Source organism: Schistocerca cancellata, chromosome 7, assembly GCF_023864275.1.
Source record: "Schistocerca cancellata isolate TAMUIC-IGC-003103 chromosome 7, iqSchCanc2.1, whole genome shotgun sequence".
Lineage (NCBI taxonomy): Eukaryota > Metazoa > Arthropoda > Insecta > Orthoptera > Acrididae > Schistocerca > Schistocerca cancellata.
Window position 1 is genome coordinate 500,458,798 of NC_064632.1, and position 288,358 is coordinate 500,747,155.

At 42.3% G+C, this 288,358-nt stretch overlaps 1 protein-coding gene and 1 non-coding gene across 2 annotated transcripts; one reads left to right on the forward strand and one right to left on the reverse strand.

Annotated features, from left to right (window-relative positions):
* Positions 1 to 26,924: 26,924 nt before the first annotated feature.
* Positions 26,925 to 226,716, forward strand: LOC126092854 (uncharacterized). Its single transcript, XM_049908583.1, has 5 exons — positions 26,925 to 27,019; positions 201,441 to 201,732; positions 207,717 to 207,860; positions 225,727 to 226,026; positions 226,711 to 226,716. The coding sequence occupies exons 1-5, from the start codon at positions 26,925 to 26,927 to the stop codon at positions 226,714 to 226,716; spliced, it is 837 nt and encodes a 278-aa protein (XP_049764540.1).
* Trnas-gga (transfer RNA serine (anticodon GGA)) lies at positions 117,205 to 117,288 on the reverse strand. Its single transcript is given in 2 exon segments — positions 117,205 to 117,239; positions 117,249 to 117,288. It is a non-coding gene; the product is annotated as a tRNA-Ser (tRNA).
* Positions 226,717 to 288,358: the final 61,642 nt, after the last annotated feature.

Sequence of the window (288,358 nt, forward strand, 5' to 3'; positions counted from 1 at the left end):
TGTGTAGGAGCAAAAGAGCACATTAATGTGGTATCACCGCCAGACACCACACTTGCTAGGTGGTAGCCTTTAAATCGGCCGCGGTTCATTAGTATACTACGGACCCGCGTGTCGCCACTGTCAGTGATTGCAGACCGAGCGCCGCCACACGGCAGGTCTAGAGAGACTTCCTAGCACTCGCCCCAGTTGTACAGCCGACTTTGCTAGCGAAGCTACACTGACAAATACGCTCTCATTTGCCGAGACGATAGTTAGCATAGCCTTCAGCTACGTCATTTGCTACGACCTAGCAGGGCGCCATATTCAGTTTATAATGAGATTGTAAAACATGTACCGTCAAGAGCGATGTACACCAATTATGGATTAAAGTTAAGTATTACATCAACTTCTTACTTTATTTATTAGACTCCACTCCTTTAATTGTTCCAGACCTCACGCCAGTCTGCGTGAGCTTAAACGCGTGCATTTCGGCCTCCTCTAGCAACACGGTGTTGGCTCTTCTGCCAACACATCAATGAATATCCTAACTTTGGACACTTCGTGGATTTATTGGTTATTTTTCGTTGAATTCTGTTAAAAATAATGCTGATGCGGTAGTCTGAAGTACACGGCATTCAATCTACTGCGCTGTGCTACATTCCTACTCCTCTAGACTCCGTGAAACTTGGCATCAGAGGTCGCGAGCCCACCTTCAGTTGTGTACGTTCCAAGGAGGTTTGGCGGACGCGCAACTGGCGACACGTAATACAGGTCAAATACATACATATTTGATAAACAACGTGCACGGTTCACGGCATGCAGAGATTGCACTTACAATCAACAGTAGGTTTGCAACAATGCCACCAGATGGTAGCACACTGCAGTAGACTGTTATCCCTGTTCGCTTGGGTCGATAGACGGTAGTACGCTCCTCAGTTATGCCAAGTCAGTGTCTATATAGTTAAATTATACAGATCATCAATATATGTTAAGTTATATCTATTTTGTCGGATTCTGAATAAGATGTAGTGTATTAAGTTTTGTATTTAATTTTCATGGTGACAATTAAAACTTTATGATTACTCCTTGTAATTGGGACGCTTTGTGGCAGTGTATTTTGTCCCCTACGATGTCAACGGGACGCATGAATTTTTAGGCGCCACATGTTTCCGCTGGTGGAGAGGGACCTGGCGATTGGAGTCGTTGGAGTGTGCTTGCAGGTGCAATACGTTTTCATGTGGACACTATGTTTCCTTCGCATGGTAAGCAATGCTGCAATGCGTGTCTTGGCTACGGCTAAATATAAACAGTGCCTTCGATCTGAATCGAATGAATCCTGCCGATATGCTGTTCGCCTCCATCCGGGAGATGTACTTGATAAACTGCGCGCAACGGAATATGATTGAAGGATATTGACCCTAACAAGTCAGTTGGGGATGTGGTCCTTCTTGAAATTAATAATACAAAGGGAATGTAGTGGTTCGTGTCTATATAATGAATAGAAATACAGATTACTCAGACCATCGCTTATTATAAAATATCCCACAGGGGAAATAGCACATGACTAACAAATGTAATGTTCAAAATGTGTGTGAAATCTTATGGGCCTTAACTGCTAAGGTCATCAGTCCCTAAGCTTACACACTACTTAACCTAAAGTATCCTAAGGACAAACACACACACCCATGCCCGAGGGAGGACTCGAACCTCCGCCGGGACCAGCCGCACAGTCCATGACTGCAGCTCCTGAGACCGCTCGGCAAATGTAATGGTTAAGTCTCTGTTACACTGGGTATAAGTAGAAGTCAGAACATAAAATCAATATAATTAATGCAACTGACAAAACTGAGCGGCAAAGTCCGCGGCGCAGGGAAGAAAATGACCTAGTCACTAACTAACACTAAACTAAACACCTTCAGAACAGGCATTGAAGGCCCACTGACGGATCACCGTACCATTCTCGGTCCACAGGCGTCACTGGACTCGGATATCGAGGGGAATGTGGTCAGCACACAGCTCCCCCGCAAGTTCTTACTTCTCTGACCGGAGCCGCTACTTCCAATTCAAGGAGGTCGTGAATTGGTTTCACAAGGGCTAAGTGCACCCCGCTTGGCAATAGCGCTCGGCAGACAGGACGGTCACCCAAAATCGCTCAAAAGAGGAAAAGCCGCTGGACCTGATGGGATACCAGTTCAATTTTACACAGAGTACGCGAAGGAACTTGCTCCCCTTCTTGCAGCGGTGTACCGTAGGTCTCTAGAAGAGCGTAGCGTTCCAAAGGATTGGAAAAGGGCACAGGTCATCCCCGTTTTCAAGAAGGGACGTCGAACAGATGTGCAGAACTATAGACCTATATCTCTAACGTCGATCAGTTGTAGAATTTTGGAACACGTATTGTGTTCGAGTATAATGACTTTTCTGGAGACTAGAAATCTACTCTGTAGGAATCAGCATGGGTTTCGAAAAAGACGGTCATGTGAAACCCAGCTCGCGCTATTCGTCCACGAGACTCAGAGGGCCATAGACACGGGTTCACAGGTAGATGCCGTGTTTCTTGACTTCTGCAAGGCGTTCGATACAGTTCCCCACAGTCGTTTAATGAACAAAGTAAGAGCATATGGACTATCAGACCAATTGTGTGATTGGATTGAGGAGTTCCTAGATAACAGGACGCAGCATGTCATTCTCAATGGAGAGAAGTCTTCCGAAGTAAGAGTGATTTCAGGTGTGCCGCAGGGGAGTGTCATAGGACCGTTGCTATTCACAATATACATAAATGACCTGGTGGATGACATCGGAAGTTCACTGAGGCTTTTTGCAGATGATGCTGTGCTGTATCGAGAGGTTGTAACAATGGAAAATTGTACAGAAATGCAGGAGGATCTGCAGCGAATTGACGCATGGTGCAGGGAATGGCAATTGAATCTCAATGTAGACAACTGTAATGTGCTGCGAATACACAGAAAGATAGATCCTTTATCATTTAGCTACAAAATAGCAGGTCAGCAACTGGAAGCAGTTAATACCATAAATTATCTGAGAGTACGCATTAGGAGTGATTTAAAATGGAATGATCATATAATGTTGATCGTCGGTAAAGCAGATGCCAGACTGAGATTCATTGGAAGAATCCTAAGGAAATGCAATCCGAAAACAAAGGAAGTAGGTTACAGTACGCTTGTTCGCCCACTGCTTGAATACTGCTCAGCAGTGTGGGATCCGTACCAGATAGGTTTGATAGAAGATATAGAGACGATCCAACGGAGAACAGCGCGCTTCGTTACAGGATCATTTAGTAATCGCGAAAGCGTTACGGAGATGATAGATAAACTCCAGTGGAAGACTCTGCAGGAGAGGCGCTCAGTAGCTCGGTACGGGCTTTTGTCAAAGTTTGGAGAACATACCTTCACCGAAGAGTCAAGCAGTATATTGCTCCCTCCTACGCATATATCGCGAAGAGACCATGAGGATAAAATCAGAGAGATTAGAGCCCACACAGAGGCATACCGACAACCTTCTTTCCACGAACAATACGAGACTGGAATAGAAGGGAGAACCGATAGAGGTAGTCAAGGTACCCTCCGCCACACACCGTCAGGTGGCTTGCGGAGTATGGATGTAGATGTAGATGTAGATCCAAGTGCTAACCAAGCCCAAGAGTGCTTAACTTCGGTAGTCTGACAAGAAGCGGTGTTGCTACTACGGCAAGGACGTTGACAGTCGCTACTCACGGTGCAATTTAAATAAGTGAAGTACACCGTTTCTCATTGGTAATCGTCATCACATCGATCAGATGGGGTGTGGGAAGATACATGCAGGAAACCAAATCCATGGATAAGCCCTCAGCTGCCGAAGTATAAGTGAACACAAGAACCCTCTTTTACTTTAAAACGAAAAACCACCATCTCCTGCTTCATTATTAACATCTCACCTTCTAGTGGTGTCTGAATTCACCAACATTGACGTTCGAGAAAATGGGCTGCTACCTCAGTCACTGCAAAAGAGGTCTGCACTGGAAGTGCTACCTAAGGACCCACGCAGAAGTCAAATGCCTAGTCGACTGGATCTTGGCGAGTAGAAAACTCAATTCCCCACCGATCCCTAGTCAGAAGAAAACTATTCCTTGTTACGATCTGGTCTCCATCCACATGCAGAGTATTCTTAAAAACGACGCTCCTCCTAGTCCTCTACGGAGAAACCGCCAAAATTTGCCCGTTGTCCAGTCACAACCCTTGACACAATTACTGTCAATCAGAGACCTCATTGCAAACATTACCTCCTTTCTACCGAAATGTCCAGACAAGTTTGCAACAATTTTATAGGAAGGGAGGAATATTGGGTAAAACTTCACGTTGACATCGAGGTCATTACAGACGGAGCACAAGCTCGGATAGTGTCAAGAATGGGGAAATATGCCTGGAGCGATTTAGTCTAAACGTGGATAGCCGGATGGAGTCCGAGCCGTCGTCTTCCCGTACGCGAGACCTGCGTGCCCACTACTACGCCACCTCGCTCGGTAATTTTGTAGCGGAATCCCACACCGGAAAATAGGGGGTCGCTCGGACAGGTGTGAGAGAATTCACGGTTCTTCCCCTTCGAAAATCAACGCACATTCTCCCGCTCTGACTAACTTTTTTAGACACCGTTCACTCAAACGAGTGCCCTATCCCGTGTCAAAGCTTCGGTCATCGCAACAGTGTGACGCGTTGGCGGAATTCCGAAGTCGGCCTATTTCTTGCGTGATTGCATCCCCATATCCCTGGCAAGGCCCTCTTTGCAGTCCAAATGACCACCCAGATTCTCCGGAAACGTCCACGTCGCTCACCAAGGCAGTGCCACGGGCGATACCAAGGGAGCGGTCAGCAACTGTAGGGGGTGCTCTGTTCTCTACAGTGGGTGGGGGCTGAAAAGAGGGGGAGGGTAGCCTGGAGACTACCCCTGAGCTGGGGGTGAGCCTACCAGAAGATCCCACGTAAGTGATCCACATTGGCTCTCCACGTAACAGGAAAGGCTGGGTGCTGATGGCAACGCCACGACTCAACAAATACCAGCCGAATACTACGTGCAAACCTAAACACCAACTAACTGAAAATATCTAAATAAAAGGAAGCTGTAACTTCTGCACTTATTATGTACGTTTCATGTGAATATAAAAATCTGCGTTATCTGAATACAAAAAAGGAAACAAGTTTGTCTGTTAGTTGCCTGAGTAACTAGTACATGTAATTAAAATGAAACTGACGGGCTGACTCCAGCCTGATGCATTTCAATACAAATTTTTCAATTGTAAATGTAATGCAATGCTTTTATGATGACTGTTACAATTCGTTTTAATGTAGACATCGATGCATCTAGGTTGTAGGTCCACTAATATGACTCAGTCACATTATAATTTCACCTGATTAACGACTGCCGGCTGGAGTGGCCGAGCGGTTCTAGGCGCTTCATTCTGGAACCGCGCGACCGCTACGGTCGGAGGTTCGAATCCTGCCTCCGGCATGGGTTTGTGTGATGTCCTTATGATAGTTAGCTTTAAGTAGTTCTAAATCTAGGGGACTGGTGACCTCAGGTGTTAAGTCTCATAGTGCTCAGAAACATTTGAAACATTTTTTGATTCACGACTACCCATATACTTTCTCTGGGACGCCCCACGCTCTCAGAGAATTCCACAGCGTAAATTGTAGCTCCCTCATGGACATTAGCTACGTTTGGAAGATACACTTCGATGTCTGGCGGACCTCACTTTCTGAATCTTTTTTTATTATCGATGAAAATGGTACGCTTTGTTTACTGCAATGGATAGAGACCGAAGGTGCAGACAAAGAGTGACGAAGGGGCAGAGTGGCTGTTATAAACTGTGTGTTCTAGTAAAAATTTTTGCAGCGAACATTTTGATTGTATTAGCCACAGTACGCTTACCGAATATTTTGCACGTGAAGAGTGTACAGTTACAAAATGAATAGCATATTTTTTAGTGATTTATCAAATTTTATTCATGTCTTCAGAAAATTTAAAATGTAGCACAGGGTGGAAAATTTTTTCGATATGACTGTAGAAGGTGCGGATCTTGTCATAGAGATTATACCACTGTTTATCTCACGCACCATTCGCATTCAACGTTCTCGACAGAAGGAGAAGCAAAGATAACGCCTTTTCACAAGAGATTACGACTCTGTACTGTACCTTTATCTAGCAGATCGCTATCCGAGCTTATAACGGGAAATATCTAAGTAAGAGCAGAAAAATTCAGATAAAAACGATGTTTTCATCATATAGCGATGCACAAGATGAAAGCGGTATTAATCTCCCGAGAGTAACGCCTTTTGTGCGGTATTATAAGCCGGTGAGCTCGATGAATTTTCGCCGAAGTAGTTTTGCACTTCAAAAACTGCTCTTCAAAGCAATGAATAATGTACGGAGCAGCACAAAACAACAGGAAGCCACTGGAGCTGTGCAGAAAATAAGAGGCCAAAGCGAAGGGAGGAGATAACCGACGGAGAGACGGGAAAATGTTCCTGGTACATTTTCAGGGAGCGTGAAGACTTCCCACTAGCAGTGCAACGCCGGGTTTTTATAAGGTCGTTTCGCTGGCGTAATTGAGTTGTATAGAACTATAGATTTTCTTGATAAGTGAATTATTCTGATTAACCACCATTTATATTCATCCACTCGAGTGTATGAACACCGTAACCCACTCTTTTCAGAGAAGTGTAGGGTACTTTGTACCAATACACGAGGTTTTGTTTGTTCTGTTCCGTTCGCGTATGATGTGAGCAAAACAAAAGATTGTGTGTCTCTATAAGCGACCTGGTCCGCGTAACCTGATTCTCATAGTCCCTACGTGAAGTGTACCGTGGAGACAACAGAATCCTTTGTGTAATAGTTCTGTAAATGTTAAAAAAAAATGGTTCTGAGCACTATGGGACTTAACATCTGTGGTCATCAGTCCCCTAGAACTTAGGACTACTTAAACCTAATAACCTAAGGACATCACACACATCCATGCCCGAGGCAGGATTCGAACCTGCGACCGTAGCAGTCGCGCGGTTCCGGACTGAGCGCCTGAAACGCTAGACCACCGCGGCCGGCAAAACGGATCTGTAAATGTACCATCATGAATTCTCTAGACCAACTTCCCCTTTATTCCTAAGATTTAGGTGTAGGTTTCGTTAGCAAATCTCCTACATTTTGAATACGGGCTGTCCTCATCCTTTAAGATGATAGCAGCATCGTTCAGTGATATTGTGCCTGGTCGGTTAGGACTCCGAGTGCTGAATTATCGTCAAGAAATACTAGTACTAACACCTTACAAGCGCTTTTCCTTAAAAATTCTCCCCGATTTGCTAGTATATCTCTTGCTTCCATTTGCTGTTACTGATTTCACCATGTACTCGTGATATTTCGTAACGCTTCGTAGTGCAGCCCACAGATATTTACACGAGGTAACAGACTGAAACAGTTCATCACTGATCCTTTAGTCATATCGTGACGGTTGTTTTTTCCTTGTAAGCAGCTCTGTCTTGAGTATTTTCGCATTTGAATAGCGCTACTGCTTGAAATACCAAGTATATATACTGTATAGGTTATTAGACAGCTATGCGTTTCCTTACATCTGTCTAACATCAATATTTTCCCATAGGCAAGAACATCCTCACCGAAAAATCACAGAATATCCATGCATGCAAAGATGTAAGGATCTGTACAGGGCTACCACCACTAAGTTCTACGCTGATTATTGTAAGTGGTTTTCTATATTACTGTTTTCATTATTGGCTATTTCTACATACGTTCTCGCAGCTATAGTTATTTTCACATCGTAATTGAGCTTGTATCTTAATTAATGGTGACAATGGCCACGGTTGGTAGTATATGATCACAGAATCAAAAACATTTCAGTAGAAGAAACAATCCGCTTGCCAGATAACTGTAAGAGTATGGTTACGGGCTACATTGATTTCAAGGGAAATACTGACCCAGTTAGTACAAACATATTTGACATGTAAGTTTTTCGATTGAGTCTTCATGTAATTGCATACACTATTACGTGGGCTATTTTTTTTCAGCTTCCTTTCGGTCGCGAAAAAGAAAAATACGTCGAAAATCCGGTGAAGCTTAGTGCAGATGTGTTGCGTAGTGTCTCTAGTATTCCTGTCTGTCCCGACGCTTCACACGTTTCAGCTCTGAGCGCACAGACAGGACGTAGAGAAATGCCCATAAAACAGAGGGAGAAGCACCTGCTGAATTGTTTCGCCAGATTTCACGCAGTCTACATAACGCAACTGTCATGCGTTTCCTTCTTCATGACAACTCTCGATCTTACACTGCAGATACAACAAAGACGCTGCTGCATGCGAAGTGTTCGATCACCTCAATGGTGTTATTAACTTCATTATGACGTTTTCATTAATTTATGTTCCTGTGCATCTCTTGTTATCAGTTTGTGTGCTCCAAATGACTTTGAGTTTGGACGGTTATGAATCAAATGACAGAACTGTCATTCCAGTTAAGACAATCAATTATATATATATATATATATATATATATATATATATATATATATATATATATATATATATATATATATATATATTTGCGTTTCGGTTCTATGTCTCCGTCTGGACTGAAGAGGCTATTGTCAGTTTACTATTTATGTTCTATTTTGTAGGCTTACAAATGGCACTATATTGAAATGTGTTCTTCACTCTATTGTAGGATACAATTCGTGTTGAATCAGTTCCAGCACTTCAATATTTTGTTTTTGTGCTTATGTACATATATGGTTGTTTTAATAAAGGAAGAAAAGGTAAAAAAAAATCACCCACTGTAGAGTGCGGACTTGGCTCTCTCTGGTTTCGTCTCTTCGCTGACATGAACCGTTGGCTGTGATGACTATTTTCGCACAGTCTACGAGTTGCAGGGAATTGGCAGAAATCACAGGTGGCTGCCTTCTATGACGAGGATGTTGGAAAGCTGGCACAACACAATGATAAATGTCTAAGTCGGAGCGGCGACTATGTGGGAAAGTAGCTGAGAAGTGTAGCTAAATGTAGCAAATAAAACGTGTTTGATTTTCATTGTGGTCTCCATTTCGCGACCGATCGGAAGTTGAAAAAAGAAAAATAATGTGGTGTCCAAAATTAAAGCAACAGACCGAAATTTTGCAAGGGTGCCACAGAACAGATTAATCAGGTGATATCAAGAATACAGACTGTAAACAACTGCAACATGCATACCGACAGACATTCTGAGAACGGGTTAATGCGCTCAGCAAGGGGTGTGACCACCTCTGGCAGCAATACAGGCCTGACAAACTATGGTTCCTGCTGTGACTGATGCCATCAATCACATGTTGAGGCAATAACGTCCATTCTTCCTGCAGCGCTCCTCACAAGTCTTTGAGAGTAGTTGCTGGATGCTGACGTGATGAAACCCGTGTCCCTAGTGTATCCCAGACATGCTCTATTGGATGAAAATCGGCAGAGCGGGCAGGCCACGCCATGCCTGCAATATCTTCCGTTTAAAAGACAACATCAACCACGCGTGCTCTATGAGGACGAGCATTATCGTTCAGCAATACGAAGTCTGGGCCCGCAGCAACCCGCAACAACCGCACATGAGGTCCCAATATCTCGTCACGATACCTGACAGCAGTTAAACCTTGCCGATTTAACCGCCAAATTTAATGAACAGGTGTTCCAGCGGTCAACAAAATTCCTGCCCACGTTATTAGCGATCCTCCTCGATATCAGTCTCTTTCAACAATGGTTGGGTCCCGAAATCGTGTTCCACGTTGTCTCCAGATGCGAATCCGTCGAGAATTACTCTCCGGACGAAATCGGGTCTCATCTGTGAAAAGGACATTGCCCCACTCTTCGACCATCCTTGTGTCATGTTGACGAGTCCACTACAGACCTTCTCTTCTATGAATATACGCCAAGAGTACACATACAGCAGGTCTCAGGCGGTAAAAAAGCCTTCTGTACCCCGTTTGCCTCGCTACAACACGTCCAGTGGGTGCTGCGAGGTCAGATGCCAGTTGCCGTGCAGTACTAATGCGGTAGAATCCTGACTTTACAGCCAAATAACAGTTATCTCGTTCTGATGTTACACTTGGCCGGCCCCTCCTTGGTGTTCGGGATACAGTTTAGATTTCTATAAACTGTCGCCACATCCGAAAAGCAACAGAATGATTCACATTAAACCATCTAACCACATCAGTTTGCAACAGTTATGCTTCCATTCTTCCCCTCCACCGCAGAGAGCCTGGTAGGCTTCTTCTCTGCGCCATACTGCATAGCCTGTGACTGTGTACACAGAAACTGTGGATGAAGTATTACCCGGCAAACACTAATACGTTTGAATATACCCTGGAATCAACGTTGGCGTGGTTTCCGTTGATCAGAATGGCACCTTCCGTGCAGCACACGATCTCACGGACATATCTTGACAGTTTTTGTGATTATAAAATGAATTAGACACACGTTACATGTTATAGTTTACTATTACTTGCATTCAATTTCTGTACTAGCTCTTCAGTTAGTTTCGAATTCTTTCAAACGTGCTCGAGTCACCGCGTACAACTTGACAAGACTGTGCAATTACGTGCTCCATTTCCTCAAGCATAAGAGCGGCAGGGTTGTACACTACTCTGTTAAGTTTACCCAAGGCAGAAAAAACCAGAGGTTTGAGGTTAGGTGACCATCGTGGCCAAAGTAGGCTACACATCCTGCTAGACCTATATTGGTTGGACCATACTGGCGCTTCAGATATCGCTAAAGAGCTGAAGTAGCGAATTATACACTCGTGTCAAACTTTGCGAGACGTTTCGGGGATGCTTGAAAGAATTCGTAGTTCACTGCACATTTCATCCACCTTCTTTAACAGTTACGAATTTGTAACATACTACACTACTGGCCATTAAAATTGCTACACAAAGAAGATGACGTGCTACAGACGCGAAATTTAACCGACAGGAAGAAGATGCTGTGATATGCAAATGATTAGCATTCACACAAGGTTGGCGCTGTTGGCGACACCTACAACGCGCTGACATGAGGAAAGTTTAGAACCGATTTATCATAAACAAACAGCAGTTGACCGGCGTTCCCTGGCGAAACGTTGTTGTGATGCCTCGTGTAAGGAGGAGAAATGCGTACCATCACGTTTCCGACTTTGATAAAGGTCGGATTGTAGATTACCGAGATTGCGGTAAATCGTATCGCGACATTGCTGCTCGCGTTGGTTGAGATCCAATGACTGTTAGCAGAATATGGAATCGGTGAGTTCAGGAGGGTAATACGGAACGCCGTGCTGGATCCCAACGCCCTCGTATCACTAACAGTCGAGATGACAGGCATCTTACCCGCATGGCTGTAACGGATCGTGCAGCCCCGTCTCGATCCCTGACTCAACAGATGGGGACGTTTGCAAGACAATAACCATCTGCATGAACAGTTAGACTACGTTTGCAGGAGCATGGACTATCAGCTCGGAGACCATGGCTGCGGTTACCCTTGACGATGCATCACAGACAGGAGCACCAGCGATGGTGTACTCAACGACGAACCTGGATGCACGAATGGGAAAACGTCATATTTTCGGATGGATCCAGGTTCTGTTTACAGCATCATGATGGTCGCATCTGTGTTCGGCGACATCGCGGTGAACGCACATTGGAAGCTTGTATTCGTCATCGCCATACTGGCGTATCACCCGTGTGATGGTATGGGGTGCCGTTGGTTACAAGTATCGGACACCTCTTGTTCGCACTGACGGCACTTTGAACAGTGGATGTTACATTTCAGATGTTTTACGACCCGTGGCTCTACCCCTCATTCGATCCATGCGAAACCCTACATTTCAGCAGGATAATGTACGACCGCATGTTGCAGGTCCTGTACGGGCCCTTCTGGATACAGAAAATGTTTTACTGCTGCCCTGGCCAGCACATTTTCCATAACTCTCACCAATTGAAAACGTCTGGTCAATGGTGGCCAAGCATCTGGCTCGTTACAATACGCCAGTCACTTCTCTTGATGAACTGTGGTATCCTGTTGAAGCTGCATGGGCAGCTGTACCTGTACACGCCATCCAAGCTCTGTTTTACTCAATGCCCAGGTGTATCAAGGCCGTTATCACGGCCAGAGGTGGTTCTCTGTGTACTGATTTCTCAGTATCTATGCTCCCAAATTGCGTGAAAATGTAAGCACATGTCAGTTCTATTGTAATATAATATAATATAATATAATATAGTACGAGGGCTATCCACAAAGTACATTACGTTTTGGAATTAAAAATAAATAAAGTATTGGAATTTTTTTTATTATATACAGATGAAAGCCACACTTAAATACTACTTTTCTACATAGTTGCCATGTATAGTAAGGCACTTATCGTAGCGATGGACGAGCTTGGAAATTCCTTCGTCGTAAAATTCGGCCGGTTGCGCCTTCAAACATGTGGTTACCTCTTCTTGAAGCTGTGCGTCGTCTTCAAAACGCTGCATAGCTGGGAATAAGTGGAAATCGCTCGGTGCCAGGTCGGGACTGTACCGGATGAGGAAACAACTCCCACTTAAAAAATTCGAGAACTTCACGAGTGGCATTTGCCGCGTGGGCCCGGGCGTTGCCGTGAATCAGCAAGATCTTTGAGCCCAACTTTCCCCTGCGCTTCTTTTGTATTGCTCTTCTGAGGTTGTGCAGAGTTTGGCAATACCTTTGAGAGTTTATTGTAGTGCCTCTTTCCAGGAAATCCACAAAAATCACACCTTTTCTGTTCCAAAAGACAGTCGCCATCACCTCCTTTCCCGATATTGTCTGCATGCATTTCTTGGGTTTTTGGGGGGAATTTGTGTGCCCCCACTGCACTGACTGCAATTTTGTCTCGCAGTTCACATGCTTAACCCATGTGTCGTCATCAGTAACGATGCGATCGAGTAATGAGTCGCCATCTTTCTCGTAAGCGTCCAAAAACGTTAACGCTGCCGCCATTCACTGATTTTTGTGAATCTCTGTCAAGATTTTTGGTATCCATCTTGCACAAAACTTGTGGTAACCAAGCTTTTCTGTAATTATTTCGTGCAACAAACTTCGTGAAATTTGTGGAAAACTCATAGAGAGTTCCGTTATTGTGAAATTACGGTTTTCACGGACCGCGGCATCGACTTTTTCGACAAGTTCGGCAGCCACTATGCTGGGTCTTCCACTTCGCTCTTCGTCGTGAACGTTTGTTCGGCCATTTTTAAATTTTGTGACCCACTGACGCACTCCACCTTCAGTGATTATGTTGTCCCCATACACTTCACAAAGCTGCCGATAGATTTCTATCGGTGTACAATTTTTTGCAGTCAGAAACCTTATTACAGCACGCACTTCACACGTCGCGGCATTTTCAATTAACGCTTACATTTCAAACTGTCACAGTAACTCAACAGAGTACAGCACGAACCTCTCACTAGCACGGCAGGATGCCGACTGAGCGGCGGAATGCCATGACAGCAAGATGGCTGCGCTAGCCCCGCCGCTAACGGACAGACGAAAACGTAATGTACTTTGTGGATAGCCCTCGTATAATATACCAATGAATACCCGTTTATCATCTGAATTTCTTCTTGGTGTAGCAATTTTAATGGCCAGTAGTATATAACAGATTTGTATTTCTAGTTCAGGCAAGCCATGAATGAAATTTGAGCCCAGTTTTATGAGGAATCAATCGAAAAGTTTACATTTAAAATATATTTGTACGGTCTTTGTAATACATTTAAAATACTTTTTATAGTGTCTTTATTAACATCAAGTTGTCACAGTCTCACTTACTGTAAAATATTTCCTCAAGCAATATTAGAGATTAGTCAGCAGTCTGTGCAAACGATGTTGCAATCGATAGGTAGCGTCATGATCGACACATCTGACCCTCATCTTGTTTCTATTGCTTAGTAGATTTGATTTGAGTATGTGTTTTAAATCTTCTTGGAACGTTATAAGCAGTAGTTAAAAGACATAAACAGCCATAGCGATGAATGTAGCTCAACACATTTCTTAAAGACCGCAAATTCGTATGATCAAAATAAGTGATAATGTTTTTAAAAGAAAAATATGTGTAGAATAGATCAACGAACGCAGTTAACATTCGCTCCTAGTCGGTTATCCTCCTTCCACACCACTTCCAATAAACTGTAACGAATAACTTCAATATTTATGTGCACTTTCGTTAAATGCTTTTTGTAATGTCATTGCTGTCTCGAGATGAGTTTTGTACCTCGAAAGATGGTGCTTTTTAAAACAGTCTTTATAAGTAAAAAAATTTGAATGACAGCGGTCTCTGAAAAATTTTCGGTTATTTGTAAAAAGACAATACTTCATACTGAAATCAATAGCCGCTCGTAACAATATACTATAGTCGTTTTCGTTCGTTTGCGGAAGCATGATTATTGAAAAATTGCCCAGTTTCACCCGTGTCAGTTTTCGCTGTTGATTATGATACACCCTGTACAGCCATTATATTTAGTTCGCTAGAGTTTCTTCAGGATTCTGTGACAATTTAACAGCTGTCCTAAACATTTGAGATAATGATGTTTCCTATTTTATCTTTTTGGCTGCTACTTGTCTTTACAGACAACGCAATTAAGTCTCTGTCAAGAACAGAGTTATTGTCCTTTCTGATGTACGTCGTGAGACAGAACAGAGAGATACTCTTCCAGTCGGTGAAAATCATTTGCTGTCGTTTACAAAAGGCGGAGAACTACAAAGAACTACGGAACAAATACACGGTCCAGTCACATTAAAGCCTGAAGAACCACGTTTTGGAGAGCAGATGTGCAGTTAGAGTCAGTGAGATTCTGGAAGGTACAGACAGAGATGTGGAGCCATGCCTAATCCATTGCCTGGCCAAGTGTCTCATATTTCTCGGATGAGGATCCACGGCGCGAACAATGCGATCATGGGGTAAATCCATGGAATTTGCTGGCCAGGGGAGTACGGTAAACTCAACCTGGTGCTCTCAGAACCACGCACGTATACTGCGACACGTTGCGTTGTCCTGCTGGTAGCTGTCATCGTGCCGAGGAAAAACAAACGGCACGTAGGGGTGAACATGGTCCCCAAGGGTAGATGCGTACTTGCGTTGAACCATTGCGCCTTCGTGAATGACTAGATCACCCAGGGAAGGTTACGGAATTATTCCTCAGGCCATAACACTTCCGTATCCGGCCTGGACTCTTCATATATACATGAAATACATGAATGTGGACAACCATCAGCTATATAGTGGAATGACGACGGGACTCGAACCCGGATTTCCAGCTCATCGCGAGCTGTTGCCTTACAAGTAGGCTGTCCGAGCACGACCTAAACTTCCAATCTCATCAACCACGTGTCTACAACCTGCACTCCTACGGCCATTATTTGCCCTCCAGCACAGGGGAGACATTTTAATTCAAAGTCGCTTGCAGGTTGCATGGGGGCTTAATTATTTATTAGTGCAAATAATTTTTAGTGTCTGTCCGGTTACGCAGTCTCGTAACCGGTTGGCCCTGACTAGTATTAGTACGCAATCTGACTGCTTAGAATAACAACAAGGAATGAAACAAAACTTCCGTTAACACAATTAATTAATTAAGTCCCCAGCAACTATAAAACCTACGAAACAACAAAACACAAATGTAACTGTTCTGTGTGTGGGAGTGTGATTCAACGTACTCATCTGGCACGGCTTTTCCTCAATAAGACAAGATATTTTAAATACCATTTACACTGAATTAATTAAATAAAACTGAAATACTATAATTGCACATAGAAACCAGAAATACAGTCTAATACAAGAACACGAGCCAGATGCTTTGTTGACTGAACCTGTGACCAAGAGGCATTATTGTTTAAGACATTGAATTAATAAATAAAAGGAATTTTTTTACCTACATATATATTGACGAAAAGCACATTACAGCATCCCTAATCCAACATCATCTGGTGTCTATCCCATCAAAACAATATGACAACATCTGAACAAACACTTTCCATGGGAACTTCTCAACAACGACACGCTACTGCAACATCTTCACAAGCACTCTCTACCACCGCTTCTGGACAAGCACTCTCCACCACGACTTCACGACAAGAACTGGCAGTGGAGGCGGCTGAATAATACTCTTTGGCGCAATCTCTGGCGCTGTGCCTCAGTGTAGCCACCTTTCAAGGTTTCGGTGGATAAATACGATAGTGCAATGCCTGTTTTTTTTTCGGAATTACGAAGTAAAATTCCTTCGGACATGCATGCTTTCAAGCCAAAGGCCATCTGTCCGATGGAACATAAAAAGTGATTCATCTGAAAAGGCTACCTGTCGCCACTCATTGTACGTCGACGGTGAAGAACAGTCATCTTGGGTGCACGAACCAAGTGCCTGCTGCAGATGCCCATACGCAGCAACGTTCGCTAAACGATCGTTGGAGAGAAACTTTTGGTAGCCCCTTGGTTTATCTGGGTTGTTAGTTGCTCAGCAGTTGCACCTCTATTGGCCCGTACACATCTCCGCCGCCGTCGTTCACCCGTGTCATCTATGGCCCACGGTGGACCACGGTTGCCTCGGACACTGGTTTTGGACAACGGCATTTTACCACGGAGGCACTCGAATGTTTTGCAAACTTAGCCATAGTCTATGATGATGCCCATTTGTACGTCAAAAATAGCTTCGTTTCCGAATTATGACAATGTTCGCACTGTTTTCCGGGAACTCCCCCCCCCCCCCCCCCACCTCCGCCCACCCTTCTCAACCCCCGACATCTTTTATACATCCTCGACTACTAGTGCTGCCGTCTGTGATTGGTTATCGAATGTTGACGATGAACATAGTTGTGGTCATCAAGTCAATGCGATTGGATCGTGTAGTTTCACATCAACCCGAAACGGTGTCGCTTGTATATGAGTAATTTTTGTAATTACCAAGAATGATTGCCTATCGTAGTCGCGGGGTCCTAAATCGATCATGCGACTCTGGTGGCGGGCATTGTATGTTTACGGTGGTCACTACAGCAATTTGAAAAGAAGAGCATTACAAAAATACTTCTAATTACAAAGGAGACGACTTACCTTACTCGTCAACGATGTTGTCGTCATGTGAAGGTCCATGTGATGTTACGTGATGTTACGTGAACAATTCCCTTTTTGCCATAGCCTGGGTAAACTGCCAATATCACGCAAGAACATGGGTAGATGCACTGAAGTGACCTTATCTCTGGACAATACTCTGACAACGAAACATTTCCGAGACTCTTGTTCTATTCCACCGAATACCCAAATATGATTGATTTCACTCTTTGAAGGTCGTCCTCTAAGGTTCGTCCTTCTTTGAGAGTCGTCCACTTCAGCAACTGTACTCGGTCCACCAATCGGTACACAATGCTGTTGCTTGCAAGGTGTAGTCTCGAATCCAGCAAGATAGAAGAATTACGCTCGTCTGGATAGATAATTTGGAAGAGTCGAACCATGTATTCTTCCTGATACTCGATCGTTTTCCGCACTGTCCGCAATGAAACTGTACCGGTATTTCAGCATCGAAACTCTTCTTACGAAGTTTTACACACGTCGCACCACCACAGTCTACACAGCCCCTTCTTTCCTCATCCGGTAGTACTCGATATTTGCGACAAAAAATCAAACAATTTTCTACGCTGGATAAGCATGGAATCAGATTTTTTCATGTGAGAGAATCCGCCGAAGAAACGTCAGGAACACGAGACAACCCACTCACTATCGACATAAATCGTCTGCGTTTCCCTACCAACTCACAAATAATTCGCGGAGGTATGTAATTTAGAGCAACTCAGGGAACGACGGAAAACAGTTAAGGATGACGATCACAAATAATTGATCATAACGCCCGCCACCAGAGTCGCATGATCGATTTAGAATCGCACGTTCGATATGTATCTTTTGGACCCCGCGACTTCGATAGGCAATCTTTCTTGGAAATTACCGTAATTTTAATTTGTGAAGCTGTTATCTGACGCGGTAATATCACACGAAGCATCTGGAGCATATGTGGAGAAGGTAAAGATGACATGATAGCTCGCGGTGGCATCTAAAAACAATAGCTTTGTCAGAGAGTTTCCAAGGAAATGCCTCGCAATATTGTTGCGCAGTTCTAAATCCTAGTAGCTTTATTCGATCGCCTCGGACAGCTTTGTGAAAGAGCTGACCCCATGACTGGGCAACAAATGAGGGCCAACCACGGCCCGCAGGGATGTCCACCATGAGAAATGCTGGTGTTCGCGGCAGCGACCGCGTGTGTAGCGCTCGGGACGGCCGGGTTCTGGTAAGTCACACGCGCACAGCGAGTATTTTATAGCCGTCGAAGTCTGCACGACTCTCGGTGTGGTGAGCGTGTTCAGTTCGCAAAAGCATACAGACAAAAGCATACAGACAGCATACAGACAGCTCATGCTGATATTGCCCACTTGCTGTCTTCCTCTTCTTCTTCTTCTGCAGTTCATGTATTATGCCTTCGCCTGTTACGGCGCCCATCTGTCCATGGGCCTTCTCGGACTTCTTCGGTCTACTGGAATCTTAAGTTATTACTCTGTAAGTCATATGGTCGTTATTAACTAAGCCGCTATGTTCTCTCCGACTTCTGTCATTGTCTTCAGTATCGTTTCTTATGTTAAATACGTTTAATTTCTTCCTAATATTGCTGTTTCTTTAATGCGTCCACTCTGAACAGCCTTTCGTAGCTCTAAGAAAATTTCGTTGCAGCTGACTGGATCTTACTCTCTTGTCGTTTCTAAATGACTCACGACACATTTCTGTAGACTAGTGTGGGAACGGACCATCCTCACACGGCATATAAAAATGCAGCCTGCGTGCGTTTCCGCTCGCAAAACTCGAAAGGTAGTCGGTCGATTGACTTGAAATTTAGACACAATGTTGCATGTGGAAACGCACCTGTTTTTGTATGTCTATTTTTAAAATATTTATAATGTATAAATAAATATGTCATATGCAAAGGGGAAAACTTGTTACCAAAACTCTCGAAACGTTCTTGACAGCTTTACTTATAATTTTACGTGACATCAGACAGTAGCTTATATGTATTTTCTAAAATATAGTATCTAAATATGTATCTAATATATGAAAGGAGAAAATTGTTATCAAATATCTCAAAACGTACTTGACCGATTTACTTCAAAGTTTTCAAAGTTTTACTCGTTGCTCTAATAAACGTTTGGACGTGTGTGTGTATAAGTGAAAAGTTGTTATATATAATTGTGTGTGTGTGTGTGTGTGTGTGTGTGTGTGTGTGTGTGTAAAGTTGTTAACAAAAGTCCTGATAAGTTCGTGACTGATTTACTTCCAATTTTAAAAGATCCTCTGTTAAATATTCAGACGGACATAGACTTTGAATTTTTTAAAAGAACTGTTTACTGGTTTTCGGTTAAAACCTATTGCAACAAAGAAAATACTCTGCTGTAGCCGGCCGTTGTGGCCGAGCGGTTTTAGGCGCTTCAGTCTGAAACCGCAAGACCGCTACGGTCGCATGTTCGAATCCTGCCTCGGGCATGGATATGTGTGATGTCCTTAGGTTAGTTAGGTTTAAGTAGTTCTAAGTTCTAGGGACTCACGACCTCAGATGTTAAGTCCCATAGTGCTCAGAGCCATTTGAACTCTGCTGTAAAAATGTACGATTTAGTTTCCTTTGTCGCAGCCAGTTTCAACTGCGATAGTGGGGCATATGAACTATTAGGCAATCTGTTTCTCCCACATACGTTTATTGCATTTCATTATACATATTTTGTGAAAAATAAATTGCACACACAACACAGTGCTGTTTTCCTTTCTTCCTCGCAGACGGATTGACAGGGAATGGGAAAGTTGTATTTCTGTCTTATCGCCTTATGACTAGAATGCTACTACAGAATCTGAATTTTCGATAACTACAAACAAGGGGGGAGGGGGTTGGAAATGCACAGAGGCGTGGGTGCAGGCGGTGATGGACAGAGTGAGGGGGAAGGAGGAAGAGATGGACAAAGATAGGGAGAGGACGACATAGAGAGGACAGGGGAGAGAAGGAGATGAGGACGTACATCCAGTTTCCATACATGTTCGAAACTTGTACTTTTTCTTTTCTTTCTTTTCCATTTAAGCACAGTGAGCCACAGCAACACGTGGTTGGATACAGCTCGTTACTTTATAAAACTTCTTACGTGTCAGATTTTTGTGTCCTACGTTTATAAAGCCACTGTTTATTGTTTCACAAATGTTTCCAAATTTTGGCACTTCCTCCATTATACTCTTATGTGATATCACATCCAAGATAATTAGTATTGCTTACTGTGTTCTATTGCTGTGTTATTGACCACTATTTCTGTTCTTGTTTCGCCGGCCATGGTGGTCATGCGTTTCTAGGCGCTGCAGTACGGAACCGCGGGACTACTTCGGTCGCAGGTTCGAATCCTGCCTCGGGCATGGATGTGTGTGATGTCCTTAGGTTAGTTAGGTTTAAGTAGTTCTAAGTTCTAGGGGACTGATGACCTAAGATGTTAAGTTCCATAGTGCTCAGAACCATTTTTTTGTTCTTGTTTCATTTGCTTATTTATTTTGTTGTGGATGCAGTCATATTGTTGTCATGGGCTACTTTGCCTTTTTGTAGGTCAGTACCGCTTCAGAGTTTTCGCTGTCCTTTTATACTATTTGCAGATATTTTATTTTCAGGTGGCTCTGGAAACATCGTCAAGACAGCGGCAGGTGAGAACTTACGTTTTCCGCAGAACAACTTCATTCTGTATTTCTGCTGCAGTTTCTCAGGTTGTACCTCCCAATGTTATTCTGTATTGCTCCTACCACTACTACCAAACTTTTTGTATCAGTTAAGGTTCCACGTAATGCACTCCTGGAATGAGAACAAGTTTTACGTCAACAAACGTACAACTGTGTGCGTGTATATCTCATTTTCATGTAATTATGCCTTCCTTTATTGTAATAGTACTCTAGTTTTTCACATCCGAACAATTTTCTTTATTTAATTTTTTTTCAAGGTACAACCACTATTCCTGTTAGAAGTATGGTGTGATGTAGCTGTTGGGCGTACAATAGAAGCTTATCCACGAAATGAAATTTAAAGTGATATTCAGTGGGAGAAGAAAGTAGCCAATAATATTTTAGTCTCTGGGACTCGAAGTAGTTGGTGGTGTCGTATCAGATCTTAAAATTCAAAACGTGTAAATGTGCTACGTCTGATATCATGTCACAGGTCTGAGACAGTACCGACGTGAGTACCTAATGTTTACATTATGTACCGGACACATTGAAAACGTTGATAATTCATCACTGGATACGAGAACTGACAAAGAAGGACGCAAATGGTACACATACGCTGACTGGGCGAAACGTTTGTTCAGAGTGACAGAGAAACATTTCATTTTATTTATTTAATCTTCTTTTCGTTCTTCACTTCAAGGAGTAGGCTTACATCCTGTTTCCTCATCACAAAAGACGCTTTTTCCTTGGTCTTTCGGGCGCTGATGACCGCGCAGTTGCGCGCCCCACAATCCAAACATCATCATCATCATCATAATCATCATGATCATCATGCTTGGTCTTCAGTATCTCTCTTTCCTTTACGTCTGTAGTCTATTACATGTCCGACTACTCTACCTGCCCCATTCCATTTTGTTGCTTCACATTCCATTGTTTCACTCACACAAAATAAATTTCTTTCTTTCCTCATTTCTTAATTCTTTATTTGACCTCCCAAGTACATCATTTGATAAAAGTTTTGAAGACATTATCAGCGATCTTATATTAGTATGATAACTAAAAAAAAGTATTGATTGCAAATTTCTCTTAATCGGAGTGACTGGTTTCAGTCCTTAAGGATCATCTTCAGACTCTGAAATAACACACGTACAGATAGAGGGATCCTTACAGTAACGCGTATATACTGAAGTAAGATTACAAACTACATATACCCAGAACGGCAGGTGGACTTCAATAGAGCAGGCTGCACCGATCCATGACGCTGAACTGCCTGCTAAATGGATAGCCAGGGAGTGGTCTTAAATAGCACTAGCCCCACTCACCGTCCTGTGTATGACATCAGTGTTAACCAAGAAGAAGTACAGTGTGTACTATTAGTATACAATGTACTACAATAGTGTAAATTACTAAGATTTGAAGAAGAGTTATAGGTAAAATACACCGTAAAATTCCTATGAAATAGCTGTTCGTCGAAAAATATAAACTGCAATAAATAGTTAGCTTAAAATAAAGTAGTCTAGGCTGCCCTCTGTTATCCGTTCCGTAACATACGTGTTGCTGGCAGGGGTATATGGAATAGCTGTCAAAGGTTGCTATAGCGATAGAGTGAAGCTACTATTACAGAGCCGGCCGCTGTGGCCGAGCGGTTCTAGGCGCTTCAGTCTGGAACCATGCGACCGCTACGGTCTCGGGTTCGAATCCGGCCTCGGGCATGGATGTGTGTGATGTCCTTAGCTTAGTTAGGTTTACATAGTTCTAAGTTCTAGGGGACTGACGACCTCAGATGTTAGGTCCCATAGTGCTCACAGCCTTTTTTTTTTTTTTTTTTTTTTACTATCAAAGATAATCTATATGGACGTTGTGGGTTGCCGTAGAAACGGCGTCCAATATCGATACGACATTCTGAAAAGCTGCCACAGAGTGCTGTAACGACAGCAAATGACTCTGAGCACTATAGGACTTAACGTCTGAGGTCATCAGGCTCCTAGAAATTAGAAGTACTTAAACCTAACTAACCTAAGGACATCACACACATCCATGCCGGAGGCAGGATTCGAACCTGCGACCGCAGCAGTCACGCGGTTCCGGACTGAAGCGCCTAGAACCGCTCGGCCAACGCGGCCGGCTAACGACAGCAAAGACAATCTATGTGAACGTTCAGGGTTGCCGTAAGGTCGGCGTCCTCTATCGATGTGACACATCAAAATAAATAGAAAATATAGTAGTAAATACAACAGTCGTTAGAGATTATTCATAGTAAAATGAATGGCAGAATAGCGAAACATGGGGCGTTAGTTAACAAGCAGTCTTGCCTGTTATGTAGGAAGGAAACAGACAAAGGGCAGTATAAGGTTTCTCATATACAGTGTTCCATTACATCTCGTGTTGGACACGAAATGGTTATAAATTCATATAATAGATAATATTGTGCAAAATGATGTAGAAATAACCCATGCAACATTAAAGTAGAATTTTGTCTATGTGTCTTTCTTGGTTTTATTTGCTAATTTTCTATATATGGCGTTTCTACGGTATGATTTTAGAGCCCATATTTACTAGAATTATTTGTTTCAAATGTTCGTAAAGTGGGTGAGAGTCTGTACCATTGTCGTACTCTTCTGGTAATTGATCATATTATTACTAAAGTTTAGTCATTTAAATACAAACTTGTTACCACTTGCATTAAATGTTTAGTATAACGTCATATTGCCATTATGTTTCACAGCGTATACCTATTCACTTTATCCAAAGCTTTTTCATAGTCTAAAAGTGCAATATGAATACCCAAATTATGTTATTGTCTCCTTCCATTTATCTGTCAAACAGTTTAATATTTTCACTGCACATCATCGTTTTCTGAAACCATTTTGTTCCTTCAGTTAGAGGGCGACAGCGTTTCTATTCATTCTGTTATCAATCATTCGAGCGTATAATTTATAGCCAGCGTTCAACAGACTTATTTTTCTGTAATTTCCACAAGCACTTGAAGTTACTTTTCTAAAGAGTGATGTTATTTCCGGTGCCCTTCAGGAGTTGGTTATCATCTTCCATTTACAACATTCATTTCCTAAATGCAACAGTATCAGATGTAATGTTGTTATGAGTAATGTTGTTGCATTAATTTGTTCTGAAAGCGGTGCTGATATTCAAGACCATAGAAGTGGGTTAAAAGCTGTGAGCTATCTGAGGAAGTTAACCTTGCATTAATGCGCAACTGTTTCAACAGGTATCCAGTCTAGCTTACCAAATTCCCAACCAGACTAACATTAATTATAATCTTTTAGTACTCATCTTACAATAACCGGTGATATATATAAAGACAGTTTAAATAAAAAGAAATAAATCAGTTTATATTTGGACATTTATTTTAAATTTGATCATTGTTCCGCTAAAATTTCAGCATATCAAACTTGATTCATAACTAAACTGGTGCCTTATTTAGGAATGTGAAAATGTGAGTTTGTAATCTTACGGAACACATCAAATAGGAAGCCAAGATTGGGAGACTACATACAACACTGCATTCATAAAATAACACACGAAGAACGTTGAAACATATCCAAGAGGAAATTAACCACAACCAACCAATTCAATTTTCACCCAAAGAAGTTACGTTCGTAGCGCAATCCTGTCCGTCATGAAATTACCACACACTGGTATACTAAATTCATACTAACTCTCTGTGAAATCTTCCCGAAAAGAATAGCTGAGGGCTACTTTGACTTTTACACCACATGCTTCACGTGGTCAGCTTGGTTTACACAAAGAGTGTAACTCCACAATAATTTTGATAATTAAAATAAATTACATCGAAACGCAATTTACAAAAGAAAAACCTCGAACTAGTTACTATCACCTTACTTTTAACCTGAAGGGTCAAACAATTGTATAATTTACGTCAGCATTCTGTGAGGATGCCACTGACGAGAATTTCACTCAGTTTTCTTTTGCTAGTTACAGGAGGTGGCCAGTCCCCTGACCAAACACGCTGAACTACCACGCCGGCTGAGAATACCTTTACACAACTTCGAAGTTTCCAATTTTCTTGTTTACAACAAAGCCCTCTCACGGATTTGCAACTTGCTGATTTCGTGTGCAACAAAACTATGTTCAAATGTGTGTGAGTTCTTAAGGGACCAAACTGTTGAGGTCATCGGTCCCTAGATTTAGACACTACTTAAATTAACCTATGCTAAGAACAACACACACACATCCATGCCCGAGGGAGGACTCGAACCTCCGGCGGGAGGGGCCGTGCAGTCATACGAAACTATGACCCGATTTTAATTACATTTCCTCTCATTGTATCGTCTCGCGTTTTTGAAAAGCCTAGTATATAACACTGTTTGATGTTCTTTAATCCATTTTCCAAATCTACTGTCATGGCTTACAATCCTTAAATTCTATAATTTGTAATCCTTAAATAATATATCACAGAGGCAGTTAGTTGTGTTAAGTACATCTTGTTTATTTAGACGCACCTGATGAAAGAAACTGTTCCCTCAGTCCACATCTCCTATGTTCTTACGTCTACCTCTCACTTGGTCTCTCGATTCATTGTGGCATCGGACAATGCTTCTCATGACACTCATACACTAGCGAGCCAGAGCGCGCAGAGTTCGACGAATCACGGAAGCAGTGGCACACGTTGGCAGACTAATATCTGCGGCACTCTTCGTCCCGCCCTGACCGCTGTTAAATTTGGGGACCTGTGATCAACACGGCTAATTCGAGAGCTTATTAGGAGTCAACGTAAGCCGCGAGTGAATACTGTCCATTAGCAGTCAGTAAATCTTCGTCTAGGGTGTTGCAGTCGCTCAGTCACCAAGCGGCTTGGATTTGGCTTGGACGAATCTCTGGAGCACGTTACTTGCCATCATGTGCAGTGCCAAGAGTGAAGTAAGCGGTGGAATTACAATATACGGGTGTTTTTCGTGCTTAGTATGTGGTCAGTATATTATGCTTAAAAAACCGCTAAATATGGCAGGACATGAATACATTTTACAACATTCTAGACTGCTCACAGTAGAGAAACAGTTTTAAATGACAACGACATAAATGTGGTACGTCTTGTAAGGTTTCGTGCAATCTCCGCTTGTTCAGTAAAATTTCAGGCCGAAGTTTTTAATGTGTCATCTGGTGATAGGCTCATCCGCATTTTTTTGTAAATGATCAGCCAGTCACATTTCCCTGTGAGATTTGCTCTTGTAGAAATTTGGGCATTTGTGGTAAGTTGCTATGGCACCAAACTGCTGAGGTCATCGGTCCCTAGGCTTACACACTACTCAACCTCACTTAAACTAACTTACGCTAAGGAGAACAGACACACCCATACTCGAGGTAGGACTCGAATCTCTGACCAGGGGGCGGGGGGGAGGGGGGGGGAGCCGCCCGAACTGTGGCTTTACGCCCCAGACCGTGTGGCTACCCCACGCAGCCATTTGCTCTTGTCTTACTTGTGTTTTAATAGACAGATTTATAGCTTCTGACCATTGTAAACTTTAGCTTGCATGATGTGAGCAAGTGTGATTGTGCGAGTGATCATGAGTGAGACTGGGAGACACTGAGTGCGATTTTATCTTAAAGTTTGGAAGGGAGGAGACGAGGTACTGGCAGAAGTGAAGCTGTGAGGACGGGGCGTGAGTCGTACTTGAGTAGCTCAGTTGGTAGAGCACTTGCCCGCGAAAGGCAAAGATCCCGAGTTTTAACCTGCCAGGAAATTTCATATCAGCGCACGTTCCTCTGCAGAGTGAAAGTCTCATTCTGATTTTATCTTAGTTTTGTCTTTATTTCTTTTATCGCGTTTTCTACGTTTTCATCACTTCAGTTTCTACTTATTGTCGTATGGGTCCTGATAACCTCGTCGTCCAGCACCGCTGACACACACACACACACACACACACACACACACACACACACACACACACACATAGAATGTTGGTGGGTCACATGACCTCCTGATACTAAATCCACACCATCTTCAGCGCTCAAAAGGACCAATGTTTTCATTTAAGGGGTTGAGCAGTATTTTGTCTGGCAAGTTTATCGGTAACATTAATCTCACCCTAACAGTTCTAGTTCCTGCAGAAATACTAACAATAAGCAAGGCGTTACTACACTGCAGAGACGGTGCAGAGGACGCAGTTGCGGCCAATGGGGCGCTTGCTCAGGAGGCGTATGTTGACGGCGCCCCAGTGGAAATGCAGCAGGCCGCCGCCGGCGACAACCAGCCGTTCGACGCTCTGCGCGGCTATGAACACCGGGGCATCATGGGAGCTCTGGGGGACGTACCCCGGTATTTCTACGTCTAACACCGGACAACTCGCAGCTCCGATGCCAGTTTCGTTTAAACGATATTCTTCATAAAGAAGTAACTACTGTAACTGCCAAATCAAGGAATAATAATTGTTCATTCGTCCAAAAGTGTTTACATCAATATTACTAAATGCTAAAATCGTGCACGGTGCACGATTGCAGATACGGGTTGCCTGTTTAACAACTTCCAGGGGCAATATAAAGTTTTTTGGTATTGCAGGGGGACGGCGTAGGTTAGCTTCAATCAGAAAGATTCTCAACAACCAGTAATAAAATGTTATTTATTAAATATGAAGAAATACTCAACTTAAATAGTGCTTCTTCTTGTGAAATGTCAAGCACAATTAAACGTTTGAAATTATTACAAGTTCTCTGAAATATTAAAGTCCCGTCACTGTGCCTCTTGCGTTGAGCCTACGTAGAGTCCAGAGCTGGCCTACGATGCCTACGGAGCCTGAGTCTCGGAGACGACGAACGAACACTGCAGCTCGTGGACTCGGCGGTAACTGGAGACTGTGCACGACTCGGCGTAGTGAAGAGAACTGTCCGCCGTAGCCCAGTGCTCCGGCATTTAACGAAGCATCGACCAATCGCTATCCACACACCATGATGACCCGCCCCTCTGCATCTACATCTACATGGAGACTCTGCAAGTCACATTTAAGTGCCTGGCAGAGGGTTCATCGAACCACCTTAACAATTATCTATTATTTCAATCTCGTATAGCACGCTGAAAGAATGAACACCAGCTACTTCCCGTACGATTTATGATTTCCCTTATTTTACCTTCGTGATCGTTCCTCCCTATGTAGATCGGTGTCAACAAAATATTTTTGCATTCGGAGGAGAAAGTTGGTAATTGGAATTTCGTGAGAAGATTCCGTTGCAACGAAAAACGCCGTTCTTTTAATGACCTCCAACCCAAACCCTGTATCATTTCTGTGACACTCTCTCCCATATTTCGCGACAATACAAAACGCGCTGCCCTTCTTTGAATTTTTTCGATGTACTCCGACAATCTTATCTGGTAAGAATCCCAAACCGCGCAGCAGTATTCTAAAAGAGGACGGACAAGCGTAGTGTAAGCAGTCTCCTTAGTAGGTCTGTTACATTTTCTAAGTGTCCCGCCAATGAAACGCCTTCCCCATAACATTTTCTGTGTGTTCCTTCCAATTTAAGTTGTTCGTTATTGTAATACCTAGGTATTTAGCTGAATTAACGGCTTTTAGATTAGACTGACTTATCGTGTAACCGAAGTTTAACGAGTTCCTTTTAGCACTCATGTGGATGACCCCACAATTTTCGTTATTTAGGGTCAACTGCCACTTTTCGTACCATCCAGATATCTTTTCTAAACCGTTTTGAAGTTTGTTTTAGTCTTCTGATGACTTTATTAGTCGATAAACGACAGCGTCATCTGCAAACAACGGAAGACAGCTGCTCAGATTGTCTCTAAAATAGTTTATATAGATAAGGAACAGCAAAGGGCCTATAACACTACCTTGGGGAATGCCAGAAATCACTTCTGTTTTACTCGACGACTTTCCATTAATCACTCTCTGACAGGAAATCACAAATCCAGTCACATAACTGAGACGATATTCCATAAGCACGCAATTTCACTACAAGCCGCTTGTGTGGTACAGTGTGGTGGCAGCTGCGGCCCCTGACGGAGCTCTGTAAGTTTCGTACTGTCAATGCATAGAGCAGCGTGCTACGTGTGATTCGAGCGCAGTTTGTCGGTTGTGGTGCGATACTCTCTGGAGTCCTGAGTACCGTCACCGCAATTTTGGTTTTCAGTATTTCACGTACGTATTGGTCACATTTAAAAAATTAAAATGCTATTATAATATGCTCACTAACACAAATAATTGACTTTAGTGGTTCAACGCAATAAGTCAAGCATTAAAGCTAGAAGCTTTGCAATTATGTCTTCACACAGCAGAACTCACTGCGCGTGAAATACCCAGACTACATTCATTCAGTATACAAGAATGAGAGCTCCCAAAGGTTCCAAAAAATATCAAACATAATACCAAACCATTTCTAGTCTTGTTGTCGTTGGAACTCCGCCCAAAATACTGAAACGAAGAAGGTTCATTGCTTACTACGTTATCGCTGGCCATGCAGCAAAACTGGGAACAAGCGTACCATATGGAACTTTAGCTAAGAGTCCTGTTGTTTCAGCTATACTCCAAGTTCTCCAGGCCAAAATGTTAGCATCTGGAAATGCTTCAAGGCCACCATAATCACAATGATTGCCCCACACTACAGCAACTGTAAGCCATGTACTACCTCCAAACAGAGCTTTTACATCACACGTGAAGTTCAGGCGCAGCCCTCGAAACACATTTGGACCTCCAATTAATTGGAGTATAGCTGAGACAAAAGGACTCTTAGCTTAAGTTCCATATGGTACGCTTGTTCCCAGTATGCCATTTGTATTGAGTACGAGAAGGAAGAAGAAATTAAATGCTGATGAGTATCTGTTTATATGGGCTAAAGTTGGCAATGGAAATTGTAAAATAATGGCGTTTTAATTAACTGCATATTCACTGTCAACTTTATTCCCAACACATTTTGCAGACAGCACCCACATATACGAGGGCTATTCGGAAAGTAAGGTCCGATCGATCGCGAAATGGAAACTACTATGAAAATTAAAAATATTTTATTTGCAACAGTTAGCTACATTTTCCATCTACTTTCTTTAATAGTCGCCGCTCCGACTTAGACATTTGTCGTTGCGCTGAAACAATTTTCCAATTCCCTCGTCATACAAGCCAGCAGCCTGCGTTTTCTACCACTTCTCTATGCTGGTTCACAGCTCGTTTCCTGTGCCAAAATGTTGCTTTAATAGCCAGCTATTCATGTGAGCAGTAATGAAGCTCGGGAGGAGCAAATTAGGGGCTGTGTTGTGGATAATCAAATACTTCTCATCGAAAACGCTACCGGAGCATCTTCATTGCCCTGGAGAATGCGCCCGAGAATTGTCACGAAAAAGGAAACACATGACAGTTATGTTGTGTGGGCTGCATAACATCAGGCGAAATCTCTCACCAGGCTCTCATACTTCGCTGGAGACACTATTGTCCTAGGCATAATTACGTGATCACTGAGCACTCAGAACTGAAACGAGCGACTTGACGCGATCGACGGGTATACAAGAGGCACTGCCCAACATTTCTGCGCAAAGCTTCCTCGGATTTTAACTGTGGCTTCCATTTCGCGTCCTGTCGGACGTTACTTTCCGAACAGCCTTGGTACCTTTGAATGTACCTGCAAAAGTACACCATTGTACGTGACAGTTCAAAAGAAATGACGTTCTAAACATTGAGATTCGCGTAAAAATAGCCTATCATAAAACAGAGCTCAAATGTTCCGTTGTTTAGAGAAAAAGAGGTGGGGCTGCTGGTTGTTTTAAAGGGGATTTATTTGTTAAACGAGAGAGGCAGGGGAATGAAGTGTGCTTGCAGTCGAAGCCAGTCTGCTGTGCTTTGCATAGCAAAAACCAGTTTATGTATTATGATATGATACGGTATTGCAGCCCTGTGTTACTAAAAAGAACGATCCATTGTTTCTTTGGACATGTATGCATGTCCGAAGGGACATTGATAGTTCTTTTTAACAACAGGCACTGCAGTATCGTATTTATCCACCGACACCGGGCAGCGACTTACAATCGAAATGTCCTGCCTTGAACGGGAAGTACATTGTACGAGTACACGTAGTGACGTATGAACGACGACTTATGGATGTTTTGACCTGGCCATGTGTTGTGCACGGATAACAAAATCGGATAAAGCCTCCGCTCGCATAAAGCGGGAAATACGCTTTCGTGTCCCTGTGCGGCACAAATTTTCTGTGTCGTCATTCCCTTATACATCTGTAGGTTGTCCCTACTCGCAGTTGCGAATACATTTCACACGAATTGGGTATTTCTCGTTTCTTTCTGGTTGATGCTGAACAGAAGGTAGAACATTCAATATTCGCAGTTTAGCTACACTATGTGAATGAGTCATTCTACAGTCGTCTAAGTATTATTGTCTTCTTCTAAGTTTGTACACTCTTACAGTCACTACCACTACAAACATTCACCATGCAATTGAAAAACAAACACAGCCACTTGATGAACTAAGAATAGGATTTTAGACTTAACTATCAATAACATTACAGTGTCACCACTATTCGTCCATGTGTAGTGGAACGTTCCTGATCTTCCACTCTATGGTGTCGCATCTTCTACGGGGATCCATGTGCTCGTATCTGCTTTTGCATCACATACAATTTCACATACACTTTGTGTGGGATGTAAGTGCAACAGAAAAAGGAGCCTGTGTCCACTGGAAGACATTGCCCCAGGTCACCAAAAACTCTTAAAAACGATACATCTGTGCCTCATTAATTGAGATAAGACAACCTGATGTTGGAGTTTTATCCCACCAAAACGCGAGGAGGAAATAAAAATTAAAGGTAGCTGGTCGCAGAAATATGAAGTTCATTCGATATTCATGACACTCACGGCAAAGTATAACCTAAAATGTTCGCATTTAAATGATTAACCTTGACTTACTAACGTACCAGCTGGCTTCTCGGTTCACCCATGTAAGTTGAACTGGGTAAAGTGCTTTAGAGTCTCTTTGCTTGGGTGCCACTTGTTAGATGAACTGGTGTGCAGGTGAGGGCATTGACGTTAAACTAGGTCAGCCTGATAGAAGAAATACCATATTTCGTGTTGTTGTTGAGTTTAAACAGCTATTATGAAAGTAACAAACTCAGACAGTAAATTCACCTATACGCTGTTGTATATTGCATTATTATAATTGGGCTGAATCCAATGTTATATTGATTGCCGGGGGAATGAAAGCAACAAAAGATGATATGTGACATAAATGTTAGGTATTAACGTAGAAGTTGTTACAAAAATGGTAGCAGTCCGCAGTCACAGCTGTGATTCCTACCACATGCAGTGTAAATCAGCGCACGTCAGTTGAGCTCAGGTTTGGCCCAGAATTCCAGTCGTAAGCCATATAGATTGGGGATTAGCTGACCACGGCACAACTGGCGCATTTTTTCCTCCGTCACAGCACGTTACAAATGGCACATGCCACTGAGCTTAGCGACATTTTCATCTCTGTCACAAATTCTCTCTTCTACAGATACATACACCCCATCAGCACACATCACGTTCATATACACGCTGTAACGGGCATACGTGCAGATATTTTATACGTGGTACCTTAATATGAAGACGCAGCAGTGTGTTCGTTGTTCTTTCTCTGCGTCGGAACAGCCTTCCTACAAACATGTCACAAACTTTACGAGCTGATGTTTTCCGCGTGGTCGTAACTGGGCTACTAAACAGGCTGTATATGTCAGTAGAGACTAACTGTTATGAGTCCACGTATTCGGTAAAACAAGCATTAATGGCTTGCTCTTTCAGCACATACTTGGAGGTACTAACCAAGACAAGAAGATACGACTTGCAATAGCTATAATTATTAGCCTGTAAAAGACGTAAACACTGATGTAATATTGTTCAGTATACCGTCTTTTGTCACCAACGGAAACATCCGCACTTAGACCTGCTCTTCTGTTTGGGTCTATATGACCTGAAATGGTTATAAATTTCGTTTCTTTTATTTAAATATCAAAATAACCTTATGAAATTTGGTGACTTCGTCTGAAAATGCAATTGGAACCACCAACACAACAAAGCCACCTACGTGCATCGATCATCAGGAGTACTCCGAGAGTTACCAGGTATGCAAGCAGGAGAATAAGTGATGTATAAAGTTCATTTAAAGTCTCATTTTCTACAGCACTTCTGAATAAAATACAGGGATGTCGAACACTGAGGGGTAACGAGTTCACGGTAAACAATGTACAAACGTTGATGATTCTCTTTTTCACGCATACTTAGACTCCTATTCCTTGCGGATGTATATCGCTCACATGGGGAACATACAAAAACTTTGTGGGATAAGGATAATGGCGTGGCGGAACCCGTTTATAGTATTTCCTGACTTTAATTACTTATAAGTGATATTTCAGGTAGATAAAAAAATATAAAACCAGTTATCTATTGTCAGCGTAACAATTCGTTTGATCTCAAAAATGATTATCTCGGCTAATATTTGTCATTCTGCTAAAGAAGTCTCCGCTTGACGTTGTGTAGAAATGTCTGTAAAGCCGTGAGAGTGGCACTAAATTTCATATCATTTATCAGATTTTACACAACTGTTACTTAAGATGGAAGCAATTTTCTCTAGCAAAGGGAACATTTAGTCACAAAATACTACTCGCGCGCAACACTGACGTATGTCTCATATTAAAATATTTCATGTAAATCACCCGAAATAATTAGGCTTCATACATCAGCAAATAAGAAATTGATATTACGTAACGTGCTGTGAGCACTCTATTTAAGGATTCAATCTGAGTTGAATTCTGTCTTTTAAAGTACACTACTGGCCATTAAATTTGCTACACCAAGAAGAAATGCAGATGATAAACGGGTATTCATTTGACAAATATTTAATACTAGAACTGATATCTGATTACATTTTCACGCAATTTGGGTGCATAGATCCTGAGAAATCATTACCCAAAACAACCACCTCTGGCCGTAATAACGGCCTTGATATGCCTGGGCATTGAGTCAAACAGAGCTTGGATGGCGTGTACTGGTACAACTGCCCATGGAACTTCAATACGATACCACAGTTCATCAAGAGTAGTGACTGGCGTATTGTGACGAGCCAGTTGCTCGGCCACCATTCACCAGACGTTTTCAATTGGTGAGAGATCTGGAGAATGTGCTGAACAGGGCAGCAGTCGAACATTTTATGTATCCAGAAAGGCCCGTACAGGACTTGCAACATGCGGTCGTGCATTATCCTGCTGAAATGTAAGGTTTCGCAGGGATCGAATGAAGGGTGGAGCCACGGGTCGTAACACATCTGAAATGTAACGTCCACTGTTCAAAGTGCCGTCAATGCGAACAAGAGGTGACAGAGACGAGTAACCAATGGCACCCCGTACCATCAAGCCGGGTGGTACTCCAGTATGGTGATGACGAATACACTCTTCCAATGTGCGTTCGAGCGATGTCGCGAAACACGGATGCGACGATCAAGATGCTGTAAACAGAACCTGGATTCATCCGAAAAATGACGTCTTGCCATTCGTGCACCCAGGTTCGTCGTTGAGTACACCATCGCAGGCGCTCCTGGATGTGATGCAGCGTCAATGGTAACCGCAGCCATGGTCTCCGAGTTGATAGTCCATGCTGCTGCAAACGTCGTCGAACTGTTCGTGCAGATGGTTGTTGTCTTGCTAACGTCACCATCTGTTGACTCAGGGATCGAGACGTGGGTGCATGATCCGTTACAGCCATGCGGATAAGATGCCTGTCATCTCGATTGCTAGTGATACTAGGCCGTTGGGATCCAGCACGGCGTTCCGTATTACCCTCCTGAACCCACCGATTCCATATTCTGCTAACAGTCATTGGAGCTCGACCAACGCGAGCAGCAATGTCGCGATACGATAAACCGCAATCGCGATAGGGTACAATCCGACCTTTATCAAAGTCGGAATCGTGATGGTACGCATTTCTCCTCCTTACACGAGGCATCACAACAACCTTTCACCAGGCAACGCCCGTCAACTGCTGTTTGTGTATGAGAAATCGGTTGAAAACTTTCCTCATGTCAGCACGTTGTAGGTGCCGCCACCGGCACCAACCTTGTGTGAATGCTCTGAAAAGCTAATCATTTGCATATCACAGCATCTTCTTCCTATCGGTCAAATTTCGCGTCTGTAGGACGTCATCTTCGTGGTGTAGAAATTTTAATGGTTTTAATGGCCAGTAGTGTAGATTCGGGACCACCGGTGCACATTTACTTCCATTCATTTATATCTAAGAACATTTATAGTTGTTAAAATTCTCGATTCAAAACTGTTGCGGAGATATTTTTGCTAAGATGTCGGCAGACAGACGATAGTCAATTTGTCTATCGTTATTCTCGATTTATTTTATATCGAGTTAATATAGTTAGATAAGTCTCTTGTTCTCTATTCTTTAGCATTTAAAATCATTTTCAATGATAAATACCGTCATATTTTTTATACCAGCTACTAGTAAACTGCGCTATAAGTTACTAGCGCTAATGGCTGCGCTCCTAATGGCGGAGCTGAAAATTGACACTTAAAAACATTAATTAGATCGGATTACAATTGAAATAAATACAAATCCTCGTCTAGACATCAGCGACTTTATTTTTCAAATAATAATTAACAATATATAACTACAGGTTTTCTCTTTACAGACCTCACACGTCTCACGTCCGAACAGTTTATCGGTTAGCACAGGAAAACAACTGAACCACAATTATCACAGATAACAAAAAAGATTATAATTGTCGTTGTCTACGAATGTAGTTCTCTGATAATAGTTTTAATTCACACAGAAATTAAATTATTACATAAATAATGAAATAATTATCGTAGTTTTTACACGATGTAGTCTTTTTATACGTAGTATCTTTAATATTTGTTTAAGTTTGCACACTTAGTTCATCTTAACATCTCGTGGCTAGAACATAGTGCCATGGATATTACGCTGGGCCGAACATATGTCGAGCAACCATGTGGGTAGAAACATTCTGTAAAATTTAATGCGTCTTGCGATTTGATAAGAAATCCACAAGAAAGGAAAGAGGACGTACTGATAAACTCTCCTTGGGTAAAGTGGTTAGAAGTCATTCCTAAATTGTATAATCGAGTGGAAAATGTGAGCATCAACGAGCAGCTGGTAGCATTTAGAGGCCGCTGATCATTCAAGCAGTACATCCCAAGCAAACCGGCAAAATATGGGAGCAAGATAAATACGCTGTGTGACAGCAAATCTTCATATGAACAGAAAACGCAAATATAAACGGCAAAGAAGAGGGGAACGGCACCACAAAAAATCAGGGAATGAGAGTAGTTGATGCTTTCACCTTTGATTTTGGAGGTCAGAATGTAACTTGTGACAATTTTTTTACGTCATACAATTTGGGACAGGTGCTCCTGAAAATGAAACTGACAGTGTTAGGAACCATACGTAAAAATAAGCCGGAGCTTCCACATAATATGACTAACAAGGAGGTTCATAGCTCTTCATTTTACTTCACAAATGACACTACGGTAGGCAATTATATTCGTAAGAGAAATAAGAATGTTGTACTAATGAGCACTCTCTCCACCATGGAGGGGGAGTGAGAGATAGGCCTGATAAGAAGCCAAAAATGATTTTAGATTATAGTTCAACCAAAGGGGCTGTAGACACATTCGATACACTCGATCAGCTAACAGGTACATAAACATGCAAATGAAAAACCAATAAACGGCCCATGAGAGTTTTCTACAATATTCTTGATATTGCATATAATGCATATATCTTGCGGACTTAAATGGACCGGAACTAGATCGTAAGAAAATTGACTAGAAAGAGAATATTTTTGGAGTAACTTGGAAAGCCACTGGCTGAAGAGCACATTGCATCATGGAAGCATTTTCCAGGAACAGAAGGTTCCTCGAGAATTGTCAGGAGCATCCAAGTCCCTGAAGGAGTGGCAGGTGTGGCTAAATCAGTAACAACAAGAATCTCTACTAAACGTGCACGCTGTATGTTCTGTCCTTAAAGCAATAAACATGTTGAATGGAAAGTGTAATAAACATACATGCAGAACACAGATCATGTACTTGTGCCGAAACTGCAATGATTAAGAAGGAAAGAAAGTGATATGAGCAGACGGACCGATGGTTGTCTCATTTATTGTACTATCTATCATTACTTGAAAGTAATATAGCACAGTTTCCGTGATGATTCTGGCAATGTGTGATTTACGAGAACGACAATGTAAGGTGAAATTTTGCGTTAATTTGAGAAACACCTTTACAGAAACATATGGATATTAAATATATTTGGCAGGTGATGCACTAGGTCGAAAACAGTGCTGATGTCTTCTCCGATTTAAAAGTGGCTATCAGTTAAAAGCGGTAATCATTCGATGCTCTGAAGATGACACTTGACAAGGAAAAATTTGTGCAGTGACAGTGTAGCTGCGCATGTCAAATCTTGCCTAAAGGGTACAGTATCAATTACAATTACTATACAAACGATCCTTGCGCTAGAAAATTCGCAAGAACAGACCGTAGTTGCGACAACTCACTAAGATAACACGCTTACATAATCATCTGTGTCAACCCCCGTATTTTGTGTCAGACATAGATGACTGTCGACCACACCTACCCCATCATTCCATAAGGCTTTACCCTGTTTCCAGTATTAAGGCTAGTGCAGAAAAGACGCCATTACGACACTATTGACTGTATCAAGCAATATTCATTAAAAGTTGAAATAGAGATTACATTTTCAGAACTAAATGGTGAAATGAAAACACCGCTGGAACAGGTGTGCGTGTACAAAGGGGTGGAATGTTAGGGACAGGGAGAATAAACATCTCCCAGACTAATAGAGACAATCTCGGCGTTAACCTTTCTTCCACGAATACTCGTCCAGTCAGGTTTGGAAAACAGCTCCCGTGAAACCTCCGAAGAAAGAGAGAGTTACCGCCAGAAGCGATGTTGCTTCCTTGCCTGTCTTTAAATAGTAAAATGTCACCAGTAGGAATATTCTGTGACTTATCCAAAGTATTTTATTGTCTGAAACATGACATTATGTTAGAGAAATTACAATTGTATGGTGTAAATGGAACAACATATGAGTGGTTTAAGTCATATCTACAGAAAAGGAAGCTTCAAGTGATTCAAAGGAGTTTGCCACTTCATCTAACTGGGGTGAAATTCCATTAGGTGTCCCACAAGGTTCGATCATGGGTCCCCTCCTTTTCTTGATGTATGTGAATGACCTCCCTTTTTATGTGAAACAAGATGCTGAACTGACGCTGTTTGCTGATGATACAAGCGTAATTATTAATCCAGTAAAAGAAAGTCCGATAGAAAATGATACAAATAAGGTCTTTGGAAAAGTTATTAATTGATTTTCAGCGAATGGGCTTGCACTGAACTTTGAAAAAACACAGTACACCCAATTTTCTGCTGCAAAAAGTATAATTCCTTCAATAAACATAACACACCAGAAGAATTCAGTAGCCAGGGTAGAGAGCATACTAAGTTTTTGGGTGTACATATAGATGAGAATCTTAATTGGAAAATTCATATTTTGGATCTCCTAAAGCCAATAGGTTCAGAAACTTTTGCAATCAGAATAAATGCCAATTTTGAGGATGTAGAAAATAGTAAGCTAACATACTTTGCATACTTCCACTCTCTGATGTCATACGGAATAATATTCTGGCGCAGCTCAACACTTAGGTAAAAGGTATTCAGTGCTCAAAAGAAAGTAGAATATGGTGTGGGGTTCATAGTCGCACATCTTTTAGGCTGTTGTTGTTGTTGTTGTTGTTGTTGTGGTCTTCAGTCCTGAGACTGATGCAGCTTTCCATGCTACTCTAATCTGTGCAAGCCTCTTCATCTCCCAGTACATACTGCAGCCTACATCATTCTGAATCTGCTTAGTGTATTCATCTATTAGTCTACCTATACGATTTTTACCCTCTACGCCTACCTTCAGTACGAAATTTGTGATCCCTTGATGCCTCAGAACATGTCCTACCAACCGATCCCCTCTGCTAGTCAAGTTGTGCTACAAACTCCTCTTCTCCCCAATTCGATTCAATACCTCCTCAGTAGTTATAAGATCTACCCATCTAATCTTCAGCATTCCTCTGTAGCACCACATTTCGAAAGCTTATATTCTCTTCTTGTCTAAACTATTTATCGTCCACGTTTCGCTTCCATACATGGCTACACTCCATACAAATACTTTCAGAAACGACTTCCCGACACTTAAATCAATACTCGATGTTAACAAATTTCTCTTCTTTAGAATCGCTTTTCTTGCCATTGCCAGCCTACATTTTATATCCTCTCTACTTCGACATCATCAGTTATTTTGCTCCCCAAATAGCAAAACTCCTTTACTACTTTAAGTGTCTCATTTCCTAATCTAATACCCTCAGCATCACCCGACTTAATTCGACTGCATTCCATTATCCTCGGTTTGCTTTTGTTGATGTTCATCTTATACCCTCCTTTCAAGACACTGTCCATTCCGGCCGTCCTTTGCTGTCTCTGACAGAATTATAATGTCATCGGCGAACCTAAAAGTTTTTATTTCTTCTCCATGGATTTTAATGCCTAGTCTGAACTTTTCCTTTAGTTCCTTTACTGCGTTCTCAATATATAGATTGAATAGCATCGGGGAGAGGCTACAACCCTATCTCACTCCATCCCCAACCACTGCTTCCCTTTCATGTCCCTCGACTCTTATAACTGCCAATTGGTTTCTGTACAAATTGTAAATAGCTTTTATCTCCCTGTATTTAACCCCCGCCACCTTCAGAATTTGAAAGAGAGTATTCCAGTCAACATTGTCAAAAGCTTTCTCTAAGTCTAAAATGCTAGAAACGTAGGTTTGCCTTTCCTTAATCTTTCTTCTAAGATAAGTCGTAGGGTCAGTATTGCCTCACGTGTTCCAACATTTCTGCGGAATCCAAACTGATCTTCCCCGAGGTCAGCTTCTACCAGTTTTTCCATTCGTCTGTAAAGAATTCTAGTTAGTATTTTGCAGCTGTGACTTATTAAACTGATAGATCGGTAATTTTCATATCTGCTTTCTTTGGGATTGGAATTATTATATTCTTCTTGAAGTCTGAGGGAATTTCGCCTGTCTCATACATCTTGCTCACCAGATGGTAGAGTTTTGTCAGGACTGACTCTCCCAAGGCCGTCAGTAATTCTGATGGAATGTTGTCTATTCCCAGGGACTTGTTTCGACTCAGGTCTTTCAGTGCTCTGTCAAACTCTTCACGCAGTATCATATCTCCCATGTCATCTTCATCAACATCCTCTTCCATTTCCATTATATTGTCCTCAAGTACATCGCCCTTGTATGGACCCTGTATATACTCCTTCCACCTTTCTGCTTTCCCCTCTTTGCTTAGAACTGGGTTTCCATCTGAGCTCTTGATATTCATGCAAGTGGTTCTCTTTTCTCAAAGGTCTCTCTAATTTTCCTGTAGGCAGTATCTATCTTACCCCTCGTGAGATAAGACTTTACCTCCTTACATTTGTCCTCTAGCCATCCCTGCTTAGCCATGTTGCACTTCCTCTCGATCTCATGTTTGAGACATTAGTATTCCTTTTTGCCTGCTTCATTTACTGTATTTTTGTATTTTCTCCTTTCATCAATTAAATTGAGTATCTCTTCTGTTACTCAAAGATTTCTACTAGCCCACGTCTTTTTACCTACTTGATCCTCTGCTGCCTTCACTACTTCATCCTCAGAGCTATCCATTCTTCTTCTACCGTATTTCTTTCCCCCATTCCTGTCAATCGTTCCCTAATGCTCTCCCTGAAACTCTGTACAACCTCTGGTTTAGTCAGTTTATCCAGGTCTCATCTCCTTAAATTCCCACCTTTTTGCAGTTCCTTCAGTTTTAATCTACAGCTCATAACCAATAGATTGTGATCAGAGTCCACATCTGCCCCTGGAAATGTCTTACAATTTAAAACCTGGTTACTAAATCTCTGTCTTACCATTATATAATCTATCTAAATGGTTCAAATGGCTCTGAGCACTATGGGACTCAACATCTTAGGTCATAAGTCCCCTAGAACTTAGAACTACTTAAACCTAACTAACCTAAGGACATCACACACACCCATGCCCGAGGCAGGATTCGAACCTGCGACCGTAGCAGTCCCGCGGTTCCGGACTGCAGCGCCAGAACCGCTAGACCACCGCGGCCGGCTATAATCCATCTGAAACCTTTTAGTATCTCCAGGGTTCTTCCAAGTATACAACCGTCTTTCATGATTCTTGAACCAAGTGTTAGCTATTATTGAGTTATGCTCTGTGCAAAATTCTACCAGGCGGCTTGCTCTTTCATTTCTTAGCCCTAATCCATATTGACCTATTACGTTTCCTTCTCTTCCTTTTCCTACTGTTGAATTCCAGTCACCCATGACTATTAAATTTTCGTCTCCCTTCACTACCTGAATAATTTCTTTTATCTCATCATACATTTCATCAATTTCTTCATCATCTGCAGAGCTAGTTGGCATATAAACCTGTACTACTGTAGTAGGGGTGGGTTTCGTGTCTTTCTTGGCCACAATGATGCGTTCACTATGATATTTGTAGTAGCTTACCCGCACTCCTATTTTTTTATTAATTATTAAACCTACCCCTGCATTACCCCTATTTCATTTTGTTTTATAACCCTGTATTCACCTGACCAAAAGTCTTGTTTCTCCTGCCACAGAACTTCACTAATTCCCACTATATCTAACTTTAACCTATCCATTTACCTTTTTAAATTTTCTAACCTACCTGCCCGATTAAGGGATCTGACATTCCACGCTCCGATCCCTAGAACGCCGGTTTTCTTTCTCCTGATAGGCATCTGTTCAAAAGGTTAGGAATTCTTACAACTGCTTCACGGTACATTTACTCAGTAATGAAATTTTTTCTCAACAACATGGACCAGTTTAAAATCAACAGTGACATTCATGATTACAACACCAGAAAAAAGAAAGGCCTATACTATCCTTTACTTAACCTATCTTTGGCACAGAAAGAGGTAAAATATGCTACTATAAAACTTTTTGATAAATTACCAAATGAAATAAAAAGTCTGTCAGACAGTAGTAATAGTTTCAAAAACAAATTGAAATGGAGATATAATATATGCATTTAGTGCCATTTAAGGGAATGGGATAGATAATAGAAATATTTAAGTATAACACTATAATGTAAACAAAAAAATACTTATTTCCTCTGCGCATTTCTTGTGCACGTGACACGTTCCACATCACAATCGTTCCCGTGCTATTGAGCAAAGGAACACGTAACTGACTAACTAACTAACTGTAGGAAGGTCACTGTGGCATGGGAGTGGCTTGTCAATCTGGTGGCTGGATACCTTAGTCAGGAAGAGCGCTGCCTGTAAAGACAGGGTTTCTTGATCGGGTCGCGGTCCATTGCACAGTTTTAATCTGCTAGAGAATTTCTGCAAGCTCGGTTGCACTTTATCTCAACCGTGTGTTTTCTTGAGATTTAACTTGCTACCAGTATAGTCGCATTATTTTTTTTTATGCGCTTCAAAGTTGGATAACTTACAAGCGAATGGCGCTTACTCGTCACCATCGCTATTGTCCAGATTTTTGTGATCTGCAGTGCTTGGCCATGTAAGAAAGCGACAGAAGTGGAAGCCCCATAAGGACAAGCGTTTTGAAGAAATAACATTTTTGATGCTGGCATGGTGACGTAGCTTCCAAACAATGCTTGGTGAAGCGGGAAGGTTTCAGAACAGAAATCCGACAGTCGTTGGTCAAATATTTAGGGGTAATTTATTTTTCTTACGTTACTGACACTGCAAATAAACCGAAGTAATTATCAGTATGTTGTATTGTAAGTAGGCTGTTTAGGTTTTTATGTTGGTAACGCCACGTGGCGCTCTATGAAAATCACTGGCTGTGCTGTGTGCAGTCTGTGGCTGGTTTGCATTGTTGGAATATTTGCTATTGTAGTGTTGGGCAGTTGGATGTGAACAGTGTGGTGTCACCGCCAGACACCACACTTGCTAGGTGGTAGCTTTAAATCGGCCGCGGTCCATTAGTACATGTCGGACCCGCGTGTCGCCACTGTCAGTAATTGCAGACCTAGCGCCACCACACGGCAGGTCTCGAGAGACGTACTAGCACTCGCCCCAGTTGTACGACGACTTTGCTAGCGACTACACTGACGAAGCCTTTCTCTCATTTGCCGAGAGATAGTTAGAATAGCCTTCAGCTAAGTCCATGGCTACGACCTAGCAAGGCGCCATTAGCCTTACAGTTCTTGTATTGAAAGACTCTCACCTGTAGTATCAAGAGCGATGTACAAAAAGGATGAATTAAAGTTAAGTATTGTAGCAGCTACGTACTTTTCTTTATAGCATTCATTCCGTATCCTGTTTCAGACTTAAGCAAGCCTGCGTGAATTAAACGCCTGCCTTTCGGTTACCCGTCACTGTGGACTGGCTGTCTTGTCAGTCCACAACAAACAGCGCGTAGCGTTGCGCAGTTGGAGGTGAGCCGCCAGCAGTGGTGGATGTGGGGAGAGATGGCAGAATTTTGAGAGCGGACGATCTGGACGTGTCTCCATCAGAAAGAGTAAATTTGTAATACTGGATATCATGAACTGATATATATTTAGGGCGTCAAACGGGCCGACTTTGAGCACGAGAGGCACCACAGGACATTTTAATTTCCATTGTCTATACTTTTACAAATAAATTCATAAAACTTTGTCAGCATGACCAGGAAGGATTCAGAATTCACACTCAGAGCAGTGGAAGTTCGTAAACATAACGAAATAATTTTCTTTACATGTGAAATTTCATCATTTTTTTCACTTACTAATGGCAGCATTTGTTGCTATAGGTACACTTTTCTTCATAAGTAAGAGAGATTCTTCGATGTATTTTGCACAGCATACAAACCATACTTAAAGGTGTACGAAACTCTAGAATTTTCCACATCTATTAAAAACTGTGGTAAAAATTGAGGTAATTAACTATATAATTTGTCTTTTTTTCTAAACATGAAGTTTAAAATATAACAGCTCATTCGTTTTTTCATAAATTAAATAATTTCTAGAGTTTAATACACCTGTAAGTATGGTATGTATGCTGTGCAAAATTCATTGAAGAATCTCTCTAACTTATGAAGATAAGTGTACCTATAGCAACAAATGCAGCCATAAGTAAGTGAAAAAGTTATGAAATTTAACATGTAAAAAAAAAATATTCTGTTATGTTTTCGAACTTCCACTGAAATGAGTGTGAATCTTGAATCCTCCCTGGTGTTGCTGAGAGGGTTTTATGACTTTATTTGTAAAAGTATAGACACAGGAAATTAAAATGTCCTGTGATGCCTCTCGTGCTCCCAGTCGGCCCGTTTGACGTCCTACCCCCCTTAAGGTAAATACATTGTTTGTTCTTTATCAAAATCTTTCATTTGCTAACTATGCGTATCAGTAGTTAGTGCCCACAGCAGTTAGAATCTTTTATTTAGCTGGCAGTATTGACACTGGCTGTATTGTAGTACTTCGACTAACGAAGATTTTTGTGAGGTAAGTGATTCATGAAAGGTATAGGTTATTGTTAGTCAGTGTCATTCTTTTGTAGGGATTATTGAAAGATTACGTTGCGCTAAAAAAATATTGTGTGTCAGTTTAGTGTTGATCGGAATAATACAAGAGAGAAATGTCTGAGTACGTTCAGTTTTGCTCAGCTGTTTGAAAATCAAATAACGTAAGAGCTTTACCAGCACAGTCATTCATAAATTTTTCTAAGGGGAGGTTTCGATATTTATTAATACATAATAAGAAAAAGCAATAAATGCCGCACCACGCAGGAATTATCCGAAAGGGACAGAAATCGTTAGATGTGACGTACCTGTGTAGACAAATAAGTGATTATAATTTGAGAAAAAATGAATTACTCTTTCAAGAGAAACAGCTTCACAAATTGAACAAGTCAATCACGTGTTGGTGCGCCTCTGGCCCACATGCAAGCAGTTATTCCGCTGGGCCTGGTTTGATCGAGTTGTTGGAAGTCCTCATGACGAGTTGATTGGAAGGCTCGGCCCATAATCCTGGAAACGGTCTCAGTTGGGGAGAGATCCGGCGACCTTTCAGGCCAAGGCAGGGTGTTGCAAAAACGATGACAGGCATTAAAAACTCTTGCCATGTGTGGGCGGTCATTATCTCGCTGAAACGTAAGCCCATGCTGGCTTGCCGTGAGGAGCAACAAAAATGCGCGTAGGATATCGTCGACGTATCGTTACGCTGTAATCGTGCAGCGGATGACAACTGGTTCTCGGGTCGTACTGCGGGCGACAGTCAGTTGGCATCGTACCGCTGGACGAGGTATCTCCAGACACGTCTTCACTTGTCATCGGGGCTCAGTTCGAGGCGGGACTTATCACTGAAGACAATTCTGCTGGAGACAATGAGACTCCAGGCCGAAGCCACACCTGCAGCTCCCCCCCCACCCCCCCCCCCCAAGCACCCATCCGACAGCGGTAGGATTCCAATCTGACTGTCGATCGTCATACGGCCCGACAAGCAGCAGTCATGGACTGGAGCCCTATTTCATTTCATAGAAGAACCCATTTGGCACATCCATGGCACCCTTACAGCACAGCGGTACGTGACGATATTCTCCGCCTCGTTTTGTTGTTCTTCACTGTTAGCAAACTTGGGATGATATTTCAGCAAGATAATGCCCGCCTGCACACTACTGCTTCTCTTCGCGCTTGCCAAACCCTACCTTGGCCAGCATGATCGCCGGATCGCTCCCCAGTTGAGGAAGTTTGCAGCATTGTTGGCAGTGCCCTCCTATGAACTTGGGAGTTTGACGAGCTGATGAGGCAGCTGAGCAGACTTTGGTACTATATTCCTCAGGAAGGCGTCCAACAATTCTGCCACTCAATTCCAAGCTGCATAACTGCTTGTACGAGGTGCATACAAGTTCTAAGGCCTCGGATTTTTTTCTCTGGACTGGAAAGAGATAGAAACATGCGCATTGTTTTAAAATGAGGCCGCGTTCATTGTCAATACGTCCCAGAGATGGCAGCACTGTACGGCAGATGGAATTTTACCGCCAGCGGCGAGAATGAAAACTGTTTTAAATACTTAAAATGGCGACGTTTTCCTTACTTGAACAGCGTGCAATCATTCGTTTTCTGAATTTGCGTGGTGTGAAACCAATTTAAATTCATCAACAGTTGAAGGAGAAGTGTGGTGATGGAGTTATGGATGTGTCGAAAGTGCGTTCATGGGTGCGACAGTTTAATGAAGGCAGAACATCGTGTGACAACAAACCGAAACAACCTCGGGCTCGCTCAAGCCGGTCTGACGATACGATCGAGAAAGTGGAGAGAATTGATTTGGGGGATTGCCGAATGACTGTCGAACAGATCGCCTCCAGAGTTGGCATTTTTGTGGGTTCTGTGCACACAATCCTGCACGACGACCTGAAAATGCGAAAAGTGTCATCCAGGTGGGTGCCACGAATGCTGACGGACGGCCACACGGCTGCCCGTGTGGCACGTTGCCGAGCAATGTTGACGCGCAACGACAGCACGAATGGGACTTTCTTTTCGTCGGTTGTGACAGTGGATGAGACGTGGATGCTATTTTTCAATGCAGAAACAAAGCGCCATTCAGCTCAATGGAAGCACACAGATTCACTGCCACCAAAAAAATTTCGGGTAACCGCCAGTGCTGAAAAAATGATGGTGTCCATGTTCTGGGACAGCGAGGGCGTAATCCTTACCCATTGCGTTCGAAAGGGCACTACGGTAACAGGTGCATCCTACGAAAATGTTTTGAAGAACAAATTCCTTCCTGCACTGCAACAAAAACGTCCGGGAAGGGCTGCGCGTGTGCTGTTTCACCGAGACAACGCACCCGCACATCGAGCTAACGTTACGCAAAAGTTTCTTCGTGATAACAACTTTGAAGTGATTCCTCATGCTCCCTACTCACCTGACCTGGCTCCTAGTGACTTTTGGCTTTTTCCAACAATGAAAGACACTCTCCGTGGCCGCACATTCACCAGCCGTGCTGCTATTGGCTCAGCGATTTTCCAGTGGTCAAAACAGGCTCCTGAAGAAGCCTTCGCCGCTGCCATGGAATCATGGTGTCAGCGTTGTGAAAAATGTGTACGTCTGCAGGGCGATTACGCCGAGAAGTAACGCCAGTTTCGTCGATTTCGGGTGAGTAGTTAATTAGAAAAAAAAATCGGAGGCCTTAGAACTTGAATGCACCTCGTATAAGGGCCAGAGGTGGTCCAATGTGTTTGACTTGCTCAATTTGTGAAGCTCTTTCTCATACAGTTTTCATGAAATTGTAATCATTTGTTTGGCTGTATATGTACATCACACAGTGGCGGATACATATGGGGGGGGGCGAGTGGGGCGCCCCTCCCCCCTTGCGGGGCCCAACCGCATTGCCACCTGCGCAGATCCCCCGCCAGTCACCCCGCACGCTATTCGTTCGTTTCTTTCGTCAGTCGAGTCGACTGAATCGAGTTATCGAGTAGTTGTACTTTCCTATGTAGCACGCCAAGTCCGCGTCATCGTATGTTATACGTTTCCGTCTGGCACACAGACAGCTTGGACGTAGCGATGGCAAAAGCAAAATTAGATTCGGCGCTCAAGGTGTACGACGGCATGACAGCTAATGCTGATAGCCGCTTTGCTCGTGTTGTTGAAGAGGCGAAGGCAGTTATGGAAAAGTTAGACGTGGATATGAGTGTTCCTCGTCTTACGGGTATACAAAGACACAGGGAAAACTGCGATCATAATGATGATGCTATGGCATATTGGAAATGAACTGTTTTTATTCCAACACTGGACCATGTTACGACTGACATGAGAGAACGTTTTGCTGAAGAAAATATTTATCATCTAAAATTAAACACACTTTTGTCCTCACAACTACTGAAACATAACGGTAATGATCTGGCACACAAATTGAATCAATGCATAACTGAAATACCGTTCTTTCAAGAAGAATCACTCTTTGTCATTAAAAAGAGCCTAATGGGAGAGATTCTTCAATACAAAAAAACGAGCATAAACGCGTTTAATGGTCGTGATTCTGTTACGCAAGCGCTGTCTATTTGTACTACATCTGACTATCCTTCTTTGCACACGCTATACAAAATATTTGCTTGTCTACCTGCATCTATTGCTACAGTAGAAAGAAGTTTTTCAACATTGCGGCGTACAAAGACATGGCTGACGTCAGCAATGAAGGAGGATCGACTTAATGGCTTAGCTGTGTTGAACACTCACCCTGACATTGATTGTCCTTTTGACGATGTAATAAACCAATTTGCCAGGAACAATATGTGCACAGAATTCAGCATTCAAGGAAGAGAACCACAACTGTAACTTTTTTTATATCATAAATGGCATTGTCTTGTATATGTGCATAATCAGTTTAAATAAAACTTTGTTAAACTTTGTGACTTTATTATTTTTTATTACGGTAAAAGCAAAGGTAGGTCAAGATATCTTTAGCACCCCCTCCTCAAGGTTTTTCTGTATCCGCCACTGACATCACATCTACCGATTTCCGTCCAGTTCGGAAACTCCTTCGTGCTATGTCTTTTTATATTTATATTTATTTATTTATTTCTAGAATATGATTTCATAAAAGGCATGAAAGGGAAATTAACGCAGACTTGCAAATAAATTTCCAAAAAGGAATGTAGTTACGGCGTCCACGAGGAGTGTGTAAGTAACATTTCGAGGATGGTTTGTAAATATAGAGTACTGGACTTCGCGTTCTGTTACTTTCTTTTTGATCTTGGAGAAGAATGCACCAAAACACATTCCACAGTACATCACCAGCTATCCTCCAGAAATTTGATGAAATGATGCGCATTGCATAATTTGCTACTAGACTGTGCGATAAGAGGGAACATGTTACGAATGTAAACAATGTTTTTCCGTGAAAACTTTAAAACAAATATCTAAGTGGAAAAATGCGGGTTTTACAGAGTGTAAAGAATGCCGAGAAAATAGCTGTTTCTCGTGTGTTTACGACGAGTATCGCCATCCCGTGTACATCATCAACTGTAAAATAATAAAAGTATATGATGTCATATATGAAGTTCTCGTATACGCTTTGCAATCCCTTCCTGGAAATTTATTTTCAATCTCAAATTTTACTTTGCGTTTCCTTTTCAGGCCTCTTGTGAAAATATTAATAAATGCATCTTACTGAGCGCTACTTCAGGTTTTTTCAGTTTAACTAACGTAAAAAATGAAAATTTTAAAAAAAGATACTGCATGAGGACTCGATCCCGGAACTCTGAGATTCCCTTTTTGTAATCATTCCGCTGCGACAAACGCTACCCGGAAAGTGTGTCAACATCAACGGCTCATGCCTTTCTTGATCCACGCTAAAAATCCTATTTTTCCCAATCGCTTGGTTATATGGATCTCCTTGCCCTCCCACTTTCATTTCTAGCCAAGCCCTGCATATACTATAAATTTTGACTAAATCGCTGATGACAAGTAGGTGCTGCCCCCTTGTTAATCAGTTTCCACTCTTCGTTTCAAATCTTGCCAATTTGCAACTGTGGGTTGTCGTATGTGAAAAGTACCCTCTGAAAACCTCACGTTCGTGACACGTTTCCGCTACCGATTTATTCGCCCATAGGTAACACTGTGCAACGTCTCATTGCCTAAAGGAAAACCATAGCAATAAGGCATCCAAGTTCAATATAACCCACCTTTACAGATTCAGAAATGTCCAAAGTATAGTGAAAATTCAGCTCTTGGTTAAAATTACCAATAAAATTCCGTTGTTCCCCTAACAGCTATCATACACTCCTGGAAATGGAAAAAAGAACACATTGACACCGGTGTGTCAGACCCACCATACTTGCTCCGGACACTGCGAGAGGGCTGTACAAGCAATGATCACACGCACGGCACAGCGGACACACCAGGAACCGCGGTGTTGGCCGTCGAATGGCGCTAGCTGCGCAGCATTTGTGCACCGCCGCCGTCAGTGTCAGCCAGTTTGCCGTGGCATACGGAGCTCCATCGCAGTCTTTAACACTGGTAGCATGCCGCGACAGTGTGGACTTGAACCGTATGTGCAGTTGACGGACTTTGAGCGAGGGCGTATAGTGGGCATGCGGGAGGCCGGGTGGACGTACCGCCGAATTGCTCAACACGTGGGGCGTGAGGTCTCCACAGTACATCGATGTTGTCGCCAGTGGTCGGCGGAAGGTGCACGTGCCCGTCGACCTGGGACCGGACCGCAGCGACGCACGGATGCACGCCAAGACCGTAGGATCCTACGCAGTGCCGTAGGGGACCGCACCGCCACTTCCCGGCAAATTAGGGACACTGTTGCTCCTGGGGTATCGGCGAGGACCATTCGCAACCGTCTCCATGAAGCTGGGCTACGGTCCCGCACACCGTTAGGCCGTCTTCCGCTCACGCCCCAACATCGTGCAGCCCGCCTCCAGTGGTGTCGCGACAGGCGTGAATGGAGGGACGAATGGAGACGTGTCGTCTTCAGCGATGAGAGTCGCCTCTGCCTTGGTGCCAATGATGGTCGTATGCGTGTTTGGCGCCGTGCAGGTGAGCGCCACAATTAGGACTGCATACGACCGAGGCACTCAGGGCCAACACCCGGCATCATGGTGTGGGGAGCGATCTCCTACACTGGCCGTACACCACTGGTGATCGTCGAGGGGACACTGAATAGTGCACGGTACATCCAAACTGTAATCGAACCCATCGTTCTACCATTCCTAGACCGGCAAGGGAACTTGCTGTTCCAACAGGACAATGCACGTCCGTATGTATCCCGTGCCACCCAACGTGCTCTAGAAGGTGTAAGTCAACTACCCTGGCCAGCAAGATCTCCGGATCTGTCCCCCATTGAGCATGTTTGGGACTGGATGAAGCGTCGTCTCACGCGGTCTGCACGTCCAGCACGAATGCTGGTCCAACTGAGGCGCCAGGTGGAAATGGCATGGCAAGCCGTTCCACAGGACTACATCCAGCATCTCTACGATCGTCTCCATGGGAGAATAGCAGGCTGCATTGCTGCGAAAGGTGGATATACACTGTACTAGTGCCGACATTGTGCATGCTCTGTTGCCTGTGTCTATGTGCCTGTGGTTCTGTCAGTGTGATCATGTGATGTATCTGACCCCAGGAATGTGTCAATAAAGTTTCCCCTTCCTGGGACAATGAATTCACGGTGTTCTTATTTCAATTTCCAGGAGTGTATATAACAACCCCAAGTAGTTTTTTTCTCAAGGAAAGGAATGATAAAAGTTAAACGTCCTGCCGAAATGCAGCGGATTACAGAGGGAGCATTAAATACGTTGGACAATTTAACCGGTGATCACTGAACTCTAGCTCTCATTCGGGAGGAGTGAGATTAAAAGTTTCGTTGGCTATCCGCACACTCTTTCTGTGGTTTTGATGAACCTTTGAACGTGAATGATACTGTGGTTTCTCGTCAAGGCCATGGCCGATTAGTTTTGCATCCTATCGCAGTAAAAGATTTTCCTCCGCCTCTGACCATTTCATAGTCAACGAAACTCTGTTTAATATTTCTTCCTAGTTTAAACCCCGCCCACCCAAATATGAGTCAGTTGTCTCAGGTTCTGAGAAACCACGCTCGATGAGACTGCCAGAAAACCTTTTTCTCCTATGCGTGTGCGTTAACCTCCTGCACATCTCCAGCGTAGTTGTTTCGTGAAAAGTAACTGCTCAAACATCACATCATCTCCACTAATCAGTTCATTTGCTGACATGGCACCATAACTTTCTGCAGAAAAAGTTCCAGATGAAGACAAATCTACACCTTAATTTCATTATCATAGTAGTCGATTCAGGAGAGCGTGCAACTGTGTTATTCACGATTTAAAAAATTAAAACTGCGCCTGTTACTTAACTTTTGATGCTTACCACAACGCGTTTCGAAAATTTATTCTCATTTTCAAGTGCATTTGTGCATTTATTCACATTAATGTGAAGATGTTGAAACGTCCCCTTTGAACAAATTATACACGACTGTGCTTAAACTGACACACAATAATTTTAGCGCAACGCAATCTGACTATCAAAAATCCCTACAAAAGAATGGCCCAGACAAACATTAAACTATACCTTTCACAAATCACTTACATCACAAAAATCTTCGTTACTCGAACTACTGCAATACAGCGAGCGCCACTATTGCCAGCTAAATAAAAGATTCAAACTACAGAAGGCACTAACTACTGATAAGCATAGTTAGCAACTGAAAGATGATAATAGAGAACAAACAATGTATTTACCTTAACAGTCATAATATATATAATAGTTCATAATATCCAGTATTACAAATTTTCAAAACTCCGCCATCTCTCTCCCCACATCCACCACTGCTGGCGGCTCACCTCCAACTGCGCAACGCTACGCGCTGTTAACATCCAGCTGCCGCTGCCCAACACTACAATGGCAGACAACAATGCAAACTGGACACAGACTGCACACAGCACAGCCAGTGATTTTCATACAGAGCGCTAGGTAACGTGGCCAATAAGAAAACATAAACAGCCTTCTTACATAGCCCCCACGCTCCCCACAAAAAATTTTACAAATTGTTTTGGGCAGTGGCCAATACAGATTTGAAAAATTTTTTCATAATTACAATATCAAAGAAATCAAATGCACACACTTAAAGGCTAATTTTAAACATAGTATTTTTGTTTGCATACGTAGAGGTATTGTGCCTCTTCCATTATACTGAATGTCACTCACATGCGAATCTTCACTTACACTGTTTGTTTACAAAACATGCTACAGATACATTATGACTATAAAACGTAGCCAGTAGCTGTAAAAAGGATTGTAACAACTCTGACTGTGTACAAACTCCTTGTGAACCCACAGAGTCGTAATATCTTTGTAGCATGCTTTGTAAATAAACAGTGTTAAGTGGTGATTTGCGTGTGTGTGGTATTCTGTATACTGCAGGAGGCACATCTGTAAGTAGGCAGACAGAAATATCATTTCTAACATTAGCTTTTAAAAACACTCAAAGATTCATTTTGTCCGACTTTCCAATTGCAGTCGAACTTCGAAAAGGTGCAGGAGAGACACGAAATAGCACTGGAAAGTATCAGCAAACATATTCATGTAAAGAAATGCACAAATGCACTAGAAAATGAGAATAAATTTTTGTTACGCGTTGTGCTAAGCATAAAAAAATAAGTAACTGGCGCAGTTTTCATTACTTAAATCATGAAATGCTACACCTTTAGTGAGGAACTACTCGTCTGAATTGCCAGATGTCGATGCTGTATGATTGTTATTTACTGATGAACCAGTGAAGTGTTTATGAAGTATGAAGCAGTCTCGCTAATGAGACTGACCTTTTCGCTTCTGAAACACCTATTCCTTAGCAAGAGATTGGCAGCGCCAGATATTACGAGCTGGCGGTATTGCTATAATTACCTACTACAATGCTGACGTCAACATACTGGAAATGTACTGATATTCCAGTTTCATTTTTCACGCTAAACATTCGCAGTTTATTTTGCAGATGATGGGAAATGGGAAGTGGCAGCTGCTCGAAAACGGGGTGAGTCACGGAAGAGATAAACACAGAACGGCACCAATTTTGATATTGCTAAGCGCCAACGTTTTGTTACCGTGTTAATTCGAAAGCGCTCTCCCACGTTTCCAAACACAATAATCGCCACAGGCGTCCTGTCATGCAGCGACCTGAGGACGGATATAATTTCCGACGGGAAACACTACAGAAGCTTATCGGGTTATGAAATGAAGCCTTTGGGCGCTGGGAGATAGAATAGGGCATAAATGACGCACGCATGGGCTTTAAATTTCATATATGTACCGGTCCTCTTGCAGTGGCAATATTTGCTAAGTGCACACAAGCAGTAATTTCACTACCTGTTCTTCCATAACAGTACAAAGCTATCGCTTTTAGCATGCGAAATAAGACGTCCGTCGTTGCCTCAAAGTGATAGAGGAGCGAAAACTAATTCACAGTATTCTTACATTTTCGTGACTGACAAAATGTGCAACTGTTTGTACTTACAGTGTTAAAGGAAAAGAATAAACATTAATTCTCTAATAATAATCAGTTTCGGGGTGAAGTCCTTATTCAGGTGGTTGACTACATACCTTTCGCACATGACGTATTATCTTTAGTATAGATAAAGTGAGACTTTGTAATATAGAATGCTTCCTGTATGCTACGTTGACTATTGAGGCGGACTGAAGTAGCAACCGTAATAAGTAACAGCTGAATAAATCACTCATTCAATGACGTGGTAGTAGTTACATTCAGGTGATGAATGAAACAGCTTTAATCATCACTGGTTTCAGTCTGCATGAGCATCTTCAGGTACCTGAACGTATATACGAAAGAAACATTCCTTCGCAGATACAATAACGACATGTTAATTACAAATGTACACTGTAAAGTTTCCAGGCAAAAAACAAAAGTTCGAATTCATACATGTGTATTAGTAGTATATTATTGTCAGACGCTGGTTACAACCTGTTACATACTCCCATATACAGGGTGGTCCATTGATCGTGACCGGGCCAAATATCTCACGAAATAAACGTCAAACGAAAAAACTACAAGGAACGAAACCTGTGTAGCTTACGGGGGGAAATCAGATGGCGCTATGGTTGACCCGCTAGATGGCGCTGCCATAGGTCAAACGGATATAAAGTGCGTTTTTTTTTTTTTAATAGGAACCCCAATTTTTATTACATATTCGTGTAGTACGTAAAGAAATATGAATGTTTTAGTTGGACTACTTTTGTCGCTTTGTGATGGATGGCGATGTAATAGTCACAGACATATGGCTCACAATTGTAGACGAATATTTGGTAACAGCTAGGTTTTTTAAATTAAAATACAGAACGTAGGTGCGTTTGAACATTTTATTTCGGTTGTTCCAATGCGATACATGTACCTTTGTGAACTTATCATTTCTGAGAACGAATGCTGTTACAGCGTGATTACCTGTAAACACCACATTAACGCAATAAATGTTCAAAATGACGTCCGCCAACCTCAGTGCATTTGGCAATACGTGTAACGACATTCCTCTGAACAGCGAGTAGTTCGCCTTCCTTAATGTTCGCACATGCTTTGGCAATGCACTGACGCATGTTGTCAGGCGTTGTCGGTGGATCACGATAGCAAATATCCTTCAATATTCCCCACAGAAAGAAATACGGGGACGTCAGATCCGGTGAAAGTGCGGGCCATGATATAGTGGTTCAAATGGCTCTGAGCACTATGCGACTTAACTTCTGAGGTCATCAGTCGCCTAGAACTTAGAACTAATTAAACCTAACTAACCTAAGGACATCACACACATCCATGCCCGAGGCAGGATTCGAACCTGCGACCGTAGCGATCACGCGGTTCCAGACTGAAGCGCCTTTAACCGCACGGCCACACCGGCCGGCTCATGATATAGTGCTTCGGCGACTAATCCACCTCTCATGAAATATGCTATTCAATACCGCTTCAACCGCACGCCAGCCGGACATCCATCATGTTGGAAGTACATCGCCATTCTGTCATGCAGTGAAACATCTTGTAGTAACATCGGTAGAACATTACGTAGGAAATCAGCATACATTGCACCATTTAGATTTCCATTGATGAAATGGGGGCCAATTTTCCTTCCTCCCATAATGCCGCATCATACATTCACCCGCCAAGGTCGCTGATGTTCCACTTGTCGCAGCCGTCATGGATTTCCCGTTGCCCAATAGTGTATATTATGCCGGTTTACGTTACCGCTGTTGGTGAATGACGCTTCGTCGCTAAATAGAACGCGAGCAAAAAATCTGTCATCGTCCCATAATTTCTCTTGTGCCCAGTGGCAAAACTGTACACGACGTTCAAAGTCGTCGCCATGCAATTCCTGGTGCATAGAAATATGGTACGGCATCAGTCGATGTTGATGTAGCATTCTGAACACCGACGTTTTTGAGATTCCCGATTCTCGCGCAATTTGTCTTCTACTGATGTGCGGATTAGCCGCGACAGCAGCTAAAACACCTATTTGGGCATCATCATTTGTTGCAAGTCGTGGTTGACGTTTCACATGTGGCTGACCACTTCTGTTTCCAAAAGTAAAGTAACTATCCGGCGATCGGTTCGGAGACTTGGAGATGTCGTGCAGGATCCTGATCAGCATACATACCACACGCACTTTGGGCATTTTGATCGCAATAGCCATACATCAATACGATATCGACCTTTTCCGCAATTGGTAAACGGTTCATTTTAACACGGGTAATGTATCACGAAGCAAATACCGTTCGCACTGGCGGAATGTTACGTGATAGCACGTACTGATACATTTGTGACTATTACAGCGCCATCTATCACAAAGCGAAAAAATTGGTCCAAGTAAAACATTCATATTTCTTAACGTACTACACAAATATGTAATAAAAACGTGGGTTCCTATTTTTAAAAAAACGCAGTTGATATCCGTTTGACCTATGGCAGTGCCATCTAGCGGGCCAACCATAGCGCCATCTTGTTTCCCCCTTCAAGCTAGACGAGTTTCGTTGTTCGTAGTTTTTTTCGTTTGATGCTTATTTCGTGGGATATTTGGCCCAGTCACGTTCAATGGACCACCCTGTATAGAGAGTCTCTTCTAAGATTCACCAGAAATATTTCCTCTGGTGTTTCTGCAGATATCTGCAACTGCTCTTTTGCTCCGTGTAGCTGCAGTCAAACCCAAACAAGTGCTGCTCATCAGGTCTTTCATACGAGGGCTGGTGTCGATGGAAGGCGTTGGTTTGTTTCCGTTTACAAAGAAAATAATTTTTAAAGTGGAACTTTACGTGCCCATTCGACGGGGCACTCCTAAATTAATCTAACGTGGTATTCGTTTTACCAATCTGTATTAACAGGGGCACTAAAACACGAAGAAGAATCAGTACTACAGCGGCGGCAGCACCGCTCTTGCCCGTGCTGACTGCTACCGCCATGCAGAAGCGCTGCTCGGTCGTTGCTGGAGTACCAGTTATACTTTTTATTTTACTGCTCCTGTTGATATACATCGGTAAAACAAATATCGAATCTGGTAGCGCTGTATCGAATGGGAACGTAAAATTCCAATTTAAAAATCATACAGTCTTGAAAGGGAAACAAGTCGACGCATTCCGTCGACGCTGGATGTGGAATGAAACATGTAATGAGTGGTATTTGTTTGGGCTAACACTAGCTACACGTTGCAAAAACGAAATTGCAAATATCTGCCGAAATACCAGAGAAAATCCGTCTGACGTCTCTTAGGAGAGACATCCAGCTTTCAACGCTAATATACTGATTGTACTGCAAATATCGGAAAAGTGTCAGTGATTACAACTACAGTACACACTACAGTAGTTTTTATCTTATTTAATTTTTCACACAGATTGCCATAATTTCGTTCAGATATTTCATATCTGCAACTTCAGTGAAGAACATATTCTTTCAAAAATGTAGGATGTGTTTGAACACCACCGACAAAATTTCGTACATTATTCAGGGGTATTTTCCGAGTACTTTGGTGCGAATGGTAAATGGTCTTCAGTGGCTCGATACAGTAACTGTATTTCATTTGGTATCTTACTCTCATCTGTTATTGTATTGGTATTGCACAGAAAATATGTGTAAAACTGTGCAAATGTCTGCATTACGCAGTCACAGATAAACGACTACGTGGATATTTGCAGCAAGATGGAGCAACAGAAGATACCGCCTTGACAATCTTGTCACGAGGGCACGAGGTACTGGGTAATGAAATGTCGTGTGGCTAGGGCCTCCCGTCGGGTAGACCGTTCGCCTGGTGCAGGTCTTTCGATTTGACGCCACTTCGGCGACCTGTGCGTCGATGGGGATGAAATGATGATGATTAGGACAACACAACCAGTCCCTGAGTGGAGAAACTCTCCGACCCAGCCGGGAATCGAACCCGGGCCCTTTGGATTGACAGTCTGTCACGCTGACCACTCAGCTACCGGGTGCGGACGAGGTACTGGGTGAGGAAAGGACAGTCAGCAGTGGCAGTTCAGTCTTCTGGCCACCTCGATCGCTTGATCTCTTCCATTGTGATTGTTAACTGCGGGGCCAATTGAAGGGATCGGAGCAGTGGAAACACTGGCTGCTATCCCTCAGGTAGAGCTGCTACGCACGTCTCACAGTTTGACAAATCTAGCGCAGTAGTGCATCCATGCTAACTATGGCCTTTTACAGCATCTTCTGGGTGTTCATTAATGAGGGTCGGTCAAGCGTCAGTATTATCGTAGATATTTTCGTGCACAGTTTTATTTTGCCAAACACACTGGAAACAAACTTGTTAGACTCATTCACGGTACTTCCTGTTGACAATAGTAACGCCCACATCACATTTCGCCCCTAACATCGCATTCAGCACTGCTCGGTTCTGTTTTAGGACCGTTTTTCTGGCACTGTTAGTTATACGTTAACTGTGATACGCAACAGTACTATATGTTTGCTGATGAAAAGTTGGCTGATATGCACCCTGAGTATAAAGTTCCTCTGAAAGTAGTGGAACAGTGGCACACGCTGTGCTGTTCTCACAGCGATGGAAACTACACACAGTGCTCCTTCAACTGAGGGTTGTTTCAACACTCTGTGCTTTGTATAGTACGCTTTGGTGAAGGCATATTACAAGGTCTTTCAGCATTGTGAAACTATTTTCATAGAAATATAGGTAACTGAGTAACAATATGAATAAGTCATAATAACGTTATCACTCTGCAACAACCAACCTGAGACCATGCGTCCATTATTGCAAATTAGAAAATTTCGAATTTTTTCCGTCCAGTTTGGGTTAGATACGTGTGTACGCACTGTCCAGTGACAAACAACGCTATTCCCGCTGGGGTTGGCAACGTCTCGCGGGACAACAGTAGTCTATATCAGACACTTCATGTGCATTGAATGTAGAGAACAGCGTCTGCTGAAGACTGGTCTTCATTATTATCTATACACAGAAAGACGAAGATCAAGTCCTTGATGTAGTAATTTGGAGTTACAGGACTTGTTGTGCAGGACCCGTTTGAACAGCTGAGGTGCAGCTGCAGCGGCCCATATAAGGGACGCAGGCGGTGTGTTTACAAGTGGCTGATTTGTTCCGGTGTTGAGTGTGATCCCACTTCTCTCGTAAAATAGCCTGGGCTAACAAGGTACATGAGTGCCAGGGACATGAGCACCATATCGATACTGCCTCTACCTCGTAATCGCTGCATCTACTGGAGACAGCATAAAGTTCCCCCAACACATCTCTGGACACTGCGTCTGAAACTTAGATTTTTTCTCCAGAAGAGGAACACGCCAAATTTGAATGTTTCCCGCACACACACCTATCCTGACGTCACAGTTAATTCACGAGAGTGCAGCCTGTAACCATGCTCGACTTTAAACTGTGTTTCAGGTCATGATGTACGAGGGAGTAGCCGAAAGAACCGGAACAACATTGCCGTGACCGGAGCTTTTGTAGTACATATTTCTGACGCTAGGCGTGTATAGCGCAACTCATTGTCAGTTCAGTGCCGCCTGTGTGGTCGACCTAACTTGTTCTGTTTATCTGCAGTGATTGCTTTTCCTACCGCTGTTTTCTTCTTGTTTCGTTTCTTATGATAGCAACTCATTTTACTAAGGTTTCAAGCTCCTCTTCTTGTTCTTCCGTGTTTGCCATTTAAATACTGGCTTATTTTGGGAATCAGCCTTACGCAAACACAATTAGTTTATTTTTATATTTCCCCATACATGTTTCGACACCAATGTGTCATCCTCTCTGGGTTAAATTTTAATTTTCTGTAAAGTATAATATCACATTTGTAGTAAATTAACTACTGTAGGCCTAAGAAATACAGTATTTGCAATTTTCTTCGTTTTGTTTGGACACTCACCTTAAAATTACATCTCTAATTGAACTGTATTATTAAACATTGATTCTAGTGCTCGCTTTTTTTTTTTTTTTTTGACAGCTTGCCATCTGCAAACTAGCCAAGAAGAAAAATTATTGCGTATTTGTGGAGAGCTGTTTCGAGGTTAGAGGTTAGGTATATTTCTGTACTTACATTTTCCGTCCTGTTTCGTGTCCCTGGTTGGTGTCTCAATCAGCTACTACTTAGTGCATTGCTTTCACTCAGTTCTTCATAAATTTCCGCTCCGAACTGAGTGAAAGCATTGCACTAAGTAGTAGCTGACTGAGACACCAACCAGGGACACGAAACAAGACGGAAAATGTAAGTACAGAAATCAGCACTAAACTCGATGTTTAATAATACAGTTTAATTAGCGATGTAATTTTAAGGTGAGTGTCCAAACAAAACGAAGCAAATTGCAAATACTGTATTTCTTAGGCCTACAGTAGTTAAATTATTTGAAATGTGATATTATACTTTACAGAAAATAAAAATTTAACACACAGAAGATGACACATTGATGTCGAAATATATCTGGGGAAATATAAAAATAAACTAATTGTGTTTAGATAAGGCTGATTCCCCAAATGACCCAGTTTTTATGATAGCAATTTTAAGTGAACTACATGCAGCTGAGAAATTTTGTTTTCTAAATGGAAAAAATGCTGCTGAATGTGTTTTCATGTTGAAAACAACATACCGAAAGAAAAACCTATGCGAAAAACTCAAGTTCAGGAGTGATTTTCTCGATTTAACTATGGCGACATGTCGACTGATAATAGACCTAGATCTGGAACTCCATCAACTGCCAGAATCGACTGAAATATTGAAAAAATTCGAGAGCTTGTGTTCACAGACCATCGACAGACAATTGATCAACTGCCAGAGATTAGTGGGTTATCTTGGATCTCGATTCAGCGAATTTTAAAAGAAGATTTGACAGACAGGAGACTGGTTCTTCCACAACAACAACACACCTGCACATACAGCCGTCTCCGTTTGACAATTTTTGGCTGAAATGGCATAGTTCCCTGTCTCATTCACCTTACTGCCTGCTCTGGCTCTGTGCGACTTTGTCTTACTTCCGCACACTAAAAGGAGCTTCAAGGGACACCGATTTGACAACAGTGAATAAGTCAAGAAAAAAACGAGGGAGGAGCTGTCATCCATTTATAAAGGTGACCACAAAAAATCTGTGGAACAGTGGAAGCATCGGTGGGACAAAGGTATTAATTGTAATGGAGAATATTTTGAAGGGCATAAGGTTGTTTTGTAAACAATTTAAAGATATATAGCTTTTAAAAAATAATTCCAGTTTTTTTTGGGGGGGGGGGGGGGCGGTATCCCTGTACATAGATTTAAACGCCTATTCAGTATTTTTTCATATCCTCAGCTTATTCTGCACTTTACAGTGAGTGTCAGGAAGGGCAAACTGGTTTACTCTCTCAATTTTTATTTGTTTGTAGACATATTACCGTTATAATGAATACGAGATATTTGGGCAAACATGCCTTCAGAGATCACCTGAATATGACAACGAGTCTGTTTGCCGAATTATCGTGGAGTAATTACGAAGTGACCCGGCTGGAGAGCAGAGGGCTCTGCAAATTGGAAATACCACAGAAAAACATCGGATCGTACATTTGCAATAATTTTACAGTTATGTTTCATAACATTAACACTATTTTTAGACTAATTTTTTTCGACTCATTATTGACTATGATTGTACATAAGTGATCGCCGCTCTACCATCCCCGAAACTCGATATTTCACTGGAACTGGCTGCTGTTTCATGGTCACAACGCCACCCCCATAATTATATACCAGACGGTTGGAACACTGATCTCGAATTGTGGAGCAGTGCGATTCAGTACCCGGTCCGCACATCCTAAGTAGATTTCTGTTGTCTAACGAATGGAGATGTAAAGAGACATAACACTGAACATTGGAGCTCTGGTTCCTATGCAACAGGTAATGCTGATAAATAATGTCGTCTCCTATCACTTAATAGGTGCAGAGCTGGGAACAGATTCCAGAAAGATGGTTCGAAATGTGGTTGCTACGAGGGCCACTCCAAAAACAATGCACACTATTTTTGTAAAAGTACACTTTCCATTCTGCATGTGTGAAAGTTTTACAGTTTGTAGATACATCCTTCCCGGTTGTTTTCAAACTTAGTTCAATCTGTTCCCGTGCGTGGCGCCATCACAACATGTCTTCAAGATAGCTGCTACACTTGACGTTCGTCAGAAGCAGCGTGCTGTCATAGAATTCCGGTGCTGTGAAAACGACACGGTGGGAAACATCCACAAGAGGTTGAAACAGGTGTATGGAGATGCTGCTGTCGATCGCAGTACAGTGAGTCGGTGGGCAACCAGATTACACTATGAAATCGGGCACGGCAATATTGAGGGTTGTCCTCGCAGCGGCAGGCCTCGTAATGCACACACTCCAGACAATGTGCAGAGAGTTAACGAATTGATGACTGCTGACAGACGCATCACAGCGAACGAATTGTCACGCTACGTTGGGGTAGGGGAAGGAAGTGTTTGCAGAATACTGAAAGTGTTGGCGTTATAAAAGGTTTTTGCCAGGTGGGTTCCCAGGATGTTGACAGTGGCTCACAAATAAACAAGAAAAACGATATGCAGCGAACTTTTGGAACAGTACGAGAATGGTGGAGATGAATTTCTTGGAACAATTGTGACAGGTGATGAAACATGGATCCATCATTTTTCATCAGAGACGAAGAGGCAATCAATGGAGTGGCATCATGCAAATTCACACAAGAAAAAAAAATCAAAACCACACCTTCTGCTGGAAGAGTTATGGCTACGGTGCTTTTCGATTCTGAAGTACTCTTGCTTGTGGACATCATGCCAAGTGGAACCACTATACATTCTGATGCATATGTGACGACACTGAAGAAACTTCAAGTTCGACTGAGTCGTGTTCGACCACATCGGTAAAAGCAGGGTGTTTTGCTGTTGCACGACAATTCACGACCACATGTCAGTCAAAAAACCATAGAAACGATCTCAAAACTCTGATGGACAACACTGAAACACCCACCTTACAGTCCTGACCTGGCTCCATGTGACTATCATCTCTTTGGGACTGAAAGACTCTCTTCGTGGAACAAGGTTTGAAGATGATGACTCCCTTGTGCACGCTGCCAAACAGTGGCTCCAACAGGTTGGTCTAGAATTTTACCGTGCGGGTTTACAGGCGCTGGTTCCAATATGGCGTAAGGCAGCTGATAGGGATGGAAATTATGTGGAGAAATGACAATATTGTTCCCAAAGGATGTACCAGCACACTCTAAAACTTTCAAACATGTAGAATAAAAGATGAAAAAAAAATAATGTGCATTTCTTTTGGAGTGACCCTAGTATAAGCTGTTCTTAAGTTTCCCTTCACACTGAGCATGACGAAAATTTCATCAACGTGCGCAATTCGTATAAACTAAAGGGCTCCTGAGAGTTAGTTACTATTGTAAGAAAGGCGAATTTAAATGTGATGCACACAACGATGTTTGCAGTCTAAAACTGATACACGATAACAGAACAGAAACTTCACATATTTCATTCATTTTATAATAAGCTAGTGATCTCCCCCGGCATTACCCAGGCAGCATAATCCTATGTGGCCAGACGACTTGAGTGTACATTGACAGGAATTGGTGAAAATCACATCAGAATCCTTACAGAGAAATTTCTGAGGCTATCATTTACATACTGAGACCAAAACGCGGGGGGGACTTCAATATCTAATATGTTTAGATAGATATTTATGGATTAGGATCAAACTTGTCTCCTTTCTGAACTTTCGGCGGCTGTTTACGTCACTGCTTTTCCAGCCATAGACTGCCTCTTCTGCAGCTGAACAGCTTGTAGCTCCCATAATTGCCACGAAATGTCACTCAAAGCGCCAATTGAATTTGGGAGGAATATATATATATATAATACAGTCATCTTTAGTACAGCTACAAATTATGTACACAAAGTTTCGTTGTGAATCAGTCTATGAACTAATGAAAACTAATTCAAAATCTCTGTAGTAGTTACACAGAGATGGAAAAACACTACGGTGGATTTTAATCTCTGCAAATAAAATTGAAACGCTGTTCGTTAATAAGCGCATCAACTGAGAACAGCTGGATCGATCTGGGAAATTAAAAACAAATATATTGTTCGTAATGGTCTAAATAAGGTTTTTAGGGAAAGGAAAACTGGAAAACTTTGCCAGAAAATTTCAAAATTCGGTAAACCTGAGAGTGCTTTTTTTCTATGGGATTTTTTTATGAACTCAAAACCATGACTCACAATTCGAACGATGGATATGCAAAATTCTCTCTTACAAAGGAAAATCGGAAAACTGGAAAAATAATAAAAATCATACTTTTTTGTATGCATCTTTGATCATAGCTGACGATAGGAACGACAAATTTGATTCACTGTTTTTTGCTCTATCTTTTTTTAAATTTGTTTTCGCATTATACTCACGGTATGGAAATAATTCACAGAATTGGACGAATGTTATAAAAACAAACACTCCAATTCGATATTTCACGTAAGTCACATGCAATGAAAATCTGTAACGCAACCATCTGTGTGTGGCATGTTTATAATTATGTATTATTTATATTTTAGCACAATTAATCTGTAAAAAACACACTACATGTCATGAGGAAAGTGTTGTGGGTTGGCAGGAGAGCCAACACCGGTTTTGAGAGGAAGCCGAAAGGCACGCGTTTTAGCTCACGCAGGCTGGCGTGAGGTCTGGAACAGGACAAGGAAATTAGACTGTAAAAAAAACTGACGTAGCTGGTGGAATACTTAACTTTAATCCATAAATGGTGAACATCGCTCGTGACGGTACATGTTATACAGCATCAATAGTAACTGGTAATGGCGCCTTGCTAGGTCGTAGCAAATGACGTAGCTGAAGGCTATGCTAACTATCGTCTCGGCAAATGAGAGCGTATTTTGTCAGTGAACCATCGCTAGCAAAGTCGGCTGTACAACTGGGGCGAGTGCTAGGAAGTGGCTCTAGACCTGCCGTGTGGCGGCGCTCGGTCTGCAATCACTGATAGTGGCGACACGCGGGTCCGACGTATACTAACGGACCGCGGCCGATTTGAAGGCTATCACCTAGCAAGTGTGGTGTCTGGCGGTGACACCACAGAAAGCGTGTAAACCGTCTGAGGATGAATCACAACAATTCGAAACCGGTAACGGTACCCTTTGAAAAAAGGAACTGAAAGTAAATTTGTGGCTGGTTGCTGTCCCAACACCTTCTACATTTCTCTTCAAACAACAGCCACGGTCTCCATCATGTCATAATATGACAAAAACTGCAAATTAGCACAATGTTTCCACATGAAAAAAAAAATCCGGGGAAAAACTGGAAAAACGCGTTCCAGCCCAAATTAAAATAAAATTACATTATTTTTTTACGATCTGTCCGACAAATGTAGTTACTCTATTTTCATTCCATTTCCAGTTTATTTCGCTATTACGCGCTTCACAATCTTCTACTGAAACTCGGATCAATGATAATAATGTTGCGAAATATCACCCAATCACGTGTCTGTAGTGGCACCCGGATTGCAGTGAAGAAACTGATGAGCAATGTAATCGGCGCAACAATTCTTAAAGGAAAGTACAAAGGAGGAGAAGTTTGGGTGCCGTGCAGCCCAATGATTCCAACTGACGTGTCATCCGACTCTAGACCATCGCAGATTTCGGTGCGGCTTGCATTCGCAGTGACAATAAACAAACCACCAGGACAGTCATCGAGTGTTTGCGGCATTGACCGTGAAAATCCGTGCTCCTCGCGTGGTCAGCTGTGTATCGCCTATTCCTGTGTCGGAAAATCATTACCTTTGGTTGTTTACGCGCCAGACAATAAAACAAAAAATGTCAGGTATCAAAAAGCATTGCAGTGAAAGAAATGATCATGTTACAGCAAACCAATCGAAAAAAACATTTCTACGTATTGATTGTTTATTTTATCCAACCGAAATAACGTAAATAAAACAGCTTGAGATTCATTAAATGGAAGAAAATAAATGATTTGGTTGACACGAAATTCTGACTTAATTCAACTGCGATATAAATTATGGTACAAAACCGTGCGGTTCCATGTGTATTACATTCCAGGTACATCACACATCAGCAGCATTCCAGCATTCTGATGTGGATAGAAATCATCCCGCATGTAAAATTTCTCATTCGCGTACTTCTGAATGTACGCCTCCTCAAAGTGAATATCCTTGGCCACAGTCCTTAACAGTTACAATGATCTCTCAAAAATACGCTTTGTCGCACATTTTGTCCCTGCTTACAAGTATCCAATACCTTTTCACAGATTTACAGAACTAAAAATGGCTCTGAGCACTATGCGACTTAACTTCTGAGGTCATCAGTCGCCTAGAACTTAGAACTAATTAAACCTAAGGACATCACACACATCCACGCCCGAGGCAGGATTCGAACCTGCGACCATAGCGGTCGCTCGGATCCAGACTGTAGCGCCTAGAACCGCACGGCTACTCCGGCCGGCTTTACAGAACTATCGCAGACAAGTTTACTGAAATATGTGCAGGACAACGTCCGTCTGGTCAACTAGTTCAGAATGTATTCAATATATTTGTCGAACTATATACGTCTCTCTTTACGGGACTGCATTGCTGAAAAAATTGTAACGGAAAACTGCTGTAACGAATTTCGATGGTTAAAAATATTTACGGAAAAATTGAACATCTAAAAGCTTCCAGATGAGCAAGAAGTGTAAGCATGTTCCCTTTCCGTTACTTTTACCACCCGAGTAAAATTTATTTTCTAGTGTCAAGTGTTGGCGAGTTTTACTCTTTGCCGTTGGAATGTATCATCAACACGCAGCTTCCACTAGTTTTATAACCTATGTGGGTTTCGAGTGTGACCTTTTAAAGTAATTCAGAACTTCTTTCAGTTAACTTCAACAATAACGAGGTATATCTTGTTATCCATAGCAGTATCACTAAACTTTCTTTTAAAGTGATAAACGAGAAAGGAAGGAAGGCAGATCATAGTTTAATGTCCTGTCGACAACAAAACCATTGGAGACGAAGCAAAGGCTCCGTTTAGACAGGGATGGGGAAGAAAATCGGCGGTGACGTTCTGGAATAATCTCGTTATTTGTCTGAAGAGTTTTAGAGGAACCACGGAACACCTAAATATGGAATTCCTAATGGGAATTTGGAACGTTGCCCTCCACGTATCACCACTACAGCACTCCCCTCGCTAAACGGAAAATGATATTTCCTAAACGATCTACACATTTTTGGCGAAAAGCTATGGTATTGTAAAACTGATAGGATTGTAACAGTTGGTTAGAACCGTTTCAACTGACAAAATAATTCACAAGGGTAAAAGTGTCGTGGTTCGAATAAATTCGCGAAACCTTTTCAGCGTTACGGTAATAAAAGTTGTCGCCATTACTGAAACTGTCACTGTCATAACTGTCGTAATTTGGAGTAAGATACGTTGCTGGCAAGCGGGAGCCTCGTGCTATGTAGTCCGCGTCACCCGCCACGGAACGCTGGAGATAAATAATTCCGCTCACTCGTTACTGAAATTGTGATTTAAACTTTCTCCGAATCCTTCTTCGTGTTACAAAACTTTCTTACGCGCCATCACGATATTATACGCTGATGTTTTATCGACTAGCGTTCGTGAATTGCTATTTTACAGCGGACGTAATACACGTGAGAGTACGCCTGTGGTATAATTAGAATTCCGTCACGACAGGTGACAAGTGTCTTACACGAAGGCGCACATCCAATTACGATTTAATTCTTATTCTTCAAGAACCGTTAAATGGAAATATGGTGATCGGAGACGATGAAAAAAAATTTTATTCTTAAGCCTGCTTAAACATTTGCCACAGCTCTGTTCTTACTGTTGCTTCGGTCATCGCCCCCTGGATTGGTTTGATGCAGTTCCACATCCTATTGCTTCCCAGCTATACTTTTCATTTCAGCATCGCTGTTGTGTTTGTTATTGACTTTATCTTTTATACTTGTCGACTTTTTCATTTGTGCCACAAATCAAACGAGGAGCAGATAATGCTGAAAGGAGCAGAAAAGTTACATTCCATTTATCCCGCAAACTAATGTTTAATCAGCCATCACTTATTCCAGGGGTGGCGTCTTTGATTAGTACTCGGTCACGGGCTCGAATCCTGCCACCGTTTACACTTTTGAATAATAATCAGCATTGGAGCCTGAAGATTTCTAGCATACGAAGTCATCCTGCCGACTGCTTTGTCAAAGATGGCGGAGGAACGGACAGAGGTTTAGGAAACTCTCTTGCCTTTGGGGTGGAAAACTGCCCCTAAAGACGGAAGAATCAGCAGTGATCAATGACATGAGGATGAAGAAGGCAATGGAAGCCACTCCATTAAAGGCACATCATGTGCATCCACATGACAAGTGGCCTGTAATTGAAAACTATCGTGATGATCTCTCCATTGGTAAAAGATTCCGGATTATTCACCCATTCGGATCTCCGCGAGAGGGGGAGGTGATCAGGAGGAAAAGATTCAATAATCATCGAAAGGATAACGTTCTACGAGTAGTGGATCGGAATATCAGAAGTTAGAACGTGGTAGGGAAGCTAGAAAATATGAAAAGGGAAATGCAGTGGCTCTGTATAGATATAGTGGGGGTCATTGAAGTAAAATTAAAAGAAGGCAAGCATTTCTGGTGATATGAGTGCAGGAGAATATCAACAGCAGTAGAAAATGCTAGGATTATACAGGGTGTTTCAAAAATGACCGGTATATTTGAAACGGCAATAAAAACTAAACGAGCAGCGATAGAAATACACCGTTTGTTGTAATATGCTTGGGACAACAGTACATTTTCAGGCGGACAAACTTTCGAAATTACAGTAGTTACAATTTTCAACAACAGATGGCGCTGCAAGTGATGTGAAAGATATAGAAGACAACGCAGTCTGTGGGTGCGCCATTCTGTACGTCGTCTTTCTGCTGTAAGCGTGTGCTGTTCACAACGTGCAAGTGTGCTGTGGACAACATGGTTTATTCCTTAGAGCAGAGGATTTTTCTGGTGTTGGAATTCCACCGCCTAGAACACAGTGTTGTTGCAACAAGACGAAGTTTTCAACGGAGGTTTAATGTAACCAAAGGACCGAAAAGCGTTACAATAAAGGATCTGTTTGAAAAATTTCAACGGACTGGGAACGTGACGGATGAACGTGCTGGAAAGGTAGGGCGACCGCGTACGGCAACCACAGAGATTTTTCTGGTGTTGGAATTCCACCGCCTAGAACACAGTGTTGTTGCAACAAGACGAAGTTTTCAACGGAGGTTTAATGTAACCAAAGGACCGAAAAGCGATACAATAAAGGATCTGTTTGAAAAATTTCAACGGACTGGGAACGTGACGGATGAACGTGCTGGAAAGGTAGGGCGACCACGTACGGCAACCACAGAGGGCAACGCGCAGCTAGTGCAGCAGGTGATCCAACAGCGGCCTCGGGTTTCCATTCGCCGTGTTGCAGCTGCGGTCCAAATGACGCCAACGTCCACGTATCGTCTCATGCGCCAGAGTTTACACCTCTATCCATACAAAATTCAAACGTGGCAACCCCTCAGCGCCGCTACCATTGCTGCACGAGAGACATTCGCTAACGATACAGTGCACAGGATTGATGACGGCGATATGCATGTGGGCAGCATTTGGTTTACTGACGAAGCTTATTTTTACCTGGACGGCTTCGTCAATAAACAGAACTGGCGCATACGGGGAAACGAAAAGCCCCATGTTGCAGTCCCATCGTCCCTGCATCCTCAAAAAGTACTGGTCTGGGCCGCCATTTCTTCCAAAGGAATCATTGGCCTATTTTTCAGATCCAAAACGATTACTGCATCACGCTATCTGGACATTCTTCGTGAATTTGTGGCGGTACAAACTGCCTTAGACGACACTGCGAACACCTCGTGGTTTATGCGAGATGGTGCCCGGCCACATCGCACGGCCGACGTCTTTAATTTCCTGAATGAATATTTCGATGATCGTGTGATTGCTTTGGGCTATCCGAAACATACAGGAGGCGGCGTGGATTGGCCTCCCTATTCGCCAGACATGAACCCCTGTGACTTCTTTCTGTGGGGACACGTGAAAGACCAGGTGTACCGCCGGAATCCAGAAACAATTGAACAGTTGAAGCAGTACATCTCATCTGCATGTGAAGCCATTCCGCCAGAGACGTTGTCAAAGGTTTCGGGTAATTTCATTCAGAGACTACGCCATATTATTGCTACGCATGGCGGATATGTGGAAAATATCGTACTATAGAGTTTCCCAGACCGCAGCGCCATCTGTTGTTGACAATTGTAACTACTGTAATTTCGAAAGTTTGTCTGCCTGAAAATGTACTGTTGTCCCAAGCTTATTGCAACAAACGGTGTATTTCTATCGCTGCTCGTTTAGTTTGTATTGCCGTTTCAAATATACCGGTCATTTTTGAAACACCCTGTATATGAATTGGTAGATAGGGCAAAGTGCGAGCCACTATGAACAATTCACTCACAGGGTAGTACTCATCTCAATCGACAGAAAACCAGCTTCGACGACGATAGTTCAGATATACATGTCAGCGGCGCAAGGTGAAGATGAAGAGACAGAGTATGTACACGAGTATATTGAACAGGTGATGCAGTACGTAAAGGACGATAAAAGTCTAATAGCCATGGGGGAGCGGTATGCAGTTGTATTTGCAGGAGTGGAAGAAATGGATACGAGAGAATAGGGGTTTGGTACTAGGAATAAGAGAGGAGAAAGACTGAGTTCTGTAATGAATTTCAGCTAGTAATAGTGAATACACTATTCAAGAATCACAGCAGGAGGAGGTGTAGTTGGAAAAGGCCGGGAGACACGGAACGATTTCAGTTAGATTACACCATGGTCTGGCAGAGATTCCGAGATCAGATACTGGATTGTAAGGCGTACCAGTAGCAGATATAGACTCAGATCACAATGTACCAGTGATGAAGAGTACGCTGAAGTTTAAGAGATTAGTCGCAAAGAAGTTTGATACAGAAGTACTAAGGAATGATGATACCCTTGAAGCTCTCTTAGGCTATAGGTACAGCAATAAGCATTAGCTCAGTAAGCAGTACAGTTGGGAAAGAATGGACGTATCTGAAAAGGGCAGTCGCAGCAGTTGAAAAGAGAAACACAGGTACTAAGAAGAAACATGGGAAACAGAAGAAATATTTCGGTTGATAGATGAAAGAAAGAAGTATAAAAATGTTCTAGGAAATTCAGGAATATAGAAATACAATTCTCTGAGGAATGAAATAAATAGGGAGTGCATAGAAGCTAAGACGAAATGGCTGCGTAAAAATATGTGAAGAAATGGAACAAGAAATGGTTGTCTGAAAGATTGACTCAGCTTGTACGAAAGTCAAAACAACATTCGGTGACATTAAAAGCAAGGGGGGTAACATTAAGAGTGAAATGGGAATTCTACTGTTACATGCAGAGGAGAGAGCGGACAGGTGGAAATAGTACATTGAAGGCCTCTATGATGTAACAGAAGAAGAACAGGGGTCGACAGGAAAGAGATATGCGATCCTGTATTACAATCAGAATATAAAAGAGCTTTGGAAGGCTGAAGATCAAATAATGCAGAAGGGATACATAACATGGAATCAGAATCCCTAAAATAATTGAGGGAAGTGGTAACAAGACGGTTATTCACTTTAGTGTGTAGAATGTACGAGTCTGGCGATATACCATCTGACTTGCGGAAAAATATCATCCACACAATTCCGAAGGCTGCAAAAGCTGACATGTGTGTGAATTATCGTACAATCAGCTTAATAACTAATGCATCGAAGTTGCTGACAAAAATACAATACAGAAGAGTGGGAAAAAAGAATTGAGGATGTGTTAGATGACGATCTGTTTGGCTTTAGGAAAGGCAAAGGCCCCAGAGAAGCAATTCTGAGGTTACAGCTGATAACGGTAGAAAGACTAAAAAAAATCAAGACACGTTTATAGAATTGGACGGCCTGGAAAAAGTGTCAGAAAATGTCAAATGGTACAAGAGGAAAACAGGAGTAAGCCGTAGGGAGAGGCGGTAATATACATGTACAAGAGTCAAGTGGGAATAATAAGAGTGGAATATCAAGATCGAAATGCGCGTATTAAAAAGGCTATAAGACGTGGATGTAATCTTTCACCCCTAATGTTCAATCTATACATTGAAGAAGCAATGATGGGAATAAAATAAAGGTTCAGGAGTAGAATTAAAATTTTACGTGAAAGGATATCACTTATCCGCTGATGACATTGCTATCTTGAGTGAAAGAGAAGAAGAATTACATGATATACTGAATGTAATGAACAATCTAATGAGTACAGAATATGAATAGAGAGTAAATCGAAGAAATACGAAAGTAATGAGAACTAGCACGAATGAGAACAGCGACAAACTTAATATCAGGATCGATGGTCACGAAGTAGATGACGTTAAGAAATTTTACTACCTAAGCAGCATCATAACCAACGATGGATGGAGCAAGGAGAGAAGACGAAAAGCAGACTTTCGCTGGCTAAAAGGGCATTCCTGGCCAAGAGAAGTCTACTAGAACCAAACATAGGCCTTAATTTGGGAAAAAATTTCTGAGAATGTATGTTTATAGCACAGAATTGTATGGTAATGAGATATGAACTATGGGAAACCTGCAACGGAACAGACTCGAAGCATTTGAGTTGCGGTGCTACAGACGCACCTTGAAAATTAGGTAGACTGAGAACGTAAGGAATTAGGAGTTTCTACGCAGAATCGGAGAGGAAGGGAATGTGTGGGAAACACTGACAAGGAGAAGGGTCAGGATAACAGGACACCTGTTAATACATCATGGAGTAACTTCCATGGCACTAGAGGGAACTGTAGAGGGTAAAAACTGTAAAGTGGAGATTGGAATATATCCGGTCGGCCGGACTGGCCGTGCGGTACTAGGCGCTACAGTCTGGAACCGAGCGACTGCTGCAGTCGCAGATTCGAATCCTGCCTCAGGCACCCTTGGTGCAAAATGAGTCACAAGCATTGCATGGACACTGAAACAATGCGACCCTTCGTGCAAAGTCAGTCACAAGTATTGCATGGATTCGTTGGGAGTGACATGGGTGCAATTGTTGTTGACGGAGTACTCGCTACACGCTAGTATGTGCACGTGCAATACGACGCGTACTTGTAGTGGGGTCCGCTGCAACACGTCGCAGCACCTCCTCTTCAAAATCAAGTGTGCGAGTGGTCCTTATGTTACCAGGTACCTCGTTTCTTCTCTCCAGTTCACCAGTCACCTGCATTCGTCGATTGAGAGAAATAAAGACTCGTCGTGACGAATGCTTCCGTTTAGAAAATCGTTCCCTGTACATTATTTCTGTTGTGAGAGCACTGCAGTATGCCTCCCCATACACAAGGCGCATGCCAGTGAATCTGCGAAACTGTACCGGTAACGCTCCATCGCATTGTACTGTACTGTACTGTACTGCACTGAGCCTGTCATTGATTCATAGCACTTTCTGACATAGGACATCGTAAATACGATACAACAGAGCCACCTTATGGACAAGTAAGGTTAACAAAACCTGCATCCTGATTTGCTAGTAATCAGTGGAGATTGTTTCCTTGCAGGAAATAATGAATGTACATGTACAGGGCTATTACAAATGATTGAAGCGATTTCATAAATTCACTGTAGCTCCATTCATTGACATATGGTCACGACACACTACAGATACGTATAAAAACTCATAAAGTTTTGTTCGGCTGAAGCCGCACTTCAGGTTTCTGCCGCCAGAGCGCTCGAGAGCGAAGTGAGACAAAATGGCGACAGGAGCCGAGAAGGCGTATGTCGTGCTTGAAATGCACTCACATCAGTCAGTCATAACAGTGCAACGACACTTCAGGCCGAAGTTCAACAAAGATCCACCAGCTGCTAACTCCATTCGGCGATGGTATGCGCAGTTTAAAGCTTCTGGATGCCTATGTAAGGGGAAATCAACGGGTCGGCCTGCAGTGAGCGAAGAAACGGGTGAACGCGTGTGGGCAAGTTTCACGCGTAGCCCGTGGAAGTCGACGAATAAAGCAAGCAGGGAGCTAAACGTACCACAGCCGACGGTTTGGAAAATCTTACGGAAAAGGTTAAAGCAGAAGCCCTACCGTTTACGATTGCTACAAGCCCTGACACCCGATGACAAAGTCAAACACTTTGAATTTTCAGCGCGGTTGGAACAGCTCATGGAAAAGGATGCGTTCAGTGCGAAACTTGTTTTCAGTGATGAAGCAACATTTTTTCTTAATGGTGAAGTGAACAGACACAATGTGTGAATCTGGGCGGTAGAGAGTCCTCACGCATTCGTGCAGCAAATTCGCAATTCACCAAAAGTTAACGTGTTTTGTGCAATCTCACGGTTTAAAGTTTACGGCCCCTTTTTCTTCTGCGAAAAAAAACGTTACAGGACACGTGTATCTGGACATGCTGGAAAATTGGCTCATGCCACAACTGGAGACCGACAGCGCCGACTTCATCTTTCAACAGGATGGTGCTCCACCGCACTTCCATCATGATGTTCGGCATTTCTTAAAAAGGAGACTGGAAAACCGATGGATCGGTCGTGGTGGAGATCATGATCTCCCGACTTAATCCCATGCGGTTTCTTTCTGTGGGGTTATGTGAAAGATTCAGTGTTTAAACCTCCTCTACCAAGAAACGTGCCAGAACTGCGAGCTCGCATCAACAATGCTTTCGAACTCATTGATGGGGACATGCTGCGCCGAGTGTTGGAGGAACTTGATTATCGATTTGATGTCTGCCGAATCACTAAAGGGGCACATATCAAACATTTGTGAATGCCTAAAAAACCTTTTTGAGTTTTTGTATGTGTGTGCAAAGCATTGTGAAAATATCTCAAATAATAAAGTTATTGTAGAGCTGTGAAATCGCTTCAATCATTTGTAATAACCCTGTACATCACATGTATAGCACCATTCTTATCCATCATCTATCAGAGATCACTGGAACAGCGGAAACTTCCACGGGACTGCAAGAAGGCACAGGTCATAGCAATCTATAAAAAGGGTAGAAAATCGGATGCACATAATTACCGGCCAATTTCACTGACATCGATTTGTTGTAGACTCATGAAACATATTTTGTGTTCAGACATAATGACCTTTCTAGACTCTGAGAAGCTCATCTGCAGAAACCAGCACGGTTTTAGGAAACAGCGGTCATGCGAGACACAGCTGGCCCTCTTTGTGCATAATATACAGCAGGCTCTAGATACCGGCTCCCAGGTTGATGCCATATTTCTCGACTTTCGAAAGGCGTTCGACTCAGTTCCGCACTGTCGCTTGCTACAAAAAGTGCGCGCTTACGGTCTATCCGATGACATATGCGGTTGGATAGAAAGTTTTCTAACAGACAGGGAGCAGTATGTCGTCTTGAAAGGGGTAACTTCAACAGAAACAAGAGTAACTTCAGGTGTGCCCCAGGGCAGCGTAATAGGTCCTCTGCTTTTTACGATTTACATAAACGATCTGGTTGATGGTATTGACAGCGACCTTAGGCTGTTTACCGATGATGCTGTAGTCTACAGGAAAATAGTATCACACGAAAGTTGTGAACAAATCAATGAGGATATGCAGAAAATAAATGCTTGGTTTAATGACTGGCAGTTATCTCTCAATATTAGTAAGTGTAACCTACTGCGTATAACAAGGCGAAAATCCCCATTAACGTATGGGTACAAAATAAATGATCAGTCTTTGGAAGCGTTAACATCAGTCAAGTATCTGGGTGTGACTATTCGAAATGATCTCAAATGGAATTATCGGATTACACAAGTAACGGGTAAGGCGAACTCTAGATTGCAGTTCATTGGTAGAATCCTGAAGCGATGCAGTCCTTCAACAAAGGAAATAGTTTACAATACGTTAGTTCGTCCAGTCTTGGAGTATTGTTCGTCTGTATGGGACCCTTACCAGTTGGGTCTGATTCAAGAGATTGAGAAGGCCCAAAGAAGAGCGGCAAGATTCGTGACTGGTACATTTAGCAATCGCGAGAGCGTTACAAATCTTATTGTAAGTTTGAAGTTGGACACACTTGCAGATAGACGGCGCACTAAACGGAAGGGGCTGCTCAGTAAATTGCGAAATCGGATCTTCACCGAGGATGTAGAGCATATATTATTACCACCAGCTTCCAAATCGCGTAATGATCGTCATTCAAACATATGGGAAATAAGTGCTCGTACTGAGGCGTTCAGACAGTCGTTTTTCCCGCGTGCTATCCGTGAGTGGAACACAGGGGGGAAATATGACTTTGGCGCGAATTGTGCCCTCCGCCACATACCGCTTGGTGGCTAGCGAAGTATATATGTAGATATGCAGATGTAAGTAAACAGCACAGTACCTGCAAACTTGTACGCGTATTAGTCGTAAATAAGATGGAAAACAGCAATGCTAGACAAAGCGGTAGAAAAGGTTTACTTCCATATCTGCTTCAGCTGGCTTCTCCGACCCCCAGCGTCCCTCACCTCAAAATGATCAGTGGAGCATTCTCTATGTCCTGTTACATGTTTGCACGCTCTTACGGAAACACCCCGTATAGCAGGGGATCTCAAATCTAAAGCTACACATTATTAAAAATGGTCCAAATGTCTGTGAGCACTATGGGACTTAACATCTGAGGTCATCAGTCCCCTAGACTTAGAACTACTTAAACCTAACACACATCCATACCAGAGGCAGGATTCGAACCTACGACCGTAGGATCAGCACGGTTCCGGAGTGAAGCGCCTAGAACCGCTCGGCCACAGCGGCCGGCTACACATTATTATTACAGGCCAAGTAACTATGGCTGAATGCTAGACTACAGCTCCAAGGGCCACAGATAAATGACACTTAGTTTCAGGACTAGACTTACATTCTAAGATTAAAAAAAAAAAAAAAAAAAAACGACACACCACGATGGAATTATCCGAATTGGACGGAAATCGGCAGGTATAATGTACATGTACACCAATAAATGATTACAGTTTCAGAAGAACTGGATGTTTCATTCACGGGAAACAGCTTCACAGACAGAGCAAGTCAATGACGTATTGGTCCATCTCTGCACCTTGTGCAAACAGTCACTTGGGTTCATATAGATTGACAGAGTTGTTGTATGTCCTCCTGAGGGATACCGTACCAAATTCTGACCAACTGAGTGGCTATTATCTTTCTGAAATGTAAGTCACGGAAGACATAATGATAACAACATGTTGGAAGATTAACACAGCAACTTACTCCTAGTTCTTATACAAAGTCGGCAGCTCCCATAAGGCGTATGAAGAGCTCTATTGCTCTCTGAAGAATACCACATGTGCTTCCAGTACTTCAGTTGTGAACCTGTGGGTCGTTATAGTTGTCATCGAATTTTCAACGAGCGAGGTGGCGCAATGTTCAGCACACTCGATTCACATACTGTAAGATGACTGTTCAAATTCCCGTGCCGCAAATCCAAATTTAGATTTTCAGTGCTGTCCATAAATCACTCCAGGAAAATGCCGGAATGGTACGTTTGAAAAGGGCACGGCTGATTTCCTCTTTCCTCCCTCCCCCCCCCCCCCAAAGAAGTCTCCTTACACAATGTTCTTGTGATTTTAACTTGCCATCCACTAGAAATTGAAACTAATGTTGGATTAGTCTGTGAAGTGTACGTCCTTCAATAAATTCACAGCGCAATCTCGATGTTGCTGATATCTCTGCAATCGCACCCGTCTCTGTATACTAGCTGCAGGACGTGCGTACTTCAAACTGCCTCTCTGAGCGCTTAGCTCTCTGTTTGTCGGGATAACAGCTGCAAATGCTGCAGACATGTGTCTTTCTAATATAGTCACAAATCGCAGAGGACTGACATTTGCCGGCCGAAGTGGCCGTGCGGTTAAAGGCGCTGCAGTCTGGAACCGCAAGACCGCTACGGTCGCAGGTTCGAATCCTGCCTCGGGCATGGATGTTTGTGATGTCCTTAGGTTAGTTAGGTTTAACTAGTTCTAAGTTCTAGGGGACTAATGACCTCAGCAGTTGAGTCCCATAGTGCTCAGAGCCATTTGAACCATTTGACTGACATTTACGTGTAAACAGGGGCATAATGATACGTTACTAATAAAATTGCGTGAAGTAACTAAACAGGAACGCCTCTGACAAGGTATTGATAGAATCTTGGCAAATAAAATTCCGCTTCGGTTTCTACGAGGGTCAGTCAAAAAGTAATGCCTCCTATTTTTTTTTCTACGTTTAATTGTCAGGAAATTTAAATGCAATTACATAGGTTGAAAACCACAACATTGAGGATCATTTTGTCATTTTTAAATGTAATCTCCGCCCATCTCTACAGTTTTGGTCCATCTTTGAACAAGGGCATGTATCCCAGCACGGTAAAAATCACAGCTCTGCTTCCTAAGCCATTGACGCACGGATGTTTTGACGGCCCCCTCATCTTCAAAATGAATCCCACGATGAGCTTCTTTTAGTGGCCCGAACAGATGGAAGTCTGATGGTGCCAGGTCAGGGCTGTATGGGGGATGAGGCAAAACTTCCCATCCAATTTTGACAATCTCGTCAGAGGTGTGACGACTGGTGTGTGGTCTTGCATTGTCATGCAAAAGAAGAACATCTGCCATTGATTTTGTTGGGCGAACTCGCTGAAGACGTGCTTTAAGTTTGTTGAGGGTTGTGACGTATTGAACAGAATTTATTGTGCATCCCTGCTCCAAAAAATCAACCAGAATCACACCCTCTGTATCCCAGAAAACTGTTGCCATAACTTTCCCTGCCGATCGCACAGTTTTGAATTTTTTCTTCCTCGGCGAGCTTGTGTGACGCCACTCCATTGACTGCCTCTTTGATTCGGGTTCAAAAAAATGCACCCATGTTTCGTCCCCGGTCACAATTTTTTTCAGAAACTCATCTCCCTCCAAACGGAAGCGCTGCAAGTGTTGGGAGGCTATTGTTTTCCTTGCCTCTTTATTCTGATCGGTTAACATTCTTGGAACCCACCGTGCACAAACTTTTGAGTACCCCAATTGTTTAATAATCGTGATCACACTGCCTTTACTAAGAGAAATAATGCGACACACTTCATCTGCAGTCACCCGACGGTCACCACGAATGATGTCATCAACTTGCTGAATGTTGTGTGGAGTCACTGCACTCACCGGCCTGCCGCTCCGCTTTTCGTCAGTCAACGGTGTTTGCCCTTCAGCTTCCTTACAACGACGAACCCATCGTCTAACAGTGCTGACATCCACTGTCACAACACCATACACCTTCTTCAGTCTTTCATGAATGCGTATGGGCGTTTCACCTTCTGCATTCAAGAATTCAATCACACAACGCTGTCTCAAACGAACATCGATGTCGGCCATCTTACAAACTTCTGCTGTGCTGCCACCTGTTGACACAGAAAGTTACTACTGCAGTGGATTGCAGAAGAAGGTTTGAGGAATGGCGCCAAATTCAAATTTTTCACTTAACTTAATTTCTTTAAGTAGAAAAAAAATGGGAGGCATTACTTTTTGACCGACCCTCGTAAGTCTAGTTGATGCTGACCAAAAGTAGGTCCCACCATTAGCGTAAATGCATATCGTGCTTATTTAGTTTACGAAGAGGAGGGATGGTAACTCTGATGTGGGCACTAATATCCTTGTTGTGTTTGGCGTTATGACTTAGATACACATGTAGAACAATAACGGTTACATCGCCGTTTCACAAAATACGTCTTTACAAGTATCGGATTCAGTAGTTCAACTTGACTTATAATTCTATTCCACGCTGTTGTTTTTGGTACATTCGACTGTTACTAGACTGACGAAAACATCGCAACACCAAGAAGGAGTTGTTCAACATAAACAGAAGTTCGTAGGCGTGTTTCTGAAACGTGGAACTTAGGGAAAACAGGAAAAGTGTGGACGGGGCCTAATCAGTTACCGTTGGCTGCACAGAAAACAGACACACTTTATTTTTAAAAAACAAAACTCTCAGTAATCATTTTTAAAGATTTTACTACTCTGGCGGCTGAAAGCCTTATTAGAAGAATTGCAAGCTATTGTCAGCTGAAGGCCACAAGCAATGTTACACACAATCAAGGGCTGAAGTCCTGAATTACCAATAAGGTGGACAATTACACGTTAAGAAGTACCAAAACCCCTTTTAACAATCTTAATAACTGTAACCATTTATAGTGACGGCTGAAGGCCTTAACAAAAACAACAACTAAATTACTCAAACACAACTGGAACTATTTGTCGGCTGAAAGCCACAAGCAATTTTACAAACAATTAACAGCTGAAGGCCAGATTTACAAGTGGGGAAGGCAATAATATGTTAAAACATGAGGGTAAATTTTAAACAGTTATGACAACTAGTCCAAATAAGATGGAGTGATCCACAGACAGTGCTCACATAACAGAATGGCAACTCACACTAGGGGTAGCTTAAGCACCCACCGACCGACTAACCAATCCGACCAACGTCCGATCACTGGTCGAATAACGGAATATTTTTAGGCAAGGGCGAAGAGATGGATAGCATCACGTCTTCAGAAACACACCCAAGGCTGAAGGAAACACCAGAACCAAGGTAGACCTCCCAAAAACATATGCACAATACAATTCGATAGGCTGTCGAACTACACGCCGTGTCGGATGGCATCAACACGACAAGGAAAGGTACACTGCCGGAAAAGTACGCTAACTTCCTCCATGGCAGGTAACTGGGGCGTTAGAGATCACAAGGCAGAAAATACCGCTGGTTGCACTTCACTAATAAGAATAATACTGAATCTAAACTTACATAAAGGAGTAGAAGGCGGGTAATAGCTTCCACCAATCTGACAGACTCCACTTGTTGCGGTTGGTCTCACCAACCCTGGGAGCAGCAACACGCAAACAAGAGCGAGCTCTCAAACAGTGGAGGTTTCAGTAGTGGACACGGTTCACCCAACTTCAAACGTCCTGGGTTCGGTCGTCGGCTGCAGCCCCTCGGTCGGACAGTGCCTGCACGCGCGGCCTGTCCTCGCGCTGCGGACCTCCTCGCTGCTCCGTCGGAAGCCGAACTACCGACACCAGAACCCAGGCAGCATTTAAATATTGGACATTAAAAACCACACAAGATACACACGGATGCGCGAAGACAATTCCACAATGTCTCAAACAGTACTAAAACCAGTCACAGTGAAACAACACGGACGAATTATTAGTCGGCACAAACACAGAGAAGCCAGAAGCGATCGAAAAACCAAACGCACGTCGTCCGTTGCGACGACCGACCGAACGACCAACTAACGGTCGTTCCCACTTAAGTCAGGCACCGAAAAGATCCCAGTATAAATCGTTGACTGACAACTTATTGCCATGAGGTCACTTCGAAGGGCGCACGGGCCCACACACACACGCACACACACACACACACACACACAGACACACACATACACACACACACACACACACACACAGAGTTGAAAGTTGCGCTACTCGAAGATCACGGCCCATTCGACTAAAACTCTCTGAATCCGGTCCTTGACGTGGTCGTGCACTCTCGCGACCACATCCTTCCGTCGGACAGTGCATGTGTGTCGCCAGCGGCAGGAGTGAGTACTGGCTGTCCAGCCCTCACTGCTGCTCCATCCTGTAACGGAACATATTAAAGGCTTTACTTTACCAAAGTATGCGATGCCCTCCAAATTCAACCAGTTTAAAGAATATTTATGATTATAGAAATGTTATTGTGTATGTTAACAATGATTGCATAACATGTCTCCATAAACAGTCAACCCATTAAATTATACTGAATAACTGACCCACACGAAAGTTAATATTACTTGATCACTGATACTGCAAATGTCATCATGTAAAAACACTAAGTTCATCTTAAATAATTAATACGAAGTAGGAAAAATAGTGGCCAACTTAGGTATTTTGGATCTCCTTAAATAAAAATCACCCGGTGAAACCTATTTGTTCAGTAGGAGCGTTTTCACTCAGTATTCTCGTAATCAATCCTATTTTAGACGAAAACCGATGTAATTCTTAATAATTCATGTTATTTACTTATTTATGCAAATTAGAGAAGTCAATTGACAAACTTCTAAAAAACGGCCTTTTTGTTACAAAGTATTATTCTGTCAAGTCAACAAATCTGTATGTCATTTTAATAACATGTTAAATTATGTCACTCGATGCAAGTTAGTAACTTTTCTGCACAAATTATGATAACAGATGTACATGTGACTTATAAAGTACAGGGCTATTACAAATGATTGAGGCGATTTCATAAATTCACTGTAGCTCCATTCATTGACATATGGTCACTACACAATACAGATACGTAGAAAAACTCATAAAGTTTTGTTCGGCTGAAGCCGCACTTCAGGTTTCTGCCGCCGGAGCTCTAGAGAGCGCAGTGAGACAAAATGGCGACAGGAGCCGAGAAAGCGTATGTCGTGCTTGAAATGCAGTCAAATCAATCAGTCATAACAGTGCAACGACACTTCAGGACGAAGTTCAACAAAGATCCACCAACTGCTAACTCCATTCGGCGATGATATGCGCAGTTTAAAGCTTCTGGATGCCTCTGTAAGGGGAAATCAACGGGTCGGCCTGCAGTGAGCGAAGAAACGGTTGAACGCGTGCGGGCAAGTTTCACGCGTAGCCCGTGGAAGTCGACGAATAAAGCAAGCAGGGAGCTAAACGTACCACAGCCGACGGTTTGGAAAATCTTACGGAAAAGGCTAAAGCAGAAGCCTTACCGTTTACAATTGCTACAAGCCCTGACACCCGATGACAAAGTCAAACGCTTTGAATTTTCGGCGCGGTTGCAACAGCTCGTGGAAGAGGATCCGTTCAGTGCGAAACTTGTTTTCAGTGATGAAGCAACATTTTTTCTTAATGGTGAAGTGAACAGACACAATGTGCGAATCTGGGCGGTAGAGAATCCTCACGCATTCGTGCTGCAAATTCGCAATTCACCAAAAGTTAACGTGTTTTGTGCAATCGCACGGTTTAAAGTTTACGGTCCCTCTTTCTTCTGCGAAAAAAAGTTACAGGACACGTGTATCTGGACATGCTGGAAAACTGGCTCATGCTACAACTGGAGACCGACAGCGCCGACTTCATCTTTCAACAGGATGGTGCTCCACCGCACTTCCATCATGATGTTCGGCATTTCTTAAACAGGAGATTGGAAAACCGATGGATCGGTCGTGGTGGAGATCACGATCAGGAATTCATGTCATGGCCTCCACGCTCTCCCGACTTAACCCCATTCGATTTCTTTCTGTGGGGTTATGTGAAAGATTCAGTGTTCAAACCCCCTCTACCAAGAAACGTGCCAGAACTGCGAGCTCGCATCAACAATGCTTTCGAACTCATTGATGGGGACATGCTGCGCCGAGTGTTGGAGGAACTTGATTATCGGCTTGATGTCTGCCGAATCACTAAAGGGGCAAATATCGAACATTTGTGAATGCCTAAAAAAACTTTTTGAGTTTTTGTATGTGTGTGCAAAGCATTGTGAAAATATCTCAAATAATAAAGTTATTGTAGAGCTGTGAAATCGCTTCAATCATTTGTAATAACCCTGTATATCTCTTTTTAGTAGTTCTTTGACAAGTTTATAAATACAAGCAGCAACAAGGGTTAGGTGCGCAGTCAGAATGTCACTTTGGTAAAGTGTGTTTGTGTGTTATTGTTTGAGGTGGATAAACAATGCAAAGAACATGTAAAGGAAGTACTACTTTGTGTTGTGTCATGGTCTTTGGTGGACAGTGGAATTAAGATGGCCACCAGAGTAATAAATATTTGAAGTTTACATATTTGTTGGTTTCGCTCGTTCTTTATCATCAAAAGCACATAAAAAACACGGGACCTCATGTTTTTAACCCTGGACAACCAGATGTAGAGCCAGCATCAGCATCGAGACACGGCAGCGATCCAGCAAGCAGCAGCGATTACCAACAATGCTTTTTAATGGCACCAACCTAACATCAAGTGCTAACAAGCTCCGTAAATGGGAGTGAAATAGTGCGATTATAGCAATTAGCAATATCTACGACTAGGCGACCATTAAAATCCCAACTCTCCTCGCTCAACACACGACGACCCGGAAATGCTAGAGGCCGCTCCAGAGATGGTACCACAGTACGCGCTATTGATAAGGGCTGGTGCTGGCGAGCAAACGTAGTGGCGCCAGTGAACACACTAAGAAAACGAGACGCCACTATCGCTATTACAAGATGCCAAGCTACGAACGGCATCAACGCGAGCCGCACACGGTTCACGTCCTACATCTGTAAGATGTTGTCTGTTCAGATTTCGCGCCAGTCGCACATAGACAGCGCTAGTAGCGCTACCATGAGGATGGTCGCAGGTTGCTTAATTAGACCAGGGCCGGCCAGCAATTCTGCACGCGTGCGGTGCTCCTGCACATGTGCAACTTCCGGGTCACAGCGTGCGCGCCGCAGCCGTCAGCGTTCATGTAGTGCACGTTTCTACGCACAGATGTCGCTTTATCCACTTGCTGGGATACTCTGTAGCGGCGAATTCTAGTGCTCTTTCCACAGCTTGCAAGCCAACCATGGGAAGGTATTTCGCGTATTAAACATTTAAAATACTGTCACAGTCTGCTCATCGAGACGTCTACTTTTATGTTAACAGTTTAACCCAGTAAGATAAGCAATACAGTTAATAACCGTGGGTTTTTCTTAAGGCAACTTGCCTGACGGCACGTAAATACGCTTAATGTTTTTGATCTAGTATTTAAGAAAGAGAGGACTTAGCGACTTCCAACGAACCTTATTCATGATTTCAAATAACATTAAACTAATGCAAGGTTTCCTATAACTAATTCTCGGTGTCCTCAGTTACCTCTGAACAGAATAACCGCAGACCTCTCGATGATCACCTGTTATTTCAATACCATTATTGCTATATCTTTCATCAGTTCCGTCTGAAATCTGCATAATAACCGACAATTAGATGAATGATATGTATTATCGACTTTAGCTGGGCGTAGCCCTTCACACATTAATAAAAACCCCTATATGTAAGTATATGTTGGAACAATCGGTTTAATGACCAATTTTCCTGATAATAATGTAACATGGAGCAGAATGAGGCAATATTGCACAGTTGGTAAACAACAATTTTTAATTATGAAAGGAATAAATCCAAACACGTTTATCACTGGTCATGAGAAATGATATAGTTAAAATCGGGCGCAAACACACGGGTCACTGACAAACGCAAACAGTTGCGGAGATTTTCATCACTTATGATTGATCGAAACCTTGATTTATTCATTTTCATCGCCGAGAAAAATCTTCCACAAACAAGCTCTTGCGTGTTCCACATAAACAGGGAAGTGGAGCCGCCGCCGTTCATTTAGGACACATGTCTAATAACAGATGTCGCTGTCGCACACGTGTGCACATGTGCAGCACTTCCGCACGTCTGCACACTGTGCAGCGTTTGGCCGGCCCTGAATTAGACGCTGGAATGGTCGTGAGCGTTAATTACCTTTCAGATTGGAAATGGTGAGTTGATTTTAGTCAAGAATACCTATAAGGCGGCAAAGACGCCATTATCAACACGGCTCCTCGCTTGAACGATGCCGTGTACTAGGGCTACGAATAGCTGGGTGTTCTATGTGCCATACTGCAGAAATACTTGACAGGAATATAGCGACTGCACAAGACAGTTGGCAGTCGTGGTCACTAGCACGTACGGTCGCAAGAAGAATGGCACCGGGCGGCCACGTGACACTACCGAGAGGGGGCGACCATCGTATCCGACGTGTGGTGCATCGTACTACATCTGCAGCAGCAATCTGAGCAGCAGCTGCTACCACTGCGATGTAACGAGCTGTTACAAATCGGTTACTTCGAGGACAGCACCGACAACGACGTCCCTGTAGCGTCCATTCCACTAACCGCAAACCACCGTCATTTGCGACTTTAGTGTTGTCGAGCGAGAGCTCATTGGAGGGCAGGGTGTTTTCTGATGAAAAATGGTTCTGCCTCGGTACCAATGATGGCACTGTGTTTGTTAAAAGGAGATCAGTTAAGGGCCTGCAAACACCGTGTCTGCTTTCTGCACACATTAGACCTGCACCTGGAGTTATGATCTGTCGTGTGGTTTCGTATTATAGCAGCGGCACTCGCGTTGTTATCCAACGAACTCTGACTGCAAATTTGTATGTCAATCTGGTGATTCGACCTGTCGTGCTGCTATTCATCAACAGCGTTCCAAAGGGTGTTTTCCAACAGGATAATGCTGGCCCACATACCGCTGTGACCTGCTATATTGTAGCTAAATGGCAGAGGATCTTTCTTTCTGTATATTCGCAGAACATTACACTTGTCTACATTGAGATTCAATTGCCATTCCCTGCACCGTGCGTCAATTCGCTGCAGATCCTCCTGCATTTCTGTACAATTTTCCATTGTTACAACCTCTCGATACACCACAGCATCATCTGCAAAAAGCCTCAGTGAACTTCCGATGTCATCCAGAAGGTCATTTATGTATATTGTGAATAGCAACGGTCCTATGACACTCCCCTGTGGCACACCTGAAATCACTCTTACTTCGGAAGACTTCTCACCATTGAGAATGACATGCTGCGTTCTGTTATCTAGGAACTCTTCAATCCAATCACACAATTGGTCTGATAGTCCATACGCTCTTACTTTGTTCATTAAGGGGCTCCGGAAAGGCTCAAAATCATGAAAAGTTCAATTTTTACTTTTTTGCGTTTTCTGAATCTGCAGACTATTACCTTTTAATAGATATATAATTTATTCAATTCCGAAGACTACAACTATTTTAAAATTTTTTTTGAAATGTGTTCTACATGGCCGTGACCCACTGTGGTGCTGTTAAACTGCTGTCAAATGGTGTTATTATTAACGTCCGTGTTCATCAGGTACATTTTAGTGATGTGAGATAAAGTATGTGTTGTGGCTAACCTGTGATGGTTCAATATATATCGCTGGTGTGATTGTCGATTGTTTCATGTTTATTTACTCTGTCGTTATCTCGAAAATATTCGTAATTAATTCCGTTTCTTGAGTCTCTGTTTTGTTGAAGTATAATAATGAGTAAAATTAAGGTTGCTGTTGCGACTTTCAATGATGGCAATATTGTAAGGTGCAAGGTATTTAGAAATATGGGAATGAAGATAGGTTCTAACATGGTACGAGCGATGCTTGCTTTAGACAAGGAACGCCTTCGGGCTGCAGACAGGGCTGTAAAGAGTCTAGAAATACAAGCAAGAGTAAACAGGAGGAGGAACAAGAGGAAGCTGGAGGAGGAGTTTGCAGAGGATGAAGATAATCCATCCTATGGTCCTGGAATGCACTAAAAAGTTAATCCAATCTTTGTCGCTCGATTCCCAAAACTTTTATTTTCTCATACTAATTACATGTTTTCTAAGGATCTTCCAAACATATTTGTTTCAAACTTTCAGTAAATGTTACACAGTACCTTCTGCATAATTTAACACAGCCTTTTTCCAAAAAACTGTATATTTTTGAATATATAAATAAAAAATTGCAAAAAAATGTTGTGAATTTTCATTACAATTGAAAAAAAATCATCTTTAAAAACTGAACTAAAATTTTGTAAAATCCCTGTGTTAAGTTGTAGCCCATATTCCAATAAATAATCTGTAAAAAGTTCAACTTCCTACCTCAAATACTTTGTGAGGAAAGATGTAATTAATAAGCGTTATTTTAACATTGCAAGTATAGGGCGTTCCGGAGCCCCTTAAACGACTGTGGGGAACTGTATCGAACGCCTTACGGAAGTCAAGAAACACGGCATCTACCTGTGAACCCGTGTCTATGGCTCTCTGAGTGTCATGGACGAATAGCGCGAGCTGGGTTTCACACGATCGTCTTTTTCAAAACCCATGCTGATTCCTACAGAGTAGATTTCTAGTCCCAGAAATGTCATTATACTCGAACATAATACGTGTAATGTTAATCACTTAAAGGTACTACCTTGTCAAATATATTCCCGAAAGTTCACAACTCTACGTTAATTAATTTTGGTGATTTTTTTTTTGTCAGTAAACACTAACGGTTGCTCGAATTGCGTGCATCGGAATATTCAAATATTTGCCTTTAAAATGAAAGACTTGATGTTTGGTGTATTGTCAGGTACAAGGCACAAGTAGATGTTTTTTTAATTAGTTGTGGTCACTTCGGAATTACGTAATAGTAAATCTATATGTCTGACGTTCGTCTCTTAGATGACCCTTTGATAGTAGGCTTCTGTTTGTCCTAGAAAAATAAAAGAATAATTTAAAAGTATTATCGATGCATATAAGATTATTCGAATAAGATTTGCAAAGTATCATCAACTGAAAGCACTTATCAACTAAATACGGCATTTACTGCGATTTTAGTGGCAACTGACGCTCTTGAACAGGGCAGTGATTAGACGTAGGCAAAACCTCACTGCTAGCGAACTGCTAAGTACACGCCTCGAGCAGTTCCTTTCTAGATGTGGTTCGGATCTATGCTGATCTGTTCCGCCCCTCATTTGCGTAACAAATTGCCTTGAGGTTCGTAAATGTTAATGGAAGTCAGCGAGAGCCTTTAAGTACTCAGAGGGAGGGGAAAAAAGACCGAGCAACCCAGACAATCACGTCACGAAGGATATCAGTAAGTTGCTCTAGAGTGATTATTTCTAATGTGTAGGATAGAATTATTTTATCCATTCAACACTGAAACCGTGTTCGTTCTGTTGCCTCTGACACTACACGTCTGCAGGCTTTGGAACATTGCAGAATTAAAAGATAAGCTCATCGGTGGCGCCTTTCCCCTGTACAAAACAGCAAAATAAAAATAAAAAGTTACTCTCTGATAAACAAGGAACAAACTTCATCTAGCTGGGACGATTAAAACTGGTCAAAGAGCATGATTTCCCAGCGTTATTTTCTCGGCACATTAGTTTCCACGGCATACATAACGTAGATCATCAGCCTTAAATGTGGCGGATGATCAAAAATAATTTAAATTTGTGAATGACGAAACTGTTATCATGAAGGACGTGGGGCGTTATATGCTAAACAAGAAATGGTTAACATCAGGCGTTTTTCATGAACAACAGAGAGGCAGAAAGGTGCCGTCCCCGAAGGAGTGATTTCACGCACTTATTGACATAGCATTTTGGTTAATCTGCTATAATTAAGCAGATCGTATGTGTAAGTTATTCATAAGTTTACTATAAAGAGATCCTATGCATAAGAGATTTGTATGAAGCCACACGAATAGAAGAACGGCAAATAGACAACTCAGTTATTGAAGAAAACTAGCTTTTTCTCAATTTTTTATTCATGGTAATTGTATTACGTACTTGTCAAATTTAGATTAAGTACAGCGAAAGATATTTATAACTTCCTGCATATTAAAACTGTTCGCCGGTCTGGACTCGAACTTAGGACTTTTGACTCTCGTGAACCTTTGCTCTACCAAACTTTATTCGCAATAAGTATGTATTATTTAGTTAGTGAACGCAACACTCAGTTTCGTAGAACAGACTCAAAACGGTCAAATTCACAGACAAAGAAGAAACTGTCAATTCTGACATTAATCACTTCATCTGTACAGGTCTTAGGCCATTATTGAAATATTTGCATTATCACTATGAAAGATTACCGTCAAACCTCCTTGCCTAGGGACACCAGATGAAAGTTAATGTCGTCAAGCCCTGAATGAATATTGCGCGACGGATACCTAGGGAGGGCAGCTTCAGAGCGCTACCTAGAGAGCGTGCCATTTCTGTACGATACTAGACAAGGGGCTGGAGGGCTTACAAGCTGATGTGTGGGTCCCTGCATTCTACATCTTTTATTTTAAATGAATTCCTTTCACTTGACTCCTTTGTGATTTTTAGGGCATGTTAAAGATTGATGAAAATTGATTATCTATTTATTTTAAACATTATCACTCGACTTTACAGCGATTGCAGCAATTGTTCCAGCTTACAGATATTACAATTTTACAACTTATAGCTCGGGGATGTTATATACTAATCTGCACGCCGATTTCCACGGGCAAGACGGCCTTGCGTTGGCCAAATGTATACCACCAAAGTCTCCCAACATTTTACATGGGGTATCCACTATGTGAAGAGGATAATGGGCAAACTGGGGACCAGATACATTAACACAGGGGGTCAAATTTCCGAAATTAAACGAGAACATGAATTTCCTTACACAATCCGAAGCTGGAAATAAAAGAATTAGTGCAAATATTCTAATACCTCTCTTCCACGCGTGAACATCGAGACTGGGGGCACGTCTGCACACTTACCCGTCTTCTGTAACATTGTCCGCAGCTCGTGGTCGTGCGGTAGCGTTCTCGCTTCCCGCGCCCGGGTTCCCGGGTTCGATTCCCGGCGGGGTCAGGGATTTTCTTTGCCTCGTGATGACTGGGCGTTGTGTGATGGCCTTAGGTTAGTTAGGTTTAAGTAGTTCCAAGTTTTAGGGGACTGATGACCATAGATGTTGAGTCCCATAGTGCTCAGAGCCATTTGAATCATTTTTTTCTTCTGTAACACTCCCAGAATATCGTGGGCACCCGGAGGTCTTCCTGGGCCCCAGTGGAGGGGATGGTCGAACCACTTGGCCGTGAACAACCTCTCCACCCCAAATCTTGTGACACTGGAACGTATTTGACTTTTACCTGCCTGTGCTGTCTCTCTGATCCCCTACCCAGGAGTAATGTTGTCACCACTCTACTACAGAACTACTTCCCAACTAAGATTTGGCCACGCTTTATGGAAAGGTGTGAGGAGGATTAGGAAAGTTAATGTGCAGATTCACATTCACGTACAAGAAATGCATAATACACGACACATATAAATACGTATTATGAAGCCTGTCACATTTATTTCCACCCGTCCACATGGGTTCTGTTGCACCCGCGGCCGGCCGCGCCGTGCAGTAAAATTGGCGGTGGAGCCGCCTCCGTTTGTATTTCCCGGTGCGAGCGAGCAGCGAAACCTGCTGCTTATGGAGCGGAAACTACTGTACCGTTTCAACTACACATTACAAACAATAAACAGCCTGTTGTGAAACTCATCAAGTCCATGGGTTAGATCGCCTATAGCTTAAATGAAACATCGCATTCTCTACTATTAACATGCAAAAGGAATAAGCCTTATTTTTTAACAGATTTGCTGCTGATAAATTAACTTTCATCCACTGATTACGAGTTACAGAAAACAGCTAATTAAGGAAACAGTTTTGCCCAGCTCCAGTTTTATTTGATATTGAGCAGGTACTTTTCCACACATTTTGTTTTATTGGATAAAACATGGTTCCCAAACTGTTACCTCAACAAATATTTAACTATCCATATCAATTAACTATACTGCCTGACAAAAAAAAAAAAAAGTGGAGTGCCCGGAATGGAGGAATGAAAAGAAATAAAGCTTCACGGATGAGAGGGTATATGATGTTAGCTCAGTGACTAAAAAAACGGGGCGAATTTATGTGACACCAGTTGTCAATACGACGTTGCATAAAATTTTACAGAAGTTCTCATGTGTATCATGGGTAACTAGCACTCTCGGAAGAAAGGATATCAATAAAGGCAACTCTTTTGTTCCTGACTGTGTACGAGTCTTGTTCCTTTGAGAGTACGCTGATAAACACGGTCCACCCACATTAACGTGACCACCGCGTATGTTCGACGACGTAGTGCAATAACCACTCACAGACGCCACATGGCAGCAGGAACAGTGGAGAGTATATTAAAGTCGTAGCAATGCGGAAAGGTGTAAGTAGGCTGTTTATGTTTTCTTTATGTAAGTTTGATGTTTATGTTTTCTTATTGGCAACGTTACGTAGCGCTCTCTGTATGAAAATCACTGGCTGTGCTGTGTGAAGTATGTGGCTAGTTTGCATTGTTGCCTGCCATTGTTGTCATGAACTGCTATAGCTGGATGTGAACAGCAGATTGCGTTGGGCAGTTGGAGGTGAGCCGCCAGCAGTGGTGGACGTGGGGAGAGAGATGGCGGAGTTTTGATAATCTGTAAGACTGAATGTCAATTATGAATATTAAGGTAAATACATTGTTTGTTCTCTATTAATATCTTTCATTTGCTAACTATCCCTATCAGTAGTTAGTACCTTCAGTGGTTTGAATCTTTTATTTAGCTGGCAGTAGTGGCGCTCGCTGTTTTGCAGTAGCTTGAGTAGCGAAGATTTTTGTGAGGTAAGTGATTTGTAAAAGGTATAGGTTAAAGTTAGTCAGGGCCATTGTTTTGTAGGGGTTATTGAAAGTCAGATTGCGTTGCGCTAAATAATATTGTGTGTCAGGTTAAGCACAGGCTTGTACAATTGTTCTAAGTGGACGTTTCACATGTAAAATTGTTCTAAGGGGACGTTTCATATGGCGACCCTGCCAGGATACCTCACTGGAATCTTCTGATTTTTTCTTGTAGTTTGTGTATTTAGTGTAGCTTTTGTTTATTGCTAGTGCGTAATTGTAGAGAGAATCTCCTTTGTAGTTGCAGTCTTTCATTGTTGTACAGTAAAACAGTTGTGGCATGCATGTAGCTTTGCACCAAGTATTTCGCTGCTGCAATTAACTAGATATTATTTTCAGTGCTATGTTAATGTGTTCTCTTATTTTTGCTCTTCAAATTGTGTTTTTGTGTGTTATCGTGTGAAATATTGTCTCAATAATGGCGTGTGAAAAACGTAACACTCGGCTCCAAAGTAAACTAAGAAACGACAGTGAAGACGAAAGCAATGTGTTAGCGCCACTGTGTAATGAGTTAACTAATGTTCAAAGTAGTAATTTGGTAACTGTGCATAGGGAAATGGAGCGGGCGTCAAACAATGGCGTAGACAGTCAAACAGGTAGTGAACAGGGAAGCATTATCGATCGATCGGTCGGCAACAGCTCGCCTCAGGAATCCGAAATGATAGGACACAATTTTGCAAATACTGTAGATTCAGGTTTTGCGTCCTCACCGGTTTCTCAAATGAGTCAAGACACATTTTCTGCTTGTCAAAATGTGAATGCTGCCGGTGAAAACGCACTGCCAAAGAGCATAGAGAAACAGATTCCAGACACTAATACATTATTATTGCAATTAATGCAAAAAATGGAACAAAATCAGAAACAAACACAGCAACAGTTAGATACAATGGGACAAAATCTGCAAAAGTTAGACACAGTGGAACAAAATCAGAGACAAACACAGCAAAAGCTTCAAAAGTTAGACTCATTGGAACAAACGCTTGAACAAACACGTGAAGATTTAACTACTGAGTTACATAAAATCGAATCGAAATGTCAAAAAGTCTGTAATGACGTAAAAACACAAATTTGTGAGCATTTCCAACCTATTTTTTCGCTGCATGAAAATGCATTACAGAATCACGAAGCAGCCATAAAAGAGCTGCAAACCATTGTTCATGAAAATCATGAGACCTTGTGGGCTAAAATTGACTCAGTTGCATCTACCGATTCGGTAACGCAACTTGCAAAAACTCAGGAAAACTTAAAGGACACAGTAGAAAGACACATGGAGGAAATTAGTTCATTATCAGAGAAAGTAGCCGAACTTTCGGATCAGGTCACTAATTTATCTACAAAGGTAGATGATGATCTGAATGACACAAGACCCGTAGCCTTCACTGACACAGAAGAGTATGAACAAATAAGAAAATTCAAACAAAATCAGAATCAAATTAATACGCAATACAAAAGAGAAATGCGGGAAGTACAAGATCAGCTGACACAGGTAATACAAGAATTACGTATTTCAGAGGACACTCGCGCCCCAATAAGGGAAGAGGGACATAGAAATACGGAACAGCCACAAAATAATAACACAGGGCATTTCGGTAATTATGAAAGAAATTGGCAAGGTACACCGAATTTTGAGATGGAACCGCCGACACGACGTAGCAATGACCGACATGCTACTCGCTGACACGATGATTTTGACTATAAGCTGTTCATTACTACACGTAAATTCAAAACATTTAAGAATTCTGGCAACGACATTCATCCACAAGCATGGCTCCATCAATTCTCTCATTGTTTCCCTCCCAACTGGTCATTGGAGCACAGATTAGAATTTATGTGTGGCTACTTGGAGAATGAACCAGCTGTAAGAATGCGATCGGTCATTCACGATTGCCACAGTGAAGGAGAGTTTTACCATGCCTTCCTCTCAGCATATTGGTCTCAAGCCACACAAGACCGCGTAAAACATAGCATCATGATGATGAAACACTTTGAACAATCTGAATTTTCCAGTCTTGTCAAATATTTTGAAGACATGTTGCACAAGAATCAATACCTGTCAAACCCATACAGCCCCTCAGAACTCATCCGCATTTGCTTAATCAAACTGCCCGAACATTTGAGACATATTATTTTAGCAGGACGTTGCAAAGACGACATTGAAGCTTTTCAGGGACTGTTACAAGAACTGGAAATTGACACAGACAGTCGCGGGATGCGAAAACAGGAAAACAATCATTACAGGTCACATCCGTCACAATTCCGTGACGACAGAAACAATAAATGGCCACGACAAACCTATTCTTACAACGTAAATCGTGACCAAAACAGACACCACCCATATGACAACCACTGGCAGAGTAATAGTTACAGGGAAAGATCACCTTTGCGCGGTAATGACTATCACAGAGACAATCAGAGAAACAGACAATATGGGAACCAAAACAATTATTATCAAGGGAGACAGAATAACTTTAGACGCAACGGTCCAGCATGCAGTTACGAGTCAGGCAGAAATTCTCCACCACGTGACAGACAAGAAAGAAACTATCGAACCTACCGACATGACGACAGACGATATGATCGTAACGACAGACCTGAATTGCATCAGAACTGGCGAGATTTAAACAGAGCAGAGCACTCTCGTCACGATGAATTTGTAGAAGTTAGGTCTCCAAATCCCAATAACGACGCGCGCCAACAAAGAGACAATAGGCGATGACTCACACCACTGGCAGCCACAAGACGTACTTATGAAACTGATGACGCAGCTGCCGTAGCTAGTAATTACGTAAAAATGGAAGACATTAGGGACATCTTACTCCAGGAACACGACGTAACACGTAACAACATTGCATATCCTGTGATTCACATTACTGTAAATGACGTAAAATTTACGGCAGTACTTGACTCTGGCAGTCCCATTTCAGTAATTAGCGAAACAGCTTTTAGCAAATGCAACAAAGCGAACGATTGCCCCACACTTCCGTTACGTAAGATTAAATTACAAGGTGCAATCTTTGGAAAAAGTGTAGAATTCTTTTGTCAAAGCCACAGCTTCTCTATGAACTTCCTTATTGTTCCATTATTGTCGACGGAAATTATACTGGGAGTAGACTTTTTGAATGAATATAAAGCAATCTTAAGCTTTCACGATGCTGAAATAAGTTTAGAGAAAGAAGGTAAGTCAATAGCTTTGAAATTTGAAGACTGGCTCTCAAACCATGATGAGGAAATTAATCGGCTTTACGTTCTGTTAGACAACAGTTCGGAATTTTCTACGGAAGTAGACACCAACAATCACTCTGCAAGTACTGAAAGGGATGATATTGACAGCATATTTGAAATTAATGAGTTAATTCAGAATAAAATTCAGACAATTGAGAATTGTAATGACACTGATAGGCAGGACCTTTTTGAGATTTTACAAGCACATTCCACAGTTTTTACTCACAAAACAGGAACAATCAAGGGGTTTCAATATCAATTTCGTGTTCGTGAGCATACTAAATTTTGTGTTAGACCATACGTAATTCCAGCACATTATAGGGACCGTGTTAGAACAGAAATACAATCTATGCTTGTCGAGGGCATTATTGAGCCTGCAGTAAGCTCATACAACAACCCATTACATGTTGTTGAGAAGAAGAATGGATCGATCAGGCTTGTTTTAGATTCGAGACAAATCAATACTATCATCATTCCTGAAACAGACAGGCCGCAGACGATGAAAGAACTTCTTCAAAATTTTAATGGTGTAAAAGTGTTGTCTTCCATTGATCTCAGATCCAGCTTTTATCAGATCGAACTTCATCCAGAATGCAGAAAATACACAGCTTTCCTTTGTTTCGGCGTTTGTTATCAGTTTCGGAAACTTCCTTTTGGTTTGAACATTTCTTCAGCGGCATTCATTCGGGGGCTAAATTCCATATTACCTGAGTTCTTAAAACGTCACATCACTTTATATGTGGACGATATTCTAATAGCAGAAGCTTCATGGGAACAACATAACCGCATCCTCAACAGTTTGTTACGTATTTTTGCAGAATCTGGAATTACAGTTAACTTGGAAAAGTCTGAATTCGGTAGGTCAAAGGTGAAGTTTTTGGGACATATTATTTCTTCTGAAGGCATTCAGCCGGATCCTGAAAAGTTAGAAGCAATTAGAGCCATTCCAGTTCCATCCACAAAAAAACAAGTCCGCAGTTTTCTAGGTCTCGTAAATTTTTACCGTCGTTTTCTGAATATGCAAATTCTTCTTACACCAAAACTTTGTTCTCTCACTGGAAAAAAATACTATTTGGAACTGGGACGAACAAGCACAGTTGGAATTCAATTCTTTGAAAGAAGCGTTACTTCACGCGCCAATACTAGCTCATCCAGATCTGTCACAAGATTTCTGCCTTAGCACTGATTCTTCCAAAGTTGGTCTTGGTGCCCATTTATTTCAAGAAGCCATAGAAGATGACATTACTGTTCAGAAAACCATTGCTTTTGCTAGCCGAGTGCTAACAAAATCTGAAAAAAATTATTCCGTTACTGAATTAGAAGCTTTAGCTATCGTTTGGGCATTTAACAAATTCCGTTTCTTTCTTTCTGGTAAGCACGTAAAAGTATACAGTGATCACCGTGCATTACAATTTCTTATGTCTTCAAAATTAAATCATGATAGGTTAAAACGTTGGGCATTGTTTCTGCAAGAATTCCGCTTCACAATAGTCTACATTCCCGGCAAGGAGAACATTGTTGCGGACGCGCTGTCACGCGCACCGGCTGGGCTTGAGAAAAGTAACACAGAAGGCAACCTCGAGAAAAATTTCAGTATTCTTTACATTCAGAAAGTCGCCTTTGAAAACTTCATCACCACATCTTTAAAGGACATTGCTCATGAACAAGATAAAGAGCCGATTTGGAAAGATATCAAAAGTAAATGGCATGAAAAGACACACACTCAGATTCGGCATTATTACCTGGTTAGAAACAACATACTCTTCAAACGCTGCACTGTTGATGACAAGCTATGGGTACTTTGCATTCCAGACGAGTTTGTTAATAAGCTCATTTTGTACATTCATTTCAGCTACGCACATTTTGGTCCACGAAAATGTTATCATATTCTTCGAACGACTTGTTATTTTAACAATATGGAAAAGCGAATTCGAAGAGTCTTGTCTATTTGTAAACTTTGTCAAAAGGCGAAACCATCTACTATCTCCCATCGTGCTCCGTTATTTCCTATTATTCCTTCTAAATTAAAAGAATTTGCTGCTGTTGATCTCTTGGGACCCCTTGTCAGAACATCGAATGGATTTTCGTACGTTCTAGTCTCTGTTGAACTTACTTCAAAATTTGTTTCTTTCACTCCGTTACGTAAAGCCACTGGACGGTCTGTATCCAACGCCTTTGTTAAAAATTTTTTACGTGAAGTTGGACACGTTAGTAAAGTCATTTCAGATAACGGACCGCAATTCAGATCTGCTGTTTGGTCACGCATGCTTCGGAATCATAGAATCAAACCTGTTTTTATTTCATTGTATTCACCACATTGTAACCCGTCTGAACGGATTATGAAAGAAATCAATAAGCTTTGCAGACTTTATTGTCACAGAAAGCATCAGCATTGGGACAGATATTTACACTTATTTCAAAATGTGCTGAATGAAATGCCTCATGATTCCACTGCTTTACCACCTACTCTTGTACTGAAGAATGTAGAACCTCCGAACAGAATCAGAGAGCTTGTACCTTTCCCGAATACACGTAAACTTCGACACAAAGACATAATTGATTTGGCTCTAAAAAATATGAAATCTGCAGCAGACAAAAGGAGAAAACTACACGGTAAAGCAAATGCAAAGAAATTATATATTGGTCAGAAAGTTCTCATTAAAGCTCATTCATTGTCACATAAGAAGAAACACTTGAGTCACAAATTCTTTCTAGTTTACAATGGACCTTACAGAATCCGACGTATACCACATGATAATTGCGTTGAAGTTGAAACTCTGCGTACTAGGAAGAGTAAAGGTTTACACCACATTTCTCATGTAAAACCATTTATTGACAGATAATCTGCTTTTTAACTTAGTCTTTGCAATTGTCACTTCACGCTACTTGTACAATTTGTCCCACTGAGAAACTGTTAACATGCAACTATGTTTTTAAAGTTAACTAACTATCCAGTCAAGAACATAGCTAACTTAGACAAGTAATTGCGAATGCATTGTTATTGCGAACAGACGACACAGTGTTGTTATTTATACATTCTTCCTTGTTAGTTGCACGATTACATAACGAATATACGGCTTACATACTTAGAACATATACCAGCACTGCTAATGAAATTTTCATGCAACATTTTGGTTTGCTTACGAGTGGATTCTGGATTTGAGGTGCTTTCTGTGAAATGCCAGATGACACAGTGGTTAGTTTATGTGACAGCTACACGATTTTATCACGACGCTGCTAATGCGTGACAATTTACAATGTTGCTTTTGCGGTGTATCTGTTTTATATCTGCACAGTTTTTTCTAAATTCTTCTATAAAGTGAGACATGTTTTAGTAGTAACTTTTGTGGTATAGCTACAATGAGACAGCCTTTTCCGTAGCACAACAATACTTTACAGCACAATAATTCCTTCATCGCGGCAATAAGCGTAATAACTAAGTTATCTATACGCAAAGCATTTCACTTTGTTTATCATGAGGTAAGTACATTGACTTCTGCAGAACTTAGCTTTCGGAGGACAATAACTACGACACTTCCCAGAGATTATCTTACACCAAGACGCACATTTAGCGCTACAGGACACGTATTTGAGTGATTAATTTTGTACTTAAAATATTTATTTTTAAAGATTTTTGAATTACAAAGAAAGTTTTTCGCAATACATTTCATTCCATTGCTGAAATCTGTAACACCTGAGGGTATAATTACAATAAACCTCAGGGGGGTACACGCCTACTTTGTGTACCATGTGTTTGGCAAGCACAAGGAGCCCTAGCTAATATGGTATTTGCTTATACAATTTAACACATCGGTACCATATTTCTCTAACACATAAATTACACAGCTATCTGATCATTTAACAGAGAAACAAACATTTTTTTTCTACGTCAGTGACAGATGTTTACGTAATTACACCGTTGGGTAACTTCACACTTAAGAAATTGTACTTTGTCTGTACTTTGTGCACTGTTCATATTTTTTTGGAACCATTGTGATACTCTGAGAGCTTTGAATGATGTATTTGGTATGAGATCACGATTTTTAAAGTACGTTTGAGGCAGATGACACTACTGAAATGAGCAGAGAATTTTCTTTAAGGTTTTGAAATCATTGGAGGAAGCTACGACGTTTTTGAGATTTGACTGAGGTGTTATGGTGTTATTTTTACGATGACTATGTGTATTATGCTGTTGCGGTATGTTTATGATCAATAAGCTGATGCTATATGAGTTATTTGAGTATGCTATGTATCTGTTATGATGAAATATGGAAAAAGTGTCGACGAATAAGGTAAGGAATAATGAATAGAAGTTAGGGACTCTTGACTTGTGAAAAAGGATGTTGGAAACCAAGAATCGTACTTTGAGAGTTATGAAATGTGTGTGTAAATGCGTGAAAGTATCACAATGCAAGCGAAAATATTTTGGACACTGTCATATCAATAGCATTTTGTTCCTACAGATTTGCAACGCTAATTCTTGACCTGTGAAATTTTGTATATGAGACTGTCACTGTAGCGAAAACTGCTGTCGTAAATATTTCCGGAAGAAAGTTAAGTGACCACCTGCACATAATGCGACGTGGGCACCCAGGTGTGTCAGACGCCTGGAGAACAAGCCTTTTCAGACGCTCAGGTAGAAAAGAAAGCCATTAGGGTGTGCCAGAGGCACAGGTGGAAGAAAAGGACAAAGGGAGGCCATTAAACTCGCTGTTGACATACCTTTGTAGAGGGCATCGCTAATGCGACACGCTCGTTACTTGAAAACATATGATTTTTGTAATGCGTTGTGGGCACACAGCTGTGTCAAACACCTGGAGAATAAGCCATTAGGATGTGCCTTTCATCGCTAATGCGACACCCTCGTTACTTAAAAATTTATGATATTTACTGAAATGCCTAACAAAATGACAAGAAATATTTTTACATCTGCACACCTGATTATTACAAGTGTCTTTCTACGAGAGTTGAGAGCCATTAACTTATGAAATGAAATGTCACATGACTACTGAATGACATTTTTATGCTTTGGTTTGTGTAATTGCTTATTTCATTTGATATCTGGTTTCCAGCTGTGTTGCAGCATTGCTTTTATAAAATGAGATGCATTTGCTAATGTGAACTCTTTCTGTCAACAGATCTATTAAATGATAATTTTGTAATCCACATTCTTTAAAAAAAGGAGCACTTGGAAAGGAAAGAACAATAAGAAGTAACTAGTAACAGTAACACTTAATTTTCTTTTCAGGTACATGGTAATATTTTTTTTACAATCAGTTGTTATGGTGCACCACTTTAATTACATAGACATTAAGATGTGAATATGCATTTCCCTTGTCTGCATTGTTGTTTCCTGTAATATTTTTTCTGCTTGAGCTATGTCATGTTTAGGTATAAGTTGCTGCTGTTTGTCAGGCATAGTGTTACTGAATTTGACTTTGTGTTACTCTTCTAAGCTAGTTTTTCTTGTTTCCTGCATTGCCTTATATTAGTTGTAATATTGCACTTGCTTTGCTAATTTATGCTGCTTGCTTTGCCATTTCTATATTTTGTCATTGATGTTTGTGTTAATTATTTTTTTTTTTGCTGCATTGCCTCGTCCCTTGGTATATATATCTGAGCTCAGTAGATTTAAGTTAGCTTAAGAGGGGGTAGACTATATATGAAACTGACTATGGAGAATAGGTAAAGAATGCATTGCGAAGAAAGATTTGGGCCCCAATGAGTATTGTACAATCAGAAATAATTATTTTGAAAGAAATATGAATAGAATACAGGAAGGAGGTATAGGTAGGATTATCTTGGAAATAAATAATGAGGTAAGAAATATGTGAACACATAAATACAGAAAGCATGCTTGGATAGGATTTTTTTGGTGGAAGCAAAGGTTGAAATAAGACGAACGAGCTATGGAATGAAGGGAGATCTCCAAGCAAAATACTGCAGTAAACCAAACCCTGTCCTTTCCTCTTTGCTGCCTTTTCCAAATATGTAATTGTGTGTTGTCCTTTCCTTTTGGTGTTATCCCACTATGTGTTTGTGTACCCTTGTGTATTTGTGTTTTTTTCCTGTCTTTATGTGTTTAGCTGATGAGAGCTATGTTGTAGAATTTTTCTAATATTCTGTTATTTTCTTTGTAAAGATGCTTAGACATTATTTATTCTGTGTTGTTTTCATGCTCATGTGTGAAGTTGACGTTTCAAAAGTGATTCTGATCTTTTATGTATGTACTCATGTCATCATTCCTGTAACACTGATGTATATGTTTATTTCTATTCTTTTGTAAAGCCTGTACTACAAATGTTATCTGTATTGTTATGTTTTTAATGATGTATTTTGTATCTTTGTAATTGTATTCTTATGTTATATAATTGTAATTGACGCCAGTTAATCAAATTAAGTAACTTGAAAGCATTCATTTCACTGCACACATTTCTGTTGGTCATAGTATATGGACGATATGTGAGAAGTAGGGACTGTTAGTGTTTGCACGTGTGTTACTAATTCAGCAAGGGACTGGATAACAGCATTGCTGGTTCTAAGGACAATTCCAAAAACTTTGTGAGTGCACAAGTGGTGGTTATGGACTTGCTCTATTATCCGCAAGACTCTTCAATGGTGATTGTGCACCTGCACAGTCGCAACAGATGGCTGCTGGCCATCTCTACAAGGACTACAGTGGGTCTACACATATTGCTGGTTCTAAGGACAATTCCAAAAACTTTGTGAGTGCACAAGTGGTGGTTATGGACTTGCTCTATTATCCGCAAGACTCTTCAATGGTGATTGTGCACCTGCACAGTCGCAACAGATGGCTGCTGGCCATCTCTACAAGGACTACAGTGGGTCTACACCTCTGGTGGCCCACAACTACCACAATCTCTACAAGGACTACAGTGGGTCTACACCTCTGGTGGCCCACAACTACCACAATCTCTACCAGGACTACAGTGGGTCTACTCTTTGATGACCTATCTACCAATATTCTTCGAAACGTCGACTGACTCTGCTGTGGGTTTGCTCTGTTGTGGCCCATTACCTGTCAGCATGTCAAGAGTCAGCACTGTCTTTCCGTTGGAAGGACAACACTACTTCTTCAAGACTGCATGGAAATCCACTACTTCTGTGTGCAATTTCTTTTACTAATGAGACTTTGTGAAAAAAACTGTAATTACTATTATGATGAACGATCAGGACTGTCTTTATGGACTGTGAGAAAATTTTAGCTGTTGACCAACATTGTATCAATAAGTGTGTGCATTGGATATCTTTGTTAGTGTAATTATGAAAAATTTTATCAAATCATTATTGGCCACTGGCCAAAAACATTTGTAAAATTTTTTGTGGGGAGCATGGGGGCTATGTAAGTAGGCTGTTTATGTTTTCTTTATGTAAGTTTGATGTTTATGTTTTCTTATTGGCAACGTTACGTAGCGCTCTCTGTATGAAAATCACTGGCTGTGCTGTGTGAAGTATGTGGCTAGTTTGCATTGTTGCCTGCCATTGTTGTCATGAACTGCTATAGCTGGATGTGAACAGCAGATTGCGTTGGGCAGTTGGAGGTGAGCCGCCAGCAGTGGTGGACGTGGGGAGAGAGATGGCGGAGTTTTGATAATCTGTAAGACTGAATGTCAATTATGAATATTAAGGTAAATACATTGTTTGTTCTCTATTAATATCTTTCATTTGCTAACTATCCCTATCAGTAGTTAGTACCTTCAGTGGTTTGAATCTTTTATTTAGCTGGCAGTAGTGGCGCTCGCTGTTTTGCAGTAGCTTGAGTAGCGAAGATTTTTGTGAGGTAAGTGATTTGTAAAAGGTATAGGTTAAAGTTAGTCAGGGCCATTGTTTTGTAGGGGTTATTGAAAGTCAGATTGCGTTGCGCTAAATAATATTGTGTGTCAGGTTAAGCACAGGCTTGTATAATTGTTCTAAGTGGACGTTTCACATGTAAAATTGTTCTAAGGGGACGTTTCAAAGGGAGCGATTGATCTGACGTCCAAAAGGATATGGTCACCGGTTTTCGGGCCGAGGCTGGCAGCATTGCAAAACGGCTGTGTTTGTAAACTGTTCACGTGGCGCCGTGGCTAAATGCACTATACAATCCCCCGCCGTGGCAACTGTAGCGCACCACTGGCCATAGACGACAGGGGTGAACAACGGCTTTCTCACAAACGACAACTGGAAGAAAATGAGGTATGATTCCATGGTGACGTTCCAAATTTTCAGGGATGATAGAGAAGGGTAATTATATCAATTTAATGTAATGGCCCCGGGATTGACAACAGACGCATCTACAGTTACAAGCGAAAATCGTACTAATACCTCAGGCAGTGGATTACACGTACCAATACTGTTCGTGCTAAGGTTGTGTGGTGTGCGTACTGTACGACCTTCAGTACACACACCATCAGATTATTTGACTTGTCGCTGTAACGAAAAAGGCGAGTGTCAGCAATATGTCTCATTCTGCCATTAGTTCAGACGATAGAAATGCTACTTGCACACTTAGAGTAGCAGATTCATGGTGACCAACTTTAAACAGAACTTGATTAATTTTCACACACATTTATTAAAATGACAACATGCAAAAAATTACTTAACTTGGTTCTGGATACTATTTACAATTGACATGGTACGTTAATCTTATTCTCACATATATCTCTGATACTTGACAAAAGTGTCTATTCATTTATCTTTATGGCTATGTACAGGAATATGGTAATCTTATTAGGCGCAGACTGAAACTTGACTATAGACTGGTGCAGACAAATGCAGACTGGTACAGACTGGTGCAGACAAATGCAGACTGACTAATTGGAGGTCTGTGCACTCGTTATAATACCTCGCGCGTTCATGTATCACTGCGCGATTGTGATCCGTGAGGAGAAAAGGTTCTATGTTAGCAGCAATCTCATTGACTGCGTTACATATTAATATGCGGATCGGAGGAAGCAGAATTTGGTCTGTCTCTATGGCAGCGCCATCTCGTAGTGTGGAGACGGACGAGTGCTGCGCCTGCACTGTTGTGATTAGCGGGGCACGCTCTAGAGGGAAAGTTGTGTACGCGCTGACTATGCGGAAACAAGGAAAAAAGTCTAGTATACATGGATTTAAATGCATATCTTAAGACCCATGGGTACTTGTTCATTATAAGAGACGTGTTGTTGCTCAGTAGAGAAGACGAACAAATGCTCATACCACTTATAGGTATTCATTTTAAGCCCATGTCTGTAAACTATGTACTTATTTCATTTGAATTTCTAAAGTGATGTGTAACTGCTATATAGTTAGTAACAGTATGTAAAATGGAGACATTATGAAGATTGAACGAAACTGCTTAGTCAGACGAAACCAGTGGATAATAAAACACACAAAATGTTTTAGTAGTGAATAAAGTGAAACGAATACATTACTGTGGAAATGTACATCCTCTGGGCTTATCTGATAGATACTAGGCGACTGATACAAGCTAATGTGTCATACTTAAAATGGTTCAAATGGCTCTGAGCACTATGGGACTTAACATCTGAGGTCATCAGGCCCCTATAACTTAGAACTACTTAAAAATAACTAACCTAAGGACACCACACACATCCATGCCCGAGACAGGATTCGAACCAGCGACCACAGATGTCGCGCGGTTCTGGACTGAAGCGCCTAGAACCACTCGGCCACTGCGGCTGGCCTGACAAACTTTCCCCATGGTATGAGCTTTGTTCGTGTTATTCTGTGAGGACCTGTTGTGGCGAAACCAAAGCAACGTACTGTGTTACGGGAACCTCGTCTGCCAAAAAGTCTTAAAATAACGTGACGTTGACTACCGACTAATCCGTTGGCCGAGAGCAATGGAAGACAAATTTTTGCCTCAAAACTGTCTGCACTTCCTGTAGACTACTTTTTCGTAAGCATCGAAGAGTCATCCTACGCCATATTACGTAATATGATCAATAGGTATTACTCACATGGTCCAACGGTTCCTTATTAAATCAAAATGAGCAATAGTGTACTTCTCTGCTTCATTTAAGATGCAAAAATTCTATTTAAAATTAATTGTAACAGACTAGATTGCAGGGCACACCTAGGAAAAGGTGATCGGTTTCGATCATCACATGATCATCTTCAGACCTACAACACTACTGATGGACAGTGGCTGTATGAGGAGCAGGAACCACTGAATGACGACAGTCAAATGCTCCGCTGGATGAGGACAGTCAACTGCAGTTGCAATCGTCATTCAGCGGTTTTCCAAAATAACCTTCTACTTTTACTGAAATTTGCGTCTGTTGCATTTGTCTCTGGCAACTGTTATGCTTATGAATTCTGCAAGATAATCATTGGACATAGTTGCATCATTTCTTGACAGCGAAGAAGAAGAGTAGATAGAATCACGCAGCTTTCGTAGGCGCCATCACGCCACGCTTAAATTCACTCCGGAATTTGCAGCGCACATCGCATAGTATGGACCAGTAATTCCGCTTAGCCTTTGAATAAAGGACGGCGAAATACTTCACTTTGGGTCGTGCCTAGACCACAGACACATATAGAAAGCACACGGTCCTAGCGTCGTCGCTTTGAAATTAAAATTAAAACCGTCTTTCTCTCATTACACATAAAGGAACTGCTGGTTGCAATTTTTCTCACTCTTAGCTGAAGCAAGGAATTTATTACGAGTGTAGTATTACAATTAAAATAACTTCTGGGAAATTTCTAATGATTGTTGTTTTGACAATTTTCCAGGTTAGTGTGTTACAAAAGTAGCGTAGTTGGAATTATTTCTACAGATACTTTTTACAACCGCCCGTCTTTGCTCGACCAAGCTTCATTCGGTTCACCGCTTACAAGGGGTTAGAAGCGGTTCAAATGGCTCTGAGCGCTATGGGACTTAACTGCTGAGGTCATCAGTCCCTTAGAACTTAGAACTACTTAAACCTAAGTAACCTAAGGACAACACACACATCCATGCCCGAGGCAGGATTTGAACCTGCGACCGTAGCAGCCGCGCGGTTCCAGACTGAAGCGCCTAGAGTTCCTAGATAACAGGACGCAGCATGTTATTCTCAATGGAGAGAAGTCTTCCGAAGTATGAGTGATTTCAGGTGTGCCGCAGGGGAGTGTCATAGGACCGTTGATATTCAAAATATACATAAATGACCTGGTGGATGACATCGGAAGTTCACTGAGGCTTTTTGCAGATGATGCTGTGGTGTATCGAGAGGTTGTAACAATGGAAAATTGTACTGAAATGCAGGAGGATCTGCAGCGAATTGACGCATGGTGCAGGGAATGGCAATTGAATCTCAATGTAGACAAGTGTAATGTGCTGCGAATACACAAAAAGATAGATCCTTTATCATTTACCTACAAAATAGCAGGTCAGCAACTGGAAGCAGTTAATACCATAAATTATCTGGGAGTACGCATTAGGAGTGATTTAAAATGGAATGATCATATAATGTTGATCGTCGGTAAAGCAGATGTCAGACTGAGATTCATTGGAAGAATCCTAAGGAAATGCAATCCGAAAACAAAGGAAGTAGGTTACAGTACGCTTGTTCGCCCACTGCTTGAATACTGCTCAGCAGTGTGGGATCCGTACCAGATAGGGTTGACAGAAGATATAGAGAAGATCCAACGGAGAGCAGCGCGCTTCGTTACAGGATCATTTAGTAATCGCGAAAGCGTTACGGAGATGATAGATAAACTCCAGTGGAAGACTCTGCAGGAGAGACGCTCAGTAGCTCGGTACGGGCTTTTGTTGAAGTTTCGAGAACATACCTTCACCGAAGAGTCAAGCAGTATATTGCTCCCTCCTATGTATATCTCGCGAAGAGACCATGAGGATAAAATCAGAGAGATCAGAGCCTACACAGCGGTATACCGACAATCCTTCTTTCCACGAACAATACGAGACTGGAATAGAAGGGAGAACCGATAGAGGTACTCAAGGTACCCTCCGCCACACACCGTCAGGTGGCTTGCGGAGTATGGATGTAGATGTAGATGTAGATGTAGAAGCGCCTAGAACCACTCGGCCACCACGGCCGGCGGTTAGCAGAGGAAATATCAGTTTGTCAGGAAAAAATTAGTAATCAGACGATTACACAAAAGTGCATGCGGACAGTTTTTATGCTGTTTTTTATTCTTGTTAACTTATTCATTTGTTTAAACTGATCAGACTAGCGCCTCCAGGCCCTGTCTTACATGGGACCACTGTTTTACACATATTTTTATGCTTTAGACAATTACGGAAAGAATATAATTTCTTATAATAGATAGCAAAGAAATCTGAATGTGTTCAGCGACAATGCGAATAACAGTAATGCCTAACAACAAATGGTGACAAATGGTGTGCCACTATTACTACTGCTGTTGCTACTGCGAATTAAAAAAATATTAACAATAATGATGGTGACAGCAGTAGTATTTCCAAATGTACAGGAGTGATATCTCTGAGACAGTGAGTTCAGAGGGACAGAAACTTAGGTAGAATGCAGCAGGTAAAAGGTTTGCTAAGCGAGGAAGATGTGGTAACAAAAAGGATATTTAATAGTAGTGGGATAATGAATACATACAGAAGCAAAGGGAGGTGTCTTGTCTGTGTAATAGGTATGTCATTAACTTTCTTTGGAAGCTGGAGCTATTATTCAGTTCTCTGATGTAATGAGGGTAAATGAGAGTTGCATTCCTGCTACTGAAAAGGACTTCGAGAAAGCAGTTGAGTGATGTAATGGGGGAAAAAGAATTCTGCTCTGATAGAAACGAGTGTTTCATTTGTGCTGCATGTTTGTCTTACGATGTAGACGAAATTTTTTGCATATTCATCTCAGATGCTGTTGGGCGTCTTGGTCTAGTGCAGCCGGCACGATAGCTCATCGTATGCGGTCAGGGGACTGGCCACGGTCTGTAGTAAAAAAACTGAGAGAATTTCTCATCGACTGAATTTGAAAAAGGTCATTCGACATCCGCTCAGCTACACTGACGAAAGAACGACGAAGAAACAGATCGAAAAAAGAAAGGCACAATAAAACATGGTATTAGAGGACGTGCTTGCAAACCGAGTTCAGTTCGGACATCGGGAATTTTCAGTTTGTCTCTAATCTAGCCTTTACCACTGAACGATACGAGGAGTTGCAAGACAAAACACTTGGTTCGGATTGGACGTTAAACAGTAGGTCTCCTTACCCCAGTTGGTTAGGGAAACGTAACTCGCCGAAGAGGCGTCCAATGGAGATTTACACCCTGCTATTGAGCTACACGAAATTATTATCTAAATTAGTGGTTCCATCTTTTTTGCTTTCGGTGCTGAATGTAGAGGAAAATAAGAAACTGAGGGCACGGTATCCAGCTTCGTACGATACTCCAGTGTCTATGTCGTTCAGGAGTACGATGCAAAACTTCTTAGGACGTGCATGCATGACCGCCGGCCGCTGTGGCCTAGCGGCCGAGTGGTTCTAGGTTCAACCGCGCTGATGCTACGGTCGCAGGTTCGAATCCTGCCTCGGGCATGGATGTGTGTGATGTCCTTAGGTTAGTTAGGCTTAAGTAGTTCTAAGTCTAGAGGACTGATGACCTCAGATGTTAAGTCCCATAGTGCTCAGAGTCATTTGAATCATCTTTTGCATGGATGTCCAAGGAAACAGTGCACCGTACTTCTGAACAACACAGCCACTGCAATATCGAACTTATTCGCTGACTCTGGGCTAGCGACATTAAATTAAAATATCTTCCTTGTACGGGCATATACACAATGAAGTACGCGTGCAAGTTGTAGACGCATAGTTGACGATGTATGGAAGTTTGGATTTGGCCGTCAGTCGTGCTGGGATAGACTAGACTCATGATAAGTGGGAAATACGGTTTCAAGTCCCGGTCCGGCACAAATTTTCGTTGTCGTTATTCCACTATACAGCTGATGGTTGTCCATATTCCCAAATGTGAATACATTTCATGCATCTAGCTTCAGTTTCTTTCCGATACCAAAGGCACTATTAAGAAAGAAAACAAACACGCTAGAAATCTTTTGTGTATAGCTTTGTCTTAACAGTCGCCTTAAAATTCGTCCTCTTCAGGGAAAGATTTCAAGCATTTCACCGTTCACCATATGTGCGACAACTGTTGCCGGTATTCAGATGAAGTAAGAAGAGGTTCGTAACATGCACGGAAAAAGAAGGAAGACGACGCAATAAATTCTTCATATATTCTCGTAACCCCCCACCCCCCCCGAACCATGGACCTTGCCTTTGGTGGGGAGGCTTGCGTGCCTCAGCGATACAGATAGCCGTACAGTAGGTGCAACCATAACGAGGGGTATCTGTTGAGAGGCCAGACAAACGTGTGGTTCCTGAAGAGGGGCAGCAGCCTTTCAGTAGTTGCAGGGGCAACAGCCTGGATGATTGGCTGATCTGACCTTGTAACACTAACCAAAACGGCCTTGCTGTGCTAGTACTGCGAACGGCTGTAAGCAAGGGGAAACTACGGCCGTAATTTTTCCCGAGGGCAGCTTTACTGTATGGATAAATGATGGCGTCCTCTTTCCGGAGGTAAAATAGTCCCCCATTCGGATCTCCGGGCGGGGACTACTCAAGAGGACGTTGTTATCAGGAGAAAGAAAACTGGCGTTCTAAGAATCGGAGCGTGGAATGTCAGATCCCTTAATCGGACAGGTAGGTTACAAAATTTAAAAATGGAAATGGATAGGTTAAAGTTAGATATAGTAGGAATTAATGAAGTTCGGTGGCAGGAGGAACAAGACTTCTGGTCAGGTGAATACAGGGTTATAAATACAAACTCAAATAGGGGTAATGCTGGAGTAGGTTTAATAATCAATAGGAAAATAGAAATTCGGGTAAGCTACTACAAACAGCATAGTGAACGCATTATTCTAGCCAAGAGAGATACGAAGCCCACGCCTACCGCAGTAGTACAGTTTTATACGCCAACTAGCTCTGCAGATGACAAAGAGATTGATGAAATGTATGATGAGATAAATGAAATTATTCTGATAGTGAAGGGAGACGAAAATTTAGTAGTCATGGGTGACTGGAAAGCGACAGTAGGAAAAGGAAGAGAAGGAAACGTTGTAGGTGAATATGGAATGGGAGTAAGGAATGAAAGAGGAAGCCGCCAGGTAGAATTTTGCACAGAGCATAACTTAATCATAGCTAACACTTGGTTCAATTAGGTATCATATAGATTATATAATGGTAAGACACAGATTCAGGAACCTGGTTTTAAATTGTAATTCATTTCCAGGGCGGATGTGGACTCTGACCACAATCTATTGGTTATGAACTGTAGATTAAAACTGAAGAAACTTCCATAAGGTGGGATATTGAGAAGATGGGACCTGGATGAACTAAAAGAACGAGAAGTTGTATAGAGCTTCAGGTAGAGCATTAGGGATCGATTGACAAGAATGGGGGAAAGAAATACAGTAGAAGAAGAATGGCTTTCTTTGAGAGAGGAAATAGTGAAGGTAGCAGGGGATCAAGTAGATAAAAAGACGAGGGCTAATATAAATCCTTGGGTAACAGAAGAGATAATGAATTTAACTGATGAAAAAAGAAAATACAAAAATGCAGTAAATGAACCAAGCACAAAGGAATACAAACGTCTCAAAAACGAGATCAACAGGAAGTGCAAAATGGCTAATCAGGGATTGCTAGAGGACACATGTAAGGATGTAGAGGCGCGTATCAATAGGGGTAAGATAGATACAGCCTACAGGAAAATTAAAGAGACCTTTGGAGAAAAGAGAACGGCTTGCATGAATATCAAGAGCTCAGATGGAAAGCCAGTGCTAAGCAAAGAAGGGAAAACAGGAAGGTGGAAGGAGTATATAGAGGGTCTATACAAGGGCGATGTTCTTGAGGACAATATTATAAAAATGGAAGAGAATGTAGATGAAGATGAAATAGGAGATATGATACTGCGTGAAGAGTTTGACAAGGCCCCGGGAGTAGACAACATCCCATTGAACTAATGACAGCCTAGGGAGAGCCAGGCTTAACAAAACTCTACCATGTAGTGAGCAAGATGTATGAGACAGGCGAAATACCCTCAGACTTCAAGAAGAATATAATAATTCCAATCCCAAAGAAAGCAGGTGTTGACAGATGTGAAAATTACCGAACTATCAGTTTAATAAGTCACGGCTGCAAAATAATAACGCGAATTCTTTACAGACGAATCGAAAAACTGGTAGAAGCCGACCTTGGGAGAGATCAGTTTGGATTCCGTAGAACTGTTGGGACACGTGAGTGCAAAACCGACCATACGGCTTATCTTAGGAAATACACTCCTGGAAATTGAAATAAGAACACCGTGAATTCATTGTCCCAGGAAGGGGAAACTTTATTGACACATTCCTGGGGTCAGATACATCACATGATCACACTGACAGAACCACAGGCACATAGACACAGGCAACAGAGCATGCACAATGTCGGCACTAGTACAGTGTATATCCACCTTTCGCAGCAATGCAGGCTGCTATTCTCCCATGGAGACGATCGTAGAGATGCTGGATGTAGTCCTGTGGAACGGCTTGCCATGCCATTTCCACCTGGCGCCTCAGTTGGACCAGCGTTCGTGCTGGACGTGCAGACCGCGTGAGACGACGCTTCATCCAGTCCCAAACATTCTCAATGGGGGACAGATCCGGAGATCTTGCTGGCCAGGGTAGTTGACTTACACCTTCTAGAGCACGTTGGGTGGCACGGGATACATGCGGACGTGCATTGTCATGTTGGAACAGCAAGTTCCCTTGCCGGTCTAGGAATGGTAGAACGATGGATTCGATGACGGTTTGGATGTACCGTGCACTATTCAGTGTCCCCTCGACGATCACCAGTGGTGTACGGCCAGTGTAGGAGATCGCTCCCCACACCATGATGCCGGGTGTTGGCCCTGTGTGCCTCGGTCGTATGCAGTCCTGATTGTGGCGCTCACCTGCACGGCGCCAAACACGCATACGACCATCATTGGCACCAAGGCAGAAGCGACTCTCATCGCTGAAGACGACACGTCTCCATTCGTCCCTCCATTCACGCCTGTCGCGACACCACTGGAGGCGGGCTGCACGATGTTGGGGCGTGAGCGGAAGACGGCCTAACGGTGTGCGGGACCGTAGCCCAGCTTCATGGAGACGGTTGCGAATGGTCCTCGCCGATACCCCAGGAGCAACAGTGTCCCTAATTTGCTGGGAAGTGGCGGTGCGGTCCCCTACGGCACTGCGTAGGATCCTACGGTCTTGACGTGCATCCGTGCGTCGCTGCGGTCCGGTCCCAGGTCGACGGGCACGTGCACCTTCCGCCGACCACTGGCGATAACATCGATGTACTGTGGAGACCTCACGCCCCACGTGTTGAGCAATTCGGCGGTACGTCCACCCGGCCTCCCGCATGCCCACTATACGCCCTCGCTCAAAGTCCGTCAACTGCACATACGGTTCACGTCCACGCTGTCGCTGCATGCTACCAGTGTTAAAGACTGCGATGGAGCTCCGTATGCCACGGCAAACTGGCTGACACTGACGGCGGCGGTGCACAAATGCTGCGCAGCTAGCGCCATTCGACGGCCAACACCGCGGTTCCTGGTGTGTCCGCTGTGCCGTGCGTGTGATCATTGCTTGTACAGCCCTCTCGCAGTGTCCGGAGCAAGTATGGTGGGTCTGACACACCGGTGTCAATGTGTTCTTTTTTCCATTTCCAGGAGTGTAGATGAAGGAAAGGCAAAGCTAAGTTTCTGTCATTTGTAGACTTAGAGAAAGCTTTTGACAATGTTGAGTGGAATACTCTCTTTCAAATTCTGAAGGTGGCAGGGTAAAATTCAGGGGGCGAAAAGCTATTTACAATTTGTACAGAAACCAGATAGCATTTATAAAAGTCGAGGGGCATGAAAGGGAAGCAGTGGTTGGGAAGGGAGTGAAACAGGGTTGTTACTTGTCCCCGACGTTATTCAACCTGTATATTGAGCAAGCAGTAAAGGAAACAAAGCAAAAATTCGGAGTTGAAATCTATGAAAAAGAAATAAAAAATTTGAGGTTCACCGATGACATTATAGTTCTGTCACAGACAGCAAGGACCTGGAAGAGCAGTTGAACGGAATGGACAGTGTCTTGAAAGGAGGATGTAAGATGAACATCAACAACAGCAAAACGAGAATAATGGAATGTGGTCGAATTAAATCGGTTCATGCTGCCGGAATTTGTTTAGGAAATGAGACACTTAAAGTAGTAAACGAGTTTTGCTATTTGGGGAGCAAAATAACTGATGATGGTCGAAGTAGAGAGGATATAAAATGTAGACTGACAATGGGAAGGAAAGCGTTTCTGAACAAGAGAAATTTGTTTACATCGAGTATAGATTTAAGCGTCAGGAAGTCGTATGGAGTGTAGCCATGTATGGAAGTGAAACGTGGGCGATAAATAGTTTAGACAAAACGAGAATAGAAGCTTTCGAAATGTGGTGCTACAGAAGAAAATGGTTCGAATGGCTCTGAGCACTATGGGACTTAACATCTGAGGTCATCAGTCCCCTAGAACTCAGAACTACTTAAACCTAACTAACCTAAGGACATCACACACATCCATGCCCGAGGCAGGATTCGAACCTGCTAAAGAAGAATGCTTAAGATTAAATTGGTATATCATATAATTAATGAAGAGGTATTGAATAGAATTGGGGAGAAGAGGAATTTGTAGCACAACTTGACTAGAAGAAGTGATCGGTTGGTCGGACATATTCTGAGGCATCAAGAGATCACCAATTTAGTATTGGATTGCAGCATGGAGGGTAAAAATCGTAGAGGGAGACCAAGAGATGAATAAAGAAAACAGATTCAGGAGGATGTAGGTTGCAGTAGGTACTGGGAGATGAAGCAGCTTGCACAGGATAGAATAGCATGGAGAGCTGCATCAAACCAGTCTCTGGAATGAAGACCACGACAGCAACAACTTATTCCCGTGCGTATTTTTAAGAGGCAAATACATAAAGGCCCTTGTTATGCACAAAAAAATGCTATCCAAGAGAAAATTATTCGCATCTGCTCGGTAACAATATGAATCCTTAGCTTCACCTTGTAATATGTTGCCGGCCGGAGTGGCCGTGCGGTTCTAGGCGCTACAGTCTGGAACCGAGCGACCGCTACGGTCGCAGGTTCGAATCCTGCCTCGGGCATGGATGTGTGTGATGTCCTTAGGTTAGTTAGGTTTAATTAGTTCTAAGTTCTAGGCGACTGATGACCTCAGAAGTTAAGTCGCATAGTGCTCAGAGCCATTTGAACCATTTTTTTGTAATATGTTGACTAGCTCTAGAAAATAGTGATTGCAAAATGTTTGTATTTTTTAAACAACATTCCCTGTGGTAATAAATGCCACTTCCTCTCAAATATTTTCGGTACAACAAATCGATGAACACGACTTCTACCACTATAATCAAAATAATCTTTCCCTGAAAATACTAGAATAAAGGAATTTAATTTTGCAGAACGGTGTCACGATACCACCAGAAGATACTGTAATGTTTATTTATCGACAAGCGATCATCTTCAAGACACATACATCCTGGCGACTGGTGCCCCTTTACTTATCTGCAGTTAGTTTACAACTCTTTCTCCGGACGTATACTGTTACCTTAATTCTATGGTATATTTCACAGAACACCGTAAGATAAGCAACCAAGCCGCACTGAGTTTCGAAGTTTCAGCACCAGCACGTCGCTTTCAGTTACTTTTTAGAAGTCTACCACGACGCTGGAGAGGCTATCGTGTCGCACGTGTATGCAGTTCCGCCGATAGTTAACTGGCGGCGCGTTTGTTCAGTCAACACAGCGGCAGCGAACATAAGTGCCCTGCTGAGTAGGCAGTCGGATTCAACGTTGTGTGTTTGCGATGCATATACGGCCTGCAGCATGTTTTGTGGTACGTCATAGCTGTTTCTCTAGATGGGTGGCCAATGAGAGAACCTCAACATCCAGATATCATGGACACATACAACCCAAAAGTCCAAAAAGTTAACAGACTGAATTAATAGAAAATAAAGAAAACTTAGATTGGTTTCAATGCTTCGGATGCTTCACAGAGTATCCCCCGCCCACCCCCCTCCCCCACCCCCCTCGCGCATCACATTGGCTTTTATGTTTCCTGGACTTCGTCGTTTCGTGCTAGGTTCCTATAAATAACATCAAGTCACGTCGCTGGTGATGAATTTTTCCTGAGGAGAACTGTCTGCGTCTTATATTATTTCAATGAAGTCGCGGCAGCAGGCATCCAAGTGTCGCTCTTTTTATTCAGGAGTCATAGGTGCGTGACAAACTTTGCACATAATTTTCTGTTCCTCTCAACATTCTGAAGAATGTCTTGAACATTTGATTCAAAGATCTTGCTCCAGTGTGATTTGTGACACAACACTGACACACTACGGCTGCACGTCTACTGTTTAACATGACTGCTCACAACTGACAGGTCAAATGCACATCTGTTGTTTAAGAGTTGTTAGTTCCAACTGCCACCATAGTTACTACGCTGACATCGCATATAAGCCATGAACAAAATCAGTCTGGGTAACTGGCGATGTATACCGTATAAACCGCCCACCCACACACCCACCAACCTATGTACACGTGACCATGCAGTAGAAGCTCCTCCGTTTCGTTACGTTCGATGAGTTTTTCTGGATTTTGGTTGTTCTACTTGCATGGTCACGAAGTTCTTCACATTCTCCATTATAACTTAGCGCAAACCGCACTTCAATAAATTTATACATTCTGGATGAATCTGGGATGAATATGTTTTATTGCTCATTTAGTGACCTATTGCCTTACATTTTATTACAGTTAGTTTATTTTACAGCTTTTCATGTAGATTACAAAACATACTCCATACCACAAACAGCAGTTATTGTTTTCAGCAACTACAATGGATGTAATAACAAATTAACAGTAAATTAGAAACTGAAAGAAAAAAACACAAAACATATTCAGATTTTAAGAACATATGATGACAAATAATAGGGAAGACTTGGATAGTAACAGAGAGAGAGAGAGAGAGAGAGAAATGTTAACTTATCTAAGCCAACCTGGTCTGAAAGCCTCGGAAGTACTTCGAGCCTTGCAATCCCGGTTCGCTACAGTTTAATTTACGTATTAATATTTCTAAACACTATTCACAAAAAACGCTACAGCTGTAATATACATTGTGGAAAGGGCAGCGGTGTGTGAATGTAAAGCATGTTATTTCTTGGGGTTATTAATTAATCTTAGTTTCCTGTGTTGTGTGTCTTCAATTTTACCTGTTATGTTGCTTATAGTAAGTGTTCAGTTACAATTGTTACATACCAACAGCGGTATAAAGCCACGGGATGGATATGCCTGCAGTTTATACTTAAACTAGAACAGGTTTACAGTGTTGACTGCATTACACTGTTTATTCTAATACATTTTAATTATTCTATAAGGTTGTCTGGGGTACGTGTTGGTGAAAGTGTTCGCTCCTTGAGTGTGTGTGTTTCGCTACTGTGTCTGTGTTGTACGAATTGGAGCTGCTGTCTTACGTGCTTCGTGTGGGTTGCAGTGTTCTGTTATGAGGCCGAGTCTGACACTATTCGTCATGTACTATCCCCGAGTCATCATGAGCGATTTTATTTATTGTACCTCATTCGTCTTTGTCTTTTATTGCCCGTATCACGCCATTGTCGTACTGCGTGGGTGTCTGGTGTACTGCTGTCTATCGGTGACAGTGAAAAAGTATGTGTCCTGCGTTCAAACGGCTCTAAGCACTATGGAAGTTAACATCTGAGGTCATCAGTCCCCTAGATTTAGAACTACTCAAACCTAACTAACCTAAGGACATCACACACATCCATGCCTGAGGCAGGATTCGAACCTGCGACCGTAGCGGTCGTGCGGTTCCAGACTGTAGCGCCTTTAACCGCTCGGCCACTCAGGCCGGCCAGGTGTAAGGTCTCCGATCACTAATCTTTGCACCGATGTCCTGGAATAAATTTCGAATCCCTCCCCAAGGTCTCATGAACTGAGGTGTGCGACACTAGATGTTATCCGTCCATCGAATTAAGCTCGGTGGCCCCATAGGTGCTCTTCTAGACGACTAGGATATGTGCCCTCATCGGGTTTCACCCTATCCCTTCTCTCCTTATGTGCAACAGGAACATGACACTCACTATACACACAACCACACAGTCATCTATACTTACCTACACAGCGCTCATACTTCACGACGGCAAGTTGTACGGTGCCGCTATGGGTAGGAAAATCGTTTCCAATAAGGCGGCTGAACCTGCCCTTGGGGTCTACCTGCCATTCATGCCACAGTTCTTTACATTACTTTTCCTTGGAGACGTCTTCCGCAGAGGCCGATGCTGCACTGGACTCTTCCATTGGATTTACGTGAGGAGAGGAATAACAGGCTTACACATTCCAATGTCATCGTTACGTCATGTAACACGCTCTACAGGTCGCATTTCTAAGAAGAACCTTCAGAAGTTTAGAACGAGTCAAGTTTTAAACTAATAAACGGAATGTTCCCGATGAGGACTGACACCGTAATTACGTACCACTGAATTTATAAGAGGAATGAACTTATATCCAGTATTACAAAAAGGTCACAGGGAATAGATGAAGATGAGATGACGGATGTGGTATTGCTTGAAGAATTTGACAGAGCACGGAAAGACCTGAGTCGAGACGAGGCTCTTGGAGCACACGACATTTTCTCAGAATTATTAGGATCATTGGGAGAGATAACGATCAGAAAAATATTTCACATGGCGTGCAAGATACATGAGAATGACGATATAATGCCAAAGAAGACTGCAATAATGCCAAACGCAAAGAAGAAAAATGCTGACAGATGTCAATATTACTGAGCTTTCAGTTGTCTTGACTACAATATATCGACACAGATTAGTGAGAGAACAATGAAAAACTGGTAGAACCCGATCTCGGGGAACATCAGTTAGGGTTCCAGAAGAAGGTAGGAACGACTGAGGCAATACTGACTTTACCTTAGAAGAGAGGTGAAGAAAGGCAAACACTAGTTATAGCGTCTGTTGATTTAGAGAAAACTTTTAAGAATGTTGGCTGTAAGATAGATTTTCAAATTCTGAGGATAGCAGGAACGATATACAATGAGCTGAAGGGTATCTAGAACTTGTACAGGAGCCAGACTGCAGCTACAAGAGTCGAAGGACATGAAACAGAAATAGTAGTTGAGAAGGGAACAGCCTCTCCCCGATGTTATTTAATAGTATTACTCTGAAGAACGGTTGAACGAAATGGATGTATTGAAAGGAGGTTACAAGATGAACATCAAGACAAGTAAAAGAGAAGTAACAAAATGTAGTTGAAATGAATCGGGCAATGCTGAGGGTATTAGATTAGGAAATGGAACACTAAAAGTAGTTGACAATTTTTGCTATTTTCGCCGTACAGTAATTGTCGATGGTCGAAGTAGAGTGGACTTGAAATGCAGACTGGCAATAGCAAGAAAATTATTTTTGAAAAAAGATATATGTTGACATCTAATGTAAATGAAATGTTAGGAAGTCTTTTCTGAAGGTGTTTATCAAGGAATATAGCCCTATATGGAAGTGAAACTCGGACGAGAAACAGTTCAGACAAGAAGAGAATAGCTTTTAAAATGTGGTGCTATAGATTATTGCTGAAGATCAGACGTGTAGATCGGATTACCAAATAGGAGACACTGAATTGAAATGTTGAGAAAATAAATTTGTGGCACAACCTGACTTAAAGAAGGGATTGGTCGCTAGGGCATATCCTGAGCTATAAAAGAACCGGTAATGGAGGGTAGTCTACTGGGGGAGGGGGGTGGTGAGGTAAAATCTGTAGGCTTGACTATATTAAACAGGTTCAGATGGATGTAGGGTTCATTAGTTATGCAGAGATGAGAAGGCCTGACCAGGCGAGACTAGTGCGGAAAGCTGCATCAAAACACTCTTTGGACTGAAGACCACAACTACAATAACAATACAACAACAATACCAGTGAACAAATATAAAATATTTGTGAACTCTCTGGCTAGAATAAATACAGTGTAACCGGCAGAAAAGCAGCTACTTTTAATACTGTTGCTGTTTGTTTGTACTAAATACCTCTTGCTTTTATAGAAACTAGTTTTACATAAATATGGCCAGAATGAATTTTAACATAGAGCACCAGTTTTTTACATTTTTAACAATAAAGGCCAGTTTGCAACAAATCTTGTTATCTGTATGCAGTTAACAGGATTATGTTTTTGTTGACTCTAGATAATCACACGATTTATAGAAGAAGCTGCTTAACATTTGTGGTTGAAGTACAGAATCATACTCAAAATCCTCAAAAAGGTAAACGATGAAATTAAATGAATATTATTTTGATCTTCAGTGTGGTTATTTAAATCAAAGGTAAACTAGAACTGATGTTCGTTACTAGTTCCAGATGCTGTTAAGGAGAAAATTTACTGGGAATCGGGTGGAACAATACCAAGGGCTTTGAGGAAGCATTTGTACGTTATGCATTGTATACTAATAACCTGCAGACATTACTGATAGTGGCCTCAGATGTTCTGGAGAGTATGCAGTTATCTATAGTGAAGTACTATTTTTAAGAGGTAGTACTATTTTTAAAAGGCTGGACAGATATCGTGTCAGATCATGATGATTCTTAAAAATAGTAAAAATCTTGGCAACTTCCTTTATTAAATCTCTAGGAATATCAAATTTTGTACTTCATACAACGTTGAAAAGTAGTATCCTATTGCTATACATGAGTCACAACTGGAATCAGTTCACTCGCACAAATAGCTGGGTTTAACAATCTGTAGGGACATGAAGTGAAATGATCATATGGAATCAATCGTAGGTGAAGTAGATGACATTCATTCATTGGCAGGATACTGGGAAAATACAGTCTACAAAGGTAATTGCTTACAAATCACTTGTGCGTCTTTGATTACAAATTACTTGTGAGCCCTATTTTAGAATATTGTCCAATTGTGTGGGAAACATAACAAATAGCATTAACAGGGGACATCGTACGTATCCAAAGAAGGGCAACATGAATGGTCACAAGTTTTTTTCACTAAAGGTAGAGAGTCGCGGAGGTATTAAAAACATTAACTGGTAGACATTAGGTTACAGACCCCAGTTATCCTGCGAAAGCCTCATAAAAAAGCTTCAAGAACCAGCACTGAATAAAGTATCAAGAGACATTTTTATCCCTCTACATACAATTCTCGTAGGAAATGTGAAAGGATTACACTAATTACAACACGATAGACATTTGTAAGCAATCATTCTTCCAGCGTCCCTTACGCGAATGGGAGGGAAGGAAACCCTACCTGTGGTAAAATCCTAATTAAAATTTGTCATCGAGCCTGGGTGAAATGCTGCGCCCTTGTCTAGCTCCTTTCTTTTGTGGTTACAGTATACACTGTCACAGCAGACAGGGGAATGAATGTTAGAAATATGGTCTGCCACCATACTCGGTCGCACTCTGGTGCTACGTATTATGTAAAGATGAAAGTCCAGTGCATCCGTCCCCTATTTCTCGTAACTGAATTGTAGACAACTTGCTTACCTCGCGTCTCGTAGATGTTGCGGCATTTGGTCACTTCTCCGTCGTTCGCTAGCTCTGACGCTTGTGCACGAAACAGTGCATAATAATGTGACAAGTCTGTAGCTTTAAATGCTAAGCATAATAAGAACCGTAAAATGTTAGGATGCCAACTAATTTTAACTATATATGAAGGTAGTATCTTTTTCCGAAAGAACAGGTACCATTGATGACTGTGCAGCTTATCTAGAACTTCACAACAATATCAAGTGTCACATGCTAACTGACAGTAAGCCGGCCGCTGTGGTGGAGCGGTTCTAGGCGCTTCAGTCCGCAACCGCGCTGCTGCTGCGGTCGCAGGTTCGAATCCTGCCTCAGGCATGGATATGTGTGATGTCCTTAGTTGTGTTAGGTTTAAGTAGTTCTAAGTTCTAGGGGACTGATGACCTTAGCAGTTAAGTCCCATAGTGCTCAGAGCCATTTTTTTATGTAGTTAGTATTTCCTGACGAACTGAGTAATATTGAAATTATTATTGCAAGAAACGTCATTCATACGGTTGGAGATGTATATAACTATTGAAACAGTAAATATAAATAATAGAAGATTCGCTACTTGGAGCGCAGCGTAGTACGGGAACCGACACTGTCTCGGTAACAGTACGATGGGGCTCTTGTTTTACCGGCCGTTCTCACGCTGTGAGACAATCTGGCGCGTCTTTCGATGAGTCTGCCTCGTGACCATATCTACTGGCTTGCCTCCCGTAACAAAATCTTCCTATACTGTGCATTAAACGTAGCAACACAAATCTTAAAAAAAACGTGGGCCGACATGTTGCATAAACGCCACAATTGATTGAGTTAGAGTACTATTTACATCTAAAATTACGGTTATGTTTTTTAAAGACTGTTTAAAACGTTTATTAGGTGTTGAGGATATCCTCTCTTCTTAATCATTCTGCACAGTTTCTATACATCAATATTATCGAAAGCCTAGACATCTGCCCTAGAAACCTAGATATCTCTGAAAACAACTGTGATTCTCTTGCAGAATGTAATTAGCATGTTACCACAGATGGAATCTCTTGCCGTCCAATTCGCGTATGGGGCACCGGAAAAATGACTGCTTGTAAGTCTCAGTCATGTTGTAATTAGTATAATTTTGCCACCGAGGGAGGTCGGGCAGTGGTTAGCACACTGTCTAACATTCTGCGTGGTGTCTGTTTGTTCTATATCGTGTCTCCCTACCACTTTCGCACAACGACGCTCTGAGCGTGTTTTTTAGGAAATTGACTAGTTTGAACCTGGGACCTGTTGCTGGTAAGGAGACGCCAGACCACACATGACATTTAGAGTTCAGAAGAGTTCAGTGAGACTAGCGATGATGTAACCAAATACTTAATGATTACAGCGTCAGCTCCACGGTACTCCCTGTAAAAGAATCTTAATACTAACTAAATTTAGTGGAAGGGGTTCAACGCTTTCCTATTTTTAGTTAGCTGGTAAAATAACGTCGAAAAAGCTGTTAAGTTTACCATTGGAAATTTTATTCTACTCACAAAACATTGTTTATAAATTGCTCTATTGATAAAAGGAAATGTTTTAATACAGGATGATGAAAACCAACTGCGTTCAACAAAAATGTGAACGAATATCCCTGAGTGGGTTCCCAAGTTCTACAATGGATCGAAGGATGACCTATGCCATATCACATCTATAATCTATGTTTACATTAAGTTTGACAAAAGAGAAAACTATCAAAATGGTCTACAGTGACCCTCAATTATCTTTAACTACTTATCTAACTTGTCGTAAATTACAGTGACTGATGTGGCTTCTCAGTAACTATAAATATTATGTGGAAGTAGCGACGAAGAAGGAGAAGGTTGACGAGGATGAGGAAAAAGTAGAGGATGTTGAAGAAAGCGTAAATGAAGGAAGAAATAGAGAAGAGGAAATAAAAGAGAGAGAAGTAGCAGTCGAAGCTTATCCTACAGAAAGTTCGAATTCACAAGGGAAATTCCTAAAAAGACTCATGTATGATTCAGTGGAGGATTCGTTGATGCAAGAAGAAGAAGAAGAACAGAACCAACCCTTTCAAATTCAACCAATTGTGAAGGCCATGGTAAAGCATATCCCAGTCAATATTGTAATTGATAGCGTAAGTGAACTGACTGCGATCTCAGAAAATTTATTCATGCAGTGTAATGCCAATGAGGAATTGCCAGTTCTGAAAACACTCAAGATTAAAGTAAGAGGTCCTATTAGAAACAATGCTGCGGAAGTTACGAGACAAACAAGGTTAACTCTTTTGTTCATTTGGCATATAAATTAACCATTCATTCGTTGCAACATTTCGTCTAAATGATAAAACATCTTTTTTTACGAGATAATGCTGTCGAATGTCTGGAAAATCCTTACTTCTCCACTTGTGTTTGATTCTTAGTATTTCGGGATCCTTGTCCTGTTCTTTGCCTATATTTTTCAATGCTGTCGTAATGTAGTTTTCGAAAGGTATATGTTTCATATAGTACATTGTAAACTGGTCTTCTGCTGCTTCCAAACCTATGTTATTGGATGCACCCTGTGGACATCGTGATAAAGCATCTGCTAATACATTCGCTGGTCCTGGTATGTGTTTTAATGTGAAGTCAAATTCTTGTAGTATTAACATCCATCTGACTAACCTCCCATGAGTTAGTTTGGCGGATAACAGAAATTCTAATGCTTTGTGGTCAGTGCATATTTTTGTTTTTCTTCCGAATAGGAAGTATCGAAAACGTTGGAAGCCCCATATAATGGCCAATGCTTCCAGCTCCGTGACTGAATAGTTTTTCTCGCTTTCTGTGAGTACCCGACTGGCAAATGCAATTGTTCTATATGATCTTAGCCCGGCCTGTTCGTATTCTTGGAATAAAACAACTCCTAAACCTGTTTTCGCGCTATCAGTGGCCGTACAAAAATTTTATGTTAGATCAGGATGTGCTAAAATCGGTGCTGTTGTTAGTGCGTTTCTCACTTTTAAAAATTCTTCATTGGCTTGTTGATCCCATACCCACGGCGTGTTTTTTCCAGTCAATGCACGTAGGCGTGGTGTTGCGAGGAGTCGATCCAAATAAATTTTTTATAGAATCCGGTGAGACCTAGAAATCCTCTGAGAGTTTTCTTATTATATGGACTACAGAATTCTTTGATTGCCTTTAGTTTTTCTGGGTCGGGCATTACCCCTTTCTCTGAAATTATGTGTCCTAGAAATTTGACCTCTCGCCTTCCAAATTTGGATTTTGTTATATTTACTGTGAACCCATGCTCTTTCATAATCTGTAAAAACTGAGTTAATGTGTCGTTGTGATGTTCCCAAGAGGGTTCTGCTATAATCACATCATCAACATAACAAGGAATTTTTTGTAAAATTTCAGGACTGAGTTTAGTATTAAATCCCCTAATAAACGCTGCTGATTATATGTTTAAACCAAATGGCAATCGTTTAAACTGGTAACATCTACCGAATACGATAAATGCTGTAAATTTTCTACATTCTGGGGCCAATTATATTTGGCAGAAACTACTCCGTAAATCAATTGATGAAAATATCTTAGCACCGTGGAAGTTGTAACAATAATGTACCTGTAATAATTTTTTTCTTTGTGCATTTAGATAAATGTTTCTTTCTGAATTTATGTAAAATAATGTACATATTAATTTGAATTTTTTCCCTTTTCGTGTCATGTTAAAGAAACTGTACACAACTTTTTAAATGAATGTTATTATTTATGTTAGATTTCAAGCGATTTGATAACCAAAAGGAAATGTATTTAATGTTAAAACTATTGTAAAATGTGAAAATTGTAATTTAAACACTTGGTCCATACGTAGGTAATGCATTAGAATATGTGTAGTAGAAAACCTGTGGTGAATACCCTACCTGTAGGGGCGCGGGAAAAGGTGGATGCAGGCGAGTGCGGGAAAACGCACACTGGCGCGGATCGGCACAACGGGCTCAGTAAGACAGTCGGAGTTGAGCATCGGTCAGAGGAACATGTACTGTACCGAGGAGGCTATCTAGGAAAAGTGGATTCCATTGAGCCTCGGATGGGCCGATTCCGACGACTACTTGGCATGGCTATATTCTCAGGCACAAAATTGGAAAGATTACGACGCTAAGAAGAATGAAAGTGCCGAGACTGAGAGAGCCTTAGCCGTGCTTGTATGTGTGCTGTGCTGCCCGCTATCTCGCTGCCCGCCATCCGCCGCAACGACGTGCACAGGTCAAACATTCATTTCATCTTTAGAAGTGTATCTGTGTGGACCAGTGTTGAAACTGTTCTGACTGTTCAATAATAACGTGACTTTTACCAGAATTGCCTTAGCCATCACTTATCCTTATCATTGACCTAGACAGGGTCCTTACCACATATTGTGCAACCCGAGTATACCGAATTGAAAGTTTACAGTTAGTAATAAATCATCTGCAGACTAATCTATGCTATAAAGACGTTTAAATTCATGTTTGTTGACGCAGATGTTCGTAAAGAACAACAGTGTGATTAAATTGAAAGATAAATTTTGAATTGAGCTAGCAATGTTATTTAATTCATTTGAGAATGAAAGAATGATAATTAATCGATTCAGTAAAAATAAGACAAAAAGATTAGTTCTTCACAGATTGATTACTTTGAGTGGTAATTTACCTTCAGGACTTGCTAGTTTCAGTATAACAACCATAACAGATTCAGGGCCCCCCCCCCTTCTCTTGCCTATTCTTGCACATTTTGAAGTGTACTGATCAGAATTGAATAGTAAAATTAATTTCTATGTTAAACCTAAGTGTATTAGTGTTTTTTCCAATTTTAATAGTGACATTGTATGTGTGTTTTCAAAATTGCTGATTCTAGGGTAATCTATGCCCGATTTCAGTCTGATCAATATACAAAGTGCAGCTCGTAGTAATCATTGCTGTGTGGTGTTGTGTAATTTTAGCTCATCCAAATTAGTACAAAAGAAGAAAACCTTAGTTCAGTAGATTCTTTCTGGTTCTAAATTTTGCTAGAAAACGCAACATTGCTACGTGTCATTATGCTTGTACATGCTACCACTTGTACAGGGAAACACTCACTCAGTGCCTAATTAGGCTGGCGACCGTATTATTAATCATTGGTAGTATCTACTGTGTATACTTCTTGTCCATGCGAACGCGTAATTGTACCTTACTTTTGCTTGACGCCTCACTGTAGTTACTGACTGAATATAAGTCCGAATTGCTTCCATTAGGTACACGCGGTCAACTTATGTACTAAATCCTTGTTTACAAGGTGAAGCCCGTGAACTTATTACAGTACAGGCTTTATTGAGCTAACGCACGTCCGACTGGGCGGAAGTGTTACACGTGGCTTCCCGGTGACAGGACATCCAGTTGTTGTCGGTTATACACTAACGTAAAGACCGAACAGTGGATGTTCAGTGGCACGAACAGCAATAAAGTTTAGCAAAGTAAACTATAGCGTGAGTCAAGTATAATAGTGCGGTGTGATTGGCATTCAATATGGACAGGAACGGGGACAGGGTAGATGTGCCGAGCGAAATGGAGAATGCGGCTAGCAGTAGCAGGAGTCTACGCGGCCAGATAACAGATGGCGTTAGCGGAAGACAATTGGCGTACATACAATACCATGAACACGTCAACGAACAGATTGAAATGTCGCGATCACCTCGAACACAGCAAGGGACAAAACAGGAAGTAGAGGGTGACTTTGTAGATGATAGTGGGTACGTGAACGAATCCACTGACATATTTGATTCACCACAGATAAAGAAAGAACCGAAAGAAACTTATGAAGTAGAATCGGAACACAAGGATTCCGTAGAACAAAACAGTGTAAAAATTTTAAATATGAACGACTTATTTGAACAATTAACCAAACAAATCGTAGGACAGAATGAGCAGCTTAAAACACACGTTGATGAGCAGCTCAAAACACAGAACGAGCAGCTTAAAACACACGTTGATGAGCAGCTCAAAACACAGAGCCATCAACTCAAAACACAAAATGAGCAACTTCAAAAACAAGTTAGTAATCAGGTTAATCAGCTTAAAACACAGAATGAGCAGCTCAAAACACACGTTGATGAGCAGCTCAAAACACAGAGTGATCAGATTAAAGCACAGGTTGAAGGACAGGGATTAAAATTAGTAAACAAATAGAACAAGTAGAACAAAAAGTAGGTAATTTAAGTTCTGTGGTAAATAATATGAAATTTGAAATTGATACTATTAACAAAAATATGGATACTATGCAGGAGGAAATTGGAAACATTAATAGTAGATTCGATGTTGAAATTCTCAACATCCAAGAGAAAGTAGAACCTCTGGTTGAAACTAAGGTAGACGAAAAAGTTTTCGGTCTTAAGACTGAGATCGTAAATGAATGTCAACACGGAATATCGCAATTGAAAAGGGTAGTTGTAGACACTGAAAAAGAATTAGGTGAAAAAGTAACCGGATGTGTTCAAAATTGTACGAAAATTCAAGGAAAAATTTTCGATCTAGAGAGCAAAATTAAAGATAGGCCTGGTGTGATCTGTAATGGCGCACCAATTACGAAGCTGTTAGAAGGCGAGGAACGCTTCGATCCAGCCAAGAAACATAACGGGTGGCATCCGTTAGACTTCATCAAAAATTGCGAGAGAGTATTTCCTGAGCACTTGTCTGATCAGGAAAAGATAAATGTAGTAATTAGCGCCTTAGCAGGTGACGCTAAGCGCTGGGGAATAAATTTAAATACCGAACGAATGACGTTCGAAGAATTTAGGCAAAAATTTACCGAAGAATATTGGTCTGAACAAAAGCAGGACCATTTATGGCGCGAATTTATCATGGCCAAACAGCATGATAACAGGGGCAGGAATTCTTTGAAAGATTTCTGCGAGTATTGGTACCGAAAATTGACACACTGAAGAGGTAGAAGATCGGATTCAGAAATTATCTGGGAGCTGTATAAGAAGCTCCCAGAAGATTCAAAGAGGTATGTAGGAAGCAACCATCGTAGCTTCCAAGCATTTCTGGAAAGGGTCGAAGACGAAGACCATTGGCGCGCAAGTCGTGCCAATTATCAAAATTTTGGCAACCATAATAACCGATATAATGACGAAAGAAATGACGGCGATGGGTTTCGCGTCAATATGATGCAGAGAGGAAGAGGCAGAGGAAGAGGCAGAGGAAGTTATCCAGGTCGCAGTCGAGAGTACACCGCGCAAAATAATAACGACGCGGGAAACTAATTTCCGCGAACGTTGCGGGCCAAACGGAAGCGGACAATACATACCGGCCCCGATTTAAGAAAAGATACCGGACTGACCGCAATGTAATGAGACAGGCTAGAGACAGGTGTGAAACGACGCGACGTGTTGTGGCGAGACAAGCGTCAGGTGCGAGCCAGCGTGAGTCATATAGGCCGCACAGAATACTCCAGGTTAACAGGCGAGTGGAGTATCAGAGGGCAACGGCCCAGCCTAGCGGAACATATGTTCAGAGAGAAGCCGCTAGCAATCCGGCAGCAGTAGGTGCGAACGTAGCCGTAAGAGATAATGAAAATTTTACGAGTAATAATTCCGTGGCAAAGGAAACAATAAATGAGACTGTGAGTACACAGGGAGTTGCGGTTAGCAGTGTTCGCAATGTGGTAAAGGGCGATAATGAATTAGCAGAAGTAAATGATTGGCGTGTGCAGATCGACGATCTGTACAAGGGCCTAAAGCAATGTGAGTGGGAGGATTTTAAGAAGGAATATGAGGCGAAGAAATTAGTTAATAGAAAGGGAAATGATAGGGGCGTCAATATAGTGACGTGGCCCAAATGTGAAGAAGGGAGAATAAATAGCGCCGCGAAAAGTACGCGTGCTGCCGATAAGGGGAAGGTTAATGATAGGAAGGATTTGGAGGATGAAATCCTCAGCATTGACGAAGAAATAACTTCTGCTAACAATCCGCCAATAGTGCAAGCTGCTACCGAGAGACACCGTGGAGAAGGGGCAGATGATTACATGAAAGTAATTAAAGTCCACGGGGATTACACCGAATATGAAGTCACAGTAGAGGTAAATAAAGCTGATGATGAGGCCGTTTCACCAAAAGAGGAGATTGAATTAAAATCTAAGCCTGATGACAATACCGAGGAAGAACTTAGTGCCTGTCTCAGAAAAGCCTTTCTGTTAGAACCTGATAGCGATCCGGAATGGTCGGATTCCGACGATAGTTCAGATGATGAAATATACGTAAATACCGACAAAATTGAATATACTAGCTTTCCCTGTTGTGCAAAAGTAGCGTACTTAAATGAATCTGATGTGGAGGAAGAAAGTAGTGATGACTCTAGTGAAGATGAATTTTTCGGGGTAAAAGAAAGTGAATATACTTTTACCGAAAGAGGGTATGAAAAAATCAGTGAAATCAAAGAGGATGTAGTTAAGTACGATATTGTACCTAACAATGACGAAGTGTCAAAACAAAATCCAGATGTTGAGACCGAACAAAGAAAGAAAGAGCCACCTGACGACTCTGTGTTTATTTTGCGAAGAGTTCAAGTGAGCAAAGACTTTGAACTCCAGAGGCCTAAGAAGCCACCAGACTTAAGTGACGGTTTTATGAACCATAAAAGACTGCCTTGTTAATAAAGAGACGAGCAGGGGCAGGATACTGTATTTGTATATATTATTAGTATTATGCGTAACTTTATTGTTACTGTAACTCAGTGTTATCGGAAATTGAATTATTGTTTTGTTGAATTAGAGCCTGGGGCAGATTCATATCGGATTTTGAGAATGTCATGAACGCATTACATCATGAGACTACAGGATTCCCACCGGAAGAAATTTTGTTAGGTAAAAGTAGTAAAAGTTTAATTGAAGGAAAATTAGAGTTTCCACCTTGTACAAGTTTGGGATTGAATCAAAAGAAAGAATTGGTAATAAAAAGGGCAAAGCAAAAAGCCGAGTCTAGATCTAGAAGACACGATAAAAATCTAAAGGTTTCAAAATTCAAAATTGGAGATTATGTTCTTCTAAAAACCCACGAGAAATCTAGTGAACTAAACCATGAAATTTCAAAATTTAAATATATTTATAACGGACCATATATAATACAGAATATTCCACACGATAATGCTTACTACCTAATCTACCCAAAATCCAAAAGACCTATAGGTGTAAGAAATATTGTGGACCTGAAACTGTATGTTCCCAGAAACGAGTAATTGTGCTGTATTTTATGCTGAACCCAAGTTATTTCAAATGTAACTATTCTTTGTAAATGTCTGTATAATCTTGAAAGTGTGCTAATGTAGTTATGTGAGTTTCAGATTACCAATTGTACTGTAACTATAAAAATGTATGGAGGAAAGGACTGAAAAGAAAGGATAAATGCTTTCAGACAGATAAAAGATGGAACTGTCAAAAATGAAAATGGGCAGTGTATGAACCATAATATGAAGGACTGCCAAATACCATTGAGGGCAGATAAATAGTCGATGGAAAATAGTAAATGTAATCCAGAGGATGTGACAATATGAAGTGAAAGGGACTTCCCAAATCCACAGAATAGGCAGCAAATATGTGTAGTTAATTTTACGAAAATTTTGTGTGTGTGTTTTGTTTAGTAAGTTAAGAAATGGACTGCTATTTAAAGGAAGCAGCGATAAATTATCCTATAGTGTATACGAAATATGCATTTGTTTTTGTAGTTAAATGTTTGCATTCCAGAATTTTAAATTATTTCTTTAAGAAATTTGGGAAAAAATGATTAAATTGCTATTTTAGTAATGTTAGAATGGGAAGTGGGACTGTGCAAAAGGCACTTAAATAAATAACAAGAAACTGGTCTTAATATGTTAAAATAGTATAAACCTATATATGGTGAGTGGAAGGAAATATGTAGTGTAAATCTTCTTGAACATTTACGTGAAGATTCAGAACCAGTGTATTATTGTTAAATTTAGTGTTCCCATAAAATTTAGACTTAAGAAAATTTTCTGGAAACAGGGGCATGTGTAACAATAATGTACCTATAATAATTTTTTTCTTTGTGCATTTAGATAAATGTTTCTTTCTGAATTTATGTAAAATAATGTAAATATTAATTTGAATTTTTTCCCTTTTCGTGTCATGTTAAAGAAACTGTACACAACTTTTTAAATGAATGTTATTATTTATGTTAGATTTCAAGCGATTTGATAACCAAAAGGAAATGTATTTAATGTTAAAACTATTGTAAAATGTGAAAATTGTAATTTAAACACTTGGTCCATACGTAGGTAATGCATTAGAATATGTGTAGTAGAAAACCTGTGGTGAATACCCTACCTGTAGGGGCGCGGGAAAAGGTGGATGCAGGCGAGTGCGGGAAAACGCACACTGGCGCGGATCGGCACAACGGGCTCAGTAAGACAGTCGGAGTTGAGCATCGGTCAGAGGAACATGTACTGTACCGAGGAGGCTATCTAGGAAAAGTGGATTCCATTGAGCCTCGGATGGGCCGATTCCGACGACTACTTGGCATGGCTATATTCTCAGGCACAAAATTGGAAAGATTACGACGCTAAGAAGAATGAAAGTGCCGAGACTGAGAGAGCCTTAGCCGTGCTTGTATGTGTGCTGTGCTGCCCGCTATCTCGCTGCCCGCCATCCGCCGCAACGACGTGCACAGGTCAAACATTCATTTCATCTTTAGAAGTGTATCTGTGTGGACCAGTGTTGAAACTGTTCTGACTGTTCAATAATAACGTGACTTTTACCAGAATTGCCTTAGCCATCACTTATCCTTATCATTGACCTAGACAGGGTCCTTACCACATATTGTGCAACCCGAGTATACCGAATTGAAAGTTTACAGTTAGTAATAAATCATCTGCAGACTAATCTATGCTATAAAGACGTTTAAATTCATGTTTGTTGACGCAGATGTTCGTAAAGAACAACAGTGTGATTAAATTGAAAGATAAATTTTGAATTGAGCTAGCAATGTTATTTAATTCATTTGAGAATGAAAGAATGATAATTAATCGATTCAGTAAAAATAAGACAAAAAGATTAGTTCTTCACAGATTGATTACTTTGAGTGGTAATTTACCTTCAGGACTTGCTAGTTTCAGTATAACAACCATAACAGATTCAGGGCCCCCCCCCTTCTCTTGCCTATTCTTGCACATTTTGAAGTGTACTGATCAGAATTGAATAGTAAAATTAATTTCTATGTTAAACCTAAGTGTATTAGTGTTTTTTCCAATTTTAATAGTGACATTGTATGTGTGTTTTCAAAATTGCTGATTCTAGGGTAATCTATGCCCGATTTCAGTCTGATCAATATACAAAGTGCAGCTCGTAGTAATCATTGCTGTGTGGTGTTGTGTAATTTTAGCTCATCCAAATTAGTACAAAAGAAGAAAACCTTAGTTCAGTAGATTCTTTCTGGTTCTAAATTTTGCTAGAAAACGCAACATTGCTACGTGTCATTATGCTTGTACATGCTACCACTTGTACAGGGAAAAACTCACTCAGTGCCTAATTAGGCTGGCGACCGTATTATTAATCATTGGTAGTATCTACTGTGTATACTTCTTGTCCATGCGAACGCGTAATTGTACCTTACTTTTGCTTGACGCCTCACTGTAGTTACTGACTGAATATAAGTCCGAATTGCTTCCATTAGGTACACGCGGTCAACTTATGTACTAAATCCTTGTTTACAAGGTGAAGCCCGTGAACTTATTACAGTACAGGCTTTATTGAGCTAACGCACGTCCGACTGGGCGGAAGTGTTACAAAGTTTTGTATCAATTCCTCTAATTTTTCTGGGCGATCTGTCTCAGTGATTATGATCGTGTTGATCTGTCTGGAATCAAGCACTGACCTGATGCTCCCATCTCGTTTTTGTACAATATGGAGCGGGCTGCTATATGTGGAGGTAGCTGGTTCAATAATATCGTCATCTAACATTTTAGATATCTCCTGGAATACTTTATTCCTGTAGCTTAATGGGATTGTATAGGGTGGCACTCTAAATGGTTTGTGCTGGTTTACTTCAAACTTTTACTGAAAGTGTTTAATACTGCCAGTCTTAGGTAAAAATACCTCTGCTTTATCTCGTAAAATACACTCTAATTCTCTTTTACTGTGTTCCGAAATACCTTGAACTTCTGGCAGTTTTTCGTCGATTTCTTTATGGACTTCTAACATGAGTTGAGGCGATTCCCCCTTTTGTGCATACCATTCTAATTCTTCATCCTCTTTATCTCACATCATTCTTAATTGTTTGTTTATAACTGGTATTTATTCTAATTTTAGCTTTTGCTCAAAGACAAGTGTGACATTCCCAAATGTTACGCTACCTTTTCCCATATCTATTATCGCTCGTCTCTCATTTAAAAAATCTGCACCTATAATCAAATCTACAGTTAGTTGGCTTCGATCTTTTGACCTTGACATGAAAGAGTTAACCTTGTTTGTCTCGTAACTTCCGCAGCATTGTTTCTAATAGGACCTTTTACTTTCATTTTACGTGTTTTCAGAACTGGCAATTCCTCATTGGCATTACACTGCATGAATAAATTTTCTGAGATCGCAGTCAGTTCACTTCCGCTATCAATTACAATATTGACTGGGATATGCTTTACCATGGCCATCACAATTGGTTGAATTTGAAAGGGTTGGTTCTGTTCTTCTTCTTCTTCTTCTTGCATAAACGAATCCTCCACTGAATCATATAAGAGTCTTTTTAGGAATTTCCCTTGTGAAATCGAACTTTCTGTAGGATAAGCTTCGACTGCTACTTCTCTCTCTTTTATTTCCTCTTCTCTATTTCTTCCTTCATTTACGCTTTCTTCAACATCCTCTATTTTTTCCTCATTCTCGTGTATCTTCTCCTTCTTCGTCGCTACTTCCACATAATCGCATCTAAATGCTCTAATTATCGCTTCATAACTTCCTTCATTATATAGTTTGGGTTGTGTGCCCACTCGTAACTTATTTTCAACTTCTGTCGACTGCGCATTATCCTCATTGAATTCGCTTTCCCTGGTTTCCATCTCAAATAGCTCTGCAATACTCATTACTTCGTCCTTTTCTCCTACATTCGTTGTGCAGGCCTCTGATAATTCATCTTCCTCGTCAGTATTCTCCCAATTAATTTCGTCCCAACACGATATTGTTATTTCCCTGTCTTCGTTTTCATCTGGTCCCTGCGGATTTGTTTCTTCCTTCTTCTCTTCTTGTGATAAGATTTTTACTTCTCTGTTCAAGGTGCTGCAATTGTCCTGGGCCGGTGCGTCATTCTCTTTGGCATGGGCGCTTAGCTGTCAATTCGAACGTTTATCGGGGTTTGGTGGTATTACCTCCACCTCTGCTATCTGTATTCTCTTTTCTTATTCAGCTTGTTGATATTGGTTTCCTTGTTGATAATTTGTCGGTCTATTGGTTCTCCAGTACCCGTTCCGGTTGTCGTTATTCCCTCTGTAATAGTTGTTGCCGTTCCTGGGTGAATTATAGTTATTGCCATATTCTCTTCTAAATCCATAACCAGTTCTTTGTTGAAATCTATTGTCGTTTCTTGGTGCGAAGTTATCACATGGTTCGTAATTATTGTTCCTTCGTACTGTGTCTTGAGGATTCCACTGCTTTTTGCTTTCGTTTTCACGTGCGCTTCGTCTTTTTCTTGCGTCATCTTCCGTAAATATGAAATCTAGTTCCCTTAGAATACCTTTAAATGCTTCGACGTCATTGCCTCCGCGAGCTACTAATGATTGATGGTATTTCAATGGTAGCTTCACCGCGCATAATTCAATCAACTATCCGTCACTGTATGATACATCTAAGCATTGATTTTTCTTTGCCATTAATTCGAAAACTTTCACGGGACTCTTCTCTCCTGAATTTTCATAATATGGGTTCTGTAATAATTCGTACTTCACTCTGTTCTGTGCTTCGCTGGACCAACATCGTGAGAGAAACTTCTCTCCGAAATCTTCGTGCGATCGGCATGTCGCTGCAACATTCTGCATGGCTCCTGCGACTGTTCATGACATGTGTGCACATATAAAGTCTAATTTGTGTGCTAGCGTCCTGTGTTCTGGTAATCCTACTCGGAATTGATCAATAAAAGTTCGTGGATGTAATGAGTTTCCTTCTCGAAAGTGTTGAAATTTTCTGACTGTGAGGAAATGATCGTTGTCGTACTTCGTCATAGTTCCATATGAAATTCGCGATTCTTCGCCACTTTTGTTTCTGATCATTTCTCCTGTCGTTCTTTCCGGTTGTGGTAGATTCATTGGATATTGTCCACTGTAACTTTCGCCTACCCTTGCGTAGTATCGTTGGAGTGGTACGCAATAATTTTCTTCCATCGGTTGTGAACGTGTAGCTGAATGCATTGCACTGTACTCTTCGTGACCTGGGTTTCCATTGTCATGTACTGGTTCGGTATCTTGTATGGCTAACCTTGGCGCTTCATTGCACGATCCAAACTGTCTTGAAACATACATTTGTGGTTCCGCATGTGTTTGTGATGACGTTTGTTCATCAAGAATTTCGAAACGTGTTAGTTGCTGTGCAGGCTGTCTTATTTCACGCATGTTACTTTCCGCCTGTGATTGGAATCGGAAATGCGTAATTTCTTCGTTAATTGCTTGTTTTTCCGGTGCTGTTACAGATACGGATGTGGTTGCAGACTCTGTGCTTGTTCGATCCTGTTCACTACGCTCTTCAATGGTTTGCAACAATTCTGTTCGCAATTTCTGAAATTGTCGCTTCGTTTGCGCTTCTATTTTGACTATGCGGTTATCATATCTCTTCAGCGCTGCTTTTGTGATACGTTTGTGTAACACACTGTTTTCAACAACTTCACGCGCTGTACCTGCTGCTTGTCTAGTAATTTCGTTTATCTGTTTCTCTAGTTTCTTGACTTCTCCCTGGGTGTTGTTACGTAATGTTTTGATCTCGTCCTGAATGTCATTACGCAATGTTTGTACGTCCGCTTGTACCTTGTCAATGTCTGTTCTCAATTGATTGTGACCTGTTATTAAGTTTCCTATCACTTCTCGAGATTCTTTTGCCTCGTCTTCAATATGACTTAGGTGTACCTGAATTTTTTTTTTGTTTTGTTCTTTAATCGCACGAATTTGTCTCGTGGTTTCTGCATTCTGAATTTGAATTTGGTTCGGTATGTCTTTATTTTGCCTTGTCATGGTTTCCGTAATTTGTTGTAATAATTCTGCCAGATTGGTGGGTCCTATTGCGTTTTCTTCCGACGTCCTACGCTCTGTGTTGTCGCCCGAGTGTTGGTTCGCAACAGATTGCATTGAACTGTGCTGTGACACGTTTCTCCTCGCATTCCTTGTACTCTGTGGCGAGGGAGCTCTGATTACTTGTACTATGGGTTCTACGTATTCAAGACGCAAGTTAGAATCCTCATCGACTGTCTCTCTACTTTCCTGCTCCTCTGTCGTATGCTCACTTATGTTTTCTATGCCTTGACGTACATTATCCTCGTTATGGTGCGTTATATGTCCTATTTCTCGCTATACTGCATCGTCTGTTGCACTGTCCTCTATTCTCTGTCCATTTTCATGCTGGGTCTCTACATCAATTCAGTCAAGGTCTCGATCTGCCATTGCTAATCTTTCCAAATCCCCTATTTTCCGTTTTAAAAGCAATTCACGCGCCCTACTTCGAGTCAACATGCGCTCATACGATCTCACGCGTTTCATAAACTTTTTGTTCACACGATTTGACACTTATTATACCCAAGACTGACAATCCATTCACTTACTTGTTGGGTCAGAACCAACTTGTCAGCGATGTATCCGCCACCTCTGCGCTTGCATTGAGGAGAAAACTTAATTCTAACAATTTTTAAAACTCATTACTTATTTATGCTATTGTCTCTGCTAGAATGTCTCACTATCTATCGCTGCAGCTACTGTTTTCAACTATTTATGCCTTTCAAAAAAATTGGTTTTAATTACGAAAAAATTTTAACAGGATATTTTTCTGACCTAGTTAGGCATGTGGTTGACCTTCAGTCATGGTATTTTACCATCCTGTCAGGGTCGCCATTCTCTAACATTCTGCGTGGTGTCTGGTTGTTCTACACTCCTGGAAATGGAAAAAAGAACACATTGACACCGGTGTGTCAGACCCACCATACTTGCTCCGGACACTGCGAGAGGGCTGTACAAGCAATGATCACACGCACGGCACAGCGGACACACCAGGAACCGCGGTGTTGGCCGTCGAATGGCGCTAGCTGCGCAGCATTTGTGCACCGCCGCAGTCAGTGTCAGCCAGTTTGCCGTGGCATACGGAGCTCGATCGCAGTCTTTAACACTGGTAGCATGCCGCGACAGCGTGGACTTCAAACCGTATGTGCAGTTGACGGACTTTGAGCGAGGGCGTATAGTGGGCATGCGGGAGGCTGGGTGGACGTACCTCCGAATTGCTCAACACGTGGGGCGTGAGGTCTCCACAGTACATCGATGTTGTCGCCAGTGGTCGGCGGAAGGTGCACGTGCCCGTCGACCTGGGACCGGACCGCAGCGACGCACGGATGCACGCCAAGACCGTAGGATCCTACGCAGTGCCGTAGGGGACCGCACCGCCACTTCCCAGCAAATTAGGGACACTGTTGCTCCTGGGGTATCGGCGAGGACCATTCGCAATCGTCTCCATGAAGCTGGGCTACGGTCCCGCACACCGTTAGGCCGTCTTCCGCTCACGCCCCAACATCGTGCAGCCCGCCTCCAGTGGTGTCGCGACAGGCGTGAATGGAGGGACGAATGGAGACGTGTCGTCTTCAGCGATGAGAGTCGCTTCTGCCTTGATGCCAATGATGGTCGTATGCGTGTTTGGCGCCGTGCAGGTGAGCGCCACAATCAGGACTGCATACGACCGAGGCACACAGGGCCAACACCCGGCATCATGGTGTGGGGAGCGATCTCCTACACTGGCCGTACACCACTGGTGTTCGTCGAGGGGACACTGAATAGTGCACGGTACATCCAAACCGTCATCGAACCCATCGTTCTACCATTCTTAAACCGGCAAGGGAACTTGCTGTTTCAACAGGACAATGCACGTCCGCATGTATCCCGTGCCACCCAACGTGCTCTAGAAGGTGTAAGTCAACTACCCTGGCCAGCAAGATCTCCGGATCTGTCCCCCATTGAGCATGTTTGGGACTGGATGAAGCGTCGTCTCACGCGGTCTGCACTTCCAGCACGAACGCTGGTCCAACTGAGGCGCCAGGTGGAAATGGCATGGCAAGCCGTTCCACAGGACTACATCCAGCATCTCTACGATCGTCTCCATGGGAGAATAGCAGCCTGCATTGCTGCAAAAGGTGGATATACACTGTACTAGTGCCGACATTGTGCATGCTCTGTTGCCTGTGTCTATGTGCCTGTGGTTCTGTCAGTGTGATCATGTGATGTATCTGACCCCAGGAATGTGTCAATAAAGTTTCCCCTTCCTGGGACAATGAATTCACGGTGTTCTTATTTCAATTTTCAGGATTGTATATCGTGTCTCCCTACCACTTTCGCGCAACGACGCTCTGAGCGTGTTTTTTAGGGAATTGACTATCTTGAACCTGGGACCTGTTGCTGGTATGAGACGCCAGACCACACATGACATGTAGAGTTCAGAATAGTTCAGTGAGACTAGCGATGATATAACCAAATACTTAATGATTTCAGCGTCAGCTTCACTGCACTCCCTGTAAAAGAATCTTAATACTAACTAAATGTAGTGGAAGGGGTTCAATGCTTTCCTATTTTTAGTTATCTGGTAAAATAACGTCGAAAAAGCTGTTAAGTTTACCATTGGAAATTTTATTCTACTCACAAAACATTGTTTATAAATTGCTCTATTGATAAAAGGAAATGTTTTAATACAGGATGATGAAAACCAACTGCGTTCAACAAAAATGTGAACGAATATCCCTGAGTGGGTTCCCAAGTTCTACAATGGATCGAAGGATGACCTATGCCATATCACATCTATAATCTAGGTTTAAATTAAGATTCACAAGAGAGAAAACTATCAAAATGGTCTACAGTGACCCTCAATTATCTTTAATTACTTATCTAACTTGTCGTAAATTACAGTAGCTGATGTTGCCTCTCAATAACTATACAACAGAAAAATCATCGCGTTTCAGACTTTTACTTCAAGTGGCAAATGTGAACACCATGAGCTTTAATTGACGATCGACACTAGTATTACGCAAAAAAGGGGTGTAACAGATGAGACTTTTGCAGTTCTGAGTGAAGCTTTATGCGCTGTTATGCAGCATCGCGTGCGTTCATTACCTTGTCGGTGTTCGTCAGGGGGCGGCGTTCAGCACAGCTCCGCTCACCTCGCCGTCTCGGAAGCAACTCTTGTCCTAACTTCTCCTTACTACAATTTACCGAAGTTGGTTTTAAAAAAAACTATCTGGCTGTGTTTTCATCTGACCAATCAGTGTCTCAATGTTAACCTTAAGCTCCGCCTACAAAAATTCTGTCTATCCAATGAGAAACGTTATACTTTTTGTGGTGGGGCAATGTTTTTAACGTTTGCAACGTAACAGAGACGCGAAAAAGTCTCACGCTAAAACTTGCAGCTGCTGTGGTCCTTTTAGTGTTATCGTAAGATCTATACTGTTCTTCTGGAGGGCTCTATCTTTTAACATGGGCTGGGGGGTGGTCCTGACGTAACAGAGACGCGAAAAAGTCTCACGCTAAAACTTGCGGCTGGGGTAGCCCTTTTTGTGTTATCGTAAGATCTATACTGTTCTTCTGGAGGGCTTTAGCTTTTAACATGGGCTGGGGGGGGGGTGGTCCTAGCGACTAGCTGGCGACGTGGGTGTCTGTCCTTTATTGTAGGGACTTCCAGCTTAACACGGTTCTACTCTCGGCTTCTGTTCTCGTTTCTCCCCTCGGAACTGCGTCTGTCTCACGGTGGGAAGGTATGACATGCATTTAGGCATTCTTGTGTTAGTCTGTGGTATTCCATTTGCTCACTCGTTACTCGTATTACTTTGGTTAATTTAATGTCACGATTTATTCGGAGCTATGTGTCATACTACTGGATTTGCTTATCATGTCAGGGTTTTCATGGAAGGTGTTGGATTTGCCTGACACCTTACAACTGGACTAGCTTTCGGGAGTACGACGGTTAAATCCCGCGTCCGGCCATCCTGATTAGGTTTTCCGTTTTTTCCGTAAATCGTTTCAGTCAAATGGCGGTTCTTTAAAAGGGCACAGGCAACTTAATTTCCTATACTTCCCTAATCTGATGGGACCGATGACCTCGCTGTTTGGTCCCCTCCTCCCAAACATTCTAATCTTGCCTTCACATCCCACACGTGATTTGGATTTAGGGGGTAAATAATATCTCTAGATCCTTTTACATGATGCAATCCGAAAATGGAAGGAGATAATTAAAGAGTACCAACTTTCCTGCTTAAGTGGCCTTCAATGCGCAGACGACAGCATATTACTGGCGGAAAATGAAGATGACCTACAAAGGGTAATACATTTATCAGGTAAGATTTGTGAAGAGTACCATTTGACAATTTCAGCAAACAAGACGAAAACAATGGCTTTTGGAGGAAAACAGCCTGAACATGGAAAAATTATGATTAACAATTAAATAACACAACACATCAAACATTTAAGGAATTTACTTTGCGACATCACATTTGATTATGATGAAGACATCGATAAGAATTTAGCAAAGTTTGGGATTTCACAGGGCGTACCAGGAGGAATGGTCAGTATCAGGGATATCACAGGAACAACTATTCGAAGCAAAAATCCTAGTAAACATGGACTCTAAATCTTCGATACAGTGTAACAAGTTCCTTCTACTTCTCTTTGCTTGTATACTACCTTCCAGGCGATATAACAAGAGGTCGAAAAAGAAATGGCCGTTGGAAGGACAGAATTATCGTACAGAAAATAAAAAATAATACTGGTGAAATTAGAGAGTGCAAGATGAATTCCACTGTTAAACGCAAACGGGAGAGCACGTAGGTCGAAAGAGTACATTGGTGGCCTCTGCGAGAGGGAGAATTGTCTCACGAAGTGATCAAAGAAGAAACATTGGCTCATAAGAAAAAAGGGGACATAGTATTACGGTCAGAGTTTAGCAGAGCTTTGGGAGACTTCAGTTCAAATAGTGCACAAGGGAGCGATGTTATTCTTTCTGAATTGATGAAGTAATTTGGGAAGTGGGAACGAAACAACTGTTGAAGCTGGTGTGTATTGGTAGAGTCAGTGAGGCTGAGATGCACTATCAGATTTTCGGCAAAATATCATCCATACAATTTCGAAAATATAAATGGTCGATAAGTGAGACAACTATCGAAAAATCAGCTTGACAACTCATACGTCAAAGTTTCTGAGGGGAATAACAAACCAGAAAAGAAAACTGAGGACCTGTTAGCAGTTCGCTTTCGGTAAGATAAAGGCACAAAAGAGGTCGTTCTGATTCTACGCTTTATAAAGTAAGCAAGACTGAAGAAAAACAAAGAGACGTTGAAAAGATTTGTCGTCCTAGAAGAAGCGTTCGACAGTGCACAATGGAGGAAGATGTTCGAAATTCTGAGGAAAATAGGTGTGGGGTATAGGGGAAGACGAGTAAAATACTGCAGGACCTGTTTAATGGAATGAAAAGTGTAATGGGTGCACAATATCGATTGAGGGTAAACAGGAGAAAGATGAATGTGATGAGGAGCAGTAAAAGTGGAATTATCGTCAAACTTAAAATCAAAAATAATAGAAGAAGTGAAGAAATTCTACTGCGTTGGAAACAAAAGCACGAATGACGAATGAATATAGGGGAACATAAAAAGCAGACTAAAACACACAAAAAGAGGACAGTTCTTGGAAATATCTCACACCAGCCCTAATTTGTAAAGATGAACGCTTGGGGAACATAATTGCGTGGAAGAAAATCATGAGAGTGGGGAAACTGGCAAACAAGAGAATCGAAGCGTTTATGTGGTGCTACAGAAGGATGTAGAAAATTAGGTCGAAGAATACAATAAATGAGCTGGTTCTCCGCAAAATCTACGAGGAATCGACAAGAAGGAGGGACAGGATGATGCGACATGTGTAAAGACATTCGGGAATAACATTCATGGTACTTATTTATATGTGTGGCGTCTGTTCTTTCGGATATGCGCAGATGCACTCACTCGTCCGAACCCTTGGGGGACTCAACTGAATAGTTGCGAGCAAGCAGTGATTAATGGACGGAGGACACTACATTTTCTGTGTCCGAAAGGAGAGTGTTTGGGCTGGACACGAGGCGTTATCTTGTGGTCGAGGCGGTCAAGGCAAACGTTCTAGAGAAGTGGGACATCCGCGTTCGAGTATCAGTTAGCTACAGATTTTCACATGTAGCCGTTGCATTTAATGCAGTGCATGTCTGCAGCTGAGATCTGAAAATTTCTCATCCATAACATCGAAGGTTCTAGAGGAGGTTGTAGAGGAGAAAAACCCAAAGGGGAAGACTGAGATTGGAATATTTCCAACAAATAATTAAGGACATTGCATGCAACTGCTCTTCTGAAATGAAGACTTTGGCACAGGTTAGGAAGTCATGGCGGGTCGATGCGGGCCGCATCAACCAAGTCAGAATATTGAAGAAAAAAGAGAAAGCCAGTGATGTGAAATAACGTTTGACTAACTTTGAAGAAGGTGAAGTGAAGGTTTCAGAATTTACTTGTTTTGCCGGCCGAAGTGGCCGTGCGGTTAAAGGCGCTGCAGCCTGGAACCGCAAGACCGCTACGGTCGCAGGTTCGAATCCTGCCTCGGGCATGGATGTTTGTGATGTCCTTAGGTTAGTTAGGTTTAACTAGTTCTAAGTTCTAGGGGACTAATGACCTCAGCAGTTGAGTCCCATAGTGCTCAGAGCCATTTGAACCATTTACTTGTTTTGCGTAGTTTTTTTATGGCTGGAAACTGACGTAAAAACTCTTTCATCAGGAATACCGTTCCCTGCATATAATTAGAAATGAGGGAATTCAGTAATGACTGGTCATACATACAATTTGATATAAAATGTAGATAAAGTACCTTTTGAACTGTACTAATAATTTTCAAATTTTAGTCTGTTGTAAAGTCCAAATTCTAACAACTTGTTTGAATTTTGACCATTGAAACGTAAACATTTTAGCCACTATTCACATCTGAAGGACTGATTTCTACAGAACTTTGATGTGTGTGTGGGAAATCTTATGGGACTTAACTGCTAAGGTCATTAGCCCCTGAGCTTACACACAACTTAACCTAAATTATCCTAAGGACAAACACACACACCCATGCCCGAGGGAGGACTCGAACCTCCGCCGGGACCAGCCGCACAGTCCATGACTGCAGCGCCTGAGATAGCTCGGCTAATCCCGCGCGGCTACAGAACTTTGAAATTAGAGCAATGAAGAAGTCGCTGTATCCATATTATCAGCTAACTTCCGTGATGCCGTTTGTGTTAAATACCGCTTGACAAGTGAACTAATATGCGTTTGATGTTAGTAGTTGGCGATTAGGACGAGCAATGTCTATCGTTGAACTTTACCCGTGTCAACTGCCAGTCAATATTTCCGCTCCGCCAAAAAATAACGTTTGCGAGCTCTGAACGACCACAGATATGAAGCAACAATTCTATTATTCCACTTTTAAATCGACTAGAGATGTAGAGGTCTTTCTCGTAGTGAATATTAAAATTTTAGTTAAAGAAAAAAATCTTATTTTTACAAAAGTGTGCGTTTAGGCTATTAGTAGATAATAGTCATTCTCTTCCTAGTATGAACATGTATTATATAGCTGGTATGACGAAGAAGCTACAGTTTTAATGCCAGACACCTGAAAGAGGCCAATGTCAGCAAGTCGTACAGAGACACTTTCTTTCCAGTATTTTTCAAGTGTCACTTACAACCGCATTGGGGTTGCGCCGCGCTGTATTGGACAACTAGAAGCATACGAGCATTCTCGGGCTGCGGAACTAGAGCAAAAGCAGTTCCGTAACGGACAAGGAAATATGTAATTCTTACTTCGCAGGGTATGTCACCACGACAGAATGCTGGGAACTGAATTCACATCAAAGCAAATATGCCGAAGCTATTTACGTGATGCGGCAAAAAATATCCACCAAATATGAGCACAAAGAACGTAAATAAATTACCAAACAGGAATTTATTCTCGGAGTAATATCATGTGTCGATGTAATTTGTCATAATTTGTAGCCGGCTCAACAGTGGACGCACACCGAACCGCTGTGCACGAAATGCACCTCTTTGGGATTTTCTTCACAAGGCCGTTCACATTTGAATAAAACTGCCTTCTTAGTATCACACACAGACATTAATGGTCACAGAATTAATGAATTCATTTGCCTTTTGGGACGTGAAAACGTGTATTCACTAGTCACTTGAACATTCCTGTGGGACAGAATACATTCAGATTCAAATCGCTAACAACTGCAATAATGTGCAAACAAAGGACGAGCCCACAAGTATTAGATCATGTCTGTACGTGTTCATCACACGGTATATAATTTGCCCGTGACGCCAACGTATTAATACAGGCGTATACGTGTGATTGTTACGCATTAGCTTTGTGTAAGGTTATAAATTGGAGCCGCGCGGAATGCGTTTAGCTGGGACATCAATTCGGGTGTCATCGTGAAGAGCTTCCGAAGCCGTGCTAGGATGCAAAGTGAGACAATAAATATATTCGCCGGAATATAGTTGAAAATCGGTCTGCAATTGAAAGTTACAAAATAATGGAATATGAAAACCTTCAGTGCCCAGCGAATGCGACAGCTACGGCAGCAACGAACAGGAAATGGAAAAACGGCCCAAAACGATTACTTAGGTGGTCCATCGGGCACACAGCGACAGTTCAAACTTGCGATTTATCTCCTCTGTAAGCATTACATTACTCTGTGTAAACACTGCGTGAAACTCATTAAATAAGGAAGTATAAAAATGTTCAGGGAAATTCAGGATTATAGAAATACAAATAGCTGAGGAATGGAATAAGTAGGAAGTGCAGGGCAGCGAAGATGAAATGGTTGCATGGAAAATTTGAAGAAATTGAACCAGAAATGATTGTTGAAATGATATAGGACAGTCAAAAGAACTTTCGATGAAACTGAAAGCAAAGGTTGTAACATTATGAATGCAACGGGAATTGCAGTCTTAAATGCAGAGGAGAGAGCGGACAGTTGGAAATACAGTGAAGGCCTCTTTTAGCGGGGAAGATTGGGGAAGATTTGTCTGATGCGATAGAGGAAGAAACAGGAGTCGACAGGAAAGAGGTAACACAATCCAGTATTAGAATCAGAATTTAAAAGAGCTTTGGAAGATTTAAGATGAAATAAGGCAGAAGGGATAGACAACTTTCCACCAGAATTTCTAAAATCATTGGGGGGAAGTGGCAACAAAACAACTATTCACGTTCGTGTGTTGAGTGTATGAGACTGGAGATTTGCCATCTGACTTCCGGAAAAAAATCATCCACACAATTCCAAAGACTGCAGAGTTGACAAGAACGAGAATTATCGCACAGTCAACTTAACATCTCATCCGTAAAGATGCGGAAAGAATAATATACAGAAGAATGGTAAAGAAAATTGTGGCTCTGTTAAATGTCGATCGATTTGGCCTTAAGAAAGGTAAAGGCACCAGAGAGGCAATTCTGACGTTCCAGCTGATAAAGGAAGCAAGACTAAAGAAAAATCAAGATACGTTCATGGGATTTATTGATTTGGAAAAAGTGTTAGAGAACGTAAAATGGTGCAAGATATTTGAAATTCTGAGGAAAATAGGGGGAAGCTATAGGGAGAGACGGGAAATATACATGAACAACAGTCAAGATAGAATAATACGAGTGAAAAACCAAGAACGAAGTGCTCAGATTGAAAAAGGTGCAATACACGAATGTAGTCTTTCACCCCTACAGTTCAATCTATATATAGGAGAAGCAATGATGGAAATAAAAGAAAGACTCAGGAGTGGAAGTGAAATTCAGGGCGAAAGGATATAAATAATACGATTCGCTGATGACATTGCTATCCTCACTGAAAGAGAACAATTATGTGATCTGCTGAATGGAATGAACAGTATAATGAGAGCAGAATATGGATTGAAATTAAATCGAAGAAAGACGAAAGTAATGAAACGCAGCAGAAATGAGAAGAGCAAGAAACTGAACGAAGAGCAAGAAACTGAACATAAGGATTGATGGTGACGAAGTAGATGAAGTTAAAGAAGTCTGTTACCTAGACAGCCAAATAACCATTAACGGATGGAGCAAGGAGGCCATCAGAAGAAGACTAGCACTGGCAAAAAGGTATGAAACGTCCCCTTAGAACAATTTCTGAATTACTGTGCTGATAAACCTCTTACACTATTTGCTTTTCAAACAGCTGAGCAAAACTGAACGTACTCAAACATTCACTAAAGTGACACACAATATTTTTAGCGCAACACAATCTGCCTTTCAAAAATCCCTACAAAAGAATGGCCCTGACTAACATTAACCTACACCTTTCACAAATCACTTACTCTAAGTAGCCACGCATAAATTCTAATCTGTGTTCTAATGACCAGTTGGGAGGAAAACAATGAGAGAATTGATGGAGCCATGCTTGTGGATGAATGTCGTTGTCAGAATTCTTAAATGTTTTGAATTTACGTGTAGCAATGAACAGCTTATAGTCAAAGTCATCGTGTCGGCGAGTAGCATATCGGTCATTGTTACGTCGTGTCGGCGGTTCCATCTCAAAATTCGGTGCAACTTGCCAGTTCCTTTCATAATTACCGAAATGCCCTGTGTTATTTTTTTGTGGCTTTTCCGTATTTCTAAGTTCTTCTTCCCGTGTTGGAGCGCGAGTGTCCTCTGATATATGAAATTTGTGTATTACTTGTGCCAACTGATCTTGTACTTCCCGGATTTCTCTTTTGTATTGCGTATTAATTTGATTCTGCTTTTGTTTGAATTTCTTAATTTGTTCATACTCTTCTGTGTCAGTGATGGCTACAGGTCTTGTGTCATTCAGATCATCATCTACCTTTGCAGATAAGTTAGTGAACTGATCCGAAAGTTCGGCTACTTTCTCCGACATTGTACTTATTTCCTCAGTGTGTTTTTCTGAACCAAGTTTCAGGGTGTCCATTTGTGTTGAAATCGAATCTACTGTGTCCTTTAAGTTTTCCTGAGTTTTTGCAAGTTGCGTAACCGAATCGGTAGATGCAACTGAGTCAATTTTAGCCCACAAGGTCTCATGATTTTCATGAACAATGGTTTTCAGTTCTTTTATGGCTGCTTCGTGATTCTGTAATGCATTTTCATGCCGCGAAAAAATATATTGAAAATGCTCACAAATTTGTGTTTTTACGTCATTACAGACTTTTTGACATTTCGATTCAATGTTATGTAACTCAGTAGTTAAATCTTCACGTGTTTATTCAAGCGTGGTGTGAAGATTTTGTTCCATTGCGTCTAACTGTTGCTGTGTTTGTCTCTGGTGTTGTTCCATTGTGTCTAACTTTTGAAGTTTTTGCTGTGTTTGTCTCTGATTTTGTTCCATTGTGTCTAACTTTTGAAGATTTTGTCCCATCTGTTTCTGATTTTGTTCAAGCGTTGTGTCTAACTTTTGTACCCTTTGTCCCATTTGTTGCATTAACTGTAATAACAGTGCACTGGTGTCTGAAACATGTTCCTCAGTGCTATTCGGCAGTGCATTTGAACCGGCAATATTCGCATTTTGAAAAGCAGAAAATGTGTCTTGATTTATTTGAGAAAACGGCGAGGACGCAAAACCTGAATCTACAGCATTTGCAAGATTGTGTCCTGTCATTTCGGAACCCTGAGGCGAGCTGTTGCCGACCGATCGATCGATAATGCTTCCCTGTTCACTAATTGTTTCATTGCCTACACCATTATTTGACGCCCGCTCCATTTCCCTATGCACAGTTACCAAATTACTACTTTGAATATTTGTTAATTCATTACATGGTGGCGTTAACACACTGCTTTCGTCTTCACTGTTATTTCTCAGTTTACTTTGGAGCCTAGTATTACGTTTTTCACACGCCATTATTGTCACAATATTTCACATGACAACACAGAAAAACACAATTTGAAGAGCAAATTAAGAGAACACATTAACATAGCACTGAAAATAATATCTAGTTAATTGCAAGCGCAGCTGCGAAATACTTGGTGCAAATTTACATGCGTGCCACACCTGTTTTACTATACAACAATGAAAGGCTGCAACTACAAAGGAGTTTCTCTCTACAATTACGCGCTAGCAATAAACAAAATCTACACTAATTACACAAACTACAAGAAAAAATCAGAAGATTCCAGTGAGGTATCCTCGGCTAAGGGTCGACATATGAAACGTCCCCTTAGAACAATTTCTGAATTACTGTGCTGATAAACCTCTTACACTATTTGCTTTTCAAACAGCTGAGCAAAACTGAACGTACTCAAACATTCACTAAAGTGACACACAATATTTTTAGCGCAACGCAATCTGACTTTCAAAAATCCCTACAAAAGAATGGCCCTGACTAACATTAACCTATACCTTTCACAAATCACTTACCTCACCAAAAATCTTCGTTACTCGAACTACTGCAATACAGCGAGCGCCACTACTGCCAGCTAAATAAAAGATTCAAACTACGGAAGGCACTAACTACTGATAGGGATAGTTAGCAAATGAAAGATTTTAATAGAGAACAAACAATGTATTTACCTTAATGGTCCTAATATATATAGCAGTTCATGACATCCATTCTGTACTCAAAAATCCGCCATCTCATTTCCCATATCCACCACTGCTGGCGGCTCACCACCAACTGCGCAACGCTACGCGCTGTTCACATCCAGCTGCCCAACACTACAATGGCTGACAACAATGCAAACTGGCCACAGACTACACACAGCACAGCCAGTGATTTTCATACAGAGCGCTACGTAACGTTGCCAATAAGAAAACATAAACAGCCTACTTACATAGCCTACTTACAAAGGGAATTCTTAGCCACTAGAAGTCTACTAATATCAAACATAGTCCTTAATTTACGTTTGGAGCACAGCATTGTATGATAGTGAAACATGGTCTGTGCGAAAACAGGAAAAGAAGAGAATCGAAGCATTTGAGATGTGGTGCTGCAGACGAACGTTGAAAATTAGGTGGACTGGTAAGTTAAGGAATGAGGAGGTTCACACAGAATGGGAGAGAATAGGAATTTGAGGGAAACACTGACAAGACGAAGGGACAAGATGATAGAACATCTCTAAGACGTCAGTGAATGACGTCCTTGGTACTAGAGGAAGCTGTAGTGGATAACAACTGTAAAGGAAGGCAGAGATTAGAATACATTCAGCAAATAATTGAAGAGGTATTTGCTGCTCTGAGATGAAGAAGTTGGCACAGGAGAGGAATTCGTGGCGGGCCGAATCAAGACGGAAACAAATCGATAATTAAGAATCTATAATTGCAATGCACACTATGAAGGACTTATAATTGCAATGCAATTTTTGCGTGCGATATTTAATTAGAAAACAGAGACGGGCGTTTTCATAAATGATAATTTGATATGTTTTAATTAGTATATTTTTTGAATCTCATATTTAAATGACGTAAGTATCTAAATGAAAAAGAAACCACAAGCACAGCGAGATCTGAACCAACAGCCCACAGAATATCACACTCCAAAGTAGCCGATTATCCCACGTAGCTCCTTTACAAGGATTCCTTAACTTACGTAAATAAAGTCCCTCGGTGAAATTTAAAGCTGACTTTCTCTATAAAGTTGGGAAAAAGTTAAGAACAAGCTGCTTCCCACCATGGTTAACGTTGTTTCACGCGCATTTTTCGTGACGGAGCAGGAAGCAGCACCAGCTATTTTTGGAGCACGTACTAACAGCGTGGCAATCACAGTACAACTATCGTTTACGGAGACTACGACGCTACACGACTTTTGAAAGAAAAACTAACTAGCTGAAGTACGGTTGAGAGCAATGTTTGTGGTTGTTAATACATTAGAATATCTTACAGTTTCATTTACAGTACCATAGGAATAAGATACCTAATACAAAGGACTTACTTCCAAGAACGTAACAACACCGGTGTACGTCTGTTACGGCTACTGGCCAAACATTGCGTTTGTGTTTGTTTACATCAGGTTTATTCTTAACGACGAACGAAGTACACTTAAGAGCCAAAGAAACTGATATACCTCCCTAATACCGTGTAGGGCTCCCGCGAGCACGCAGAAGTGCCGCAACACGACGTGACATGGACTCGACTAATGTCTGAAGTAGTGCTGGAGGGAACAGCAGTACCGTCCATAAATTCTTAAGAGTACGATGGATGGAGATCTCTTCTGAACAGCACGTTGCAAGGCATCCTAGATATGCTCAATAGCGTTAATGTCTCGGGAGTTTGTTGGCCAGCGGAAGTGTTTAAACTCAGATAAGTGTTCCTGTAGCCATTGTGTAGCAATTTTACAGAGCCTCCATCAGCTTGAATAGTCCCCCGCTGACATGCAGGATCCATCGGTACATGATGTTGTCTCCATACCTATACACATTCATCCACTCGATACAATTTGAAACGAGACTCCGACCAGGCAACATGTTTCGAATCATCAACAGTCCAATGTCGGTGTTGACGGGACAAGGCGAGGCGTGAAACTTTGTGTCGTGCATACATCAAGGGTACACGAGTGGACCTTCGGCTCAGAAAGCGATGATGTTCCGTTGAATGGTTCGCACGCCGACACTTGTTGATGGCCCAGTATAGAATTATGAAGCAATTTGGGGAAGGGCTGGACATCTGCCACCTTGAACGATTCTCTTCAGTCGTCGTTGGTTCCGTTCTTGCAGGATCCTTTCGCGACGGCAGCGATGTCGGAGATTTGATGTTTTACCGGATTCTTGATGATCACGGTACACTCATGAAATGGTTGTACAGGAAAATCCCCATTTCATCGCTACCACGGTGACGCTGTGTCCCATCGCTCTTGCGCCGACTATGTCACGACGTTCAAACTCATTTAAATCTTGATAACCTGACATTGTGGCTGCAGTAACCGATCTAACAACTGCGCCAGATATTTTTTGTCTTCTATAGGCGTTGCCGACAGCAGCGCCGTATTGTGCCTGCTTACTGATCTCCGTTTCTGAATACGTATGCCTGTCCCAGTTTCTTTGGCGATTAAGTGTATTTTAGCTGTGGTTGTCCTTGGTTTAAAATTATGTTTTGAACACTGCATTTGTGCTACGCACTCTTTCCTCAGTCTATCACCACGCCAGTTCTACTCCCTAGTGATCGTGTAGACAAGGTCGAACTGTAGTAGGAAATTAATTCGAGGCCTTGGCCTCGTACAGGGCAGATACAGGGTGTTTCAAAAATGACCGGTATATTTGAAACGGCAATAAAAACTAAACGAGCAGCGATAGAAATACACCGTTTGTTGCAATATGCTTGGGACAACAGTACATTTTCAGGCGGACAAACTTTCGAAATTACAGTAGTTACAATTTTCAACAACAGATGGCGCTGCAAGTGATGTGAAAGATATAGAAGACAACGCAGTCTGTGGGTGCGCCATTCTGTACGTCGTCTTTCTGCTGTAAGCGTGTGCTGTTCACAACGTGCAAGTGTGCTGTAGACAACACGGTTTATTCCTTAGAGCAGAGGATTTTTCTGGTGTTGGAATTCCACCGCCTAGAACACAGTGTTGTTGCAACAAGACGAAGTTTTCAACGGAGGTTTAATGTAACCAAAGGACCGAAAAGCGACACAATAAAGGATCTGTTTGAAAAATTTCAACGGACTGGGAACCTGACGGATGAACGTGCTGGAAAGGTAGGGCGACCGCGTACGGCAACCACAGAGGGCAACACGCAGCTAGTGCAGCAGGTGATCCAACAGCGGCCTCGGGTTTCCGTTCGCCGTGTTGTAGCTGCGGTCCAAATGACGCCAACGTCCACGTATCGTCTCATGCGCCAGAGTTTACACCTCTATCCATACAAAATTCAAACGCGGCAACCCCTCAGCGCCGCTACCATTGCTACACGAGAGACATTCACTAACGATATAGTGCACAGGATTGATGACGGCGATATGCATGTGGGCAGCATTTGGTTTACTGACGAAGCTTATTTTTACCTGGACGGCTTCGTCAATAAACAGAACTGGCGCATATGGGGAACCGGAAAGCCCCATGTTGCAGTCCCATCGTCCCTGCATCCTCAAAAAGTACTGGTCTGAGCCGCCATTTCTTCCAAAGGAATCATTGGCCCATTTTTCAGATCCGAAACGATTACTGCATCACGCTATCTGGACATTCTTTGTGAATTTGTGGCGGTACAAACTGCCTTAGACGACACTGCGAACACCTCGTGGTTTATGCAAGATGGTGCCCGGCCACATCGCACGGCCGACGTCTTTAATTTCCTGAATGAATAGTTCGATGATCGTGTGATTGCTGTGGGCTATCCGAAACATACAGGAGGCGGCGTGGATTGGCCTCCCTATTCGCCAGACATGAACCCCTGTGACTTCTTTCTGTGGGGACACGTGAAAGACCAGGTGTACCGCCAGAATCCAGAAACAATTGAACAGCTGAAGCAGTACATCTCATCTGCATGTGAAGCCATTCCGCCAGACACGTTGTCAAAGGTTTCGGGTAATTTCATTCAGAGACTACGCCATATTATTGCTACGCATGGTGGATATGTGGAAAATATCGTACCATAGAGTTTCCCAGACCGCAGCGCCATCTGTTGTTGAAAATTGTAACTACTGTAATTTCGAAAGTTTGTCTGCCTGAAAATGTACTGTTGTCCCAAGCATATTGCAACAAACAGTGTATTTCTATCGCTGCTCGTTTAGTTTTTATTGCCGTTTCAAATATACCGGTCATTTTTGAAACACCCTGTATTTGGCCAGTGAGCGCTTCTTCCCAAGCCACACAGCTGGTAATGCTGTTCCACCCTTTGACAGACTTTGTTCCTCACTGACTTTGAAGTGTTTATCATGCCTAGATCCGGCATTGGTGGAATGTGTACTTGTGGTGGTGGGGGAGTGGGTGACAAATCTTTTTAAAAGTGTGCTTGCATCACTAACAGTGCTGTAAAATACATCTGGCAGTCACACTGCAGAATGAGCCGTAACCGTGAAAGGGTACGAGGCGGTGGAGACGGCTTCTGGCGCGCCGCCAATCGCAGCAGACCGGCTGCAGTTTCGCTGCTGTACCGGAGGCGCTTTGTGGCTGCGCCAGCCGGAACCGGTCCGGCCGCCGGCCTTTTGCTCTCTTTGCCTTCTCTTCCCTTTCCCGCCTCTTTCCTTTCCCTCTCCCTTTCAATCGGGTCCGCAGGCTGCTCGCCGCCGCGTCCGCTCGTGAAAGAGACCTTCGACTTCCCGCGCCGCGCCGGACTCAGTGCAGACAACGGCCGGGGCCCGTGTCACACCGGCGTGGCCCCGACCGCAGCAGCACAGCGCTGACAGGGCCTGCAACCGCGGGAGAGCGAAAATCACCACCCGCTGTCGCAGCTCGCGTTTGTAATGCTTTGTACCAGAGGACGCTCCACAGTATGGTGTGTTTGGCGCTCCAGTCGGGCTGAACATTTCTTATTTTGTCTCGTAGCAAACATGAGTCGGCAAAGTTTTGCCTCGATCAGCGGTCATTCATTTCCTGAAGTACCAACCGTCGTACAAAACAAGTGTGCCACAGACTACAGCACAGTCTACAGGTCGCAATTTTAAAATTGAAAACTCTGTCTCTTTGAAGGTAAAAGTCTTTCCTTCAACATAATTAAAACTAGTAGAAATGAAAACAAAAGGTAAACATCGTAAGTGATGTATCGAAATTGCCAGCCTCCTTTACCCTCAATCATAAAATGCTTCGAAACAAAACGTCTTTCGTCCGACCGTAACAACCTCTTCGGTCGTCGATCGTACGATGCACTGTTGGACCAAACCAGACTAACATTATACAGTACGTAGACCGTGAGTATGAAACTGATTGAAACTCTTCATGACGTGCTACAGCGTCATCTTACAAAATGTCTCAGGGGCTCTCCTCAGGGGCTCAGGTAAATTTCATCTCTTTGATTCCACCAAAGGTGACCAAAGGATCGTCTCAAAGATGATCATATATAGCACATTCACTATCTGCGGTTAGCAAACGACCATACATTCATTCATTTCGCAGATCTCACCAAATTGGATGTAGGGAGTGCAAATGTGATCAATTAAATAAATAAATTGTCATTCTTTCCTACACTGGTATCCGGCTTCGGTGTATTAAGTGAAATTGAGCTATTATTACAAAAAATATGTTGTACTGACAAGAATAACGAAGAATGTTGTACCTATTTTCCATGTCGGGCGGTACTGTAACCTTTCACCCAAACTGCACAAGGTGGTCCATTGATAGTGACCGGGCCAAATATCTCACGAAATAAGCATCAAACGAAAAAATTACAAAGAACGAAACTCGTCTAGCTTGAAGGGGGAAACCAGATGGCGCCATTGTTGGCCCGCAACATGGCGCTGCCATAGGTCAAACGGATATCAACTGCGTTTTTCTAAATAGGAACCCCCATTTTTATTACATATTCGTGTAGTACGTAAAGAAATATGAATGTCTTAGTTGGACCACTTTTTTCGCTTTGCGATAGATGGCGCTGTAATAATCACAAACGTATAAGTACGTGGTATCACGTAGAATTCCGCCAGTGCGGACGGTATTTGCTTCGTGATACATTACCCGTGTTAAAATGGACCATTTATCAATTGCGGAAAAGGTCGATATCGTGTTGATGTATGGCTATTGTGGTCAAAATGCCCAACGGGCGTGTGCTACGTATGCTGTTCGGTATTCTGGACGACATCATCCAAGTGTCCGGACCGTTCGCCGGATAGTTACGTTATTTAAGGAAACAGGAAGTGTTCAGCCACATGTGAAACGTCAACCACGACCTGCAACAAATGATGATGCCCAGGTAGGTGTTTTAGCTGCTGTCGCGGCTAATCCGCACATCAGTAGCAGACAAATTGCGCGAGAATCAGGAATCTTAAACACGTCAATGTTGAGAATGCTACATCAACATCGATTACACCCGTACCATATTTCTATGCACCAGGAATTTCACGGCGACGGCTTTGAACGTAGTGTACAATTCTGCCACTGGGCACAAGAAAAATTACGGGACTATGACAGGTGTTTCGCACGCGTTCTATTTAGCGACGAAGCGTCATTCGCCAACAGCGGTAACGTAAACCGGCATAATATGCACTATTGGGCCACGGAAAATCCACAATGGCTGCGACAAATGGAACATCATTGACCTTGTCGGGTTAATGTATGGTGCGGCATTATGGGAGGAAGGATAATTGGCCCCCATTTTATCGATGGCAATCTAAATGGTGCAATGTATGCTGATTTCGTACGTAATATTCTACCGATGTTACTACAAGATGTTTCACTGCATGACAGAATGGTGATGTACTTCCAACATGATGGATGTCCTGAACATTGCTCGTGTGCGGTTGAAGCGGTATTGAAAAGCATATTTCATGACAGGTGGATTGGTCGTCGAAGTACCATACCATGGCCCGCACGTTCACCGGATCTGACGTCTCCGGATTACTTTCTTGTGGGAAAGTCAAAGGATATTTGCTATCGTGATCCACCGACAACGCCTGACAACATGCGTTGCGTATTGTCAATGCATGTGCGAACATTACGGAAGGCGAACTACTCGCTGTTGAGAGGAAAGTCGTTACACGTATTGCCAAATGCATTGAGGTTGGCGGACATCATTTTCAGCATTTATTGCATTAATGTGGTATTTACAGGTAATCACGCTGTAACAGCATGCTTTCTCAGAATGATAAGTTCACAAAGGTACATGTGTCACATTGGAACAACCGAAATAAAATGTGCAAACGTACTTACGTTCTGTATTTTAATTTAAAAAACCTACCTGTTATCAACTGTTCGTCTAAAATTGTGAGCCATATGTTTGTGACTATTACAGCGCCATCTATTACAAAGGGAAAAAAGTGGTCCAACTATAACATTCATATATCTTTACATACTACACGAATATGTAATAAAATATGGGGGCTCCTATTTAAAAAAACGCAGTTGATATTTCATTTGACCTACGGCAGCGCCATCTAGCGGGCCAACCATAACGCCATCTGGTTTCCCCCTTCAAGCTAGACAAGATTCGTTATTTGTAGTTTTTTTTTTTCGTTTGACGCTTATTTCGTCAGATATTTGGCCCGGTCACGATTAATGGACCACCCTCTACATTTTAGTATCTCGGTTCTTACAAGAATTAAAAAGTTAAATACGGAACGAAATTACTCATATCCGTTCGTACTGTTATATGCCGAAAATCTCGTTTCAGTATCCTGCTCACGAAATAAAAGAGCTGTTACGTCTTCGCGACTCACGCTGTAAATTACAAAATACAGAAATCACCTCTAACTAGCCACACTTAAGTGAAATATCTCCAGCGAACTACTCTCGCGTGGGTGAAGTGAAACAACTGTATTACGGATATTAAGCCATTTCCTAGACCAGGAGGGCAAACGTTGCACGCGGCTCATAAGCACACAGCGCTGCACGTGTGCTGCTCGCGTGCAGGCGTCGACCGGGGCTGTGGCGACAGCCGGCAGGTTGCGGCAGTGTAGTGCCAGGCAAAGCTGCGGACGTTGATGCGAAGCGAGCACTATATAGTGAACGTTGTATTTCAAGAAACGGAGAAGTGGAGATTTGCTATCTTTTAAAAATTAATGGAAGAATCATTTTTTCTTTGTGCAAAAACGTGAAAATTCGAAATGTTTAATATGTGGCAGTATTCTCGCTGGTCAACGGAAGTTTAGTATTGAAGGCCATTATAATAAATTTCACAAGGACGAGTACAATTTATTGTCGGATTCTGAGCGGATGGGGAATTGACTGAGCTTAAGAAGAGCGATCTGACGATACCAGATGAATCTGTCGTAGTTGGCCGGCCGGAGTGGCCGAGCGGTTCTAGGCACTACAGTCTGGAACCGCGCGAGCGCTATGGTCGCGGGTTCGAATCCTGCCTCGGGCATGGATGTGTGTGATGTCCTTAGGTTAGTTAGGTTTAAGTAGTTCTAAGTTCTAAGGGACTGATAACCACAGCAGTTAAGTCCCATAGTGCTCAGAGCCATTTGAATTTATCGTAGTTGCTGTTGTCACGAGAGATCTGAGACTTTCTCTCGTCATGTCTCTCATCTAAATGATTTAACATTTTATGGGACACTGTTTTCAAGTTTTCAGGACGACAAAAATAATAGCCCAGCGGTATGTGCAAGTTATAAGACTGCACTTAATGTAGCGAGAGCTGGAAAACCATTTGCTGAATTAATAAGTCTCGGTTAAGAGCAAACATCAGTGATGAGAATTTACGTAACTGTTTGTGTTTGTCTGTATGTAGAAATTTTGTTCCAGATATTAAACGTATTGTAAACTCCACCTGTGATAATTAAATAAAACGTATCGTAGGTAATAGGTACTCTTTCAAACCATGATTTCTTTCAAGCACTCCTACTAACCTTATTCATTCACTCAATAAAGCAAGCTAGGAAACAAAACGCATTACAGAGGAAGGAGCGGACAGAAGGTATGGTGGAGATGGGAGATAAGCGGGTGGCCAGCTTGCCCCTGTGTGCACGCGGAACACCTGTTAACTGCACGCGTGCAAGTGCACCGCACATGTGCAGGATTCCTGCCCGCCCCTGTCCTAGACCAATCGAATCATGCGGCATGATTAGTCTACTGTGAAAAGTATCTGATTTTGATCTGTATTGCAGCACTAGTACTGAATGAACACTTATTAATGTCTTCATTCCTCGTAGAAGTTTATAAAATATTCACTGAAACTATCACTACCAACATACAAAGAAACTGAATTTTTAACAGGCAAAGGAATAATGTAGCGTTACAAATGGATATATACACTGAAGCGCCAAAGAAACTGGTACAGGCATGCGTATTCCAATTTATGTAGACAGGCAGAATACGGCGCTGTGGTCGGCAACGCCTAAATAAGACAACATGTGTTTGGTGCAATTCTTAGGTCTGTTACTGCTGCTACAATGGCAGGTTATCAAGACTGAAGTGAATTTAAACGTGGTGTTACAGTCGGCGCACGAGCGATGGGACACAAGATCTCTGAGGTAGCGATGAAGTGGTGATTTTCCCGCACGACCATTTCACGAGTGTACCGTTAATATCAGGGATCCGGTAAAACATCAAACCATCGACATCGTTGCGGCAGGAAAAAGATCCTGCAGGAACGGGACCAACGACGACTGAAGAGACTCGTTCAACGTGAAGTGAAGCGCTTCCGCAAATTGCTGCAGATTTCTATGCGGGGCCATCAACAACTGTCAGCGTGCGAACCATTTAACGAAAGATCATTTAACGGGCTTTCGGAGCCGAAGGCCCACTCGTGTGCTCTTTATGACTGCACGACACAAAGCTTTACGCCTCGTCTGGTGGCCGGCCGCAGAGGCCGAGCGCTTCTAGGCGCTTCAGTCTGGAGCGGCGTGAGCTCAGATGTTAAGTCCCATAGTGCTTAGAGCTATTTGAACCATTTTGAATAAAGAAAGAAAGCGAGCGAGAGAGGTATGGTCTAATAATGGCGCACAACAGCAGACTAGCGGGGAGGCGTCGGTGGTCCATTTCCAATCGTAATATTACGAGATTACGAGTAGATATCACTATTATAGATGGTCCGATTGTAGCAACTGGCAGGGAACAAGACCATGTGCTGATTCTCTCACATTATTAGATGACTCTTTATGTGCCAGTAGCACTAAGTTAATCTCCACATCGAACCTAAACGGTAGGACCATGTTGTCTGGAGACCGTCTGTACCAGAAAAAGAAACAAGTCTGGACTGCGGAATCAGTCGGGTCCAAGAGAGGCAGGGCTCCTTCTGTCGGCTTTATTTGACACCTAGGGGTTACAGAAAAACGATTGCGCTGAGGGCAACCTAGCCTTGCTCTTCGGCATACTTTTGGGTCTGCTACAAAGTTACGTTGTCAAGCATTGCCTTCCTCGAATTGTAAGGATCGCTTCTCTGGCGCTTCTCTGCTGTATCCATGCGCGAAGGGCTGTTCATACTAGCCGCAAGTACTCCCTTACAAAGGAAAATGTCATCTTGGCGAAAACTACAAACCTGTGAATAAACAGCAATCACAACCTGCAAAATTTATGGACTACACTTCTGTAATGTGACAACAACACTGTATATGTGGTATCTCTCGTCTGGCCTCGGAACACTCATAAAAACACAAATAAATTATAACTAATATTGTTAACTGGAATAACAATAACTTCACCTCCCATATTCAAAATACCTTGATATGACGCCCAGTAAAATCTCTATCGTAAGGGGATGGGGAGCGTGCTAAAAATACACTGTGTTAACTGGAATAACAATAACTTCACCTCCCATATTCAAAATACCTTGATATGACACCCTGTTAAATCTCTATGGTAAGGAGATGGGGAGCGTGCTAAAAATACACTGTGTTAACTGGAATAACAATAACTTCACCTCCCATATTCAAAATACCTTGATATGACACCCAGTTAAAATCTCTATTGTAAGGAGATGGGGAGCGTGCTAAAAATACACTGTGTTAACTGGAATAACAATAACTTCACCTCCCATATTCAAAATACCTTGATATGACGCCTAGTAAAATCTCTATTGTAAGGAGATGGGGAGCGTGCCATAAATACACTGTGTTCGAACGCTTTGGGTTACCTCGAAGAAAACGATTTCCTGAAAACAGCCGACATGGATTCAGAAAATATCGTTGTTGTGAAACACAAATAGCTCTTTATTCTCACAAACGAGTCAGTACTACCAACGGGGATGTCAAATTTATTCAATACTTTTTGGATTATTAGAAGGCTTTTGACACCGTTCCTAACAAGCCAATTCTAGTCGAATTACATGATTACGGAGTATAGTCTCAGTTGCCACCTTGGGTTTGTGATATCCCGTCAGAAAAGCCAGAGTTGGTAGTAACTGACGAAAGCAGTTCAAGTTTAACAGAAGTAATATCTGGTGATCCCATAGTAACTGTTTTAGACTTCTGTTTTTACCGATCTACAAAAAACGTTTAGAGAAAATGTGAGCAGCGCTCTTACATTGTTTGCAGTTGACTCTATACAATATGTCATCAAAAGTATCCGGACATCTGGTTGAAAATGACTTACAAGTTCGTGGCGCCCTCCATCGGTAATGCTGGATTTCAATATGGTGTTGGCCCACACTTAGCCTTGATGACAGATTCCACTCTCGCAGGCAGACGTTCAGTCAGCGGCCGGAAGTTTCTTGGGGAATGGCAGCCCATTCTTCACGGAGTGCTGCACTGACGAGAGGTATCGATGTCGGTCGTTGAGACCTGGCTCGAGGTCGGCGTCCCAAAACATCCCAAAGGTTTTCTGTAGGATTCAGGTGAGGACTCTGTGCAGTCCAGTCCATTACAGGGATGTTATTGTCGTGTAACCACTCCGCCAAGGGCCGTGCCTTATGGATAGGTGCTCGATCCTGCTGAAAGATGTAATCGCCATCCCCGAATTGCTTTCCAACAGTTTGAAGCAAGAAGGTGCCTAACACATCAATGTAGGTCTGCACTGTGATAGTGCCACGCAAAACAACAAGGTGTTCAAGCCCCCTCCATTAAAAACACGACCACGCCATAACACCACTGCCTCCGAATTTTACTGTGTGCACTACACACACTGGGAGATGACGTTCACCGGGCATTCGTCATACCCACACCCTGCCATCGGATCCCCACATTGTGTACCGTGATTCGTCACTCCACACAGCGTTTTTCCAATGTTCAATCGTCCAATGTTTACGCTCCTTTCACCAAGCGATTCGTCGTTTGGCGTTTACCGGCGTGATGCGTGGTTTGTAAGCAGCCGCTCATCCATGAAATCCAAGTTGTCTCACCTCCCGCCTAACTGTCATAGTATTTGCAGTGGATCCTGATGCAGTATGGAATTCCTGTGTGATGGTCTGGATAGATGTCTGCCTATTACACATTACGACCCTCTTCAACTGTCGGCGGACTGTCAGCCAACAGACGAGGTCGGCCTGTACGGTTTTGTGCTGTACGTGTCCCTTCACGTTTCCGTTTCACTATCACATCGAAAACAGTGGCCCAAGGGTGGTTAGGAGCGTGGAAACCTCGCTCACAGACGTACGACACAAATGACACCCAATCGCCTGACCACGTTCGAAGTCCGTGAGTTCCGCGGAGCGCCTTATTCTGCTCTCTCACGATGTCCGATTACTACTGAGGTCGTTGATATGGAGTACCTGGCAGTAGGTGGCAGCACAACGCACCTGATATGAAAAATATATTTTTTTGGGGGTGTTCGGATACTTTTTATCACATAGTGTATTTACTGTCTTATTAAGTCATCATGTGATCAAAGAAATTGCGAACCAATTGAGACAAAATATCTATACGGTGTGAAAAGTGGCAGAGGACTCCAGATAGTGAAAATTGTGAAGTCATGCATACGAGTGCTAAAACGAATCTGCTAAATTTCGGTTACAAAGTAAAATTCACAAATATAAAGGCAGCAAATTCAACTAAATATCTATGGATTAGAATGACGAATAAATTAAACTGGGGCGATCATGTAGATAATGTTGTGGGGAAAGTAAATGAAAGACTGCGATATATTGGCAGAACTGTTAGAAAATGCAATAGGTCTACTAAAGAGACATGTTACACTACATTTATCCACCCCCTTCTGGAATATTGCTGTGTGATGTGGGATCCATATCAGTTCTACTGACAGAGGAGTCGGAAAAGTTCAAACTAGGGCTCTTCGTTTTTTATTATTGCAAAGTTGAGTAGTGAGAGCCACGGATCTGACACGCGAATTGTGGTGGCACCATTAAAACAAAGGCATTTTTCGCTCCGTCAGGATTTCACTCCTCAGAGTGCCCACCTACATAGGGAGGAATGATAATCATAACAAAATAAGAGAAATCGGAGCCCGCACGGGAAGATTTTAATGATGGTTTCCCTCCGCGTGCTTTTCTACGGCGAAAAGCTAGACAAATAGCCTGAGGGCGGTTCGATGAACCCTCTCCCAGGTACTGCATTCTGAACTGCAAAGTAACCATATAGATGTAGATGTAGAAATGGAACGATCGAAACCACTTGCACAGCGCAGCACAGCTTCGCCTTAAACCAAACAAAAGCAGTGTGTTTCTGCCCGGATTGTTTTGTTGTTATTGTTGTTGTGGTCTTCAGTCCTGAGACTGGTTTGATGCAGCTCTCCATGCTACTCTAACCTGTGCAAGCTTCTTCATCTCCCAGTACCTACTGCAACCTACATCCTTCTGAATCTGCTTAGTGTATTCATCTCTTGGCCTCCGTCTACGATTTTTACCCTCCACGCTGCCCTCCAGCGCTAAATTTGTGATCCCTTGATGCCTCAGAACATGCTCTACCAAACGGTCCCTTCCTCTTGTCAGGTTGTGCCACAAACTCCTCTTCTCCCCTATTCTATTCAATACCTCCTCATTAGTTATGTGATCTACTCATCTAATCTTCAGCATTGTTCTGTAGCACCACATTTCGAAAGCTTCTATTCTCTTCTTGTCCAAACTATTTATCGTCCATGTTTCACTTCCATACATGGCTACACTCCATACAAATACTTTCAGAAACGGGTTGTTTTAGTAAGCACGAAAGCATCATGGAGGTGCTAGTCGAACTGCAGCGACGGTCACTACAGCAGAGTCTTTGTATGTTCCGGAGAAGTTTGAATGACTGCCCACCTTTATCTAACTTTAACTGGGACGTCAAATAAAAGCATGACCCTGGTTTTATGCCCTGAAATGTTACCCCTTTTTTATTAAATCTGGCCCACATGCAAGCAAACGAAGTATGACAGTGGTGACTAGAGCTTCGAAGTGGCAAGGACTTAAGCAAAACCAAAGGAAGAAAGGAGTGATAACTAGAATTAACCAATGTAAAAGTTAAATTAGAATCCTCACTGTGCACATCACGCACCGAGTGAGCGTGCATGTATGGAAATTGTATATGCAGGATACATTTTGTGCAAGACAAACATTTTTATAATCTGTGCCCTACACTACCTAACAATTATGATGTATCATGGAGCGTAACTTGCTGTGACAGTGCGAGAGAGAGAGAGAGAGAGAGAGAGAGAGAGAGAGAGACAAAGATATTGTTTATTACTCTGTGGCGGTCAGCGCTCACATAATTATTCTTGGGATATAGAGCTTTTGTTCTTGTTAAGAGTAATTTTACAAGAGGAGAGCCATTCTCAGCGGAAAGGTCGTTTTATTGATAAGGAAGGAGAAAGTCAGACCAAATGAAACACGCGTCACGCTAAAGGGTGCTAAAGAGTCACATCGATAACCCCTCTGCCGGCCGGTGTGGCCGAGTTGTTCTAGGCGCTTGAGTCTGGAACCGCGCTGCTACTACGGTCGCATGTTCGAATCCTGCCTCAGGCATGGATGTGTGTGGTGTCCTTAGGTTAGTGAGGTTTAAAGTAGTTCTAAGCTCAGGGGACTGATGATCTCATATGTAAGTCCCATAGTGCGCAGAGCCATTTAAACCATTTCGATAACCCCTTTGGTGATATCGTACGCGTTCATGCAAGTGGCCATGAAGGAGCCGAATTGAATCTTACGATATACAGGGGGAAGCGAAATTCGCGCACTCGGGCTTCGCAGCGCGACTTCTCACTGGAAGATGTTACACTACATGTTCGGCAGAGGATATGGTTCCAACTTGATGGTGCACCTCCACACTGTTGAATTAATGTGCGACAATATTTGGACAGAACATTTCCGGGCAAATGGCTCACACGTGGAGGTCCAGTTGTATGGCCACCATGTTCACGTGACCTAAATCCCCTGGGTTTCTTTGCACCAAAATCAAAGATGATTTAAAAGCAGTCTTAGTGAAAGAGTGAAATAACTTTACACCTGCGTACACAAAAAAAAAAAAAAATGTGGAATCAGTGCCTCGACTTTTGGAAGCTGTGATAGAAGCAGAAAGTGGCAATACAAAATATTAAACTGGGCCTGAAAGTGAAGAACATCACAGTGTATGTTTACTTTTGTACCTGACCGCTGTTTCATTTGTATGCTCAGGATATCAGTATATGGAATTGTTATTAATAAATAAATAAATGTAAATGTCGTGTGACCAGGGCCTCCTGTCGGGTAGACCGTTCGCCGGATGCAAGTCTTTCGATTTGACGCCACTTCGGCGACTTGCGCGTCGATGGGGATGAGATGATGACGAGGACAACACAACACCCAGTCCCTGAGCGGAGAAAATCTCCGAACCAGCCGGGAATCGGACCCGCTCCCTTAGGATTGACATTCTGTCGCGCTGACCACTCAGCTACCGGAGGTGGACATTATTAATTATGCAGTGTATATGTCATTTTTGAGTTCCTAACATTCTATGTCACAGAAAGTGAATACATAATATTTTCTTCATTGATTTTGACTTCAACTGTTATTTTTAGGGTGTATGTTGACTTTAATATCCGACTATATCATCTGAATGTTTTATACAAAAGAAGTTACAGAGACAATTAGATTTACTTATGACGTAGGCACTTTATCACTTATATCGTTTAATGTAATCACACCACCAAAGAGGTTGGGCGATCAATTTGTTTTGGAAGGTGCCAGAATTTGGGCACTTTCACGTTAGCTTGTCAACATTAGTATTAATAATAAAAGGACTGGCAAGGGCATCAGGTCATGACTTTATTTACTTACGATGAATATGAGGTACTCTCGAGTAGTATTCCTTGCATGTTTGCATGATTAAGTCACTAACTTAACGCGTTGGTGAAAAGTGTCGAAGCTGAGAACTGTACAACGTAAAGACTGCAGCTGGCCGTAGCTAGAAAGCCTGTATACAGAGAGAGTGGCTATAGGTGAAGTTGCCCGCGATTGGTTGATTATCTTTGGCAGAAAAATGGCGCCAAACGTCTCTCGCACTTCCTATGTTCGCCGTGCTTTTGAGTTGAATTGAAGTTCAGAGGACTTTTGGAAATGATTAAAAGGTATTTACATTAATGAGATACTAGTTATGCGTTGTGCATGCATGTTCGATTTAGTTGTACATCGTTTTTAGTACGTAATTAGCGTCTGCGATCTTAAATACGAATTGAAATAATGAAGCGTTTTGTGATGAATTCCGTTGGCCTACATGTTTGAAGTAAAGACGTTAGTAATTTTACAATATTGTTTTTGACATCTGTAATTCGTTCTGCAGATGTTCGTAAACGCTGCCAGGTTGTGCTGCATTTGGTTGTTCCAATAGAGGCAAAGGTGTATTTCGCATGTTAGCATTTCCACGCAATGAAGAAAGACGAAAGCAGTGGGCAGTCGCAGTCAACAGGGCTGACATAAATCAAACAGGAGCCTTGTGGAAACCAACCAAGTACTCTTATCTATGCGAAGTAAGTCGTTTTTGCTTTTTACTCGCGGGACTGCTACGGTCGCAGGTTCGAATCCTGCCTCGGGCATGGATGTGTGTGATGTCCTTAGGTTAGTTAGGTTTAAGTAGTTCTAAGTCCTAGGGGACTGATGACCACAGATGTTAAGTCCCATAGTGCTCAGAGCCATTTGAACCGTTTGCTTTGTACTACTTATAAAACAACTTGCAATATATATAGTTAAATTTTAAAACATACCTGTAAATTGGCCATGTGAAAATTATTATAACACATTATTCTTATAAACAAAAGCATTTAACGAATGATTTCGCCATATTGTCTTGTGCTTTCGATTCGGTGAGTGCGTACTCCACTACTCCACTACTGGCCATTCAAAAGACCCACTCGCAGTTTGGCAGAAAAATTGCCGCCGTATCGTCCGGTCGGCCACTCTCTCCCTATACAGGCTCTCTATCCGTAACTAGCCGGCCCAGACACTATTTTTTTTTCCTTTTTTTTCACTAGCTGCTTATATTTCATGACCCACCGTCTAATTTCTTATGGTGGGTCGTATGTTGCCACTTAGCTGCTGTGACTAGGTCCGGGGTCCGGTGTGACTGAAAGTAACACCACCCCGGCTCCCGTCCCCACTCACACCGTTGCCCGTGTCCCGCCACGTGGAGGCGGGCTCTATTTGTTTAGATCCATTTGATATCTTTTTTTTGTGCAGCATTAGAAAAACATATAACTAATACAAAATCAAGTAAGATATTAATAAACAAAACGAAATTAAATATTTAGAAAGAAGGAAGGGAGAGAACTGAAAAGAGAAGGGATAGGTATAATATTGCCCGTCACCATGTCAGACAGGTAGAGGTCACTGGGAACGCGGGACAATACGCGCTTTTGGGTCAAGCCCGGCCTCCGGAGCCACTTGTGCTGGGCAGTACGTGGGCGAAGACGGGAATTTCGTTTGCCTAGGGGCGATATGACCGACGCGATAATTGGGTAGAATCTCAAAAAATGCGTTGGAGGGATTTCGGCGATGTTAGAGCGTTCGACATTGGCCGAAACTGGGTATTCTTCCGTCGAGTTTTCGTACGCGTGGAAGACGGGAGTATTATGGAGAAAGAGGAATTCACCTTCAGCCATCGAGCGGTACGGACTTGGAGACGGCATCTTGGCCACCGTATTGCAAGGGAGCGGACTTGGACGTCGACGAGTTAGGACGCATCCCGCGAGATCTAAGACGCGAATTGTTTCTCTGTGCAGAAGAGTGCAGAGAGGGATTTTTCTCGTATTCGAGTTATGGGTTTTGTCAAAAGAATATTGGCATCTGATGTTTAACTTGCAGGATTTGTGCTGTCTTGTAGGGGTGGAAGTTTGAGAAGCAATTTTCAATTGAGATTACCTCAGACAGGGAGTGCTGTGATTCGGAGACGGCAGAACCATCCGAATTATCAGTATCTTCAGCACAAAGGTACTTTGAGTGATTGCTTCACTACAGGTGTAGGACTACGTATTTTTTTTTTTTTTTTTTTGTCTATACGACGAGGTACAGCGCGGACAGTCTGCATCGCAGCATTGCACCAACGCGCGTTCCATGCAGATTTCTGCGCTTAGAGCCTTTTGTGGGCTCAGAAGCGAGGTTTTCACCAACGCTTAACCACCCCCAACAACTTATCTAGTATTCTTGATCTGGTAGTTATCCTTGCGAGGTGCCGAGGATTCATCAGCGTAGCTGCCGGTAACTGGGGCGGGTAACTCCAAATTAGTTAATGTGCCATTCTCAAGAGTGTGTGTGGGTGGACAAAAAAAATTCATATTTCTGTAATTTTGTCAATTATGGGAAATATCAAAATTAAATGGCAGTATTACAATCGAATTATCTACTTCATTGTAGCTAGCATTTAACCTGTCCCAACGAGCTTTACATTTGTCCTAGTCACTCGCAACTTGCCCAGACGGGAAGGAAAGAAGGTTTACCATCTTCTATGTCAGCGACGGACAAATGAGCTTACAGTTTCTTGTGATGAGACGCATCGACTGAGACTAATCATATGATCCATAACTCAAATAATTACGGCAATAGAATCAATTTAATTGGAAATTAATTAAATTCAGCAGAACTTATATACGAAGACTCATACACTGACAGCATGGCGGAAGGTGTTGAGAGCGAATACCGGTGTCCATACGTACTATTCGAGGGTGCAAAATTATTATTTTTATTATTATTTTTATTGTTTTATGTAAATTTTTCGTAGATTATCCCATATTTTTAATTTCATTAAAGATAAATAAATTGTGATCACAGTAATTAAAAGAGGGGACAAAATCTGATGAAAATGATATGCCATTGTAACTGTAAGATAAGTATGGAAAGGCATAAGCAATTTTCGGCGCTGAAAGCACAAATTGTAAATAGTTCAACTCTAATTAACTGGAAACCATGGCGCTCAGAAAATATTATGAAATATATGATTGAAGTAGAATGTTACTGAGCAGCTAATGGCGCAATCACAATTTCAATTTAATACATGTGCAAAAAGTTGTAAATTTATGCTGGTGACGGACCTATGTGACGTCACTAGTTGCACTTTTCGCGGGTGTGAAACGCTGTATGGTCGGTCTGTCTGGTTTTTGAGGTCTATCGGTCGGTATAAACGGTGTTCCAACAGCGACATAGGTGTTTGAAAATGCGGTCCGGTTCGAATGGCTGTTGAGCAGGAGTATGCACACATCGGTGGACCTTGGTTGTACGGGCATGGTTGTGTTCTAGAATGAACGCTACAAACACAGTTGACATCTAGTCTCAGCAGAGTTACTACCTACAGACGTAACATAGAGGGTGAGCAGGCAGCTTACGGCAGAGAGCCGTGACTAATGAATCACTAACACTGGCCGGCCGGAGTGGCTGAACGGTTGTAGGCGCTACAGTCTGGAGCCGCGTGACCGCTGCGGTCGCAGGTTCGAATCCTGCCTCGGGCATTGATGTGTGTGATGTCCTTAGGTTAGTTAGGTTTAAGTAGTTCTAAGTTGCAGGGGACTGACGACCTCAGACGTTAAGTCCCATAGTGCTCAGAGCCATTTGAACCACTAACACTAAAACTCTTCGGCATGGACGTATTGTATCCTGGGACCACTACACACAGTCCTTGAGGGTGCTGCAATTTTTCCCTGCAGTGTATAATTTTGAGCACTGGTTAATGCAGACTGCTTCACCACAATTTTAAATGTATTTAAAATGCGTGGTGTGATGCTACAGGGGTTAAAATAAAATTTATTTGTAAAATTGGACTCTAATTGTATATATATATATATATATATATATATATATATATATATATATATATATACACGTTCGGCGGGCGTTTCATAGGACGTGGAGGACGTATATATTGGCCAGCCCGTTCTCCTGATCTTACACCTCTGGACTTCTTTCTGTGGGGTACGTTAAAGGAGAATGTGTACCGTGATGTGCCTACAACCCCAGAGGATATGAAACAACGTATTGTGGCAGCCTGCGGCGACATTACACCAGATGTACTGCGGCGTGTACGACATTCATTACGCCAGAGATTGCAATTGTGTGCAGTAAATGATGGCCACCACATTGAACATCTACACTCTATTCCACTCCGTAATTGAAAACGGAAACCACGTGTGTACGTGTACCTCACCCCTCATGGTAATGTACATGTGCGTCAGTGAAAAAGACAAATAAACAGGTGTTAGCATGTGGACGTAATGTGCTGTTCCAGTCTCTTCTGTACCTAAGGCCCATCACCGTTCCTTTTGGATCCCTACGTAATTCGGTGCTCTCCGATACACACGATCGAACAGCGTCAACTTAAGGTTACAATATCTCCGGATGTAATTAACATTTTACAATGCAACAAACGGTACTGATTACGTATTTGTTTATATGTTCAGATGTGCTAACAAAACTAACGGGGTTCCATTTAAAAAAACGTAGGTTTGTGCTAAAAAACGTACTCCCGTGCATTTTTTTATGGTTTGTATTAACCAGTTACACTAGCCCCTCTCCTCACGTTCGGTCTGTGGAATCGATTCGTCAGTATTTGATGTGGTTTACGAAATATATCCAGCGGTAACGTTAGGTGACTCACCCTATATATATATATATATATATATATATATATATATATATATATATATATATATGTGTGTGTGTGTGTGTGTGTGTGTGTGTGTGTGTGTGTGTGTGTATTGCGTCACTTTACTTCACAATAAAACTGTAGGATGGTTACTCACAACTGGTCAGAGGTCCACTAAACTGCTAGGTTGAAACATAGGCGCAGGTTTTAAATAACTTATGTAACTACTAGTGGCTTAAGATCTCACAAATCAAATTCATTGTCCAGTCAGCACACGTTAGTGTCTCTCGTGATCAACACAAGCTACTGTGCAGTACTAAATGATTACTCGAGCTCCCAATGGTGGATAACAACAGACCATAAATTTAACGAATTAATAACCTAGCTGGAAAAACACCAGGTTGTGTTCACAGCTACAAATTATGACACATTTCCTTACTGAAACCGAGACAACGATTAATTGTCTTACAGATCGATTACATAAGGAATTCAAGTGACATTTCCACTAACTGCTCTCATACACTGCAAAATTATCGGAGCTCGATCTGAGCTCAAATAATTCTAAGCCCTGAGACTGTGCAGAAACTACGAGCCCATACCGAACGTGAAATGTTTTCGAACACCTAAGTTGCTGCTGGATCACCGTTCATATCGACCGACAGTCCCCGTCTTACACCCGCGAAAAGGGCACCCAGTGGCGTTACACAGGTCATTCATATGATCACCAGCATAAATTTACAACTCTTTGAACATGCATTTAATTGAAATTTCGGCTGCGCCATTTAGCTGCACACTAACATTTTACTTCAGTCACATACATCATAATATTTTCTAAAGTACCACAATTTGCCCGTCAGTTAGAGTTAAGTTTTTCACAATTTGTGCTTTCAACGGCGAAAATTGTTTATACTCCTGGCGTATTTAGCTTACAGTTGCAAATGGTATATAATTTTCTTCGTATTTTGTCATCTCTTTTCATTGCTGTAGTCATAATTTACCCACCTATAATCGAATTCAAAATATGGGCTAAGTTACGTAAATTCAACATCAAACAATAAAAATGATAATAAAAAATAATTTTACAACCTAAATAGTACGTGTGGACACTATAATTCGATGTCAACACATACAGCCATGCTGTCAGTATATGAGACTTCGTATATAAGTTATGATGAATTTAATTAATTTCCAATTAAACTGCTCAATTATCTTAATTTTAAAGTTATCTATCATATGATTAATCCCAGTCGATGCGTCTCGTCAGAAGAAGCAATTTCATCGCTCAACCTCTCTGGTGATGTGATTACATTCATCTACATCTACGTGATTATTCTGCTATTCACAATAAAGTGCCTGGCAGAGGGTTCAGTGAACCACATTTAAGCTGTTCTTTACAGTTCAAATGGTTCAAATGGCTCTGAGCACTATGGGACTTAACATCTGTGGTCATCAGTCCCCTAGAACTTAGAACTACTTAAACCTAACTAACCTAAGGATATCACACACATCCATGCCCGAGGTAGGATTCGAACCTGCGACCGTAGCAGTCGCGCGGTTTCGGACTGAGCGCCTAGAACCGCGAGACCACCGCGGCCGGCCTCTCTACAGTTCCACTCTCTAACTGCGCACGGGAAAAACGAGCACTTAAATTTTTCTGTGCGAGCCCTGATTTCTCTTATTTTATCGTGATGATCATTTCTCGTTGGTGGAGAAAACTGGTGATCGAAATTTCATGAGAAGATCCCGTCGCAACGAAAAACGCCTTTGTTTTAATGATTGCCACTCCTCGTATCCTGTGTGTGGCATTGTCTCCCCTATTTCTCTGTAGTAAAAAATGAGCTGCCTTCTTTGTACTTTTCCGATGTCATCCGTCAGTCCCACCTGATGCCGATCCCACACCGCACAGCAATACTCCAGGATAGGGCAGACAAGCGAGGTGTAAGCAGTCTCTTTAGTAGACCTGTTGTACATTCTAAGTGTTCTGACCATGAATCGCAGTCTTTGGTTTGCTCTACCCACAACATTACCTATGTGATCGTTCCAATTTATGTTTTTTGTAATTGTAATCACTAGGTATTGAGCTGAATTTACAGCCTTAAGATTTATGTGAGTTGTCGTGTAATCGAAATTTAACGGATTTCTTTTAGTACTCATGTGAATAACTACACACTTTTCTTTATTCAGGGTCAATTGCCACTTTTCGCACCATACAGATATCTTATCTAAATCATTTTGCAATTCGTTTTGGTCATCTGATGACTACACAAGACTGTAAGTGACACCATCATCTGCAAACAATATAAGACGGCTACTCAGATTGTCTCCTATGTTGTTAAGACAGAACAGATCAGGAAAAGTAGAGGGCCTGTAAAACTAGCTTGGGGAACGTCGGATATTACTCCTTTTTTACCCGATGACTTTCCGTCTATTACTATGAACTGTGACCTTTCTGAAAGAAAATCACAAATCCAGTCGCACAACTAAGGCGATATTCCATAGGCACGCAGTTTGGTTAGAAGACGCTTCGCTTGCGAGAAGCGGTGTCGAAAGACTTCTGGAAATCTAAAAATATAGAACAATTTGACATCCTCTGTCGGTAGCACTCCTTACGTCATGAGTATAAAGAGTTTGTTGCGTTTCACAAGAACGATGTTTTCCGAATCCATGCAGAATATGTGTCAATAAATCGTTTTCTTCGAGGTAATTCATGATGTTCGAACACAGTATATGTTCTAAAACCCTGCTGCAAATCGACGTTAGTGATATGGGCTTGTAATTCAGCGGATTACTCCTATTTCCCCTTTTGGGTATTGGTGTCACTTGAGCAATTTTCTAGTCTTTGGGAGCGGAACTTTCTGTGAGCGAGCGGTAGTATGTAATTGCTAAATACGGAGCTATTGTGTCAGCATGCTCTGAAAGGAACTTGACTGGTATACAATCTGGACCGGCGGCCTTGGCTGTTGTAACGTATTACTATCTTTACGACGTTTCTCATCGAGCCATATACGTTATCTCGCATTTCTAGCTGCTTCTATCACACGAATAATGATAAACATTCAGAAATTCAAGGTCGCCACCAGCCCAAGCCCTTCCTAACCATTTAGAAAAAAAAAACTGAGCTGGAAATTGTAAATTTAATTACGTTAATAATTTAATTACAAGTATGCAAATTTCTTTAAGTATCCAGATAAATAGCACTCCATGTCGTGCATGAAGCAACGTGATTAATTCAGGATTGGAAATCGGAGTAAGTGGGTAAGATCAACACCACAGAATTTATCTTTCACGTAGATTATTTATTGTATCTAAGTATTTGGTTGCACATCCTAACAACATATAACTGGTGCCTGACTAGAAATATTTAAGTAAGAATTACTGAGAATGTAACAGAGCACAATTTAACTACAGCAAGAAGAAACACAGATATACCATAAAAATATCTCAGTGAGATTCGCATTACGATTCTACGCATGGACTGTTCTGGACAGAGGTTTAACCAATGCACGAGGTTATGCGATAATTATTCAACATACTAACTGCGTCTGCTGCTTGCAAACGGCCTAACTAGAGCACGTGGTGCATTCCGAATCAAACTGTTGTGCTGCTTTGTAGAGAGCCCACGAAATAACAGATATTCTTGCAGAAATTATAGCTCATTAAACACGCAAAAATAAAGCCTATTGCGGTGCCGAGGTGGACCAGAAGGGTCATTGATTGCAAAACACGTGGCGCAAAATCGACACACATAGAAAAAAAGCAACTTCCACAAAATATAAGATTAAAAATCATTAAAAATCATACTCGCTTCGACACAGTATTACCCCCACGTACGGTTGAAGTGATGCTAACCAGCTTTTCCTAATCAGATTTACCGTTTGAAATTGTACTTCATCGTTGTTCAAATTGCGCAAAGTAACTTCCACAATTTTAACTCAACCACCCAAAAATCGCCTATTTAACGCAATCTAATTATGGTACATTCGGAAAAATAATTCGCTTCACACGCTTCAGTTAAGCTGAAGTTCTTAAGTATTTCAACAGTTAAACATAACGAAGTCCTAACTCAATTTGCTTCCTATCACCTGAGAACCCCCTCAAGAGCTACGATCCGTACTCACCAATCATTCACTGAAGACTGCCGCTTTCTCTTTCGAGGTTACCTAGCTTCCCATTCAGCGGAAGCTACCGGAGGGGTAGCCCTCCGTCACCAACCTCACACAACAACAGCCTTCGACTAGGATGGGTAAACCTCTCTGTTCAGGTATTGGTAACCTAAGTTGGTCATCCTGTGCTCTCCTTCTAACGAGAAGCAACATCGTCTGCTCCCAGCAGACGATGACCAACTCAGCGTTTCCCACAAAACAAAACCGAAACCCCACATTAAAACACACATATAATATTCAATAGGCCTTATTTGAGTGTTCAATCTTTCTGGAAGAGTTCATAAATTGAGCTAAAATCAGGTAGTAAAGTGAATAAGTTGTACCGAATTCGAGAAGAGTCATATGAAATGACTTCACTGAGACGTTTCACTGTATTAAGAGATTTAAGCTGTTTTCCTTCTCCGCGGATATCTACTTCTATGTTTCTCATCTTGGCATACATTAAATGTTATAAGTTACAAGTAAATTTGTCTCTGTAACTTCGTCTATATAAAACATTCAGATGATATCTTTCTCTCATTAAATGGGCAATTAAACGCTCTTTCATATAACACATCGTGTTTGTTGTTTGCGCTGCACAAGCACTGATGATTAAAAAGCAATTGAGACAGCCAGAGGCCGCTGACGCCACGGGTTCGCTCACTGGAAGCGAGGCGTTGAACGGCGGGAACGTGGTCCCAGCGCCACGTCTGACAGGCGAGAAGGTCAAAGATGTGCCGTGATAGCCGCTCGCGGTTCAAACCTGTCGCTCGACCAATACAACTAACACGCCGCATGACTTGTGTTACAGTGGGGTACGTTTTGAGAATGCTATTCTTGAGTGAACACATGTGAATTACAAAACACCTGAAAAGATTCATTGAACAAAGACCAAGGGGGAGCATAACAATTCCGTGAAATCCTAACTCTACCCAAATGTAACATGTTTGAAGTAAAAACACAGGATAACATGCTTCTTGGATAAACCAAGTTCAATAGATCCTGTATCCTCATCGAATATACCAGATAAAGAAAAAATACGGAATATGATTATTAATATCCGAGACAATGTTTTGCTAATAGAAGAGCACTGAGATACGCTATTTGAAGCCATGGACGATTTAAATAGAAATGGATACTTAAAACGAAGTAACGTACCCACGCCAAATACGACTGCAAAATGTATCGCAAAAAGAAGCCTAATACACAATGATCTGAAAGGCACGTAATTTATAATAACGTAAATGTAACGCAAATGTGCGAAGCCAAGGCCGGTGGCTGGGCCCAATGGTTCTAGGCGCTTCAGTCCTGAACCGTGCTGCTGCTACGGTCGCAGGTTCAAATCCTGCCTGGTGCATGGATATGTGTGGCGTCCTTGGGTTAGTTAGGTTTATGTAGTTCAAAGTCTAGGGGACTGATGACCTCAGATGTTAAGTTCCATAGTGGTTAGAGCCATTTGAACCATTTTGCGAAACCAAGAACAGTCTCCTCAAGATCCAGACCTAAGCCGGCTGAATGGGTCAATTTTTAGATGACAAGACAGAGAGTATATGACACGAGGAACATTGGGTCTGCATGCATTGAGATTGCAGAAGTCGTGAGATATCTCTTAACATCGTGTCGAACCTCCTTTGCACGGTGTAAGGCAGCAACTCGACGTGCCACAGACTCGACAAGTCGTTGGAAACCCGTGCAGAAATACTGAGTCATTCTACCTGTACAGCCATCCGTAATTGCGAGAGTGTCGGTGAAGGACGTTGCGCATGAACTGATCTCTCGATTATACCGCATACATGTTCGATGAGATTCATGTTGCGCAGCCGGCCGGTGTGGCCGTGCGCTCTAGGCGCTTCAGTCTGGAACCGCGTGACCGCTCCGGTCGCAGGTTCGAATCCTGCCTCGGGCATGGATGTGTGTGATGTCCTTAGGTTAGTTAGGTTTAAGTAGTTCTAAGTTCTAGGGGACTGATGAACACAGATGTTAAGTCCCATAGTGCTCAGAGGAATTTGAACCATTTGAACCATGTTGCGCAATTCTAGTGGCCAGATCGTTCGCTCGAGCTGTCCACAATGTTCATCAAACCATCGCCAATAATTGTGGCCCAGTGACATCACACATTTTCACCTATAAAATTCTGTCGTTTTTTGTGAACATGAAGTCCATAAATGGCTGCAAATGATGTCCAAGTAGCCGAACATAACCATTTGCAGTTAATGATCGGTTCAGCTGGACCAGAGGATCCATTGCTTGTAAACATAGCCCACACCGTTATGGAGGCACCATCAGTTTGCCTAGTGCCTTGTTGACAAGGTGGGTCCATGGCTTGGTGGGATCTGCGCCACACTCGAACCCTACCATCAGATCTTATGAACCGAAATCGGGACTCATCCGATCAAATCACGGTTTTCCAGTCGTCTTGGGTCCAACCGATACGGTCACGAGCCCAGAAGAGGCACTGCAGGCGATGTAGTGCTGTTAGCAAATTCAATCGCCTAGGTCGTCTGACGCCATAGCTCATTAACTCCAGATTTCACAGCACTGTCCTAACGGATACGAACTTCATACGTCCCACATTTATTCGTGCTCTTATTTCAAGCATTGTTGCTTGTCTGTTAGCACTGACAACTATACGCAGACACCACTGCTCTCGGTCGTTAAGCGAAGGCCGTTGGCCACTGCGTTTCCCATGGTGAGAGGTAATGCCTGAAATTTGATATTCTCGGCACACGGCAGAGACTATGGATCGCGGAATAATGAATTCCTTAACGATTTTCGAAATTGAATGTCCCCAGCGTCTAGCTTCAACTACCATTCCGCGTTCAAAGCCTTTTAAATTCCAGTCGTACGGCTATAATAGCGTTGGACACCTTTTCACATGAATCACCTGAATCAAATGGCAACTCCGACAATGCACTGCTGTTTTCTATCTCGCGTACACCATACTACCGCCATGTATGTGTGTACCGCTATCCTATGACTTTTGTCACCTTAGTGTACGCCGCCCAGCATTAAGATTGGCAAGGATCCTGTCAAAGCCGCTCGTCCCCTCAAGACAATATACCTTGCAGTTTCTGTCCACAGATGGACTACACTTGCCTGCATATAGCAGAATCCACATCAGGGAGGCTATTGTAAAAATACAGAGCACACGCTTTCCAAGACGATTGGTTGGTTGGTTGGTTGGTTTTGGGGAAGGAGACCAGACAGCGAGGTCATCGGTCTCATCGGATTAGGGAAGGACGGGGAAGGAAGTCGGCCGTGCCCTTTGAAAGGAACCATCCCGGCATTTGCCTGGAGCGATTTTAGGGAAATCACGGAAAACCTAAATCAGGATGGCCGGACGCGGGATTGAACCGTCGTCCTCTCGAATGCGAGTCCAGTCTCTAACCACTGCGCCACCTCGCTCGGTTTTCCAAGACGACTCAAGCACAATATTAATTCCAGCCACATGCTTCTCGAAAAATCATTGCAAGGGAAAATCAGAGCAAGCTCATACAGAAGCCTACCACTAACCGCTAATCGCGCGCAAAGTTCGGGAATGGAACACAAAACAAGAAGAAAGTGTGACCACAATTACCCTTAGCAACATATACCTTAAGGCCGCTTGTGAGGTACTCTGTAACTGCGGACGTAAATATCGACTGACGAGTAGTCATAATTACCATCTTTAAGATATTTTCTCTCTTCATTCACCACGTAGGCCAATCGTCTTCACTTCGCATTTACCTCTTGCAAAACGAGAAATATATACAAACAAAGTACATGTTACTCTTTTTCACCATAGTTGTTTTGTTATCACAGTGAAGCAAACTATTGTAACGATTAATGAAACGTACCTGACCCTCGGCATACTAACAATGGTCGACAACCTTGTTTCGAAATCTTTAATACCATTTTTGGAATATTTGTGAGCTCTATGCTAACATGACATCAGTATTCACGGTGGACTGATTTTAGAAAAAAAAAAAAACGCCGATAATGGATTATATTCTGGAATTATACGGCCTAAGAAGTCAGCCAAATTTTCTCCTGAACTGGTTTGGTAAATTACAGAAGACTTACGTCAATACGACGTAAGTGGCCTGCCGATTCGCCTACTCTCATATTCGTTTGGACTCTCTTCACTATCGCAGTATTTCATTCTGTGTCGTTGAAACCATGGCTGTGATAAACTATCCAATGAACTGTCATAACCCAGAACTCATCAGCCTCTGAATGTCTCTACATCCCACATCGTTTCCACATGACTAACTCAGTCTGAAACAAATAAAGATCGCTGTTACGTCGAATGTGACACAGTTTCGAAAGCAGTGCAAGGCGCCATCCTCACGTAAATTATTCACGAGCCACACTCGAAACGCGCCACTTTCCCGCGTCAATTATTTACTGAACTGCGTGATATTTCCTTCCGTGGGGGCCAACAGTCCGCGCGACTCTAGGAAGAGTTCACGTAACTTTCAAAATTAGTTTCCGAATCTCCGAAACATGCCATTCAGTGACTCACATATTTGAGGCAATAAAAACGGCGTAAAGACTAAATAACAGCCTGTCAGATTGCTACGAGTCGGCAGCGCAACGACCAGGACCTGACTACAGGTATTACGGTAACGACAGCGTTCGCGGCAGGAAATTACCGCAGTATCTCAAAAGAATTAACGTGGAGCGCAGGTAATCTCTGATTATTCATAACGCTTTACGTAACAACAACTGCGTCTCTTACATTTTCCTAGAGTAACATAGAAATGCAGAACTCTCAGTTTGTTACGTAAGTCTAAAAAATAAACATAATTTGATTTGTTTTCGTTTATCAGTCGACAAACTCAAATTTAATCACGAAATATTAGGTTCCATTGTATGATATGGGAGTTAAATAATGGTTCGAAAGAGAGATAGTTCGTAATTTGAGATTACTATGACTGGCACTGTGAATTAGAAACAAAGCGGTCTAGCTGCTGTTTCGAGCTATGGTTTTAACAATTCGTTCATTAGTCCATTTGCTCCTGCTTTTAAGCCGCGTCACATTCCCAGCGGAAAAATGTTTGTTATGCATACGTAATTCCTGCGCTCGTTGCGACATGAGTTGCAGCTGAGTTTCTTATTAAAAGTCTCTGTCCACAACGACAGCAAACATTTCTCCTGAATTCGTGTCGTCTACAACGCTATTTCTCTTCTGTTACTGTATTTCTAGAAACGAGGATGATGCACTGACACTTAACGCGGCACTATTAACGCGCTAAAATTTTGAGCAAACAGCAAACAAGGGGTACTCATCGTCACTACAGAACGAAACCAACCTATAGAACTGCTGGGAACAATCTGCGACGACAACTGAGTTTGGAAAGTGATACATGTTTCCGGATAGCGGAAATCAACCTCAGATTTTGAAATTCTGGCTGATGCAGTTGCACCATTTGTATAAAATAAAAGAAAGAAGTATCAAGAATGAAATGCCACTAAATCCTTGATGTTTTTCGGCTACTGGAAATTCATTTGAGATAATTAAATATTTATTTCATATTTAGAAGGAAACTGTACCTCAAATACTACCTGACATTTGGGGGTCGCTGGTTGAGGGTCTAAATCTTCTTGCAGCGGTGTACCATAGGTCTCCAGACGAGCGTAGCGTTCCAAAGGATTGGAAAAGGGCGGAGGTCATCCCCGTTTTCAAGAAGGGACGTCGAACAGATGTGCAGAACTATAGACCTCTATCTCTAACGTCGATCAGTTGTAGAATTTTGGAACACGTATTATGTTCGAGTATAATGACTTTTCTGGAGACTAGAAATCTACTCTGTAGGAATCAGCATGGGTTTCGAAAGACGGTCGTGTGAAACCCAGCTCGCGCTATTTGTCCACGAGACTCAGGGGGCCATAGACACGGGTTCCCAGGTAGATGCCGTGTTTCTTGACTTCCGCAAGGCGTTCGATACAGTTCCCCACAGTCGTTTAATGAACAAAGTAAGAGCATATGGACCATCAGACCAATTGTGTGATTGGATTGAGGAGTTCCTAGACAACAGAACGCAGCATGCCATTCACAATGGAGAGAAGTCTTCCGAAGTAAGTACGATTTCAGGTGTGCCACAGGGGAGTGTCATGGGACCGTTGCTGTTCACAATATACATAAATGACCTGGAGGATGACATCGGAAGTTCACTGAGGCTTTTTGCAGATGATGCTGTGGTGTATCTAGAGGTTGTAACAATGGAAAATTGTACTGAAATGCAGGAGAATCTGCAGCGAATTGACGCATGGTGCAGGGAATGGCAATTGAATCTCAATGTAGATAAGTGTAATGTGCTGCGAATACATAGAAAGATAGATCCCTTATCATTTAGCTACAAAATAGCAGGTCAGCAACTGGAAGCAGTTAATTCCATAAATTATCTGGGAGTACGCATTAGGAGTGATTTAAAATGGAATGATCATATAAAGTTGATCGTCGGTAAAGCAGATGCCAGACTGAGATTCATTGGAAGAATCCTAAGGAAATGCAATCCGAAAACAAAGGAAGTAGGTTACAGTACACTCGTTCGCCCCCTGCTTGAATACTGCTCAGCGGTGTGGGATCCGTACCAGATAGGGTTGATAGAAGAGATAGAGAAGATCCAACGGAGAGCAGCGCGCTTCGTTACAGGATCATTTAGTAATCGCGAAAGCGTTACGGAGATGACAGATAAACTCCAGTGGAACACTCTATAGGAGAGACGCTCAGTAGCTCGGTAAGGGCTTTTGTTAAAGTTTCGAGAACATACCTTCACCGAAGAGTCCAGCAGTATATTGCTCCCTCCTACGTATATCTCGCGAAGAGACCATGAGGAAAAAATCAGAGAGATTAGAGCTCACACAGAGGCATAACGACAATCTTTCTTTCCACGAACAATACGGGACTGGAATAGAAGGGAGAACCGATAGAGGTACTCAAGGTACCCTCCACCACACACCGTCAGGTGGCTTGCGGAGTATGGATGTAGATGTAGATGTAGATGTAGATCCAGTATGAGCAAAATTAAAATAGGCCAGGAAAAAATCTGGATGTGCGTGATGTAAGTTTCTGCAAGGTGTGAGGAAGAGTCACGCGAGGGGTATCTTCCAGATTTATGAATTAAAATGGAGAAACAGTGCTGAAATGGACATTTAATATTTTTTATATTAATTCACTGGATACGAGGCGTCAATAAATCAGTCGTCTCATATCCAGTGACTTACAAATAATTTAAAAAAAATTTCCGTCCATATCAGCACTGTTTCTACATTTTTATGTAAGTTTTCTTGGCTGTCTTGAGGTGAATGAAACAATTTCTCGGCCAGTTTTACGAGGGCTATTTGTATTCAAGGTCAGGGAGATCGCGAAATGAAAAACACAGTGAAAATCAAAATTGTTTTATTTGCAACATTTAGCTAGACCAATCAACTACTTTTAACGTAGTCGCCAGCCCGAGATGGACATACATACATACATCCCATACATACATACATACATTAATCCCTGTTCCATAGGTCATGAATATGACACTTCGTAATGATGTGGAACGTGTCACTTTAACATAAATTTTCTTTACACAAAGAAAATAATTAATTAATTAATTAATTAATTTTTTACAGTTACTACTTCATATCTAAGAATTCATCTATTGAGTAGAAGGAGTTGTCATTCAGAAATTCTTTTAATTTGATTTTAAATGCTGGCTGACTATCTGTCAGATTTGGAAAATGAACAAAGATTTTTGTGGCAGCATAATTCATCCCTTTCTGTGCCAAAGTGAGATTTAATCCAGAATAGTGAATATCATCCTTTCTTCTAGTGTTGTAGCTATGCACTTCCCTGTTATTTCTGAATTGGGATGGGTTATTAATGACACATTTCGTTAGTGGATATATGTATTGCGAAGGTACTGTGAATATCCCCAGTTCCTTAAATAAATGTCTGCAAGATGATATTGGGTGGGCTCCAGCTATTATTCTGATTACACGCCTTTGTCGTAGCGTGGTACCCACTTTCAAATACCCTCTTCATAGAGGGCGGCCGCCTGTGCTATCCGCCAATTCTCTGCCCTGGTCTGCAGTTCGTGGTGTGAGGAGAGAGCATAGCGAGGCGACAGCATAGCCAGCGGCTTACGTGAGTAAACTGCCGAAAATCAGAGGGCGCCAAATCGGGGCTCTACGGTAGGTGACTAAACGCTTCCTATCGCAAACGCCAGAGGAACGTCTTTACTGCAGCTGCAGTGTGTGGCCCAGTATTGTCATGAAGAAAGACAATGCGTGGTGACAACAATACCTCTTCACTTGTTCTGAATTGCACTTCGTAGACGATTTTTTCGATCCGCCTGTTCCACTCGTTGAACAAGATCAACGGTTGACGCCTGTTTGCTTCCCTGGCGTCTGCATCATGAACGTCTGTACGCCCTGCTTCTGTCACTCATAACAGTTACGGTATAGAGCTGCATGAAATCAGGCGTAAATCCTCATCATTAAGAAATCGAATGACAGCATGCACTGGACACATGGTGAGAGATTCTGTTGTTCTGTACATTTTTACGTTCTCAGAACGGAAAAGTGCGTCTTGGCATGATCTATGGGTATAGTAGAGACACTGCGAAACACATCTGCACAAGGCTCCATCAAGTTTTCACTGTCCTTCTAATTTCGCGATCGGACCTCGAAAAAAAAAAAAGTCTTCGTGTTTTATCCTTCCTACAAAATGTAAATGTAGCTGAATGTAACAAATGTCGATGAAATACGTACTACATCGAAATTTTATATGAAATTAGTCTACAGTGAGACAGATATCCTCGCAGAATTTCTTTCATGTTTTACCTGTACGAGTAACCAAATTTAAATATGCCACCGCGATTATCTCCCTGTATGAAGTATGATGTCAGGAATTACTGTAGGGATTTTGATACGGTTTTCAAGCCGGCCCCGGTGGCCGAGCGGTTCTAGGCGCTACAGTCTGGAACCGCGCGATCGCTACGTTCGTAGGTTCGAATCCTGCCTCGGGCATGGATGTGTGTCATGTCCTTAGGTTTAAGAATTTCCACGTTCTAGGGGACTGATGACCTCAGAAGTTAAATCCCATAGTGGTCAGAGCCATTTGAACCATACGGTTTTCACTAAAAGATAGACTGATTCACGAGAAAGACTTGTGTATTTCGCAACGTCAGACTTGTCATCCGGCAGAGATACTTGCCAATGGAAGCTCAGTAACCTTGTAAAAATTAAATTCCATTGCAAACATGACCTCATTTAATTGAAATTAAGTGTCTGTAATTTGCAATAGCTTTACATCTGACGTTCCTCAAACACACCTCTGATCCGTCCGAAAGATACCATTTCACAGGTCTGTTGCCTGGCTGATTCCTACATCTACATCTACACATCTGCATAGATACTCTGCAAGACACCGTACGGTAGCTGCAAATGGTACGCTTTAGCACTACTAGTCCGTTCCTTTCCAGTTCCATTCGCAAATAGGGCGAGGGGAAAACGACTATCCATATGTCTCCGTATGAGCCCTAATATCTTCAATCTTATCTTCTTCGTGGTCCTTTCGCGCAATGTATGTTATCGGCACTAGAATCGTTCGGCAGTCAGCATGAAATGCCAGTCCTCTAAATGTTCTCAAGATTTTTTCTCGAAAAGTACGTCGCCTTTCCTCCAACGATTACCATTTGATTTCCCACAGCATCTCCGTAACGCATGTTGTTCTAACTTTATTTTTTTTTTTTTTTGCGGGGGGGGGGGGTGTCATCAGTCTTCTGGCTAGTTTGATGCAGCCCACCACGAATCCCTGTCCTGTGCCAACCTCTTCATCTCAGAATAGAACTTGCAACGTAAGTCCTCAGTTATTTGCCGGATGTATTTCAGTCTTTGTCATCCTCTACAGTTTTTGCCCCCTACAGCTCCCTCTAGAACCATGGAAGTCAATCCCTCGTGTCTTAACAGATGTCCTATCACCCGTCCCTTCTCCTTATCCCGTTTTCCACATATTCCTTTCCTCTCCGATTCTGCGCAAGCCTCCTCATTCCTTACCTTACCAGTGCATTGAATTTTCAACATTCGTCTGTAGCACCACATCTCAAATGCTTAGATTCTCTTCTGTTCCGGTTTTCCCACAGCCCGTGTTTCACTACCTTACAATAGTTTATTCCAGACGTACGTTCTCAGAAATTTCTTCCTCAAATTAACGCCTATGTTTGAAACTAGTAGACTTCTCTTGGTCACGAATGTTCTTTTTGCCATTGCTGCTCTGCTTCCGATGTCCTCCTTGCTCCGTCCGTCATTGGTCATTTTGCTGCCTAGGTAGTAGAATTCCTTAACTTCATCTACTTCGTGACCATGAATCCTGATGTTAAGTTTCTCGCTGTTATCATTTCTACTGCTTCTCGTTACTCTCGTCTTTCTTCGATTTACTCTCAGTCCATATTCTGTACTCATTACATTGTTCATTCCATTCAGCAGATCATGTAATTATTCTTCACTTTCACTCAGGATTGCATCGTCAGATAGCAATGTCATCAGCGAATCGTATCATTGATATCTTTTCACCTTGAGTTTTAATTCCTTTCCTAAACTTTTTTTTTTGTTTACATTTGACTTACCGGTAACAAATCTAGAAGCCCGCCTCTAAATTGCTTCGATGTCTTCCTTTGGTAGGATCTGGTACGGATCCCAAACACTCGAGCAATACTCAAGAGTAGGTCGTATCAGCGTCCTTATGCGGTCTCCTTTACGCTCTTCCCTAAAATACTCCCAATAAACCGAAGTCGACCATTCGGCTTCCGTATCAGAATTCTCACACAATCGTTCCACTTCATATATTTTTGCAACGTTATACCCAGATATTAAAACGACTTGACTCTATCAAGCAGGTCACTAGTAATATTGTAAGCGAATATTACAGATTTGTTCTTCCTAGTCATCCGCATTTACAAAAAAAATGGCTCTGAGCACTAAGGGACTCAACAACTTAGAACTACTTAAACCTAACTAACCTAAGGACATCACACACACCCATGCCCGAGGCAGGATTCGAACCTGCGACCGTAGCAGTCCCACGGTTCCGGACTGCAGCGCCAGAACCGCTAGACCACCGCGGCCGGCTCCGCATTTACACTTTTCTACATTTAGAGCGAGCTGCCATTCATCACACCAACTAGAAATTTTGTCTAAGTCGTCTTGCATCTTCCTACAGTGAGTCAACTTCGATACCTTACCGTAAAGCACAGCATCATCATCAAACAAACACAGATTACTTACCACTCTCTCCATCAAATTTTTTATGTACGTATATGCAGAATTGCAGCGCACCAGTCGCACTTTCCTGGGTCAGTCCTGACGAGACCCTTGTCTGTAATGAACATTCGCCGTCGACGACAACATACTTTTTGTGCTATATGCAGTCACTTTCAGTGAAATTGGAAGTTGAAGTGTAAATACAAGCTCGCTCACTGCTTTGCAGTACTGCTCAAAAATATAGTTTTCCTCTAATCTGCCGATCGTGGTAGCCGCGTGGTCAGAGACGTCTTGTCACGGTTCACGCGGCTCTCCTCGTCTGGGGTTCGAGTCCTCCCTAGGGCATGGGTGTGTCTGTGTTGTCCTTAGCGTAAATTAGTTTATGTTAGGTTAAGTAGTGTGTAAGCTTAGAGACCGATGACCTCAGCAGTTTGGTCCCGTAGAACTTACCACAAATTTCCAAAAATTTATCCTCTAATCTGTACCGACCCTTCCTCGGATAAGTGTTCCGATGTTTCAAAAGATCTCTGCAACACTTTGCGTGCATCGTTTACTTAGTTGTAGCCGGAGGCACTTTAGGGAAAGTTGTGGATAATATGTTGTATACTCAGAGTGAACGTCGCCTTAGAAAATAAGCTATTTCGCAACGTGTCATTAATTGCACCACTGTTCACGCGAGCCTGTGTTACCAAACTCGGAATTGCCGATAACATTTGTGAGCTTGCCTTCTCCCCTTTAGAGGCTTCGCGACCGATAGGATTTCCAGAGCCATACCCAACACCTTTGAAACATTCATGGTTCTTAGTCAACGTTGTAGTTACACAGAGATTTGTATGTTTCTCTCCCGCCGGCATGCTCGCTGTAGCACCAGCTCTACAGCTAATAAAACACCTTCACTTAGTGCTGCCGCCTCATAGGCCCACCCATTTCCAAGGTAATTTGACAAACTAACGACCAGAAAAGTTTCGGTGAGGTTTCGAGAATCCCTATGAATACATCACGTAGTGATAACCTTCCTGTGTCCCACACGTTGCAAGGATTGGGGGAAAAACCACAATACCCATTAGGCTGCCTGTAGAGAATCCCACCATAAATTCGGACCCCTTCCGAAATTACTGGCGTAGTGGCTACGATTTCTAGACTCGCGTATAAATCACGTAACATACTCTGTGGATGAAATCCGTATCAAGTACTTAATCCTCCTCCAACCCTTTCCTACAGGTTAATAAAAGATACGCTAAATAGTTCTACAAATCGAGTAACGTGAGAATATCCACTCTTGAGTGGAGAGAAAAGAGAGACGTGTTTCTCATTTCAGAGAGCACACTGGCTGGTGAAACACCTCGTCAGAAGCTGGTACAAACTCTTCAAGAAATATAAGTGGACACGTGGAGTATACCGAAAATTCCTAAATAATTCAATTCACCCAGTTTACAAGAAACGGGAAAAATAGTGAGTAAACAATTGTAGAGAAATTTCCTGTCACTCTGCTGAAAAAAATTAGAAATACGTACAGATCACTTAACTGAGAATTACTAGACAAGGTTTAGAAAAAGCAGATCGCGTGTAGGACAAATTCGAAGCGTTAGTGCCATTTTCCGAATTTGCAAAATGAAACAAGCAGTAATTATCTTTATTGACCTAAGAAAATCATATCGTTCCATGAACAGACGCTGTTTAATATACTACAGAATTTGTCAATAATTTTATAAAATTGGGATACAGATTAAACAAACCTTAACTGACACAATTTTTGGGAGATATTTCTGCACTATTGGAGATAAAGGCAGCGATCGGACAATTAGATGACTGTTCAAATGGTGCAAATGGCTCTGAGCACGATGGGACTTCACATCTGTGGTCATCAGTGCCTGGAACTTAGAACTACTTAAACCTAACTAACCTAAGGACAACACACACATCCATGCCCGAGGCAGGATTTGAACCTGCGACCGTAGCAGTCGCGCGGTTCCGGACTGTAGCGCCTAGAACCACTAGACCACCGCGGCCGGCTTAGATGACTGGTTCTGGTTACTAATCAGCTTTGGAAAAAAACGATTGTACGGAAGAAAAATTAATTATGAGTATAATTTTTGGGACAAGTCTCTAAAACACAGTACTTCTTCGTTTATTCGGATTTTCTGATGATGTTACAATCCTCCCGTACAATAGACAAGAAATTCAGTCTCCAGAGAAACTGTGTGGAACTTTTCGAAAAACCGTACTGAGAATTTCATATGAAAAGACGCAGTACACCGAAGGAACGAGATCGTAATTCAACAAACAACATTTAAATAACAGATTAGGGAATATCCCTCAGGTTCCCATGTTCAACTATTTAGGTGAGATTATACAACTGGCGGGCAAAATCGAGATGATAACAAATAAACAACAGCAAAATTACATCTCGCTTACCAATACACTTGTAACAGATGTGATAAGAAACTTCTACAAAAGTTGAAAATATGTATTACAACATAGACACTAAACAGAAGTACTTCCAGCATCTGAAATTATGTTAGCAGATGGCAGGCCTCAAATAAAAACACCATAAATCAGAAGGAAAGCTCCTGAGGAAAAACCTTAGGATCAATTCAGATAAAAAAAATCCAAAGAAATCTGTCATGCTACAGAGAAAATCACAGGCATAAAGAGAAAGCGGCTGTTAAGATTTATGGTTATCTACGTAGAATGGTGAATGAAATCTTCCGCCCTGGCTGTGCGGAAGATTTTATTCGCCATGTGCAACTTAGCTGCGTTTTCTCCAACTCTAAAAAAATATGTTACACGGAATGACTTACATCAGACTCAGAATGAAAGTTCTCATCTTAGCTTCACCGATGTAGAAACTAAACAACTGGCAGGGCACGTAGACACATAGGGTATTGGCATATGTGCAGTGCTATTTCAAGACAGAACAAAATTTGTGTACAACAATAATAAATAATGCTGAGAAGCCCCCTGCCAAGGTCTACATGATCGACACAAGGACCAGAGATCGAAATACGGCGAAAGGAATGAAGGTAGAAGGTAGCGCTTGAGGGTGATGAGTTCCCCAGCTTCGGTCAAGAAATGCTAGGCTACTATAGTCATTTTTCAGAAACACTTCTGACAGTGTTTTCCTCTCACAGCCATTTGAATATTTCTAGCATGTCTGCCCTCTGGCTTCAAAGAGTCTTGTAAACCATAGTTAAAGCAACTGAATGTACATATACGGATCACATATAATAGACAAAATACTCATACCTGTTGCTGGTTTAATGGATGCAGCATACATTTCCCCTATTGTAAACATACATCCTACGGAAACATGTGATCTTTTGTTAATGTGTTGCTATACTTTCCGAAACAAAGTGACCAGTGTAAAACGAATGTGTTTAAGTCGCAAATGACAACGCTCTACACTGTTTTTTTTCCAAACAATACCCATGCATAAATTATCAAGCGGTTAGCGAAACTGATTTTCTTTTGCAATTGCAGAGCTTAAAAGAGAAGAACATTTCCATTGAGATAACATTTAAAAGCAATGTAGACTAACCAATGCCGTACAGAAAGTCAAGGTTTCGTTGTGCCTTTGAAGATCTATCTTTTTGACGAAGCTGGTAGGAATTCAGTTTTGAACACTACTTAAGAACTGGTGTGTTGGAGATGATCGTGTTTCGGATTCCACGAGAGACAATAAGAAATGGTGATACATGCTGATCCCGTATATCAAATACTTGGTCTTGGGTATAGCTCACTGGGACTGGCCACATCTTTGTCATAACTGCGCATATCTCGTCCATTACGTCACGGATGTGCTCATAGAGGTGTGTCGCAAAAGCATCCGCATGGACGTGGAGCGTTTATCGTATTCTGACTCAGTCTGTGAGCGATATGCTGGTTCACTGTCTTGCTGAAACGACAGGATATCCGAAAAGCGTCCAGACGGAAGCACATAACCTTGTAAGTAGGCTGTATGTAAGTAGGCTGTTTAGGTTTTCTTATTGGTAAAAAAAAAATTCTTTTTAATTTTTTTTTTTTACCAATAAGAAAACCTAAACAGCTTACTTACAACCTGAAAGCAGTTTCTCGTATACGAGTGTCCGACATGGGTGTTTGTAGAAATTTATTCCATAGTGGGCCACATTCTAAAACTGATAGTTTTTATGTAACTGATTCGGACAGTTCCTTAACGGATCACACCACAAGAACGGAATTTGACAGCATACTTATTGTACCTCTGATAACTGGTTGGTGTCCCTCAATGTTTTTAAGATAAATTGAACTGGTACCGTAGTGAGAACACATTTCATTAGAATATGTGGAGTATACCTTTTTATATTATTAATTTGAATACGAATGCCACTTTGCAGTATTTACCGCCCCGGTGGTAATATTGAACTCTTTGTTTACATCCCTAAATATTTATACAGCCATGGTGCGATACGTGTCTGGTCAAGAACACTCTCTCTATACATATATATAGCTGGCCATGTTTGCTTCAGTTAATGAGACGAGAAGTAATTCTTCTAGTTAGAGCGATACCAGAGGGCCACATAAACAAATTGCTCTGCTGTGTGCCAATTGTAATAAATAAGAGCTGAATTCGATTTAAGGAATTGTGCGTTCTGAAATAGTTCCTGTTGTTCCACAGCTTCGATACATCGTAGAAATGACATGTTGTAACAGTACCTTCACGTGTTACAATTTTGCTATTTCTATATATTTAAATTTTCAAATTTGATTGTTTTTGTCTACCTTGTCGATGATGCCATTTGGAAGCAGCTGAAAGAAATCAGATGAAAGTTTGCAGAGAATATGTAGTATTATAACCTTTTTGATTCAACAACCTGAAACTGTATACTTCTAAAGATTAAATCCCTGGAATCCATCGAGTTATTAACATCTACATCTACAAGAAAACTCTGCAGTTCACACTTAAGTGGGTAGCAGAGGGTCATAGATCCGCTATCTGAAAATTTCTTGACCCTTCCACACTCGATTTGCCCCCACGAATAAATGCACTCCTGAATCTTCCCGTGGGAGCTCTCATTTCTCTTATTTTATTACGTTAGGCATTTATCCCTTGTGATGGGACTCAATATAACATTTTCGCGTTCGTAGGAGGAAGTTGTGATTTAAATTTTGTGAAAAGATCTCGCAGCAACGAGAAACACCTTTGATTTAATGACTGCCGTGTCAACTCGCATATCATATCCGTGATACTTTCTTCCCCTTTTCACGGTAGAACAAAACGAGTTGCTCCTCTCTGAACTTTTCCTGTGTCTTCCCGCAATCTAATTAACAAAGGATCCCATGTCGCACAGCAGTGCTCCAGAGTATGACGGACAAGCGTAGCGTAGATATTCTCTTTAGTAGGGCTGTTGCATCTTCTGAGTGTTCTCATCATATAAAACAGCTCTTTGTTCGCCTTTCTCTCAACATTTTCTATGAAATAGTTCTAATTTACGTTATTCATAACTGTGTTTAGTTGAAGTGAGAGCATTTACGTTTGTGTGATATATCGTGTAAATGAAATATAGAGGATTTCTTTCGGTGCTAATGGGAAGGACATCACATTCATTATTTAAAGTCGATTGCCACTTTTCACCCCATAAAAATATCTTGTGTGAACTATTTTGCATTTGGTTTCGAGCTTCTGATACCTTTACTAGAATGCATACGTAAGCATCATCTGCTAACAATCCAAGGGGTATGCCCAGATTATGCTCTACATCTTTTATGTAGATCAGGAACAACAGAGTGTCCGTAACACCTCATTAGGCAACGTCAAATATCACTTCGGTTTCAGCAGAAGGGTTTCCGCCAATTACTAAGAACTGTGTTCCTTCTGAAAGTAAATTACGAATCCAGTCGCACAGGTGGAACGATACTCCATAGGCGAGTAGTATCATTAGGAACCGCTTGTGAGGAACGGTGTCAAAAGCGTTATGGAAGTCTATAAATATGAAATTATTTTTGAGATATCCTGTCGACAGCACTCACTACTTTGCGAGTATAAAGGGCCAGCTGTGTTTCACCGGAACGATGTTTTCGAATACAAAATGGCTCTGAGCACTATGTGACTTAACTTCTGAGGTCATCAGTCGCCTAGAACTTAGAACTAATTAAACCTAACTAACCTATGGACATCACACACACCCCTGCCCGAGGCAGGATTCGAACCTGTGACCGTAGTTTTCGAATACATGCCAATTATAAGTCGATAGATCGGTTTCTTCGATACTCCTGCTGCGAATCGCCAAAAATATTTGTATTAATGCGCCATAATATTAAATTTGAGCTGAAAATGGAAGATGGGGAATGCAAAAATGTCATTATGACGCAGAAAATCGTTTGGGTGCTCACAAACATAAGAAAAAATGACAATACTCTTCAAAAGGACATAATGAAAATAAAAGAAAAACATATTCAACATTTATGTCGTCTATAGTACATTTTTGCTTTCAAAGAGCGACCTGCATGCATCTCGAACACTACCGAAGACGCGTATAAGGGAATACCGTCGCGGCAGGGCATGCATTAAATGCGGCCTTGGCATGCGTCACGGGAAGGAGTTGTCCGCTGGTTTGGAGCGACCACCTACGAAGAAGTCAAGTACACGCTTTGCAGACAGGTTACACAGTCTCCGAGATATGTGGGTAAAAACCGATCACTTGAAAAACCAAATTTCTAAAATCGCTGGGAAGTAAAGTATGGAACGTAAGTACATTAAATCACTTGTCCTTAATCAAGCAACCATCCAGAACTCATCACCCTCTTACAAATCATTCACCCACAGTGCTTTATGACATGAGAGTTGGTTGAAATACGAAAAAGTGGGAAAATGTTATGAAACACATGCATGGTGTGACAGAGCTGCTCAGGAAACTTAAGTGGACATTTTTGGAAGACAGACAAAATCGTACTTGCGGAACCATACTGAGTAAATTTAGAACAACCGTTTACGAGGGAGACTGCGAGACACTCCAGCTGTCCCCGACGTATATAACGTGTAGGATCTTTAAAGTACTATTACATGGGCCATGAAAACTGCATATTGAGGAAAATAATGCCCGACAGGGTTTTCCAGAATAATAGCGGCCGCAGGAATTGCAGACACAAGTCCAGCAACGTTGATGCCCTCTGTTTCCCGGTGTTGTCTGCGGCAGTACATTTCCGGGAGAGACGTGTTTACGAGAGACTCACTGAGGCCATGAGAAACGAAATGGATGATAGCTAGATACGTAGTGGAAGCGGCTGCGGCTCTATTGCATTTGTATTACACAAGGAAAATCTTAGCAAAAGAGAGAGAGAAATCGGGATTCGTGGATGTGTTATTTTCAGCCAAAAAAGATACCCTTATTGAATCGCTTTTTTGTCCAACTATTAAGAATATATATATATATATATATATATATATATATATATATATATATATATATATATATATATATATTGAACGGGTAGATGTATCAAATTGAAATTTATGTCAAATACTAAGACCTATGGGCCTTTGGCGGTGTAAAAAGATTTAAGCGTTGGAGTTAATGCAACCTAAAGACACGGCATTTTGCTTTACATATTTTGATAGGTTCAAGTTCACTAATCGATATATATATATATATATATATATATATATATATATATATATATATATATATATGTGTGTGTGTGTGTGTAAAATTATTGTGGATACACACATTTTACACAACGTTGAAAAACAAATTTGAATATATCAGCCAAAGGTCATTCGTCCAACAACTTAGAAGACCAATACCAATATAAATGAGTGCATACCAGTCAGATGCAGATTGGCGGTCACTCTTCCGTTTTGGTTAGTGCTCATGCATATTTGATGTAAGTCTTTAAAGTGACACCGATACGCCTCTGGTGCAAGGCATTCGCAACCCTCTCGTGGTTTGGCTCAAGGAATTCATTAAAGTAGTTTGAAATAAAAATCACATGTTATGTTAGTGTTTTATTGATGTTCATCACTACAGTGAGAGAAGTATGAATTTCGTAAATGTCATGAATCTAACGCCACAGCTATTGGGCGCGAAAAATAATACACAGGGTGTTAAAAAAAGGTACGGCCAAACTTTCAGGAAACATTCCTCACACACAAAGAAAGAAAACATGTTATGTGGACTTGTGTCCGGAAACGCTTACTTTCCATGTTAGAGCTCATTATATAACTTCTCTTCAAATCACATTAATCATGGAATGGAAACACACAGCTACAGAACGTACCAGCGTGACTTCAAACACTTTGTTACAGGAAATGTACAAAATGTCCTCCGTTAGCGAGGATACATGCATCCACCCTCCGTCGCATGGAATCCCTGATGCGCTGATGCAGCCCTGGAGAATGGCGTATTGTAGCACAGCCGTTCACAATACGAGCACGAAGAGTCTCTACATTTGGTACCGGGGTTGCGTAGACAAGAGCTTTCAAATGCCCCCATAAATGAAGGTCAAGAGGGTTGAGGTCAGGAGAGCGCGAAGGCCATGGAATTGGTTCGCCTCTACCAATCCATCGGTCACAGAATCTGTTGTTGAGAAGCGTACGAACACTTCGACTGAAATGTGCAGGAGCTCCATCGTGCATGAACCACATGTTGTGTGGTACTTGTAAATTCATATGTTCTAACAGCACAGGTAGAGTATCCCGTATGAAATCATAATAACGTTCTCCATTGAGCGTAGGTGGAAGAACATGGGGCCCAATCAAGACATCACCAACAATGCCTGCCCAAACGTTCACAGAAAATCTGTGTTGATGACGTGATTGCACAATTGCGTGCGGATTCTCGTCAGCCCACACATGTTAATAGTGAAAATTTACAATTTGATCACGTTGGAATGAAGCCTCATTCGTAAAGAGATAATTTGCACTGAAATGAGGATTTACATATTGTTGGATGAACCATTCGCAGAAGTGTACCCGTGGAGGCCAATCAGCTGCTGATAGTGCCTGCACACGCTGTACACGGTACGGAAACAACTGGTTCTCCCGTAGCACTCTCCATGCAGTGACGTGGTCAACGTTACCTTGTACAGCAGCAACTTCTCTGACGCTGACATTAGGGTTATCGTCAACTGCACGAATAATTGCCTCGTCCATTGCAGGTGTCCTCGTCGTTCTAGGTCGCGAGTCATAGGCTGGAATGTTCCGTGCTCCATAAGACGCCGATGAATTGCTTCGAACGTCTTCCTGTCGGGACACCTTCGTTCTGAAAAACTGTCTCGATACAAACGTACCGCGCCACGGGTATTGCCCCGTGCTAACCCATACATCAAATGGACATCTGCCAACTCTGCATTTGTAAACATTGCACTGACTGCAAAACCACGTTCGTGATGAACACTAACCCGTTGTTGCTAACCGGCCGAAGTGGCCGTGCGGTTCTGCTGTAGTCATCAGTCCCCTAGAACTCAGAACTACTTAAACCTAACTAACCTAAGGACATCACACACATCCATGCCCGAGGCAAGATTCGAACCTGCGACCGTAGCGGTCGCGCGGCTCCAGACTGTAGCGCCTAGAACCGCTCGGCCACTCCGCCCGGCTATCTCCTCATTAGTTATGCTATTTGTTCATCTAATCTTCAGCATTCTTCCGTAGCACCATATTTGAATCGTTTTATTGTCCTTTTGTCAGAAGCGCTTATCGTCCACATTTCACATCCACACAAGGCTACACCCAGAGTCTAGACAGGTACCTTCAGAAAAGTGTTTCTAGCACTTAAATTGATATTAAATGTTAACAAATTCCTCTGTATGCTACTGCAGATCTGTGTTTTATATCCTCTCTACTTCGGCCATCATCAGTTATTTTGCGGGCTCAAATATCGAAACTAATCTATTTTCCGTGTCTCAGTTCCTACTCTAATTCCCTCAGCATCGCGTGATTTAATGCGACTACATTACATTACACATGCTTCAATTTTGTTGATGTTCATTTTATAATCTCTTTTCAAGAGACTACCCATGTAATTCAGCTGCTGTTCCAAATTCTTTACTGTCTACGACAAAATGACAATTTCATTGGCATACCATAAGATTTTTAACTCTTCTCCGCGTATTTTAATTTCCAACGTTGTCCTTGGTTTTTGTCATAGCCTGCTGAACGTGGAGAGATCAGGGAGCTTTTCAGTCCTACTCCCTCCTCAACTACGGTTTCTCTTTCTCTTTCTTTCCTCTTCGGGGACCCCATCTTTCTCTGACTTCTCCACAGATACCCCTCCGTGCTGTACTACTATCTGTATCGTTGTGGGACGCAGATTACACTACCTCGGTAATATTGGTGGCATATTGAGCAGAAGGATCTGCAATAGTGAAACATATGGTTCAAATGGCTCTGAGCACTATGGGACTCAACTGCTGTGTTCATCAGTCCCCTAAAACTTAGAACTACTTAAACCTAACTAACCTAAGGACATCACACACACCCATGCCCGAGGCAGGATTCGAACCTGCGACCGTAACAGCAGCGCGGCTCCGGACTGGAGCGCCTAGAACCGCACGGCCACCGCGGCCGGCTAATAGTGAAACATAATTTTATTCAGTATGTATATTATTTTCTGCGTTCCATGGCTCTGGTCGTAGATATACGTACCACATTCATCGATTTCATGGTTGCCTCGTTTTCCCTCTTCTAAGTTCCTGCGGACAACAGAGAAATCGAGTGCCTTCATGTATGCCCGTCATCTTTTGGAATGAAGCGAGGTTATGTTGTTTCAAGCGACATTAGCAGCCAATAAGGTGACTGGCAATGCAGCGTTGTCGACGTGTAAAATACGTAGAAAGGCTGTGAATGAGTAGAAAACATATATAAACAAGGAAATAAGCAGATATGACCTGACAATGCAAAATATTCTCCAACACTGGTGGACAAAACGCCAATAACTAGATGCAACAGCCTGTTCCATCAGTAATACTGCCTGGCCATACTACAATATTGCTTTTTATTGCAGTTACATTGCAGCAATTTTCACGGCAACACATTGCCGTAAAATACCGCCGACATAAGCGCAACTTCAAAGTAAGAGTAATTAGGACGCGTGACGACGAAAACTAATTTTTCTCTCCTTCTATTCACTAATAGAAGGGGACAGAACTTCTATAATATTGGTACGAAGTACCTTTCACCGCGCATTGTTTAATGACTTGCCAGAGTATACTTGAAAATTACACTGATCAGCTGAAACATTATGACCACGGACCTACTACGATATAAACTCTTCCAGGCGGTACCGGTGTCACCTGGCGAGGAATAACTGCTGGCTAGACACACGCACTGTGCATGTATTACCAGTGAGCGTGCTGTCCGTGTGTAGAATGGGGAAAGTGCGCGATCGGTAGAGTTTGACAGAGAACAGACTGCGATGGCCCCGAGGCTCGGTACGAGCATTTCGGAAACTGCACGACTGGTCGGGTATTCGTGGAGTGCTTTCGTGAATGTCGGACGTCATTGGCTGGGCAGACTGGTAAAACAGGACAGGCGGCGAACTGAGGTGGAACTAACATCAGACTTTAATGCTGGGCAGAGTAAAAGTGCGTCTGAACACAAAGTGCACTGAACACTCCTAACGACGGGCCTCCGCAGCCGACGTCCCATGCTTGTGCCAGTGTTAACACCATGACGTCGGCCACTACGACTGAAACGGGCACATGACCATCGGCACTGGACGCTGGAGCAGCGGCGGAGAGTTTCATAGTCAGCGATTCCGTCGTCTTCCAGGCATACAGCTCCTTGACACCTGTACTGCGGGACGGCTTCATTATGCTTTGGGGTACATTCACGTGGGCATCCATGGGTCTAATGGAGCTCGTGCAAGGCACCATGGCGACCAAGGAATATCGTACACTAGTTGCAGACGGAGTTAACACCGCTTCATGACGGTCACGTTTCCCGATGACAGCGACATTTTTCAGCAAGATAATGTGCCAAGTGAAAAGTCCAGGAGTGTGATGGAGTAGTTCGAGGAACTCAGTGGCGAGTTCAGGTGATGTGCTGTCCCCCAACTCACCCGAAATGAACCAGATCGAACGCATTTGGGATGTAATTGAACGTAGTGTCAGAGCTCATCGCCCAGCTCCGTGGAATTTACAGGAGTCAGGTGACCTGTGTGTGTGTGTGTGTGTGTGTGTGTGTGTGTGTGCAGATGTGCCAACTCCCTCCAGCGACCTTCCAAGGCTTCGTTACTTCCATGCCACGACGCGTCGCCGCTATTTTCCGTTCCAAAGTTGGACATACCGGCTATTAGGTAGGTATCATAATGTTCTGGCTGATCGTGTCAAAGGTATTGGGGATAAAATACAGAAGGCGAAAAGTTATTTAGACCTGTACAGAAATCAGACTACTTTTAGAATAGTCGAAAACTTGAAAGGGAAGCCGTAGTTGAGAAGCGACTGAGGGAACGTTGTAGACTGTTCTCGACGTTAGACAGTACTGCTTTGAGCAAGCTATGAATGAAGTGGAGGAGAAATTTGGAGAGGGAAATAAGGTTCAAGCAGAAGAAGTTAAAAACTTTGAGGTTTCCCGATGATATCGTAATTTTATAAGAAATAGCGAAGAAATTGGCAGAGCAGTTGAACGAATGGAGAGTGTTTCGAAAAGAGAATATAAAATAAACATCGATAAAATTACCAGAAGGGTAATGGATTATAGTCTCGTTAACTCAGAAGATGCTGAGGGAACTGGAATATGAAATGAGACACTGAAAGCAGTAGATGAGTTTTCCTATTTGGGTAGAAAACTAACTGACGATGGCAAAAGTAAAGAGGATATAAAATGCAGGCTGTGTAAAGCATTAAACGCATTTCTAAAGAGGTTGAGTGTTTTAGTATCTGTTAGCAATTTAAGTGTTGGGAATTGTGTTCTGAAGGTGTCTACGAGGAAGCATTGCACAGAAATGAAATGTAGAAGATAAGAGCTTCAGACAAGGAAACAAAATATTTGTAAATGAGGTACTATAGCAGAATGTTTAACATCAGATGGATACATTGAATAACAAATGAGGAGGTACTGAATATAATAGGCTAAAATGAAATTTAAAAAAAAGGAGATTGGTTGACAGATCATATTCTGATGCATCAACGGATTGTTAATTAGGTAATGAAAGAAAGTGGTAGGGGTAGGGGGTGGTGTGGAGACAAAAAATCGAATACAACAAGCAGGTTGAGATGGATGTATGTTGCACTACTTAACGAAGAGGCTTCCACAGGATGGAGTAGCATGAAGAGCTGCCTCAAACGAGTTTTCGGACTGAAGGCAACAACAGCAACAAGTAGGTGCAGAATCTGTCTATGAAGCTTCTGGAACCTGTCGCTTTCATTGCAAATTAAATATGTTAAGAGTTCTTGAAATCGATGTCCGGTATGAACTTTCAGAACACTAGTTTTATGTGATCTGTTCACTTTATACAGCTCCAGTTACATGCTACTACGTGTTGTACAGTTGTCACTTGTTTCCGGCGATAGAATAATAATGGTGCAACCAAACCATGTTACTTTTCCGTCTAATAAAGAGACTGTTACATTTGGTTATTCCGCGTGTTAATTTACAATCTGTACACAAAGCGTGGGTTTCAGGAAGTCTACGTAGTATTCTCCATATTTTTCTGGTCATTATTGCATCACTGTTTACGACAGGACGACGGCTATATACCCTATGGAGCGAACAACATTGCGCACCATCTACTTCATATATGCCACGAATAGTAACATTTCCGAGATAACGTTGTCCTTTTTCTGTTTGTTTGGATTCGTTTGACGAAATTCGTGCAGCATTCCTGAAGGACTTGTTTTGTTCAGTTTAAAACATATGGAATTGTATGAGACACTGGGGTAAAAGGATTGAGATGGAAACTTTCTGGATGATCACAATTATTACCGACGATGAGTGCAGGGAATGGCGGTTGATCATGAGTGCAGACGAATGTAAAACACTGAGCAGAAATAAACAGAGCTTTCCATTACTCCAGATCACGCCATTACTGAAAGAATCACTGGAAGCAGTAATTACCACAAGATACTTAGAAGTAAATCTTAAGAGTGACTTACAATGAAATAACACATAACGTACCTGTAGAAAAAGCACTTGGCAGATTGCAATTCATTAGAAAAATTACAATAAAAAGTAGTTAACTCGTTAGAGAAATTATAACACATTCGTCAGACTGATTATTAACTTATGCTTGTCAATAGGGTAACATTAACCGCTTGGAGTAATAGAAGAGAAAGAGAAGAACCAACGAAGAGGGGCATGTCTCGTCACGAGTTAGTTTGGTAAGCGCGAAAACTTACAGAAATGTTCATGAACTCCATTGGTAGACGCTCCAAGAGAAGCAATCCGCATCAGGGAGGTTTACTGTTATAACTTGGAAAACGTACATTACGAGAAGAGGTAAATACAAGGGCGTGCTGAGAAGTAAAGCCTCTGAATTTTATATGTGAAAACTCTTAAATTTTTGTAAATAAATCAAACGTGACTAACACTATGCATCCTTACTCTTCATGTCTAACTATTTACACTGAAGAGCCAAAGATACTGGTACACCTGCCTAATATCGTGTAGAGCCACCGCGAGGACACAGAAGCACCGCAACACGGCGTGGCATGGACTCCACTAATGTCTGAAGTAGCGCTGGAGGGAACTGACACAATTAATCCTGGAGGCTGTCCATAAATTCGTAAGAGGACGAGGGGGTGGAGATCTCTTCTGAAGAGCAGGTTGCAAGGCACCAAGATACGCGGAATATTGTTTACGTCTGGGGAATTTGGTGGCGAGCGGAAGTGTTTAAATTCAGAAGAGTGTTCCTGGAGCCACTCTATACAAATTCTGTACGTGTGGGGTGTCGCATTGTCCTGCTGGAATTGCCCAAGTCCGTCGTGATGAACAATGGACATGATCAGACAGGATGCTTCCGTACGTGTCACCTGTCAGAGTCGAATCTAGACGTATCAGTGGTCCTATATCACACGCCCCACACCATTACAGAGCCTCCACCAGCTTGTACAGTCCCCTGCTGACACGCTGGGTCTATGGATTCGTGATTTTTTCTTCATACCCGTACACGTCTATCCGCTCTATACATCCGTCTGAGACTCGTTCGACCAGGCAACACGTTTCCAGTCATCAACAGTCCAATATCGGTGTTGGCGGGCCCAGGCCAGGCGTAAAGCTTTCTGTCGTGCAGTCATCAATGGTACACGACTGGGCTTTCGGCTCCGAAAGCACATATCGATGATGTATCGTTGAAAGGTTCGCACTCTGACGCTTGTTGATGGCTCAGCACTGAAATCTACAGCATTTTGCGGAAGGGTTGCACTTCCGTCCCGTTGAACGATTCTCTTCAGTTGTCGGTTGTTCAGTTCTTGCTTGACCTTTTTCCGGCCTCAACGACGTCGGAAAATTTTTGTTTTACCGGATTCCTGAAGTTCACAGTACACTCGTGAAATGGTCTTACGGGAAAATCCTTACTTCATCCCTATCTCGGAGACACTGTGTCACATCTCTCGTGTGCCCACTGTACACGACGCTCAAACTCACTTAAATCTTGATAACCTGCCATTGTAGCAGCAGTGACCGATCTAACAACTGCGCCAGACACTTGTTGTCTTATATAGGCGTTGCCACCGCAGCACCGTATTCTGCCTGTTTACATATCACTGTATTTGAATACTCGTGCCTGTATCAGTTTCTTTGCGCTTCAGTGTATTTCTCAACATAGCCACTCTGGCGACGAACTTATTTCTGCCAACGAGAACCAGTTTGTTGATACCGCCACTGTGGAAAGTTTCAATTTGTTGTCGGAGCCACAGCTTCATTTCTTCTTGCATCGTTTCGTAAATATGAAAGTTAAGTTCTCGAGAGGGTATTTTAATTTTTGTAAACAGATCTAAACCACGTGGGGAAAAGCCGAGATTATATGGGGGCTGATCGATGACGGTGAACCACGGTGTCGGTCTGTTGCAGAGGTTGCAGCGCCCGTGCCAGGCCGCATTGTCATGGTGAAGGAGAGGGTGCTTCGTGTATCGACGTACTCTTCGAGATCGGAACTCGATTACGGAACGGTGCTTCTAAAGTGCCGATTTAGTTATGTCACACACCGCCATGTTAAACGCTACAATAAAAAGTTCTAAGAGTTTTCACAGAAAAATCTCTCAGGCATTACTTCTCAGCACACCCCCGTAAGAGATTGCTTTTTCCCATATTTGTCCCGTGAGAAAAACACGACGAGTTAATCGGGGAAATTAGTTACATAGAGACCTACAGGTAATCATTTTCGCTACTCACAATTCGTGAACTGAACAGGTATTTGTCTGGACGGAGTATTAGTGGTATCTGGGGATCGTCCCAGTATGGGTCGTAAAGTGGTTTGCGAAAGTTAGATATAGATGTAGATCATTTGTCATCTATGATGAGAGTTACTCGTAGTTAAATGCAGGTACAGGCAGCAGCGGATGGAACATCACTTGTATGACGGCCGCAGTTCTTCCCGCACGGAGGATCTGGGAGGTCTACTGGGCCTGGGAGCGTCAGCCCTGAGTTCTCTCGGAATCTGGGCTGGGCCAGAACCCGGGACCACGCGGTGGGTGCGCGCCGCGCCCACGCTGCTCGTGATAGCGATGTTCGGCACCACAGCCGTCATGAAGCTGTGTCTGGAGCAGGTGGACGACCTGGAGGAGCTCGGAGAGCGGATGTTCGTCTGCACTACCGTCGTAGTCACTGGCATCAGGGTGAGTCGGGCACTGCCGTTGTAGCCCCAATACCAGGGACCACGTTGAACGTATATGCCACGGCTAATCTACACAACTGGCCAATAAAATTGCTACACCAAGAAGAAATGCAGATGATAAACAGATATTCATTGGACAAATATGTTATACTAGAACTTGCATGTGATTACATTTTCACGCAATTTGGGTGCATAGATCCTGAGAAATCAGTACTCAGAACAACCACCTCTGGCCGTAATAACGGCCTTGATACGCCTGCGCATTGAGTCAAACAGAACTTGGATGGCGTGTGCAGGTACAGCACCCCATGCAGCTTCAACACGATACCACAGCTCATCAAGAGTAGTGACTGGCGTATTGTGATGAGCCAGTTGCTCGGCCACCATTGACCAGACGTATTCAATTGGTGAGAGCTCTGGAGAATGTGCTGGCCAGGGCAGCAGTCGAAAATTTTCTGTTTCCAAGAAGGCCCGTAAGGACCTGCAACATGCGATTGCGCGTTATCCTGCTGGAATGTAGGGTTTCGCAGGGATCGAATGAAAGGTCGTAGCCACGGGTCGTAACACATCTGAAATGTAACGTCCACTGTTCAAAGTGCCGTCAATGCGAACAAGAGATGACCGAGACGTGTAACCAATGGTACCCCATACCGTCACGCTGGGTGATACACCAGTATGGCGATGACGAATACACGCTTCCAATGTCCGTTCACCGCGATGTCGCCAAACACGCATGCGACCATCATGATGCTGTAAACAGAACCTGGATTCATCCGAGAAAATGACGTTTTGCCATTCGTGCACCCAGGTTCATCGTTGAGTACATCATCGCAGGCGCTCCTGTCTCTGATGCAGCGTCAAGTGTAACCGCAGCCATTGTCTCCGAGCTGATAGTCCATGCTGCAGCGAACGTCTTCGAACTGTTCGTGCAAATGGTTGTTATCTTGCAAACGTCCCCGTATGTTGACTCAGGGATCGAAACGTGGCTGCACGATCTGTTACAGCCATGCGGATAAGAAGTCTGTCATCTCGACTGCTAGTGATACGAGGCCGTTGGGATCCAGCACGGCGTTCCGTATTACCCTCCTGAACCCACCGATTCCATATCCTGCTAAGAGTCATTGGATCTCGACCAACGCGAGCATCAATGTCGCGATACGATAAACCACAATCGCCATAGGCTACAATCCGACCTTTATCAAAGTCGGAAACGTGATGGTAGGCCTTTCTCCTCCTTACAAGAGGCATCACAACAACGTTTCACCAAGTAACGCCGGTCAACTGCTGTTTGTGTATGAGAAATCGGTTGGAAACTTTCTTCATGTCAGCACATTGTAGGTGTCGCCACCGGCGCCAACTTGTGTGAATGCTCTGAAAAGCTAATCATTTGCATATCACAGCATCTTCTTCCTGTCTGTTAAATCTCGCGTCTGTAGCACGTCATCTTCGTGGTGTAGGAATTTTAATGGCCATTAGTGTAAATGTAACACGTATGTCACGTTCGGTGCCAAAACACGTTAAGTTAAATCATTATCTATATGTATTACATAATACTTTTATGAAATGTTATTCTTTATTCTACTGACAGCCTCGGGAGAGCCAGTCCTGACAAAACTCTACCATCTGGTGAGAAAAATGTATGAGACAGGCGAAATACCCTCAGACTTCAAGAAGAATATAATAATTCCAATCCCAAAGACAGCAGGCGTAGACAGATGTGAAAATTACCGAACTATCAGTTTAATAAGTCACGGCTGCAAAATACTAACGCGAATTCTTTACAGATGAATGGAAAAACTGGTAGAAGCCGACCTTGGGGATGATCAGTTTGGATTCCGTAGAAATATGGGAACACCTGAGGCAATACTGACCCTACGACTTATTTTAGTAGCTAGATTAAGAAAAAGCAAACCTTCTTTTCTAGCTTTTGTAGACTTAGAGGAAGCTTTTGACAATGTTGACTGGAATACTCTCTTTCAATTTCTGAAGGTGGCAGGGGTAAAATACAGGGAGCGAAAAGCTGTTTACAATTTGTACAGAAACCAGATGGCAGTTATAAGAGTTGAGGGACATGAAAGGGAAGGGAGTGAGGCAGGGTTGTAGCCTCTCCCCGATGTTGTTCAATCTGTATGTTGAGCAAGCAGTAAAGGAAACAGAAGAAAAATTCGGAGTAGGTATTAAAATCCATGGAGAAGAAATAAAAACTTTGAGGTTCGCCGATGACACTGTAATTCTGTCAGAGACAGCAAACGACTTGGAAGAGCAGTTGAACGGAATGGATGGTGTCTTGAAAGGAGGATATAAGATGAACATCAACAAAAGCAAAAGAAGGGTAATGGAATGTAGTCGTATTAAGTCGGGTGATGCTGAGGGAATTAGATTAGAAAATGAGACACTTAAAGTAGTAAGGAAGTTTTGCTATTTGGGGAGCAAAATAACTGATGATGGTCGAAGTAGAGAGGATATAAAATGTAGACTGGCAATGGCAAGGAAAGCGTTTCTCAAGAAGAGAAATTTGTTAACGTCGAGTATAGATTTAAGTGTCAGGAAGTCGTTTCTGAAAGTATATGTATGGAGTGCAGCCATGTATGGAAGTGAAACATGGACGATAAATAGTTTGGACAAGAAGAGAATAGAAGCTTTCGAAATGTGGTGCTACAGAAGAATGCTGAAGATTAGCTGGGTAGATCACATAACTAATGAGGAGGTACTGAATAGGATTGGGGAGAAGAGTCTGTGGCACAACTTGACTAGAACAAGGGATCGGTTGTTATGACATGTTCTGAGGCATCAAGGGATCACCAATTTAGTATTGGAGGGCAGTGTGGAGGGTGAAACTCGTAGAGGGAGACCAAGGGATGAATACACTAAGCGGATTCAGAGGGATGTAGGCTGCAGTACGTACTGGGAGATGAAGAAGCTTGCACAGGATAGAGTAGCATGGAGAGCTGCATCAAACCAGTCTCAGGACTGAAGACCACAACAACAACAACATTCTTTATTCACATTTATACATAGAAAACCAATTTAATGTGGTAGATGTATATAAACCGCCCAATCAGACATACACTTTAAAGACGACACTGATAAACCAAAACATAATGATGTTCAGTGGCGCTTGGCGAACGTGTCGCGGTAAAAAAGAATATTTCGTCTAGACACCTGAAACCAAACTTTTAAAGAAAGGGTTGGAAAATTTGTAATATTTCACTTTTTAGAATGACTAAAATCCTATGATTTATATAAATCATCCCATACATTTTTTCATTCCATACATGACCTACAGGTCATCTATAACATGTGATACATGAGGTCCCTATCAATCAAAAGTAACCGCAGTCCATGTATCTGATATGGTCTGTCAGGTCTCTATGAAGCGAAAATAGATGTATGAAATGGTTATTTGTTACTCTTTATTGGAAATTTAAGGAATTTTGGGTTAGGAAACACTTATTAACAGAAATCAGAGCTTGTATGGACTATTTATTTATGATTTCAGAGATTATTATGAAAGTAAAATGTACAGTATGTAAGAATGTCAAAGATAAATTTTGCAAAACAGTGTTAATTACGTATTCTTATATAACATACGTGATTACGTATATGAAGATTACTGAACTTAGGATTTTTGCTTCCGCACTGTAAGCTGTTTCATAGCGTGTGAAAAGTTTTGAAGCAATTCCTGATTGAAGTGGGACGCAGGAACACATCACAAACCTGGCATTTTGCGAGACTGGAGCAACCTTGTATTCTACATACATCTAGGTCAGTAGTTTTGTCTCGAAGTGTAATTTTCTGTCAAATGCAACGCATTCCTAGATATTTTGCATGATTGTGGGATGGTTTGTATTGGTTTACGCTTCTTTACTTAGTATCTTTCCCTTTCGTCCGAAATATTTGGGTTGATGGGTTCTAGTAGCACCTCCAGGATTTCTGAATTAGTCATACCTAAGAACCACGCACACTTACGACAGAGACACCGTTAAATTCTTAAACATTCTATCTATAGCTTACAAAACTATTCATTCTCTCATTTACAGGAAATCAGATGTAGCAGAAAAACTATATATGCAAACATAACTGGCCTGATAATGTGCAGAATGTTGTCATAGAGGAAGGTGACATAAGTAATACTATTTCTGTTTCTTACCATTTACTCCACGTGGCATCTTCGTTCGGGTGCATACACTGTGCTTTCCGGTAAGTGCTGCCTAATTCGTGTGACTGCGAGAAACTTGAAAAAATGACGAGCGTGAAGCGCAGATTGTATAGTACGTGATACATAAGGGTGCCAACTCAAAACCTTATTTCTCATTGTGAGAAAATATATCGCCCGCCTGTATCATATTTGATATTTTGGGACGCTAGAAAGGGGAATCATTCTAGCGACAGCAAATAAGAAAAACCACTGACATAAATTACTTTGACAAAGGACAATTTGGGAACGAGACTCTAGAAATGGCGAAGCTGCTTGGCTGTTAGCGTGCCACTGTCGTGAGCATCTATGAAAGGACTGTGAAACTACGAGAAGGCGACAAGGTGTGGACCGCATCACTGTGGAGGTCGGAGGCTTAGCCGCTCTGGAAAGTAGGATAGACGACGATGCGTAACAGATAACAGACTTCAAAGCTATTGTTTCAGAGTACAAGACAATCTGTAGCAGACGAGCCATACAGGTTCCCATGTCAACACAACGACATCAACAGTGACGGAAGTGACACAAACAGCTCCATACCACTTACTGGTTGGCATCCACTCCTTTGCATTTTGAAGGCAGGCCATGCCATAGAAATTAACGGATTACGTAGCTTTCGCTACGAATCCGATGCAACGGTTGTACGGATCAGGTAAACTGATTACACAACATTGCGTTTATTCGGAACCACACCCCGTACAAGTGTTTGTAAAACTAACAATATTCTACTTCCAACACACAAATTTTCAAATCACAATGAATTTTAAAAAAGTGTTACGAGAACTATCATTGATATGAAACTTATTACTGGTCTATGAACTATTCTTTACATTGTTAATTGGTCTGTGGGGCACTCAACTGCGCGGTCATCAGCGCCCGTACAAAGTCCCAATTTTTACAGAGTCCAAATTAGCCACTTTCATGATTGATGATGAAATGATGAGAACAACATAAACATCCAAAGCAGAGTAAATCTCCAACCCGGCCGGGAATCTAACTCGGAACCCCGTGATCCAGAGGCAGCAACGCTAGCGACTAGACCACGAGCTGCGGATATGTCTTGCTAAGATACTACTTCTTCTTCCCTACAGGTTTCCAGTCATATCGTTTGGCAACTTATTTCACAAAACAGTCATTGTTTCATCAGTTTACCCTTGAAGTTTGGAGTGCAAACCGTAGACAGATAGAGTACCAACCGCCTGTAGAGCTCCCACTGTAGAGAACAAAGGAATTTTGGAAGGTTTTTCCTTCCTTCAGTCGGAGCAGACCAGCTGCAGTCCGCTGGAAGTCATTATGCTCTCAGAAATCTAACGATAATTTTCTTTATTTTTCTGAATTCGAGATGAATATTTCTTTTTCTCTTTGATATACAGTCGATACTTACAGGACGTAAGCTAAATACAATAAATTACCTTCTAAAAGTAGTAATGTATCAGCAAACAGCACCGATGTTCTAAACCCAGGTAGAGTGTGTTATGAAAAAATTGAAAATTTCCTAACATTGGAACAACTAATACTGTCCCAAAACACTTGTTTATGGTGCAACAGCTCTTGAAGTCAATGTAAATATTACACATGATGTTTTGTTTGTAATTGTTCAGTAGTCAGAACAGTTACTCTTAAAGCTACTAAAAGTGTAGTGCTAGGATGACAACATCCTCACCTGAAATCCTTGCAGAAAGTCTTACAACTCTAAGTGAAGAAGAAACGTTATTAATGTCTAGTATAACTAAGATTACTATCTACTTATTTTCTGGACGGTCTTAGAGAGAGTTAATGTTTGTTGACAGATTCTTTACTTTATGGCGTACCGCTTGCGTGTGCAGCGGTTGGCAAACCTGCTGCTAGAAGCCCGTCGGGGCTTCCCCGAGCAGGGAGCGTTCGTCCGCAGCCGCTTCCAAAGACATGCCACCAGAGTCTGCGTCGGATTTCAGGTACATTTTACTCATCGCACGTGACGACTTCCTTACACGTCGTTATTCACGTTCCTTACTTAGCAAGGCCCAATCCTGTTACATGCTACAGTACAACCAGCAGTGGTGTAGCGTGTAACAGAACGCATTCGTTTCTACAGAAACGTGTAATCATTGGTAGTTTTCGGGAAGAATATACTAAATGCCGTCCCTGGGTTTCATACTCCTCTTCTTCTCTCCTTACTATCGTCATCATCATCATCATCATCATCGTCATCATCAACGAAAACAACAACCCAAGACGACAGTATGCTAGAAAAGTACTAAGAGCATCCGTGTACACGAGACAGCCGCAGGTGAAACGCACCTCATACCAAACCTGTTGAAGTTAACTAGAAAGTATTGATCCAGGGCGTGAACTACACAAGTAAATACATGTGTGGTATTACTAAGCACCTGAGCTGATTTTTATTTTATAGAAGTCACATTAAAGTAATTATCAGTGTCACTCACTTTCATTGTCTATAGTGACGCGATTTCAGCGCTTGTACATTAATGGATTACATGTGAATTTCTTGGCCTGGATACAGCCAGCTTTTTGCTTTACACTTCATTTCGCTGAAGATTGTTAGCTAGCACTTTTTATCATAATATGGCACAGAAGTCAATCAGTGTGTTAATCTAAGTTGGCCAATTGTCAGAGGGGGTTGTTAGGAGTAGAGGAAGCAGGCTCCCTCCCCAGGAAGGGAGGAACCGTGAGATGTGAAGAAGCTACCCCAGACCCTCGTAGTGTAGGCACTCTAAACTGCACTTCATAATTCTGCGAAAGCGAAAGTAACGCACAGTGGTAAAAATCATTCAAATGTTATTGGTAACCGAAACTGGAATCGTCTGACGTATTAACATGCTTATTAAAGATCATCCGATGTATTAATATGCTTAATAAAGATCGTAAATACAATTTCGTATACTTATCACAGGTAAGGCAAACAGTAGGTAGCAGTGTGTAGTACAATGGAGCAGATAACAATCGCTACCGCACACAGTACATTTAGCTAGCTACGACGGCTGCAATCGGAACGTGCATACAGCTGCTGGTTCACCACAACGTTGTTGATTCGTCAACTTATATTTAACACAGTTTACATTACAGAAAATAATAAAACTTAATTATAGCTTACAATTTATGACTTCAGTGCCATGTTATTATAGAATGACACACAGTAACAAGTATGTACCGAAACGAAGAGAAAGGTAGACAGTTTTTTACATCCAGGAAACTAAATTTTCCTTTAGTCTAATGATCCAACTTAAGGTAGCTTTGTAAGCCCTCGAAATGCGTCGTTGAAAACAATAAAAGTGACTGAAGTAGGTTACTGTTTAAATTTCTCTTTTATACCATGCACTTTGGCGATTTCGAAGTCACAGTTCAACAAGGGTGACATAAGGTTATTTTTACTTCAGTTGTATTTTATATGCGACATGTGACACAGCTGCCCTATGCCACTATAATAATCATCTTCCAATGAGTTATTTGTTCTGCACCGACCATCCATTTGTAACCTCCCCCTCACTTATCGACCTTAATGACAGTGAAATAAACCAATTATACATCGACATAAATGCATAAATATATATAAACAAATGGTAAAACAATTACAATATACGAAGACACAGAAATGTTATATATTCAGGTAACAAAAATAAGGAAAACAAATTTATAGTACAATAAATGGTGATGATGATGATGATGATGTTTGGTTTGTGGGGCGCTCAACTGCGTGGTTATCAGCGCCCGTACAATTTCCCAACCTTTGCTCAGTCCAATTTCGCCACTTTCCTAGATGATGATGAAATGATGAGGACAACACAAACACCCAGTCATCTCGAGGCAGGTGAAAATCCCTGACCCCGCCGGGAATCGAACAATAAATGGAAATAGGAGGATATGCATTTCCGGCGTTACACATTCAAATTTCATACTCGTACTTTTCATGTTGCAAGATGTGAAATAGATGGAATAACGTATTCCAGAGTTCCAGGAAATATTTATTTTATCAGTAAAACATTCACGGGCCACCGTTATTTATCAGTAAGATTATCGATTTCAATTAACGAGGTCCATCTTCAGACCTGAGTAAATACAGTATACTAGACGTGTCATGTAATCATGCATGAAAATGGGCAAGTGTGCAACTGCTAAAATAACAGCAGATGTTGAAGGCGTCACTCGGCTACGTTGCCATGACTTATTAGTTTTTTTATAATTTCCGCACTAATCTCATCTTCGGGATTCACAATTTAACAGTCATTTGGATTCCACTTCCCCATTGTTTTAAGAAATTTTGAAGTTTGATAGTCGGTTGGTTGCCACTCCTCCCGATGATTTTAGAAATTCTAAAGAAATGTTATGTATGCCTTCCACGTTATATGATTCCGAGTCTTCCATATTTACCCATATTTCTTCTTCTTTCACGCGATGCGGCACTAATACGTCCTTGGAACTTTATAATAATAGCTCTTTATGGCACTAAAAGCTGTAGGTTTTTATGGGACCCACAGAGAGGATGCTCGCTTGTATTTTCGAGCCAACCGAAATTTAATAAATTCGTTACGTTTCGGAAGAGCAATGTATTTCTTTAATAAAATTCAGTGATAGGCATATTCTTTGTACGAAAGAGTTAGTCAGATTCACTAAAATTATTCAGTTCTCAAACACAATAGCACTTTGTGAGCCGCATGTAGTTCAAATGACTACTGATCGAACATAAATGTGATATTCCAGATTCGCATAAAATATCAAAGTCCTATGACCGTTAGAAATATTTCGAATCGAAACGACAGTCAAAATATATTTCAAAGTCCAACAACAACTGAATATTACTGAGTCCCACAACGCAGTAGAATTTCTCCAACAGCACAGTCGTGTCACTAGTCAAGTCCAACACTCATTAGCATGACTTTCCGGGAACCTTGCTAGCAAAACATTGCCTCCAAGAGCGCCCCTCTGCCCTTATAGTCACGGAGGCAGTTCTTTAGTGCTATTCGAATTACATGTTGCTTCGCCATTCAAAAGTTTCTCAGTTTGTATAGATGCTATGCATTTCAAATGTCATATTCCTCCAGAGTGCAACTCGTGATATGCTTATAAATTCTCTGTAACTATCTTGCCTGACAAAAAAACAGAAGCACCCAGAAGACATGGTCGGATTTCAATGTAACCCCATACTCTTTCACGTCATGGACTGGTACATAACTGATCAGAACTGCATTTGCCTTTGATGTGTTGAATTGTCATCAGAGGGCAATAGCATTGTTATTTGTATTGTTGTTACCGGGCCTGGCAGTGTGTATAAATAGCATGAACAGTGGCAGATGCTTAGTGATTACTGTAAAGGACACACAGATATCGGGTACTCACGTGTAACAGATTTATCAGCACCTGAAGAGCTGTAACAGGCCTCATTGGGAGTCTCCATTTGGACGGCAGGACCAACTGTGGGGCATTCGGTTGAGACAATGGCCCCAATGTTGGACTTTATGGGAATGTGAGGATGGGAACGCTCGTCAGGGTTCCGGTCGACCACGTTTGATCGCGAAGGAGGATGGCCATATTGTGCACCAAGAGCATCGAAAACCTTTCACGCCTGCGCCTGCTATCCAAGAACAGGTAATATGGACCCCTTGCAATATTCTGCGTCCTCCCGCCACATTGTGTAGAAACTTGCAGTAGCCGGACTGCGAAATCATCGTCCCATGGTAGGTTTCGATTAAGGGGAGTTGGAACGCCCTATCCCGACAATGTTAAATTTAGTGACTTGGCTTCCCTGCATTACAGGAACAACTGTAGCCATTCACATGGAACCCTTACAGGACATTAAACTGTATGTTCTGAGTCTACTGAACTACAATCATTGCATTTCAGCGACTGATTTCGGAAATATAATTTTTTAACTGCACGTTAAAATTTTGTGTACTTTTTTGTGCGTTATCCTAAACAATTTTAATCATATATAACATTATGTTGTTCTTTTAGTTAAGTAGGCTCAGTATATGCATGTTATTACTCCTGAAACTTTGAATACTCTACTCGAAGTGGTTTCTGAGATTTAGGAAAAAATGCAACAGAAAATGTAAATTTTCAGAAAGGGCTTCTGAAGTTTTAAAAGACTGTAACTCACTTCATAAATGATTAATTTTTTTTATTTTTAGTCACTCAGAAGCACCCTGAACCATACTGTATATCATCCTCTTGATCTTTTTCAAGTTTTTTATTCTTTATGGACTCCTTAGTGGTAAACTGTGCTGCATACTCTGCTTGATCAATAGGAACGTTGTCCATCTGTTCAAGTTCTCTGATGCAGTTTTCTCCAGGATTAATTCCCATATGCTGCAGCACTTTCACTTTAGCAATATTGCCATCATTAAAAGCAATAACAGCATCACTGACCCTCCACCATAGTGTCTTGATTCCAACAAAAACCTTTTTTTGGTAAGTGAGTCTGTATAAGTTTATTGAACGACTCATTGGGATTTTGAGTCTGACCATGTGGGCACTTCTTCAGTAATTCAGAATTTGCCCGGTCCCTCTAAATGGATTTTATGATATCCATGACTGCTATTGGGTTGGAATGTTTATGACTGTATGAACTGTTCGAGTACTGGGCATTACAGTAACTGCACCATGAATCAGGTTCAGGAGCGCAAAGGTGGTGTACTGGTTTTTCATCAGTTGACTGTCTGTGGAAGAAGGAAGCCCATACTGCCTGCTTCATTTTCAGCACATCCTCAGTATTGTTTCTAATAGCCCTCCCATAATACTGCTGCAGTTCATCAATAATCTTGTCTGTCAGCCTGCCTCTTACGGTTTTACCACCAGAAAGTTTTTTTGTCTCTCAAACTTTGTTTCAACTTCCTCAACCTGGTGCCCATCCTATTCTGGACATGACCTTTACACCACAGCAATCCACAGCTTTATATATATAAAGTTACCGATTTTATTAGATCTTGAAGTAATGCACGTATAAATTTTAACATTTTCATCTGGTGTAGATTATATTTAAAAAATAAAGTAAAATACTTCCCATGTAAGTTTATAAGTTATATATATATATATATATATATATATTTACTTTATTTTATATATATATATATATATATATATATATATATATATATATATATATCATTTTATCCGGAAACACGCAATTTTTATAATGATACAAAAACTGAAAATGTGGAAAAATATTTTTTTTCCGTTCTAACTCCCCTTAACAACACAATGCGAACAGCTGCATTTGGATTGGTGCCATGACCACGAAGTCTGGACTGTTGATGAATCGCACCGCATTGGGTTCAGCAATGAATAGCGATTCTGCACTACCACTCATGACTATCGACGGCAAGTATGGCGGAGACCAGTGATGCACAGCTACATCTGGCGTCATGGTATTGGGAGCCATCAAGTATGACTTCAGGTCACAACTGGTAGTGCCTGAACGTCTATGACAGCACAACGATACATCAGAGTCATCCTCCATCCTCATGTATTACCTCTCATACGACAGAATCAATGTGCCATTTTTCAACAGGACAACGCTTGCCCACGTATGACACGTTTATCTATGAACACTCTGCGTGATGTTGAGGTACTCCCGTGGCCAACAAGATCGACAAATCTGTCCCTTGTAGGACATGTGTGGGGCCAGTTCGGACGTTAACTTTACCGCAGTGCCAGTATGCGGGAATTCACGGACCAACAACCTACATCAGGAGAGGAAGAACGGGTTTCCAATCAAATAAGTAAGTGAATTTAGGCCAGAGGGCATGTAACGTCTTACTCATATGTAGGCTCCTACTGCCAAGTTTTACCTAAATTTTACTCGATTTTGTAACCACTTAAATAACATAATTTCCCTTCTCAACCTTCTTCTGGGTGGTTCAGTTTCTTTTTTTTTTTTTGTTTTTTTTTTTTTTTTTTTTTGTCAGGCAGCGCGTATTTAAATATTGAGGGTTTGCAATAGAAAAGATTACACAAAGATAGATCCCTTAAAATGCACATGGTGAGGAAGGATACACCACTAATTCATATGGTGAGCGTTTCTGCGAGCGGGTGCTATATTTACGTGCTGTTTTGGGGGTAGCAGTCGTATTTACATTTTTTTATTCGGCTCGATGCCAACTTTCGCGAGTCCATAGGTTGCGGCACCTTAGAGGACTCGTCTTCAGTTAATTTTTAATATTTTATATCGAGTTTCTTAATTTTAATCAACATTAACCATGTGTGTATTACTACAGTTACTTGGAAAATACGGAAAATTTCTAATAACCCAAAAATAAATACTAATTCCCAACATCTGCTTCTATATGAGCCTTCTATGAGGGTTGGAACTTACATACAGTCCGGAACCGCGCTGCTGCTACGGTCACAGGTTCGAATCATGCCTCGGGCATGGATGTGTGTGATGTCCTTAGGTTAGTTAGGTTTAAGTAGTTCTAAGTCCCATAGTGCTTGGAGCCATTTGGCCATTTTGCACCTGTTACTGTCCTTCAGAGTAGTCACCAGCGTTGTGTAGGTGGTGGTGGTGGTTAGTGTTTAACGTCCCGTCGACAACGAGGTCATTAGAGACGGAGCGCAAGCTCGGGTTAGGAAAGGATTGGGAAGGAAATCGGCCGTGCCTTTTCAAAGGAACCATCCCGGCATTTGCCTGAAACGATTTAGGGAAATCACGGAAAACCTAAATCAGGATGGCTGGAGACGTGATTGAATCGTCGTCCTCCCGAATGCGAGTCCAGTGGGCTAACCACTGCGCCACCTCGTTCGGTAGCGTTGTGTAGAACCCGTTGCCAGCGATGTGGAAAGCGTAGTATACCGTTAGCAGATCCTGTTCTGTTGATGGAGCGAATGGAGCGGTCTACTGTCTGTCGAATCTCTGGACCAGCTCTGAAGCGAATGCCACGAAAAGGTTCCTTCATCTACGGAACCAAATCAAAGTCACCATCACCTTCGACCAGCTTTGCGAAAGAAGAGGCGACACTTTCTGCGCAACCCACCCATCATTTTGCACGACAGTGCGCCGGCGTATGCAGCGCAAGCTGTGGCTGCTCTGTTCGGTCGATGGGACTGGGAAATACTGTACCATACACCATACCTCCGCGGACCCATGTTCTAGTGACTTTGATTTGATTCCGAAGATGAAGGAACCACTTTGTGACATTCGCTTCAGACCTGTTCCAGAGATTAGACAGGCAGTAGCCCTCTCCATTCGCACCATCAACAGAACAGGCTCTGCTAACGGTATACTTCGCCTTCCACATCGCTGACTACGGGTTCTACACAACGCTGGTGATTACAATGAAGGACAGTAACAGGTGAAAACATGTAACTCTTTTTTATCGGTTGTGAATAAATAGTTGCCACTATTTATGTTCCAACCCTCGTACACTGAATTGCATTTATTTTGAACCATCGTTGATTTCTGTACAGCTTATACAAGGAAAGCATTAAATTTCATAATCTACAATAACTTGAGGGTATTTTTGGACTGTCGTTGCAATTACAAAATGCATCATTTTTTCACTAACTTTTGTAGTTGCAACGACAGACCAAAAATACCCTCCCCTCAAGAATTACAAAGCAACTGTGGACACTACGGCCACACAAATGAAGAATACAATAACTTGTACCTCTTTATCACTACGTGGAAGGAAGACAAGGATTTCTGGTCAGATGAGTATCGGGTAATATCAACAGCAGCAGAAAATGGTATAACAGGTGTAGGATTCGTTATGAATAGGAAGGTAGGGCAGAGGGTGTGTTACTGTGAACAGTTCAGGGACCGGGTTGTTCTAATCAGAATCGACAGCAGACCAACACCTACAACGATAGTTCAGGTACTCATGCCGACGTCGCAAGCTGAAGATGAACAGATAGAGAAAGTGTATGAGGATATTGAAAGGGTAATGCAGTATGTAAAGGGGGACGAAAATCTAATAGCATGGGCGACTGGAATGCAGTTGTAGGGGAAGGAGTAGAAGAAAAGGTTACACGAGAATATGGGCTTGGGACAAGGAATGAAAGAGGAGAAAGACTGAGTTCTGTAACAAGTTTCAGCTAGTAATAGCGAATACCCTGTTCAAGAATCACAAGAGGAGGAGGTATACTGGGAAAAGGCCGGGAGATACGGGAAGATTTTAATTAGATTACATCATGATCAGATAGAGATTCCGAAATCAGATACTGGATTGTAAGGCGTACCCAGGAGCAGATATAGACTCAGATCACAATATAGTAGTGATGAAGAGTAGGCTGAAGTTCAAGACATTAGTCAGGAAGAATCAATACGCAAAGAAGTGGGATACGGAAGTACTAAGGAATGACGAGATACGTTTGAAGTTCTCTAAAACTGTAGATACAGCAATAAAGAATAGTTTAGTAGCCAGTACAGTCAAAGAGGAACGGACATCTCTAAAAAGGGCCATCACAGAAGTTGGGAAGGAAAACATAGGTACAAAGAAGAAACCATGGGTAACAGAAGAAATACTTCAGTTGATTGATGAAAGGAGGAAGTACAAACATGTTCCGGGAAAATCAGGAATACAGAAATACAAGTCGCTCAGGAATGAAATAAATAGGAAGTGCAGGGAAGCTAAGACGAAACGGCTGCAGGAAAAATGTGAAGACATCGAAAAAGATATGATTGTCGGAAGGACAGATTCAGCATACAGGAAAGTCAAAACGACCTTTCGTGACATTAAAAGCAACGGTGGTAACATTAAGAGTGCAACGGGAATTCCACTGTTAAATGCAGAGGAGAGAGCAGATAGGTGGAAAGAATACATTGAAAGCCTCTATGAGGGTGAAGATTTGTCTGATGTGATACAAGAAGAAACAGGAGTCGATTTAGAAGAGATAGAGGATCCAGCATTAGAATCGGAATTTAAAAGAGCTTTGGAGGACTTACGGTCAAATAAGGCAGAAGGGATAGATAATATTCCATCAGAATTTCTAAAATAATTGGGGGAAGTGGCAACAAAACGACTATTCACGTTGGTGTGTAGAATATATGAGTCTGGCGATATACCATCTGACTTTCCGAAAAGCATCATCCACACAGATCCGAAGACGGCAAGAGCTGACAAGTGCGAGAATTATTGCACAATCAGCTTAACAGCTAATGCATCGAAGTTGCTGACAAGAATAATATACAGGAGAATGGAAAAGAAAATTGAGAATGCGCTAGGTGACGATCAGTCTGGCTTTAGGAAAAGTAAAGGGACGAGAGAGGCAATTCTGACGTTACGGCTAATAATGGAAGCAAGGCTAAAGAAAAATCAAGACACTTTCATAGGATTTGTCGACCTGGAAAAAGTGTTCGACAATATAAAATGGTGCAAGCTGTTCGAGATTCTGAAAAAAGTAGGGGTAAGCTATAGGGAGAGACGGGTCATATACAATATGTACAACAACCAAGGGGGAATAATAAGAGTGGACGATCAAGAACGAAGTGCTCGTATTAAGAAGGGTGTAAGATAAGGCTGTAGCCTTTCGCCCCTACTCTTCAATCTGTACATCAAGGAAGCAATGATGGAAAGAAAAGAAAGGTTCAGGAGTGGAATTAAAATACAAGGTGAAAGGATATCAATGATACGATTCGCTGATGACATAGCTATCCTGAGTGAAAGTGAAGAAGAATTAAATGATCTGCTGAACGGAATGAACAGGCTAATGAGTACACAGTATGGTTTGAGAGTAAATTGGAGAAAGACGAAGGTAATCAGAAGTAGTAGAAATGAGAACAGCGAGAAACTTAACATCAGGACTGATGGTCACGAAGTCAATGTAGTTAAGGAATTCTGCTACCTAGGCAGTAAAATAACCAATGACGGACGGAGCAAGGAGGACATCAAAAGCAGACTCGCTATGGCAAAAAAGGCATTTCTGTCCAAGAGAAGTCTACTAATATCAAATACCGGCCTTAACTTGAGGAAGAAATTTCTGAGGATGTACGTCTGGAGTACAGCATTGTACGGTAGTGAAACATGAACTGTGGGAAAACCGGAACAGAAGAGAATCGAAGCATTTGACAAGTGGTGCTATAGACGAGTGTTGAAAATTAGGTGGACTGATAAGGTAAGGAATGAGGAGGTTCTACGCAGAACCGGAGAGGAAAGGAATATGTGGAAAACACTGATAAGGAGAAGGGACAGGATGATACGACATCTGCTAAGACATGAGGGAGTGACTTCCATGGTACTAGATGGAGCTGTAGAGGGCAAAAACTGTAGAGGAAGACAGATTGGAATACGTCAAGCAAATAATTGAGGACGTAGGTTGCAAGTGCTACTCTGAGATGAAGAGGTTATCACAGGAAAGGAATTCGTGGCGGGCCGCATCAAACAAAAAAAAAAAAAAAAAAAAAGGATTTAGTTGACTGTGACACTAGGTATATCGTAGGTTAATCTGTTTTATTTTGACGAGACTATTGATCTGATATACTTAACTGTTATCTCTGGAGCACAACGTACTTCCTGTTGTGACTGCGGTTTTAAAATGTCAGTTGGTAGTCGCACGCCCTAACAGCCTGCACAAAGGTACTGCACAGCGTGTTTTCGGTGAAACATGGGTTCCTCCTGGCCTGCTACAACAAGTCTGTCAGCATTTCACATTGAACAGACATATATTGAATGCGGTCATCTGCAGGTCCGGGAAAGAGCCATTTCGTCGCTTCTGCCGCCTGGGCAGCTTTTCTTTATAGCGTCCGCCGAGAGACCACACCTCCTCTCGAGTGAGTTCACCTGCTTGATGTAGCTGGGTGCTCAGAAAGGCCATACAGTCAAAGTCATCAGACAGTCACCATGGGGCCCCAACGTATTTTCACCATCTGATCTTTCCTCTTTCACCAATAATGTTGAAGCTTTTGCTTTTTGTTTAACCTAAGCTACTTTTCACGTTTCTCTGTGCTGAATCAGTCGACGACCATTGATGTTTCGAAATTTTCTAATTTCTTTCGGCAGACATTTCGCTTTGGCTTCCCTGCTCCCTGCACTTTCTATTTATTGCATTCATATTGATTTATACTGTTCTATTCCTATCTTTTCCCGAACATTTTTGTGCATCCTTCTTTCAAGGAGCAACTGAAGTATTTATTCCGTCATCTAAGGTTTGTTTTGAGGTTCTCTTTCCTTGTGCCTATACCTCTTTGCACTGAAAGACCTGAGTCAAAACAGGGCCCCGGGAGTAGACAACATTCCATTAGAACTACTGATGGCCTCGGGAGAGCCTGTCATGACAAAACTCTACCATATGGTGAGCACGATGTATGAGACAGGCGAAATACCCTCAGACTTTAAGAAGAATATAATAATTCCAATCCCAAAGAAAACAGGTGCTGACAGATGTGAAAGTTACCGAACTATCAGTTTAATAAGTCACAGCTGCAAAATACTAACGCGAATTCTTTACAGACGAATGGAAAAACTGGTAGAAGCCGACCTCGGGGAAGATCAGTTCGGATTCCGTAGAAATGTTGGAACACGTGAGGCAATACTGACCTTACGACTTATCTTGGAAGAAAGATTAAGAAAAGGCAAACCTACGTTTCTAGCATTTGTAGACTTAGAGAAAGCTTTTGACAATGTTGACTGGAATACTCTCTTTCAAATTCTGAAGGTGGCAGGGGTAAAATACAGGGAGCGAAAGGCTATTTACAATTTGTACAGAAACCAGATGGCAGTTATAAGAGTCGAGGGGCATGAAAGGGAAGCAGTGGTTGGGAAAGGAGTGAGACAGGGTTGTAGCCTCTCCCGGATGTTATTCAATCTGTATATTGAGCAAGCAGTAAAGGAAACAAAAGAAAAATTCGGAGTAGGTATTAAAATTCATGGAGAAGAAGTAAAAACTTTGAGGTTCGCCGATGACATTGTAATTCTCTCAGAGACAGCAAAGGACTTGGAAGAGCAGTTGAACGGAATGGACAGTGTCTTGAAAGGAGGATATAAGATGAACATCAACAAAAGCAAAACGAGGATAATGGAATGTAGTCAAATTAAGTCGGGTGGTGCTGAGGGAATTAGATTAGGAAATGAGACACTAAAAGTAGTAAAGGAGTTTTGCTATTTAGGGAGTAAAATAACCGATGATGGTCGAAGTAGAGAGGATATAAAATGTAGACTGGCAATGGCAAGGAAAGCGTTTCTCAAGAAGAGAAATTTGTTAACATCGAATATAGATTTAGGTGTCAGGAAGTCGTTTCTGAAAGTATTTGTATGGAGTGTAGCCATGTATGGAAGTGAGACACGGACGATAACTAGTTTGGACAAGAAGAGAATAGAAGCTTTCGAAATGTGGTGCTACAGAAGAATGCTGAAGATAAGGTGGGTAGATCACGTAACTAATGAGGAGGTATTGTATAGGATTGGGGAGAAGAGAAGTTTGTGGCACAACTTGACTAGAAGAAGGGATCGGTTGGTAGGACATGTTCTGAGGCATCGAGGGATCACAAATTTAGCATTGGAGGGCAGCGTGGAGGGTAAAAATCGTAGAGGGAGACCAAGAGATCAATACACTAAGCAGATTCAGAAGGATGTAGGTTGCAGTAGGTACTGGGAGATGAAGAAGCTTGCACAGGATAGAGTAGCATGGAGAGCTGCATCAAACCAGTCTCAGGACTGAATACCACAACAACAACATACCTCTTTGCTAGAATACTGTGAATAAACTTTTTAGAGATGTCCATTCCTCTTCAACTGTTATTCATTGATACAGTGTTCATCGCCTTAGTGACTTTCAAACGCTTCTAAGCATTCCTCAGTACTACAGTATCTTGCCTCTTTCTACACTAGTTCTTACGGACGATTCTCTTGAATCTAAGTGTACTCTTCATCATTATGAAATTATGATGCGTGTCTGTATCAGCGCCAGGGTACAACTTACAATCGAGTACTCTCGGAACCTCTGTCTCAGCAGGATGTAATCTATATGACGTCCTTTTATATCTCCTCGTGATTGTTGAGAAGAGTATTCGCTATCATTAGCTGAAATGTATTGCATAAATCAATTAGTATTTCTTCTCCCTTATTCCTTCTATTATTCCATTTCACCCACAGCTCTGTCTTCTAGTCCTTCTCAAACTACCGCGTTCCAATCCTCCATGATTATTAGTTTTTAACCTCCCTTTACGTAATGAATTACCTTTGCAATATTATCATAAACTTTCACTACCTGTTCATCATCTGCTTGTGGTTTCGGTGTGCAACTACTGTTGTTAGCATTGGTTTACTGTCGGTTCTGATGAGGACAACCCTATAACTGAACCGTTCACGATAGCTCACTCTCTACCATCATAACGAATCCTACTCTCCTTTCACCATTCCTACTACGTGCAACATATTCTCCCGTAACTCTTTCTTCTATTCTTTCCCATATTAATGTGTTCCAATAACTTGTGATTATGAGAGATTTTTCTCCCTATACATACTAAATAACATGTTGAAACGTCTTTCTGAAGTCGTTTCATAAGATGCGTGTCGAAGTCGGTACAACGTATTCACTTTACTACCTGATTTTAGCTCAATTCATGAACTCTTCCAGAAAGACTGAAGCTCAAATAAGGCCTATTGAATATTATAGGTGTGTTTTATTGTGGGGTTTCGGTTTTGTTTTGTGGGAAACGCTGAGTTGGTCATCGTCTGCTGGGAGCAGACAATGTTGCTTCTAGTTAGAAGGAGAGCACAGGATGAGAAACTTAGGTTTCCAATACCTGAACAGAGAGGTTTACCCATCTTAGTCGAAGGCTGTGTCGAAGGCTGTTTTCGTGTGTGAGGTTGGTGACGGAGGGCTACCCCTCTGGTAGCTTCCGCTGAATGGGAAGCTAGGTAACCTCGAAAGAGAAAGCGGCAGTCTTCGGTGAACACTTGGTGAGTACGGATCGTAGCTCTTAATAAGGGGGGTTTCAGGTGATAGGAATCAGGTTGAGTTAGGACTTCGTTATGTTTAACTGTTGAAATACTTAAGAACTTCAGCTTAACTGAAGCGTCTGAAGCGAATTATTTTTCCGAATGTGCCATAATTATACTGCTTCAAATAGGCGATTTTTGGGTGTTTGAGTTAAAAGTGTGGAAGTTACTTTGTTCATTTTGAACAACGATGAAGTAGAATTTCAAACGGTAAAGCTGATCAGGAAAAGCTGGTTAGCATCACTACAACCGGACATGTGCGTAATACTGTGTCGAAGCGAGTATGATTTTTAATGATTTTTAATCTTATATTTGTGGAAGTTGCTTTTGTCTTTGTGTGTCGATTTTTTGCCACGTGTGTGGTAATCAATAACCCTTCTGGTCAACCACGGCACCGCAATAGGCTTTATTTTTAACAGTTTGCTTGTTTAATGAGCTATAATTTCTGCAAGAATATCTGTTCTTTCGTGCGCTTTCTACAAAACAGCACAACAGTTTGATTCGGAATGCACCAGGCGCTCTAGTTCCGCCGTTTGGAAGCAGCTGACGCAGTTAGTATGTTGAATAATTATCGCACAACTTCGTACATTGGTTAAACCTCTGTCCAGAATAGTGCATGCGTACAACCGTAATGCGAATCTCACTGAGATATTTTTATGGTATGAATGCAAAGGAGATGATAGTATCATTGTCTCCCACCACCGTTTTCTGTGTTTCTTCTTGCTGTAGTTAAATTGCGTTCTGTTACATTCTTACGTAATTCTTAATTAAATATTTCTAGTCAGGCACCAGTTACGTGTAGATAGGATGTGCAACCAAATACATAGATACAATAAATAATCTACGTGAAACATAAATTCTGTGGTGTTGATATTACCCACTTACTCCGATTTCCAATCCCGAATTAATCAAGTTGCTTCATGCACGACATGGAGTGCTATTTATCTGGATACTTAAAGAAATTTGCATACTTGTAATTAAATTATTAATGTAATTAAATTTACAATTTCCAGCTCCGTTTTTTTCTAAATGATTAGGAAGGGCTTGGGCTGGTGGCGACCCTGAATTTCTGAATGTTTATCATTATTTGTGTGATAGAAGCAGCAATGTCCCGTATCTCCAAGTACTTACTGCATCTTTTCGTCCTATATTTGTTAACTGTTTTTATTAAATTGTTTCGGTTGATAGACGCAAGGTTCCTCAAATTTTCAATGGTCAGGTAGCAACACGTTTGAGGTTTAAAGCCCTGCTCGATGTCATTATCTACCCGAGAAACTTCTTGTCTTGACGACGGTACCGAGAGACGATTTTATCCACCAAGACTTTCGCTTCTGACAGGCGAAATTAGTTTAATAAAATACACTACCGGCCATTAAAATTGCTACACCACGAAGATGATGTGCTACAGACGCGAAACTTAATCGACAGGAAGAAGATGCTGTGATATGCAAATGATTAGCTTTTCAGAGCATTCACACAAGGGTGGCGACACCTACAACGTGCTGACACGAGGAAAGTTTCCAACCGATTTCTCATACACAAACAGCAGTTGACCGGCTTTGCCTGGTGAAACGTTGTTGTGCTGCCTCGTGTAAGGAGGACAAGTGCGTACCATCACGTTTCCGACTTTGATAAAGGTCGGACTGTAGCCTATCGCGATTGCGGTTTATCGCATGGTGACATTGCTGCTCGCGTTGGTTGGGATCCAATGACTGTTAGCAGAATATGGAATCGGTGGGTTCAGGAGGGTAATACGGAACGCCGTGCTGGATCCCAACGGCCTCGTATCACTAGCAGTTGTGATGACAGGCATCTTATCCGCGTGGCTATAGCGGATCGTGCAGCCACGTCTCGATCTCTGAGTCAATAGATGGGGACGTTTGCAAGACAACAAACATCTGCAAGAACAGTTCGACAACGTTTGCAGCAGCATGGACTATCAGCTCGGAGACCATGGCTGCGGGTACCCTTGACGCTGCATCACAGACAGGTGCGCCTGCGATGGTGTAATCAGCAACGAACCTGGGTGCACGAATGGCGAAACGTCATTTTTTTCGGATGAATCCAGGTTCAGTTTACAGCATCATGATGGTCGCATCCGTGTTTGGCGACATCGCGGTGAACGCACATTGGAAGCGTGTATTCGTCATCGCCATACTGGCTTATCATTCTGCGTGATGGTATGGGCTGCCATTGGGTACGCGTCTCGGTCACCTCTTGTTCGCATTGACGGCACTTTGAACAGTGGACGTTACATTTCAGATGTGTTACGACCCGTGGCCCTACCCTTCATTCGATCCCTGCGAAAACCTACATTTCAGCAGGATAACGCAGGACCGCATGTTGCAGGTCCTGTACGGGCCTTTCTGGATACACAAAATGTTCGACTGCTGCCCTGGCCAGCACATTCTCCAGCTCTCTCACCAATTGGAAACTGTCGCCTGATAAACAAAGTAAGAGCCTACGGAATATCAGATCAGCTGTGTGGCTGGATTGAAGAGTTTTTAGCAAACAGAACTCAGCATGTTGTTATCAATTGAGAGACGTCTACAGACGTTAAAGTAACCTCTGGCGTGCCACAGGGGAGTGTTATGGGACCATTGCTTTTCACAATATATATAAATGACTAGTAGATAGTGTCGGAAGTTCCATGCGGCTTTTCGCGGATGATGCTGTAGTATACAGAGAAGTTGCAGCATTAGAAAATTGTAGCGAAATGCAGGAAGATCTGCAGCGGATAGACACTTGGTGCAGGGAGTGGCAACAGACCCTTAACATAGACAAATGTAATGTATTGCGAATACATAGAAAGAAGGATCCTTTATTGTATGATTATATGATAGCGGAACAAACACTGGTAGGAGTTACTACTGTAAAATATCTGGGAGTATGCGTGCGTAACGATTTGAAGTGGAATTATCATATAAAATTAATGGTTGGTAAGGTGGGTACCAGGTTGAGATTCATTGGGAGAGTCCTTAGAAAATGTAGTCGATCAACAAAGGAGGTGGCTTACAAAACACTCGTTCGACCTATACTTGAGTATTGCTCATCAGTGTGGGATGCGTACCAGATCGGGTTGACGGAGGAGATAGAGAAGATCCAAAGAAGGGTGGCGCGTTTCGACACAGGGTTATTTGGTAACCGTGATAGCGTTACGGAGATGTTTAGCAAACTCAAGTGGCAGACTCTGCAAGAGAGGCCCTCTGCATCGCAGTGTAGCTTGCTCGCCAGGTTTCGAGAGGGTGCGTTTCGGGATGAGGTATCGAATATATTGCTTCCCCCTACTTATACCTCCCGAGGAGATCACGAATGTAAAATTAGAGAGATTAGAGCGCGCAAGGAGGCTTTCAGAAAGTCGTTCTTCCCGCGAATCATACGCGACTGGAACAGGAAATGGAGGTAATGACAGTGGCACGTAAAGTGCCCTCCGCCACACGCCGTTGGGTGGCTTGCGGAGTATAAATGTAGATGTAGATGTCTGTTCAATGGTGGCCGAGCAACTGGCTCGTCACGATTCGCCAGTCACTACTCTTGATGAACTGTGGTATCGTGTTGAAGTTGCAGTGACAGCTGTACCTGTACACGCCATCCAAGCTCTGTTTGACTCAATGCCCAGGCGTATCAAGGCCGTTATTACGGCCAGAGGTGGTTGTTTTGGGTACTGATTTCTCAGGATGTATGCACCCAAATTGCGTGAAAGTGTAATCACATGTCAGTTCTAGTATAATATATTTGACCAATGAATACCCGTTTATCATGTGCATTTCTTCTTGGTGTAGCAATTTTAATGGCCAGTAGTGTAACACGTGACCTGCGGCATTTGATCTGTGGGTTAATTACTATCGTCGCTGCACACCCTGCAGCCGATGCCAGCAGTTGTGAGCGCACCTGTTTGTGCGTATGTGCATGTGGGCGTGTTGCGTGGCAGGTGACGGCGGCGCTGCCGCTGGCGATGTGGTTGCTGGACCCGGTGTTGACAGCCGCTCTGACGTCACCGCTCGGGCAGAACGCCTCGGCGGTGGCGGACGCCCGTAAGACGCCGCTGTCCCTCTGGTTGCCGGTGGACGCCCAGGCGTCCCCCAACTACGAGGCGATCTACGCCTTCCAGGCGTTCCTCATGGTATTCACCGCGCAGGCCAGCCTCTTCCTCGACATGTTCTTCATCGTGCTCATCATCCACATCACGGCCGAGCTTAACGTGCTCAACGACAGCGTTGCAGCCATCCAGGTGGGAGGCGCTTCTGGTGCCGCTACCAAAGGCGGAAGCTCTCCTACCGCGGAAAGTGGAAGGAAGCGGCATTCACTCACTTGGCCAGATACAGGCGTTAAGTTGAGCACTGCCTACAAATCGGTTGGCCATCACGATACTGACATGTACTGCCAGCTCGTCGAAGCAATTCGACATCACCAGACAGTGATGAGGCAAGTAATGGTTTTGAAAGATACGTCTAGACAATCTGACTGCAGTAAGCATGGGCTACACATTTCTTTCAACATTCTGACACTTTCTTCCTAAGGTTCGCTCAATTTTCTCTTTGATATCGATCTCCTCATTGGATTAAGAGTAACACGAACACCTAACGAACTCAAATACCTATTGTATCAATAGCAGGCAATGAAAAAATGGTAACTAATCTTCATTAAATTTCACAGGTGAGGCAAAAACGTTTTCTTAATAATATATAAAGTGATACAGCTAATGTTGTTTCATATGAAACTATACAGTAGAAGTCCAGTTATCGGCATGTTGTAGAAATACAAGCACTTTCAAATATCTCCTTGGAAATGGAGTTACTGGTTACTGAAATCACGAGGTTTTCATAGACATGTGTTCACGAGGTTTTCATTGCCTTCAATCGATATGTGTTATAATATACATCTTCTGAAACAGTTTTTGGCTCTATGCATCTAGGGGTAAAAGGGATGTTTGACGGGGCTATAGTTATAACTGCTTAACCTGTAACTTGATGAAGTAATGATGGAAATCAAAGAAAGGTTCTGGAGTTGGATTAAAATTCATGGTGAAGGTTCCGTCATGATATTGCTATCCCCAGGAAAACAGAACAAGAACTGCTACACCTTCTGAATGTAACGAACAGTCAAAGGAGCCCAGTATATAGACAGAGAATAAACTGAAGAAAGACATGAGGGGTTGCACACGTGACATTGTTGACAGACTTAACATCGAAATTAAGCACCCGGAAGTAGAAGAATGAAAGGAATCCTGCTGCGTTGGATGGAAAATAAGATATGACGGACGACGCAAAGAGTACGTAAATAGAAGACTAACGCAGTCAATGGTTACATTACTGATCGTAAGAAGTCTACCTTCTGGAGCACAGTGTTGTATGGAGGTGAATCATGAACGGTGGGAAACTGGGCAAAAACAGAATGTGGTGCTATAAAAGGACCTTGAACGGTATGTGGACGAGTACGATAAGAAATGAAGAAGTTCTCCGCAAAATCGGCGAAGAGAGGAACATTTGGAGGAACAGGAGCGTAGCATATATGTTTAAGAAGTTACCTCTAAGGTGTGCGAGGGAGTTGTGGAGGGTAGAATTACAGGGGAAAATAGAAGTTGGAAGATATCTAACAAATAACTGAGGACTCTGGATGCAAGTGCTACTCAGAGATGAACAGTTCGGCTTGGGAGGCGGATGTGTGTCGGGTAGCAACAAAGCAATTAGAAAACAGATGACTCCTCCCTCTCCTCCTTCCCTACCACAATAGAAATGGATCTCTAGAATACCACACAAATTATTATGTAATATCCTATCATTTTATTTATTCTTTCTTCTGTTTAATATTTTATCTTTATTTCTTTAATCGCCGATTCTAGTAAGAGCTTAATCTCGTCAGCAGGAGATTTATTTTCATCATTCTTTTGTAAGATTACACCTCACTTCAGTTCTCTTTGCTTTGTAGTTTTTCCAGAGTCCATGCAATTCTGTGCTGCAGACGTACATTCTCAGCACTTTCTACATCAAGTTACGGCATATGTTGATACTTGTTGCCTTCTTTTGGTGTAAAATGCTCACCTAGTCAGGGCTTTCTGCATTCCACCTTGCTTCGTCCCTCATGAGTCATTTTTCTTCCAAGATTGTAGCACTGTTCTACTGCGTCTACTACATTGTCTGCAGTTTTGATGCTAAGTTTATCGTTAATCTCATTACTGCCGTTCCTTACTACTTGTGTCACACTTTGGTTTACTTTCAGTCAATTCTGCATGCTCAATAGTCTTTTCTTCCAATTCAGCATATCATGTACTTCTTTCCCTCTAGCCCAGAGGATGGCAATTCCATCAGCTAATCGTATCATTGATATCTTTGCACTCTGAATTTTAATCCTACTCCGGAAACTTTCTTTTAATGTCTTCATTGCTATACTGCTTGTTTGACACATAAGTTAAACAGCGGAGAAATTAGTTTACATCCTTGACTTAAGCCATTTTATTCTGAGCACATGTCGCTCGGTTTTCGGCTTCACTCGGGTCATCGGGTCAGGCACGGATTCTTAGAAGTGAACGTGCTAAATAGGCCGCACGGGATTAGCTGAGCGGTATAGGGCGCGGCAGTCATGGACTAAGCGGCTGGTCCCAGCGGAGGTTCGAGTCCTCCCTCGGGCATAGGTGTGTGTGTTTGTCCTTAGGATACTTTAGGTTAAGTAGTGTGTAAGCTTAGGGGCTGATGACCTTAGCAGTTAGGTCCCAAAAGATTTCACACACATTTGAACCATTTTTTTGCTAAATGGTTACTGCTTGGCAGAGAAACACTTTTAAACATTTTATTTGACACTGAATTGCTGGAACGAAATGCAGCATTGCTGAACAGTTGCACTGTGGTCTACCACGTCTCTGTTATTGCTCAGAGAGCATTCAGAGAACTTTATTTGGTATCTTACAAAGTGCACTAACATTTGACCATGCACACTGTATGAGGAACTCTATTCAAATTGTATGTACAGAAATGCAATCACAATATGCTACCTACCTTTACAAACTTAAAAACCTTTTCGTAACAATAAACTTATTAAACTGTTTGACCCATATTTCCTAAAAAAATATAAATTGAAATATCTTTAAACAAATGAGATCAAAACAATGGCATTTACCATTAATATACTGCAGAATGTTCATAAGAAACTTTTTTTGTTAGGAGTGTTATTATTAACCTACACAATAAAAAATTATCTGACATTTTAGTATAGAACCTTCCTTTTTAACAGGCCATAGTCCCGATAGTCCTAGTATCGTCTCGCTCTGGTCTTAACATTTAAGAGGTGTATTAGTGAACAATATTCAAAGTTCGGAGCAACTCGTCTTACGACCTCTTTTAATTATTATTAGATCGAGCGCACTAATTCTCTTGCGGATGGGAAACACGGATACACGTTCGCAATATACAGGGTGGTCCATTAATCGTGACGGGCCAAATATCTCACGAAATTAGCATCAAACGAAAAAACTACAAAGAACGAAACTTCTCTAGCTTGAAGGGGGAAACAAGATGGGGCTATGGTTCGCCCGCTAGATGGCGCTGCCATAGGTCAAACGGATATAAACTGCGTTTCTTTTAAATAGGAACCGCCATTTTTACTACATATTCGTGTAGTACGTAAAGAAATATAAATGTTTTAGTTGGACCACTATTTTCGCTTTGTGATAGATGGCGCTGTAATATTCACAAACATATGGCTCACAATTATAGACAACAGTTGGTAACAGGTAGATTTTTTAAATTAAAATACAGAACGTAGGTACGTTTGAACATTTTATTTCGGTTGTTCCCATGTGATGCATGTACCTTATCATTTCTGATAACGCATGCTGTTACACACGCTCCTGACTCAGTCTCCTCAAGCTCCTCTCCGGCCGTACATGGGGTCTGGACCCCTCCACCATTCTCCACACCTATAAATCCCTCATCCGTCCTATCCTTTGTTATGCCCATCCGGCCTGGATCTCCGCCCCCCCCCCCCTACCTTTTACAAATCCCTCCAAATCCTTGAACGTCATGCTCTCCGCCTCGCCTATCGCATCTGTCTCCCCTCCCCCATGCGGATCCTGTACGATCTCATCCCCTTCCCACACCTCCTCCTTTTCCTTGAAAGGATATGGATCCTGTACACCTCCCGTAAACTCGATCCTCCTCACCCGCTTGTCTCCCCGATCCTCTCCCACCCCCGCCCGCTGCCACGCCTGTATTCCCGCATCCCGCCCGGTCTCCATCTCTCCACCCTCCTTACCCTCTCCCAAGGTGGCTTCCGCCAGCTCCCTCTCCCTGATGATGTCCTCCTCCCCTCCAGCTACCCCTCCTATCAACTTTGACCCTGCCCCACCCCCCATTTCCGGTGTCCTTTCCTTTAGGCACCCACCCACCCTTCTCTTCCCTTCCCTTCTCTTTCCTTTTCCCCCGTCCCCTCCCTCCACCCCTCTTCCCACGGGCTTCCGCTCCCCTTCCTCTCTCCCTCTCTCTCCCCTGCCCATGGCATCTCTGCTCTCCCCTCTCGCTCTCCCACTCCCCCTCCTCCTCCTCCTCCTCTCTTGGCAGGTCCCCGGACTCGCACACGCATAGTGAACATTCGCGCGCCGGAGATCATCGCCATCAGTGTCTGGTGTGTGTGCTTCGTTTTGTGTTTCGTGTTCTTTCGCAGTTACAACTCCACTGTTCGCATGTGCCGTCGCCGTCCTCCGTGTTCTGTGCACCGTGTCAACAAGTGTTAGCGTTTTTATCGTCCAGCGTGAACGGCTTCATGTTTATTGTTTTTTGTCTCTACTTTTTTTTTGCCCGCCATTTTCATTGTATTGTCTATGTCGCCTCTTTTTCACATGATTGTACCACTTAAGGCTGAAGAGCGGCGTACTATGCTGGTGACAGCCCGCCTGTATGAGGTGCTAAAATTACAATAAAGAAAAAAAAAACATGCTGTTACAGCGTGATTACCTGTAAATACCACATTAATGCAATAAATGCTCAAAATGATGTCTGTCAACCTCAATGCATTTGGCAATACGTGTAACGACATTCCTCTCAACAGCGAGTAGTTCGCCTTCCGTAATGTTCGCACATGCACTGAAATGGCGTTGACGCATGTTGTAGGGCGTTGTCGGTGGACCACGATAGCAAATATCCTTCAATATTCCCCACCGAAAGAAATCCGGGGACGTCAGATCCGGTGAACGTGCGGGCCATGGTATGGTGCTTCGACGACCAATCCACCTGTCGTGAAATATACTATTCAACGCCGCTTCAACAGCACGCGAGCTATGTGCCGGACATCCATCATGTTGGAAGTACATCGCCATTCTGTCAGGCAGTGAAACATCTTGTAGTAACATCGGCAAAACGTTACGTAGGAAATCAGCTTACATTGCACCATTTAAATTGCCATCGGTAAAACGGGGGCCAATTATCCTTCCTCCCATAATGCCGCACCATACATTAGCCCGCCAAGGTCGCTGATGTTCCACTTTTCGCAGCCATCGTGGATTTTCCGTTGCCCAATAGTGCATATTATGCCGGTTTACGTTACCGCTGCTGGTGAAAGACGCATCGTCGCTAAATATAACGCGTGCAAAGAATCTGTCATTGTCCCGTAATTTCTCTTGTGCCAGTGGCAGAATTGTGCACGACGTTCATAGTCGTTGCCATGCAATCCCTGGTGCATAGAAATATGGTACGGGTGCAAACTATGTTGATGTAGCATTCTGAGCACCGACGTTTTTGAGATTCCCGATTCTCGCGTAATTTGTATGCTGATGATGTGCGGATTAGAAGCGACAGCAGCTAAAACACCTAAATGGGCATCATCATTTGTTGTAGGTCGTGGTTGACGTTTCACATGTGGCTCAACACTTCCGGTTTCCTTAAATAACGTAAACATCCGGCGATCTGTCTGGACACTTGGATGATGTCGTCCAGGATACCGAGCAGCATACATAGCACACTTGCGTTGTGCATTCTGATCACAACAGCCATACATCAACACGATATCGACCTTTTTCGCAATTGGTAAACGGTCCATTTTAACACGGGTAATGTATCACGAAGCAAATACCGTCCGCAATGGCGGAATGTTACGTGATACCACGTTCTTATACGTTTGTGACTATTACAGCGCCATCTATCACAAAGCGAAAAACGTGGTCGAATTAAAACATTCAATTTTTCGTACTACACGACTACGTAATTACAAATGGGGGTTCTTATTAAAAAAAAACGCTGTTGATATCCGTTTAACCTATGGTAGCGTCATCTAGCGGGCCAACCATAGCGTCATCTGGTTTCCCCCTTCAAGCTAGACGAGTTCTTTGTAGTTTTTTCGTTTGATGCTTCTTTCGTGAGATATTTGGCCCGGTCAATATCAATGGACCACCCTGCAATTCAGTTCGTTCTCGGACACAAGCAGTTCCTGCAGGTGTGAAATGACATCGATCCCCTCTCTTTAAGGCTTCACAACGCCTTTGGTCTAGCGGTTCTGGCGCTGCAGTCCGGAACCGCGGGACTGCTACGGTCGCACGTTCGAATCCTGCCTCGGGCATGGGTGTGTGTGATGTCCTTACGTTCGTTAGGTTTAAGTAGTTCTGAGTTCTAGGGGACTTATGACCTAAGATGTTGAGTCCCATAGTGCTCAGAGCCATTTGAACCATTTGAACCACAACGCCTTTTGAAAATTCCCTACGTTATGTAGCCTTTGCTACACAGAGTAGTAGAACATCAGCACCTACGTTGTTCATTCACGTTGAATGCATTCCAGACCTATACGCTGTAACCAAGGCCTGTAGTACTGCTACCAACGGACAAGGCTCCACTCACAATACTGGCCGCCTCTGCTCCAGTGCTCCAGTTGCAGAGTCCACTGACTGCCCTCTGCCTGTGTGCGAAAAGGGACGCCTAGTCTCGCAGCGGCACGCTCCCTGTCGGTGACCAGTTACTTCCAGAGCGCGACTTTTTACTACCAGTCTCTGTCTCACTCTCTGACTGTACTCCCCTTTTCTTAATGTGACTATCGATTGCAATATTTTTGAGCCACATAGTTCATCTCTCTGATAGCATAATCGATAATATTACATGGCTTGCCATTCTGGTTACTCCTTGCTAGTAGTTAACGTATAAAGAGCAGTCAAATAAAAATGATATCGATTTAAAAAAAGTAAGTAAAATGTTCATTATTTCAAATGTAATCGCGATAACTGTTCATACATTTATTCGACTTTGGGATCACAAGGTCAATGTATTCACGGAAAAATGTTTGCCTACGAAACCACGATTGTACCCAGGCGTGCACCTCTTCGTTCGCAGCAAATCGACCGCCGCGAATGTCTTTCTTCAGGGATCCAAAAATATGGAAATCGCATGGCTAGAGACCGGGACTGTGTGGAGGATGTGCAAGGGCTTCCCAGAGAAACTTCCGCAGCGCACTCGAAATGATCTTGGCAAGAGAGCTCATATAATTCCCATAGTTTTGAACCCCTGAAGAAAGATATTCGTGACCGCTGTTTGCTTCGGATGAAGAGGTAAATGCCTGGGTACAAGCGTGGTTCCGTAGGCAAACATTTTTCCATGAAGACATTGACTGTCTTGTTTCACAGTTATATTAATGTATGAACAATTATGCCGATTAATTTTTAAACAATAAACAATTTACTTAATTTTTCAATTTGGCTCTTTTTCGTTTGACTGCCCTTTATATATTATTAAGTCATTCCGTAAAGTATAAATCTTTTTTCTGATGATGTGAAGCATCTTCCCCCTATGAACCATGGACCTTGCCGTTGGTGGGGAGGCTTGCGTGCCCCAGCGATACACATAGCCGTACCGTAGGTGGAATCACAATGGAGGGGTATCTCTTGAGAGGCCAGACAAGCCCGTGGTTCCTGAAGAGGGGCAGCAGCCTTTTCAGTAGTTGCAGGGGCAGCAGTCTGGATGATTGATGATCTGGCCTTGTAAGATCAACCAAAACGGCCTTGCTGTGATGGTACTGCGAACGACTGAAAGCAAGGGGAAACTACAGCCGTAATTTTTCACGAGGGCATGCAGCTTTACTGTATGGTTAAATGATGATGGCGTCCTATGGGTAAAATATTCCGGAGGTAAAATAGTCCTCCATTCGGATCTCCAGGCGGGGACTACTCAGGAGGACATCGTTATCAGAAGAAAGAAAACTGGCTTTCCACAGATCGGAGCGTGGAATGTCAGACCCCTTAATCGGGCAGGTAGGTTAGAAAATTTAAAAAGGGAAATGGATAGGTTAAAGTTAGATATAGTGGGAATTAGTGAAGTTCCGTGGCAGGAGGAACAAGCCCACTGGTCAGGTGAATACTGGGTTATAAATACAAAATCAAATAGTGGTAATGCAGGAGTAGGTATAATAATGAATAAAAAAATAGGAATGCGGGTAAGCTACTACAAACAGCACAGTGAACGCATTATTGTGATCCATATAGATACGAAGCCCACACCTTCCACAGTAGTACAAGTTTATATGCCAACTAGCTCCGCAGATGACGAAGAGATTGATGAAATGTACGATGAGATAAAAGAAATTATTCAGATAGTGAAGGAAGACGAAAATTTAACAGTCATGAGTGACTGGAATACGATAGTAGGAAAAGGAAGAGAAGGTAACGTAGTAGGTGAATAAGGAATGGGAGTAAGAAATGAAAGAGGAAGCCGTCTGGTAGAATTTACTTAATATTAGCTAACACTTGGTTCAAGAATCATAAAAGAAGGTTTTATACATGGAAGAGGCCTGGAGATACTCGAAGGTTTCAGATAGATTATATAACGGTAAGACAGAAATTTAGGAACCAGGTTGTAAATTTAAGACATTTCCAGGGGCAGATGTGGACTCTGACCACAATCTATTGGTTAGGAACTGTAGATTAAAACTGAGGAAACTGCAAAAACGTGCAAATTTAAGGAGATGGAATCTGGATAGACTGACAGTACCAAAGATTATAGAGTGTTTCAGGGAGAGCATTAGGGAACGATTGACAGGAATGGGGGATGAAATACAGCAGAATAAGAATGAGTAGTTTTGAGGGATGAAATAGTGAAGGCAGCAGATGATCAAGTATGTAAAAAGACGAGGGCTAGTGGAAATCCTTGGGTAACAGAAGATCTATTGAATTTAACTGATGAAAGGAGAAAATATAAAAACGCAGTACATGAAGCAGGCAAAAAGGAATACAAATGTCTCAAAAATGAGATCGACAGGAAGAGCAAAATAGCCAAGCATGGATGGCTAGAGGACAAATGTAAGGTTGTAGAGGCATATCTCACTAGGGGTAAGATAGATACTGCGTACAGGAAAATTAAAGAAACTTGCATGAACCACTTGCATGAATATCAAGAGCTCAGATGGAAACCAAGTTCTATGCAAAGAAGAGAAACAGAAAGGTGGAAGGAGTATATAGAGGGTCTGTACAAGGGTGATGTACTTGAGGACAATATTATGGAAATGGAAGAGGATGTAGATGAGGATGAAATGGGAAGTATGATACCGCGTGAAGAGTTTGACAGGGCACTGAAAGACCTAAGTCGAAACAAGGCCCCGGGAGTAGACAACTTTCCATTAGAATGGCTCTGAGCACTATGGGACTTAACATCTATGGTCATCAGTCCCCTAGAACTACTTAAACCTAACTAACCTAAGGACATTACACAACACCCAGTCATCACGCGGCAGAGAATATTCCTCACCCCGCCGGGAATCGAACCCGGGAACCCGGGCGTGGGGAGCGAGAACGCTACCGTACGACCACGAGCTGCGAACTTTTCCATTAGAACTACTGACCGCCTTGGCAGAGCCATCCCTACAAAAATCTACCATCTGGTGAGCAAGATTTATGAGACAGGCGAAATACCCTCAGACTTCAAGAAGAATATAATAATTCCAATCCCAAAGAAAGCAGGTGTTGACAAATGTGAAAAATTACCGAACTATCAGTTTAATAAGCCAAGGCTGCTAAATACAAACACGAATTCACTACAGACGAATGGGAAAACTGGTAGGAGCAGACCCCGGGGAAGATCAGTTTGGATTCCGTAGAAATGATGGAACAATTGAGCCAATACTGGCCCTACGACTTATCTTAGAAAGTAGATTAAGGGAAGGCAAACCCACATTTCTAGCACTTGTAGACTTAGAGAAGGCTTTTGACAAAGTTGACTGAAATACTCTCTTTCAAATTCTGAAGGTGGTAGGGGTACGACACAGGGAGCGAAAGGCTATTTACAATTTGTACAGAAACCAGATGGCAGTTATAATAGTCGAGGGGCATGAAAGGGAAGCAGTGGTTGGGAAGGGAGGGAGTCAGGGTTGTAGCCTATTCCCGATGTTATTCATTCTGTATATTGAGCAAGCAGTAAAGGAAACAAAAAAGAATTCGGAGTAGGTATTAAAATCCATGGAGAAGAAATAAAAACTTTGAGGTTCGCCAATGACATTGTAATGCTGTCAGAGTCAGCAAAGGACCTGGAAGAGCAACTGAACGGAATGAACAGTGTCTTGAAAGGAGGATATAAGCTGAACATCAACAAAGGCAAAAGGACGATAATGAAATGTAGTTGAATTGAATCGAGTGATGGTGAGTGTATTAGATTAGGAAATGAGACACCTAAAGTAGTAAATGAGTTTTGCTCTTTCGGGAGCAACATAGCTGATGATGGTCGGAGTAGAGATGATATAAAATGCAGACTGGTAATGGCAAGGAAAGCTTTCCTGAAGAAGAGAAAATTGTTAATATAGAGTATAGATTTAAGCGTCAGGAAGTCGTTCCTGAAAGTATTTGTATGGAGTGTGGCCATGTATGGAAGTGAAACGTGGTCGATAAATAGTTTGGATAAGAAGAGAATAGAAGATTTCGAAATGTGGTGCTACAGAAGAATGCAGAAGATTAGATGGGTAGATCACATAAGTAATGAGGAGGGATTGAACAGAATTGGGGGGAAGGGATATTTGGTGCACAACTTGACTAGAAGAAGGGATTGGTTGGTATGACATATTCTGAGGCATCAAGAGATCACCAATTTAGTATTGGAAGGCAGGGTAGAGGGTAAAAATCGTAGAGGGAGACCAAGAGATGAATACACTAAACAGATTCAGAAGGATGTATGTAGCAGTAAGTACTGGGTGATGAAGAAGCTTGCACAGGATAGAGTAGCTTGGAGAACTGCATCAAACCAGTCTCTGGACTGAAGACCACAATAACAACAACATGAAACATCTTAAACCAATTTATTTTTCCCGGTTGACAAGTTCGTACTGATTCCCTGTGATGTTAATTACTTGTTTATTTTCATATACCTAATTTGTATCATAAAGTTAGTTTGAGCGACATGTATCCAAACTTGGATTGCGCTTGTCACAGGCGTCGCTTATACAGGGTGCTTCAAAAAAACATTGAATAAAATTTTTAGGGACAGTCTCTCTGCATCAAAAAGAGGAAAAATATCTGCTAACTTGGGCTCTAAAATGCATACTTGAAGAACTATGGGTAGTTGTTCAGCTTCGGTACTGTGTAACACACTTTATTTAATGGAGACTCTTTGCTTTCAATATATAGGGAGGAGACAGTATGGACGAAAACAAGAAAAAATGCCCAGTACACATGGGCTCTAAAATCTATACCTTACGAGCTATTAGCAATTGTTCAATAGAGGAGATGCGTATTACGGCACAGATGATGAAAAAGTGCTCGTAGCGGTTACAATGTGCACTTTAGAGTGCTTATTTACTAGAGCTTTTTTCCTTGTTTTGATGTAAGGAACCTGTTCCCAAAATTTTTATAAGTACTATTGAAACAGTCTGTATAAGAGTAGTTGTTTATCAACAGGCTTTAATTTCAGAGCAAACAATCAATTCTCAATTACTGGTGTACAGTCTTTGTTCTCACTGGGAAACAGCACCTCTCTTTTTATTATCTACAACCCGTTAGTCTCTGATTGATCATAATTTCATCGCGTTTTACATTAATTCTGTCAACGTGCTTAAAATACTAATGAACAGGGCATTAGAGATTTGTACTGTGCAGGAGAGAGAGGGTTCTTTCAGACACTGCGAGAGGAATACACTGGTCTGCAAAACTTAAGGAAAAGATAGGTAAAGTAACATAAACATATTAATTACTCGGTATAAATAAATGAAAGGGAGGGAGCATGTTGCCAGAGGTCACCCAGTCGTGCACAGACAGTTGGACGTCACATGCGCCAAATTGGGGCTGGCCGCGGGACACGAGACAGTTGAAGGAACGGGGAAAACAGTGCATGTCAATTAGCGAGTAGTTCCGGTGTACTGTAGTTGTGGCTTTCATTACAACATGGCCGGAGACAACATCTGGATGACTTCACACGGTGAAGAGTCGTCGAGAAACTGGAAGGAGGGTGATATGTGACAAGTGTAGTTCAGGAGTTCAGTACTGCTGACAGCACTGTTTCGAGTGCACGGGCAGTCTTCCGAAAATAGGTACTGTTGCTCAAAGGAGAGGAGGTGATCGAGCACGGTCATCTACAGCAACAAAGGACCGCTACACTGTGTAACGGGCAAGAAGAGACCCACGTTAAACAGCGGGTATCATTGCATTTATATTTAACACGAGTGCAAGGCATGCAAAATCACGGTGTACAGTGCACGGTGACTGCATGTGCATGGTCTCTTTGCCCGACGACCATTCTCGGTCTTTCTCGGATGAGAGAAGATTTAACCTGAGCAGTGATTCTGAACATACCGTCATATGGTGAGAGGTGCGAACACATAAGGCCCCCAGGAACAATGTCTAATATGATAGTCTTGGTGTCCGGGTATTATTGTGTGGGGAGGCACAATGATGCTTCAGCGTGATGACCTCTGAGTCTTTGAAAACAGTACACTCGCCAGTCAATGATATTGTGACACTGTACTCCTTCCACATATGTGTCTTTACAGGAGGGCATTCATTTGCACGGGTGGTAGTGAGTGACGGCATCGGAGAGCGCATGGGGGGAGAATATTCAGCGAACGGACTGGCCGTCCGTCCCCCGACTTAAATCCCATGCATAGAATACGCGAGGGATGCCTTGAAGAGACATCCACATGTATCATCGAACATTCTGGAAGTCTCAAGCTGCGCTATTGCAGGAATGGAAAGCCCTACCCCAAAAACTCTTAGAAACTTAGGGCCAGCATGGGAGCTCGCCGCAGAGCATGTATTTCAGTCTGTGGTGGTCACACACACGCTAACCCGCAAGGAGTGAATGCATCATCTCAACATACCGTGTTTAATGTCACGGATAGGATTCTGGAAGACTCTAGAGAAGTTTGAATTATGCACCAACAGGGGGGATAGCTCCAATCCGAGATGTGGTAGCTGGGATAGAAAACGCAAAATGTTGCAGATGAGATTAGGAGGGACACCTGCTGAATTTTAACCGAGCCCCGATAAAAAGGTTTCAGTTCAGCAGAAAGTTAGGCTCTGTGAGACTTGACAGCAGGCAAAGGACTCGTTATTTTACATGCAAATAAGGGGGACGGCACCGCCGTTCTCTCACGAGCTGAATACAACAGCAAGATAGTGGCGCTTCTCGATAATCCTGTCTATCACAAGGTAAGAGAGAATCCAACTGGCAAGATTCAGAAAAAAAGAAACATTAGATATTCACAAGAAGAGTTCTGTTCAGACTTAAGTCATTGAGGTCCTGCGTCAACAGATTCGAGTCCCCCCAAAGACTGTACTGCCTACCCAAGGTTCATAAGGATGGGACCCCTCTTCGGCCAATAGCGAGAAACATTGGAGCCTCCACCTACAGGTATTTTCTGGCTAAATACCTTACTTCTCTGTTGGGACCTCACGTAGGAAAATTCGACTATCATATACGGAATTCAGAGCACTTCATAGGACGCCAGAAGACATTTAAACTACAACTGTCAGATGTTTTGATTAGCTGTGCCGTTGTATATTTACCACTGCAGGACTCATTAGAGCATATTAGTAGCAAGAAAAACATTGTAGCATTGTTCAAACATATGCTTACCTCAATTTATTTCTTATTCAATAACAACTGTTTTGAACAAGTGGACAGTGTCGCCGTGGGGAGTCCTCTTTCTGCCACAGTAGCCAAATATTCTATGGAAGACTTTGATGAAAAACCAATTCAGTTGGCAAGTCTCCAACCTTCCTGCTTCTGGCAGTGTGTAGATGGCAGATATGTGGTGTGGCTCTCGGAACAGAGTTTTCGCCCATGTTTTTCCAGCATTAGAACTCGCTCCATCCGAACATACAGTTCATCATGGAGGTGGAAAAAATTGCATCTTATCCTGGATGTCATGGACAGAAGTCGACGTTAGACTGGAACATAGCAGCTACCACAAACCAGCTCACACAAAACTATATTTTCAGGCCAGAAGCTGACATCATCCTACTCACCAGGGTAGACAAGAGCACTAATGAGCTGCTTCCTGGACTTGGGTAGGCGCGCCAGCCCCAGATCTAATCCGCCTGGTGGATTAACAACGAGGGCCAGTATGCCAGCCAGCCTGTATGTGGTTTTCAGGCGGTTTTCCACATCCCACTAGGTGAATACTGGGCTGGTCCAGAGTTCTGCCTCAGTTACATGACTCACAGACTTTTGAAGACGTTCACACTATTTCATGGCTTACACTAGCTGCAGACAGCTGGGGTACACTAATTCCGTCCTGTGGGGGGTTTGGGGTGGCGGCAGGAAGGGCATCTGGCCACCGTCAGCACTGCCAAATCCGTAATAACATGGTCGACCCCTGACACCATCCTGCACAGCACTGTAGTGTCAAATGCTCTTTGGTACATAGAACACATGTGGTCTCAGATACCGACACTCTGCCTGATGAGTTAGGACACCTAAAAAAAGTGTTCACACAGAACGGTTGCTCTGATAGATATGCCATGCATTCAGTTCTAAGCAAGTTCAAAATAGGGATGTAAATGAAGATGCGGAAGCACTCACTGCAACAGCGATCTTGCAGTATTGTGGGAGCATGTGTTCAAGAACAGAAAGAATCCTCAAGAGACACGACATTTGTAAGGTGGCGTGATCTCCTGACCTTCATTCCTTACATATTCCGACCTCATTATCGTATTCTGCGAATAAAGACGTTTCATTCGAGCCCAAACTCGATAGGGTAGACTCAATTTTACATGTTTCCATTTAATCAAAATGCAAATCTAATAAATAAACCGCAAGTGCGCACCGAGATTAAAAAGTCGAGGCTGGCGTACACAAACATTCAAGACACGTAGGCCACAGGAGTTTTTGTTTGGCAGAGGCAACCAGCCCGCTGGAAAGTCCGTAGGAGTGTGAGTTAGCACACAGCTGAGCCAGCCGGCCAACAGCCCAGGGTCCAAAACAGTTTTTGCCGGAGAAGAGGGATAATGGCCTGCGTGTTCACCTATAAAGTAAAACCTGCTGTATTGTTTGGGAGAGCCCCAGCATACGCATTTTTTGACGGACTTAGTGCGCAGTTTCAGAGTTCTCACAGGTGGACAGTAAACACCTAATGCAGATGCTGTATATTTCCGGATTGGTCGGCATAAATGGAGCGCCAATCTCCCGTTTGTATGAGTAACGCTGATTAGCGACTATTTCTGATGCAGTGAGCCAGAGGAGTGAGGGAAAGACAGCGGATGATATACCCTTTCGCTTTTTGTGTGGAGAGGGGTTGTTCCGGTGACGCTCTTGAAGTGGGAACATGTAGCGGGAGCGAGTGCGCTCGTGCGTGTATGCAGAAAGCAAAGAACAAAGTCTCTACTCAGTACTGCACTGAGAGAGCACGTCTGTCACTAGCGAATCGGAGTGATTATACTGAGTCGCTCACGATTAAGCGCTTGATCACTGTATTGGCCACGACACTTAATGTGCGGTGTGAACACAGATAGAGTATTAGTTAGCGCCTGTGAGCGAACATTGAGTAGCATCGTGGGGGACTGTTTATCTGACTGGTTCAAAAAATGGCTCAAATGGCTCTGAGCACTATGGGACTTAACATCTATGGTCATCAGTCCCCTAGAACTTAGAACTACTTAAATCTAACTAGCCTAAGGACGTCACGCAACACCCAATTATGTGACTGGTGTACCGTGCCAATAAACTAGGGGCAGATAGGAGTCCATGACTGCATCAAGGTGTAGTGAGAGTTCGATTGGCGAAGGTCAATCCTGATAGACAGTTTTGTTATTTTTCAGTGGCAGACAACACAGGCAGCAGTTGTCGCAGCTCACGGTATTGTGTGCTACAGTGTAGGCGAGCCGCATCTTTCCTCCATTAGCAATAACGTACTTCATTCACGTCACTCCATTACATTTCTCACTCGACACCCTCGACCTTACTTAGAAAAATTCAATCGGATAATTATTCAAGTGGAGTAGGCTCCGCTCTCAGCCACTCTGCTGAGTAAATAACATTTTTAAAGAAAAAGGATAAAATAGCATTCCTACACTTTGTATATAAATTTCATTAACAGGATTCATATCCATAAGAGGTAACCTGATATTCCGAAAAGAACCCGGAAATTTGTGTATCAGTTTATAAATAAAAGTTTCACTTGGTTTTCTCAGATTTTGCAGTAAAAAATATTTTCCGTTCGTTTAATGTTTTTCTTACACTAACTAGCAATACTCCAGTACCCAAGTATCCCACTAGTTACATAAGAAAATAGAAAATTTTTGTGTCTTTTCCTTACAGCAGACGACACCAGAAGATATCTATTGCTGAAAGTCTTTCAGCATTTCTTTTTGGTTCGTTAGGAGCGTATGTCTCACTTTTGTAGTAGTGTGGGGTGGAAATTGCTTCTTGTAGAATCCAAAGGGTACTTGTCAGATCAATCCGTTGCGCAAACTCGTCAACATAACACCCACACACATACAAAGTTCAAAATAGGGATGTAAATGAATATGTGGAAGCACTCACTGCAACAGCATTCTTGCAGTATTGTGGCAGCATCTCTTCAAGAACAGAAAGGATCCTCAAGACACACAACATTAAGTGTATTTTTCGGCCACCAGCAAAATTTAATTTGTTGTGTTCGGCCAAAGACGATTTTGGTCTTAGGAAATAGATGTATATAAGGATTCCATGTCAGTGAGGGATATCTTATACCGGATAGACATGCCGAACCGTGCAAGAACATTGTGCTGAATGCCATCATCATACACGCCTGGGCCAGCCCGATAAAACAGCGGTAGCGGGACACTGCCTGGACGCAGGGCGTAGTTTTATCCTCAGCATCCTCTTTCTGGGGCTGCATTCTTAAGGAGGCCATAGATATTCGTAAGGCGAACAATGTTATCAACTGGAATGCAGACGGATAGTGGACAAGTATAGTGCAGTGTGAACAGGTACAGTGTAGTGTAGTGTAGTGTTAACGTTTGTGATGTATGGGGATTATGGGAAAAGGGAGAGGGCGAATCTCAGTACAGACGCATAGTCTGCTCCTCTCGAATAACACCAAGAAGGCGAACGTAACATCCTCATCCGGTGGACGGCGCACCATCAACAATGTCATATGGCCTCACTTCATGAGACATTGCGGTGAATTTTGGAATTTATTTCAGGGCACTGGCTCAAAAACTGGTGACCAGGCACCTTACGCCACAACCTCTGCTACCCTTGCTGGCCAAATGCGAGGTCAAAAATGGCTATGAGCACTATGGGACTTAACGTCTGAGGTCATCAGTCCCCTAGAACTTAGAACTACATAAAACGAACTAACCTAAGGACATCACACACATCCATGCCCGAGGCAGGATTCGAACCTGCGACCGTAGTGGTCGCGCGTTTCCAGACTGAAGCGCATAGAACCGCTCGGTCACAACGGCCAAACAAATGCAAGCAATGAAAATTTCATCCATCACCAGGATTGGAACCGGCCTACTTCGAGCGCCACCACACAGGTCCGCGTTAGCAATGTCGGCTGCGGAGGCGGGTGTGTGCTTCTTCATTGACAAGCGAGAGCTTCGGCCCATTTACGTTGTCGTCTATGAAGAAAACAATTCTCCACATACTTGGTCTCGTGAAAAGTGTAAAGAGGCCATATTAAAAACTTCTCATACATAGGCGCCATCAGTAGGAATAAATAAATTTGCATTTATAAACAAATGGTCCAATACCTGAACCAGTACTGTGTTTTCGTTAAAAATCGTCGAATTATTGAAGAGTGCGGAGGGAAATCGGCCGTATCCTTTCGATGGAACCATCTATGGCGCTACGTGATTACTACTACAGCAAACCCAATTCTAGATGGTGGACGGATATTTGAACCGCCATACTCCCGATTACGAATCCATTGCTTCTAAAGAAACCTCTTTCAGAGTGGATACTACTCGTAATTCTGTCTTCCGAACTATAATAATATGAAACCATTTATAGGACCGATAATCGTACCGGGATCACTGCCTTTCATGAAGTGCCATCACTTTCCGTGAAAGTAAAAGGTACAGGTACGATCCCGATCTATAATACAGACTGAAGCTTTCAGTAATTCTAATTAAAGCACACACCATACTGCAAAATAAACGATTATCTTCCTTTCCAGGTACGTTCAGGAATTGGAGAACGTAATGAGCCAGCCACTGTACATTCTGCTCTCCACGAACATGATGAACATGTGTTTACATATGTTCACATTTGTTGTGGTAAGTCTGACATTCAAGAATGTGTTACTTCTTGTAAGTCAGGGTTTGAACTGTATGAGCCTGTATCTAAATGTAGTGTTTTAAATAACTGCATGTGTAACATAACGAAACACTGTACACTGCTTAAGGTTTGATATTAACAGACTGTGAAACGACGTAATCATTTAGGACCGTGCAAAAAAAATTATAATAATAATAACAACAATGATGTCTAATTTTCAGCTAGCCTTGTTTAGTCCTCAGGATTAGCACTGTGCTTCAGAAACACTTTACGTACTTTGGTGGTGTAGCCATCCCGCCACTGAGCATGTTAACCATATCGTTCAGTCAAAAAAGATACAATCTTACAGACTGAAATGCCATTATTAATGGTGATATTTAGCATTTTCTCGTACCCAATAGGCACGTAGCGTTGGAATTCGTAATAAAGATCTGAAAATTTTCGTCCTCCAGTAACTTACAGATGGAATGCGAAGTGCTCTCGAATGAAGCACATGGCGTATTATACAGTCAGAAGGAACCTGAAAGAATTTGCTTTTATTAATCCCGCCAAATTTTTGACAAAGAAGACAAGCTACTAGACAAATAAAAGATATGTTTCATTCGCTTTACGATATGGAAGTAAGTTATATTTTCTATGAACTAAATGGCATATCTCGTATCTAGAAAACAATTCGAGATAAAAAAATCTTCTTTTAAGTAGAAACCATTTTATACACATATATACATCTAATGAAACTGCGGAAAATCAGTTACAGCACCTTCAGTCTATAAATTCATAACAGTTTGGAGTCTCTTTGAGCTCGAAAAACTGCTGCAACAAGCACAATTAAACTTTGGGTTAGGGCATCGTATTATATGGAGGAAAAGGGTCTCAAATTCGTCAGGACTTAGGTAGTTTCCAAAACAGTAATGAAATCCCTTGGAAGAAGTTTTGTGCTCATCTTGCAGTAGAAATTCATATTCTACAAATAATATTTGAATGGTTCTTACGATGAAAGGCATAAACTTATCTTTACAACAGACGATTCGAAAACCAGTGCACTGTAAAACTCCAATTTAACCGCAACTATCCACAAGTTTACTATGTTAGTCCCATTCTGTATTTGTTGATCTGCATTCTCCAACATTTATCATTAACAATTTATCAGCTTTTAGTACACCATAACTGCATTTTATCACATAGTTCAAAATGGCTCTGAGCACTATGGGACTTAAATTCTAAGGCCATCAGTCCCCTAGAACTAAGAACTACTTAAACCTAACTATCCTAAGGACATCACACACATCCATACCCGAGGCAGGATTCGTACCTGCAACCGTTGCGGTCGTGCAGTTCCAGGTTATAGCGCCTAGAACCGCTCGGCCACCCCGGCCGGCCTATCACATAGTATACAATTATAAAGCAATTATAAGTTTGGGTCTGTTACTATAACCTAAATACGAGATCCTGTCTCTCTCATTGCCCCACTCCTTCTTTCCCATTTTTGTTTGAAGCTGCTGCAGAAAGACATCGAACGCAGCTCTATGGTGAAGATGATGTTTACCTTCCCGGCGTATCTCTATCAGACGGGGACCTACTGCATCTTCGGACAGGCGATAATTGACCAGGTTAGTTCTACACCAAGTTCATTAATTGCCCTGATGTTACTCTGACACAGTTCCGCTGGCGCTGTTGTTCTAGCTTGCTGTTAGGATTTAATTAACGAACTTCCTCCTCCCAGTATCCTGGACGTGTGATACGCTTAACTATTGATGATCTGCTGGGAAGATTAGTCCATAACGCTTTTGGCAATGATTTGAAGTTGTGGCGGACAAACGAGTTAAGTTTATGAATGAGTACTGCAAATCATGTGAGCTTTGGAAGTCAGATCTGGAATCTGGAGAGATCTGGAGAGATTGAATAAGTGTCCCTAACCTTCATTTCCACTAATCTGTCGTCTTCTAAAGTTGTGTCCACAGCGCAGAAGACAGCTCGTCGGTCGTGGGATCTTCTTCGGCCGAAGGCTGCTATTCTGTCAACTTGAACCTCTTATTGTGCTTTTTTTGGGATGTCGCTTGCCCAGGTTAGTCTCCTTATCTCCAGAGGGCAAGATCTGTAGCACTGACAATGGTGGTAGGCGACACTTCTCATTAATGTATCCTGTTCGGTTATATTTTAAATAATCGCACATTTTACACGGTCTATTACTACGTTCGACATAGCTTTCTTAATAGTACGGTACCTTTTCTGACAACTTCCGATGTAGAGTACCACATGTCCGTCCGTCCAGAACGACCGGAACAATGTTACGCTTCCGTCCCTTCTGAACGCCCGAAACACAGTGACTAGAGCAGACAAAGTACTTCGTCCCCCAGGCGCGCCAAAGCGACCGGGAGGTGTCCGAAGCACTTCAGTTGCAATATCGTTACTCTTATGTTTCTTAAAACTAGTGAAATTTAATAAACAAACCAATAGACTCGTAGGGTAACCATGAGAGCTTGTCGTACCAAAAACTGGGTTAAATACAATGGAATGTATATAAATAATTAACAAGAGAATGTGCCGACCAATCAGAAGCAGGTTCAGTACAATTATCGGACTCTCCCACGGGACTGGTACATACTGTAACTTCTGTCGCTTGTACCTCACCCCACTTTTGTACCATGTTCTACTTCATGTGTATCAAGCTGCACCAAGCCAAGCTTCTAGCAAAATAAAATACTGGCGGCCACAGCCAGGAATATCACACTAACCGAGAAAAATTATTTAACAATCGAGGGAAATTTTACGAGATTGAAAACAAAAACGATCGGAAATAAAATCTGAATGAAACAGAATGGGCTTCTTTTGGTAATGATGACAAAAAGGATACAACGAACAAATCATTACATTTTTCAACACAATCTCCGTTCGTGGGTAAAGAACAGGTCCACAGAGCTTATGATTGATTTTAACCTGTAGGAAAATAGCTTTCGTCAATGTCTTCAGAATAGTTTGTAAAGACAAAATTCTCCAAATTTTCAACTCTGAGAGTAGGAAGACGAAACTTGGAGTTAAATATGTAGAACATAGTGGGTGATGAATCAGTTTTATTCTAGTTTATACACTTCATGCATAACAATTGCCAGACTGGGGGCGCTTTTTGGTCATGATGAGAGAGCACTGTTTTGTGGGCAAGTCTAGGTTATTTTTCATTAAACACGAGTTACGAGTTATTCAGCAACAAATCATAATGAACCGCAAGACTCTGCCACTTTCCAAGTAGCTCATTGTTTTAAACGAGTGCCATCACTACAAAACGATGGCCATCATCATAACGACTCAGATAATTGTTTTGCCCAAATTCGCCGCATTATCAACGCACGAAGTACTTACTGCTACTTCAGTTCTGATTTGTGATGATGGCTCCAGGTTTAATCCATAGCCCTATCGTTGCTCTGCATAGTCATTCAGCCTTTAGCATTTTCCTGAGCTATCCGAAACGAATAATGTGGCCTAACTGGAATAAATAAAATCGTACTCGTCATAAAATCGGGAGTTTTGTGCATAATGTTGGGCTGTTTCTGTGCCGAATGACCAGACGATACTGCCAGGTACAAACCGTTGCATTGATAGTTGACGTGGCCATTAAATACCATGAGACATGTACAAAAAGAACAAAATACGTTTATTTACAACAAGTGCACTTAAGTTTTGAGCTATACATAATTTTCTTTTGCTGTAGGTTTTTCCGTTGTGATAAGTTACAGTGATAGTAACGCCCTTAATAGAACCAAATAGTCTTGAACGCTGATACGCTTATACATGGTCCAGACAAAGAGGATGGCAAGATGGCGGCGAGTGAGTGACACGCGTTAGTTTGGCTCACAAGTTTACCTAAATTTTGGAGGTGTTGGTTCAAATGGTTCAAATGGCTCTGAGCACTATGGGACTCAACTTCATAGGGCATCAGTCCCCTAGAACTTAGAGCTACTTAAACCTAACTAACCTAAGGACATCACACACATCCATGCCCGAGGTAGGATTCGACCGTAGCAGTCACGCGGTTCCAGACTGAAGCGCCTAGAACCGCTCGGCCACCCGGCCGGCTAATTTTTTAACGAAACTGAGGGTACGATTGCTCGAACAGAAACTCTGACGAACCTGAACATTACCAGAGACGTGATAACCTCACGAGGGTAGGCCACGACGTTTGGAGCACGGACTTACTTCAAACTTTGTACTCCTTTAACAGGCCTGGCCAAGGAATGTCTACTAATATCAAATACCGGCCTTAATTTGAGGAAGAAATTTCTGAGAATGTACGTCTGGAGTACAGAAGTGCATGGTGGGGAAACATGGACTATTGGAAAAACGGAAAAGAAAGGAATCGAAACATTTGAGATGTGGTGCTACAGACGAATGTTGAAAATTAGGTGGACTAATGAGGTAAGTAATGAGGAGGTTCTGCGCAGAATCGGAGACGGAAGCAATATGTAGAAAACACTGATAAGGAAAAGGGACAGGATGATAGGATATCTGTTAAGATATGAGAGGATGACTTCCATGGTACTAGATGGAGCTGTAGAGGGCAAAAACTGTAGAGGAAGACAGAGATTAGAATACATCCAGCAAATAATTGAGGACGTAGGTTGCAAGTACTCTGAGATGAAGAGGTTAGCACAGGAAAGGAATTCGTGACGGACCACATCACACCAGTCAGAAGACTGATGAGAAAAAGAAAAGCAGGCCACTAAAAGAACATAATGCCCAAGTAGTAAGGTCCACTATTTTGGAAATCTCCAGAAAATCACAAGAGATATTTTACGCGTCGATTATGCGAAGGTGCTGCATACAGTGTATGAAGTCATCGTGGTCAAGCTGTTACCGTTCGCACTTCGCAAACCGAGTAATGGGCGAGGCGACGGTTTGGATCGCGCTAATACTTAATTTTTAATTCACAATTTTTTTATCACTACGTGCATTTTCATGAAGTCGTAGTGAATTTCATATCTTATTTCACTATTTACTATTTGCGGTTTAATTTTCAAGGACGAGGGACAGGGTTGGAATACCCAAGTCAAAACTCAGTAAATAATGATGCGAATGACGTTATTCAGTAATAGATTAACTCACGATCTGCGAGACCACAAGAATAATGTACAATTACTCGTCAGATGTTATCTCGTCATCACACGTTGCAGAATGGCATTTGTCATACAGACATTGTCCGCAGCTCGTGGTCTTGTGGCTAGCGTTGTTGACGCTGGATAACGGGGTTCCGGGTTCGATTCCCGGCCAGGTTGGAGATTTAAAGTGTTAGTTTAGTTTTAGCTATGTCATGTTCCGTAGATCACTTTCCCAATTATTTTATCGATATGATGTAGAACAAGTCAGATTACAATATATATATATATATATATATATATATATATATATATATATATATATATATATATATATATATATACAAGAATAGTGATAATATCAATATTACTGACATTTTTAGTTCTACACATGCAACTACATTTAGAGGTACAACTTTTTTTGCCATTTCTGAAAGAAAAACTCGTCCATGGAGTAGAAGGAGTAGTTCAAAAGAAATGATTTTAAGCTAGATTTAAAACTTGATCTACTACTTGCCAGACACTTTATGTTGTTCTGCAAATGATAAAAGATTTTTGTTGCTGAATAATGACTCCTTTTTGAGCAACTAACAGCTTCAATAACGGATAGGAAAGGTCACTTTTCCCTCTAATGTTGTACGCATGAAGACCACTGTTCTTCGTGAATTGACATGGATTATTTGTAATGAATTTCATTTTCGAATATATGTAGTCTGATGGTGCAGTTAAAATACCTAACTCCTTGAAAAGGTGCCTACATGGCGTCCTTGGGTGAACACCACTAATTATTCTGACTGCTCTCTTTTGTGCAACCAATAATTTGTGTCTAAGTGGTGAGTTACCCCAGAAAACTATTCCACACGACATTATTGTGTGGAAACATGCAAAGTACGTTAGGAGGCTGATCTGTTTATTACCAAGACTAGCGATTATACGAAGAGCGAAAGAAGCTGAACTTAGTTGTTTGAGAAGCTCAGTAACATTCTTCTTCCAGTTCAAGTTGTAATCAATGTGAACACCCAAAAATTTGGAGAAATCTACCCTGTTAAGTGAGCCCTCTTCATATGCTACATCAATTGGCGGTATGACTATTTGGCGTACAGAACTGGACATAGTGAGTTTTTTAAAAATTTAAGGGTTGTCCATTTTCTGAGAACCACTTAATAATTCTTTGGAAGACATACTTAACAACATCTCCAGCTGATTTTCCTGGAATGGGAATTATTATAACATTCGTGTCATCTGCAAAAAGTACTAGTTCCGCTTGCTGAACGTTAAGTGGGAGGTCATTCACATGAATAAGGAATAGCAGAGGACCTAAAATTGAACCCTGTGGGACTCCCTTTGTGATAACTCCCCATTCACTAGAATTTACCACCATCCCAAAATTATTTGTGCTATACAGCACAACATTTTGCTTTCTGTTCATTAAGTATGATTCAAACCACCTGTGTGTATAGCCTTCAATTCCATAAAACCTGAGTTTTTGTAAGAGTGTGACATGATCCACACAGTCAAATGCCTTGGAGAGGGCACAAGAAGTAACAACTGGTGATAGTTTGTTATTAGAGGTGTTTGCGTTGTCCTCACCATTTCATCATTTTCATCATCATTAGTGACAGTGGCTAAATTGACTGTATAAAAAAATGGACTGTGTAACAATTGGGTCTTTGTATGGGTGCTGATGACCGTGCAGTTGAAAGCCCCATAAACCAAACATCATCATCATCATCATCAACATCAACATCATCATCATCATCATCATACAGACATGGAAAACATAAATTGAAGCTTCATGCAGATATTTAATGCAAATGCCCGTGATTTTTTTCATTATATCACCCGTCAAATGGCATACAGATTAAATAATCTGACCAGTGATGAAAAATGCAGATTAATAATCTAGTCTGAGCACGAGTAAAAACGTCGTCTCATACACGACGCTCGAACGCTAATCACTTGACCACCATTAACTCTAACGCCCGACACCCACGCACAGATGCATACGCCACACAGTAGACGCGTAAAACGTTTCCTGCTATTTTCTTGAAATTGCCAGAGTAGTGCCCTTTACTACTTGCACATTATGTTGTTTTAATGGCCTACTAAAGGTGTTATAAGACTGGGATAAATCTGCGATCCCAACGTCGTGGCCTGTCCTTGTCAGACTGTCCGGAATTCCTGAGAACAGCAGAGGGAATATACAGACGAACTAGTCATCAGTCTTCCCCTGGAGAAGCCAGGCCCGCAGGTGACACTGAATCACACAGATAGCATTCGTAGAGTGGGACATAAGACGTAAGGATCTTCAAAACCTAGACCATAACAGTGAAGACTGTGTCGTAGGGGAAAGATATGAAATATTAACAGTGAAGAAGAAACTTGTCAGGTTAGATAATACGCGAGGATCTCACTTTTGAAAGTCTAAAGATTTTGAACAATGCGACCTCGAGATCTGGGCTTCAAAACGTGTGTACAAACTACAGTAGGGTAATGGTGCATACCGTAATGGGAGAAGATCATTCTGGTAAGCGGACGAACTCGAATGCCTATGCTTTAGGGGCTAAAAGTATGTCAACTATTGCTGCCTCTAGTATGTCTGCTTCTTTTATGCCCTTATTTGGTAAAGAGGCAATTTATTTTGGATACGTTCCTTAAAACAGTCTCCTGTTATTATAACTAGTTTTCTATGTTTACTTTTAGTACAAATAAATAATAAAAATAATTTTCTGTTCATTTACTGTTACTTCAATATTCTCACATAGTTTTAATTCAGAAGATTAATTTACATTACTGCCTTACTTCCATTTTTATTTAGAAATTTATTATCGTGTTTTTTTTGTTCTTGATTTCAGTACTGCTGTGCACAGGTTATTCTGTCTCTGTTTAGCGAGTTTCTTTTCCTACCACCAGAAGGCTGTTTAACGTCTGCTGAAAAGCCAGCTGACCTTGACCACAGAACATGCCTTGACTGATGATGGCCGACGCTTTCATTTTCGGAAATCGGCGCTTCCCTACCTCAGAGCGTTTTGCTTTGTTACCTCACCCACGTTGACGTGTTGTCGCCTATTTACAGCAGTGGCATTCTCGCGAGCTATGTACCCAGCGAACTAAGCTCTACACTGCACACGCAAATGCATATCTTCTACCAGCTCATCTCGTTGAGTTCCGTCATATACTTCAATCATAAAGATCCATGTACCACGTCAGAGACGTGACTGAAACCAAGTATTTCCACAAGTTCGGTAAATCTAGATGCCTACGTCCATGTAAGACATGTCACACGTAACAGGCAAGGGAATTGAGTAGGGGCGCACATTCTCTCTGGTTTATCACCTATTGTGCTACGCACATCCAATAATAATGAAGATAAACAAGTGGAATGTATGGTCATATACATCAAGTCCCTTAACAAAAATCGCCTGATGGGTGTTCTCCACGAACCTCCTAAAGTAAGTGGGTTTCCCTGCTTCTAAACTGTTCTCTCAAGTTTCGAATTGACTTATGAGATATAGCTGGTGATACTAACATGAATTTTCTACATAACAATCCTTCTAGTGTGAAAGTCAAGCAGATGCTTTCTTCTTTAAACGTGCCGCTCATTCAGGTTGCTCCTACCCATTATTCGAACAGCGGTCACACTCTCACAGATATATTTGCAGCGAAATCCTCAACCACAGTAATTCATACCTCTGAAATAGTTCCATCTGCCATGTCCGCCAATGACATAATTTTCAATGACAAATTCGCTACAACGTCCCAGAAAGAAACCACAACTGATTCGATAGCATGACTTCAGATGCATTAATTTATCTGAACCAGCAACTGAGTTGCAGGAAATAGGTTGGGGGATCTATCCTCTTTGTCGGATTCAAAAGAAAACTTCATGGAATTAACTAACAACAAACTTATTCACTACATGACAAATATCACTTAAAGGTCGGACCAAACTGAAGAACTGAGACAACTCATTATACACTCCTGGAAATGGAAAAAAAGAACACATTGACACCGGTGTGTCAGACCCACCATACTTGCTCCGGACACTGCGAGAGGGCTGTACAAGCAATGATCACACGCACGGCACAGCGGACACACCATGAACCGCGGTGTCGGCCGTCGAATGGCGCTAGCTGCGCATCATTTGTGCACCGCCGCCGTCAGTGTCAGCCAGTTTGCCGTGACATACGGAGCTCCATCGCAGTCTTTAACACTGGTAGCATGCCGCGACAGCGTGGACGTGAACCGTATGCGCAGTTGACGGACTTTGAGCGAGGGCGTATTGTGGGCATGCGGGTGGCCGGGTGGACGTACCGCCGAATTGCTCAACACGTGGGGCGTGAGGTCTCCACAGTACATCGATGTTGTCGCCAGTGGTCGGCGGAAGGTGCACGTGCCCGTCGACCTGGGACCGGACCGCAGCGACGCACGGATGCACGCCAAGACCGTAGGATCCTACGCAGTGCCGTAGGGGACCGCACCGCCACTTCCCAGCAAATTAGGGACACTGTTGCTCCTGGGGTATCGGCGAGGACCATTCGCAACCGTCTCCATGAAGCTGGGCTACGGTCCCGCACACCGTTAGGCCGTCTTCCGCTCACGCCCCAACATCGTGCAGCCCGCCTCCAGTGGTGTCGCGACAGGCGTGAATGGAGGGACGAATGGAGACGTGTCGTCCTCAGCGATGAGAGTCGCTTCTGCCTTGGTGCCAATGATGGTCGTATGCGTGTTTGGCGCCGTGCAGGTGAGCGCCACAATCAGGACTGCATACGACCGAGGCACACAGGGCCAACACCCGGCATCATGGTATGGGGAGCGATCTCCTACACTGGCCGTACACCACTGGTGATCGTCGAGGGGACACTGAATAGTGCACGGTACATCCAAACCGTCATCGAACCCATCGTTCTACCATTCCTAGACCGGCAAGGGAACTTGCTGTTCCAACAGGACAATGCACGTCCGCATGTATCCCGTGCCACCCAACGTGCTCTATAAGGTGTAAGTCAACTACCCTGGCCAGCAAGATCTCCGGATCTGTCCCCCATTGAGCATGTTTGGGACTGGATGAAGCGTCTTCTCACGCGGTCTGCACGTCCAGCACGAACGCTGGTCCAACTGAGGCGCCAGGTGGAAATGGCATGGCAAGCCGTTCCACAGGACTACATCCAGCATCTCTACGATCGTCTCCATGGGAGAATAGCAGCCTGCATTGCTGCGAAAGGTGGATATACACTGTAGTAGTGCCGACATTGTGCATGCTCTGTTGCCTGTGTCTATGTGTCTGTGGTTCTGTCAGTGTGATCATGTGATGTATCTGACCCCAGGAATGTGTCAATAAAGTTTCCCCTTCCTGGGACAATGAATTCACGGTGTTCTTATTTCAATTTCCAGGAGTGTAATTAGGAGACACTACACGACAGGGATACGAACTGCGCCCCACACATGAAAATTATACTCCTTGCAAGCAAAAGCGGAACAGAGTAGCCAGAGGTTCAAAATACCGTTACAGTTGTAACGTTCTTTCCACCTCTGGTATAATGCTCAGTTGCGGATGTTCCTCTGGCAGGATTCTTTGGAACAGAGTGGGTCAAGCTGTGAGAAACGCAAATTTCAAGCATGCGTATTCATTAACCGACAACAGAAATAGACCAGGTGTCCTACGGGAAACTTGTGTGGTCTCGATATAGACAAAGTAAAAGCTGTAGCTGGTTCCATTATCCTAGGGTAAGAACTGGACCATTATGTCACGTTATGTACTACCACAACTCAACCACAAACGAAACAGAGACTAGAGACGACTGTTGCCACGAAAAATTCTGTGTAAATCACGTTACTTGCAGTACCGTCAAAAACCATCATCCATATCTGATCAGCATGTATTCGACACGATGTTATCACGGTGCAAATGATAAGGCTTATAACTGACTCGCTACTGTCCACTATTAGACATATTTTCATCTATTCCTTAACGACGAGTGCTTTACCGGAGGCCTGGAAGCATAGTCTAATTAAGCCACTACCTAAAAAGGACGATGTCACAGCACTCTCTGATTACCGTCCTGTTTGCACTCTCTGTGCAACATCCAAGGCCACATCTGCCTTAATAAAGATAATAGATACCCTGATGGTGGCCATGGATTCGTAAGAGGCCACTCGCATGTGCTTCTTTGACTTCACCAAAGCCTTTGACACTGTCAACTTCGGATTCCACTTACCAAACTTAGCAGCCTAAATCTCTCGCCAAGTGCAGAGCAATGGTTACGCTCACACCAGACATCTCGCCAGCAGTGCATCATGTCATTTAGCATAAAGCCACAATGGAGGCAGGCAGTATCAGGTGTCCCCCAGGGTTCCGTATTCACTCCTATACTCTTTTTATTGTATCTCAATGAGGTGTCAACAGTTTTGTCCCACTGCAAATACGCTAATGACCTTTAGTTTATGTAAGTCGAAAAGCAACAAAATCTGAAGACAGCTATCGAGAATCTCAATAGCGACATGTGTACACAATCAAAATGGGTGCCGACTATAGGATTAAAGCTCAACCCACCCAGAACCCTGCTGGCAAGTGGTTGGCCATTCCAGGCTCATTAGCCCGAAATATCGGGAATTCCTACCATCTGCAACCCTAAATGGGACAAATACTGACCTCTCTCCTTCCGCTAACAGTCTACATGTGGTAGTAGATGAAAATCTAAATTCGACTGAGCACACAACTGCAATGTGTAAGGAAGAATCAGCACCTCCCCATGCCATAGGAAAATGTAGAAGGATCTTCTTCCCTCTTGAACTAAAAAAGAAATTTGTACAAACACTTACGCTTCCAGTTATTGATTACAGCGGTGTTATCCTGCCAGGCTTTCCTCGGGAAAGCTTACGATGGTTGGAACTGGTTATGAACGCCTGTGTTCTTTATATCTGTGATGTTCGACTCTTCGATGATAATTCTCCATCTATGCACAGCTATCCGGTCTGCATGCACAGGAACGCTGATTTCCATAGCTTCTGCATTAATCTGTCTTATCAACTTGCACTGTCCCTCATATCCTTTCTGTCCCACTCTATCGTTAGGTCACTTCCTAGAAGTCCTTTACAGCAGTGGGAACCAGACTCTGGAATAACCTCCCACCACATAATAGGGAACTGAATAACATCTGGAGCTTTGGAAGACAGTTAATTACACATCTACAATATACAAGAGCAACAACGCTATTTGCCATTGTCCCTGTGCGCACTCGTTTACAACCTTCTTTCCAACCAGACCTTCCTCATTTTACAGAGTTCTTAGCTGGTGCAGTCTTATTAACTTCCCTTCCCCACAACTTGCTCTCTCAAAAAAACACCTATTTTGTACACCTATAAATTATTTTTATATCTGTCACTATTATTATTTCTTTCCTTTCTCAGACGATATGTCTCGTTAAAAATGGAAAGTGACGCGGACCTTGATCAAGCGTGACTTCCTATTAACTGTACGGTATATGTTACATTGCATTTAGGAACTTCCAGGTAATTAAACATGTATCAATAATTACAGATTTCTGTAGTTGTATAAATACGTTTGGATGCAGCTGTATTGCGTTGATGTACTGGTGGGTATTGTGTGGTATGACTCCTGTAGTTGATAGTATAAATGGTATGATGTCAACTTCATCCTGATGCCACATGTCCTTGACTTCCTCAGCAAGTTGGATGTATTTTTCAATTTTTTCTCCTGTTTTCTTCTGTATATTTATTGTATTGGGTATGGATATTTCGATTAGTTGTGTTAATTTCTTCTTTTTATTGGTGAGTATGATGTCAGGTTTGTTATGTGGTGTTGTTTTATCTGTTATAATGGTTCTGTTCCAGTATAATTTGTATTCATCATTCTCCAGTACATTTTGTGGTGCATACTTGTATGTGGGAACGTGTTGTTTTATTAGTTTATGTTGTATGACAAGTTGTTGATGTATTATTTTTGCTACATTCTGATGTCTTCTGGTGTATTCTGTATTTGCTAGTATTGTACATCCGTTTGTGATGTGATCTAGTGTTTCTATTTGTTGTTTGCAAAGTCTGCATTTATCTGTTGTGGTATTGGGATCTTTAATAATATGCTTGCTGTAATACCTGGTGTTTGTTGTTTGATCCTGTATTGCAATCATGAATCCTTCCATCTCACTGTATATATTGCCTTTTCTTAGCCATGTGTTGGATGCGTCTTGATCGATGTGTGGCTGTGTTAGATGATATGGGTGCTTGCCATGTAGTGTTTTCTTTTGCCAATTTACTTTCTTTGTATCTGTTGATATGTTATCTAAAGGGTTGTAGAAGTGGATATGAAATTGCAATGGTGTAGCCGATGTATTTATGTGAGTGATTGCTTTGTGTATTTTGCTAGTTTCTGCTCGTTCTATAAAGAATTTTCTTAAATTGTCTACCTGCCCATAACGTAGGTTTTTTATGTTGATAAATCCCCTTCCTCCTTCCTTTCTGCTTAATGTGAATCTTTCTGTTGCTGAATGTATGTGATGTATTCTATATTTGTGGCATTGTGATCATGTAAGTGTATTTAGTGCTTCCAGTTCTGTGTTACTCCATTTCACTACTCCAAAGGAATCGGTCAATATTGGTATATCATAAGTATTTATAGCTTTTGTCTTATTTCTTGCTGTCAATTTTGTTTTCAGTATTTTTGTTAGTCTTTGTCTATATTTTTCTTTTAGTTCTTCTTTAATATTTGTATTATCTATTCCTATTTTTTGCCTGTATCCTAGATATTTATAGGCATCTGTTTTTTCCATCGCTTCTATGCAGTCGCTGTGGTTATCCAATAAGTAATCTTCTGGTTTTGTGTTTTTCCCTTGACTATGCTATTTTTCTTACATTTGTCTGTTCCAAAAGCCATATTTATATCATTGCTGAATACTTGTGTTATCTTTAGTAATTGGTTGAGTTGTTGATTCGTTGCTGCCAGTAGTTTTAGCTCATCCATGTATAGCAAATGTGTGATTTTGTGTTGGTATGTTCCAGTAATATTATATCCATAATTTGTATTATTCAGCATGTTGGATAGTGGTTTCAGAGCAAGGTAGAAGCAGAAAGGACTTAATGAGTCACCTTGGTATATTCCATGCTTAATCTGTATTGGCTGTTATGTGATATTATTTGAATTTGTTTGGATATTAAGTGTGGTTTTCCAATTTTTCATTACTATGTTTAGGAACTGTATCAATTTAGGATCTACTTTGTATATTTCCAATATCTGTAGTAACCATGAGTGGGGTATACTATCAAAAGCTTTTTGGTAATCAATATATGCGTAGTGTAACGACCTTTGTTTTGTTTTAACTTGATATGTCACCTCGGCATCTATTATCAGTTGCTCTTTACATCCTCGTGCTTCTTTGCTGCAGCCTTTTTGTTCTTCATTTATAATTTGGTTCTGTGTTGTATGTGTCATTAATTTCTGTGTAATGACTGAAGTTAATATTTTGTATATTGTTGGTAGGCATATTATGGGGCGATTATTAGCTGGGTTTGCTGTGTCTGCTTGGTCTTTAGGTTTCAGATAAGTTATTCCATGTGTAAGTGTATCAGGGAATGTGTATGGGTGTGTAATGTAACTGTTAAATAATTCAGTTAGATGTGAATGTGTTGAGGTGAACTTCTTTAGCCAGAAATTTGCTTTTTTATCTTTTCCAGGGGCTTTCCAATTGTGCATAGAATTAATTGTTCAGGTTACTTCTTGTTGCAAAATTATCATTTCAGGCATTTGTGTTATCATCTTGTATGTGTCTGTTTCTGCTTGTATCCACCGTGCATGTCTGTTATGTTGTACCGGGTTTGACCATATGTTGCTCCACAAATGTTCCATGTCTGTTATGTTTGGTGGATTGACTATTTTAATGTGTGTGTTATCTATTGTCAGATAAAATTTCTTTTGGTTTGTGTTGAATGTTTGGTTTTGTTTCCTTCTATTTTCACTTTCTTTGTATCTTCTAAGTCGTTTGGCCAATGCTTGTAATTTCTGCTTCTTTTCATCTAATTGCTCTATCGCTTCTTGATGTGAGATTTTATCTCACCTTATTCGTTTTTTGGCTGTTGATATACTTTCCGGGATGTGAGGTCGTGGTACAAGAACTTTTCTGCTCCTTACGTTTCGTCCAGGACTGCGCTGGACTTCCTCAGAGGCGCTGCTCCGCTGAGTCTTGCCGACTGACTGGTCGGGTGTCTGAGAGCGACTTATATATTGTGAGAAAGGGGGACGTGGTTCAGGTGACACGTGATGAGCAGTGATAATCCATAGCAAAGATAAGGGTGACTATCGATTACACTTTGTCAAAGATAAAAATTGTTAGCAATTTTGTAGAGCTACTGTCCATATATCGCTAAGTTTCATAGCCTCCTCTTTCCTATTAAAATTATCGTTATGTTTATAAATTTCGATAGCTTCTCTATAAAGCTGTGGATAGTAATTTAACGTCGTAGATAAAACTTCGGTATCCAAAAACTTCACTTGGTGGTTGCCTGGTTGAAGAGCATGTTCCGCTACAGCTGACTTTTCTATTTTTCCAAGTCGACAAAGACTTTTATGCTCTTTCAGTCGCGTGTATACGCTTCTTTTGGTAGTACCAATGTAAGGAACAGAAACCCAAAAGATAAGAATGAACCACAACGACAGAAAAATACAGTAGTTCTCCCTTTTATTAAAAAAGTAACAGATCGGATCGGTAAGATTTTACGAAAACATGACATAAAACCGATCTTTAAACCAACAAAGAAAATAAGTCAAGTACTACGATCTGTGAAGGATAAACGCCCTCCCCTGTCGACATGTGGTGTGTATAAAATTCCATGTACCTGTGGTAATGTTTACATTGGTACTACCAAAAGAAGCGTAAACACGCGACTGAAAGAGCATAAAAGTCTTTGTCGACTTGGAAAAATTGAAAAGTCAGCTGTAGCGGAACATGCTCTTCAACCAGGCACCCACCAAGTGAAGTTTTCGGATACCGAAGTTTTATCTACAACGTTAAATTACTATCCACGGCTTCATAGAGAAGCTATCGAAATTTATAAACATAACGATAATTTTAATAGGAAAGAGGAGGCGATGAAACTTAGCGATATATGGACAGTGACTCTACAAAATTGCTAACAATTTTTATCTTTGACAAGGTGGTAATCGATAGTCAACCTTATCTTTGCTATGGAATATCACTGCTCATCACGTGTCACCTGAACCACGTCCCCCTTTCTCACAATATATAAGTCGCTCTCCGACACCCGACCAGTCAGTCGGCAAGACTCAGCGGAGCAGCGCCTCTGAGGAAGTCCAGCGCAGTCCTGGACGAAACGTAAGGAGCAGAAAAGTTCTTGTACCACGACCTCACATCCTGGAAAGTATATCAACAGCCATGTCAACCGGTCGTGAAAGCCTTCATTCTTATTTGTTTTTTGTCTGATATTTCATTTCTTATAAATTGTGTTAGCTGTCCGATGTCTTTTCTCAGTTTTTCTATTCTGATCTGTAGCCTGTGTTGCCATGCTGGTTTTGTGGGTTTCTTCTGTGTGTTGGTTGATCTGATCTCTGCCTAGTGTGTATATTTAGTGTAGTGAGTGCTCCTTTATAAACCAGTAGTTGTAATTGTTCCATAGTTGTATTTTCATTTATTTTGTTGTGTATGATTGTGTTGATAGTTGTTACTGTTGTTTCGACTTGTGGGTTATTTGGTGGTCTATGCAAGAATGGTCTAATGTCTGTATTTGTGTCTTTGTATTTTATATATGTCAGCTGAAATTTTTCTTCTATATCTAACACGTTTGTCACTTCGTGTTCTATTTGTGCTTGTTCTGGTGGCTGTGTTAAGATTTCGTTTTCCTCTGATTGTTTAATTGATGCGTGTTGTTCTTTGTTTGTTTGGTCTGGGATGTTTCAGTCCATTACTGTATTTTCTTCTTCATCTGATTGCACATTATTTTGTTCCAGTATTTGTTGAACTTGTTGTTTGATGTTTTCTAATTCTGTCTGGGGTATCCTGTTATTTTTCATTATTACACGGATCTGATCAGCTAGTCGTTGTTCTGTTAAAAATTTTAATTCTGGGTATCTGGTAATAAATGTTGTGTATACTTGTGATCTGTATCCAGTTGTGTTGGTTCCTAAGTTTGTTGCTTGGTAATAACAGAACATGAGGTGTCGGTTAACTTCATCTGACCATCTCATCCTCTGTCTTTGTTTTCCTTCTAGAGTGGTTGCAGGAAAATATCCTGAAAAACACCTCTATTTGAATTTAAATCATTTTCCATTTGGCTAGCAGTGTCGTTACCATTGTGGACGGGCATATGGTTCAAGCATTGTCCCCGACCATGGCAGCGCTTGTCCGAGGCTTCATTAGTTCTGTCCTGAACCAACTAATCACACTAAAAGGGGGGTTAGCCCTATTAGTGGTTTGTTCTTTTCGTCGCCTTTTACGACTGGCAGAACATACCGGAGGCCTATTCTTTTCCCGGGCCTCCACGGATATTATTATTATTATTTATTATTACTATTATCACTATTAGTAGCAGCTGCAATGGTAGCACAAGTATTGTTGGTCTTAGCTTTATTAGTTTATAGTCATTATTACTTACTCACATTGCCACTATACAGGGCAGACTCGTAGAGAGGAGTGAGTACATAATATTTTGAATAGGAACCCAAGTCCGTAAACGTACCGTTTCCGTTCTGCGAAGACTGCCATTCAGATGTGTAACGCTTTCCCGTCTGCTGAGGGAAAGAGAAAAGTATCGGAGTTGCTTGTCATGGTATGCAATAGGATAGGCAAAATGACGTTTACTACGTCCTATGGACTACTTTTTATGGGGTCATATGCAAAGTTTAATTTACGAGACTCCTTTAGATACAGAGGAAGATCTGCTGCCACGGGTTCTGGTCGCAGCACTAGAAATTGAAGAGACTCCAGGAGGGACGGACAGTGTGTACCAGAACACGCTTCGAAGATACAATGTCTGTAACAAAGCTGGTGGTCGTGACATAGAGCCGCTGTTGCAATGATTTAGTACTGTTCTGTACATACAGTGTGCTGGGCTGTTTTGTGTATTGGACTAATGTAAATACCTAATAAGTGTCAGTACAGACAAATGTGGTTAAGTGGAAAATGGATGTTCCGTTATGTTTACATTCGAATTGCTACCCAACAACTGTATTGCGTCAGGCCTAATTCAATTCCTCAAGCAAAAATGGATGAATTAGTCATCTGAATTGAAACCGTCGAAGAACGGATGTGGTACGTTTCCGGACATGGGTTTCTAATCAAAATTTTATGTGCTCACACCCTTCTACAAGTCCAACATGTTTGTAACGAGAATTTCCGAATACCCAGTAGACACTCTAATAATTTTAGTATTATTTATCATGTTAAATCTGTTATTTCTTAGGTAACTAGGATATAAAGAAAGGTAGTGTACGTGTGAAAGGCTGGTCCTAAATAGATCAGGTTAAATAAATACGTCACGAACATGGAGCAGAGCTCTTCCAAGCTTGGCTCTATATTAACCTCAGTGCGAGGGCACTGCATGGCTGGGGGAGAAGTGTGGTCCTCAGGACAGCCTCCCATATGTTAACGTTGATTACAGCGGTGCCTCGACAAGTCTGTGGTGTTGATATGCATTGCCGACTTTGCTGTGGCACTGCGATCTCTGGACGATACCACAATAACAGTGAGGTTTGTGCTGTGGTCATAGGGTTCCAAACCGAAATACACCACCGAGTATTCTTACTGTCCAAAGACTGTGAAAGCTCGCTCGTCCCGTCAAGATATGTCTTGTAGTTTCTAGTCAAAGAACCACTGTGCTGGCAGACAGATAGATAACTGGAGATTTTTGAGGCTGGCAAGCAACTGTCATATCATGCACAAACACACTGTATGAAAGGCTTTCATACCAAGACAGATGCGTTTCCACTGTGTGTTTTGGGAGATTGTATCTTAGTCATCAGCTGTGTTAATGTCAGTTAATGAAGTATGAATATATCGTATGTAGGACGTTTCGGTAACAAATGGCAGTGTCTGGCAACAGAAAAAAAAGCATCTTTTAGCACAACGTTCAAAGTTACGTTACAATTTTTAGTTTCAGTTGAAACGACATGAATCTCCACAAAGGCCCAAAGAGGCTTTACAAGTACCTCCCTCCACTCCCAACAACATCCAAATTTAAGCAGGGGAGACAGTCGATGAACGAATGGTTAGACGAAAAGTTGAATGGTTGTTCTGCAGACATGGATTTTTGTTGAGCCCCTGATGACAAGTGGCGCTTCTGGAGAGTACTCAGAGATAGTGGCCTATGGTATGGGCACGAAACTTACTAGACAGAGTAGCTGATTGTTCAGAGTACAAGTAGATCAGTTTTTCTTCAGGGATGAACTGACTGTTGTCGAGAGTCTGATGGCTCGTGGTGCGTTTTCAGAGCCAACGCCTGGTGGCCACAGGGTTCAACTTACTAGAGGAGGTAATTAACTGACTGTGTGGGGTTGGTCTTTTGAGAACTTGACAGCAAAAAGGTGATGCTGGTGTCGTTGTTGAGTGAACAGATATTGGTGATCGGTCCAGGTCACTCCAGGTCACCGCAAGCAGTTGCTGTCTGTGTGGGAGTGTTATTGGTAACCTGATGACAGTGGTGCTGCTAAAGGGCTTACAGAGGGAAGAGTTGCTGCTGCCAAAGTCCAGCTTACTGCATGTGGTACTTGATTATGTGTGTTTGTTGTTGAGAAGCTGATAGCAGAGAGGTTATGCTGGTGTTTATTCAGAAGGTGCAGTTGATGGCGTTAGAATCCAGCTTACTGCCGGCAATAGCTGAGTGAACGTGTGGATTGTTGCTGTGAACCTGCTAGTAGAGTAGTGCTGCTTGTAGGTTTGCAGAGTGAGTGCCTGGTCGTATCATTCATCTTACTGGAGACGGTAGCCAACTGTCAGTGAGGGATTCGTGTTGAGCACGTGATGGGACAGTAGTGCTGAGTTAGTGGTTGGTGGTGTCAGGTGATAGCTGACTGGTCCTGTGTGACTAGTTTTGGGAACCTGATGGCAGAGTGGTGCTGCAGGGAGAAAAAAAATGGTTCAAATGGCTCTGAGCACTATGGGACTTAACATATGTGGTCATCAGTCCCCTAGAACGTAGAATTACTTAAACCTAACTAACCTAAGGACATCACACACATCCATGCCCGAGAGAGGATTCGAACCTGCGACCGTAGCGGTCACGCTTTTCCAGACTGAAGCGCCTAGAACCGCACGGCCACACCGGCCGGCCTGCTGGGAGATTTCTAGAGCGAGTAGTTGGCTGTGTCAGCGTCCAGCTTACTTCAGGTTTTGCAGCGTTTATGCCACATGACGGCCCACGTTTATTACATTTTGTTACTATACTTTAATGCACGGTATCGGCAGATTTTATTACGAGAGGCCGGCGAGTAGGATCAAAAGGCAGATTCACCGAACGACGCGCCATGCTGTCACATAGCATGAGAACGGCCGGGCGAGCAAGAGCAATATCTTACTGGAGCAGAGACAGTGGGGTTTACCAACCACGCCGGGCGCCAATAAGCAGATCTTTTATTATTTATGTACAGAGTTAAATATTGATATACAGCTCCAACCGTGCTGATGATGTTACTTGCACTGAGAACTTGGTAATAATAAATTCAGTATTACTCAGTTCAACACGAAATAAGAATTACAATTTTATTTAGTGTCATTGCTTATTGATGGAAAGGAACAACCAATCACAAGTGTGTCCCGAGTGTGCAGGAGGCAAACTGCTAAGAAAGCTGGAAAATAGCCTGAGATTGGTTTTCGGGGAGGTAATATATGAATCCGTGTGTAAAATCTGATTTCAAGTAAGGACGGAATGGTTTGTTGTAAAATTGCCTTGGATGAAGTACTTGTGTGATTTCGTGTTAATCCTAGGCATTCTAAGATTGGTTTTCGAGGTGACAACATGCAACTCTTGTGTGAAGTGCAGTTCCGCGTAAAGACGAAATTTATTGTTAAATTAGCCCCAGAAAATATATTTGTTCGATCTTATGTTGACTCTAAAGTCACGTTAAGTATTGTTCTGATTTTTACGGTGCTCGGGAACTAATGATTAATGACACGAAATCTTTTCATCAATATTAACGATAGACTGGCTGTAGAAATCGTTTTGCTAATTTTGCCATTAGTGAAACAAAGCCAAATTTGTTGTTATCCTAGCCGCGCGGGATTAGCCGAGCGGTTTAAGGCGCTACAGTCATGGACTGTGCGGCTGGTCCCGGCGGAGGTTCGAGTCCTCCCTCGGGCACGGGTGTGTGTGTGTTTGTCCTTAGGATGATTTAGGTTAAGTATTGTGTAAGCTTAGGGACTGATGACCTTAGCAGTTAAGTACCATAAGATTTGACACACTTTTTTTTTGTTATCCTAACATTTGAGGGTGGTTATTATGCTTAGCATTTAACCATTTGTCACACTATTACGAATATGCGTTAAGAGTTCGCGACCAACGGTGAAGAACCCAGCTGAGGCAACGTCTACGAGACGCGCGTAGGCGGTTATGAGAAGTAGGGGTGGACGGTCCAGACTTTCATCTGCAAATCACTCGTAGTATCACTCTGCGTTCTCACGTACATACTGTGGCAGACGATACAAACAATCGTTACCCTGTCTGCTGTGACAGCGTTATTCTTGGCATCCACACTAGAGAGAAGAGCCAGTAGGCGGCGTGTAATTGACGTGGCAGATGGCGGGAACTGTTGTGGGACAATAAATTTGCAGTATGGAAACTGAAAAGCCCGCTGAACCCGCTGAGCAGAACAGGTAAACAGGTAATAGAATTGTGGAAAGGGCCAAGGGCTGAAGTCAGTTTCTACTTCTAATTGTCATTTACTGTAATTTAGCAACTCTTTCGCGGCTGAAGGCCTCCAACAAGAAATCTTAACATGATAAAAATCCAATTAAGGTAGCAATAAAATAGTTCAAAAAACAACATAAGCAAAGTGCAATACAAATGGCTGAGGGCCACAATTCGCCGGCCGCGGTGGTCTAGCGGTTCTGGCGCTGCAGTCCGGAACCGCGGGACTGCTACGGTCGCCCGTTCGAATCCTGCCTCGGGCATGGGTGTGTGTGATGTCCTTAGGTTCGTTAGGTTTAAGTAGTTGTAAGTTCTAGGGGACTTATGACCTAAGATGTTGAGTCCCATAGTGCTCAGAGCCATTTGAACCATTTGAGCCACAATTCATTTCCAAAATTTTAGAATATATTACCATGGACCTTTAAAGGCAGAAGTCCAACAAGAAATCCTAATAAAAAATAAAAATTCAATTAAGCTAGCAATAAAATAATTTAAAACCCAAAAGACAACGTACACAAGGTGCAACACAAATGACTGAGGGCCACAACTAAATTTCAAAACTTCAAATTATATTACCATAATCTTTAAAGCAGAAGGCTGTAGTATTTAAGCTTGAAGGATAAATTTAAAAATTAATTTGCAAAATTTTAAGAAACAAAAATAACCATAAGCCTAAAATTTAAAAAAAGCTGGCAACAGAGCACCCTTGGCACTCAGAAGACCTCTAGGGAGGTCGATCTACCCTCGTTCATTTAGGTGAGACAGGTGGTGAGCCCATCTATACTTGATCCGTTGGAAACCAACCAGGGGGAAGCCATGGACCGACCGACACAATAACTTGCTTGCAATCAATCAGTACATGAGAACCCCAACCGGCAATGTTACAAACATGATAATCCACAATTAGTTGTCAAAATTACACACCACGTTGGACAGCGGCAACAGGTGAGAAAAGGACGCTGCCTGAAATTACGTTAGTCGCCAGGGCAGGTAACCGGAACACTAACAGCCACTAGGCAAAAAATTCCCTTGGTACACTTGAATTTGAAACACGGTAATAGTTAACTCGTTCAAAAGAGCATTGGCTGAATTTATGTCAATGCCCAGGGCAGGTAACCAGAACACTAACGCCCACAAGACAGAAAATTCCAGTGGTGCACTCAAATCGTAGTCGACCAAAATAGTTAATTGCACCGAATGGTGGCTAAATCTCAGCAGTGGAACCACTCGGTATTGCTCACCGGAAAACCTCCCCAACAGCAAACCACCGAAGCGAACCACCACAACATGAATAGACGTGGCTTGGGTAGTTGAAACCACTACTCAACTTTGACGTCCTGGTTCGGCAAACCATGAAGCTCGCAGCGATCGGACAGCTCCACACACGCTCCGACACTGCGCAGGGGCCGCCAGCGGCCCCAGCCGACTGCACCGCGCGGAGATAACTTCCCTCGTCCGCAAAAACCGTCCGACTCACTCCAGACCCTATGCCGGAAACTATATGCACCATACCAAAGATGGTACACGGCGCAACTATCGATACACATTACTGCTGCCACACGTAGAAGGAAGAAGAACCACGACGTAACCGCGAAAAGGGCGGGAAACCAAACATAGATAGACAGCAAAGTTCACGAAAACACGTAGTTGGGAGAGAGCTCGGCTCAGAAACCATGCGTGAACTTTTTGAAAGACAGTGTTTAACTGAAATTGGAGAAACTGCAAGCAGTGCATGTTTGAAGAGAACTGCGAATTTGAATTTTGTTGTGGATTATGGCACTGTGAACAGTGAATGTAGTGATCCCAGTGTGACTGTTGAAACGTTGTGATATTATTTGTCACGGACAACGGATGTTTGGGGAGAAAATCGGTATTGAACACTGGGTCTACGACGTGCATTCAAGTTCTAAGGCCTCCGATTTTTTTTCTCCGGACTCGAAAGAAATGGAAACATGTGGAATGTTTTAAAATGAGGCCGCGTTCAATGTCAATACGTCCCAGAGATGGCAGCACCGTACGGCAGATGGAATTTTACCGCCAGCAGCGAGAATGAGAACTGTTTTAAATACTTAAAATGGCGACGTTTTCCTTACTTGAACAGCGTGCAATCATTCGTTTTCTGAATTTGCGTGGTGTGAAACCAATTGAAATTCATCGACAGTTGAAGGAGACATGTGGTGATGGAGTTATGGATGTGTCGAAAGTGCGTTCGTGGGTGCGACAGTTTAATGAAGGCAGAACACCGTGTGACAACAAACCGAAACAACCTCGGGCTCGCACAAGCCGGTCTGACGACATGATCGAGAAAGTGGAGAGAATTGTTTTGGGGGATCGCCGAATGACTGTTGAACAGATCGCCTCCAGAGTTGGCATTTCTATGGGTTCTGTGCACACAATCCTGCATGACGACCTGAAAATGCGAAAAGTGTCATCCAGGTGGGTGCCACGAATGCTGACGGACGACCACACGGCTGCCCGTGTGGCATGTTGCCAAGCAATGTTAACGCGCAACGACAGCATGAATGGGACTTTCCTTTCGTCGGTTGTGACAATGGATGAGACGTGGATGCCATTTTTCAATCCAGAAACAAAGCGCCAGTCAGCTCAATGGAAGCACACAGATTCACCGCCACCAAAAAAATTTCGGGTAACCGCCAGTGCTGAAAAAATAATGGTGTCCATGTTCTGGGACAGCGAGGGCGTAATCCTTACCCATTGCGTTCCAAAGGGCACTATAGTAACAGGTGCATCCTACGAAAATGTTTTGAAGAACAAATTCCTTCCTGCACTGCAACAAAAACGTCCGGGAAGGGTTGCGCGTGTGCTGTTTCACCGAGACAACGCACCCGCACATCGAGCTAACGTTACGCAACAGTTTCTTCGTGATAACAACTTTGAAGTGAATCCTCACACTCCCTACTCACCTGGCCTGGCTCCTAGTGACTTTTGGCTTTTTCCAACAATAAAAGACACTCTCCGTGGCCGCACATTCACCAGCTGTGCTGCTATTGCCTCAGCGATTTTCCAGTGGTCAAAACAGACTCCTAAAGAAGCCTTCGCCGCTGCCGTGGAATGATGGCGCCAGCGTTGTGAAAAATGTGTACGTCTCTAGGGCGATTACGTCGAGAAGTAACGCCAGTTTCATCGATTTCGGGTGAGTAGTTAATTAGAAAAAAAAATCGGAGGCCTTAGAACTTGTATGCTCCTCGTAAAACGGATTTTGTGAGTTATGAATGGACGGTTAACGCCACGATCGTAATCTGATGGCGATGTGTGTACTGCGAGTGGATCTGGGACAGTGAAGTGAACGTCGTCATCGGACCTCTTGCGCGACTTCATGGCGGATGCGGCAGAAACACGGTACTGGCGACTGGAGGCGGCGTGGCCGGCGAAAGCTAATCGCCGGGAACGTTTGCCAGTTGGTGGCCTCGGCTGTGCGTGGCGGGCTGGGCTGCGGCCGGTGTTTCACGTGTGGAGGTCAGCGTGCTGCCGGCGATTGACGGGAGCTCCTGCTGGCTGGTTTGCCGGTGGGTATAGTAACAGCGTGGGCGCGACGTCTGGCTTCGCTGTAAGTAATGTACGTTCTACTTACAAAATTACTAAAGAAGAGAACTTTTTTGTAATTTCAGAGGACTTATCCTGTAATTTTAGGATTTATTGATGATGCAAGATGGACCATAGTAATGAAAATATGGGTGATGAGATCAACTCTCAAGCAGAGGTTGCTAACGTTGAGGTCAATATTAATGAATTAATTAATAGTGACGATAATAATGTACACCACTGACTGAATTCATACTGTAGCATATGACGAAACTGTTGAGTCAATGGGGAACATCATGTTAGCGAAATTGTAAAAAAGATTGATAATATAGACGATGATAACGTTGTTGATGTAAATGGGTAACAAGAGGTTACTGTTAAAGTAAATCATGTTCAATCGACGGAGGTGTCAAGAAGTGATGATGATATTAGAATTGAAACTTACACTGAATGTTATTTTAAGATGATGTTACGTGAAGTGAAACGGATGTCAAGAAATTTTAATAACATCAAATGGGATTTGTCAAAATAATTTCGTAGGGATCTGAAATTAACACCTGAACAAACCAATGACGAATTAAAACGAACTAGGGAAGATCTTCGAAATAAAATTAATGAGTGAATTGATCAGCTGACCGAATCTTGTGATGAATTAAGAAGGAAAATTAAAACTGATGATGGCCGAAACGAACTCTGAATTGACGGACTGAAAAAATACTGAGAAGGTCAAATTAAATACTGTGGAGGAAACGTTAGTAGAGATCATTTATTTTTAATGAAAATAAAGTCCTAGAGTATGACGATGAAATGGGAAAGAGTGACGGTAACCGTTATGAATTAACGTCAGACATAGGTGCCGTAAATGAAGATATGAGAACAAAGTTGTTGAAAGGAAAACAGGTGTTAAACATGTGGGGAAAATGTGCTGAAAAATTGAACACTGTAATGATCATGATGAAATAATGAACCACGAATTTACTTGTTATACAGACGGAAGTATTAACAGAATAATGACAAATGTAGGTAACATGGATGAGGAGTACTTAAGCAAATCGATTCATGAAAAAGATAATACTGTCTATGACGTTGTAAACCGGAACAATGACTGTAAAATCTGCAGTATAAAGTGTTATTTTATTAGGTGGAATAATGGTCTTGGTGATGTAGTTTATGATAGGATAGGTCAAGTGACAGGCTATGGTGTAAATAAAGCATTGCTAAAATTATTGAGAAAACATCAGAAAATATTATCTGAAATCGCTGTTACTAGGAAAGATTATGCTTACTATCCATTAAATTTCAGGCATGCAGCCGCACAAACAAAATTTGTTCCACTGATATTTCGGCAACATATCGTCCGGCCGTCTTCAGTCTTGCGACTTACTCTGAGGATGGCTGGACGATACGTGGCCAAAATATCAGTGGAAGAAATTTTATTTGCGTGGCTCCATACCCGAAATTTAATGGACTATTCATTACGCCGCGAAATGTAGAAAATGCACAACTATGCTTACTGGTTTGAGGAGCAGGAGTATACCACATTCAAACGACGGCTTCTGATTGTGTTATAGTAGCATGAGAAACTGAGATGATAATAGTATGAATTTGTTTAAATTGCTACAGGTATACCGATCAATTTAGTGTATATTGTGACGTCATTTTATTGTTTTGCTGATATAGTATGGCACTGACCATTGTGTATGTATTAAGCGTTTAAAATATTTTGTTAAGTCGGGTGCGGTACAGCGTGTGAAGTATTAAATAAGCTGAGCACATAATTGCAGTTTTGAAGACATGGTTCTGTCGTGCGGGATGACGAATTACCAGCTAACAGCGGTTGCGTCGTTGCCGCTGAGCAACACAGAGCAATAGATGTATGAAGCATCGCGGATAGTCGGAGGTCACTTAATGTTTTCAATCTTGGGACCTAGTTACTTATAAGGTGAAGATGAATATCTTACGATTGTGTTTAGATTATTATCCATTCATGTAATTCACAATTCCGGTACTTTTGGTCGTTTCAGGAATTTGTAATATTGAATGTGTCTAACGCTTGTATTATTTAATATGTATTGCATTTATCAAAACATACGACGGGGAATAAAGAGAGCGTGCCAACAACACCAGAACGAATCCAATAACGACCAGATCATTACGCAGTTCTGCAATTCGCGACAGAAAACGTGTAATCGAGAAGAATGGTGTTGTCATTGTTAACAAGTTCAATAAATTTATTATTGAAACTATTATTAAAAGAATTACTTTTGAATACATTATGGGAGTGACAGTGATCAATATGTTACAAATATTTACTATTAAAAACAGTCTTGATTACAATTTATTTAGTACGGTGACCGGTTTTGACCACTACTGTGGTGATCTTCAGACCAATGAGTAAGAACCTCCTCCTGATTCTCACTAGTAGTGATTCTCTAGCAGAAGGAGGTTCTTACTCATTGGTCTGAAGATCACCACAGTAGTGGTTGAAACCGGTCACCGTACTAAATAAATTGTGATCAAGACTGTTTTTAATGGTAAATATTATTAAAAGAATGTTTATACTGACACGATTCTGTAAATATTAGAAAGCTGTAGAGTCAGATTTTTGTATGAAAAATTATACAGAAATTATTGCATTCCTACAGTAAGACGTGCCCTTTAGGAATTAAAGGAAATTTGAAATACTGAAAAGAGAAATTAGTGAGGAAATCTGAAGTGCAATTAAGGTTCCAGTAGGATTAAAGTTCTTTCTTTTTTTTAAAAAAAAAAAACCTTCAGTTTCTTCAAAACAAGATGATCTTGTAATACATTCATGTTGGGGGATATGTAGCGTTTATGCCAGATCCCTGTCCACGTTTATTAAAACTTTGTTGCTGTGGTTTAATGCAAACTAGCGAGTACGTAGGAACAAAAGGCAGATTCATCTATCGACGCGCCAAGTGGTCACGTAGCGTGAGAACGGCCAGGTTAGCAAGAGCCGAATGTTATTGGAGAAGAAAGAAAGAGAGAGAGAGAGAGAGAGAGAGAGAGAGAGACGTCGAGAAGCGAGTTTTTTTATTATTTATATTTACTATTTAAATATTAATATACAGCTTCAACCGTGCTGATAACGTTACAGTCTACGATCGGCTTCCAAGGCGGTAAAACACGAATCCGTGTATGAAATGCGATCTCATGTAATGACGGAACAGTTTGTTCAAAAATTGTCTTGGACGACGTACTTGTGAGAAGTGTTCATCCAAAGCAGTCTGCGATTGATTTACACGGTGGGAGCACGCGAACAAGTGTGTGAAGTCAACTCCGCGTTAAGAAGGAATTAATTGTCAAAACTACCTCGGAAATCGTGTTTGAGCGATCTCGTTTTGATTCTAAAATTGTGTGAAGTATTGTTGTGACTTTTGCGGTGTTCGCGAACAAGTTATTAATGACTGGGAGCCTTTTTATGAGTATTAACGACAGACTGGCTTTAGAAATCATTTTAATAATTTTACAACTAGTAAAATGAAGCAAAATTAGTTAGCATCCTAACATTTGGTCTCTTAATATGCTTAACATTTAAAGCTACCCACTTGTCACATTATTGCGCACTGCTTATTTCAGAAACAGTAGTGTTCACGATCGATGGAAAAAAACGACTACTAGACGCGAGGTAAGAAAGTTGGCTACAGTTCAGTTACAAGAAGAAAAGGGGGTGGACCGCAGTTGACTTTTGTCTGTAAATCACACATACACTACTGGCCATTAAAATTGCTACGAAGATGACGTACTACAGACACGAAATTTAACCGACAGGAAGAAGATGCTGTGATATGCAAATGATTAGCTTTTCAGATCATTCACACAAGGTTGGCGCTGGTGGCGACACCTACAATGTGCTGACATGAGGAAAGTTTCCAACCGCTTTCTCACACACAAACAGCAGTTGACCGGCGTTGCCTGGTGAAACGTTGTTGTGATGCCTCGTGTAAGGGGGAGAAATGTGTACCATCACGTTTCCGACTTTGCTAAAGGTCGGATTGTAGCCTATCGCGATTGCGGTTGATCGTATCGCGACATTTCTGCTCGCGTTAGTCGAGATCCAGTGACTTTTACCATAATATGGAATCGGTGGCTTCGGGAGGGTAAATGGTTCAAATGGCTCTGAGCACTATGGGACTCAACTTCTGAGGTCATTAGTCCCCTAAAACTTAGAACTAGTTAAACCTAACTAACATAAGGACATCACACACATCCATGCCCGAGGCAGGATTCGAACCTGCGACCGTAGCGGTCTCGCGGTTCCAGACTGCAGCGCCTAGAACCGCACGGCCACTTCGGCCGGCTCGGGAGGGTAATACGGAACGCCATGCTGGATCCCAACGGCCTCGTATCACTAGCAGTCTTATACGCATGGCTGTAACGGATCGTGAAGCCACGTCTCGATCCCTGAGTCAGCAGATGGGGACGTTTGCAAAACAACAACCATCTGCACGAACAGTTCGACGACGTTTGCAGCAGCATGAACTATCAGCTCGGAGACCATGGTTGCGGTTACCCTTGACGCTGCATCAGAGACAGGAGCGCCTGCGATGGTGTACTCAACGACGAACCTGGGTGGACGAATGGCAAAACGTCATTTTTTCGGATGAATCCAGGTTCTGTTTACAGCATTATGATGGTCGCATTCGTGTTTGGCGACATCACGGTGAGCGCACATCGGAAGCGTGTATTCGTCATCGCCATATTGGCGTGTCACCCGGCGTGATGGTACGGGGTGCGATTCGATACACGTCTCGGTCACCTCTTGTTCGCATTGACGGCACTCTGTACAGTGGACGTTACATTTCAGATGTGTTACGACCGTGGCTCTACCCTTCATCCGATCCCTGCGAAACCCCACATTTCAGCAGGATAACGCACGAGCGAATGTTGCAGTTTATGTACGGGCGTTTTCGGATACAGAAAATGTTGGACTGCTGCCCTGTCCAGCACATTCTCCAGATCTCTCCCAATTGGAAACGTCAGGTGAATGGTGGCCGAGCAACTGGCTCGTTACAATACGCCAGTCACTACTCTTGATGAACTGTGGTATCGTGTTGAAGCTGCATGGGCAGCTGTACCTGTACACGCCTTCCAAGCTCTGTCTGACTCAATGCCTAGGCGTATCAAGGTCGTTATTACGGCCAGAGGTGGTTGTTCTTTGTACTGATTTCTCAGGATCTATGCACCCAAATTGCGTGAAAATGTAATCACATGTCAATTCTAGTATAATATATTTGTCCAATGAATACCCGTTTATCATCTGCATTTCTTCTTGGCGTAGCAATTTTAATGGCCAGTAGTGTAGGATCACTGTGCGTCCCGGTGTTCATAGTGTGGCATACGTTAGTTCGAACATTCATTCCCCTGTCTCCTGTGTTTGCGTTACAGTGGCCCTGACTGAATGAGTGGGGATGTTTTTGAGTGTCTGATGGCAAAGTGATGCCGTCGGTGGATGTTTGGAGCGAGCAGATGGAGGCGTTCAGGTTAATGAGGGAGGTAGCTGATTGAGTGCGTTGGTCGGAACATGGTGACTGAGAGCTGCTGATGGTGGGTTTGCAGAGCGAGCGCCTGGTGGCGTCGGCGTCCAGCTGCGGTTGGCCTCAGGCCGCTCCAGGCTTCCGGCGCGCGCTGCTGGTCTTCATGCTTCAGGCCTCCCGCCCGCTGCGCATCAGGGTTGGCAATCTCGTCACCCTCTCCAGGAACACCTTCCTGCAGGTATCTACCACATAGTGTCTGCCGCAGGCATGCTGCTGACATGGCCGATGTGTCAGCCTTCTACAGCCGGCTGGTGTGACCGAGCGGTTCTAGGCGCTTCAGTCTGGAGCCGCGCGACCGCTACGGTCGGAGGTTCAAATCCTGCATCGGGCGTGGATGTGTGTGATGTCCTTAGGTTAGTTAGGTTTAAGTAGTTCTAAGTTCTAGGGGTCTGATGACCTCAGATGTTAAGTCCCACAGTGCTCAGAGCCATTTGAACAGTTTGAATCAACCTTCTACAGGGTCATTCATAAATACGCCCATGGTTTCAGAAGACAACAGATTCAGCAACAATGACACATTGCGGAGGAACGAGCTGGTCTGCAGGTTTGGATTCGTAGTATGCGTCGTGGCGTAGTTGCAGAGCGCACCGCTAGGAGGCAGGCATGTCAGAACATGGCATGTAGTGGTGCGACGCGTGTGTTTTGTGCTATCTAATTCACTAAATGTGAATCGGTTGCGATGGTTCAGCAATGATTTCGTACTAAATACCAGGTAAAAGTTCCAACAGACAAAACAATCGAAGTGTGGTTCAACACATGCTGCAAGATTTTCTAGTTATGGAGTGCAAAGAAAACAGGGCTTCTGGGACCGTCAGCAGAGATGTCGCGTGCCTGGGAATGATTCGCCAGTGAACCGTCAATTTGGGCGGTTCACAAATAACAGCTCAATTACACGTGTTATTCGAAAACGTTATAGTGGAAGTAGGGGCCAGGAGGTGCTGGTGAAATAACACACACTGCTAGAGATACCCTTTTATTTAAACTTTCTCAATAATAAGGTCTGGCACCTTTTTAATAGAACAATTTCAAAAACAATTTCCAATAGCTGCAACTTGTCTTTATGAAAAGGAGATTGCAAGGTATGACGTAAACTTTCCAATAATAAGATTTTTACCTAGACATTGTATATATTACAACATTTTAAAAAAACTGTTAAAAATAGCTCTATGTAAACGATGTTGGAAGGTTTGGCGTTAACAATAAGAAGACTTTAAACTTGTTATATCAATAAGCGCAAAATTATATAAAAAGAAAACTTTAAGTAGCCAGCTTGTACTAAGCAAAAATGGTTGTATCTCGCCAGTTACATACCTTATATTTGGTAGAAGATAAATGTGAATAAGACAGCACACAAACCTTCACATTAAAGGCAGCTCCCAAAAAAATTTTCCTTAGCTGGGTGAGGGAGTGACACGTGTAAAGGGGACCAAATCACAATAGGCCGAATAGTTACTGGTGGTCTACAGGGCCATAGCAGGTCAGCCCCAAAACTTCCATTACAAGCCGCTACCTCCTCGAATTACTCAAAACCAGAAGACGTAGGAAGGGCGGTGCCTGCACAGACTCCGAACCACAGCGAACCACAGAGACCTGTGACACCGACCCTAAATAACCCAATCGAGGTGTGAATGAAAACGGCCCGACCAAGAAGCAATTACCACATTCCCGCGGACAGGCAAACGAAAACTGTAGTGGGACGACCCCAACAAAACCACTGCTGAAGAAACTCATGCACTTCACTAGTACTTGAAAACCCTCTCTTATACACACACACACACACACACACACACACACACACACACACACATATATATATATATATATATATATATATATATATATACAGGGTGTTCCAAAAATGACCGGTATATTTGAAACGGCAATAAAAACTAAACGAGCAGCGATAGAAATACACCGTTTGTTACAATATGTTTGGGACAACAGTACATTTTCAGGCAGACAAACTTTCGAAATTACAGTAGTTACAATTTTCAACAACAGATGGCGCTGCGGTCTGGGAAACTCTATAGTACGATATTTTCCACATATCCACCATGCGTACCAATAATATGGCGTAGTCTCTGAATGAAATTACCCGAAACCTTTGACAACGTGTCTGGCGGAATGGCTTCACATGCAGATGAGATGTACTGCTTCAGCTGTTCAATTGTTTCTGGATTCTGGCGGTACACCTGGTCTTTCAAGTGTCCCCACAGAAAGAAGTCACAGGGGTTCATGTCTGGCGAATAGGGAGGCCAATCCACGCCGCCTCCTGTATGTTTCGGATAGCCCAAAGCAATCACACGATCATCGAAATATTCATTCAGGAAATTAAAGACGTCGGCCGTGCGATGTGGCCGGGCACCATCTTGCATAAACCACGAGGTGTTCGCAGTGTCGTCTAAGGCAGTTTGTACCGCCACAAATTCACGAAGAATGTCCAGATAGCGTGATGCAGTAATCGTTTCGGATCTGAAAAATGGGCCAATGATTCCTTTGGAAGAAATGGCGGCCCAGACCAGTACTCTTTGAGGATGCAGGGACGATGGGACTGCAACATGGGGCTTTTCGGTTCCCCATATGCGCCACTTCTGTCTATTGACGAAGCCGTCCAGGTAAAAATAAGCTTCGTCAGTAAACCAAATGGTGCCCACATGCATATCGCCGTCATCAATCCTGTGCACTATATCGTTAGCGAATGTCTCTCGTGCAGCAATGGTAGCGGCGCTGAGGGGTTGCCGCGTTTGAATTTTGTATGGATAGAGGTGTAAACTCTGGCGCATGAGACGATACGTGGACGTTGGCGTCATTTGGACCGCAGCTGCAACATGACGAACGGAAACCCGAGGCCGCTGTTGGATCACCTGCTGCACTAGTTGCGCGTTGCCCTCTGTGGTTGCCGTACGCGGTCGCCCTACCTTTCCAGCACGTTCATCCGTCACGTTCCCAGTCCGTTGAAATTTTTCAAACAGATCCTGTATTGTATCGCTTTTCGGTCCTTTGGTTACATTAAACCTCCGTTGAAAACTTCGTCTTGTTGCAACAACACTGTGTTCTAGGCGGTGGAATTCCAACACCAGAAAAATCCTCTGTTCTAAGGAATAAACCATGTTGTCTACAGCACACTTGCACGTTGTGAACAGCACACGCTTACAGCAGAAAGACGACGTACAGAATGGCGCACCCACAGACTGCGTTGTCTTCTATATCTTTCACATCACTTGCAGCGCCATCTGTTGTTGAAAATTGTAACTACTGTAATTTCGAAAGTTTGTCCGCCTGAAAATGTACTGTTGTCCCAAGCATATTGCAACAAACGGTGTATTTCTATCGCTGCTCGTTTAGTTTTTATTGCCGTTTCCATTTCTGAAACACCCTATATATATATATATATATATATATATATAACTTTGTTACATAAAAAAGTACTCAACTTCTCACACTCCTCCCCCAAGCGCCGGGAACACGTCGCAATTCCAAATGCTCGTCAGAGCCAGCCGCTGCCAGTGGTTTCAACGGCCGATAAGAAGACATACAGTCCCATGCGCTGATCTCCCGCACACAGCTTCTAAGCTTCATAGGCCACGTACATGCGGGTAAGGCAGACTTAGCCCCTGACAGCCAAGAGGTCGGCCAAAGCACGTGGCGAGCAGTTGACGACCCCCAACAACAGGGCCCAGCTCGCGCCACCACCTCTGTCGGTCACCGCCCAGTACGTACCCCTCGATCGTCACGCGACCGTACACTTGCTCCACCTCCCGCCAGAGGGCGGTAGCGATCCAAAAAGCGCGCCAAACCGAAAACGTCACCGCAAACACTAGACGCGAAGCGAAAGCACTCCGCCTGTCGCGCTTTTCGAAGAGCCGGACACAACTGCGGCTCAGCCAGTAGCCAAAAGAAATCTCTGACATGTCGGAGGAGAGAAACGCAGATACTGCAGTCAACTCTCTGTCGCGTTCTACACAAAAGTCCGCTTGGAAAAACATACCGGCTGCAGTTGTTACAAGCATAGACAACGTCTACTTGCCACAAAGAATTCCGTTTTGACTTTCGCAGTAAGTTTCTGTGGCTACTGGAGATAGGCCTTTTTTTTCACAGAAGTCGGTTTGTAGTGGCGAAGCCAATTTTCATATCCGTGCAACGGTAAGGCGTCATAACGTGCTTGTTTTGTGCACAGAACATCCACACGAGATTGTTGAACGTAATACTTATTCACGTACAGTTAATGCCTTTCATTAGGTTTATGGCCCAAGAAATTGTGGCTTCTTTCAGGTATCAGCATCACCAACTTTCACTCCATGCAGAACCCGTGTGCACAGCAACTGTATGTTATTGTAAGGAAAGATACAATATAGCAGTCCCATTGGTTTCTTGTTATTATTCTAGCATAACCAGCTTTCAGCTATAAATAGCCATCTTCAGTGCATCTGAGTGAGTTTTAACCCGAAAAACTCCCAGCAATAAATGTCACCAGACGACTTTATTGGTGTACAGGCAGGGGGAAACAGGTTGTTTACAACAATTACTGCAGACTCCGTTTGTAAACTAAGGCTGCAACTTGTTGTAAACAATCACCTCAGTTTCCCTCTGCCTATACACAAGTCGCATGATGACATGTACTACTGGGAATTTTTTGGGTTAATACTCACTCAGATACACTGAAGATGGCTACTTACAGCTGAAATCTGGATGTGCAAGAACAATAAGAAACCAATGGGATTGCGACTTGTTGCTGTATTCTTATCAATCCTTACAACATCAGATACTGCAGAACCAGTGGATACCTTATTCTGCAAGAAGAGGGTGCCCCACCACCGCTTCTTTTTTTTTCCAAACTTTCGTGTTTATCTCAATGCCGAACTGCTTCTGCGTCCGGTATGGCGTGATTTCTATCACGATGCTACTCTTCTTCAGTGTCCTTTACGGTGATCTAACTCCATGTGATTTCTTCTTACGGGGTTATGTCGAAAATCTTGTGTTCCTGCCTCCACTGCCACTTAATATGAAAGAGTCTCTCATATCGACCAAGTCTATCCGCAGGTATATTTCAGTTTCCTCTATGTCTTGCATTTTTCGCGCCGTCATCTTCTGAAACTCCAGATGTACTTATGAATAACCCTGTATTAAATCACTGCCTAGAACATTATATGGAAAACCACAAGGTGACTGGTTTATTCCAAGATTGCTTTTATGGCGTTACACCTGTTTGTGTCTCCATCGATGAGCGACTGAGATGTCCGCCGAACAATGACGAGGAAGTGGAAGCTACAAGTTGTACTAGCCGTGCGTGGCGTACAGTAGTACAGTGCCCTTAGAGGTCGTCAGGATATGCAAGTTCGCTGGATAGACTGGGTGAACATACCGTGATAAGGCCGCTAGTGAGGGGAGCAATACTATACTCCGTTCAAAATTACTTTAGGGTTAACAGCTGCAAAGGAAGTAGTGGAGCGAAGCTCACGCACGAGGGACGGCGTCTATTCAACTACCACTAGACCTGCTGTATAGCCTCAGGAACCACACGTGGGAGCCAAACACTACAACGCTTCCCACTTGAACAAGAAGTCATTTTCAGGTAGCTTGCTATCCTGTAGGATCATTCGATGTGCATTGTAATTTTGTATGTTTCCATTTCTTACAGATGCGAGAGTTCAATCTGCTGTCACTTTTATTTCTTTTTCTGTGTTGTGTGATACTGAACATTGTCAAAAACAAGTTCGTCAAATGTTATTGTTGTGACTTGGCAAGACAGCCAAGCCACTATGATTGGTAGCCGAAAGGCACGCGTTAAGCTCACGCAGGCTGTCGTGAGGTCTGGAACATTTAAGGAAGTTAGACTTTAGCAAAAAAGGTCGTAGCTGTTTGAATACTTAACTTTAATCCATAATTGGTGAACATCGGTCTGACGGTACAGGCATCACAAGATAAATAGCAAATGATAATGGCGCCTTGCTAGGTCGTAGCAATTGACGTAGCTGAAGGCTATGCTAACTATCGTCTCGGCAAATGAGAGCGTATTTTGTCAGTGAACCATTGCTAGCAAAGTCGGCTGTACAACTGGGGCGAGTGCTAGGAAGTCTCTCTAGACCTGTCGTGTGGCGGCGCTCGGTCTGCAATCACTGATAGTGGCGACACGCGGGTCCGACGTATACTAACGGACCGCGGCCGATTTAAAGGCTACCACCTAGCAAGTGTGGTGTCTAGCGGTGACACCACAGTTATGAGTTGGAAAGTTTAACATCGCTCTCTGGAACAGGCGAGAAAATCAGTATGCACATTACGTTACTACTTTGAGAAAAAAAGGGAAATATAGCTTGGACTGCCTGTATCCCTTAAGAGCCGGCCGCTGTGGCGGGGCTGTTCTGGGCGCTTCAGTCCGGAACCACGCGGCTGCTACGTTCGCAGGTTCGAATCCTGCCTCGGGCATGGATGTATGCGATGTTCTTAGGTTAGTTAGGTTTACGTAGTTCTAAGTCTAGGGGACTGATGACCTCAGATGTTAAGTCCTATACTGCTTAGAGCCATTTGAACCATTCTTGTATCCCTTAAGAGCTGATCGAAAGAAATTCTGCAATCCAGATTGTAAACAGAAACACTGTTGCCAAGATTGGCAAGGAAATGGTCGAAAGTGAAAAGAAAATTGGAAACTGATACGAAGTGGGAACAACAAGGAAAAAACGTTTTGCGACTAAGCTGACTACCATCACGGATTCATAAGCTGAGAATGTGATACTTCGTCGTGTCTATCACTGATGCAATTGCTGTAGTACTGGGGTAGTGCATTCTTATCTCTGATTTCTTTCTTACTGACGGACTTAATTGTGATCAGTTTTGTAACCTCGATTAACACATGAAAATTTGTTATTGTTGTGTCAGAAATAAGTAGGCGATGAAAAAATGTAATACTGGGTTAACAATAAATATGACGATCCGTTCGTCGTAATTAAACTAAAAAAGCCCTAGGTTAGCTGTGCGCCCTTTAGCGAGAGCGGACCATTATGAGTCACATTTAATTTGAATTATATGCTACTGGAGATCTATGACACAGTTACAGTTTAGAACACATCAAAATGTAGTATATTTTTAAGATTTCTTTTCCATACTATGTTCCCCGTAAGTTACAAAACAAATGAAAAAGGAACACACTTCATATGTGTGATTGCAGTGTAGACACTTCTGTTGTTCCAAGATGGCCAGTTTCAACAGTCTTGTCCTGGCATCGTCTGATCTAAGGAGAAAACAAAGATAGTCGACTGTGTGGGGGTGGGATTTGCGGGGGGGGGGGGGGGGGGGCGGAGGAAGATTGCAATTCATATGATGGTTATATAAAATATACAATATTCCATGTAGTTTCTGGAACTTGTTACATTACATTATATTGGAAATGAAGTCCCATGCTTCTTTACAGGGCGTAGGGGAACGATGCGGGAAACCCGCACCGCTTTACTAGGCAAGGTCCTAATGGAGGTGGTTTGCCATTGCCTTCCTCCGACCGTGATGGGGATGATGATGATGAAGACGACACAACAACACCCAGTCATCTCGAGGCAGGAAAAATCCCTAACCCCGCCGGGAATCGAACACGGGACCCCGTGCTCAGGAAGCGAGAACGCTACCGCGAGACCACGAGGGGCGGACTACATTATATTACATTACGTCAAACCATAAAAAGCACCCCCGACATACACACGTCTTGATAAAATTCACACAAATGATACAATATAAATGGATAAAATCCTCGTATCATCCATGAAAGTTGGTGGCGAACCTGATTCTCACCAGCCGGTTGCACATCACAACGATGGAGTGTTGACAGACGCGGCAGAGCCGCTACGAAGTTGTTTATCTCGCCGCCAGATGGCGTGTGTAATACATCCTAAATCAGGGGCGGCCAGGATTTCGGATCGTGGGCCATGTCCAGGCACGAGTGTCAAAGCATTCGGCCTCGCCTTACATTTTCTCCATCGCCACGCCACGCTGCCTGAGCACGAGGGGGGGGGGGGGGGGGGGGGGAAGAGGGGAAAACAGTGAACGCGCTACATTTAAATGGCAGTGCACTTGCGCTGCGTGCGACTTGGTTTCATATTTCACTTTTCTCAACAACATAGGCCACAGACAAAACAAAACAATTTTTTGTATTATTTTATTATTTTTGGCAACCTGAAGACATAATATAATTTTTATCTGGTACAAATTGTCGGCATACGGACAGACGCAGGCAGTATCACAGTGTCTCGCACTCAAGTTGTCACAAAATCGTGACTTACTTAGTTTCATAATCCAAAAACAAAAATATGCGATTGAAATGATAAGCGCTTTTGTAACCTCGTTATTGATCCATGAAAACTCTAAGACGTCCTGGACAGTTTTAACGTGAAACAGATTTGTCATTATGGGAATTATAGTGCAGATCAATTAGTTTCATCTGGATATGTACAGGGGCGCTTGCAATTGAAACTGCAAACGGTCTCGAAAACAGCATGGGAACAGATGTAAGATTAACCGTGTTCTCATACCCTTCATAAAACTATCTTTGTAATTCGTTTTAGGACACAATGAATTCTTAAAATCTCTCACTTTCGGTAACGTCACCAGTAAGCTTAGGGAACTGGCCTGTCATTGTCAGAACGTGTCCGTTCTACAACGCAATTATCTTTTTGAATGTCTCCCCATCAAATCAGAAAGAAGTTACCTTTCAATGCCAACTTAAAACGCGAAGACTGAACTTCATTCAGGATGTTCTAATTTTCGTTCCTGCACACCTTTTTCTTTCAAAAAATTAAACAGTAGGGAGTTTGAAATCGTAAAATTGTTCGTGGCGTGTCCCTTGACTTAACCTACGTACTTTGCAGTAACATATGAAGTCTCCATACACTTCGTTCCGTCCCACAGAAAACTGTTGCAGCTGACAGTGGAATAATGCCTGTGATTTCAGAAATTTTTACTATTCGTACAATCAGTTTCTTCCTCCAGGCGTGCAAATCTAGCTCAAAGCGCTTTTTGATGTACAAAATAATGAATCCTGTCTCTCGACCTTTGCAATTTTTTGCTCTTTCATTGTCAACAAAAACTGTAAATTCTCTCTCCATGGTATCGCAATGTCGTTTCATAGCAAAAGTGGACCTCCTGCCACTTATTGAGAATTCTCATCGCTCTTTTCTGCCACTCCAATTCATTTTAATGGATTCCGACGATAGATCGATAGACTGCCTCCTCTGTGCAAACAGGCACTGGGCCAGTGAACGTCCTTTATGCCACGAACAAATAGCGAAGTTTGAACAGCGCCGATAGCGCGATTCTGCCAAACTGAAGAGACTTGTGCCGACCGAAAAATGGCGCACCACAATACGAAATGCCACGTCGCGTTGTTCCGGGTACTTCCGAGGAGAAGAGAGTAAAGACCGAGCGAGATGGCGTAGTGGTTAGCAAACTGCACTCGCTTTCGGGAGGACGACGCTTCAGACCCGCGTCCGGCCATTCTAATTTAGGTTTTCCGTGATTTCCCCAAATCGCTTCACGCAAATACAAGGATGGTTCCTTGCCCAATCTTCTCTAATCCAATGAGACCGATGACTTCGTTGTTTGGTCCCCTACTCCAAATCAACCAACCAACCAAAGGAGCAATGCCGAGTGACACGCTGAGCTTGGCCCGTCCGTGACCCGCAATCGCTTCACACACAAAGCACGGCACGGTGCTAAATAATCACATGCGGTGGTTGCAAGCAATAAATAGCGGCGCACCAGAAAGAAACCTTTTTTTTTTTTTTTCAACGTACCCGATATAACAATTAGGAATGCCACATGGTCGTACATTTAAAGTTACCTTGGGCCTGCGCACCTGTAGGAACTACATATCGTGTGATTATTGACAGTGCGAAAAGAACAGTGGTGATCAAAAACCTAAAAACCAATATCTTTAATTTACAAAGCAATATGACGTAAAAAGAAAAAATCCGCGCTGGTTCGAGCGCGAATGCTTAACTGGCCGCGCCTGGAGGGGTCCCACGAAATATCCCCATGGAAAAAGGGGTAGTTGTAGGGGGGAAGGGGAGGGGGAGGACGCGCGCAAAAACCACGCGGCCTTGAACTCACTTCAAAAGTCACCTAATCTAGATGCAGATGCAAACCTTACTGGGTGCGAGGTGTCTACTACAGAATCAGTAGAAATGAATGTACAACATAAAAAATAATGTAGATGACTACAATAAAATTAAAGGTATGAATCGACTGTAATAGTGGGCATGTGAATACGTCATACAGCACTTAGAGGATGTCTGTAATCCATGCTGTATGTTAATAACGACTGTAAGTAGGTGGTCGTAGTCCAAGGTCGATGATTAGTTTTATGGGTAAGGAATGAGACTGAATCTGTAATATCTGCAGCCCCTAAGGATTCAAAATTTGAATGCAAAGTGTGCTCTCGTCACACAGTGTGACTATTAGACAGGGGATAGGTAGTTCAATCTTGCCCTGTCCATACGAGGATTTTAATGGTGTGCTTTATATCATTTGTGTACAGTTTACCAACTGCATGTATTTTGCCGACTAGGTTTTTCAAGACACGCCGGCCGCTGTTGCTCAGCGGTTCAAAGTGTTTCAGTCCAGAACCGCGCTGCTGCTACGGTCACCGGTTTGAACCCTTCCTCGGGCATGGATGTGTGTGATGTCCTTAGGTTAGTTAGGTTTAAGTAGTTCTAAGTTCTAGGGGACTGATTACCTCAGATATTAAGTCCCATAGTGCTTAGAGACATCTGAACCATTTTTTTTTTCATCAAGACATATAGACGTGGGAAGTGCCTTTTATGCTTTGACTTAATGCAATGTAACATGGCAATTTGATAGCAAGTTCCAGGAGGTACGTGGAATAGTGTGTATATTGTCGTCATATGAATTGTAGTCTCGCCACCTTCTCCCCAGCGGGTAGATTTTAGATAAGAAAATAACGTGTGAAAAACCCTTACATACATCTTATTCAGTAACTGGATACCAAAACTGAACACAGTAACAGAATGGATACTGTAAAGAAGAGTATATCCACCTATGAAAGAAAAAGACGCATCACGAAGCAAAAGTCCGCCGCTCGTGGTCTCGCGGTAGCGTTCTCGCTTCCATAGCACGGGGTCCCGGGTTCGATTCCCGGCGGGGTCAGGGATTTTCACCTGCCTCGAGATGACTGGGTGTTTGTGTTGTACTCATCATTTCATCATCATCCAGGAAAGTGGCGAATTGGACTGAGCAAAGGTTGGGAAATTGTACAGGCGCTGATAACCACGCAGTTGAGCGCCCCACAAACCAAACATCATCATCATCACGAAGCAATAAGCGGATGGCGCCGAAATCGGTCGATGCAATATACATGTAGAGACAAATAAAGGATTACAATTTCAGAAAAATTGGATGATTTATTCGAGAAAAATAGCTTCGCAAATAAGGCAAATCATTAATGAGTTGGTCCATCACTGGTGCTTAAGCAAGTAGTTATTCGGCTTGGCATTGTTTGATACAGTTGTTGAATGTCCACCTAAAGGTTATCGTGCCAAATTCTGAAAATTGGCACATCAGATCGTCAAAATCACGAGCTGGTTGCGGGGTTCTGGTCCTAACGTTCTCTATTGGGGTGAGATGCTGGTCTAGCTAGGGTTTGGCAAGCACAAAGAAAAGCAGTAGGAACTCTCGGCCTGTGTGGGCGGCTATTATCTTGCTGAAATATAAGCGCAGAATAGCTTGCCATAAAGGGCAACAAACGGGCAAAGGATATCTTCGACGTACTGCTACACTGTAAGTCTGTCCCGGATGACAACCGTAGAGGTCCTACTATCAAATGAAACTGTCGATCAATGCCAAGCCGAATAACTGCTCGCATCAGGGCCAGAAGTTGACCAACGCGTTACTCATATGGTTCAAATGACTCTGAGCACTATGGGACTTACCTTCTGAGGTCATCAGTCCCCTAGAACTAACCTAAGGACATCACACACATCCATGCCCGAGGCAGGATTCGAACCTGGGACCGTAGCGGTCGCGCGGTTCCAGACTGTAGCGCATAGAAACGCTCGGCCACCCCGGCCGGCAACGCGTTATTGATCTGCTCAATTTGTGAATCTCTTTCTCTTGAATAAATCATCCAATTTCTTATGAAATTGTAATAATTTGTTGTATGTACATTTACATAGCAGATTTCCGTCCCATTCGGATATTTCCTTCGTGGTGCGTTGGTTTTTTTTGTCTTATATTTTACACTCAAAACAGCTTACGGACTGATACATTGGCAGGAGCACATTGACGCGCGGAAGGAAGTTGTCACATATTACAAGGAACTCACACTTAATTTTAAATTTCATTCAGTCAGCTGAGAGTCACCATCTAAAAAATGTACGAAGATGTAAGTGGTATCAGGGTAGTGTGGCAGAACTGCACCGTTTTCATTTTAGTTTTTTTAACGGGAACGAACTTAAGACGATAACTCGAATGTTCACTAAAACTCATTTCCTTATGACGTTATCGAATTTTCGATGTGCGAGAAAGTTATTTGTTGTATATTTTATAAGTTAAACGTGCTGTGCTGTGGAGCGATCTGTATGGTTGAAAATGAACACACTTCATACGCCGCGATCGCAGCGTAGACACTTTTATTGCTCCAAGGTGACTAGTTTCAACAGTCTTCGGCTGCAATCATCTGATCTAAGGGGAAAACAGTGGGGGTGGGGGCAAGGGAGACTACAATTCATATGACGGTTATGTATACACTAATCCACGTACCTTCCGGAACTTGCTACAAAATTGCCATCTTACATAACATTAAATCAAGCATAAAAGGCACCTCTCACGTCTACGAGTCTTGATAAAAATCCAGTCGATAAAATACA

Bases quoted from the DNA above. Each gene is read 5' to 3' on its own strand.
- LOC126092854 (XM_049908583.1), top strand. From the start codon at position 26,925: ATGCAGCAGGCCGCCGCCGGCGACAACCAGCCGTTCGACGCTCTGCGC. The intron at 201,733-207,716 runs GTGAGTCGGGCA...GTTTGTTGACAG, and splicing joins TCGTAGTCACTGGCATCAGG to ATTCTTTACTTTATGGCGTA. The intron at 207,861-225,726 runs GTACATTTTACT...GTTGCGTGGCAG, and splicing joins GAGTCTGCGTCGGATTTCAG to GTGACGGCGGCGCTGCCGCT.